The sequence below is a fragment of the Clavelina lepadiformis genome, chromosome 8, assembly GCF_947623445.1.
Source record: "Clavelina lepadiformis chromosome 8, kaClaLepa1.1, whole genome shotgun sequence".
Taxonomy (NCBI): Eukaryota; Metazoa; Chordata; class Ascidiacea; order Aplousobranchia; family Clavelinidae; genus Clavelina; species Clavelina lepadiformis.
In genome coordinates, this window is record NC_135247.1 from 9,931,943 (window position 1) to 10,220,300 (window position 288,358).

The following is a 288,358-nucleotide window of genomic DNA, read 5'->3' on the forward strand; positions in this document are numbered from 1 at the left end:
GATCTTCCCAATTGCTTTGTAGAGTGTGCCAATTAGCTTCGTGAGTTGGCAATGTAGGAACTTGTTCTCTTCGTTGAAGGTAGTGAGAACTTCTGAAATAAGGTCGTCCTGTTGTGTGTCGAAGGTTGCAAAAAGTCGCTCGAATTGAGAGTATGGCGTTCGAAAAGGGGCACGCCTTAGCCGGTTAGGACGAAAAAGAGCGAGTCTGTCGAGCTCTGTACATTGTTGGTAGCGAAAGATAAAGTTGTTGTTGTCGCAGTGAATATGTTTGCCATAGCAGTTTTTCGCACGAGAGGAGCATTTCCTCCAGTGATGTACCGAGATCCCGAGATCAGGTAAGGAAACTCTATATAAGGACGTAGAGTTGTAATGGAGGAGCATCTTGTGAGTCCCGAGAGGCTTGGTTGGTGGGCAGTTGATATGCGAAGGTACTCGCCATATAAACATACGATTGCCCGTTAAGCAGTATCCACGCCCGATTGAGCACGATGCAAGAGATCCAAGAGACGACGTCATTGTGTCCGTGACGTAATCGTAGTAAATTGTAGTGTGAAACAAGAAGTCGTTTGTTACTGTTCCAGAAGCTGAAGTCGGCCAGACAAACTTATAATGGACTGCATTGCGTGTTGAGTACGCCGCAGGATTAGACAGGATCAGCGGTCCATGTGATGAAACGTTGGTTTTATTCCACGACGAACATTCTGGGTTGTACGGTGGGTGTGCGTCAAAGGTGTTGGCCGATTTTTGATAACTCCCAAAAAAGAAGTAAGTAGTGCTCCAGGAAGTAATCTGTGAAGTGCAAACTGTTGCAGGAATCTTCTGGAGATGCAGATCTGGAGCAAACACGGTAGCAGAGCAGTTGTGTATGGAGAAGGGTGTCTGCGTTTGACAATGTATGTCGTCATCAAAGGTATATAACCCGAGAGAATGCGAACGCTGACATAACAGAAATTTCTGTGTATCCGGATGAAGATTCGTCTGAGCGGCGGATGTGAACAAAAAGAAACATGTAAGCAGCAGACAAACGAACATGTTGTGTTGTTTAGTCAGAGAACCGTTTCGGTGGAATGATTTTGCGACCAGTCCGAGAAGTCTTTACAACTTCAGGCGGTTTTATAGAAGCAGGAGCAGTGACAGTAGGTGGTGTCGTTTGCTGTTTCGCTGAAGTAGCGGAGACTGACTGAGGAGCAGGGTGTCGAGTCTGCAAAGAAAAATTTTGTTGATGCGAGGAGGATGATGGTGAGGGAGCATCAATATCAATTGTATAGCTAGGTTTGAGACGGTCGAGTGAGACGCGATCCGGTTTGCCATGACGGGATATTACAAAATATTTTTCGTATCTTTCCAATACTGGAAAAGGACCAACATAAGGGCGTTCTAACGCACGTTTGACATGATCGCATCTAACATAAACGCGGTCACAATGTTTCAAATCCGGATGCACGTAGGACTGCATGAATTTTGTATGAGCGGTCGTTGGAGTAAACTGAAGGTCGTTGATGAAGTCTCGGTAGGCACCGAGGTAGCTGGATGTAGGAACTGCAGAGGTAAGCTTGGAATCAGAAAAGAAACCACCTGGGAGCCGTAAGGTGTGTCCAAAAGCTAACTCAGCAGGTGTACATTTCAAATCCTGGAGATAGCGATTACGCAGAGCCAAGACAATAAAACCCAATTTGTGAAACCAACGTTCAGGTTCGTCTGAACACTTGATGGCGCGCTTGATCTCTGCATTTGCGCGTTCTGTAATTCCATTGGAAGTGGGGTGGTAAGCTGTAGTCAGATTGTGTTGAATACCAAGCGAGCGCATAATTTCCGCCCAAGCGGAACTTATGAAACATGGTCCACGATCACTTGTGAGGATGATTGGAACACCGACCAAGGAACACCAGTGATTTACAAAGTAAGCGGCGACGGTTTCCGTGGTGGCATCAGGGATTGGTATGGCTTGAACGAAACGCGTATAACGGTCAATACATGTAAGGATGTATTTGTAACCATGGGAGGTTGGTAGTGGTCCAATCAAGTCAATTGCAACATCAGAAAATCGTCCGTAGGGAATTTTAAATTTCCCCGGTGCGGTTTTAGTGTGGCGGAAAATTTTTCCTTCCTGGCAGTTTGGGCATTGTTGAACCCAGGTAGCGATTTGTTTACACATCCCTATCCATATAAATCTTTCCTTGATGAGCTTAATTGTGGCTTTTTTTCCAGGATGCGATAAATTATGTAAGTGCAGGAATACTTGACGTTGGAAGGAGGAAGGAACTAGAACACGCTCTGTGTCAGTGGACACGTCACAAAGGATGGTAAGGTCCTTATTGGGCAGCTTGCAGTCCTGGAGTTTGAGTGATGTTGTAGCGGTGCGTAGTCTTTGAATAGCAGGATCATTGGCTTGAGCTTGTGCTATTTTCTCATACTCTAAAGGAGGCGGAACGTCCGAAAGAGTATTAATGTTGGGTGCCGAAGGTTGAGACCTTGACAAGAGGTCCGCCACAACATTGGCAGAGCCTTTGATGTGCTCAATGGTTGTTGTATATTCTGAAACAAACAACAATTGCCGGAACTGTCTTGGAGAGTAATGTTCGGAGAGCTTACTGAGACTTGAAACCAGAGGGAGATGGTCTGTACGCAAAGTGAATTGTCGGCCTGTCAAGAAGTAGCGGAAATGACGTATTGACTTGTAAGCGGCCAACAGCTCTCGGTCAAAGCAACTGTATTTACGTTGAGTAGCGTTCAGCTGTCTTGAAAAGAAGGCCAAAGGAACAAGTTGATTTCCTTGCAATTGCTCTAATGTCGCTCCAATACCGGTCAACGAAGCGTCAACTGTTAGATAAGTTGGAGCATGGAGTTTCGGAAACGCTAAAGTGCTAGCATTTGCAATAGCTTGTTTGCTGCTGGCGAAGGCGCATTCGGCTTCGACATTCCATGTTAAAGGGGCCGCGCGTTTGCTGCGACTGTTCGGAACTAGCTTGTAAAGCGGTTGTAAGGTTGTGGAACAATGCTTCAGAAAGCGAAAATAATAGCAATAAATTCCCAAGTAACGTTTCAGCTGTTTGCAGGTTTGTGGCTGTGGGTAATCAAGAATGGCCTGCACTTTTTCTTGAGTTGGTCGTATACCCTCAGAATTTATGTGATGGCCAAGGTAGTCAAGAGACTCGCGGTTGAATTCACTTTTGTCTAAATTGAGCGTTAAGCCAAATTCCTCAAGTCGTTGAAAAAGCAACTTAAGGTGTTCAAGATGTTCTGATAGGTTACTACTTCCAATGATGATATCATCGAGGTAAGCAAAGATTCCAAGGTGCTGAAGGGGACGTACTACTTCCCCTATTAGTCTGGAAAAGGTCCGTGGGGCGCCCGATAAACCGAATGGGAGTCTTGTGTATTCAAATTGTCCTAGGGGGCAAACAAACGCCGTTTTATGGACATCTTCTGGAGCCACTTTTATTTGATGAAAGGCGTTTTGGAGATCGCATTTAGAGAAGACAGTTTTACCATACAAAACCTCGGAAAAACTATGTAAGAACGGAAGAGGGTAACAGCTGTCGATTGTTTGTTTGTTGACTAATTTATAATCAACGACAAGACGATATTTATTGCCAGAAGAGCCTTTAGGAACGAGCAAGGCCGGACTTCCATAAGGAGAATCACTGTATCGGATAATTTCTCGCTCCAGCAAGCTGTCAATTTCTTTCTTCAAGATCTGCATTGTTTCTGGGCTATATCGACGTGGACGTGCACGTACAGGAGAACCTGTGGTATGGATGTGGTGAACGATGGAATGCTTCACTGGTTTAACAGCTGACATGGGTTTTTGCAAGTCTGGAAATTGATGTAAAAGGTCTGCAACAGGATCTATCTGGCTGAGAATGGATATGCGAACAGGATCACTTTCAACAGGCTCTAACGTATATTGCTGTTGGTTCGGTACATCTATGAGATGCTTGGCTTTAAGATCCAAAACAAAGTTGTATTCAGTGAGGAAATCCAGCCCCAATATGCAAAAAGGTGTGTCCGCAAGCACAAATTCAAAGGGATAAGAAAAACGAGGATGAAGGGAAACATTAAGTTGTGTAGTGCCATACGTAGTAATTGGCGTGCTGTTAGCAGCGAAAAGCGGTGTTTGCGGTTTGCGGTTTGATACGTCAGCTAAACTAGCGGACAAAAGAGAAGTTGCTGCCGCGCTATCTACATAAAAGTGAATACTATTGGCGTGATCATATACAGTTAACAAGGGGCAGCCTCTTTTTATTGTTGATGCGATCGACGGGACTGACGGGGTTAATGTTGCGTCGATCGCCACGCGTTTTTTGTTGGGCGGGATTGGTTCTCCCACATGCTACAACTTGGGTGACAGCGGCGCGCATCCCTACCGAAGCGGGCGTGGTAATAACATAAGCCATTAGAAGCATCAGACGCGCAAGGGTAATTGCTACGTTGGTAGTCTGGTTTCTGAAATGTGGGGGATGAATGTAAAAAATTATATTTGCGTTGGTTTGCAAAAGAAGAACCATTTTGTCGGCGATTATCTCGATTAAACCCGTTGTTGCTGTATGATTTGTGAAACTGTCCATTGTTTGTGCGTGGTGATCGTTGTTGCCATGCTGAGTTAAATGAATTGCGTTGGTTTGGCGTATTTTGATTTGTGAAATTCGTATTTCTTTGCCCGGAACTCTTAGATTCGTTGTTAGCGTTAGATCGTGTATAGCGCGGTGGTTTAGACAATTGAATTTGCTGTATTTGCGGTTGCATTGGGTAGTCAATGTCATCCGTATCAGTGATGGCAAGGGAAAGGTTGTGCGAAGAAGTTTTTGGTTGTTTAAGCAGCAAGATTTCGTGGGCTCTGCTTGCAAGGTTCTGGAGATCGTGATGTTCCACGCTGGCTAACGCAATTGCGACGTCTGGTGGTAACGCTTTAAGGAATTTAGCACGAATTAGTTTGACGACTGGCGGAGTAAGATTCTCTTGACCTACTGCGCTCATTAATTCGCGCATTAAATGTTTCGGGGACTGATCGTGCAGCGTCAGGTCCGCCAACAAAAAATCTAAATGGTCCTCACGTTTATCAAAGTTTCTCAAGATTTCATTGATCAATATGTCGTAGCAGTTCTGTGCTGACGCCGAAGGTAACCGAAGGAGCGCGAGGTCTTTCGCAGGAATTGCCTCTACCGCCAACAAGTAACGATTAGTTTGAGAAGTGATTTGATAAAGAGAAAATTTATGTTCAAGGTGAGAAATCCACGCTTCGGGATTAAATTTCCAAAAGGTAGGAAGTTTAACGTGTGAAAACAAATCGTTTCGTAAAGTATTGTTCTGTGGTTGCGCGTTTGTTGGTAATTGGTTACTAGTACCCAGACCAGACGGACCAGCAATGCCATTATCGGGAGTATTTGCAGATCCCTCCCCGTTTTCGTTCGACATAGTTGTATTATTAATTGACTCGTTGGAACGGTCGGTTGATCGTGTGCTCATGTGGTATTCTGTCTTAGCTTTGCCAGGCACCGAAGTAACTTTTCGTTGTGTCGGCACAGGTTGTGACATTTATCAAAACCGATAGAAAATGTTTTAGGCGGCGCACCGCAAAAATTGTTCACAATTGAACCAAAAAATACTTTACAACAAGAAACTTTTATTTCAAACTGCAGCACAATGCAGCACAATAAGAATAGCTTAAGCTAATTTAATAAGGTACAAGCCGATGAGCATGCATTTACAAGCTATGGTTGCAAGTAGTTGTATAAAAAGTGAAAAATCCACTTACCAGTGAAGAACGGTTGTGCGAATTGCGAGAGTGTGAGAATTGAAACGCGTCGTTTTTGACACAAGATCGTCAGTGATCACTAGAACGTCGGTGGTTTATTAGAACGTCGAAGCGTCGGGTTGTCAGTAGAACGTCGGGTTGTCACCAGAAATGTCGGTGGTCACTAGAACGTCGGGGTCATCAGAAATGTCGGAACGTCGGGGTCACCAGAAATGTAGAGGTTGGGGTCGTTTTAGGATGTAGAGGTTGATGCCGACAGATGCAGATACAGATGCAGAGTTTATCGGTCTTAGCTTACGTTACGTTATTGACTTAGTTAACCTACTACATTAGTATCTGACTCTATTGTTGCGTGCGGTTAGAATTCTCTAACCTTTCTGATAGCCGAACGTTCGTATTATATTATAACAAATACCGTTTGCCAGAAAAGGCTTTTATTGTAGGTGCTGTACACTTTCTCAATATTACAAATAACCGAGAACACAAGTCATGTGACTGTTTACACGATGTCTACTGATTCAATCACCACAACTACAGTAGTACGGTATTACATATGTCTATAACTTCGCGTCTGTGACTGAGGTTCTGAGGCTCAGGGGGAGTCTCACACAAAAGTTCAAGCTTATAAAACGTGCTGCGATGTGGCGGAAATATATGACAAAAAAGGCATGAACATTTCAAAGCGTGTGAACGTGAAAATCGGTGTGTTTGCAATGCAAATTAAATTTGGTTAAGTTGGAAACAGTTACTTGGAAGCGACCTGGTAACGTACTAAATAAGGAGCTTTCACACGAAGTTATTCGTAGCAAGTTTTCAAATATACCAACGGTAGTTTGCAGTGTTCTGAAAAGGCAAGTTTTAAACTCCATTTACTAGCTGGAAAACTCTTTCATAAGAATGATGTGGCGGGACTGAAAGTTTAAAAACTCCAATTGTTCTGGAAAACACATTTCTACGAAAGACGTAAGGATTTTACAAAAGCGAGCCAAGCCGCCACAAAGGTTTGTCTGTTATCGTTAAAAGAACTTAACTAAAAAATTTGCACTATACATTAGTTATATAGGTCCTAAAAAGTGCCTTAAGAACTATATGGTGCCAAATGTGCAATTCATATTGCAAAAAGTTCTAACGGGTCTCAAAATGTTTATTAGAGTCTAATAAGTAAATAATAAAAGTATAACAGTTAACCAATAAAAGGTTTGTCTGTTATCGTTAAAAGAACTTAACTAAAAAATTTGCACTATACATTAGTTATATAGGTCCTAAAAAGTGTCTTGTGAACTATATGGTGCCAAATGTGCAATTCATATTGCAAAAAGTTCTAACGGGTCTCAAAATGTTTATTAGAGTCTAATAAGTAAATAATAAAAGTATAACAGTTAACCAATAAAAGGTTTGTCTGTTATCGTTAAAAGAACTTAACTAAAAAATTTGCACTATACATTAGTTATATAGGTCCTAAAAAGTGCCTTGTGAACTATATGGTGCCAAATGTGCAATTCACATTGCAAAAAGTTCTAACGGGTCTCAAAATGTTTATTAGAGTCTAATAAGTAAATAATAAAAGTATAACAGTTAACCAATAAAAGGTTTGTCTGTTATCGTTAAAAGAACTTAACTAAAACATTTGCACTATACATTAGTTATATAGGTCCTAAAAAGTGCCTTGTGAACTATATGGTTTCTAATGTTTAATTCACATTGCAAAAAGTTCTAACGGGTCTCAAAATGTTTATTAGAGTCTAATAAGTAAATAATAAAAGTATAACAGTTAACCAATAAAAGGTTTGTCTGTTATCGTTAAAAGAACTTAACTAAAAAATTTGCACTATACATTAGTTATATAGGTCCTAAAAAGTGCCTTGTGAACTATATGGTGCCAAATGTGCAATTCACATTGAAAAAAGTTCTAACGGGTCTCAAAATGTTTATTAGAGTCTAATAAGTAAATAATAAAAGTATAACAGTTAACCAATAAAAGGTTTGTCTGTTATCGTTAAAAGAACTTAACTAAAAAATTTGCACTATACATTAGTTATATAGGTCCTAAAAAGTGCCTTGTGAACTATATGGTGCCAAATGTTTAATTCACATTGCAAAAAGTTCTAACGGGTCTCAAAATGTTTATTAGAGTCTAATAAGTAAATAATAAAAGTATAACAGTTAACCAATAAAAGGTTTGTCTGTTATCGTTAAAAGAACTTAACTAAAAAATTTGCACTATACATTAGTTATATAGGTCCTAAAAAGTGCCTTGTGAACTATATAGTGCCAAATGTGCAAATCACATTGCAAAAAGTTATAACGGGTCTCAAAATGTTTATTAGAGTCTAATAAGTAAATAATAAAAGTATAACAGTTAACCAATAAAAGGTTTGTCTGTTATCGTTAAAAGAACTTAACTAAAACATTTGCACTATACATTAGTTATATAGGTCCTAAAAAGTGCCTTGTGAACTATATGGTGCCAAATGTGCAATTCACATTGCAAAAAGTTCTAACGGGTCTCAAAATGTTTATTAGAGTCTAATAAGTAAATAATAAAAGTATAACAGTTAACCAATAAAAGGTTTGTCTGTTATCGTTAAAAGAACTTAACTAAAAAATTTGCACTATACATTAGTTATATAGGTCCTAAAAAGTGCCTTGTGAACTATATGGTGCCAAATGTGCAATTCATATTGCAAAAAGTTCTAACGGGTCTCAAAATGTTTATTAGAGTCTAATAAGTAAATAATAAAAGTATAACAGTTAACCAATAAAAGGTTTGTCTGTTATCGTTAAAAGAACTTAACTAAAACATTTGCACTATACGTTAGTTATATAGGTCCTAAAAAGTGCCTTGTGAACTATATGGTGCCAAATGTGCAATTCACATTGCAAAAAGTTCTAATGGGTCTCAAAATGTTTATTAGAGTCTAATAAGTAAATAACAAAAGTATAACAGTTAACCAATAAAAGGTTTGTCTGTTATCGTTAAAAGAACTTAACTAAAACATTTGCACTATACATTAGTTATATAGGTCCTAAAAAGTGCCTTGTGAACTATATGGTGCCAAATGTGCAATTCACATTGCAAAAAGTTCTAACGGGTCTCAAAATGTTTATTAGAGTCTAATAAGTAAATAATAAAAGTATAACAGTTAACCAATAAAAGGTTTGTCTGTTATCGTTAAAAGAACTTAACTAAAACATTTGCACTATACATTAGTTATATAGGTCCTAAAAAGTGCCTTGTGAACTATATGGTGCCAAATGTGCAATTCACATTGCAAAAAGTTCTAACGGGTCTCAAAATGTTTATTAGAGTCTAATAAGTAAATAATAAAAGTATAACAGTTAACCAATAAAAGGTTTGTCTGTTATCGTTAAAAGAACTTAACTAAAAAATTTGCACTATACATTAGTTATATAGGTCCTAAAAAGTGCCTTGTGAACTAAATGGTGCCAAATGTGCAATTCACATTGCAAAAAGTTCTAACGGGTCTCAAAATGTTTATTAGAGTCTAATAAGTAAATAATAAAAGTATAACAGTTAACCAATAAAAGGTTTGTCTGTTATCGTTAAAAGAACTTAACTAAAAAATTTGCACTATACATTAGTTATATAGGTCCTAAAAAGTGCCTTGTGAACTATATGGTGCCAAATGTGCAATTCATATTGCAAAAAGTTCTAACGGGTCTCAAAATGTTTATTAGAGTCTAATAAGTAAATAATAAAAGTATAACAGTTAACCAATAAAAGGTTTGTCTGTTATCGTTAAAAGAACTTAACTAAAACATTTGCACTATACATTAGTTATATAGGTCCTAAAAAGTGCCTTGTGAACTATATGGTGCCAAATGTGCAATTCACATTGCAAAAAGTTCTAACAGGTTTCAAAATGTTTATTAGAGTCTAATAAGTAAATAACAAAAGTATAACAGTTAACCAATAAAAGGTTTGTCTGTTATCGTTAAAAGAACTTAACTAAAACATTTGCACTATACATTAGTTATATAGGTCCTAAAAAGTGCCTTGTGAACTATATGGTGCCAAATGTGCAATTCACATTGCAAAAAGTTCTAACGGGTCTCAAAATGTTTATTAGAGTCTAATAAGTAAATAATAAAAGTATAACAGTTAACCAATAAAAGGTTTGTCTGTTATCGTTAAAAGAACTTAACTAAAACATTTGCACTATACATTAGTTATATAGGTCCTAAAAAGTGCCTTGTGAACTATATGGTGCCAAATGTGCAATTCACATTGCAAAAAGTTCTAACGGGTCTCAAAATGTTTATTAGAGTCTAATAAGTAAATAATAAAAGTATAACAGTTAACCAATAAAAGGTTTGTCCGTTATCGTTAAAAGAACTTAACTAAAAAATTTGCACTATACATTAGTTATATAGGTCCTAAAAAGTGCCTAGTGAACTATATGATGCCAAATGTGCAATTCACATTGCAAAAAGTTCTAACAGGTCTCAAAATGTTTATTAGAGTCTAATAAGTAAATAATAAAAGTATAACAGTTAACCAATAAAAGGTTTGTCTGTTATCGTTAAAAGAACTTAACTAAAACATTTGCACTATACATTAGTTATATAGGTCCTAAAAAGTGCCTTGTGAACTATATGGTGCCAAATGTGCAATTCACATTGCAAAAAGTTCTAACGGGTCTCAAAATGTTTATTAGAGTCTAAAAGGGAAATAATAAAAGTATAACAGTTAACCAATAAAAGGTTTGTCTGTTATCGTTAAAAGAACTTAACTAAAACATTTGCACTATACATTAGTTATATAGGTCCTAAAAAGTGCCTTGTGAACTATATGGTGCCAAATGTGCAATTCACATTGCAAAAAGTTCTAACGGGTCTCAAAATGTTTATTAGAGTCTAATAAGTAAATAATAAAAGTATAACAGTTAACCAATAAAAGGTTTGTCTGTTATCGTCAAAAGAACTTAACTAAAAAATTTGCACTATACATTAGTTATATAGGTCCTAAAAAGTGCCTTGTGAACTATATGGTGCCAAATGTGCAATTCACATTGCAAAAAGTTCTAACGGGTCTCAAAATGTTTATTAGAGTCTAATAAGTAAATAATAAAAGTATAACAGTTAACCAATAAAAGGTTTGTCTGTTATCGTTAAAAGAACTTAACTAAAAAATTTGCACTATACATTAGTTATATAGGTCCTAAAAATTGCCTTGTGAACTATATGGTGCCAAATGTGCAATTCACATTGCAAAAAGTTCTAACGTGTCTCAAAATGTTTATTAGAGTCTAATAAGTAAATAATAAAAGTATAACAGTTAACCAATAAAAGGTTTGTCTGTTATCGTTAAAAGAACTTAACTAAAACATTTGCACTATACATTAGTTATATAGGTCCTAAAAAGTGCCTTGTGAACTATATGGTGCCAAATGTGCAATTCACATTGCAAAAAGTTCTAACGGGTCTCAAAATGTTTATTAGAGTCTAAAAGGGAAATAATAAAAGTATAACAGTTAACCAATAAAAGGTTTGTCTGTTATCGTTAAAAGAACTTAACTAAAACATTTGCACTATACATTAGTTATATAGGTCCTAAAAAGTGCCTTGTGAACTATATGGTGCCAAATGTGCAATTCACATTGCAAAAAGTTATAACGGGTCTCAAAATGTTTATTAGAGTCTAAAAGGGAAATAATAAAAGTATAACAGTTAACCAATAAAAGGTTTGTCTGTTATCGTTAAAAGAACTTAACTAAAACATTTGCACTATACATTAGTTATATAGGTCCTAAAAAGTGCCTTAAGAACTATATGGTGCCAAATGTGCAATTCATATTGCAAAAAGTTCTAACGGGTCTCAAAATGTTTATTAGAGTCTAATAAGTAAATAATAAAAGTATAACAGTTAACCAATAAAAGGTTTGTCTGTTATCGTTAAAAGAACTTAACTAAAAAATTTGCACTATACATTAGTTATATAGGTCCTAAAAAGTGCCTTGTGAACTATATGGTGCCAAATGTGCAATTCATATTGCAAAAAGTTCTAACGGGTCTCAAAATGTTTATTAGAGTCTAATAAGTAAATAATAAAAGTATAACAGTTAACCAATAAAAGGTTTGTCTGTTATCGTTAAAAGAACTTAACTAAAACATTTGCACTATACATTAGTTATATAGGTCCTAAAAAGTGCCTTGTGAACTATATGGTGCCAAATGTGCAATTCACATTGCAAAAAGTTCTAACGGGTCTCAAAATGTTTATTAGAGTCTAATAAGTAAATAATAAAAGTATAACAGTTAACCAATAAAAGGTTTGTCCGTTATCGTTAAAAGAACTTAACTAAAAAATTTGCACTATACATTAGTTATATAGGTCCTAAAAAGTGCCTAGTGAACTATATGATGCCAAATGTGCAATTCACATTGCAAAAAGTTCTAACAGGTCTCAAAATGTTTATTAGAGTCTAATAAGTAAATAATAAAAGTATAACAGTTAACCAATAAAAGGTTTGTCTGTTATCGTTAAAAGAACTTAACTAAAACATTTGCACTATACATTAGTTATATAGGTCCTAAAAAGTGCCTTGTGAACTATATGGTGCCAAATGTGCAATTCACATTGCAAAAAGTTCTAACGGGTCTCAAAATGTTTATTAGAGTCTAAAAGGGAAATAATAAAAGTATAACAGTTAACCAATAAAAGGTTTGTCTGTTATCGTTAAAAGAACTTAACTAAAACATTTGCACTATACATTAGTTATATAGGTCCTAAAAAGTGCCTTGTGAACTATATGGTGCCAAATGTGCAATTCACATTGCAAAAAGTTATAACGGGTCTCAAAATGTTTATTAGAGTCTAAAAGGGAAATAATAAAAGTATAACAGTTAACCAATAAAAGGTTTGTCTGTTATCGTTAAAAGAACTTAACTAAAACATTTGCACTATACATTAGTTATATAGGTCCTAAAAAGTGCCTTGTGAACTATATGGTGCCAAATGTGCAATTCACATTGCAAAAAGTTCTAACGGGTCTCAAAATGTTTATTAGAGTCTAATAAGTAAATAATAAAAGTATAACAGTTAACCAATAAAAGGTTTGTCTGTTATCGTTAAAAGAACTTAACTAAAAAATTTGCACTATACATTAGTTATATAGGTCCTAAAAAGTGCCTTGTGAACTAAATGGTGCCAAATGTGCAATTCACATTGCAAAAAGTTCTAACGGGTCTCAAAATGTTTATTAGAGTCTAATAAGTAAATAATAAAAGTATAACAGTTAACCAATAAAAGGTTTGTCTGTTATCGTTAAAAGAACTTAACTAAAAAATTTGCACTATACATTAGTTATATAGGTCCTAAAAAGTGCCTTGTGAACTATATGGTGCCAAATGTGCAATTCATATTGCAAAAAGTTCTAACGGGTCTCAAAATGTTTATTAGAGTCTAATAAGTAAATAATAAAAGTATAACAGTTAACCAATAAAAGGTTTGTCTGTTATCGTTAAAAGAACTTAACTAAAACATTTGCACTATACATTAGTTATATAGGTCCTAAAAAGTGCCTTGTGAACTATATGGTGCCAAATGTGCAATTCACATTGCAAAAAGTTCTAACAGGTTTCAAAATGTTTATTAGAGTCTAATAAGTAAATAACAAAAGTATAACAGTTAACCAATAAAAGGTTTGTCTGTTATCGTTAAAAGAACTTAACTAAAACATTTGCACTATACATTAGTTATATAGGTCCTAAAAAGTGCCTTGTGAACTATATGGTGCCAAATGTGCAATTCACATTGCAAAAAGTTCTAACGGGTCTCAAAATGTTTATTAGAGTCTAATAAGTAAATAATAAAAGTATAACAGTTAACCAATAAAAGGTTTGTCTGTTATCGTTAAAAGAACTTAACTAAAACATTTGCACTATACATTAGTTATATAGGTCCTAAAAAGTGCCTTGTGAACTATATGGTGCCAAATGTGCAATTCACATTGCAAAAAGTTCTAACGGGTCTCAAAATGTTTATTAGAGTCTAATAAGTAAATAATAAAAGTATAACAGTTAACCAATAAAAGGTTTGTCCGTTATCGTTAAAAGAACTTAACTAAAAAATTTGCACTATACATTAGTTATATAGGTCCTAAAAAGTGCCTAGTGAACTATATGATGCCAAATGTGCAATTCACATTGCAAAAAGTTCTAACAGGTCTCAAAATGTTTATTAGAGTCTAATAAGTAAATAATAAAAGTATAACAGTTAACCAATAAAAGGTTTGTCTGTTATCGTTAAAAGAACTTAACTAAAACATTTGCACTATACATTAGTTATATAGGTCCTAAAAAGTGCCTTGTGAACTATATGGTGCCAAATGTGCAATTCACATTGCAAAAAGTTGTAACGGGTCTCAAAATGTTTATTAGAGTCTAATAAGTAAATAATAAAAGTATAACAGTTAACCAATAAAAGGTTTGTCTGTTATCGTTAAAAGAACTTAACTAAAAAATTTGCACTATACATTAGTTATATAGGTCCTAAAAAGTGCCTTGTGAACTAAATGGTGCCAAATGTGCAATTCACATTGCAAAAAGTTCTAACGGGTCTCAAAATGTTTATTAGAGTCTAATAAGTAAATAATAAAAGTATAACAGTTAACCAATAAAAGGTTTGTCTGTTATCGTTAAAAGAACTTAACTAAAAAATTTGCACTATACATTAGTTATATAGGTCCTAAAAAGTGCCTTGTGAACTATATGGTGCCAAATGTGCAATTCATATTGCAAAAAGTTCTAACGGGTCTCAAAATGTTTATTAGAGTCTAATAAGTAAATAATAAAAGTATAACAGTTAACCAATAAAAGGTTTGTCTGTTATCGTTAAAAGAACTTAACTAAAACATTTGCACTATACATTAGTTATATAGGTCCTAAAAAGTGCCTTGTGAACTATATGGTGCCAAATGTGCAATTCACATTGCAAAAAGTTCTAACAGGTTTCAAAATGTTTATTAGAGTCTAATAAGTAAATAACAAAAGTATAACAGTTAACCAATAAAAGGTTTGTCTGTTATCGTTAAAAGAACTTAACTAAAACATTTGCACTATACATTAGTTATATAGGTCCTAAAAAGTGCCTTGTGAACTATATGGTGCCAAATGTGCAATTCACATTGCAAAAAGTTCTAACGGGTCTCAAAATGTTTATTAGAGTCTAATAAGTAAATAATAAAGTATAACAGTTAACCAATAAAAGGTTTGTCTGTTATCGTTAAAAGAACTTAACTAAAACATTTGCACTATACATTAGTTATATAGGTCCTAAAAAGTGCCTTGTGAACTATATGGTGCCAAATGTGCAATTCACATTGCAAAAAGTTCTAACGGGTCTCAAAATGTTTATTAGAGTCTAATAAGTAAATAATAAAAGTATAACAGTTAACCAATAAAAGGTTTGTCCGTTATCGTTAAAAGAACTTAACTAAAAAATTTGCACTATACATTAGTTATATAGGTCCTAAAAAGTGCCTAGTGAACTATATGATGCCAAATGTGCAATTCACATTGCAAAAAGTTCTAACAGGTCTCAAAATGTTTATTAGAGTCTAATAAGTAAATAATAAAAGTATAACAGTTAACCAATAAAAGGTTTGTCTGTTATCGTTAAAAGAACTTAACTAAAACATTTGCACTATACATTAGTTATATAGGTCCTAAAAAGTGCCTTGTGAACTATATGGTGCCAAATGTGCAATTCACATTGCAAAAAGTTCTAACGGGTCTCAAAATGTTTATTAGAGTCTAAAAGGGAAATAATAAAAGTATAACAGTTAACCAATAAAAGGTTTGTCTGTTATCGTTAAAAGAACTTAACTAAAAAATTTGCACTATACATTAGTTATATAGGTCCTAAAAAGTGCCTTGTGAACTATATGGTGCCAAATGTGCAATTCATATTGCAAAAAGTTCTAACGGGTCTCAAAATGTTTATTAGAGTCTAATAAGTAAATAATAAAAGTATAACAGTTAACCAATAAAAGGTTTGTCTGTTATCGTTAAAAGAACTTAACTAAAACATTTGCACTATACATTAGTTATATAGGTCCTAAAAAGTGCCTTGTGAACTATATGGTGCCAAATGTGCAATTCACATTGCAAAAAGTTCTAACAGGTTTCAAAATGTTTATTAGAGTCTAATAAGTAAATAACAAAAGTATAACAGTTAACCAATAAAAGGTTTGTCTGTTATCGTTAAAAGAACTTAACTAAAACATTTGCACTATACATTAGTTATATAGGTCCTAAAAAGTGCCTTGTGAACTATATGGTGCCAAATGTGCAATTCACATTGCAAAAAGTTCTAACGGGTCTCAAAATGTTTATTAGAGTCTAATAAGTAAATAATAAAAGTATAACAGTTAACCAATAAAAGGTTTGTCTGTTATCGTTAAAAGAACTTAACTAAAACATTTGCACTATACATTAGTTATATAGGTCCTAAAAAGTGCCTTGTGAACTATATGGTGCCAAATGTGCAATTCACATTGCAAAAAGTTCTAACGGGTCTCAAAATGTTTATTAGAGTCTAATAAGTAAATAATAAAAGTATAACAGTTAACCAATAAAAGGTTTGTCCGTTATCGTTAAAAGAACTTAACTAAAAAATTTGCACTATACATTAGTTATATAGGTCCTAAAAAGTGCCTAGTGAACTATATGATGCCAAATGTGCAATTCACATTGCAAAAAGTTCTAACAGGTCTCAAAATGTTTATTAGAGTCTAATAAGTAAATAATAAAAGTATAACAGTTAACCAATAAAAGGTTTGTCTGTTATCGTTAAAAGAACTTAACTAAAACATTTGCACTATACATTAGTTATATAGGTCCTAAAAAGTGCCTTGTGAACTATATGGTGCCAAATGTGCAATTCACATTGCAAAAAGTTCTAACGGGTCTCAAAATGTTTATTAGAGTCTAAAAGGGAAATAATAAAAGTATAACAGTTAACCAATAAAAGGTTTGTCTGTTATCGTTAAAAGAACTTAACTAAAACATTTGCACTATACATTAGTTATATAGGTCCTAAAAAGTGCCTTGTGAACTATATGGTGCCAAATGTGCAATTCACATTGCAAAAAGTTCTAACGGGTCTCAAAATGTTTATTAGAGTCTAATAAGTAAATAATAAAAGTATAACAGTTAACCAATAAAAGGTTTGTCTGTTATCGTTAAAAGAACTTAACTAAAAAATTTGCACTATACATTAGTTATATAGGTCCTAAAAAGTGCCTTGTGAACTATATGGTGCCAAATGTGCAATTCACATTGCAAAAAGTTCTAACGGGTCTCAAAATGTTTATTAGAGTCTAATAAGTAAATAATAAAAGTATAACAGTTAACCAATAAAAGGTTTGTCTGTTATCGTTAAAAGAACTTAACTAAAAAATTTGCACTATACATTAGTTATATAGGTCCTAAAAATTGCCTTGTGAACTATATGGTGCCAAATGTGCAATTCACATTGCAAAAAGTTCTAACGTGTCTCAAAATGTTTATTAGAGTCTAATAAGTAAATAATAAAAGTATAACAGTTAACCAATAAAAGGTTTGTCTGTTATCGTTAAAAGAACTTAACTAAAAAATTTGCACTATACATTAGTTATATAGGTCCTAAAAAGTGCCTTAAGAACTATATGGTGCCAAATGTGCAATTCATATTGCAAAAAGTTCTAACGGGTCTCAAAATGTTTATTAGAGTCTAATAAGTAAATAATAAAAGTATAACAGTTAACCAATAAAAGGTTTGTCTGTTATCGTTAAAAGAACTTAACTAAAAAATTTGCACTATACATTAGTTATATAGGTCCTAAAAAGTGCCTTGTGAACTATATGGTGCCAAATGTGCAATTCATATTGCAAAAAGTTCTAACGGGTCTCAAGATGTTTATTAGAGTCCAATAAGTAAATAATAAAAGTATAACAGTTAACCAATAAAAGGTTTGTCTGTTATCGTTAAAAGAACTTAACTAAAACATTTGCACTATACATTAGTTATATAGGTCCTAAAAAGTGCCTTGTGAACTATATGGTGCCAAATGTGCAATTCACATTGCAAAAAGTTCTAACGGGTCTCAAAATGTTTATTAGAGTCTAATAAGTAAATAATAAAAGTATAACAGTTAACCAATAAAAGGTTTGTCCGTTATCGTTAAAAGAATTTAACTAAAAAATTTGCACTATACATTAGTTATATAGGTCCTAAAAAGTGCCTAGTGAACTATATGATGCCAAATGTGCAATTCACATTGCAAAAAGTTCTAACAGGTCTCAAAATGTTTATTAGAGTCTAATAAGTAAATAATAAAAGTATAACAGTTAACCAATAAAAGGTTTGTCTGTTATCGTTAAAAGAACTTAACTAAAACATTTGCACTATACATTAGTTATATAGGTCCTAAAAAGTGCCTTGTGAACTATATGGTGCCAAATGTGCAATTCACATTGCAAAAAGTTCTAACGGGTCTCAAAATGTTTATTAGAGTCTAAAAGGGAAATAATAAAAGTATAACAGTTAACCAATAAAAGGTTTGTCTGTTATCGTTAAAAGAACTTAACTAAAACATTTGCACTATACATTAGTTATATAGGTCCTAAAAAGTGCCTTGTGAACTATATGGTGCCAAATGTGCAATTCACATTGCAAAAAGTTATAACGGGTCTCAAAATGTTTATTAGAGTCTAAAAGGGAAATAATAAAAGTATAACAGTTAACCAATAAAAGGTTTGTCTGTTATCGTTAAAAGAACTTAACTAAAACATTTGCACTATACATTAGTTATATAGGTCCTAAAAAGTGCCTTGTGAACTATATGGTGCCAAATGTGCAATTCACATTGCAAAAAGTTCTAACGGGTCTCAAAATGTTTATTAGAGTCTAATAAGTAAATAATAAAAGTATAACAGTTAACCAATAAAAGGTTTGTCTGTTATCGTTAAAAGAACTTAACTAAAAAATTTGCACTATACATTAGTTATATAGGTCCTAAAAAGTGCCTTGTGAACTATATGGTGCCAAATGTGCAATTCACATTGCAAAAAGTTCTAACGGGTCTCAAAATGTTTATTAGAGTCTAATAAGTAAATAATAAAAGTATAACAGTTAACCAATAAAAGGTTTGTCTGTTATCGTTAAAAGAACTTAACTAAAAAATTTGCACTATACATTAGTTATATAGGTCCTAAAAATTGCCTTGTGAACTATATGGTGCCAAATGTGCAATTCACATTGCAAAAAGTTCTAACGTGTCTCAAAATGTTTATTAGAGTCTAATAAGTAAATAATAAAAGTATAACAGTTAACCAATAAAAGGTTTGTCTGTTATCGTTAAAAGAACTTAACTAAAACATTTGCACTATACATTAGTTATATAGGTCCTAAAAAGTGCCTTGTGAACTATATGGTGCCAAATGTGCAATTCACATTGCAAAAAGTTCTAACGGGTCTCAAAATGTTTATTAGAGTCTAAAAGGGAAATAATAAAAGTATAACAGTTAACCAATAAAAGGTTTGTCTGTTATCGTTAAAAGAACTTAACTAAAACATTTGCACTATACATTAGTTATATAGGTCCTAAAAAGTGCCTTGTGAACTATATGGTGCCAAATGTGCAATTCACATTGCAAAAAGTTATAACGGGTCTCAAAATGTTTATTAGAGTCTAAAAGGGAAATAATAAAAGTATAACAGTTAACCAATAAAAGGTTTGTCTGTTATCGTTAAAAGAACTTAACTAAAAAATTTGCACTATACATTAGTTATATAGGTCCTAAAAAGTGCCTTGTGAACTATATGGTGCCAAATGTGCAATTCATATTGCAAAAAGTTCTAACGGGTCTCAAAATGTTTATTAGAGTCTAATAAGTAAATAATAAAAGTATAACAGTTAACCAATAAAAGGTTTGTCTGTTATCGTTAAAAGAACTTAACTAAAACATTTGCACTATACATTAGTTATATAGGTCCTAAAAAGTGCCTTGTGAACTATATGGTGCCAAATGTGCAATTCACATTGCAAAAAGTTCTAACAGGTTTCAAAATGTTTATTAGAGTCTAATAAGTAAATAACAAAAGTATAACAGTTAACCAATAAAAGGTTTGTCTGTTATCGTTAAAAGAACTTAACTAAAACATTTGCACTATACATTAGTTATATAGGTCCTAAAAAGTGCCTTGTGAACTATATGGTGCCAAATGTGCAATTCACATTGCAAAAAGTTCTAACGGGTCTCAAAATGTTTATTAGAGTCTAATAAGTAAATAATAAAAGTATAACAGTTAACCAATAAAAGGTTTGTCTGTTATCGTTAAAAGAACTTAACTAAAACATTTGCACTATACATTAGTTATATAGGTCCTAAAAAGTGCCTTGTGAACTATATGGTGCCAAATGTTTAATTCACATTGCAAAAAGTTCTAACTGGTCTCAAAATGTTTATTAGAATCTAATAAGTAAATAATAAAAGTATAACAGTTAACCAATAAAAGGTTTGTCTGTTATCGTTAAAAGAACTTAACTAAAAAATTTGCACTATACATTAGTTATATAGGTCCTAAAAAGTGCCTTGTGAACTATATGGTGCCAAATGTGCAATTCATATTGCAAAAAGTTCTAACGGGTCTCAAAATGTTTATTAGAGTCTAATAAGTAAATAATAAAAGTATAACAGTTAACCAATAAAAGGTTTGTCTGTTATCGTTAAAAGAACTTAACTAAAACATTTGCACTATACATTAGTTATATAGGTCCTAAAAAGTGCCTTGTGAACTATATGGTGCCAAATGTGCAATTCACATTGCAAAAAGTTCTAACGGGTCTCAAAATGTTTATTAGAGTCTAATAAGTAAATAATAAAAGTATAACAGTTAACCAATAAAAGGTTTGTCCGTTATCGTTAAAAGAACTTAACTAAAAAATTTGCACTATACATTAGTTATATAGGTCCTAAAAAGTGCCTAGTGAACTATATGATGCCAAATGTGCAATTCACATTGCAAAAAGTTCTAACAGGTCTCAAAATGTTTATTAGAGTCTAATAAGTAAATAATAAAAGTATAACAGTTAACCAATAAAAGGTTTGTCTGTTATCGTTAAAAGAACTTAACTAAAACATTTGCACTATACATTAGTTATATAGGTCCTAAAAAGTGCCTTGTGAACTATATGGTGCCAAATGTGCAATTCACATTGCAAAAAGTTCTAACGGGTCTCAAAATGTTTATTAGAGTCTAAAAGGGAAATAATAAAAGTATAACAGTTAACCAATAAAAGGTTTGTCTGTTATCGTTAAAAGAACTTAACTAAAACATTTGCACTATACATTAGTTATATAGGTCCTAAAAAGTGCCTTGTGAACTATATGGTGCCAAATGTGCAATTCACATTGCAAAAAGTTATAACGGGTCTCAAAATGTTTATTAGAGTCTAAAAGGGAAATAATAAAAGTATAACAGTTAACCAATAAAAGGTTTGTCTGTTATCGTTAAAAGAACTTAACTAAAACATTTGCACTATACATTAGTTATATAGGTCCTAAAAAGTGCCTTGTGAACTATATGGTGCCAAATGTGCAATTCACATTGCAAAAAGTTCTAACGGGTCTCAAAATGTTTATTAGAGTCTAATAAGTAAATAATAAAAGTATAACAGTTAACCAATAAAAGGTTTGTCTGTTATCGTTAAAAGAACTTAACTAAAAAATTTGCACTATACATTAGTTATATAGGTCCTAAAAAGTGCCTTGTGAACTATATGGTGCCAAATGTGCAATTCACATTGCAAAAAGTTCTAACGTGTCTCAAAATGTTTATTAGAGTCTAATAAGTAAATAATAAAAGTATAACAGTTAACCAATAAAAGGTTTGTCTGTTATCGTTAAAAGAACTTAACTAAAAAATTTGCACTATACATTAGTTATATAGGTCCTAAAAAGTGCCTTGTGAACTATATGGTGCCAAATGTGCAATTCATATTGCAAAAAGTTCTAACGGGTCTCAAAATGTTTATTAGAGTCTAATAAGTAAATAATAAAAGTATAACAGTTAACCAATAAAAGGTTTGTCTGTTATCGTTAAAAGAACTTAACTAAAACATTTGCACTATACATTAGTTATATAGGTCCTAAAAAGTGCCTTGTGAACTATATGGTGCCAAATGTGCAATTCACATTGCAAAAAGTTCTAACGGGTCTCAAAATGTTTATTAGAGTCTAATAAGTAAATAATAAAAGTATAACAGTTAACCAATAAAAGGTTTGTCTGTTATCGTTAAAAGAACTTAACTAAAAAATTTGCACTATACATTATTTATATAGGTCCTAAAAAGTGCCTTGTGAACTATATGGTGCCAAATGTGCAATTCACATTGCAAAAAGTTCTAACGGGTCTCAAAATGTTTATTAGAGTCTAATAAGTAAATAATAAAAGTATAACAGTTAACCAATAAAAGGTTTGTCTGTTATCGTTAAAAGAACTTAACTAAAACATTTGCACTATACATTAGTTATATAGGTCCAAAAAAGTGCCTTGTGAACTATATGGTGCCAAATGTGCAATTCACATTGCAAAAAGTTCTAACGGGTCTCAAAATGTTTATTAGAGTCTAATAAGTAAATAATAAAAGTATAACAGTTAACCAATAAAAGGTTTGTCTGTTATCGTTAAAAGAACTTAACTAAAACATTTGCACTATACATTAGTTATATAGGTCCTAAAAAGTGCCTTGTGAATTATATGGTGCCAAATGTGCAATTCACATTGCAAAAAGTTCTAACGGGTCTCAAAATGTTTATTAGAGTCTAATAAGTAAATAATAAAAGTATAACAGTTAACCAATAAAAGGTTTGTCTGTTATCGTTAAAAGAACTTAACTAAAACATTTGCACTATACATTAGTTATATAGGTCCTAAAAAGTGCCTTGTGAACTATATGGTGCCAAATGTGCAATTCACATTGCAAAAAGTTCTAACGGGTCTCAAAATGTTTATTAGAGTCTAATAAGTAAATAATAAAAGTATAACAGTTAACCAATAAAAGGTTTGTCTGTTATCGTTAAAAGAACTTAACTAAAACATTTGCACTATACATTAGTTATATAGGTCCTAAAAAGTGCCTTGTGAACTATATGGTTTCTAATGTTTAATTCACATTGCAAAAAGTTCTAACGGGTCTCAAAATGTTTATTAGAGTCTAATAAGTAAATAATAAAAGTATAACAGTTAACCAATAAAAGGTTTGTCTGTTATCGTTAAAAGAACTTAACTAAAAAATTTGCACTATACATTAGTTATATAGGTCCTAAAAAGTGCCTTGTGAACTATATGGTGCCAAATGTGCAATTCACATTGAAAAAAGTTCTAACGGGTCTCAAAATGTTTATTAGAGTCTAATAAGTAAATAATAAAAGTATAACAGTTAACCAATAAAAGGTTTGTCTGTTATCGTTAAAAGAACTTAACTAAAACATTTGCACTATACATTAGTTATATAGGTCCTAAAAAGTGCCTTGTGAACTATATGGTGCCAAATGTGCAATTCACATTGCAAAAAGTTATAACGGGTCTCAAAATGTTTATTAGAGTCTAAAAGGGAAATAATAAAAGTATAACAGTTAACCAATAAAAGGTTTGTCTGTTATCGTTAAAAGAACTTAACTAAAACATTTGCACTATACATTAGTTATATAGGTCCTAAAAAGTGCCTTGTGAACTATATGGTGCCAAATGTGCAATTCACATTGCAAAAAGTTCTAACGGGTCTCAAAATGTTTATTAGAGTCTAATAAGTAAATAATAAAAGTATAACAGTTAACCAATAAAAGGTTTGTCTGTTATCGTTAAAAGAACTTAACTAAAAAATTTGCACTATACATTAGTTATATAGGTCCTAAAAAGTGCCTTGTGAACTATATGGTGCCAAATGTGCAATTCACATTGCAAAAAGTTCTAACGGGTCTCAAAATGTTTATTAGAGTCTAATAAGTAAATAATAAAAGTATAACAGTTAACCAATAAAAGGTTTGTCTGTTATCGTTAAAAGAACTTAACTAAAAAATTTGCACTATACATTAGTTATATAGGTCCTAAAAATTGCCTTGTGAACTATATGGTGCCAAATGTGCAATTCACATTGCAAAAAGTTCTAACGTGTCTCAAAATGTTTATTAGAGTCTAATAAGTAAATAATAAAAGTATAACAGTTAACCAATAAAAGGTTTGTCTGTTATCGTTAAAAGAACTTAACTAAAACATTTGCACTATACATTAGTTATATAGGTCCTAAAAAGTGCCTTGTGAACTATATGGTGCCAAATGTGCAATTCACATTGCAAAAAGTTCTAACGGGTCTCAAAATGTTTATTAGAGTCTAAAAGGGAAATAATAAAAGTATAACAGTTAACCAATAAAAGGTTTGTCTGTTATCGTTAAAAGAACTTAACTAAAACATTTGCACTATACATTAGTTATATAGGTCCTAAAAAGTGCCTTGTGAACTATATGGTGCCAAATGTGCAATTCACATTGCAAAAAGTTATAACGGGTCTCAAAATGTTTATTAGAGTCTAAAAGGGAAATAATAAAAGTATAACAGTTAACCAATAAAAGGTTTGTCTGTTATCGTTAAAAGAACTTAACTAAAAAATTTGCACTATACATTAGTTATATAGGTCCTAAAAAGTGCCTTGTGAACTATATGGTGCCAAATGTGCAATTCATATTGCAAAAAGTTCTAACGGGTCTCAAAATGTTTATTAGAGTCTAATAAGTAAATAATAAAAGTATAACAGTTAACCAATAAAAGGTTTGTCTGTTATCGTTAAAAGAACTTAACTAAAACATTTGCACTATACATTAGTTATATAGGTCCTAAAAAGTGCCTTGTGAACTATATGGTGCCAAATGTGCAATTCACATTGCAAAAAGTTCTAACAGGTTTCAAAATGTTTATTAGAGTCTAATAAGTAAATAACAAAAGTATAACAGTTAACCAATAAAAGGTTTGTCTGTTATCGTTAAAAGAACTTAACTAAAACATTTGCACTATACATTAGTTATATAGGTCCTAAAAAGTGCCTTGTGAACTATATGGTGCCAAATGTGCAATTCACATTGCAAAAAGTTCTAACGGGTCTCAAAATGTTTATTAGAGTCTAATAAGTAAATAATAAAAGTATAACAGTTAACCAATAAAAGGTTTGTCTGTTATCGTTAAAAGAACTTAACTAAAACATTTGCACTATACATTAGTTATATAGGTCCTAAAAAGTGCCTTGTGAACTATATGGTGCCAAATGTTTAATTCACATTGCAAAAAGTTCTAACTGGTCTCAAAATGTTTATTAGAATCTAATAAGTAAATAATAAAAGTATAACAGTTAACCAATAAAAGGTTTGTCTGTTATCGTTAAAAGAACTTAACTAAAAAATTTGCACTATACATTAGTTATATAGGTCCTAAAAAGTGCCTTGTGAACTATATGGTGCCAAATGTGCAATTCATATTGCAAAAAGTTCTAACGGGTCTCAAAATGTTTATTAGAGTCTAATAAGTAAATAATAAAAGTATAACAGTTAACCAATAAAAGGTTTGTCTGTTATCGTTAAAAGAACTTAACTAAAACATTTGCACTATACATTAGTTATATAGGTCCTAAAAAGTGCCTTGTGAACTATATGGTGCCAAATGTGCAATTCACATTGCAAAAAGTTCTAACGGGTCTCAAAATGTTTATTAGAGTCTAATAAGTAAATAATAAAAGTATAACAGTTAACCAATAAAAGGTTTGTCCGTTATCGTTAAAAGAACTTAACTAAAAAATTTGCACTATACATTAGTTATATAGGTCCTAAAAAGTGCCTAGTGAACTATATGATGCCAAATGTGCAATTCACATTGCAAAAAGTTCTAACAGGTCTCAAAATGTTTATTAGAGTCTAATAAGTAAATAATAAAAGTATAACAGTTAACCAATAAAAGGTTTGTCTGTTATCGTTAAAAGAACTTAACTAAAACATTTGCACTATACATTAGTTATATAGGTCCTAAAAAGTGCCTTGTGAACTATATGGTGCCAAATGTGCAATTCACATTGCAAAAAGTTCTAACGGGTCTCAAAATGTTTATTAGAGTCTAAAAGGGAAATAATAAAAGTATAACAGTTAACCAATAAAAGGTTTGTCTGTTATCGTTAAAAGAACTTAACTAAAACATTTGCACTATACATTAGTTATATAGGTCCTAAAAAGTGCCTTGTGAACTATATGGTGCCAAATGTGCAATTCACATTGCAAAAAGTTATAACGGGTCTCAAAATGTTTATTAGAGTCTAAAAGGGAAATAATAAAAGTATAACAGTTAACCAATAAAAGGTTTGTCTGTTATCGTTAAAAGAACTTAACTAAAACATTTGCACTATACATTAGTTATATAGGTCCTAAAAAGTGCCTTGTGAACTATATGGTGCCAAATGTGCAATTCACATTGCAAAAAGTTCTAACGGGTCTCAAAATGTTTATTAGAGTCTAATAAGTAAATAATAAAAGTATAACAGTTAACCAATAAAAGGTTTGTCTGTTATCGTTAAAAGAACTTAACTAAAAAATTTGCACTATACATTAGTTATATAGGTCCTAAAAAGTGCCTTGTGAACTATATGGTGCCAAATGTGCAATTCACATTGCAAAAAGTTCTAACGTGTCTCAAAATGTTTATTAGAGTCTAATAAGTAAATAATAAAAGTATAACAGTTAACCAATAAAAGGTTTGTCTGTTATCGTTAAAAGAACTTAACTAAAAAATTTGCACTATACATTAGTTATATAGGTCCTAAAAAGTGCCTTGTGAACTATATGGTGCCAAATGTGCAATTCATATTGCAAAAAGTTCTAACGGGTCTCAAAATGTTTATTAGAGTCTAATAAGTAAATAATAAAAGTATAACAGTTAACCAATAAAAGGTTTGTCTGTTATCGTTAAAAGAACTTAACTAAAACATTTGCACTATACATTAGTTATATAGGTCCTAAAAAGTGCCTTGTGAACTATATGGTGCCAAATGTGCAATTCACATTGCAAAAAGTTCTAACGGGTCTCAAAATGTTTATTAGAGTCTAATAAGTAAATAATAAAAGTATAACAGTTAACCAATAAAAGGTTTGTCTGTTATCGTTAAAAGAACTTAACTAAAAAATTTGCACTATACATTATTTATATAGGTCCTAAAAAGTGCCTTGTGAACTATATGGTGCCAAATGTGCAATTCACATTGCAAAAAGTTCTAACGGGTCTCAAAATGTTTATTAGAGTCTAATAAGTAAATAATAAAAGTATAACAGTTAACCAATAAAAGGTTTGTCTGTTATCGTTAAAAGAACTTAACTAAAACATTTGCACTATACATTAGTTATATAGGTCCTAAAAAGTGCCTTGTGAACTATATGGTGCCAAATGTGCAATTCACATTGCAAAAAGTTCTAACGGGTCTCAAAATGTTTATTAGAGTCTAATAAGTAAATAATAAAAGTATAACAGTTAACCAATAAAAGGTTTGTCTGTTATCGTTAAAAGAACTTAACTAAAACATTTGCACTATACATTAGTTATATAGGTCCTAAAAAGTGCCTTGTGAATTATATGGTGCCAAATGTGCAATTCACATTGCAAAAAGTTCTAACGGGTCTCAAAATGTTTATTAGAGTCTAATAAGTAAATAATAAAAGTATAACAGTTAACCAATAAAAGGTTTGTCTGTTATCGTTAAAAGAACTTAACTAAAACATTTGCACTATACATTAGTTATATAGGTCCTAAAAAGTGCCTTGTGAACTATATGGTGCCAAATGTGCAATTCACATTGCAAAAAGTTCTAACGGGTCTCAAAATGTTTATTAGAGTCTAATAAGTAAATAATAAAAGTATAACAGTTAACCAATAAAAGGTTTGTCTGTTATCGTTAAAAGAACTTAACTAAAACATTTGCACTATACATTAGTTATATAGGTCCTAAAAAGTGCCTTGTGAACTATATGGTTTCTAATGTTTAATTCACATTGCAAAAAGTTCTAACGGGTCTCAAAATGTTTATTAGAGTCTAATAAGTAAATAATAAAAGTATAACAGTTAACCAATAAAAGGTTTGTCTGTTATCGTTAAAAGAACTTAACTAAAAAATTTGCACTATACATTAGTTATATAGGTCCTAAAAAGTGCCTTGTGAACTATATGGTGCCAAATGTGCAATTCACATTGAAAAAAGTTCTAACGGGTCTCAAAATGTTTATTAGAGTCTAATAAGTAAATAATAAAAGTATAACAGTTAACCAATAAAAGGTTTGTCTGTTATCGTTAAAAGAACTTAACTAAAAAATTTGCACTATACATTAGTTATATAGGTCCTAAAAAGTGCCTTGTGAACTATATGGTGCCAAATGTGCAATTCACATTGCAAAAAGTTCTAACGGGTCTCAAAATGTTTATTAGAGTCTAATAAGTAAATAATAAAAGTATAACAGTTAACCAATAAAAGGTTTGTCTGTTATCGTTAAAAGAACTTAACTAAAACATTTGCACTATACATTAGTTATATAGGTCCTAAAAAGTGCCTTGTGAACTATATGGTGCCAAATGTGCAATTCACATTGCAAAAAGTTCTAACGGGTCTCAAAATGTTTATTAGAGTCTAATAAGTAAATAATAAAAGTATAACAGTTAACCAATAAAAGGTTTGTCTGTTATCGTTAAAAGAACTTAACTAAAACATTTGCACTATACATTAGTTATATAGGTCCTAAAAAGTGCCTTGTGAACTATATGGTGCCAAATGTGCAATTCACATTGAAAAAAGTTCTAACGGGTCTCATAATGTTTATTAGAGTCTAATAAGTAAATAATAAAAGTATAACAGTTAACCAATAAAAGGTTTGTCTGTTATCGTTAAAAGAACTTAACTAAAAAATTTGCACTATACATTAGTTATATAGGTCCTAAAAAGTGCCTTGTGAACTATATGGTGCCAAATGTGCAATTCACATTGCAAAAAGTTCTAACGGGTCTCAAAATGTTTATTAGAGTCTAATAAGTAAATAATAAAAGTATAACAGTTAACCAATAAAAGGTTTGTCTGTTATCGTTAAAAGAACTTAACTAAAAAATTTGCACTATACATTAGTTATATAGGTCCTAAAAAGTGCCTTGTGAACTAAATGGTGCCAAATGTGCAATTCACATTGCAAAAAGTTCTAACGGGTCTCAAAATGTTTATTAGAGTCTAATAAGTAAATAATAAAAGTATAACAGTTAACCAATAAAAGGTTTGTCTGTTATCGTTAAAAGAACTTAACTAAAAAATTTGCACTATACATTAGTTATATAGGTCCTAAAAAGTGCCTTGTGAACTATATGGTGCCAAATGTGCAATTCATATTGCAAAACGTTCTAACGGGTCTCAAAATGTTTATTAGAGTCTAATAAGTAAATAATAAAAGTATAACAGTTAACCAATAAAAGGTTTGTCTGTTATCGTTAAAAGAACTTAACTAAAACATTTGCACTATACATTAGTTATACAGGTCCTAAAAAGTGCCTTGTGAACTATATGGTGCCAAATGTGCAATTCACATTGCAAAAAGTTCTAATGGGTCTCAAAATGTTTATTAGAGTCTAATAAGTAAATAATAAAAGTATAACAGTTAACCAATAAAATGTTTGTCTGTTATCGTTAAAAGAACTTAACTAAAACATTTGCACTATACATTAGTTATATAGGTCCTAAAAAGTGCCTTGTGAACTATATGGTGCCAAATGTGCAATTCACATTGCAAAAAGTTCTAACAGGTCTCAAAATGTTTATTAGAGTCTAATAAGTAAATAATAAAAGTATAACAGTTAACCAATAAAAGGTTTGTCTGTTATCGTTAAAAGAACTTAACTAAAACATTTGCACTATACATTAGTTATATAGGTCCTAAAAAGTGCCTTGTGAACTATATGGTGCCAAATGTGCAATTCACATTGAAAAAAGTTCTAACGGGTCTCAAAATGTTTATTAGAGTCTAATAAGTAAATAATAAAAGTATAACAGTTAACCAGTAAAAGGTTTGTCTGTTATCGTTAAAAGAACTTAACTAAAAAATTTGCACTATACATTATTTATATAGGTCCTAAAAAGTGCCTTGTGAACTATATGGTGCCAAATGTGCAATTCATATTGCAAAAAGTTCTAACGGGTCTCAAAATGTTTATTAGAGTCTAATAAGTAAATAATAAAAGTATAACAGTTAACCAATAAAAGGTTTGTCTGTTATCGTTAAAAGAACTTAACTAAAAATTTGCACTATACATTAGTTATATAGGTCCTAAAAAGTGCCTTGTGAACTATATGGTGCCAAATGTGCAATTCACATTGCAAAAAGTTCTAACGGGTCTCAAAATGTTTATTAGAGTCTAATAAGTAAATAATAAAAGTATAACAGTTAACCAATAAAAGGTTTGTCTGTTATCGTTAAAAGAACTTAACTAAAACATTTGCACTATACATTAGTTATATAGGTCCTAAAAAGTGCCTTGTGAACTATATGGTGCCAAATGTGCAATTCACATTGCAAAAAGTTCTAACGGGTCTCAAATGTTTATTAGAGTCTAATAAGTAAATAATAAAAGTATAACAGTTAACCAATAAAAGGTTTGTCTGTTATCGTTAAAAGAACTTAACTAAAAAATTTGCACTATACATTATTTATATAGGTCCTAAAAAGTGCCTTGTGAACTATATGGTGCCAAATGTGCAATTCATATTGCAAAAAGTTCTAACGGGTCTCAAAATGTTTATTAGAGTCTAATAAGTAAATAATAAAAGTATAACAGTTAACCAATAAAAGGTTTGTCTGTTATCGTTAAAAGAACTTAACTAAAAATTTGCACTATACATTAGTTATATAGGTCCTAAAAAGTGCCTTGTGAACTATATGGTGCCAAATGTGCAATTCACATTGCAAAAAGTTCTAACGGGTCTCAAAATGTTTATTAGAGTCTAATAAGTAAATAATAAAAGTATAACAGTTAACCAATAAAAGGTTTGTCTGTTATCGTTAAAAGAACTTAACTAAAACATTTGCACTATACATTAGTTATATAGGTCCTAAAAAGTGCCTTGTGAACTATATGGTTTCTAATGTTTAATTCACATTGCAAAAAGTTCTAACGGGTCTCAAAATGTTTATTAGAGTCTAATAAGTAAATAATAAAAGTATAACAGTTAACCAATAAAAGGTTTGTCTGTTATCGTTAAAAGAACTTAACTAAAAAATTTGCACTATACATTAGTTATATAGGTCCTAAAAAGTGCCTTGTGAACTATATGGTGCCAAATGTGCAATTCACATTGAAAAAAGTTCTAACGGGTCTCAAAATGTTTATTAGAGTCTAATAAGTAAATAATAAAAGTATAACAGTTAACCAATAAAAGGTTTGTCTGTTATCGTTAAAAGAACTTAACTAAAACATTTGCACTATACATTAGTTATATAGGTCCTAAAAAGTGCCTTGTGAACTATATGGTGCCAAATGTGCAATTCACATTGCAAAAAGTTATAACGGGTCTCAAAATGTTTATTAGAGTCTAATAAGTAAATAATAAAAGTATAACAGTTAACTAATAAAAGGTTTGTCTGTTATCGTTAAAAGAACTTAACTAAAAAATTTGCACTATACATTAGTTATATAGGTCCTAAAAAGTGCCTTGTGAACTATATAGTGCCAAATGTGCAATTCACATTGCAAAAAGTTCTAACGAGTCTCAAAATGTTTATTAGAGTCTAATAAGTAAATAATAAAAGTATAACAGTTAACCAATAAAAGGTTTGTCTGTTATCGTTAAAAGAACTTAACTAAAAAATTTGCACTATACATTAGTTATATAGGTCCTAAAAAGTGCCTTGTGAACTATATGGTGCCAAATGTGCAATTCACATTGCAAAAAGTTCTAACGGGTCTCAAAATGTTTATTAGAGTCTAATAAGTAAATCATAAAAGTATAACAGTTAACCAATAAAAGGTTTGTCTGTTATCGTTAAAAGAACTTAACTAAAAAATTTGCACTATACATTAGTTATATAGGTCCTAAAAAGTGCCTTGTGAACTATATGGTGCCAAATGTGCAATTCACATTGCAAAAAGTTCTAACGGGTCTCAAAATGTTTATTAGAGTCTAATAAGTAAATAATAAAAGTATAACAGTTAACCAATAAAAGGTTTGTCTGTTATCGTTAAAAGAACTTAACTAAAACATTTGCACTATACATTAGTTATATAGGTCCTAAAAAGTGCCTTGTGAACTATATGATGCCAAATGTGCAATTCACATTGCAAAAAGTTCTAACGGGTCTCAAAATGTTTATTAGAGTCTAATAAGTAAATAATAAAAGTATAACAGTTAACCAATAAAAGGTTTGTCTGTTATCGTTAAAAGAACTTAACTAAAACATTTGCACTATACATTAGTTATATAGGTCCTAAAAAGTGCCTTGTGAATTATATGGTGCCAAATGTGCAATTCACATTGCAAAAAGTTCTAACGGGTCTCAAAATGTTTATTAGAGTCTAATAAGTAAATAATAAAAGTATAACAGTTAACCAATAAAAGGTTTGTCTGTTATCGTTAAAAGAACTTAACTAAAACATTTGCACTATACATTAGTTATATAGGTCCTAAAAAGTGCCTTGTGAACTATATGGTGCCAAATGTGCAATTCACATTGAAAAAAGTTATAACGGGTCTCAAAATGTTTATTAGAGTCTAATAAGTAAATAATAAATGTATAACAGTTAACCAATAAAAGGTTTGTCTGTTATCGTTAAAAGAACTTAACTAAAAAATTTGCACTATACATTAGTTATATAGGTCCTAAAAAGTGCCTTGTGAACTATTTGGTGCCAAATGTGCAATTCACATTGAAAAAAGTTCTAACGGGTCTCAAAATGTTTATTAGAGTCTAATAAGTAAATAATAAAAGTATAACAGTTAACCAATAAAAGGTTTGTCTGTTATCGTTAAAAGAACTTAACTAAAAAATTTGCACTATACATTAGTTATATAGGTCCTAAAAAGTGCCTTGTGAACTATATGGTGCCAAATGTGCAATTCACATTGCAAAAAGTTCTAACGGGTCTCAAAATGTTTATTAGAGTCTAATAAGTAAATAATAAAAGTATAACAGTTAACCAATAAAAGGTTTGTCTGTTATCGTTAAAAGAACTTAACTAAAACATTTGCACTATACATTAGTTATATAGGTCCTAAAAAGTGCCTTGTGAACTATATGGTGCCAAATGTGCAATTCACATTGCAAAAAGTTCTAACGGGTCTCAAAATGTTTATTAGAGTCTAATAAGTAAATAATAAAAGTATAACAGTTAACCAATAAAAGGTTTGTCTGTTATCGTTAAAAGAACTTAACTAAAACATTTGCACTATACATTAGTTATATAGGTCCTAAAAAGTGCCTTGTGAACTATATGGTGCCAAATGTGCAATTCACATTGAAAAAAGTTCTAACGGGTCTCATAATGTTTATTAGAGTCTAATAAGTAAATAATAAAAGTATAACAGTTAACCAATAAAAGGTTTGTCTGTTATCGTTAAAAGAACTTAACTAAAAAATTTGCACTATACATTAGTTATATAGGTCCTAAAAAGTGCCTTGTGAACTATATGGTGCCAAATGTGCAATTCACATTGCAAAAAGTTCTAACGGGTCTCAAAATGTTTATTAGAGTCTAATAAGTAAATAATAAAAGTATAACAGTTAACCAATAAAAGGTTTGTCTGTTATCGTTAAAAGAACTTAACTAAAAAATTTGCACTATACATTAGTTATATAGGTCCTAAAAAGTGCCTTGTGAACTAAATGGTGCCAAATGTGCAATTCACATTGCAAAAAGTTCTAACGGGTCTCAAAATGTTTATTAGAGTCTAATAAGTAAATAATAAAAGTATAACAGTTAACCAATAAAAGGTTTGTCTGTTATCGTTAAAAGAATTTAACTAAAAAATTTGCACTATACATTAGTTATATAGGTCCTAAAAAGTGCCTTGTGAACTATATGGTGCCAAATGTGCAATTCATATTGCAAAAAGTTCTAACGGGTCTCAAAATGTTTATTAGAGTCTAATAAGTAAATAATAAAAGTATAACAGTTAACCAATAAAAGGTTTGTCTGTTATCGTTAAAAGAACTTAACTAAAACATTTGCACTATACATTAGTTATACAGGTCCCAAAAAGTGCCTTGTGAACTATATGGTGCCAAATGTGCAATTCACATTGCAAAAAGTTCTAATGGGTCTCAAAATGTTTATTAGAGTCTAATAAGTAAATAATAAAAGTATAACAGTTAACCAATAAAAGGTTTGTCTGTTATCGTTAAAAGAACTTAACTAAAACATTTGCACTATACATTAGTTACATAGGTCCTAAAAAGTGCCTTGTGAACTATATGGTGCCAAATGTGCAATTCACATTGCAAAAAGTTCTAACGGGTCTCAAAATGTTTATTAGAGTCTAATAAGTAAATAATAAAAGTATAACAGTTAACCAATAAAAGGTTTGTCTGTTATCGTTAAAAGAACTTAACTAAAAATTTGCACTATACATTAGTTATATAGGTCCTAAAAAGTGCCTTGTGAACTATATGGTGCCAAATGTGCAATTCACATTGCAAAAAGTTCTAACGGGTCTCAAAATGTTTATTAGAGTCTAATAAGTAAATAATAAAAGTATAACAGTTAACCAATAAAAGGTTTGTCTGTTATCGTTAAAAGAACTTAACTAAAACATTTGCACTATACATTAGTTATATAGGTCCTAAAAAGTGCCTTGTGAACTATATGGTTTCTAATGTTTAATTCACATTGCAAAAAGTTCTAACGGGTCTCAAAATGTTTATTAGAGTCTAATAAGTAAATAATAAAAGTATAACAGTTAACCAATAAAAGGTTTGTCTGTTATCGTTAAAAGAACTTAACTAAAAAATTTGCACTATACATTAGTTATATAGGTCCTAAAAAGTGCCTTGTGAACTATATGGTGCCAAATGTGCAATTCACATTGAAAAAAGTTCTAACGGGTCTCAAAATGTTTATTAGAGTCTAATAAGTAAATAATAAAAGTATAACAGTTAACCAATAAAAGGTTTGTCTGTTATCGTTAAAAGAACTTAACTAAAACATTTGCACTATACATTAGTTATATAGGTCCTAAAAAGTGCCTTGTGAACTATATGGTGCCAAATGTGCAATTCACATTGCAAAAAGTTATAACGGGTCTCAAAATGTTTATTAGAGTCTAATAAGTAAATAATAAAAGTATAACAGTTAACTAATAAAAGGTTTGTCTGTTATCGTTAAAAGAACTTAACTAAAACATTTGCACTATACATTAGTTACATAGGTCCTAAAAAGTGCCTTGTGAACTATATGGTGCCAAATGTGCAATTCACATTGCAAAAAGTTCTAACGGGTCTCAAAATGTTTATTAGAGTCTAATAAGTAAATAATAAAAGTATAACAGTTAACCAATAAAAGGTTTGTCTGTTATCGTTAAAAGAACTTAACTAAAAATTTGCACTATACATTAGTTATATAGGTCCTAAAAAGTGCCTTGTGAACTATATGGTGCCAAATGTGCAATTCACATTGCAAAAAGTTCTAACGGGTCTCAAAATGTTTATTAGAGTCTAATAAGTAAATAATAAAAGTATAACAGTTAACCAATAAAAGGTTTGTCTGTTATCGTTAAAAGAACTTAACTAAAACATTTGCACTATACATTAGTTATATAGGTCCTAAAAAGTGCCTTGTGAACTATATGGTTTCTAATGTTTAATTCACATTGCAAAAAGTTCTAACGGGTCTCAAAATGTTTATTAGAGTCTAATAAGTAAATAATAAAAGTATAACAGTTAACCAATAAAAGGTTTGTCTGTTATCGTTAAAGAACTTAACTAAAAAATTTGCACTATACATTAGTTATATAGGTCCTAAAAAGTGCCTTGTGAACTATATGGTGCCAAATGTGCAATTCACATTGAAAAAAGTTCTAACGGGTCTCAAAATGTTTATTAGAGTCTAATAAGTAAATAATAAAAGTATAACAGTTAACCAATAAAAGGTTTGTCTGTTATCGTTAAAAGAACTTAACTAAAACATTTGCACTATACATTAGTTATATAGGTCCTAAAAAGTGCCTTGTGAACTATATGGTGCCAAATGTGCAATTCACATTGCAAAAAGTTATAACGGGTCTCAAAATGTTTATTAGAGTCTAATAAGTAAATAATAAAAGTATAACAGTTAACTAATAAAAGGTTTGTCTGTTATCGTTAAAAGAACTTAACTAAAAAATTTGCACTATACATTAGTTATATAGGTCCTAAAAAGTGCCTTGTGAACTATATAGTGCCAAATGTGCAATTCACATTGCAAAAAGTTCTAACGAGTCTCAAAATGTTTATTAGAGTCTAATAAGTAAATAATAAAAGTATAACAGTTAACCAATAAAAGGTTTGTCTGTTATCGTTAAAAGAACTTAACTAAAAAATTTGCACTATACATTAGTTATATAGGTCCTAAAAAGTGCCTTGTGAACTATATGGTGCCAAATGTGCAATTCACATTGCAAAAAGTTCTAACGGGTCTCAAAATGTTTATTAGAGTCTAATAAGTAAATCATAAAAGTATAACAGTTAACCAATAAAAGGTTTGTCTGTTATCGTTAAAAGAACTTAACTAAAAAATTTGCACTATACATTAGTTATATAGGTCCTAAAAAGTGCCTTGTGAACTATATGGTGCCAAATGTGCAATTCACATTGCAAAAAGTTCTAACGGGTCTCAAAATGTTTATTAGAGTCTAATAAGTAAATAATAAAAGTATAACAGTTAACCAATAAAAGGTTTGTCTGTTATCGTTAAAAGAACTTAACTAAAACATTTGCACTATACATTAGTTATATAGGTCCTAAAAAGTGCCTTGTGAACTATATGATGCCAAATGTGCAATTCACATTGCAAAAAGTTCTAACGGGTCTCAAAATGTTTATTAGAGTCTAATAAGTAAATAATAAAAGTATAACAGTTAACCAATAAAAGGTTTGTCTGTTATCGTTAAAAGAACTTAACTAAAACATTTGCACTATACATTAGTTATATAGGTCCTAAAAAGTGCCTTGTGAATTATATGGTGCCAAATGTGCAATTCACATTGCAAAAAGTTCTAACGGGTCTCAAAATGTTTATTAGAGTCTAATAAGTAAATAATAAAAGTATAACAGTTAACCAATAAAAGGTTTGTCTGTTATCGTTAAAAGAACTTAACTAAAACATTTGCACTATACATTAGTTATATAGGTCCTAAAAAGTGCCTTGTGAACTATATGGTGCCAAATGTGCAATTCACATTGAAAAAAGTTATAACGGGTCTCAAAATGTTTATTAGAGTCTAATAAGTAAATAATAAATGTATAACAGTTAACCAATAAAAGGTTTGTCTGTTATCGTTAAAAGAACTTAACTAAAAAATTTGCACTATACATTAGTTATATAGGTCCTAAAAAGTGCCTTGTGAACTATTTGGTGCCAAATGTGCAATTCACATTGAAAAAAGTTCTAACGGGTCTCAAAATGTTTATTAGAGTCTAATAAGTAAATAATAAAAGTATAACAGTTAACCAATAAAAGGTTTGTCTGTTATCGTTAAAAGAACTTAACTAAAAAATTTGCACTATACATTAGTTATATAGGTCCTAAAAAGTGCCTTGTGAACTATATGGTGCCAAATGTGCAATTCACATTGCAAAAAGTTCTAACGGGTCTCAAAATGTTTATTAGAGTCTAATAAGTAAATAATAAAAGTATAACAGTTAACCAATAAAAGGTTTGTCTGTTATCGTTAAAAGAACTTAACTAAAACATTTGCACTATACATTAGTTATATAGGTCCTAAAAAGTGCCTTGTGAACTATATGGTGCCAAATGTGCAATTCACATTGCAAAAAGTTCTAACGGGTCTCAAAATGTTTATTAGAGTCTAATAAGTAAATAATAAAAGTATAACAGTTAACCAATAAAAGGTTTGTCTGTTATCGTTAAAAGAACTTAACTAAAACATTTGCACTATACATTAGTTATATAGGTCCTAAAAAGTGCCTTGTGAACTATATGGTGCCAAATGTGCAATTCACATTGAAAAAAGTTCTAACGGGTCTCATAATGTTTATTAGAGTCTAATAAGTAAATAATAAAAGTATAACAGTTAACCAATAAAAGGTTTGTCTGTTATCGTTAAAAGAACTTAACTAAAAAATTTGCACTATACATTAGTTATATAGGTCCTAAAAAGTGCCTTGTGAACTATATGGTGCCAAATGTGCAATTCACATTGCAAAAAGTTCTAACGGGTCTCAAAATGTTTATTAGAGTCTAATAAGTAAATAATAAAAGTATAACAGTTAACCAATAAAAGGTTTGTCTGTTATCGTTAAAAGAACTTAACTAAAAAATTTGCACTATACATTAGTTATATAGGTCCTAAAAAGTGCCTTGTGAACTAAATGGTGCCAAATGTGCAATTCACATTGCAAAAAGTTCTAACGGGTCTCAAAATGTTTATTAGAGTCTAATAAGTAAATAATAAAAGTATAACAGTTAACCAATAAAAGGTTTGTCTGTTATCGTTAAAAGAATTTAACTAAAAAATTTGCACTATACATTAGTTATATAGGTCCTAAAAAGTGCCTTGTGAACTATATGGTGCCAAATGTGCAATTCATATTGCAAAAAGTTCTAACGGGTCTCAAAATGTTTATTAGAGTCTAATAAGTAAATAATAAAAGTATAACAGTTAACCAATAAAAGGTTTGTCTGTTATCGTTAAAAGAACTTAACTAAAACATTTGCACTATACATTAGTTATACAGGTCCCAAAAAGTGCCTTGTGAACTATATGGTGCCAAATGTGCAATTCACATTGCAAAAAGTTCTAATGGGTCTCAAAATGTTTATTAGAGTCTAATAAGTAAATAATAAAAGTATAACAGTTAACCAATAAAAGGTTTGTCTGTTATCGTTAAAAGAACTTAACTAAAACATTTGCACTATACATTAGTTACATAGGTCCTAAAAAGTGCCTTGTGAACTATATGGTGCCAAATGTGCAATTCACATTGCAAAAAGTTCTAACGGGTCTCAAAATGTTTATTAGAGTCTAATAAGTAAATAATAAAAGTATAACAGTTAACCAATAAAAGGTTTGTCTGTTATCGTTAAAAGAACTTAACTAAAAAATTTGCACTATACATTAGTTATATAGGTCCTAAAAAGTGCCTAGTGAACTATATGATGCCAAATGTGCAATTCACATTGCAAAAAGTTGTAACGGGTCTCAAAATGTTTATTAGAGTCTAATAAGTAAATAATTAAAGTATAACAGTTAACCAATAAAAGGTTTGTCTGTTATCGTTAAAAGAACTTAACTAAAACATTTGCACTATACATTAGTTATATAGGTCCTAAAAAGTGCCTTGTGAACTATATGGTGCCAAATGTGCAATTCACATTGCAAAAAGTTCTAACGGGTCTCAAAATGTTTATTAGAGTCTAATAAGTAAATAATAAAAGTATAACAGTTAACCAATAAAAGGTTTGTCTGTTATCGTTAAAAGAACTTAACTAAAACATTTGCACTTTACATTAGTTATATAGGTCCTAAAAAGTGCCTTGTGAACTATATGGTGCCAAATGTGCAATTCACATTGCAAAAAGTTCTAACGGGTCTCAAAACGTTTATTAGAGTCTAATAAGTAAATAATAAAAGTATAACAGTTAACCAATAAAAGGTTTGTCTGTTATCGTTAAAAGAACTTAACTAAAACATTTGCACTATACATTAGTTATATAGGTCCTAAAAAGTGCCTTGTGAACTATATGGTGCCAAATGTGCAATTCACATTGCAAAAATTTCTAACGGGTCTCAAAATGTTTATTAGAGTCTAATAAGTAAATAATAAAAGTATAACAGTTAACCAATAAAAGGTTTGTCCGTTATCGTTAAAAGAACTTAACTAAAAAATTTGCACTATACATTAGTTATATAGTTCCTAAAAAGTGCCTTGTGAACTATATGGTGCCAAATGTGCAATTCACATTGAAAAAAGTTCTAACGGGTCTCAAAATGTTTATTAGAGTCTAATAAGTAAATAATAAAAGTATAACAGTTAACCAATAAAAGGTTTGTCCGTTATCGTTAAAAGAACTTAACTAAAAAATTTGCACTATACATTAGTTATATAGGTCCTAAAAAGTGCCTTGTGAACTATATGGTGCCAAATGTGCAATTCACATTGAAAAAAGTTCTAACGGGTCTCAAAATGTTTATTAGAGTCTAATAAGTAAATAATAAAAGTATAACAGTTAACCAATAAAAGGTTTGTCTGTTATCGTTAAAAGAACTTAACTAAAACATTTGCACTATACATTAGTTATATAGGTCCTAAAAAGTGCCTTGTGAACTATATGGTGCCAAATGTGCAATTCACATTGCAAAAAGTTCTAACGGGTCTCAAAATGTTTATTAGAGTCTAATAAGTAAATAATAAAAGTATAACAGTTAACCAATAAAAGGTTTGTCTGTTATCGTTAAAAGAACTTAACTAAAAAATCTGCACTATACATTAGTTATATAGGTCCTAAAAAGTGCCTTGTGAATTATATGGTTCCAAATTTGCAATTCACATTGTAAAAAGTTCTAACGGGTCTCAAAATGTTTATTAGAGTCTAATAAGTAAATAATAAAAGTATAACAGTTAACCAATAAAAGGTTTGTCTGTTATCGTTAAAAGAACTTAACTAAAAAATTTGCACTATACATTAGTTATATAGGTCCTAAAAAGTGCCTTGTGAACTATATGGTGCCAAATGTGCAATTCACATTGCAAAAAGTTCTAACGGGTCTCAAAATGTTTATTAGAGTCTAATAAGTAAATAATACAAGTATAACAGTTAACCAATAAAAGGTTTGTCTGTTATCGTTAAAAGAACTTAACTAAAAAATTTGCACTATACATTAGTTATATAGGTCCTAAAAAGTGCCTTGTGAACTATATGGTGCCAAATGTGCAATTCACATTGCAAAAAGTTCTAACGGGTCTCAAAATGTTTATTAGAGTCTAATAAGTAAATAATAAAAGTATAACAGTTAACCAATAAAAGGTTTGTCTGTTATCGTTAAAAGAACTTAACTAAAACATTTGCACTATACATTAGTTATATAGGTCCTAAAAAGTGCCTTGTGAACTATATGGTGCCAAATGTGCAATTCATATTGCAAAAAGTTCTAACGGGTCTCAAAATGTTTATTAGAGTCTAATAAGTAAATAATAAAAGTATAACAGTTAACCAATAAAAGGTTTGTCTGTTATCGTTAAAAGAACTTAACTAAAAATTTGCACTATACATTAGTTATATATGTCCTAAAAAGTGCCTTGTGAACTATATGGTGCCAAATGTGCAATTCACATTGCAAAAAGTTCTAACGGGTCTCAAAATGTTTATTAGAGTCTAATAAGTAAATAATAAAAGTATAACAGTTAACCAATAAAAGGTTTGTCTGTTATCGTTAAAAGAACTTAACTAAAACATTTGCACTATACATTAGTTATATATGTCCTAAAAAGTGCCTTGTGAACTATATGGTGCCAAATGTGCAATTCATATTGCAAAAAGTTCTAACGGGTCTCAAAATGTTTATTAGAGTCTAATAAGTAAATAATAAAAGTATAACAGTTAACCAATAAAAGGTTTGTCTGTTATCGTTAAAAGAACTTAACTAAAAATTTGCACTATACATTAGTTATATATGTCCTAAAAAGTGCCTTGTGAACTATATGGTGCCAAATGTGCAATTCACATTGCAAAAAGTTCTAACGGGTCTCAAAATGTTTATTAGAGTCTAATAAGTAAATAATAAAAGTATAACAGTTAACCAATAAAAGGTTTGTCTGTTATCGTTAAAAGAACTTAACTAAAAAATTTGCACTATACATTAGTTATATAGGTCCTAAAAAGTGCCTTGTGAACTATATGGTGCCAAATGTGCAATTCACATTGAAAAAAGTTCTAACGGGTCTCAAAATGTTTATTAGAGTCTAATAAGTAAATAATAAAAGTATAACAGTTAACCAATAAAAGGTTTGTCTGTTATCGTTAAAAGAACTTAACTAAAAAATTTGCACTATACATTAGTTATATAGGTCCTAAAAAGTGCCTTGTGAACTATATGGTGCCAAATGTGCAATTCACATTGCAAAAAGTTCTAACGGGTCTCAAAATGTTTATTAGAGTCTAATAAGTAAATAATAAAAGTATAACAGTTAACCAATAAAAGGTTTGTCTGTTATCGTTAAAAGAACTTAACTAAAAAATTTGCACTATACATTAGTTATATAGGTCCTAAAAAGTGCCTTGTGAACTATATGGTGCCAAATGTGCAATTCACATTGCAAAAAGTTCTAACGGGTCTCAAAATGTTTATTAGAGTCTAATAAGTAAATAATAAAAGTATAACAGTTAACCAATAAAAGGTTTGTCTGTTATCGTTAAAAGAACTTAACTAAAAAATTTGCACTATACATTAGTTATATAGGTCCTAAAAAGTGCCTTGTGAATTATATGGTGCCAAATGTGCAATTCATATTGCAAAAAGTTCTAACGGGTCTCAAAATGTTTATTAGAGTCTAATAAGTAAATAATAAAAGTATAACAGTTAACCAATAAAAGGTTTGTCTGTTATCGTTAAAAGAACTTAACTAAAACATTTGCACTATAAATTAGTTATATAGGTCTAAAAAAGTGCCTTGTGAACTATATGGTGCCAAATGTGCAATTCACATTGCAAAAAGTTCTAACGGGTCTCAAATTGTTTATTAGAGTCTAATAAGTAAATAATAAAAGTATAACAGTTAACCAATAAAAGGTTTGTCTGTTATCGTTAAAAGAACTTAACTAAAACATTTGCACTATACATTAGTTATATAGGTCCTAAAAAGTGCCTTGTGAACTATATGGTGCCAAACGTGCAATTCACATTGCAAAAAGTTCTAACGGGTCTCAAAATGTTTATTAGAGTCTAATAAGTAAATAATAAAAGTATAACAGTTAACCAATAAAAGGTTTGTCTGTTATCGTTAAAAGAACTTAACTAAAAAATTTGCACTATACATTAGTTATATAGGTCCTAAAAAGTGCCTTGTGAACTATATGGTGCCAAATGTGCAATTCACATTGCAAAAAGTTCTAACGGGTCTCAAAATGTTTATTAGAGTCTAATAAGTAAATAATAAAAGTATAACAGTTAACCAATAAAAGGTTTGTCTGTTATCGTTAAAAGAACTTAACTAAAAAATTTGCACTATACATTAGTTATATAGGTCCTAAAAAGTGCCTTGTGAACTATATGGTGCCAAATGTGCAATTCATATTGCAAAAAGTTCTAACGGGTCTCAAAATGTTTATTAGAGTCTAATAAGTAAATAATAAAAGTATAACAGTTAACCAATAAAAGGTTTGTCTGTTATCGTTAAAAGAACTTAACTAAAACATTTGCACTATACATTAGTTATATAGATCTAAAAAAGTGCCTTGTGAACTATATGGTGCCAAATGTGCAATTCACATTGCAAAAAGTTCTAACGGGTCTCAAAATGTTTATTAGAGTCTAATAAGTAAATAATAAAAGTATAACAGTTAACCAATAAAAGGTTTGTCTGTTATCGTTAAAAGAACTTAACTAAAACATTTGCACTATACATTAGTTATATAGGTCCTAAAAAGTGCCTTGTGAACTATATGGTGCCAAATGTGCAATTCACATTGCAAAAAGTTCTAACGGGTCTCAAAATGTTTATTAGAGTCTAATAAGTAAATAATAAAAGTATAACAGTTAACCAATAAAAGGTTTGTCTGTTATCGTTAAAAGAACTTAACTAAAAAATTTGCACTATACATTAATTATATAGGTCCTAAAAAGTGCCTTGTGAACTATATGGTGCCAAATGTGCAATTCACATTGCAAAAATTTCTAACGGGTCTCAAAATGTTTATTAGAGTCTAATAAGTAAATAATAAAAGTATAACAGTTAACCAATAAAAGGTTTGTCTGTTATCGTTAAAAGAACTTAACTAAAAAATTTGCACTATACATTAGTTATATAGGTCCTAAAAAGTGCATTGTGAACTAAATGGTGCCAAATGTGCAATTCACATTGCAAAAAGTTCTAACGGGTCTCAAAATGTTTATTAGAGTCTAATAAGTAAATAATAAAAGTATAACAGTTAACCAATAAAAGGTTTGTTTGTCTGTTATCGTTAAAAGAACTTAACTAAAAAATTTGCACTATACATTAGTTATATAGGTCCTAAAAAGTGCCTTGTGAACTATATGGTGCCAAATGTGCAATTCATATTGCAAAAAGTTCTAACGGGTCTCAAAATGTTTATTAGAGTCTAATAAGTAAATCATAAAAGTATAACAGTTAACCAATAAAAGGTTTGTCTGTTATCGTTAAAAGAACTTAAATAAAACATTTGCACTATACATTAGTTATATAGGTCCTAAAAAGTGCCTTGTGAACTATATGGTGCCAAATGTGCAATTCACATTGCAAAAAGTTCTAATGGGTCTCAAAATGTTTATTAGAGTCTAATAAGTAAATAATAAAAGTATAACAGTTAACCAATAAAAGGTTTGTCTGTTATCGTTAAAAGAACTTAACTAAAACATTTGCACTATACATTAGTTTTATAGGTCCTAAAAAGTGCCTTGTGAACTATATGGTGCCAAATGTGCAATTCACATTGCAAAAAGTTCTAACGGGTCTCAAAATGTTTATTAGAGTCTAATAAGTAAATAATAAAAGTATAACAGTTAACCAATAAAAGGTTTGTCTGTTATCGTTAAAAGAACTTAACTAAAACATTTGCACTATACATTAGTTATATAGGTCCTAAAAAGTGCCTTGTGAACTATATGGTGCCAAATGTGCAATTCACATTGCAAAAAGTTCTAACGGGTCTCAAAATGTTTATTAGAGTCTAATAAGTAAATAATAAAAGTATAACAGTTAACCAATAAAAGGTTTGTCTGTTATCGTTAAAAGAACTTAACTAAAAAATTTGCACTAAACATTAGTTATATAGGTCCTAAAAAGTGCCTAGTGAACTATATGATGCCAAATGTGCAATTCACATTGCAAAAAGTTCTAACAGGTCTCAAAATGTTTATTAGAGTCTAATAAGTAAATAATAAAAGTATAACAGTTAACCAATAAAAGGTTTGTTTGTCTGTTATCGTTAAAAGAACTTAACTAAAAAATTTGCACTATACATTAGTTATATAGGTCCTAAAAAGTGCCTTGTGAACTATATGGTGCCAAATGTGCAATTCATATTGCAAAAAGTTCTAACGGGTCTCAAAATGTTTATTAGAGTCTAATAAGTAAATCATAAAAGTATAACAGTTAACCAATAAAAGGTTTGTCTGTTATCGTTAAAAGAACTTAAATAAAACATTTGCACTATACATTAGTTATATAGGTCCTAAAAAGTGCCTTGTGAACTATATGGTGCCAAATGTGCAATTCACATTGCAAAAAGTTCTAATGGGTCTCAAAATGTTTATTAGAGTCTAATAAGTAAATAATAAAAGTATAACAGTTAACCAATAAAAGGTTTGTCTGTTATCGTTAAAAGAACTTAACTAAAACATTTGCACTATACATTAGTTTTATAGGTCCTAAAAAGTGCCTTGTGAACTATATGGTGCCAAATGTGCAATTCACATTGCAAAAAGTTCTAACGGGTCTCAAAATGTTTATTAGAGTCTAATAAGTAAATAATAAAAGTATAACAGTTAACCAATAAAAGGTTTGTCTGTTATCGTTAAAAGAACTTAACTAAAACATTTGCACTATACATTAGTTATATAGGTCCTAAAAAGTGCCTTGTGAACTATATGGTGCCAAATGTGCAATTCACATTGCAAAAAGTTCTAACGGGTCTCAAAATGTTTATTAGAGTCTAATAAGTAAATAATAAAAGTATAACAGTTAACCAATAAAAGGTTTGTCTGTTATCGTTAAAAGAACTTAACTAAAAAATTTGCACTATACATTAGTTATATAGGTCCTAAAAAGTGCCTTGTGAACTATATGGTGCCAAATGTGCAATTCACATTGCAAAAAGTTCTAACGGGTCTCAAAATGTTTATTAGAGTCTAATAAGTAAATAATAAAAGTATAACAGTTAACCAATAAAAGGTTTGTCTGTTATCGTTAAAAGAACTTAACTAAAAAATTTGCACTATACATTAGTTATATAGGTCCTAAAAAGTGCCTTGTGAACTATATGGTGCCAAATGTGCAATTCATATTGCAAAAAGTTCTAACGGGTCTCAAAATGTTTATTAGAGTCTAATAAGTAAATAATAAAAGTATAACAGTTAACCAATAAAAGGTTTGTCTGTTATCGTTAAAAGAACTTAACTAAAACATTTGCACTATACATTAGTTATATAGATCTAAAAAAGTGCCTTGTGAACTATATGGTGCCAAATGTGCAATTCACATTGCAAAAAGTTCTAACGGGTCTCAAAATGTTTATTAGAGTCTAATAAGTAAATAATAAAAGTATAACAGTTAACCAATAAAAGGTTTGTCTGTTATCGTTAAAAGAACTTAACTAAAACATTTGCACTATACATTAGTTATATAGGTCCTAAAAAGTGCCTTGTGAACTATATGGTGCCAAATGTGCAATTCACATTGCAAAAAGTTCTAACGGGTCTCAAAATGTTTATTAGAGTCTAATAAGTAAATAATAAAAGTATAACAGTTAACCAATAAAAGGTTTGTCTGTTATCGTTAAAAGAACTTAACTAAAAAATTTGCACTATACATTAATTATATAGGTCCTAAAAAGTGCCTTGTGAACTATATGGTGCCAAATGTGCAATTCACATTGCAAAAATTTCTAACGGGTCTCAAAATGTTTATTAGAGTCTAATAAGTAAATAATAAAAGTATAACAGTTAACCAATAAAAGGTTTGTCTGTTATCGTTAAAAGAACTTAACTAAAAAATTTGCACTATACATTAGTTATATAGGTCCTAAAAAGTGCATTGTGAACTAAATGGTGCCAAATGTGCAATTCACATTGCAAAAAGTTCTAACGGGTCTCAAAATGTTTATTAGAGTCTAATAAGTAAATAATAAAAGTATAACAGTTAACCAATAAAAGGTTTGTTTGTCTGTTATCGTTAAAAGAACTTAACTAAAAAATTTGCACTATACATTAGTTATATAGGTCCTAAAAAGTGCCTTGTGAACTATATGGTGCCAAATGTGCAATTCATATTGCAAAAAGTTCTAACGGGTCTCAAAATGTTTATTAGAGTCTAATAAGTAAATCATAAAAGTATAACAGTTAACCAATAAAAGGTTTGTCTGTTATCGTTAAAAGAACTTAAATAAAACATTTGCACTATACATTAGTTATATAGGTCCTAAAAAGTGCCTTGTGAACTATATGGTGCCAAATGTGCAATTCACATTGCAAAAAGTTCTAATGGGTCTCAAAATGTTTATTAGAGTCTAATAAGTAAATAATAAAAGTATAACAGTTAACCAATAAAAGGTTTGTCTGTTATCGTTAAAAGAACTTAACTAAAACATTTGCACTATACATTAGTTTTATAGGTCCTAAAAAGTGCCTTGTGAACTATATGGTGCCAAATGTGCAATTCACATTGCAAAAAGTTCTAACGGGTCTCAAAATGTTTATTAGAGTCTAATAAGTAAATAATAAAAGTATAACAGTTAACCAATAAAAGGTTTGTCTGTTATCGTTAAAAGAACTTAACTAAAACATTTGCACTATACATTAGTTATATAGGTCCTAAAAAGTGCCTTGTGAACTATATGGTGCCAAATGTGCAATTCACATTGCAAAAAGTTCTAACGGGTCTCAAAATGTTTATTAGAGTCTAATAAGTAAATAATAAAAGTATAACAGTTAACCAATAAAAGGTTTGTCTGTTATCGTTAAAAGAACTTAACTAAAAAATTTGCACTAAACATTAGTTATATAGGTCCTAAAAAGTGCCTAGTGAACTATATGATGCCAAATGTGCAATTCACATTGCAAAAAGTTCTAACAGGTCTCAAAATGTTTATTAGAGTCTAATAAGTAAATAATAAAAGTATAACAGTTAACCAATAAAAGGTTTGTCTGTTATCGTTAAAAGAACTTAACTAAAAAATTTGCACTATACATTAGTTATATAGGTCCTAAAAAGTGCCTTGTGAACTATATGGAGCCAAATGTGCAATTCACATTGCAAAAAGTTCTAACGGGTCTCAAAATGTTTATTAGAGTCTAATAAGTAAATAATAAAAGTATAACAGTTAACCAATAAAAGGTTTGTCTGTTATCGTTAAAAGAACTTAACTAAAACATTTGCACTATACATTAGTTATATAGGTCCTAAAAAGTGCCTTGTGAACTATATGGTGCCAAATGTGCAATTCACATTGCAAAAAGTTCTAACGGGTCTCAAAATGTTTATTAGAGTCTAATAAGTAAATAATAAAAGTATAACAGTTAACCAATAAAAGGTTTGTCTGTTATCGTTAAAAGAACTTAACTAAAAAATTTGCACTATACATTAGTTATATAGGTCCTAAAAAGTGCCTTGTGAACTATATGGTGCCAAATGTGCAATTCACATTGCAAAAAGTTCTAACGGGTCTCAAAATGTTTATTAGAGTCTAATAAGTAAATAATAAAAGTATAACAGTTAACCAATAAAAGGTTTGTCTGTTATCGTTAAAAGAACTTAACTAAAAAATTTGCACTATACATTAGTTATATAGGTCCTAAAAAGTGCCTTGTGAACTATATGGTGCCAAATGTGCAATTCACATTGCAAAAAGTTCTAACGGGTCTCAAAATGTTTATTAGAGTCTAATAAGTAAATAATAAAAGTATAACAGTTAACCAATAAAAGGTTTGTCTGTTATCGTTAAAAGAACTTAACTAAAAAATTTGCACTATACATTAGTTATATAGGTCCTAAAAAGTGCCTTGTGAACTATATGGTGCCAAATGTGCAATTCATATTGCAAAAAGTTCTAACGGGTCTCAAAATGTTTATTAGAGTCTAATAAGTAAATAATAAAAGTATAACAGTTAACCAATAAAAGGTTTGTCTGTTATCGTTAAAAGAACTTAACTAAAACATTTGCACTATACATTAGTTATATAGGTCTAAAAAAGTGCCTTGTGAACTATATGGTGCCAAACGTGCAATTCACATTGCAAAAAGTTCTAACGGGTCTCAAAATGTTTATTAGAGTCTAATAAGTAAATAATAAAAGTATAACAGTTAACCAATAAAAGGTTTGTCTGTTATCGTTAAAAGAACTTAACTAAAAAATTTGCACTATACATTAGTTATATAGGTCCTAAAAAGTGCCTTGTGAACTAAATGGTGCCAAATGTGCAATTCACATTGCAAAAAGTTCTAACGGGTCTCAAAATGTTTATTAGAGTCTAATAAGTAAATAATAAAAGTATAACAGTTAACCAATAAAAGGTTTGTCTGTTATCGTTAAAAGAACTTAACTAAAAAATTTGCACTATACATTAGTTATATAGGTCCTAAAAAGTGCCTTGTGAACTATATGGTGCCAAATGTGCAATTCATATTGCAAAAAGTTCTAACGGGTCTCAAAATGTTTATTAGAGTCTAATAAGTAAATAATAAAAGTATAACAGTTAACCAATAAAAGGTTTGTCTGTTATCGTTAAAAGAACTTAACTAAAACATTTGCACTATACATTAGTTATATAGGTCCTAAAGAGTGCCTTGTGAACTATATGGTGCCAAATGTGCAATTCACATTGCAAAAAGTTCTAACGGGTCTCAAAATGTTTATTAGAGTCTAATAAGTAAATAATAAAAGTATAACAGTTAACCAATAAAAGGTTTGTCTGTTATCGTTAAAAGAACTTAACTAAAAAATTTGCACTATACATTAGTTATATAGGTCCTAAAAAGTGCCTTGTGAACTATATGGTGCCAAATGTGCAATTCACATTGCAAAAAGTTCTAACGGGTCTCAAAATGTTTATTAGAGTCTAATAAGTAAATAATAAAAGTATAACAGTTAACCAATAAAAGGTTTGTCTGTTATCGTTAAAAGAACTTAACTAAAACATTTGCACTATACATTAGTTATATAGGTCCTAAAAAGTGCCTTGTGAACTATATGGTGCCAAATGTGCAATTCACATTGCAAAAAGTTCTAACGGGTCTCAAAATGTTTATTAGAGTCTAATAAGTAAATAATAAAAGTATAACAGTTAACCAATAAAAGGTTTGTCTGTTATCGTTAAAAGAACTTAACTAAAACATTTGCACTATACATTAGTTATATAGGTCCTAAAAAGTGCCTTGTGAACTATATGGTGCCAAATGTGCAATTCACATTGCAAAAATTTCTAACGGGTCTCAAAATGTTTATTAGAGTTTAATAAGTAAATAATAAAAGTATAACAGTTAACCAATAAAAGGTTTGTCTGTTATCGTTAAAAGAACTTAACTAAAACATTTGCACTATACATTAGTTATATAGGTCCTAAAAAGTGCCTTGTGAACTATATGGTGCCAAATGTGCAATTCACATTGCAAAAAGTTCTAACGGGTCTCAAAATGTTTATTAGAGTCTAATAAGTAAATAATAAAAGTATAACAGTTAACCAATAAAAGGTTTGTCTGTTATCGTTAAAAGAACTTAACTAAAAAATTTGCACTATACATTAGTTATATAGGTCCTAAAAAGTGCCTTGTGAACTATATGGTGCCAAATGTGCAATTCACATTGCAAAAAGTTCTAACGGGTCTCAAAATGTTTATTAGAGTCTAATAAGTAAATAATAAAAGTATAACAGTTAACCAATGAAAGGTTTGTCTGTTATCGTTAAAAGAACTTAACTAAAAAATTTGCACTATACATTAGTTATATAGGTCCTAAAAAGTGCCTTGTGAACTATATGGTGCCAAATGTGCAATTCACATTGCAAAAAGTTCTAACGGGTCTCAAAATGTTTATTAGAGTCTAATAAGTAAATAATAAAAGTATAACAGTTAACCAATAAAAGGTTTGTCTGTTATCGTTAAAAGAACTTAACTAAAACATTTGCACTATACATTAGTTATATAGGTCCTAAAAAGTGCCTTGTGAACTATATGGTGCCAAATGTGCAATTCACATTGCAAAAAGTTATAACGGGTCTCAAAATGTTTATTAGAGTCTAATAAGTAAATAATAAAAGTATAACAGTTAACCAATAAAAGGTTTGTCTGTTATCGTTAAAAGAACTTAACTAAAACATTTGCACTATACATTAGTTATATAGGTCCTAAAAAGTGCCTTGTGAACTATATGGTGCCAAATGTGCAATTCACATTGCAAAAAGTTCAAACGGGTCTCAAAATGTTTATTAGAGTCTAATAAGTAAATAATAAAAGTATAACAGTTAACCAATAAAAGGTTTGTCTGTTATCGTTAAAAGAACTTAACTAAAAAATTTGCACTATACATTAGTTATATAGGTCCTAAAAAGTGCCTTGTGAACTATATGGTGCCAAATGTGCAATTCATATTGCAAAAAGTTCTAACGGGTCTCAAAAGGTTTATTAGAGTCTAATAAGTAAATAATAAAAGTATAACAGTTAACCAATAAAAGGTTTGTCTGTTATCGTTAAAAGAACTTAACTAAAAAATTTGCACTATACATTAGTTATATAGGTCCTAAAAAGTGCCTTGTGAACTATATGGTGCCAAATGTGCAATTCACATTGCAAAAAGTTCTAACGGGTCTCAAAATGTTTATTAGAGTCTAATAAGTAAATAATAAAAGTATAACAGTTAACCAATAAAAGATTTGTCTGTTATCGTTAAAAGAACTTAACTAAAACATTTGCACTATACATTAGTTATATAGGTCCTAAAAAGTGCCTTGTGAACTATATGGTGCCAAATGTGCAATTCACATTGCAAAAATTTCTAACGGGTCTCAAAATGTTTATTAGAGTCTAATAAGTAAATAATAAAAGTATAACAGTTAACCAATAAAAGGTTTGTCTGTTATCGTTAAAAGAACTTGACTAAAACATTTGCACTATACATTAGTTATATAGGTCCTAAAAAGTGCCTTGTGAACTATATGGTGCCAAATGTGCAATTCACATTGCAAAAAGTTCTAACGGGTCTCAAAATGTTTATTAGAGTCTAATAAGTAAATAATAAAAGTATAACAGTTAACCAATAAAAGGTTTGTCTGTTATCGTTAAAAGAACTTAACTAAAACATTCGCACTATACATTAGTTATATAGGTCTTAAAAAGTGCCTTGTGAACTAAATGGTGCCAAATGTGCAATTCACATTGCAAAAAGTTCTAACGGGTCTCAAAATGTTTATTAGAGTCTAATAAGTAAATAATAAAAGTATAACAGATAACCAATAAAAGGTTTGTCTGTTATCGTTAAAAGAACTTAACTAAAAAATTTGCACTATACATTAGTTATATAGGTCCTAAAAAGTGCCTTGTGAACTATATGATGCCAAATGTGCAATTCACATTGCAAAAAGTTCTAACGGGTCTCAAAATGTTTATTAGAGTCTAATAAGTAAATAATAAAAGTATAACAGTTAACCAATAAAAGGTTTGTCTGTTATCGTTAAAAGAACTTAAATAAAAAATTTGCACTATACATTAGTTACATAGGTCCTAAAAAGTGCCTTGTGAACTATATGGTGCCAAATGTGCAATTCACATTGCAAAAAGTTCTAACGGGTCTCAAAATGTTTATTAGAGTCTAATAAGTAAATAATAAAAGTATAACAGTTAACCAATAAAAGGTTTGTCTGTTATCGTTAAAAGAACTTAACTAAAACATTTGCACTATACATTAGTTATATAGGTCCTAAAAAGTGCCTTGTGAACTATATGGTGCCAAATGTGCAATTCACATTGCAAAAAGTTCTAACGGGTCTCAAAATGTTTATTAGAGTCTAATAAGTAAATAATAAAAGTATAACAGTTAACCAATAAAAGGTTTGTCTGTTATCGTTAAAAGAACTTAACTAAAACATTTGCACTATACATTAGTTATATAGGTCCTAAAAAGTGCCTTGTGAACTATATGGTGCCAAATGTGCAATTCACATTTCAAAAATTTCTAACGGGTCTCAAAATGTTTATTAGAGTCTAATAAGTAAATAATAAAAGTATAACAGTTAACCAATAAAAGGTTTGTCTGTTATCGTTAAAAGAACTTAACTAAAACATTTGCACTATACATTAGTTATATAGGTCCTAAAAAGTGCCTTGTGAACTATATGGTGCCAAATGTGCAATTCACATTGCAAAAAGTTCTAACGGGTCTCAAAATGTTTATTAGAGTCTAATAAGTGAATAATAAAAGTATAACAGTTAACCAATAAAAGGTTTGTCTGTTATCGTTAAAAGAACTTAACTAAAAAATTTGCACTATACATTAGTTATATAGGTCCTAAAAAGTGCCTTGTGAACTATATGGTGCCAAATGTGCAATTCACATTGCAAAAAGTTCTAACGGGTCTCAAAATGTTTATTAGAGTCTAATAAGTAAATAATAAAAGTATAACAGTTAACCAATAAAAGGTTTGTCTGTTATCGTTAAAAGAACTTGACTAAAACATTTGCACTATACATTAGTTATATAGGTCCTAAAAAGTGCCTTGTGAACTATATGGTGCCAAATGTGCAATTCACATTGCAAAAAGTTCTAACGGGTCTCAAAATGTTTATTAGAGTCTAATAAGTAAATCATCAAAGTATAACAGTTAACCAATAAAAGGTTTGTCTGTTATCGTTAAAAGAACTTAACTAAAACATTCGCACTATACATTAGTTATATAGGTCTTAAAAAGTGCCTTGTGAACTAAATGGTGCCAAATGTGCAATTCACATTGCAAAAAGTTCTAACGGGTCTCAAAATGTTTATTAGAGTCTAATAAGTAAATAATAAAAGTATAACAGATAACCAATAAAAGGTTTGTCTGTTATCGTTAAAAGAACTTAACTAAAAAATTTGCACTATACATTAGTTATATAGGTCCTAAAAAGTGCCTTGTGAACTATATGATGCCAAATGTGCAATTCACATTGCAAAAAGTTCTAACGGGTCTCAAAATGTTTATTAGAGTCTAATAAGTAAATAATAAAAGTATAACAGTTAACCAATAAAAGGTTTGTCTGTTATCGTTAAAAGAACTTAACTAAAAAATTTGCACTATACATTAGTTACATAGGTCCTAAAAAGTGCCTTGTGAACTATATGGTGCCAAATGTGCAATTCACATTGCAAAAAGTTCTAACGGGTCTCAAAATGTTTATTAGAGTCTAATAAGTAAATAATAAAAGTATAACAGTTAACCAATAAAAGGTTTGTCTGTTATCGTTAAAAGAACTTAACTAAAACATTTGCACTATACATTAGTTATATAGGTCCTAAAAAGTGCCTTGTGAACTATATGGTGCCAAATGTGCAATTCACATTGCAAAAAGTTCTAACGGGTCTCAAAATGTTTATTAGAGTCTAATAAGTAAATAATAAAAGTATAACAGTTAACCAATAAAAGGTTTGTCTGTTATCGTTAAAAGAACTTAACTAAAACATTTGCACTATACATTAGTTATATAGGTCCTAAAAAGTGCCTTGTGAACTATATGGTGCCAAATGTGCAATTCACATTGCAAAAAGTTCTAACGGGTCTCAAAATGTTTATTAGAGTCTAATAAGTAAATAATAAAAGTATAACAGTTAACCAATAAAAGGTTTGTCTGTTATCGTTAAAAGAACTTAACTAAAAAATTTGCACTATACATTAGTTATATAGGTCCTAAAAAGTGCCTTGTGAACTATATGGTGCCAAATGTGCAATTCACATTTCAAAAATTTCTAACGGGTCTCAAAATGTTTATTAGAGTCTAATAAGTAAATAATAAAAGTATAACAGTTAACCAATAAAAGGTTTGTCTGTTATCGTTAAAAGAACTTAACTAAAACATTTGCACTATACATTAGTTATATAGGTCCTAAAAAGTGCCTTGTGAACTATATGGTGCCAAATGTGCAATTCACATTGCAAAAAGTTCTAACGGGTCTCAAAATGTTTATTAGAGTCTAATAAGTAAATAATAAAAGTATAACAGTTAACCAATAAAAGGTTTGTCTGTTATCGTTAAAAGAACTTAACTAAAAAATTTGCACTATACATTAGTTATATAGGTCCTAAAAAGTGCCTTGTGAACTATATGGTGCCAAATGTGCAATTCACATTGCAAAAAGTTCTAACGGGTCTCAAAATGTTTATTAGAGTCTAATAAGTAAATAATAAAAGTATAACAGTTAATCAATAAAAGGTTTGTCTGTTATCGTTAAAAGAACTTAACTAAAACATTTGCACTATACATTAGTTATATAGGTCCTAAAAAGTGCCTTGTGAACTATATGGTGCCAAATGTGCAATTCACATTGCAAAAAGTTCTAACGGGTCTCAAAATGTTTATTAGAGTCTAATAAGTAAATAATAAAAGTATAACAGTTAATCAATAAAAGGTTTGTCTGTTATCGTTAAAAGAACTTAACTAAAACATTTGCACTATACATTAGTTATATAGGTCCTAAAAAGTGCCTTGTGAACTATATGGTGCCAAATGTGCAATTCACATTGCAAAAAGTTCTAACGGGTCTCAAAATGTTTATTAGAGTCTAATAAGTAAATAATAAAAGTATAACAGTTAACCAATAAAAGGTTTGTCTGTTATCGTTAAAAGAACTTAACTAAAAAATTTGCACTATACATTAGTTATATAGGTCCTAAAAAGTGCCTTGTGAACTATATGGTGCCAAATGTGCAATTCACATTGCAAAAAGTTCTAACGGGTCTCAAAATGTTTATTAGAGTCTAATAAGTAAATAATAAAAGTATAACAGTTAACCAATAAAAGGTTTGTCTGTTATCGTTAAAAGAACTTAACTAAAACATTTGCACTATACATTAGTTATATAGGTCCTAAAAAGTGCCTTGTGAACTATATGGTGCCAAATGTGCAATTCACATTGCAAAAAGTTCTAACGGGTCTCAAAATGTTTATTAGAGTCTAATAAGTAAATAATAAAAGTATAACAGTTAACCAATAAAAGGTTTGTCTGTTATCGTTAAAAGAACTTAACTAAAAAATTTGCACTATACATTAGTTATATAGGTCCTAAAAAGTGCCTTGTGAACTATATGGTGCCAAATGTGCAATTCACATTTCAAAAATTTCTAACGGGTCTCAAAATGTTTATTAGAGTCTAATAAGTAAATAATAAAAGTATAACAGTTAACCAATAAAAGGTTTGTCTGTTATCGTTAAAAGAACTTAACTAAAACATTTGCACTATACATTAGTTATATAGGTCCTAAAAAGTGCCTTGTGAACTATATGGTGCCAAATGTGCAATTCACATTGCAAAAAGTTCTAACGGGTCTCAAAATGTTTATTAGAGTCTAATAAGTAAATAATAAAAGTATAACAGTTAACCAATAAAAGGTTTGTCTGTTATCGTTAAAAGAACTTAACTAAAAAATTTGCACTATACATTAGTTATATAGGTCCTAAAAAGTGCCTTGTGAACTATATGGTGCCAAATGTGCAATTCACATTGCAAAAAGTTCTAACGGGTCTCAAAATGTTTATTAGAGTCTAATAAGTAAATAATAAAAGTATAACAGTTAACCAATAAAATGTTTGTCTGTTATCGTTAAAAGAACTTAACTAAAACATTTGCACTATACATTAGTTATATAGGTCCTAAAAAGTGCCTTGTGAACTATATGGTGCCAAATGTGCAATTCACATTGCAAAAAGTTCTAACGGGTCTCAAAATGTTTATTAGAGTCTAATAAGTAAATAATAAAAGTATAACAGTTAACCAATAAAAGGTTTGTCTGTTATCGTTAAAAGAACTTAACTAAAACATTTGCATTATACATTAGTTATATAGGTCCTAAAAAGTGCCTTGTGAACTATATGGTGCCAAATGTGCAATTCACATTGCAAAAATTTCTAACGGGTCTCAAAATGTTTATTAGAGTCTAATAAGTAAATAATAAAAGTATAACAGTTAACCAATAAAAGGTTTGTCTGTTATCGTTAAAAGAACTTGACTAAAACATTTGCACTATACATTAGTTATATAGGTCCTAAAAAGTGCTTTGTGAACTATATGGTGCCAAATGTGCAATTCACATTGCAAAAAGTTCTAACGGGTCTCAAAATGTTTATTAGAGTCTAATAAGTAAATAATAAAAGTATAACAGTTAACCAATAAAAGGTTTGTCTGTTATCGTTAAAAGAACTTAACTAAAACATTTGCACTATACATTAGTTATATAGGTCTTAAAAAGTGCCTTGTGAACTAAATGGTGCCAAATGTGCAATTCACATTGCAAAAAGTTCTAATGGGTCTCAAAATGTTTATTAGAGTCTAATAAGTAAATAATAAAAGTATAACAGATAACCAATAAAATGTTTGTCTGTTATCGTTAAAAGAACTTAACTAAAAAATTTGCACTATACATTAGTTATATAGGTCCTAAAAAGTGCCTTGTGAACTATATGATGCCAAATGTGCAATTCACATTGCAAAAAGTTCTAACGGGTCTCAAAATGTTTATTAGAGTCTAATAAGTAAATAATAAAAGTATAACAGTTAACCAATAAAAGGTTTGTCTGTTATCGTTAAAAGAACTTAACTAAAAAATTTGCACTATACATTAGTTACATAGGTCCTAAAAAGTGCCTTGTGAACTATATGGTGCCAAATGTGCAATTCACATTGCAAAAAGTTCTAACGGGTCTCAAAATGTTTATTAGAGTCTAATAAGTAAATAATAAAAGTATAACAGTTAACCAATAAAAGGTTTGTCTGTTATCGTTAAAAGAACTTAACTAAAAAATTTGCACTATACATTAGTTATATAGGTCCTAAAAAGTGCCTTGTGAACTATATGGTGCCAAATGTGCAATTCACATTGCAAAAAGTTCTAACGGGTCTCAAAATGTTTATTAGAGTCTAATAAGTAAATAATAAAAGTATAACAGTTAACCAATAAAATGTTTGTCTGTTATCGTTAAAAGAACTTAACTAAAACATTTGCACTATACATTAGTTATATAGGTCCTAAAAAGTGCCTTGTGAACTATATGGTGCCAAATGTGCAATTCACATTGCAAAAAGTTCTAACGGGTCTCAAAATGTTTATTAGAGTCTAATAAGTAAATAATAAAAGTATAACAGTTAACCAATAAAAGGTTTGTCTGTTATCGTTAAAAGAACTTAACTAAAACATTTGCATTATACATTAGTTATATAGGTCCTAAAAAGTGCCTTGTGAACTATATGGTGCCAAATGTGCAATTCACATTGCAAAAATTTCTAACGGGTCTCAAAATGTTTATTAGAGTCTAATAAGTAAATAATAAAAGTATAACAGTTAACCAATAAAAGGTTTGTCTGTTATCGTTAAAAGAACTTGACTAAAACATTTGCACTATACATTAGTTATATAGGTCCTAAAAAGTGCTTTGTGAACTATATGGTGCCAAATGTGCAATTCACATTGCAAAAAGTTCTAACGGGTCTCAAAATGTTTATTAGAGTCTAATAAGTAAATAATAAAAGTATAACAGTTAACCAATAAAAGGTTTGTCTGTTATCGTTAAAAGAACTTAACTAAAACATTTGCACTATACATTAGTTATATAGGTCTTAAAAAGTGCCTTGTGAACTAAATGGTGCCAAATGTGCAATTCACATTGCAAAAAGTTCTAATGGGTCTCAAAATGTTTATTAGAGTCTAATAAGTAAATAATAAAAGTATAACAGATAACCAATAAAATGTTTGTCTGTTATCGTTAAAAGAACTTAACTAAAAAATTTGCACTATACATTAGTTATATAGGTCCTAAAAAGTGCCTTGTGAACTATATGATGCCAAATGTGCAATTCACATTGCAAAAAGTTCTAACGGGTCTCAAAATGTTTATTAGAGTCTAATAAGTAAATAATAAAAGTATAACAGTTAACCAATAAAAGGTTTGTCTGTTATCGTTAAAAGAACTTAACTAAAAAATTTGCACTATACATTAGTTACATAGGTCCTAAAAAGTGCCTTGTGAACTATATGGTGCCAAATGTGCAATTCATATTGCAAAAAGTTCTAACGGGTCTCAAAATGTTTATTAGAGTCTAATAAGTAAATAATAAAAGTATAACAGTTAACCAATAAAAGGTTTGTCTGTTATCGTTAAAAGAACTTAACTAAAACATTTGCACTATACATTAGTTATATAGGTCCTAAAAAGTGCCTTGTGAACTATATGGTGCCAAATGTGCAATTCACATTGCAAAAAGTTCTAACGGGTCTCAAAATGTTTATTAGAGTCTAATAAGTAAATAATAAAAGTATAACAGTTAACCAATAAAAGGTTTGTCTGTTATCGTTAAAAGAACTTAACTAAAAAATTTGCACTATACATTAGTTATATAGGTCCTAAAAAGTGCCTTGTGAACTATATGGTGCCAAATGTGCAATTCACATTGCAAAAAGTTCTAACGGGTCTCAAAATGTTTATTAGAGTCTAATAAGTAAATAATAAAAGTATAACAGTTAACCAATAAAAGGTTTGTCTGTTATCGTTAAAAGAACTTAACTAAAACATTTGCACTATACATTAGTTATATAGGTCCTAAAAAGTGCCTTGTGAACTATATGGTGCCAAATGTGCAATTCACATTGCAAAAATTTCTAACGGGTCTCAAAATGTTTATTAGAGTCTAATAAGTAAATAATAAAAGTATAACAGTTAACCAATAAAAGGTTTGTCTGTTATCGTTAAAAGAACTTAACTAAAACATTTGCACTATACATTAGTTATATAGGTCCTAAAAAGTGCCTTGTGAACTATATGGTGCCAAATGTGCAATTCACATTGCAAAAATTTCTAACGGGTCTCAAAATGTTTACTAGAGTTTAATAAGTAAATAATAAAAGTATAACAGTTAACCAATAAAAGGTTTGTCTGTTATCGTTAAAAGAACTTAACTAAAACATTTGCACTATACATTAGTTATATAGGTCCTAAAAAGTGCCTTGTGAACTATATGGTGCCAAATGTGCAATTCACATTGCAAAAAGTTCTAACGGGTCTCAAAATGTTTATTAGAGTCTAATAAGTAAATAATAAAAGTATGACAGTAAACCAATAAAAGGTTTGTCTGTTATCGTTAAAAGAACTTAACTAAAAAATTTGCACTATACATTAGTTATATAGGTCCTAAAAAGTGCCTTGTGAACTATATGGTGCCAAATGTGCAATTCACATTGCAAAAAGTTCTAACGGGTCTCAAAATGTTTATTAGAGTCTAATAAGTAAATCATAAAAGTATAACAGTTAACCAATAAAAGGTTTGTCTGTTATCGTTAAAAGAACTTAACTAAAACATTTGCACTATACATTAGTTATATAGGTCCTAAAAAGTGCCTTGTGAACTATATGGTGCCAAATGTGCAATTCACATTGCAAAAAGTTCTAACGGGTCTCAAAATGTTTATTAGAGTCTAATAAGTAAATAATAAAAGTATAACAGTTAACCAATAAAAGGTTTGTCTGTTATCGTTAAAAGAACTTAACTAAAACATTTGCACTATACATTAGTTATATAGGTCCTAAAAAGTGCCTTGTGAACTATATGGTGCCAAATGTGCAATTCACATTGCAAAAAGTTCTAACGGGTCTCAAAATGTTTATTAGAGTCTAATAAGTAAATAATAAAAATATAACAGTTAACCAATAAAAGGTTTGTCTGTTATCGTTAAAAGAACTTAACTAAAACATTTGCACTATACATTAGTTATATAGGTCCTAAAAAGTGCCTTGTGAACTATATGGTGCCAAATGTGCAATTCACATTGCAAAAAGTTCTAACGGGTCTCAAAATGTTTATTAGAGTCTAATAAGTAAATAATAAAAGTATAACAGTTAACCAATAAAAGGTTTGTCTGTTATCGTTAAAAGAACTTAACTAAAAAATTTGCACTATACATTAGTTATATAGGTCCTAAAAAGTGCCTTGTGAACTATATGATGCCAAATGTGCAATTCACATTGCAAAAAGTTCTAACGGGTCTCAAAATGTTTATTAGAGTCTAATAAGTAAATAACAAAAGTATAACAGTTAACCAATAAAAGGTTTGTCTGTTATCGTTAAAAGAACTTAACTAAAAAATTTGCACTATACATTAGTTATATAGGTCCTAAAAAGTGCCTTGTGAACTATATGGTGCCAAATGTGCAATTCATATTGCAAAAAGTTCTAACGGGTCTCAAAATGTTTATTAGAGTCTAATAAGTAAATAATAAAAGTATAACAGTTAACCAATAAAAGGTTTGTGTGTTATCGTTAAAAGAACTTAACTAAAACATTTGCACTATACATTAGTTATATAGGTCCTAAAAAGTGCCTTGTGAACTATATGGTGCCAAATGTGCAATTCACATTGCAAAAAGTTCTAACGGGTCTCAAAATGTTTATTAGAGTCTAATAAGTAAATAATAAAAGTATAACAGTTAACCAATAAAAGGTTTGTCTGTTATCGTTAAAAGAACTTAACTAAAAAATTTGCACTATACATTAGTTATATAGGTCCTAAAAAGTGCCTTGTGAACTATATGGTGCCAAATGTGCAATTCACATTGCAAAAAGTTCTAACGGGTCTCAAAATGTTTATTAGAATCTAATAAGTAAATAATAAAAGTATAACAGTTAACCAATAAAAGGTTTGTCTGTTATCGTTAAAAGAACTTAACTAAAACATTTGCACTATACATTAGTTATATAGGTCCTAAAAAGTGCCTTGTGAACTATATGGTGCCAAATGTGCAATTCACATTGCAAAAATTTCTAACGGGTCTCAAAATGTTTATTAGAGTCTAATAAGTAAATAATAAAAGTATAACAGTTAACCAATAAAAGGTTTGTCTGTTATCGTTAAAAGAACTTAACTAAAACATTTGCACTATACATTAGTTATATAGGTCCTAAAAAGTGCCTTGTGAACTATATGGTGCCAAATGTGCAATTCACATTGCAAAAAGTTCTAACGGGTCTCAAAATGTTTATTAGTGTCTAATAAGTAAATAATAAAAGTATAACAGTTAACCAATAAAATGTTTGTCTGTTATCGTTAAAAGAACTTAACTAAAAAATTTGCACTATACATTAGTTATATAGGTCCTAAAAAGTGCCTTGTGAACTAAATGGTGCCAAATGTGCAATTCACATTGCAAAAAGTTCTAACGGGTCTCAAAATGTTTATTAGAGTCTAATAAGTAAATAATAAAAGTATAACAGTTAACCAATAAAAGGTTTGTCTGTTATCGTTAAAAGAACTTAACTAAAAAATTTGCACTATACATTAGTTATATAGGTCCTAAAAAGTGCCTTGTGAACTATATGGTGCCAAATGTGCAATTCACATTGCAAAAAGTTCTAACGGGTCTCAAAATGTTTATTAGAATCTAATAAGTAAATAATATAAGTATAACAGTTAACCAATAAAAGGTTTGTCTGTTATCGTTAAAAGAACTTAACTAAAACATTTGCACTATACATTAGTTATATAGGTCCTAAAAAGTGCCTTGTGAACTATATAGTGCCAAATGTGCAATTCACATTGCAAAAAGTTCTAACGGGTCTCAAAATGTTTATTAGAGTCTAATAAGTAAATAATAAAAGTATAACAGTTAACCAATAAAAGGTTTGTCTGTTATCGTTAAAAGAACTTAACTAAAAATTTTGCACTATACATTAGTTATATAGGTCCTAAAAAGTGCCTTGTGAACTATATGGTGCCAAATGTGCAATTCACATTGCAAAAAGTTCTAACGGGTCTCAAAATGTTTATTAGAGTCTAATAAGTAAATAATAAAAGTATAACAGTTAACCAATAAAAGGTTTGTCTGTTATCGTTAAAAGAACTTAACTAAAAAATTTGCACTATACATTAGTTATATAGGTCCTAAAAAGTGCCTTGTGAACTATATGGTGCCAAATGTGCAATTCACATTGCAAAAAGTTCTAACGGGTCTCAAAATGTTTATTAGAGTCTAATAAGTAAATAATAAAAGTATAACAGTTAACCAATAAAAGGTTTGTCTGTTATCGTTAAAAGAACTTAACTAAAACATTCGCACTATACATTAGTTATATAGGTCCTAAAAAGTGCCTTGTGAACTATATGGTGCCAAATGTGCAATTCACATTGCAAAAAGTTCTAACGGGTCTCAAAATGTTTATTAGAGTCTAATAAGTAAATAATAAAAGTATAACAGTTAACCAATAAAAGGTTTGTCTGTTATCGTTAAAAGAACTTAACTAAAACATTTGCACTATACATTAGTTATATAGGTCCTAAAAAGTGCCTTGTGAACTATATGGTGCCAAATGTGCAATTCACATTGCAAAAAGTTCTAACGGGTCTCAAAATGTTTATTAGAGTCTAATAAGTAAATAATAAAAGTATAACAGTTAACCAATAAAAGGTTTGTCTGTTATCGTTAAAAGAACTTAACTAAAACATTTGCACTATACATTAGTTATATAGGTCCTAAAAAGTGCCTTGTGAACTATATGGTGCCAAATGTGCAATTCACATTGCAAAAAGTTCTAACGGGTCTCAAAATGTTTATTAGAGTCTAATAAGTAAATAATAAAAATATAACAGTTAACCAATAAAAGGTTTGTCTGTTATCGTTAAAAGAACTTAACTAAAACATTTGCACTATACATTAGTTATATAGGTCCTAAAAAGTGCCTTGTGAACTATATGGTGCCAAATGTGCAATTCACATTGCAAAAAGTTCTAACGGGTCTCAAAATGTTTATTAGAGTCTAATAAGTAAATAATAAAAGTATAACAGTTAACCAATAAAAGGTTTGTCTGTTATCGTTAAAAGAACTTAACTAAAAAATTTGCACTATACATTAGTTATATAGGTCCTAAAAAGTGCCTTGTGAACTATATGGTGCCAAATGTGCAATTCACATTGCAAAAAGTTCTAACGGGTCTCAAAATGTTTATTAGAGTCTAAAAAGTAAATAATAAAAGTATAACAGTTAACCAATAAAAGGTTTGTCTGTTATCGTTAAAAGAACTTAACTAAAAAATTTGCACTATACATTAGTTATATAGGTCCTAAAAAGTGCCTTGTGAACTAAATGGTGCCAAATGTGCAATTCACATTGCAAAAAGTTCTAACGGGTCTCAAAATGTTTATTAGAGTCTAATAAGTAAATAATAAAAGTATAACAGTTAACCAATAAAAGGTTTGTCTGTTATCGTTAAAAGAACTTAACTAAAACATTTGCATTATACATTAGTTATATAGGTCCTAAAAAGTGCCTTGTGAACTATATGGTGCCAAATGTGCAATTCACATTGGAAAAAGTTCTAACAGGTTTCAAAATGTTTATTAGAGTCTAATAAGTAAATAATAAAAGTATAACAGTTAACCAATAAAAGGTTTGTTCGTTATCGTTAAAAGAACTTAACTAAAAAATTTGCACTATACATTAGTTATATAGGTCCTAAAAAGTGCCTAGTGAACTATATAATGCCAAATGTGCAATTCACATTGCAAAAAGTTCTAACAGGTTTCAAAATGTTTATTAGAGTCTAATAAGTAAATAATAAAAGTATAACAGTTAACCAATAAAAGGTTTGTCTGTTATCGTTAAAAGAACTTAACTAAAACATTTGCACTATACATTAGTTATATAGGTCCTAAAAAGTGCCTTGTGAACTATATGGTGCCAAATGTGCAATTCACATTGCAAAAAGTTCTAACGGGTCTCAAAATGTTTATTAGAGTCTAATAAGTAAATAATAAAAGTATAACAGTTAACCAATAAAAGGTTTGTCTGTTATCGTTAAAAGAACTTAACTAAAAAATTTGCACTATACATTAGTTATATAGGTCCTAAAAAGTGCCTTGTGAACTATATAGTGCCAAATGTGCAATTCACATTGAAAAAAGTTCTAACGGGTTTCAAAATGTTTATTAGAGTCTAATAAGTAAATAATAAAAGTATAACAGTTAACCAATAAAAGGTTTGTCTGTTATCGTTAAAAGAATATAACTAAAACATTTGCACTATACATTAGTTATATAGGTCCTAAAAAGTGCCTTGTGAACTATATGGTGCCAAATGTGCAATTCACATTGCAAAAAGTTCTAACGGGTCTCAAAATGTTTATTAGAGTCTAATAAGTAAATAATAAAAGTATAACAGTTAACCAATAAAAGGTTTGTCTGTTATCGTTAAAAGAACTTAACTAAAAAATTTGCACTATACATTATTTATATAGGTCCTAAAAAGTGCCTTGTGAACTATATGGTGCCAAATGTGCAATTCACATTGCAAAAAGTTCTAACGGGTCTCAAAATGTTTATTAGAGTCTAATAAGTAAATAATAAAAGTATAACAGTTAACCAATAAAAGGTTTGTCTGTTATCGTTAAAAGAACTTAACTAAAACATTTGCACTATACATTAGTTATATAGGTCCTAAAAAGTGCCTTGTGAACTATATGGTGCCAAATGTGCAATTCACATTGCAAAAAGTTCTAACGGGTCTCAAAATGTTTATTAGAGTCTAATAAGTAAATAATAAAAGTATAACAGTTAACCAATAAAAGGTTTGTCTGTTATCGTTAAAAGAACTTAACTAAAACATTTGCACTATACATTAGTTATATAGGTCCTAAAAAGTGCCTTGTGAACTATATGGTGCCAAATGTGCAATTCATATTGCAAAAAGTTCTAACGGGTCTCAAAATGTTTATTAGAGTCTAATAAGTAAATAATAAAAGTATAACAGTTAACCAATAAAAGGTTTGTCTGTTATCGTTAAAAGAACTTAACTAAAAATTTGCACTATACATTAGTTATATAGGTCCTAAAAAGTGCCTTGTGAACTATATGGTGCCAAATGTGCAATTCACATTGCAAAAAGTTCTAACGGGTCTCAAAATGTTTATTAGAGTCTAATAAGTAAATAATAAAAGTATAACAGTTAACCAATAAAAGGTTTGTCTGTTATCGTTAAAAGAACTTAACTAAAAAATTTGCACTATACATTAGTTATATAGGTCCTAAAAAGTGCCTTGTGAACTATATGGTGCCAAATGTTTAATTCACATTGCAAAAAGTTCAAACGGGTCTCAAAATGTTTATTAGAGTCTAATAAGTAAATAATAAAAGTATAACAGTTAACCAATAAAAGGTTTGTCTGTTATCGTTAAAAGAACTTAACTAAAAAATTTGCACTATACATTAGTTATATAGGTCCTAAAAAGTGCCTTGTGAACTATATAGTGCCAAATGTGCAATTCACATTGCAAAAAGTTATAACGGGTCTCAAAATGTTTATTAGAGTCTAATAAGTAAATAATAAAAGTATAACAGTTAACCAATAAAAGGTTTGTCTGTTATCGTTAAAAGAACTTAACTAAAACATTTGCACTATACATTAGTTATATAGGTCCTAAAAAGTGCCTTGTGAACTATATGGTGCCAAATGTGCAATTCACATTGCAAAAAGTTCTAACGGGTCTCAAAATGTTTATTAGAGTCTAATAAGTAAATAATAAAAGTATAACAGTTAACCAATAAAAGGTTTGTCTGTTATCGTTAAAAGAACTTAACTAAAAAATTTGCACTATACATTAGTTATATAGGTCCTAAAAAGTGCCTTGTGAACTATATGGTGCCAAATGTGCAATTCATATTGCAAAAAGTTCTAACGGGTCTCAAAATGTTTATTAGAGTCTAATAAGTAAATAATAAAAGTATAACAGTTAACCAATAAAAGGTTTGTCTGTTATCGTTAAAAGAACTTAACTAAAACATTTGCACTATACATTAGTTATATAGGTCCTAAAAAGTGCCTTGTGAACTATATGGTGCCAAATGTGCAATTCACATTGCAAAAAGTTCTAATGGGTCTCAAAATGTTTATTAGAGTCTAATAAGTAAATAACAAAAGTATAACAGTTAACCAATAAAAGGTTTGTCTGTTATCGTTAAAAGAACTTAACTAAAAAATTTGCACTATACATTAGTTATATAGGTCCTAAAAAGTGCCTTGTGAACTATATGGTGCCAAATGTGCAATTCACATTGCAAAAAGTTCTAACGGGTCTCAAAATGTTTATTAAAGTCTAATAAGTAAATAATAAAAGTATAACAGTTAACCAATAAAAGGTTTGTCTGTTATCGTTAAAAGAACTTAACTAAAACATTTGCACTATACATTAGTTATATAGGTCCTAAAAAGTGCCTTGTGAACTATATGGTGCCAAATGTGCAATTCATATTGCAAAAAGTTCTAACGGGTCTCAAAATGTTTATTAGAGTCTAATAAGTAAATAATAAAAGTATAACAGTTAACCAATAAAAGGTTTGTCTGTTATCGTTAAAAGAACTTAACTAAAAATTTGCACTATACATTAGTTATATAGGTCCTAAAAAGTGCCTTGTGAACTATATGGTGCCAAATGTGCAATTCACATTGCAAAAAGTTCTAACGGGTCTCAAAATGTTTATTAGAGTCTAATAAGTAAATAATAAAAGTATAACAGTTAACCAATAAAAGGTTTGTCTGTTATCGTTAAAAGAACTTAACTAAAACATTTGCACTATACATTAGTTATATAGGTCCTAAAAAGTGCCTTGTGAACTATATGGTGCCAAATGTTTAATTCACATTGCAAAAAGTTATAACGGGTCTCAAAATGTTTATTAGAGTCTAATAAGTAAATAATAAAAGTATAACAGTTAACCAATAAAAGGTTTGTCTGTTATCGTTAAAAGAACTTAACTAAAAAATTTGCACTATACATTAGTTATATAGGTCCTAAAAAGTGCCTTGTGAACTATATGGTGCCAAATGTGCAATTCACATTGCAAAAAGTTCTAACAGGTTTCAAAATGTTTATTAGAGTCTAATAAGTAAATAATAAAAGTATAACAGTTAACCAATAAAAGGTTTGTCCGTTATCGTTAAAAGAACTTAACTAAAAAATTTGCACTATACATTAGTTATATAGGTCCTAAAAAGTGCCTAGTGAACTATATAATGCCAAATGTGCAATTCACATTGCAAAAAGTTCTAACAGGTTTCAAAATGTTTATTAGAGTCTAATAAGTAAATAATAAAAGTATAACAGTTAACCAATAAAAGGTTTGTCTGTTATCGTTAAAAGAACTTAACTAAAACATTTGCACTATACATTAGTTATATAGGTCCTAAAAAGTGCCTTGTGAACTATATGGTGCCAAATGTGCAATTCACATTGCAAAAAGTTCTAACGGGTCTCAAAATGTTTATTAGAGTCTAATAAGTAAATAATAAAATTATAACAGTTAACCAATAAAAGGTTTGTCTGTTATCGTTAAAAGAACTTAACTAAAAAATTTGCACTATACATTAGTTATATAGGTCCTAAAAAGTGCCTTGTGAACTATATGGTGCCAAATGTGCAATTCACATTGAAAAAAGTTCTAACGGGTTTCAAAATGTTTATTAGAGTCTAATAAGTAAATAATAAAAGTATAACAGTTAACCAATAAAATGTTTGTCTGTTATCGTTAAAAGAATATAACTAAAACATTTGCACTATACATTAGTTATATAGGTCCTAAAAAGTGCCTTGTGAACTATATGGTGCCAAATGTGCAATTCATATTGCAAAAAGTTCTAACGGGTCTCAAAATGTTTATTAGAGTCTAATAAGTAAATAATAAAAGTATAACAGTTAACCAATAAAAGGTTTGTCTGTTATCGTTAAAAGAACTTAACTAAAAAATTTGCACTATACATTAGTTATATAGGTCCTAAAAAGTGCCTTGTGAACTATATGGTGCAAAATGTGCAATTCACATTGCAAAAAGTTCTAACAGGTTTCAAAATGTTTATTAGAGTCTAATAAGTAAATAATAAAAGTATAACAGTTAACCAATAAAAGGTTTGTCCGTTATCGTTAAAAGAACTTAACTAAAAAATTTGCACTATACATTAGTTATATAGGTCCTAAAAAGTGCCTAGTGAACTATATAATGCCAAATGTGCAATTCACATTGCAAAAAGTTCTAACAGGTTTCAAAATGTTTATTAGAGTCTAATAAGTAAATAATAAAAGTATAACAGTTAACCAATAAAAGGTTTGTCTGTTATCGTTAAAAGAACTTAACTAAAACATTTGCACTATACATTAGTTATATAGGTCCTAAAAAGTGCCTTGTGAACTATATGGTGCCAAATGTGCAATTCACATTGCAAAAAGTTCTAACGGGTCTCAAAATGTTTATTAGAGTCTAATAAGTAAATAATAAAATTATAACAGTTAACCAATAAAAGGTTTGTCTGTTATCGTTAAAAGAACTTAACTAAAAAATTTGCACTATACATTAGTTATATAGGTCCTAAAAAGTGCCTTGTGAACTATATGGTGCCAAATGTGCAATTCACATTGAAAAAAGTTCTAACGGGTTTCAAAATGTTTATTAGAGTCTAATAAGTAAATAATAAAAGTATAACAGTTAACCAATAAAATGTTTGTCTGTTATCGTTAAAAGAATATAACTAAAACATTTGCACTATACATTAGTTATATAGGTCCTAAAAAGTGCCTTGTGAACTATATGGTGCCAAATGTGCAATTCATATTGCAAAAAGTTCTAACGGGTCTCAAAATGTTTATTAGAGTCTAATAAGTAAATAATAAAAGTATAACAGTTAACCAATAAAAGGTTTGTCTGTTATCGTTAAAAGAACTTAACTAAAAAATTTGCACTATACATTATTTATATAGGTCCTAAAAAGTGCCTTGTGAACTATATGGTGCCAAATGTGCAATTCACATTGCAAAAAGTTCTAACGGGTCTCAAAATGTTTATTAGAGTCTAATAAGTAAATAATAAAAGTATAACAGTTAACCAATAAAAGGTTTGTCTGTTATCGTTAAAAGAACTTAACTAAAAAATTTGCACTATACATTAGTTATATAGGTCCTAAAAAGTGCCTTGTGAACTATATGGTGCCAAATGTGCAATTCACATTGCAAAAAGTTCTAACGGGTCTCAAAATGTTTATTAGAGTCTAATAAGTAAATAATAAAAGTATAACAGTTAACCAATAAAAGGTTTGTCTGTTATCGTTAAAAGAACTTAACTAAAAAATTTGCACTATACATTAGTTATATAGGTCCTAAAAAGTGCCTTGTGAACTATATGGTGCCAAATGTGCAATTCATATTGCAAAAAGTTCTAACGGGTCTCAAAATGTTTATTAGAGTCTAATAAGTAAATAATAAAAGTATAACAGTTAACCAATAAAAGGTTTGTCTGTTATCGTTAAAAGAACTTAACTAAAAATTTGCACTATACATTAGTTATATAGGTCCTAAAAAGTGCCTTGTGAACTATATGGTGCCAAATGTGCAATTCACATTGCAAAAAGTTCTAACGGGTCTCAAAATGTTTATTAGAGTCTAATAAGTAAATAATAAAAGTATAACAGTTAACCAATAAAAGGTTTGTCTGTTATCGTTAAAAGAACTTAACTAAAAAATTTGCACTATACATTAGTTATATAGGTCCTAAAAAGTGCCTTGTGAACTATATGGTGCCAAATGTTTAATTCACATTGCAAAAAGTTCTAACGGGTCTCAAAATGTTTATTAGAGTCTAATAAGTAAATAATAAAAGTATAACAGTTAACCAATAAAAGGTTTGTCTGTTATCGTTAAAAGAACTTAACTAAAAAATTTGCACTATACATTAGTTATATAGGTCCTAAAAAGTGCCTTGTGAACTATATAGTGCCAAATGTGCAATTCACATTGCAAAAAGTTATAACGGGTCTCAAAATGTTTATTAGAGTCTAATAAGTAAATAATAAAAGTATAACAGTTAACCAATAAAAGGTTTGTCTGTTATCGTTAAAAGAACTTAACTAAAACATTTGCACTATACATTAGTTATATAGGTCCTAAAAAGTGCCTTGTGAACTATATGGTGCCAAATGTGCAATTCACATTGCAAAAAGTTCTAACGGGTCTCAAAATGTTTATTAGAGTCTAATAAGTAAATAATAAAAGTATAACAGTTAACCAATAAAAGGTTTGTCTGTTATCGTTAAAAGAACTTAACTAAAAAATTTGCACTATACATTAGTTATATAGGTCCTAAAAAGTGCCTTGTGAACTATATGGTGCCAAATGTGCAATTCATATTGCAAAAAGTTCTAACGGGTCTCAAAATGTTTATTAGAGTCTAATAAGTAAATAATAAAAGTATAACAGTTAACCAATAAAAGGTTTGTCTGTTATCGTTAAAAGAACTTAACTAAAACATTTGCACTATACATTAGTTATATAGGTCCTAAAAAGTGCCTTGTGAACTATATGGTGCCAAATGTGCAATTCACATTGCAAAAAGTTCTAATGGGTCTCAAAATGTTTATTAGAGTCTAATAAGTAAATAACAAAAGTATAACAGTTAACCAATAAAAGGTTTGTCTGTTATCGTTAAAAGAACTTAACTAAAACATTTGCACTATACATTAGTTATATAGGTCCTAAAAAGTGCCTTGTGAACTATATGGTGCCAAATGTGCAATTCACATTGAAAAAAGTTCTAACGGGTTTCAAAATGTTTATTAGAGTCTAATAAGTAAATAATAAAAGTATAACAGTTAACCAATTAAATGTTTGTCTGTTATCGTTAAAAGAATATAACTAAAACATTTGCACTATACATTAGTTATATAGGTCCTAAAAAGTGCCTTGTGAACTATATGGTGCCAAATGTGCAATTCACATTGCAAAAAGTTCTAACGGGTCTCAAAATGTTTATTAGAGTCTAATAAGTAAATAATAAAAGTATAACAGTTAACCAATAAAAGGTTTGTCTGTTATCGTTAAAAGAACTTAACTAAAAAATTTGCACTATACATTAGTTATATAGGTCCTAAAAAGTGCCTTGTAAACTATATGGTGCCAAATGTGCAATTCACATTGCAAAAAGTTCTAACGGGTCTCAAAATGTTTATTAGAGTCTAATAAGTAAATAATAAAAGTATAACAGTTAACCATCAAAAGGTTTGTCTGTTATCGTTAAAAGAACTTAACTAAAACATTTGCACTATACATTAGTTATATAGGTCCTAAAAAGTGCCTTGTGAACTATATGGTGCCAAATGTGCAATTCACATTGCAAAAAGTTCTAACGGGTCTCAAAATGTTTATTAGAGTCTAATAAGTAAATAATAAAAGTATAACAGTTAACCAATAAAAGGTTTGTCTGTTATCGTTAAAAGAACTTAACTAAAAAATTTGCACTATACATTAGTTATATAGGTCCTAAAAAGTGCCTTGTGAACTATATGGTGCCAAATGTGCAATTCATATTGCAAAAAGTTCTAACGGGTCTCAAAATGTTTATTAGAGTCTAATAAGTAAATAATAAAAGTATAACAGTTAACCAATAAAAGGTTTGTCTGTTATCGTTAAAAGAACTTAACTAAAAATTTGCACTATACATTAGTTATATAGGTCCTAAAAAGTGCCTTGTGAACTATATGGTGCCAAATGTGCAATTCACATTGCAAAAAGTTATAACGGGTCTCAAAATGTTTATTAGAGTCTAATAAGTAAATAATAAAAGTATAACAGTTAACCAATAAAAGGTTTGTCTGTTATCGTTAAAAGAACTTAACTAAAAAATTTGCACTATACATTAGTTATATAGGTCCTAAAAAGTGCCTTGTGAACTATATGGTGCCAAATGTTTAATTCACATTGCAAAAAGTTCTAACGGGTCTCAAAATGTTTATTAGTATCTAATAAGTAAATAATAAAAGTATAACAGTTAACCAATAAAAGGTTTGTCTGTTATCGTTAAAAGAACTTAACTAAAAAATTTGCACTATACATTAGTTATATAGGTCCTATAAAGTGCCTTGTGAACTATATGGTGCCAAATGTGCAATTCACATTGCAAAAAGTTCTAACGGGTTTCAAAATGTTTATTAGAGTCTAATAAGTAAATAATAAAAGTATAACAGTTAACCAATTAAATGTTTGTCTGTTATCGTTAAAAGAATATAACTAAAACATTTGCACTATACATTAGTTATATAGGTCCTAAAAAGTGCCTTGTGAACTATATGGTGCCAAATGTGCAATTCACATTGCAAAAAGTTCTAACGGGTCTCAAAATGTTTATTAGAGTCTAATAAGTAAATAATAAAAGTATAACAGTTAACCAATAAAAGGTTTGTCTGTTATCGTTAAAAGAACTTAACTAAAAAATTTGCACTATACATTAGTTATATAGGTCCTAAAAAGTGCCTTGTAAACTATATGGTGCCAAATGTGCAATTCACATTGCAAAAAGTTCTAACGGGTCTCAAAATGTTTATTAGAGTCTAATAAGTAAATAATAAAAGTATAACAGTTAACCATCAAAAGGTTTGTCTGTTATCGTTAAAAGAACTTAACTAAAACATTTGCACTATACATTAGTTATATAGGTCCTAAAAAGTGCCTTGTGAACTATATGGTGCCAAATGTGCAATTCACATTGCAAAAAGTTCTAACGGGTCTCAAAATGTTTATTAGAGTCTAATAAGTAAATAATAAAAGTATAACAGTTAACCAATAAAAGGTTTGTCTGTTATCGTTAAAAGAACTTAACTAAAACATTTGCACTATACATTAGTTATATAGGTCCTAAAAAGTGCCTTGTGAACTATATGGTGCCAAATGTGCAATTCATATTGCAAAAAGTTCTAACGGGTCTCAAAATGTTTATTAGAGTCTAATAAGTAAATAATAAAAGTATAACAGTTAACCAATAAAAGGTTTGTCTGTTATCGTTAAAAGAACTTAACTAAAAATTTGCACTATACATTAGTTATATAGGTCCTAAAAAGTGCCTTGTGAACTATATGGTGCCAAATGTGCAATTCACATTGCAAAAAGTTATAACGGGTCTCAAAATGTTTATTAGAGTCTAATAAGTAAATAATAAAAGTATAACAGTTAACCAATAAAAGGTTTGTCTGTTATCGTTAAAAGAACTTAACTAAAAAATTTGCACTATACATTAGTTATATAGGTCCTAAAAAGTGCCTTGTGAACTATATGGTGCCAAATGTGCAATTCACATTGCAAAAAGTTCTAACGGGTCTCAAAATGTTTATTAGAGTCTAATAAGTAAATAATAAAAGTATAACAGTTAACCAATAAAAGGTTTGTCTGTTATCGTTAAAAGAACTTAACTAAAAAATTTGCACTATACATTAGTTATATAGGTCCTAAAAAGTGCCTTGTGAACTAAATGGTGCCAAATGTGCAATTCACAATGCAAAAAGTTCTAACGGGTCTCAAAATGTTTATTAGAGTCTAATAAGTAAATAATAAAAGTATAACAGTTAACCAATAAAAGGTTTGTCTGTTATCGTTAAAAGAACTTAACTAAAACATTTGCACTATACATTAGTTATATAGGTCCTAAAAAGTGCCTTGTGAACTATATGGTGCCAAATGTGCAATTCACATTGCAAAAAGTTCTAACGGGTTTCAAAATGTTTATTAGAGTCTAATAAGTAAATAATAAAAGTATAACAGTTAACCAATTAAATGTTTGTCTGTTATCGTTAAAAGAATATAACTAAAACATTTGCACTATACATTAGTTATATAGGTCCTAAAAAGTGCCTTGTGAACTATATGGTGCCAAATGTGCAATTCACATTGCAAAAAGTTCTAACGGGTCTCAAAATGTTTATTAGAGTCTAATAAGTAAATAATAAAAGTATAACAGTTAACCAATAAAAGGTTTGTCTGTTATCGTTAAAAGAACTTAACTAAAAAATTTGCACTATACATTAGTTATATAGGTCCTAAAAAGTGCCTTGTAAACTATATGGTGCCAAATGTGCAATTCACATTGCAAAAAGTTCTAACGGGTCTCAAAATGTTTATTAGAGTCTAATAAGTAAATAATAAAAGTATAACAGTTAACCAATAAAAGGTTTGTCCGTTATCGTTAAAAGAACTTAACTAAAAAATTTGCACTATACATTAGTTATATAGGTCCTAAAAAGTGCCTTGTGAACTATATGGTGCCAAATGTGCAATTCACATTGCAAAAAGTTCTAATGGGTCTCAAAATGTTTATTAGAGTCTAATAAGTAAATAACAAAAGTATAACAGTTAACCAATAAAAGGTTTGTCTGTTATCGTTAAAAGAACTTAACTAAAACATTTGCACTATACATTAGTTATATAGGTCCTAAAAAGTGCCTTGTGAACTATATGGTGCCAAATGTGCAATTCACATTGAAAAAAGTTCTAACGGGTTTCAAAATGTTTATTAGAGTCTAATAAGTAAATAATAAAAGTATAACAGTTAACCAATTAAATGTTTGTCTGTTATCGTTAAAAGAATATAACTAAAACATTTGCACTATACATTAGTTATATAGGTCCTAAAAAGTGCCTTGTGAACTATATGGTGCCAAATGTGCAATTCACATTGCAAAAAGTTCTAACGGGTCTCAAAATGTTTATTAGAGTCTAATAAGTAAATAATAAAAGTATAACAGTTAACCAATAAAAGGTTTGTCTGTTATCGTTAAAAGAACTTAACTAAAAAATTTGCACTATACATTAGTTATATAGGTCCTAAAAAGTGCCTTGTAAACTATATGGTGCCAAATGTGCAATTCACATTGCAAAAAGTTCTAACGGGTCTCAAAATGTTTATTAGAGTCTAATAAGTAAATAATAAAAGTATAACAGTTAACCATCAAAAGGTTTGTCTGTTATCGTTAAAAGAACTTAACTAAAACATTTGCACTATACATTAGTTATATAGGTCCTAAAAAGTGCCTTGTGAACTATATGGTGCCAAATGTGCAATTCACATTGCAAAAAGTTCTAACGGGTCTCAAAATGTTTATTAGAGTCTAATAAGTAAATAATAAAAGTATAACAGTTAACCAATAAAAGGTTTGTCTGTTATCGTTAAAAGAACTTAACTAAAAAATTTGCACTATACATTAGTTATATAGGTCCTAAAAAGTGCCTTGTGAACTATATGGTGCCAAATGTGCAATTCATATTGCAAAAAGTTCTAACGGGTCTCAAAATGTTTATTAGAGTCTAATAAGTAAATAATAAAAGTATAACAGTTAACCAATAAAAGGTTTGTCTGTTATCGTTAAAAGAACTTAACTAAAAATTTGCACTATACATTAGTTATATAGGTCCTAAAAAGTGCCTTGTGAACTATATGGTGCCAAATGTGCAATTCACATTGCAAAAAGTTATAACGGGTCTCAAAATGTTTATTAGAGTCTAATAAGTAAATAATAAAAGTATAACAGTTAACCAATAAAAGGTTTGTCTGTTATCGTTAAAAGAACTTAACTAAAAAATTTGCACTATACATTAGTTATATAGGTCCTAAAAAGTGCCTTGTGAACTATATGGTGCCAAATGTTTAATTCACATTGCAAAAAGTTCTAACGGGTCTCAAAATGTTTATTAGTGTCTAATAAGTAAATAATAAAAGTATAACAGTTAACCAATAAAAGGTTTGTCTGTTATCGTTAAAAGAACTTAACTAAAAAATTTGCACTATACATTAGTTATATAGGTCCTATAAAGTGCCTTGTGAACTATATGGTGCCAAATGTGCAATTCACATTGCAAAAAGTTCTAACGGGTTTCAAAATGTTTATTAGAGTCTAATAAGTAAATAATAAAAGTATAACAGTTAACCAATTAAATGTTTGTCTGTTATCGTTAAAAGAATATAACTAAAACATTTGCACTATACATTAGTTATATAGGTCCTAAAAAGTGCCTTGTGAACTATATGGTGCCAAATGTGCAATTCACATTGCAAAAAGTTCTAACGGGTCTCAAAATGTTTATTAGAGTCTAATAAGTAAATAATAAAAGTATAACAGTTAACCAATAAAAGGTTTGTCTGTTATCGTTAAAAGAACTTAACTAAAAAATTTGCACTATACATTAGTTATATAGGTCCTAAAAAGTGCCTTGTAAACTATATGGTGCCAAATGTGCAATTCACATTGCAAAAAGTTCTAACGGGTCTCAAAATGTTTATTAGAGTCTAATAAGTAAATAATAAAAGTATAACAGTTAACCATCAAAAGGTTTGTCTGTTATCGTTAAAAGAACTTAACTAAAACATTTGCACTATACATTAGTTATATAGGTCCTAAAAAGTGCCTTGTGAACTATATGGTGCCAAATGTGCAATTCACATTGCAAAAAGTTCTAACGGGTCTCAAAATGTTTATTAGAGTCTAATAAGTAAATAATAAAAGTATAACAGTTAACCAATAAAAGGTTTGTCTGTTATCGTTAAAAGAACTTAACTAAAACATTTGCACTATACATTAGTTATATAGGTCCTAAAAAGTGCCTTGTGAACTATATGGTGCCAAATGTGCAATTCATATTGCAAAAAGTTCTAACGGGTCTCAAAATGTTTATTAGAGTCTAATAAGTAAATAATAAAAGTATAACAGTTAACCAATAAAAGGTTTGTCTGTTATCGTTAAAAGAACTTAACTAAAAATTTGCACTATACATTAGTTATATAGGTCCTAAAAAGTGCCTTGTGAACTATATGGTGCCAAATGTGCAATTCACATTGCAAAAAGTTATAACGGGTCTCAAAATGTTTATTAGAGTCTAATAAGTAAATAATAAAAGTATAACAGTTAACCAATAAAAGGTTTGTCTGTTATCGTTAAAAGAACTTAACTAAAAAATTTGCACTATACATTAGTTATATAGGTCCTAAAAAGTGCCTTGTGAACTATATGGTGCCAAATGTGCAATTCACATTGCAAAAAGTTCTAACGGGTCTCAAAATGTTTATTAGAGTCTAATAAGTAAATAATAAAAGTATAACAGTTAACCAATAAAAGGTTTGTCTGTTATCGTTAAAAGAACTTAACTAAAAAATTTGCACTATACATTAGTTATATAGGTCCTAAAAAGTGCCTTGTGAACTAAATGGTGCCAAATGTGCAATTCACAATGCAAAAAGTTCTAACGGGTCTCAAAATGTTTATTAGAGTCTAATAAGTAAATAATAAAAGTATAACAGTTAACCAATAAAAGGTTTGTCTGTTATCGTTAAAAGAACTTAACTAAAACATTTGCACTATACATTAGTTATATAGGTCCTAAAAAGTGCCTTGTGAACTATATGGTGCCAAATGTGCAATTCACATTGCAAAAAGTTCTAACGGGTTTCAAAATGTTTATTAGAGTCTAATAAGTAAATAATAAAAGTATAACAGTTAACCAATTAAATGTTTGTCTGTTATCGTTAAAAGAATATAACTAAAACATTTGCACTATACATTAGTTATATAGGTCCTAAAAAGTGCCTTGTGAACTATATGGTGCCAAATGTGCAATTCACATTGCAAAAAGTTCTAACGGGTCTCAAAATGTTTATTAGAGTCTAATAAGTAAATAATAAAAGTATAACAGTTAACCAATAAAAGGTTTGTCTGTTATCGTTAAAAGAACTTAACTAAAAAATTTGCACTATACATTAGTTATATAGGTCCTAAAAAGTGCCTTGTAAACTATATGGTGCCAAATGTGCAATTCACATTGCAAAAAGTTCTAACGGGTCTCAAAATGTTTATTAGAGTCTAATAAGTAAATAATAAAAGTATAACAGTTAACCATCAAAAGGTTTGTCTGTTATCGTTAAAAGAACTTAACTAAAACATTTGCACTATACATTAGTTATATAGGTCCTAAAAAGTGCCTTGTGAACTATATGGTGCCAAATGTGCAATTCACATTGCAAAAAGTTCTAACGGGTCTCAAAATGTTTATTAGAGTCTAATAAGTAAATAATAAAAGTATAACAGTTAACCAATAAAAGGTTTGTCTGTTATCGTTAAAAGAACTTAACTAAAACATTTGCACTATACATTAGTTATATAGGTCCTAAAAAGTGCCTTGTGAACTATATGGTGCCAAATGTGCAATTCATATTGCAAAAAGTTCTAACGGGTCTCAAAATGTTTATTAGAGTCTAATAAGTAAATAATAAAAGTATAACAGTTAACCAATAAAAGGTTTGTCTGTTATCGTTAAAAGAACTTAACTAAAAATTTGCACTATACATTAGTTATATAGGTCCTAAAAAGTGCCTTGTGAACTATATGGTGCCAAATGTGCAATTCACATTGCAAAAAGTTATAACGGGTCTCAAAATGTTTATTAGAGTCTAATAAGTAAATAATAAAAGTATAACAGTTAACCAATAAAAGGTTTGTCTGTTATCGTTAAAAGAACTTAACTAAAAAATTTGCACTATACATTAGTTATATAGGTCCTAAAAAGTGCCTTGTGAACTATATGGTGCCAAATGTTTAATTCACATTGCAAAAAGTTCTAACGGGTCTCAAAATGTTTATTAGTGTCTAATAAGTAAATAATAAAAGTATAACAGTTAACCAATAAAAGGTTTGTCTGTTATCGTTAAAAGAACTTAACTAAAAAATTTGCACTATACATTAGTTATATAGGTCCTATAAAGTGCCTTGTGAACTATATAGTGCCAAATGTGCAATTCACATTGCAAAAAGTTATAACGGGTCTCAAAATGTTTATTAGAGTCTAATAAGTAAATAATAAAAGTATAACAGTTAACCAATAAAAGGTTTGTCTGTTATCGTTAAAAGAACTTAACTAAAAAATTTGCACTATACATTAGTTATATAGGTCCTAAAAAGTGCCTTGTGAACTATATGGTGCCAAATGTGCAATTCACATTGCAAAAAGTTCTAATGGGTCTCAAAATGTTTATTAGAGTCTAATAAGTAAATAACAAAAGTATAACAGTTAACCAATAAAAGGTTTGTCTGTTATCGTTAAAAGAACTTAACTAAAACATTTGCACTATACATTAGTTATATAGGTCCTAAAAGTGCCTTGTGAACTATATGGTGCCAAATGTTTAATTCACATTGCAAAAAGTTCTAACGGGTCTCAAAATGTTTATTAGAGTCTAATAAGTAAATAATAAAAGTATAACAGTTAACCAATAAAAGGTTTGTCTGTTATCGTTAAAAGAACTTAACTAAAACATTTGCACTATACATTAGTTATATAGGTCCTAAAAAGTGCCTTGTGAACTATATGGTGCCAAATGTGCAATTCACGTTGCAAAAAGTTCTAACGGGTCTCAAAATGTTTATTAGAGTCTAATAAGTAAATAATAAAAGTATAACATTTAACCAATAAAAGGTTTGTCTGTTATCGTTAAAAGAACTTAACTAAAAAATTTGCACTATACATTAGTTATATAGGTCCTAAAAAGTGCCTTGTGAACTATATGGTGCCAAATGTGCAATTCACATTGCAAAAAGTTCTAACGGGTCTCAAAATGTTTATTAGAGTCTAATAAGTAAATAATAAAAGTATAACAGTTAACCAATAAAAGGTTTGTCTGTTATCGTTAAAAGAACTTAACTAAAAAATTTGCACTATACATTAGTTATATAGGTCCTAAAAAGTGCCTTGTAAACTATATGGTGCCAAATGTGCAATTCACATTGCAAAAAGTTCTAACGGGTCTCAAAATGTTTATTAGAGTCTAATAAGTAAATAATAAAAGTATAACAGTTAACCAATAAAAGGTTTGTCTGTTATCGTTAAAAGAACTTAACTAAAAAATTTGCACTATACATTAGTTATATAGGTCCTAAAAAGTGCCTTGTAAACTATATGGTGCCAAATGTGCAATTCACATTGCAAAAAGTTCTAACGGGTCTCAAAATGTTTATTAGAGTCTAATAAGTAAATAATAAAAGTATAACAGTTAACCAATAAAAGGTTTGTCTGTTATCGTTAAAAGAACTTAACTAAAACATTTGCACTATACATTAGTTATATAGGTCCTAAAAAGTGCCTTGTGAACTATATGGTGCCAAATGTGCAATTCATATTGCAAAATGTTCTAACGGGTCTCAAAATGTTTATTAGAGTCTAATAAGTAAATAATAAAAGTATAACAGTTAACCAATAAAAGGTTTGTCTGTTATCGTTAAAAGAACTTAACTAAAAATTTGCACTATACATTAGTTATATAGGTCCTAAAAAGTGCCTTGTGAACTATATGGTGCCAAATGTGCAATTCACATTGCAAAAAGTTATAACGGGTCTCAAAATGTTTATTAGAGTCTAATAAGTAAATAATAAAAGTATAACAGTTAACCAATAAAAGGTTTGTCTGTTATCGTTAAAAGAACTTAACTAAAAAATTTGCACTATACATTAGTTATATAGGTCCTATAAAGTGCCTTGTGAACTATATAGTGCCAAATGTGCAATTCACATTGCAAAAAGTTATAACGGGTCTCAAAATGTTTATTAGAGTCTAATAAGTAAATAATAAAAGTATAACAGTTAACCAATAAAAGGTTTGTCTGTTATCGTTAAAAGAACTTAACTAAAACATTTGCACTATACATTAGTTATATAGGTCCTAAAAAGTGCCTTGTGAACTATATGGTGCCAAATGTGCAATTCACATTGCAAAAAGTTCTAATGGGTCTCAAAATGTTTATTAGAGTCTAATAAGTAAATAACAAAAGTATAACAGTTAACCAATAAAAGGTTTGTCTGTTATCGTTAAAAGAACTTAACTAAAACATTTGCACTATACATTAGTTATATAGGTCCTAAAAGTGCCTTGTGAACTATATGGTGCCAAATGTTTAATTCACATTGCAAAAAGTTCTAACGGGTCTCAAAATGTTTATTAGAGTCTAATAAGTAAATAATAAAAGTATAACAGTTAACCAATAAAAGGTTTGTCTGTTATCGTTAAAAGAACTTAACTAAAACATTTGCACTATACATTAGTTATATAGGTCCTAAAAAGTGCCTTGTGAACTATATGGTGCCAAATGTGCAATTCACGTTGCAAAAAGTTCTAACGGGTCTCAAAATGTTTATTAGAGTCTAATAAGTAAATAATAAAAGTATAACATTTAACCAATAAAAGGTTTGTCTGTTATCGTTAAAAGAACTTAACTAAAAAATTTGCACTATACATTAGTTATATAGGTCCTAAAAAGTGCCTTGTGAACTATATGGTGCCAAATGTGCAATTCACATTGCAAAAAGTTCTAACGGGTCTCAAAATGTTTATTAGAGTCTAATAAGTAAATAATAAAAGTATAACAGTTAACCAATAAAAGGTTTGTCTGTTATCGTTAAAAGAACTTAACTAAAAAATTTGCACTATACATTAGTTATATAGGTCCTAAAAAGTGCCTTGTGAACTAAATGGTGCCAAATGTGCAATTCACAATGCAAAAAGTTCTAACGGGTCTCAAAATGTTTATTAGAGTCTAATAAGTAAATAATAAAAGTATAACAGTTAACCAATAAAAGGTTTGTCTGTTATCGTTAAAAGAACTTAACTAAAACATTTGCACTATACATTAGTTATATAGGTCCTAAAAAGTGCCTTGTGAACTATATGGTGCCAAATGTGCAATTCACATTGCAAAAAGTTCTAACGGGTTTCAAAATGTTTATTAGAGTCTAATAAGTAAATAATAAAAGTATAACAGTTAACCAATTAAATGTTTGTCTGTTATCGTTAAAAGAATATAACTAAAACATTTGCACTATACATTAGTTATATAGGTCCTAAAAAGTGCCTTGTGAACTATATGGTGCCAAATGTGCAATTCACATTGCAAAAAGTTCTAACGGGTCTCAAAATGTTTATTAGAGTCTAATAAGTAAATAATAAAAGTATAACAGTTAACCAATAAAAGGTTTGTCTGTTATCGTTAAAAGAACTTAACTAAAAAATTTGCACTATACATTAGTTATATAGGTCCTAAAAAGTGCCTTGTAAACTATATGGTGCCAAATGTGCAATTCACATTGCAAAAAGTTCTAACGGGTCTCAAAATGTTTATTAGAGTCTAATAAGTAAATAATAAAAGTATAACAGTTAACCAATAAAAGGTTTGTCTGTTATCGTTAAAAGAACTTAACTAAAACATTTGCACTATACATTAGTTATATAGGTCCTAAAAAGTGCCTTGTGAACTATATGGTGCCAAATGTGCAATTCATATTGCAAAAAGTTCTAACGGGTCTCAAAATGTTTATTAGAGTCTAATAAGTAAATAATAAAAGTATAACAGTTAACCAATAAAAGGTTTGTCTGTTATCGTTAAAAGAACTTAACTAAAAATTTGCACTATACATTAGTTATATAGGTCCTAAAAAGTGCCTTGTGAACTATATGGTGCCAAATGTGCAATTCACATTGCAAAAAGTTATAACGGGTCTCAAAATGTTTATTAGAGTCTAATAAGTAAATAATAAAAGTATAACAGTTAACCAATAAAAGGTTTGTCTGTTATCGTTAAAAAAACTTAACTAAAAAATTTGCACTATACATTAGTTATATAGGTCCTAAAAAGTGCCTTGTGAACTATATGGTGCCAAATGTTTAATTCACATTGCAAAAAGTTCTAACGGGTCTCAAAATGTTTATTAGTGTCTAATAAGTAAATAATAAAAGTATAACAGTTAACCAATAAAAGGTTTGTCTGTTATCGTTAAAAGAACTTAACTAAAAAATTTGCACTATACATTAGTTATATAGGTCCTATAAAGTGCCTTGTGAACTATATAGTGCCAAATGTGCAATTCACATTGCAAAAAGTTATAACGGGTCTCAAAATGTTTATTAGAGTCTAATAAGTAAATAATAAAAGTATAACAGTTAACCAATAAAAGGTTTGTCTGTTATCGTTAAAAGAACTTAACTAAAAAATTTGCACTATACATTAGTTATATAGGTCCTATAAAGTGCCTTGTGAACTATATAGTGCCAAATGTGCAATTCACATTGCAAAAAGTTATAACGGGTCTCAAAATGTTTATTAGAGTCTAATAAGTAAATAATAAAAGTATAACAGTTAACCAATAAAAGGTTTGTCTGTTATCGTTAAAAGAACTTAACTAAAACATTTGCACTATACATTAGTTATATAGGTCCTAAAAAGTGCCTTGTGAACTATATGGTGCCAAATGTGCAATTCACATTGCAAAAAGTTCTAATGGGTCTCAAAATGTTTATTAGAGTCTAATAAGTAAATAACAAAAGTATAACAGTTAACCAATAAAAGGTTTGTCTGTTATCGTTAAAAGAACTTAACTAAAACATTTGCACTATACATTAGTTATATAGGTCCTAAAAGTGCCTTGTGAACTATATGGTGCCAAATGTTTAATTCACATTGCAAAAAGTTCTAACGGGTCTCAAAATGTTTATTAGAGTCTAATAAGTAAATAATAAAAGTATAACAGTTAACCAATAAAAGGTTTGTCTGTTATCGTTAAAAGAACTTAACTAAAACATTTGCACTATACATTAGTTATATAGGTCCTAAAAAGTGCCTTGTGAACTATATGGTGCCAAATGTGCAATTCACGTTGCAAAAAGTTCTAACGGGTCTCAAAATGTTTATTAGAGTCTAATAAGTAAATAATAAAAGTATAACATTTAACCAATAAAAGGTTTGTCTGTTATCGTTAAAAGAACTTAACTAAAAAATTTGCACTATACATTAGTTATATAGGTCCTAAAAAGTGCCTTGTGAACTATATGGTGCCAAATGTGCAATTCACATTGCAAAAAGTTCTAACGGGTCTCAAAATGTTTATTAGAGTCTAATAAGTAAATAATAAAAGTATAACAGTTAACCAATAAAAGGTTTGTCTGTTATCGTTAAAAGAACTTAACTAAAAAATTTGCACTATACATTAGTTATATAGGTCCTAAAAAGTGCCTTGTAAACTATATGGTGCCAAATGTGCAATTCACATTGCAAAAAGTTCTAACGGGTCTCAAAATGTTTATTAGAGTCTAATAAGTAAATAATAAAAGTATAACAGTTAACCAATAAAAGGTTTGTCTGTTATCGTTAAAAGAACTTAACTAAAAAATTTGCACTATACATTAGTTATATAGGTCCTAAAAAGTGCCTTGTAAACTATATGGTGCCAAATGTGCAATTCACATTGCAAAAAGTTCTAACGGGTCTCAAAATGTTTATTAGAGTCTAATAAGTAAATAATAAAAGTATAACAGTTAACCAATAAAAGGTTTGTCTGTTATCGTTAAAAGAACTTAACTAAAACATTTGCACTATACATTAGTTATATAGGTCCTAAAAAGTGCCTTGTGAACTATATGGTGCCAAATGTGCAATTCATATTGCAAAAAGTTCTAACGGGTCTCAAAATGTTTATTAGAGTCTAATAAGTAAATAATAAAAGTATAACAGTTAACCAATAAAAGGTTTGTCTGTTATCGTTAAAAGAACTTAACTAAAAATTTGCACTATACATTAGTTATATAGGTCCTAAAAAGTGCCTTGTGAACTATATGGTGCCAAATGTGCAATTCACATTGCAAAAAGTTATAACGGGTCTCAAAATGTTTATTAGAGTCTAATAAGTAAATAATAAAAGTATAACAGTTAACCAATAAAAGGTTTGTCTGTTATCGTTAAAAGAACTTAACTAAAAAATTTGCACTATACATTAGTTATATAGGTCCTATAAAGTGCCTTGTGAACTATATAGTGCCAAATGTGCAATTCACATTGCAAAAAGTTATAACGGGTCTCAAAATGTTTATTAGAGTCTAATAAGTAAATAATAAAAGTATAACAGTTAACCAATAAAAGGTTTGTCTGTTATCGTTAAAAGAACTTAACTAAAACATTTGCACTATACATTAGTTATATAGGTCCTAAAAAGTGCCTTGTGAACTATATGGTGCCAAATGTGCAATTCACATTGCAAAAAGTTCTAACGGGTCTCAAAATGTTTATTAGAGTCTAATAAGTAAATAATAAAAGTATAACAGTTAACCAATAAAAGGTTTGTCTGTTATCGTTAAAAGAACTTAACTAAAAAATTTGCACTATACATTAGTTATATAGGTCCTAAAAAGTGCCTTGTGAACTATATGGTGCCAAATGTGCAATTCACATTGCAAAAAGTTCTAACGGGTCTCAAAATGTTTATTAGAGTCTAATAAGTAAATAATAAAAGTATAACAGTTAACCAATAAAAGGTTTGTCTGTTATCGTTAAAAGAACTTAACTAAAACATTTGCACTATACATTAGTTATATAGGTCCTAAAAAGTGCCTTGTGAACTATATGGTGCCAAATGTGCAATTCACATTGCAAAAAGTTCTAACGGGTCTCAAAATGTTTATTAGAGTCTAATAAGTAAATAATAAAAGTATAACAGTTAACCAATAAAAGGTTTGTCTGTTATCGTTAAAAGAACTTAACTAAAACAATTGCACTATACATTAGTTATATAGGTCCTAAAAAGTGCCTTGTGAACTATATGGTGCCAAATGTGCAATTCACATTGCAAAAAGTTATAACGGGTCTCAAAATGTTTATTAGAGTCTAATAAGTAAATAATAAAAGTATAACAGTTAACCAATAAAAGGTTTGTCTGTTATCGTTAAAAGAACTTAACTAAAAAATTTGCACTATACATTAGTTATATAGGTCCTAAAAAGTGCCTTGTGAACTATATGGTGCCAAATGTGCAATTCACATTGCAAAAAGTTCTAACGGGTCTCAAAATGTTTATTAGAGTCTAATAAGTAAATAACAAAAGTATAACAGTTAACCAATAAAAGGTTTGTCTGTTATCGTTAAAAGAACTTAACTAAAACATTTGCACTATACATTAGTTATATAGGTCCTAAAAAGTGCCTTGTGAACTATATGGTGCCAAATGTGCAATTCACATTGCAAAAAGTTCTAACGGGTCTCAAAATGTTTATTAGAGTCTAATAAGTAAATAACAAAAGTATAACAGTTAACCAATAAAAGGTTTGTCTGTTATCGTTAAAAGAACTTAACTAAAACATTTGCACTATACATTAGTTATATAGGTCCTAAAAAGTGCCTTGTGTACTATATGGTGCCAAATGTGCAATTCACATTGCAAAAAGTTCTAACGGGTCTCAAAATGTTTATTAGAGTCTAATAAGTAAATAATAAAAGTATAACAGTTAACCAATAAAAGGTTTGTCTGTTATCGTTAAAAGAACTTAACTAAAAAATTTGCACTATACATTATTTATATAGGTCCTAAAAAGTGCCTTGTGAACTATATGGTGCCAAATGTGCAATTCATATTGCAAAAAGTTCTAACGGGTCTCAAAATGTTTATTAGAGTCTAATAAGTAAATAATAAAAGTATAACAGTTAACCAATAAAAGGTTTGTCTGTTATTGTTAAAAGAACTTAACTAAAAAATTTGCACTATACATTAGTTATATAGGTCCTAAAAAGTGCCTTGTGAACTATATGGTGCAAAATGTGCAATTCACATTGGAAAAAGTTCTAACGGGTCTCAAAATGTTTATTAGAGTCTAATAAGTAAATAATAAAAGTATAACAGTTAACCAATAAAAGGTTTGTCTGTTATCGTTAAAAGAACTTAACTAAAACATTTGCACTATACATTAGTTATATAGGTCCTAAAAAGTGCCTTGTGAACTATATGGTGCCAAATGTGCAATTCACATTGCAAAAAGTTCTAACGGGTCTCAAAATGTTTATTAGAGTCTAATAAGTAAATAATAAAAGTATAACAGTTAACCAATAAAAGGTTTGTCTGTTATCGTTAAAAGAACTTAACTAAAAAATTTGCACTATACATTAGTTATATAGGTCCTAAAAAGTGCCTTGTGAACTATATGGTGCCAAATGTGCAATTCACATTGCAAAAAGTTCTAACGGGTCTCAAAATGTTTATTAGAGTCTAATAAGTAAATAATAAAAGTATAACAGTTAACCAATAAAAGGTTTGTCTGTTATCGTTAAAAGAACTTAACTAAAAAATTTGCACTATACATTAGTTATATAGGTCCTAAAAAGTGCCTTGTGAACTATATGATGCCAAATGTGCAATTCACATTGCAAAAAGTTCTAACGGGTCTCAAAATGTTTATTAGAGTCTAATAAGTAAATAATAAAAGTATAACAGTTAACCAATAAAAGGTTTGTCTGTTATCGTTAAAAGAACTTAACTAAAAAATTTGCACTATACATTAGTTATATAGGTCCTAAAAAGTGCCTTGTGAACTATATGGTGCCAAATGTGCAATTCATATTGCAAAAAGTTCTAACGGGTCTCAAAATGTTTATTAGAGTCTAATAAGTAAATAATAAAAGTATAACAGTTAACCAATAAAAGGTTTGTCTGTTATCGTTAAAAGAACTTAACTAAAACATTTGCACTATACATTAGTTATATAGGTCTAAAAAAGTGCCTTGTGAACTATATGGTGCCAAATGTGCAATTCACATTGCAAAAAGTTCTAACGGGTCTCAAAATGTTTATTAGAGTCTAATAAGTAAATCATCAAAGTATAACAGTTAACCAATAAAAGGTTTGTCTGTTATCGTTAAAAGAACTTAACTAAAACATTTGCACTATACATTAGTTATATAGGTCCTAAAAAGTGCCTTGTGAACTATATGGTGCCAAACGTGCAATTCACGTTGCAAAAAGTTCTAACGGGTCTCAAAATGTTTATTAGAGTCTAATAAGTAAATAATAAAAGTATAACATTTAACCAATAAAAGGTTTGTCTGTTATCGTTAAAAGAACTTAACTAAAAAATTTGCACTATACATTAGTTATATAGGTCCTAAAAAGTGCCTTGTGAACTATATGGTGCCAAATGTGCAATTCACATTGCAAAAAGTTCTAACGGGTTACAAAATGTTTATTAGAGTCTAATAAGTAAATAATAAAAGTATAACAGTTAACCAATAAAAGGTTTGTCTGTTATCGTTAAAAGAACTTAACTAAAAAATTTGCACTATACATTAGTTATATAGGTCCTAAAAAGTGCCTTGTGAACTAAATGGTGCCAAATGTGCAATTCACATTGCAAAAAGTTCTAACGGGTCTCAAAATGTTTATTAGAGTCTAATAAGTAAATAATAAAAGTATAACAGTTAACCAATAAAAGGTTTGTCTGTTATCGTTAAAAGAACTTAACTAAAAAATTTGCACTATACATTAGTTATATAGGTCCTAAAAAGTGCCTTATGAACTATATGGTGCCAAATGTGCAATTCATATTGCAAAAAGTTCTAACGGGTCTCAAAATGTTTATTAGAGTCTAATAAGTAAATAATAAAAGTATAACAGTTAACCAATAAAAGGTTTGTCTGTTATCGTTAAAAGAACTTAACTAAAACATTTGCACTATACATTAGTTATATAGGTCCTAAAAAGTGCCTTGTGAACTATATGGTGCCAAATGTGCAATTCACATTGCAAAAAGTTCTAATGGGTCTCAAAATGTTTATTAGAGTCTAATAAGTAAATAACAAAAGTATAACAGTTAACCAATAAAAGGTTTGTCTGTTATCGTTAAAAGAACTTAACTAAAACATTTGCACTATACATTAGTTATATAGGTCCTAAAAAGTGCCTTGTGAACTATATGGTGCCAAATGTGCAATTCACATTGCAAAAAGTTCTAACGGGTCTCAAAATGTTTATTAGAGTCTAATAAGTAAATAATAAAAGTATAACAGTTAACCAATAAAAGGTTTGTCTGTTATCGTTAAAAGAACTTAACTAAAACATTTGCACTATACATTAGTTATATAGGTCCTAAAAAGTGCCTTGTGAACTATATGGTGCCAAATGTGCAATTCACATTGCAAAAAGTTCTAACGGGTCTCAAAATGTTTATTAGAGTCTAATAAGTAAATAATAAAAGTATAACAGTTAACCAATAAAAGGTTTGTCCGTTATCGTTAAAAGAACTTAACTAAAAAATTTGCACTATACATTAGTTATATAGGTCCTAAAAAGTGCCTAGTGAACTATATGATGCCAAATGTGCAATTCACATTGCAAAAAGTTCTAACAGGTCTCAAAATGTTTATTAGAGTCTAATAAGTAAATAATAAAAGTATAACAGTTAACCAATAAAAGGTTTGTCTGTTATCGTTAAAAGAACTTAACTAAAACATTTGCACTATACATTAGTTATATAGGTCCTAAAAAGTGCCTTGTGAACTATATGGTGCCAAATGTGCAATTCACATTGCAAAAATTTCTAACGGGTCTCAAAATGTTTATTAGAGTCTAATAAGTAAATAATAAAAGTATAACAGTTAACCAATAAAAGGTTTGTCTGTTATCGTTAAAAGAACTTAACTAAAAAATTTGCACTATACATTAGTTATATAGGTCCTAAAAAGTGCCTTGTGAACTATATGGTGCCAAATGTGCAATTCACATTGCAAAAAGTTCTAACGGGTCTCAAAATGTTTATTAGAGTCAAATAAGTAAATAATAAAAGTATAACAGTTAACCAATAAAAGGTTTGTCTGTTATCGTTAAAAGAACTTAACTAAAAATTTTGCACTATACATTAGTTATATAGGTCCTAAAAAGTGCCTTGTGAACTATATGGTGCCAAATGTGCAATTCACATTGCAAAAAGTTCTAACGGGTCTCAAAATGTTTATTAGAGTCTAATAAGTAAATAACAAAAGTATAACAGTTAACCAATAAAAGGTTTGTCTGTTATCGTTAAAAGAACTTAACTAAAACATTTGCACTATACATTAGTTATATAGGTCCTAAAAAGTGCCTTGTGAACTATATGGTGCCAAATGTGCAATTCACATTGCAAAAAGTTCTAACGGGTCTCAAAATGTTTATTAGAGTCTAATAAGTAAATAATAAAAGTATAACAGTTAACCAATAAAAGGTTTGTCTGTTATCGTTAAAAGAACTTAACTAAAACATTTGCACTATACATTAGTTATATAGGTCCTAAAAAGTGCCTTGTGAACTATATGGTGCCAAATGTGCAATTCACATTGCAAAAAGTTCTAACGGGTCTCAAAATGTTTATTAGAGTCTAATAAGTAAATAATAAAAGTATAACAGTTAACCAATAAAAGGTTTGTCCGTTATCGTTAAAAGAACTTAACTAAAAAATTTGCACTATACATTAGTTATATAGGTCCTAAAAAGTGCCTAGTGAACTATATGATGCCAAATGTGCAATTCACATTGCAAAAAGTTCTAACAGGTCTCAAAATGTTTATTAGAGTCTAATAAGTAAATAATAAAAGTATAACAGTTAACCAATAAAAGGTTTGTCTGTTATCGTTAAAAGAACTTAACTAAAACATTTGCACTATACATTAGTTATATAGGTCCTAAAAAGTGCCTTGTGAACTATATGGTGCCAAATGTGCAATTCACATTGCAAAAATTTCTAACGGGTCTCAAAATGTTTATTAGAGTCAAATAAGTAAATAATAAAAGTATAACAGTTAACCAATAAAAGGTTTGTCTGTTATCGTTAAAAGAACTTAACTAAAAAATTTGTACTATACATTAGTTATATAGGTCCTAAAAAGTGCCTTGTGAACTATATGGTGCCAAATGTGCAATTCACATTGCAAAAAGTTCTAGCGGGTCTCAAAATGTTTATTAGAGTCTAATAAGTAAATAATAAAAGTATAACAGTTAACCAATAAAAGGTTTGTCTGTTATCGTTAAAAGAACTTAACTAAAAAATTTGCACTATACATTAGTTATATAGGTCCTAAAAAGTGCCTTGTGAACTATATGGTGCCAAATGTGCAATTCACATTGAAAAAAGTTCTAACGGGTCTCAAAATGTTTATTAGAGTCTAATAAGTAAATAATAAAAGTATAACAGTTAACCAATAAAAGGTTTGTCTGTTATCGTTAAAAGAACTTAACTAAAACATTTGCACTATACATTAGTTATATAGGTCCTAAAAAGTGCCTTGTGAACTATATGGTGCCAAATGTGCAATTCACATTGCAAAAAGTTCTAACGGGTCTCAAAATGTTTATTAGAGTCTAATAAGTAAATAATAAAAGTATAACAGTTAACCAATAAAAGGTTTGTCTGTTATCGTTAAAAGAACTTAACTAAAACATTTGCACTATACATTAGTTATATAGGTCCTAAAAAGTGCCTTGTGAACTATATGGTGCCAAATGTGCAATTCACATTGCAAAAAGTTCTAACGGGTCTCAAAATGTTTATTAGAGTCTAATAAGTAAATAATAAAAGTATAACAGTTAACCAATAAAAGGTTTGTCTGTTATCGTTAAAAGAACTTAACTAAAAAATTTGCACTATACATTAGTTATATAGGTCCTAAAAAGTGCCTTGTGAACTATATGGTGCCAAATGTGCAATTCACATTGCAAAAAGTTATAACGGGTCTCAAAATGTTTATTAGAGTCTAATAAGTAAATAATAAAAGTATAACAGTTAACCAATAAAAGGTTTGTCTGTTATCGTTAAAAGAACTTAACTAAAAAATTTGCACTATACATTAGTTATATAGGTCCTAAAAAGTGCCTTGTGAACTATATGGTGCCAAATGTGCAATTCACATTGCAAAAAGTTCTAACGTGTCTCAAAATGTTTATTAGAATCTAATAAGTAAATAACAAAAGTATAACAGTTAACCAATAAAAGGTTTGTCTGTTATCGTTAAAAGAACTTAACTAAAACATTTGCACTATACATTAGTTATATAGGTCCTAAAAAGTGCCTTGTGAACTATATGGTGCCAAATGTGCAATTCACATTGCAAAAAGTTCTAACGGGTCTCAAAATGTTTATTAGAGTCTAATAAGTAAATAATAAAAGTATAACAGTTAACCAATAAAAGGTTTGTCTGTTATCGTTAAAAGAACTTAACTAAAAAATTTGCACTATACATTAGTTATATAGGTCCTAAAAAGTGCCTTGTGAACTATATGGTGCCAAATGTGCAATTCACATTGCAAAAAGTTCTAACGGGTCTCAAAATGTTTATTAGAGTCTAATAAGTAAATAATAAAAGTATAACAGTTAACCAATAAAAGGTTTGTCTGTTATCGTTAAAAGAACTTAACTAAAAAATTTGCACTATACATTAGTTATATAGGTCCTAAAAAGTGCCTTGTGAACTATATGGTGCCAAATGTGCAATTCACATTGCAAAAAGTTCTAACGGGTCTCAAAATGTTTATTAGAGTCTAATAAGTAAATAATAAAAGTATAACAGTTAACCAATAAAAGGTTTGTCTGTTATCGTTAAAAGAATTTAACTAAAACATTTGCACTATACATTAGTTATATAGGTCCTAAAAAGTGCCTTGTGAACTATATGGTGCCAAATGTGCAATTCACATTGCAAAAAGTTCTAACGGGTCTCAAAATGTTTATTAGAGTCTAATAAGTAAATAATAAAAGTATAACAGTTAACCAATAAAAGGTTTGTCTGTTATCGTTAAAAGAACTTAACTAAAAAATTTGCACTATACATTAGTTATATAGGTCCTAAAAATTGCCTTGTGAACTATATGGTGCCAAATGTGCAATTCACATTGCAAAAAGTTCTAACGGGTCTCAAAATGTTTATTAGAGTCTAATAAGTAAATAATAAAAGTATAACAGTTAACCAATAAAAGGTTTGTCTGTTATCGTTAAAAGAACTTAACTAAAAAATTTGCATTATACATTAGTTATATAGGTCCTAAAAAGTGCCTTGTGAACTATATGGTGCCAAATGTTTAATTCACATTGCAAAAAGTTCTAACGGGTCTCAAAATGTTTATTAGAGTCTAATAAGTAAATAATAAAAGTATAACAGTTAACCAATAAAAGGTTTGTCTGTTATCGTTAAAAGAACTTAACTAAAAAATTTGCACTATACATTAGTTATATAGGTCCTAAAAAGTGCCTTGTGAACTATATGGTGCCAAATGTGCAATTCATATTGCAAAAAGTTCTAACGGGTCTCAAAATGTTTATTAGAGTCTAATAAGTAAATAATAAAAGTATAACAGTTAACCAATAAAAGGTTTGTCTGTTATCGTTAAAAGAACTTAACTAAAAAATTTGCACTATACATTAGTTATATAGGTCCTGTGCCTTGTGAACTATATGGTGCCAAATGTGCAATTCACATTGAAAAAAGTTCTAACGGGTCTCAAAATGTTTATTAGAGTCTAATAAGTAAATAATAAAAGTATAACAGTTAACCAATAAAAGGTTTGTCTGTTATCGTTAAAAGAACTTAACTAAAACATTTGCACTATACATTAGTTATATAGGTCCTAAAAAGTGCCTTGTGAACTATATGGTGCCAAATGTGCAATTCACATTGCAAAAAGTTCTAACGGGTCTCAAAATGTTTATTAGAGTCTAATAAGTAAATAATAAAAGTATAACAGTTAACCAATAAAAGGTTTGTCTGTTATCGTTAAAAGAACTTAACTAAAAAATTTGCACTATACATTAGTTATATAGGTCCTAAAAAGTGCCTTGTGAACTATATGGTGCCAAATGTGCAATTCACATTGCAAAAAGTTCTAACGGGTCTCAAAATGTTTATTAGAGTCTAATAAGTAAATAATAAAAGTATAACAGTTAACCAATAAAAGGTTTGTCTGTTATCGTTAAAAGAACTTAACTAAAAAATTTGCACTATACATTAGTTATATAGGTCCTAAAAATTGCCTTGTGAACTATATGGTGCCAAATGTGCAATTCACATTGCAAAAAGTTCTAACGGGTCTCAAAATGTTTATTAGAGTCTAATAAGTAAATAATAAAAGTATGACAGTAAACCAATAAAAGGTTTGTCTGTTATCGTTAAAAGAACTTAACTAAAACATTTGCACTATACATTAGTTATATAGGTCCCAAAAAGTGCCTTGTGAACTATATGGTGCCAAATGTGCAATTCACATTGCAAAAAGTTCTAACGGGTCTCAAAATGTTTATTAGAGTCTAATAAGTAAATAATAAAAGTATAACAGTTAACCAATAAAAGGTTTGTCTGTTATCGTTAAAAGAACTTAACTAAAACATTTGCACTATACATTAGTTATATAGGTCCTAAAAAGTGCCTTGTGAACTATATGGTGCCAAATGTGCAATTCACATTGCAAAAAGTTCTAACGGGTCTCAAAATGTTTATTAGAGTCTAATAAGTAAATAATAAAGTGTAACAGTTAACCAATAAAAGGTTTGTCTGTTATCGTTAAAAGAACTTAACTAAAAAAATTGCACTATACATTAGTTATATAGGTCCTAAAAAGTGCCTTGTGAACTAAATGGTGCCAAATGTGCAATTCACATTGCAAAAAGTTCTAACGGGTCTCAAAATGTTTATTAGAGTCTAATAAGTAAATAATAAAAGTATAACAGTTAACCAATAAAAGGTTTGTCTGTTATCGTTAAAAGAATTTAACTAAAACATTTGCACTATACATTAGTTATATAGGTCCTAAAAAGTGCCTTGTGAACTATATGGTGCCAAATGTGCAATTCACATTGCAAAAAGTTCTAACGGGTCTCAAAATGTTTATTAGAGTCTAATAAGTAAATAATAAAAGTATAACAGTTAACCAATAAAAGGTTTGTCTGTTATCGTTAAAAAAACTTAACTAAAAAATTTGCACTATACATTAGTTATATAGGTCCTAAAAATTGCCTTGTGAACTATATGGTGCCAAATGTGCAATTCACATTGCAAAAAGTTCTAACGGGTCTCAAAATGTTTATTAGAGTCTAATAAGTAAATAATAAAAGTATAACAGTTAACCAATAAAAGGTTTGTCTGTTATCGTTAAAAGAACTTAACTAAAAAATTTGCACTATACATTAGTTATATAGGTCCTAAAAAGTGCCTTGTGAACTATATGGTGCCAAATGTGCAATTCATATTGCAAAAAGTTCTAACGGGTCTCAAAATGTTTATTAGAGTCTAATAAGTAAATAATAAAAGTATAACAGTTAACCAATAAAAGGTTTGTCTGTTATCGTTAAAAGAACTTAACTAAAACATTTGCACTATACATTAGTTATATAGGTCCTAAAAAGTGCCTTGTGAACTATATGGTGCCAAATGTGCAATTCACATTGCAAAAAGTTCTAACGGGTCTCAAAATGTTTATTAGAGTCTAATAAGTAAATAATAAAAGTATAACAGTTAACCAATAAAAGGTTTGTCTGTTATCGTTAAAAGAACTTAACTAAAACATTTGCACTATACATTAGTTATATAGGTCCTAAAAAGTGCCTTGTGAACTATATGGTGCCAAATGTGCAATTCACATTGCAAAAAGTTTTAACGGGTCTCAAAATGTTTATTAGAGTCTAATAAGTAAATAATAAAAGTATAACAGTTAACCAATAAAAGGTTTGTCTGTTATTGTTAAAAGAACTTAACTAAAACATTTGCACTATACATTAGTTATATAGGTCCTAAAAAGTGCCTTGTGAACTATATGGTGCCAAATGTGCAATTCATATTGCAAAAAGTTCTAACGGGTCTCAAAATGTTTATTAGAGTCTAATAAGTAAATAATAAAAGTATAACAGTTAACCAATAAAAGGTTTGTCTGTTATCGTTAAAAGAACTTAACTAAAAAATTTGCACTATACATTAGTTATATAGGTCCTGTGCCTTGTGAACTATATGGTGCCAAATGTGCAATTCACATTGAAAAAAGTTCTAACGGGTCTCAAAATGTTTATTAGAGTCTAATAAGTAAATAATAAAAGTATAACAGTTAACCAATAAAAGGTTTGTCTGTTATCGTTAAAAGAACTTAACTAAAACATTTGCACTATACATTAGTTATATAGGTCCTAAAAAGTGCCTTGTGAACTATATGGTGCCAAATGTGCAATTCACATTGCAAAAAGTTCTAACGGGTCTCAAAATGTTTATTAGAGTCTAATAAGTAAATAATAAAAGTATAACAGTTAACCAATAAAAGGTTTGTCTGTTATCGTTAAAAGAACTTAACTAAAAAATTTGCACTATACATTAGTTATATAGGTCCTAAAAAGTGCCTTGTGAACTATATGGTGCCAAATGTGCAATTCACATTGCAAAAAGTTCTAACGGGTCTCAAAATGTTTATTAGAGTCTAATAAGTAAATAATAAAAGTATAACAGTTAACCAATAAAAGGTTTGTCTGTTATCGTTAAAAGAACTTAACTAAAAAATTTGCACTATACATTAGTTATATAGGTCCTAAAAATTGCCTTGTGAACTATATGGTGCCAAATGTGCAATTCACATTGCAAAAAGTTCTAACGGGTCTCAAAATGTTTATTAGAGTCTAATAAGTAAATAATAAAAGTATGACAGTAAACCAATAAAAGGTTTGTCTGTTATCGTTAAAAGAACTTAACTAAAACATTTGCACTATACATTAGTTATATAGGTCCCAAAAAGTGCCTTGTGAACTATATGGTGCCAAATGTGCAATTCACATTGCAAAAAGTTCTAACGGGTCTCAAAATGTTTATTAGAGTCTAATAAGTAAATAATAAAAGTATAACAGTTAACCAATAAAAGGTTTGTCTGTTATCGTTAAAAGAACTTAACTAAAACATTTGCACTATACATTAGTTATATAGGTCCTAAAAAGTGCCTTGTGAACTATATGGTGCCAAATGTGCAATTCACATTGCAAAAAGTTCTAACGGGTCTCAAAATGTTTATTAGAGTCTAATAAGTAAATAATAAAGTGTAACAGTTAACCAATAAAAGGTTTGTCTGTTATCGTTAAAAGAACTTAACTAAAAAAATTGCACTATACATTAGTTATATAGGTCCTAAAAAGTGCCTTGTGAACTAAATGGTGCCAAATGTGCAATTCACATTGCAAAAAGTTCTAACGGGTCTCAAAATGTTTATTAGAGTCTAATAAGTAAATAATAAAAGTATAACAGTTAACCAATAAAAGGTTTGTCTGTTATCGTTAAAAGAATTTAACTAAAACATTTGCACTATACATTAGTTATATAGGTCCTAAAAAGTGCCTTGTGAACTATATGGTGCCAAATGTGCAATTCACATTGCAAAAAGTTCTAACGGGTCTCAAAATGTTTATTAGAGTCTAATAAGTAAATAATAAAAGTATAACAGTTAACCAATAAAAGGTTTGTCTGTTATCGTTAAAAGAACTTAACTAAAACATTTGCACTATACATTAGTTATATAGGTCCTAAAAAGTGCCTTGTGAACTATATGGTGCCAAATGTGCAATTCACATTGCAAAAAGTTCTAACGGGTCTCAAAATGTTTATTAGAGTCTAATAAGTAAATAATAAAGTGTAACAGTTAACCAATAAAAGGTTTGTCTGTTATCGTTAAAAGAACTTAACTAAAAAAATTGCACTATACATTAGTTATATAGGTCCTAAAAAGTGCCTTGTGAACTAAATGGTGCCAAATGTGCAATTCACATTGCAAAAAGTTCTAACGGGTCTCAAAATGTTTATTAGAGTCTAATAAGTAAATAATAAAAGTATAACAGTTAACCAATAAAAGGTTTGTCTGTTATCGTTAAAAGAATTTAACTAAAACATTTGCACTATACATTAGTTATATAGGTCCTAAAAAGTGCCTTGTGAACTATATGGTGCCAAATGTGCAATTCACATTGCAAAAAGTTCTAACGGGTCTCAAAATGTTTATTAGAGTCTAATAAGTAAATAATAAAAGTATAACAGTTAACCAATAAAAGGTTTGTCTGTTATCGTTAAAAAAACTTAACTAAAAAATTTGCACTATACATTAGTTATATAGGTCCTAAAAATTGCCTTGTGAACTATATGGTGCCAAATGTGCAATTCACATTGCAAAAAGTTCTAACGGGTCTCAAAATGTTTATTAGAGTCTAATAAGTAAATAATAAAAGTATAACAGTTAACCAATAAAAGGTTTGTCTGTTATCGTTAAAAGAACTTAACTAAAAAATTTGCACTATACATTAGTTATATAGGTCCTAAAAAGTGCCTTGTGAACTATATGGTGCCAAATGTGCAATTCATATTGCAAAAAGTTCTAACGGGTCTCAAAATGTTTATTAGAGTCTAATAAGTAAATAATAAAAGTATAACAGTTAACCAATAAAAGGTTTGTCTGTTATCGTTAAAAGAACTTAACTAAAACATTTGCACTATACATTAGTTATATAGGTCCTAAAAAGTGCCTTGTGAACTATATGGTGCCAAATGTGCAATTCACATTGCAAAAAGTTCTAACGGGTCTCAAAATGTTTATTAGAGTCTAATAAGTAAATAATAAAAGTATAACAGTTAACCAATAAAAGGTTTGTCTGTTATCGTTAAAAGAACTTAACTAAAACATTTGCACTATACATTAGTTATATAGGTCCTAAAAAGTGCCTTGTGAACTATATGGTGCCAAATGTGCAATTCACATTGCAAAAAGTTTTAACGGGTCTCAAAATGTTTATTAGAGTCTAATAAGTAAATAATAAAAGTATAACAGTTAACCAATAAAAGGTTTGTCTGTTATTGTTAAAAGAACTTAACTAAAACATTTGCACTATACATTAGTTATATAGGTCCTAAAAAGTGCCTTGTGAACTATATGGTGCCAAATGTGCAATTCACATTGCAAAAAGTTCTAACGGGTCTCAAAATGTTTATTAGAGTCTAATAAATAAATAATAAAAGTATAACAGTTAACCAATAAAAGGTTTGTCTGTTATCGTTAAAAGAACTTAACTAAAAAATTTGCACTATACATTAGTTATATAGGTCCTAAAAAGTGCCTTGTGAACTATATGGTGCCAAATGTGCAATTCACATTGTAAAAAGTTCTAACGGGTCTCAAAATGTTTATTAGAGTCTAATAAGTAAATAATAAAAGTATAACAGTTAACCAATAAAAGGTTTGTCTGTTATCGTTAAAAGAACTTAACTGAAAAATTTGCACTATACATTAGTTATATAGGTCCTAAAAAGTGCTTTGTGAACTATATGGTGCCAAATGTGCAATTCACATTGCAAAAAGTTCTAACGGGTCTCAAAATGTTTATTAGAGTCTAATAAGTAAATCATAAAAGTATAACAGTTAACCAATAAAAGGTTTCTCTGTTATCGTTAAAAGAACTTAACTAAAAAATTTGCACTATACATTAGTTATATAGGTCCTAAAAAGTGCCTTGTGAACTATATGGTGCCAAATGTGCAATTCATATTGCAAACAGTTCTAACGGGTCTCAAAATGTTTATTAGAGTCTAATAAGTAAATAATAAAAGTATAACAGTTAACCAATAGAAGGTTTGTCTGTTATCGTTTAAAGAACTTAACTAAAACATTTGCACTATACATTAGTTATATAGGTCCTAAAAAGTGCCTTGTGAACTATATGGTGCCAAATGTCCAATTCACATTGCAAAAAGTTCTAACGGGTCTCAAAATGTTTATTAGAGTCTAATAAGTAAATAATAAAAGTATAACAGTTAACCAATAAAAGGTTTGTCTGTTATCGTTAAAAGAACTTAACTAAAAAATTTGCACTATACATTAGTTATATAGGTCCTAAAAAGTGCCTTGTGAACTATATGGTGCCAAATGTGCAATTCACATTGCAAAAAGTTCTAACGGGTCTCAAAATGTTTATTAGAGTCTAATAAGTAAATCATCAAAGTATAACAGTTAACCAATAAAAGGTTTGTCTGTTATCGTTAAAAGAACTTAACTAAAAAATTTGCACTATACATTAGTTATATAGGTCCTAAAAAGTGCCTTGTGAACTATATGGTGCCAAATGTGCAATTCATATTGCAAAAAGTTCTAACGGGTCTCAAAATGTTTGTTAGAGTCTAATAAGTAAATAATAAAAGTATAACAGTTAACCAATAAAAGGTTTGTCTGTTATCGTTAAAAGAATTTAACTAAAGCATTTGCACTATACATTAGTTATATAGGTCCTAAAAAGTGCCTTGTGAACTATATGGTGCCAAATGTGCAATTCACATTGCAAAAAGTTCTAACGGGTCTCAAAATGTTTATTAGAGTCTAATAAGTAAATAATAAAAGTATAACAGTTAACCAATAAAGGTTTGTTTGTTATCGTTAAAAGAACTTAACTAAAAAATTTGCACTATACATTAGTTATATAGGTCCTAAAAATTGCCTTGTGAACTATATGGTGCCAAATGTGCAATTCACATTGCAAAAAGTTCTAACGGGTCTCAAAATGTTTATTAGAGTCTAATAAGTAAATAATAAAAGTATAACAGTTAACCAATAAAAGGTTTGTCTGTTATCGTTAAAAGAACTTAACTAAAAAATTTGCACTATACATTAGTTATATAGGTCCTAAAAAGTGCCTTGTGAACTATATGGTGCCAAATGTGCAATTCATATTGCAAAAAGTTCTAACGGGTCTCAAAATGTTTATTAGAGTCTAATAAGTAAATAATAAAAGTATAACAGTTAACCAATAAAAGGTTTGTCTGTTATCGTTAAAAGAACTTAACTAAAACATTTGCACTATGCATTAGTTATATAGGTCCTAAAAAGTGCCTTGTGAACTATATGGTGCCAAATGTGCAATTCACATTGCAAAAAGTTCTAACGGGTCTCAAAATGTTTATTAGAGTCTAATAAGTAAATAATAAAAGTATAACAGTTAACCAATAAAAGGTTTGTCTGTTATCGTTAAAAGAACTTAACTAAAACATTTGCACTATACATTAGTTATATAGGTCCTAAAAAGTGCCTTGTGAACTATATGGTGCCAAATGTGCAATTCACATTGCAAAAAGTTCTAGCGGGTCTCAAAATGTTTATTAGAGTCTAATAAGTAAATAATAAAAGTATAACAGTAAACCAATAAAAGGTTTGTCTGTTATCGTTAAAAGAACTTAACTAAAACATTTGCACTATACATTAGTTATATAGGTCCTAAAAAGTGCCTTGTGAACTATATGGTGCCAAATGTGCAATTCACATTGCAAAAAGTTCTAACGGGTCTCAAAATGTTTATTAGAGTCTAATAAGTAAATCATCAAAGTATAACAGTTAACCAATAAAAGGTTTGTCTGTTATCGTTAAAAGAACTTAACTAAAAAATTTGCACTATACATTAGTTATATAGGTCCTAAAAAGTGCCTTGTGAACTATATGGTGCCAAATGTGCAATTCATATTGCAAAAAGTTCTAACGGGTCTCAAAATGTTTATTAGAGTCTAATAAGTAAATAATAAAAGTATAACAGTTAACCAATAAAAGGTTTGTCTGTTATCGTTAAAAGAACTTAACTAAAAAATTTGTACTATACATTAGTTATATAGGTCCTAAAAAGTGCCTTGTGAACTATATGGTGCCAAATGTGCAATTCACATTGCAAAAAGTTCTAACGGGTCTCAAAATGTTTATTAGAGTCTAATAAGTAAATAATAAAAGTATAACAGTTAACCAATAAAAGGTTTGTCTCTTATCGTTAAAAGAACTTAACTAAAAAATTTGCACTATACATTAGTTATATAGGTCCTGTGCCTTGTGAACTATATGGTGCCAAATGTGCAATTCACATTGAAAAAAGTTCTAACAGGTCTCAAAATGTTTATTAGACTCTAATAAGTAAATAATAAAAGTATAACAGTTAACCAATAAAAGGTTTGTCTGTTATCGTTAAAAGAACTTAACTAAAACATTTGCACTATACATTAGTTATATAGGTCCTAAAAAGTGCCTTGTGAACTATATGGTGCCAAATGTGCAATTCACATTGCAAAAAGTTCTAACGGGTCTCAAAATGTTTATTAGAGTCTAATAAGTAAATAATAAAAGTATAACAGTTAACCAATAAAAGGTTTGTCTGTTATCGTTAAAAGAACTTAACTAAAAAATTTGCACTATACATTAGTTATATAGGTCCTAAAAAGTGCCTTGTGAACTATATGGTGCCAAATGTGCAATTCACATTGCAAAAAGTTCTAACGGGTCTCAAAATGTTTATTAGAGTCTAATAAGTAAATAATAAAAGTATAACAGTTAACCAATAAAAGGTTTGTCTGTTATCGTTAAAAGAACTTAACTAAAAAATTTGCACTATACATTAGTTATATAGGTCCTAAAAAGTGCCTTGTGAACTATATGGTGCCAAATGTGCAATTCACATTGCAAAAAGTTCTAACGGGTCTCAAAATGTTTATTAGAGTCTAATAAGTAAATAATAAAAGTATAACAGTTAACCAATAAAAGGTTTGTCTGTTATCGTTAAAAGAATTTAACTAAAACATTTGCACTATACATTAGTTATATAGGTCCTAAAAAGTGCCTTGTGAACTATATGGTGCCAAATGTGCAATTCACATTGCAAAAAGTTCTAACGGGTCTCAAAATGTTTATTAGAGTCTAATAAGTAAATAATAAAAGTATAACAGTTAACCAATAAAAGGTTTGTCTGTTATCGTTAAAAAAACTTAACTAAAAAATTTGCACTATACATTAGTTATATAGGTCCTAAAAATTGCCTTGTGAACTATATGGTGCCAAATGTGCAATTCACATTGCAAAAAGTTCTAACGGGTCTCAAAATGTTTATTAGAGTCTAATAAGTAAATAATAAAAGTATAACAGTTAACCAATAAAAGGTTTGTCTGTTATCGTTAAAAGAACTTAACTAAAAAATTTGCACTATACATTAGTTATATAGGTCCTAAAAAGTGCCTTGTGAACTATATGGTGCCAAATGTGCAATTCATATTGCAAAAAGTTCTAACGGGTCTCAAAATGTTTATTAGAGTCTAATAAGTAAATAATAAAAGTATAACAGTTAACCAATAAAAGGTTTGTCTGTTATCGTTAAAAGAACTTAACTAAAACATTTGCACTATACATTAGTTATATAGGTCCTAAAAAGTGCCTTGTGAACTATATGGTGCCAAATGTGCAATTCACATTGCAAAAAGTTCTAACGGGTCTCAAAATGTTTATTAGAGTCTAATAAGTAAATAATAAAAGTATAACAGTTAACCAATAAAAGGTTTGTCTGTTATCGTTAAAAGAACTTAACTAAAACATTTGCACTATACATTAGTTATATAGGTCCTAAAAAGTGCCTTGTGAACTATATGGTGCCAAATGTGCAATTCACATTGCAAAAAGTTTTAACGGGTCTCAAAATGTTTATTAGAGTCTAATAAGTAAATAATAAAAGTATAACAGTTAACCAATAAAAGGTTTGTCTGTTATTGTTAAAAGAACTTAACTAAAACATTTGCACTATACATTAGTTATATAGGTCCTAAAAAGTGCCTTGTGAACTATATGGTGCCAAATGTGCAATTCACATTGCAAAAAGTTCTAACGGGTCTCAAAATGTTTATTAGAGTCTAATAAATAAATAATAAAAGTATAACAGTTAACCAATAAAAGGTTTGTCTGTTATCGTTAAAAGAACTTAACTAAAAAATTTGCACTATACATTAGTTATATAGGTCCTAAAAAGTGCCTTGTGAACTATATGGTGCCAAATGTGCAATTCACATTGTAAAAAGTTCTAACGGGTCTCAAAATGTTTATTAGAGTCTAATAAGTAAATAATAAAAGTATAACAGTTAACCAATAAAAGGTTTGTCTGTTATCGTTAAAAGAACTTAACTAAAAAATTTGCACTATACATTAGTTATATAGGTCCTAAAAAGTGCTTTGTGAACTATATGGTGCCAAATGTGCAATTCACATTGCAAAAAGTTCTAACGGGTCTCAAAATGTTTATTAGAGTCTAATAAGTAAATCATAAAAGTATAACAGTTAACCAATAAAAGGTTTCTCTGTTATCGTTAAAAGAACTTAACTAAAAAATTTGCACTATACATTAGTTATATAGGTCCTAAAAAGTGCCTTGTGAACTATATGGTGCCAAATGTGCAATTCATATTGCAAACAGTTCTAACGGGTCTCAAAATGTTTATTAGAGTCTAATAAGTAAATAATAAAAGTATAACAGTTAACCAATAGAAGGTTTGTCTGTTATCGTTTAAAGAACTTAACTAAAACATTTGCACTATACATTAGTTATATAGGTCCTAAAAAGTGCCTTGTGAACTATATGGTGCCAAATGTCCAATTCACATTGCAAAAAGTTCTAACGGGTCTCAAAATGTTTATTAGAGTCTAATAAGTAAATAATAAAAGTATAACAGTTAACCAATAAAAGGTTTGTCTGTTATCGTTAAAAGAACTTAACTAAAAAATTTGCACTATACATTAGTTATATAGGTCCTAAAAAGTGCCTTGTGAACTATATGGTGCCAAATGTGCAATTCACATTGCAAAAAGTTCTAACGGGTCTCAAAATGTTTATTAGAGTCTAATAAGTAAATCATCAAAGTATAACAGTTAACCAATAAAAGGTTTGTCTGTTATCGTTAAAAGAACTTAACTAAAAAATTTGCACTATACATTAGTTATATAGGTCCTAAAAAGTGCCTTGTGAACTATATGGTGCCAAATGTGCAATTCATATTGCAAAAAGTTCTAACGGGTCTCAAAATGTTTGTTAGAGTCTAATAAGTAAATAATAAAAGTATAACAGTTAACCAATAAAAGGTTTGTCTGTTATCGTTAAAAGAATTTAACTAAAGCATTTGCACTATACATTAGTTATATAGGTCCTAAAAAGTGCCTTGTGAACTATATGGTGCCAAATGTGCAATTCACATTGCAAAAAGTTCTAACGGGTCTCAAAATGTTTATTAGAGTCTAATAAGTAAATAATAAAAGTATAACAGTTAACCAATAAAGGTTTGTTTGTTATCGTTAAAAGAACTTAACTAAAAAATTTGCACTATACATTAGTTATATAGGTCCTAAAAATTGCCTTGTGAACTATATGGTGCCAAATGTGCAATTCACATTGCAAAAAGTTCTAACGGGTCTCAAAATGTTTATTAGAGTCTAATAAGTAAATAATAAAAGTATAACAGTTAACCAATAAAAGGTTTGTCTGTTATCGTTAAAAGAACTTAACTAAAAAATTTGCACTATACATTAGTTATATAGGTCCTAAAAAGTGCCTTGTGAACTATATGGTGCCAAATGTGCAATTCATATTGCAAAAAGTTCTAACGGGTCTCAAAATGTTTATTAGAGTCTAATAAGTAAATAATAAAAGTATAACAGTTAACCAATAAAAGGTTTGTCTGTTATCGTTAAAAGAACTTAACTAAAACATTTGCACTATGCATTAGTTATATAGGTCCTAAAAAGTGCCTTGTGAACTATATGGTGCCAAATGTGCAATTCACATTGCAAAAAGTTCTAACGGGTCTCAAAATGTTTATTAGAGTCTAATAAGTAAATAATAAAAGTATAACAGTTAACCAATAAAAGGTTTGTCTGTTATCGTTAAAAGAACTTAACTAAAACATTTGCACTATACATTAGTTATATAGGTCCTAAAAAGTGCCTTGTGAACTATATGGTGCCAAATGTGCAATTCACATTGCAAAAAGTTCTAGCGGGTCTCAAAATGTTTATTAGAGTCTAATAAGTAAATAATAAAAGTATAACAGTAAACCAATAAAAGGTTTGTCTGTTATCGTTAAAAGAACTTAACTAAAACATTTGCACTATACATTAGTTATATAGGTCCTAAAAAGTGCCTTGTGAACTATATGGTGCCAAATGTGCAATTCACATTGCAAAAAGTTCTAACGGGTCTCAAAATGTTTATTAGAGTCTAATAAGTAAATCATCAAAGTATAACAGTTAACCAATAAAAGGTTTGTCTGTTATCGTTAAAAGAACTTAACTAAAAAATTTGCACTATACATTAGTTATATAGGTCCTAAAAAGTGCCTTGTGAACTATATGGTGCCAAATGTGCAATTCATATTGCAAAAAGTTCTAACGGGTCTCAAAATGTTTATTAGAGTCTAATAAGTAAATAATAAAAGTATAACAGTTAACCAATAAAAGGTTTGTCTGTTATCGTTAAAAGAACTTAACTAAAAAATTTGTACTATACATTAGTTATATAGGTCCTAAAAAGTGCCTTGTGAACTATATGGTGCCAAATGTGCAATTCACATTGCAAAAAGTTCTAACGGGTCTCAAAATGTTTATTAGAGTCTAATAAGTAAATAATAAAAGTATAACAGTTAACCAATAAAAGGTTTGTCTCTTATCGTTAAAAGAACTTAACTAAAAAATTTGCACTATACATTAGTTATATAGGTCCTGTGCCTTGTGAACTATATGGTGCCAAATGTGCAATTCACATTGAAAAAAGTTCTAACAGGTCTCAAAATGTTTATTAGAGTCTAATAAGTAAATAATAAAAGTATAACAGTTAACCAATAAAAGGTTTGTCTGTTATCGTTAAAAGAACTTAACTAAAACATTTGCACTATACATTAGTTATATAGGTCCTAAAAAGTGCCTTGTGAACTATATGGTGCCAAATGTGCAATTCACATTGCAAAAAGTTCTAACGGGTCTCAAAATGTTTATTAGAGTCTAATAAGTAAATAATAAAAGTATAACAGTTAACCAATAAAAGGTTTGTCTGTTATCGTTAAAAGAACTTAACTAAAAAATTTGCACTATACATTAGTTATATAGGTCCTAAAAAGTGCCTTGTGAACTATATGGTGCCAAATGTGCAATTCACATTGCAAAAAGTTCTAACGGGTCTCAAAATGTTTATTAGAGTCTAATAAGTAAATAATAAAAGTATAACAGTTAACCAATAAAAGGTTTGTCTGTTATCGTTAAAAGAACTTAACTAAAAAATTTGCACTATACATTAGTTATATAGGTCCTAAAAATTGCCTTGTGAACTATATGGTGCCAAATGTGCAATTCACATTGCAAAAAGTTCTAACGGGTCTCAAAATGTTTATTAGAGTCTAATAAGTAAATAATAAAAGTATGACAGTAAACCAATAAAAGGTTTGTCTGTTATCGTTAAAAGAACTTAACTAAAACATTTGCACTATACATTAGTTATATAGGTCCTAAAAAGTGCCTTGTGAACTATATGGTGCCAAATGTGCAATTCACATTGCAAAAAGTTCTAACGGGTCTCAAAATGTTTATTAGAGTCTAATAAGTAAATAATAAAAGTATAACAGTTAACCAATAAAAGGTTTGTCTGTTATCGTTAAAAGAACTTAACTAAAACATTTGCACTATACATTAGTTATATAGGTCCTAAAAAGTGCCTTGTGAACTATATGGTGCCAAATGTGCAATTCACATTGCAAAAAGTTCTAACGGGTCTCAAAATGTTTATTAGAGTCTAATAAGTAAATAATAAAAGTGTAACAGTTAACCAATAAAAGGTTTGTCTGTTATCGTTAAAAGAACTTAACTAAAAAATTTGCACTATACATTAGTTATATAGGTCCTAAAAAGTGCCTTGTGAACTATATGGTGCCAAATGTGCAATTCACATTGCAAAAAGTTCTAACGGGTCTCAAAATGTTTATTAGAGTCTAATAAGTAAATAATAAAAGTATAACAGTTAACCAATAAAAGGTTTGTCTGTTATCGTTAAAAGAATTTAACTAAAACATTTGCACTATACATTAGTTATATAGGTCCTAAAAAGTGCCTTGTGAACTATATGGTGCCAAATGTGCAATTCACATTGCAAAAAGTTCTAACGGGTCTCAAAATGTTTATTAGAGTCTAATAAGTAAATAATAAAAGTATAACAGTTAACCAATAAAAGGTTTGTCTGTTATCGTTAAAAGAACTTAACTAAAAAATTTGCACTTTACATTAGTTATATAGGTCCTAAAAATTGCCTTGTGAACTATATGGTGCCAAATGTGCAATTCACATTGCAAAAAGTTCTAACGGGTCTCAAAATGTTTATTAGAGTCTAATAAGTAAATAATAAAAGTATAACAGTTAACCAATAAAAGGTTTGTCTGTTATCGTTAAAAGAACTTAACTAAAAAATTTGCACTATACATTAGTTATATAGGTCCTAAAAAGTGCCTTGTGAACTATATGGTGCCAAATGTGCAATTCACATTGCAAAAAGTTCTAACGGGTCTCAAAATGTTTATTAGAGTCTAATAAGTAAATAATAAAAGTATAACAGTTAACCAATAAAAGGTTTGTCTGTTATCGTTAAAAGAACTTAACTAAAAAATTTGCACTATACATTAGTTATATAGGTCCTAAAAAGTGCCTTGTGAACTATATGGTGCCAAATGTGCAATTCACATTGCAAAAAGTTCTAACGGGTCTCAAAATGTTTATTAGAGTCTAATAAGTAAATAATAAAAGTATGACAGTAAACCAATAAAAGGTTTGTCTGTTATCGTTAAAAGAACTTAACTAAAACATTTGCACTATACATTAGTTATATAGGTCCTAAAAAGTGCCTTGTGAACTATATGGTGCCAAATGTGCAATTCACATTGCAAAAATTTCTAACGGGTCTCAAAATGTTTATTAGAGTCTAATAAGTAAATAATAAAAGTATAACAGTTAACCAATAAAAGGTTTGTCTGTTATCGTTAAAAGAACTTAACTAAAACATTTGCACTATACATTAGTTATATAGGTCCTAAAAAGTGCCTTGTGAACTATATGGTGCCAAATGTGCAATTCACATTGCAAAAAGTTCTAACGGGTCTCAAAATGTTTATTAGAGTCTAATAAGTAAATAATAAAAGTGTAACAGTTAACCAATAAAAGGTTTGTCTGTTATCGTTAAAAGAACTTAACTAAAAAATTTGCACTATACATTAGTTATATAGGTCCTAAAAAGTGCCTTGTGAACTATATGGTGCCAAATGTGCAATTCACATTGCAAAAAGTTCTAACGGGTCTCAAAATGTTTATTAGAGTCTAATAAGTAAATAATAAAAGTATAACAGTTAACCAATAAAAGGTTTGTCTGTTATCGTTAAAAGAATTTAACTAAAACATTTGCACTATACATTAGTTATATAGGTCCTAAAAAGTGCCTTGTGAACTATATGGTGCCAAATGTGCAATTCACATTGCAAAAAGTTCTAACGGGTCTCAAAATGTTTATTAGAGTCTAATAAGTAAATAATAAAAGTATAACAGTTAACCAAAAAAAGGTTTGTCTGTTATCGTTAAAAGAACTTAACTAAAAAATTTGCACTTTACATTAGTTATATAGGTCCTAAAAATTGCCTTGTGAACTATATGGTGCCAAATGTGCAATTCACATTGCAAAAAGTTCTAACGGGTCTCAAAATGTTTATTAGAGTCTAATAAGTAAATAATAAAAGTATAACAGTTAACCAATAAAAGGTTTGTCTGTTATCGTTAAAAGAACTTAACTAAAAAATTTGCACTATACATTAGTTATATAGGTCCTAAAAAGTGCCTTGTGAACTATATGGTGCCAAATGTGCAATTCATATTGCAAAAAGTTCTAACGGGTCTCAAAATGTTTATTAGAGTCTAATAAGTAAATAATAAAAGTATAACAGTTAACCAATAAAAGGTTTGTCTGTTATCGTTAAAAGAACTTAACTAAAACATTTGCACTCTACATTAGTTATATAGGTCCTAAAAAGTGCCTTGTGAACTATATGGTGCCAAATGTGCAATTCACATTGTAAAAAGTTCTAACGGGTCTCAAAATGTTTATTAGAGTCTAATAAGTAAATAATAAAAGTATAACAGTTAACCAATAAAAGGTTTGTCTGTTATCGTTAAAAGAACTTAACTAAAAAATTTGCACTATACATTAGTTATATAGGTCCTAAAAAGTGCTTTGTGAACTATATGGTGCCAAATGTGCAATTCACATTGCAAAAAGTTCTAACGGGTCTCAAAATGTTTATTAGAGTCTAATAAGTAAATCATAAAAGTATAACAGTTAACCAATAAAAGGTTTCTCTGTTATCGTTAAAAGAACTTAACTAAAAAATTTGCACTATACATTAGTTATATAGGTCCTAAAAAGTGCCTTGTGAACTATATGGTGCCAAATGTGCAATTCATATTGCAAACAGTTCTAACGGGTCTCAAAATGTTTATTAGAGTCTAATAAGTAAATAATAAAAGTATAACAGTTAACCAATAAAAGGTTTGTCTGTTATCGTTTAAAGAACTTAACTAAAACATTTGCACTATACATTAGTTATATAGGTCCTAAAAAGTGCCTTGTGAACTATATGGTGCCAAATGTCCAATTCACATTGCAAAAAGTTCTAACGGGTCTCAAAATGTTTATTAGAGTCTAATAAGTAAATAATAAAAGTATAACAGTAAACCAATAAAAGGTTTGTCTGTTATCGTTAAAAGAACTTAACTAAAAAATTTGCACTATACATTAGTTATATAGGTCCTAAAAAGTGCCTTGTGAACTATATGGTGCCAAATGTGCAATTCACATTGCAAAAAGTTCTAACGGGTCTCAAAATGTTTATTAGAGTCTAATAAGTAAATCATCAAAGTATAACAGTTAACCAATAAAAGGTTTGTCTGTTATCGTTAAAAGAACTTAACTAAAAAATTTGCACTATACATTAGTTATATAGGTCCTAAAAAGTGCCTTGTGAACTATATGGTGCCAAATGTGCAATTCACATTGCAAAAAGTTCTAACGGGTCTCAAAATGTTTATTAGAGTCTAATAAGTAAATAATAAAAGTATAACAGTTAACCAATAAAAGGTTTGTCTGTTATCGTTAAAAGAATTTAACTAAAAAATTTGCACTATACATTAGTTATATAGGTCCTAAAAAGTGCCTTGTGAACTATATGGTGACAAATGTGCAATTCATATTGCAAAAAGTTCTAACGGGTCTCAAAATGTTTATTAGAGTCTAATAAGTAAATAATAAAAGTATAACAGTTAACCAATAAAAGGTTTGTCTGTTATCGTTAAAAGAACTTAACTAAAACATTTGCACTATGCATTAGTTATATAGGTCCTAAAAAGTGCCTTGTGAACTATATGGTGCCAAATGTGCAATTCACATTGCAAAAAGTTCTAACGGGTCTCAAAATGTTTATTAGAGTCTAATAAGTAAATAATAAAAGTATAACAGTTAACCAATAAAAGGTTTGTCTGTTATCGTTAAAAGAACTTAACTAAAACATTTGCACTATACATTAGTTATATAGGTCCTAAAAAGTGCCTTGTGAACTATATGGTGCCAAATGTGCAATTCACATTGCAAAAATTTCTAACGGGTCTCAAAATGTTTATTAGAGTCTAATAAGTAAATAATAAAAGTATAACAGTTAACCAATAAAAGGTTTGTCTGTTATCGTTAAAAGAACTTAACTAAAACATTTGCACTATACATTAGTTATATAGGTCCTAAAAAGTGCCTTGTGAACTATATGGTGCCAAATGTGCAATTCACATTGCAAAAAGTTCTAACGGGTCTCAAAATGTTTATTAGAGTCTAATAAGTAAATAATAAAAGTATAACAGTAAACCAATAAAAGGTTTGTCTGTTATCGTTAAAAGAACTTAACTAAAAAATTTGCACTATACATTAGTTATATAGGTCCTAAAAAGTGCCTTGTGAACTATATGGTGCCAAATGTGCAATTCACATTGCAAAAAGTTCTAACGGGTCTCAAAATGTTTATTAGAGTCTAATAAGTAAATCATCAAAGTATAACAGTTAACCAATAAAAGGTTTGTCTGTTATCGTTAAAAGAACTTAACTAAAAAATTTGCACTATACATTAGTTATATAGGTCCTAAAAAGTGCCTTGTGAACTATATGGTGCCAAATGTGCAATTCATATTGCAAAAAGTTCTAACGGGTCTCAAAATGTTTATTAGAGTCTAATAAGTAAATAATAAAAGTATAACAGTTAACCAATAAAAGGTTTGTCTGTTATCGTTAAAAGAATTTAACTAAAACATTTGCACTATACATTAGTTATATAGGTCCTAAAAAGTGCCTTGTGAACTGTATGGTGCCAAATGTGCAATTCACATTGCAAAAAGTTCTAACGGGTCTCAAAATGTTTATTAGAGTCTAATAAGTAAATAATAAAAGTATAACAGTTAACCAATAAAAGGTTTGTCTGTTATCGTTAAAAGAACTTAACTAAAAAATTTGCACTATACATTAGTTATATAGGTCCTAAAAATTGCCTTGTGAACTATATGGTGCCAAATGTGCAATTCACATTGCAAAAAGTTCTAACGGGTCTCAAAATGTTTATTAGAGTCTAATAAGTAAATAATAAAAGTATAACAGTTAACCAATAAAAGGTTTGTCTGTTATCGTTAAAAGAACTTAACTAAAAAATTTGCACTATACATTAGTTATATAGGTCCTAAAAAGTGCCTTGTGAACTATATGGTGCCAAATGTGCAATTCATATTGCAAAAAGTTCTAACGGGTCTCAAAATGTTTATTAGAGTCTAATAAGTAAATAATAAAAGTATAACAGTTAACCAATAAAAGGTTTGTCTGTTATCGTTAAAAGAACTTAACTAAAACATTTGCACTATGCATTAGTTATATAGGTCCTAAAAAGTGCCTTGTGAACTATATGGTGCCAAATGTGCAATTCACATTGCAAAAAGTTCTAACGGGTCTCAAAATGTTTATTAGAGTCTAATAAGTAAATAATAAAAGTATAACAGTTAACCAATAAAAGGTTTGTCTGTTATCGTTAAAAGAACTTAACTAAAACATTTGCACTATACATTAGTTATATAGGTCCTAAAAAGTGCCTTGTGATTTATATGGTGCCAAATGTGCAATTCACATTGCAAAAATTTCTAACGGGTCTCAAAATGTTTATTAGAGTCTAATAAGTAAATAATAAAAGTATAACAGTTAACCAATAAAAGGTTTGTCTGTTATCGTTAAAAGAACTTAACTAAAACATTTGCACTATACATTAGTTATATAGGTCCTAAAAAGTGCCTTGTGAACTATATGGTGCCAAATGTGCAATTCACATTGCAAAAAGTTCTAACGGGTCTCAAAATGTTTATTAGAGTCTAATAAGTAAATAATAAAAGTATAACAGTTAACCAATAAAAGGTTTGTCTGTTATCGTTAAAAGAACTTAACTAAAACATTTGCACTATACATTAGTTATATAGGTCCTAAAAAGTGCCTTGTGAACTATATGGTGCAAAATGTGCAATTCACATTGCAAAAAGTTCTAACGGGTCTCAAAATGTTTATTAGAGTCTAATAAGTAAATAATAAAAGTATAACAGTTAACCAATAAAAGGTTTGTCCGTTATCGTTAAAAGAACTTAACTAAAAAATTTGCACTATACATTAGTTATATAGGTCATAAAAAGTGCCTAGTGAACTATATGATGCCAAATGTGCAATTCACATTGCAAAAAGTTCTAACGGGTCTCAAAATGTTTATTAGAGTCTAATAAGTAAATAATAAAAGTATAACAGTAAACCAATAGAAGGTTTGTCTATTATCGTTTAAAGAACTTAACTAAAACATTTGCACTATACATTAGTTATATAGGTCCTAAAAAGTGCCTTGTGAACTATATAGTGCCAAATGTGCAATTCACATTGCAAAAAGTTCTAACGGGTCTCAAAATGTTTATTAGAGTCTAATAAGTAAATAATAAAAGTATAACAGTTAACCAATAAAAGGTTTGTCTGTTATCGTTAAAAGAACTTAACTAAAACATTTGCACTATACATTAGTTATATAGGTCCTAAAAAGTGCCTTGTGAACTATATGGTGCCAAATGTGCAATTCACATTGCAAAAAGTTCTAACGGGTCTCAAAATGTTTATTAGAGTCTAATAAGTAAATAATAAAAGTATAACAGTTAACCAATAAAAGGTTTGTCTGTTATCGTTAAAAGAACTTAACTAAAACATTTGCACTATACATTAGTTATATAGGTCCTAAAAAGTGCCTTGTGAACTATATGGTGCCAAATGTGCAATTCACATTGCAAAAAGTTCTAACGGGTCTCAAAATGTTTATTAGAGTCTAATAAGTAAATAATAAAAGTATAACAGTTAACCAATAAAAGGTTTGTCTGTTATCGTTAAAAGAACTTAACTAAAACATTTGCACTATACATTAGTTATATAGGTCCTAAAAAGTGCCTTGTGAACTATATGGTGCAAAATGTGCAATTCACATTGCAAAAAGTTCTAACGGGTCTCAAAATGTTTATTAGAGTCTAATAAGTAAATAATAAAAGTATAACAGTTAACCAATAAAAGGTTTGTCCGTTATCGTTAAAAGAACTTAACTAAAAAATTTGCACTATACATTAGTTATATAGGTCCTAAAAAGTGCCTAGTGAACTATATGATGCCAAATGTGCAATTCACATTGCAAAAAGTTCTAACGGGTCTCAAAATGTTTATTAGAGTCTAATAAGTAAATAATAAAAGTATAACAGTTAACCAATAGAAGGTTTGTCTATTATCGTTTAAAGAACTTAACTAAAACATTTGCACTATACATTAGTTATTTAGGTCCTAAAAAGTGCCTTGTGAACTATATGGTGCCAAATGTCCAATTCACATTGCAAAAAGTTCTAACGGGTCTCAAAATGTTTAATAGAGTCTAATAAGTAAATAATAAAAGTATAACAGTAAACCAATAAAAGGTTTGTCTGTTATCGTTAAAAGAACTTAACTAAAAAATTTGCACTATACATTAGTTATATAGGTCCTAAAAAGTGCCTTGTGAACTATATGGTGCCAAATGTGCAATTCACATTGCAAAAAGTTCTAACGGGTCTCAAAATGTTTATTAGAGTCTAATAAGTAAATCATCAAAGTATAACAGTTAACCAATAAAAGGTTTGTCTGTTATCGTTAAAAGAACTTAACTAAAAAATTTGCACTATACATTAGTTATATAGGTCCTAAAAAGTGCCTTGTGAACTATATGGTGCCAAATGTGCAATTCATATTGCAAAAAGTTCTAACGGGTCTCAAAATGTTTATTAGAGTCTAATAAGTAAATAATAAAAGTATAACAGTTAACCAATAAAAGGTTTGTCTGTTATCGTTAAAAGAACTTAACTAAAAAATTTGCACTATACATTAGTTATATAGGTCCTAAAAAGTGCCTTGTGAACTATATGGTGCCAAATGTGCAATTCATATTGCAAAAAGTTCTAACGGGTCTCAAAATGTTTATTAGAGTCTAATAAGTAAATAATAAAAGTATAACAGTTAACCAATAAAAGGTTTGTCTGTTATCGTTAAAAGAACTTAACTAAAACATTTGCACTATGCATTAGTTATATAGGTCCTAAAAAGTGCCTTGTGAACTATATGGTGCCAAATGTGCAATTCACATTGCAAAAAGTTCTAACGGGTCTCAAAATGTTTATTAGAGTCTAATAAGTAAATAATAAAAGTATAACAGTTAACCAATAAAAGGTTTGTCTGTTATCGTTAAAAGAACTTAACTAAAACATTTGCACTATACATTAGTTATATAGGTCCTAAAAAGTGCCTTGTGAACTATATGGTGCCAAATGTGCAATTCACATTGCAAAAATTTCTAACGGGTCTCAAAATGTTTATTAGAGTCTAATAAGTAAATAATAAAAGTATAACAGTTAACCAATAAAAGGTTTGTCTGTTATCGTTAAAAGAACTTAACTAAAACATTTGCACTATACATTAGTTATATAGGTCCTAAAAAGTGCCTTGTGAACTATATGGTGCCAAATGTGCAATTCACATTGCAAAAAGTTCTAACGGGTCTCAAAATGTTTATTAGAGTCTAATAAGTAAATAATAAAAGTATAACAGTAAACCAATAAAAGGTTTGTCTGTTATCGTTAAAAGAACTTAACTAAAAAATTTGCACTATACATTAGTTATATAGGTCCTAAAAAGTGCCTTGTGAACTATATGGTGCCAAATGTGCAATTCACATTGCAAAAAGTTCTAACGGGTCTCAAAATGTTTATTAGAGTCTAATAAGTAAATCATCAAAGTATAACAGTTAACCAATAAAAGGTTTGTCTGTTATCGTTAAAAGAACTTAGCTAAAAAATTTGCACTATACATTAGTTATATAGGTCCTAAAAAGTGCCTTGTGAACTATATGGTGCCAAATGTGCAATTCACATTGCAAAAAGTTCTAACGGGTCTCAAAATGTTTATTAGAGTCTAATAAGTAAATAATAAAAGTATAACAGTTAACCAATAAAAGGTTTGTCTGTTATCGTTAAAAGAATTTAACTAAAACATTTGCACTATACATTAGTTATATAGGTCCTAAAAAGTGCCTTGTGAACTATATGGTGCCAAATGTGCAATTCACATTGCAAAAAGTTCTAACGGGTCTCAAAATGTTTATTAGAGTCTAATAAGTAAATAATAAAAGTATAACAGTTAACCAATAAAAGGTTTGTCTGTTATCGTTAAAAGAACTTAACTAAAAAATTTGCACTATACATTAGTTATATAGGTCCTAAAAATTGCCTTGTGAACTATATGGTGCCAAATGTGCAATTCACATTGCAAAAAGTTCTAACGGGTCTCAAAATGTTTATTAGAGTCTAATAAGTAAATAATAAAAGTATAACAGTTAACCAATAAAAGGTTTGTCTGTTATCGTTAAAAGAACTTAACTAAAAAATTTGCACTATACATTAGTTATATAGGTCCTAAAAAGTGCCTTGTGAACTATATGGTGCCAAATGTGCAATTCATATTGCAAAAAGTTCTAACGGGTCTCAAAATGTTTATTAGAGTCTAATAAGTAAATAATAAAAGTATAACAGTTAACCAATAAAAGGTTTGTCTGTTATCGTTAAAAGAACTTAACTAAAACATTTGCACTATGCATTAGTTATATAGGTCCTAAAAAGTGCCTTGTGAACTATATGGTGCCAAATGTGCAATTCACATTGCAAAAAGTTCTAACGGGTCTCAAAATGTTTATTAGAGTCTAATAAGTAAATAATAATAGTATAACAGTTAACCAATAAAAGGTTTGTCTGTTATCGTTAAAAGAACTTAACTAAAACATTTGCACTATATATTAGTTATATAGGTCCTAAAAAGTGCCTTGTGAACTATATGGTGCCAAATGTGCAATTCACATTGCAAAAATTTCTAACGGGTCTCAAAATGTTTATTAGAGTCTAATAAGTAAATAATAAAAGTATAACAGTTAACCAATAAAAGGTTTGTCTGTTATCGTTAAAAGAACTTAACTAAAACATTTGCACTATACATTAGTTATATAGGTCCTAAAAAGTGCCTTGTGAACTATATGGTGCCAAATGTGCAATTCACATTGCAAAAAGTTCTAACGGGTCTCAAAATGTTTATTAGAGTCTAATAAGTAAATAATAAAAGTATAACAGTTAACCAATAAAAGGTTTGTCTGTTATCGTTAAAAGAACTTAACTAAAACATTTGCACTATACATTAGTTATATAGGTCCTAAAAAGTGCCTTGTGAACTATATGGTGCAAAATGTGCAATTCACATTGCAAAAAGTTCTAACGGGTCTCAAAATGTTTATTAGAGTCTAATAAGTAAATAATAAAAGTATAACAGTTAACCAATAAAAGGTTTGTCTGTTATCGTTAAAAGAACTTAACTAAAAATTTGCACTATACATTAGTTATATAGGTCCTAAAAAGTGCCTTGTGAACTATATGGTGCCAAATGTGCAATTCACATTGCAAAAAGTTATAACGGGTCTCAAAATGTTTATTAGAGTCTAATAAGTAAATAATAAAAGTATAACAGTTAACCAATAAAAGGTTTGTCTGTTATCGTTAAAAGAACTTAACTAAAAAATTTGCACTATACATTAGTTATATAGGTCCTAAAAAGTGCCTTGTGAACTATATGGTGCCAAATGTTTAATTCACATTGCAAAAAGTTCTAACGGGTCTCAAAATGTTTATTAGTGTCTAATAAGTAAATAATAAAAGTATAACAGTTAACCAATAAAAGGTTTGTCTGTTATCGTTAAAAGAACTTAACTAAAAAATTTGCACTATACATTAGTTATATAGGTCCTATAAAGTGCCTTGTGAACTATATAGTGCCAAATGTGCAATTCACATTGCAAAAAGTTATAACGGGTCTCAAAATGTTTATTAGAGTCTAATAAGTAAATAATAAAAGTATAACAGTTAACCAATAAAAGGTTTGTCTGTTATCGTTAAAAGAACTTAACTAAAAAATTTGCACTATACATTAGTTATATAGGTCCTAAAAAGTGCCTTGTGAACTATATGGTGCCAAATGTGCAATTCACATTGCAAAAAGTTCTAATGGGTCTCAAAATGTTTATTAGAGTCTAATAAGTAAATAACAAAAGTATAACAGTTAACCAATAAAAGGTTTGTCTGTTATCGTTAAAAGAACTTAACTAAAACATTTGCACTATACATTAGTTATATAGGTCCTAAAAGTGCCTTGTGAACTATATGGTGCCAAATGTTTAATTCACATTGCAAAAAGTTCTAACGGGTCTCAAAATGTTTATTAGAGTCTAATAAGTAAATAATAAAAGTATAACAGTTAACCAATAAAAGGTTTGTCTGTTATCGTTAAAAGAACTTAACTAAAACATTTGCACTATACATTAGTTATATAGGTCCTAAAAAGTGCCTTGTGAACTATATGGTGCCAAATGTGCAATTCACGTTGCAAAAAGTTCTAACGGGTCTCAAAATGTTTATTAGAGTCTAATAAGTAAATAATAAAAGTATAACATTTAACCAATAAAAGGTTTGTCTGTTATCGTTAAAAGAACTTAACTAAAAAATTTGCACTATACATTAGTTATATAGGTCCTAAAAAGTGCCTTGTGAACTATATGGTGCCAAATGTGCAATTCACATTGCAAAAAGTTCTAACGGGTCTCAAAATGTTTATTAGAGTCTAATAAGTAAATAATAAAAGTATAACAGTTAACCAATAAAAGGTTTGTCTGTTATCGTTAAAAGAACTTAACTAAAAAATTTGCACTATACATTAGTTATATAGGTCCTAAAAAGTGCCTTGTAAACTATATGGTGCCAAATGTGCAATTCACATTGCAAAAAGTTCTAACGGGTCTCAAAATGTTTATTAGAGTCTAATAAGTAAATAATAAAAGTATAACAGTTAACCAATAAAAGGTTTGTCTGTTATCGTTAAAAGAACTTAACTAAAAAATTTGCACTATACATTAGTTATATAGGTCCTAAAAAGTGCCTTGTAAACTATATGGTGCCAAATGTGCAATTCACATTGCAAAAAGTTCTAACGGGTCTCAAAATGTTTATTAGAGTCTAATAAGTAAATAATAAAAGTATAACAGTTAACCAATAAAAGGTTTGTCTGTTATCGTTAAAAGAACTTAACTAAAACATTTGCACTATACATTAGTTATATAGGTCCTAAAAAGTGCCTTGTGAACTATATGGTGCCAAATGTGCAATTCATATTGCAAAATGTTCTAACGGGTCTCAAAATGTTTATTAGAGTCTAATAAGTAAATAATAAAAGTATAACAGTTAACCAATAAAAGGTTTGTCTGTTATCGTTAAAAGAACTTAACTAAAAATTTGCACTATACATTAGTTATATAGGTCCTAAAAAGTGCCTTGTGAACTATATGGTGCCAAATGTGCAATTCACATTGCAAAAAGTTATAACGGGTCTCAAAATGTTTATTAGAGTCTAATAAGTAAATAATAAAAGTATAACAGTTAACCAATAAAAGGTTTGTCTGTTATCGTTAAAAGAACTTAACTAAAAAATTTGCACTATACATTAGTTATATAGGTCCTATAAAGTGCCTTGTGAACTATATAGTGCCAAATGTGCAATTCACATTGCAAAAAGTTATAACGGGTCTCAAAATGTTTATTAGAGTCTAATAAGTAAATAATAAAAGTATAACAGTTAACCAATAAAAGGTTTGTCTGTTATCGTTAAAAGAACTTAACTAAAACATTTGCACTATACATTAGTTATATAGGTCCTAAAAAGTGCCTTGTGAACTATATGGTGCCAAATGTGCAATTCACATTGCAAAAAGTTCTAATGGGTCTCAAAATGTTTATTAGAGTCTAATAAGTAAATAACAAAAGTATAACAGTTAACCAATAAAAGGTTTGTCTGTTATCGTTAAAAGAACTTAACTAAAACATTTGCACTATACATTAGTTATATAGGTCCTAAAAGTGCCTTGTGAACTATATGGTGCCAAATGTTTAATTCACATTGCAAAAAGTTCTAACGGGTCTCAAAATGTTTATTAGAGTCTAATAAGTAAATAATAAAAGTATAACAGTTAACCAATAAAAGGTTTGTCTGTTATCGTTAAAAGAACTTAACTAAAACATTTGCACTATACATTAGTTATATAGGTCCTAAAAAGTGCCTTGTGAACTATATGGTGCCAAATGTGCAATTCACGTTGCAAAAAGTTCTAACGGGTCTCAAAATGTTTATTAGAGTCTAATAAGTAAATAATAAAAGTATAACATTTAACCAATAAAAGGTTTGTCTGTTATCGTTAAAAGAACTTAACTAAAAAATTTGCACTATACATTAGTTATATAGGTCCTAAAAAGTGCCTTGTGAACTATATGGTGCCAAATGTGCAATTCACATTGCAAAAAGTTCTAACGGGTCTCAAAATGTTTATTAGAGTCTAATAAGTAAATAATAAAAGTATAACAGTTAACCAATAAAAGGTTTGTCTGTTATCGTTAAAAGAACTTAACTAAAAAATTTGCACTATACATTAGTTATATAGGTCCTAAAAAGTGCCTTGTGAACTAAATGGTGCCAAATGTGCAATTCACAATGCAAAAAGTTCTAACGGGTCTCAAAATGTTTATTAGAGTCTAATAAGTAAATAATAAAAGTATAACAGTTAACCAATAAAAGGTTTGTCTGTTATCGTTAAAAGAACTTAACTAAAACATTTGCACTATACATTAGTTATATAGGTCCTAAAAAGTGCCTTGTGAACTATATGGTGCCAAATGTGCAATTCACATTGCAAAAAGTTCTAACGGGTTTCAAAATGTTTATTAGAGTCTAATAAGTAAATAATAAAAGTATAACAGTTAACCAATTAAATGTTTGTCTGTTATCGTTAAAAGAATATAACTAAAACATTTGCACTATACATTAGTTATATAGGTCCTAAAAAGTGCCTTGTGAACTATATGGTGCCAAATGTGCAATTCACATTGCAAAAAGTTCTAACGGGTCTCAAAATGTTTATTAGAGTCTAATAAGTAAATAATAAAAGTATAACAGTTAACCAATAAAAGGTTTGTCTGTTATCGTTAAAAGAACTTAACTAAAAAATTTGCACTATACATTAGTTATATAGGTCCTAAAAAGTGCCTTGTAAACTATATGGTGCCAAATGTGCAATTCACATTGCAAAAAGTTCTAACGGGTCTCAAAATGTTTATTAGAGTCTAATAAGTAAATAATAAAAGTATAACAGTTAACCAATAAAAGGTTTGTCTGTTATCGTTAAAAGAACTTAACTAAAACATTTGCACTATACATTAGTTATATAGGTCCTAAAAAGTGCCTTGTGAACTATATGGTGCCAAATGTGCAATTCATATTGCAAAAAGTTCTAACGGGTCTCAAAATGTTTATTAGAGTCTAATAAGTAAATAATAAAAGTATAACAGTTAACCAATAAAAGGTTTGTCTGTTATCGTTAAAAGAACTTAACTAAAAATTTGCACTATACATTAGTTATATAGGTCCTAAAAAGTGCCTTGTGAACTATATGGTGCCAAATGTGCAATTCACATTGCAAAAAGTTATAACGGGTCTCAAAATGTTTATTAGAGTCTAATAAGTAAATAATAAAAGTATAACAGTTAACCAATAAAAGGTTTGTCTGTTATCGTTAAAAAAACTTAACTAAAAAATTTGCACTATACATTAGTTATATAGGTCCTAAAAAGTGCCTTGTGAACTATATGGTGCCAAATGTTTAATTCACATTGCAAAAAGTTCTAACGGGTCTCAAAATGTTTATTAGTGTCTAATAAGTAAATAATAAAAGTATAACAGTTAACCAATAAAAGGTTTGTCTGTTATCGTTAAAAGAACTTAACTAAAAAATTTGCACTATACATTAGTTATATAGGTCCTATAAAGTGCCTTGTGAACTATATAGTGCCAAATGTGCAATTCACATTGCAAAAAGTTATAACGGGTCTCAAAATGTTTATTAGAGTCTAATAAGTAAATAATAAAAGTATAACAGTTAACCAATAAAAGGTTTGTCTGTTATCGTTAAAAGAACTTAACTAAAAAATTTGCACTATACATTAGTTATATAGGTCCTATAAAGTGCCTTGTGAACTATATAGTGCCAAATGTGCAATTCACATTGCAAAAAGTTATAACGGGTCTCAAAATGTTTATTAGAGTCTAATAAGTAAATAATAAAAGTATAACAGTTAACCAATAAAAGGTTTGTCTGTTATCGTTAAAAGAACTTAACTAAAACATTTGCACTATACATTAGTTATATAGGTCCTAAAAAGTGCCTTGTGAACTATATGGTGCCAAATGTGCAATTCACATTGCAAAAAGTTCTAATGGGTCTCAAAATGTTTATTAGAGTCTAATAAGTAAATAACAAAAGTATAACAGTTAACCAATAAAAGGTTTGTCTGTTATCGTTAAAAGAACTTAACTAAAACATTTGCACTATACATTAGTTATATAGGTCCTAAAAGTGCCTTGTGAACTATATGGTGCCAAATGTTTAATTCACATTGCAAAAAGTTCTAACGGGTCTCAAAATGTTTATTAGAGTCTAATAAGTAAATAATAAAAGTATAACAGTTAACCAATAAAAGGTTTGTCTGTTATCGTTAAAAGAACTTAACTAAAACATTTGCACTATACATTAGTTATATAGGTCCTAAAAAGTGCCTTGTGAACTATATGGTGCCAAATGTGCAATTCACGTTGCAAAAAGTTCTAACGGGTCTCAAAATGTTTATTAGAGTCTAATAAGTAAATAATAAAAGTATAACATTTAACCAATAAAAGGTTTGTCTGTTATCGTTAAAAGAACTTAACTAAAAAATTTGCACTATACATTAGTTATATAGGTCCTAAAAAGTGCCTTGTGAACTATATGGTGCCAAATGTGCAATTCACATTGCAAAAAGTTCTAACGGGTCTCAAAATGTTTATTAGAGTCTAATAAGTAAATAATAAAAGTATAACAGTTAACCAATAAAAGGTTTGTCTGTTATCGTTAAAAGAACTTAACTAAAAAATTTGCACTATACATTAGTTATATAGGTCCTAAAAAGTGCCTTGTAAACTATATGGTGCCAAATGTGCAATTCACATTGCAAAAAGTTCTAACGGGTCTCAAAATGTTTATTAGAGTCTAATAAGTAAATAATAAAAGTATAACAGTTAACCAATAAAAGGTTTGTCTGTTATCGTTAAAAGAACTTAACTAAAAAATTTGCACTATACATTAGTTATATAGGTCCTAAAAAGTGCCTTGTAAACTATATGGTGCCAAATGTGCAATTCACATTGCAAAAAGTTCTAACGGGTCTCAAAATGTTTATTAGAGTCTAATAAGTAAATAATAAAAGTATAACAGTTAACCAATAAAAGGTTTGTCTGTTATCGTTAAAAGAACTTAACTAAAACATTTGCACTATACATTAGTTATATAGGTCCTAAAAAGTGCCTTGTGAACTATATGGTGCCAAATGTGCAATTCATATTGCAAAAAGTTCTAACGGGTCTCAAAATGTTTATTAGAGTCTAATAAGTAAATAATAAAAGTATAACAGTTAACCAATAAAAGGTTTGTCTGTTATCGTTAAAAGAACTTAACTAAAAATTTGCACTATACATTAGTTATATAGGTCCTAAAAAGTGCCTTGTGAACTATATGGTGCCAAATGTGCAATTCACATTGCAAAAAGTTATAACGGGTCTCAAAATGTTTATTAGAGTCTAATAAGTAAATAATAAAAGTATAACAGTTAACCAATAAAAGGTTTGTCTGTTATCGTTAAAAGAACTTAACTAAAAAATTTGCACTATACATTAGTTATATAGGTCCTATAAAGTGCCTTGTGAACTATATAGTGCCAAATGTGCAATTCACATTGCAAAAAGTTATAACGGGTCTCAAAATGTTTATTAGAGTCTAATAAGTAAATAATAAAAGTATAACAGTTAACCAATAAAAGGTTTGTCTGTTATCGTTAAAAGAACTTAACTAAAACATTTGCACTATACATTAGTTATATAGGTCCTAAAAAGTGCCTTGTGAACTATATGGTGCCAAATGTGCAATTCACATTGCAAAAAGTTCTAACGGGTCTCAAAATGTTTATTAGAGTCTAATAAGTAAATAATAAAAGTATAACAGTTAACCAATAAAAGGTTTGTCTGTTATCGTTAAAAGAACTTAACTAAAAAATTTGCACTATACATTAGTTATATAGGTCCTAAAAAGTGCCTTGTGAACTATATGGTGCCAAATGTGCAATTCACATTGCAAAAAGTTCTAACGGGTCTCAAAATGTTTATTAGAGTCTAATAAGTAAATAATAAAAGTATAACAGTTAACCAATAAAAGGTTTGTCTGTTATCGTTAAAAGAACTTAACTAAAACATTTGCACTATACATTAGTTATATAGGTCCTAAAAAGTGCCTTGTGAACTATATGGTGCCAAATGTGCAATTCACATTGCAAAAAGTTCTAACGGGTCTCAAAATGTTTATTAGAGTCTAATAAGTAAATAATAAAAGTATAACAGTTAACCAATAAAAGGTTTGTCTGTTATCGTTAAAAGAACTTAACTAAAACAATTGCACTATACATTAGTTATATAGGTCCTAAAAAGTGCCTTGTGAACTATATGGTGCCAAATGTGCAATTCACATTGCAAAAAGTTATAACGGGTCTCAAAATGTTTATTAGAGTCTAATAAGTAAATAATAAAAGTATAACAGTTAACCAATAAAAGGTTTGTCTGTTATCGTTAAAAGAACTTAACTAAAAAATTTGCACTATACATTAGTTATATAGGTCCTAAAAAGTGCCTTGTGAACTATATGGTGCCAAATGTGCAATTCACATTGCAAAAAGTTCTAACGGGTCTCAAAATGTTTATTAGAGTCTAATAAGTAAATAACAAAAGTATAACAGTTAACCAATAAAAGGTTTGTCTGTTATCGTTAAAAGAACTTAACTAAAACATTTGCACTATACATTAGTTATATAGGTCCTAAAAAGTGCCTTGTGAACTATATGGTGCCAAATGTGCAATTCACATTGCAAAAAGTTCTAACGGGTCTCAAAATGTTTATTAGAGTCTAATAAGTAAATAACAAAAGTATAACAGTTAACCAATAAAAGGTTTGTCTGTTATCGTTAAAAGAACTTAACTAAAACATTTGCACTATACATTAGTTATATAGGTCCTAAAAAGTGCCTTGTGTACTATATGGTGCCAAATGTGCAATTCACATTGCAAAAAGTTCTAACGGGTCTCAAAATGTTTATTAGAGTCTAATAAGTAAATAATAAAAGTATAACAGTTAACCAATAAAAGGTTTGTCTGTTATCGTTAAAAGAACTTAACTAAAAAATTTGCACTATACATTATTTATATAGGTCCTAAAAAGTGCCTTGTGAACTATATGGTGCCAAATGTGCAATTCATATTGCAAAAAGTTCTAACGGGTCTCAAAATGTTTATTAGAGTCTAATAAGTAAATAATAAAAGTATAACAGTTAACCAATAAAAGGTTTGTCTGTTATTGTTAAAAGAACTTAACTAAAAAATTTGCACTATACATTAGTTATATAGGTCCTAAAAAGTGCCTTGTGAACTATATGGTGCAAAATGTGCAATTCACATTGGAAAAAGTTCTAACGGGTCTCAAAATGTTTATTAGAGTCTAATAAGTAAATAATAAAAGTATAACAGTTAACCAATAAAAGGTTTGTCTGTTATCGTTAAAAGAACTTAACTAAAACATTTGCACTATACATTAGTTATATAGGTCCTAAAAAGTGCCTTGTGAACTATATGGTGCCAAATGTGCAATTCACATTGCAAAAAGTTCTAACGGGTCTCAAAATGTTTATTAGAGTCTAATAAGTAAATAATAAAAGTATAACAGTTAACCAATAAAAGGTTTGTCTGTTATCGTTAAAAGAACTTAACTAAAAAATTTGCACTATACATTAGTTATATAGGTCCTAAAAAGTGCCTTGTGAACTATATGGTGCCAAATGTGCAATTCACATTGCAAAAAGTTCTAACGGGTCTCAAAATGTTTATTAGAGTCTAATAAGTAAATAATAAAAGTATAACAGTTAACCAATAAAAGGTTTGTCTGTTATCGTTAAAAGAACTTAACTAAAAAATTTGCACTATACATTAGTTATATAGGTCCTAAAAAGTGCCTTGTGAACTATATGATGCCAAATGTGCAATTCACATTGCAAAAAGTTCTAACGGGTCTCAAAATGTTTATTAGAGTCTAATAAGTAAATAATAAAAGTATAACAGTTAACCAATAAAAGGTTTGTCTGTTATCGTTAAAAGAACTTAACTAAAAAATTTGCACTATACATTAGTTATATAGGTCCTAAAAAGTGCCTTGTGAACTATATGGTGCCAAATGTGCAATTCATATTGCAAAAAGTTCTAACGGGTCTCAAAATGTTTATTAGAGTCTAATAAGTAAATAATAAAAGTATAACAGTTAACCAATAAAAGGTTTGTCTGTTATCGTTAAAAGAACTTAACTAAAACATTTGCACTATACATTAGTTATATAGGTCTAAAAAAGTGCCTTGTGAACTATATGGTGCCAAATGTGCAATTCACATTGCAAAAAGTTCTAACGGGTCTCAAAATGTTTATTAGAGTCTAATAAGTAAATCATCAAAGTATAACAGTTAACCAATAAAAGGTTTGTCTGTTATCGTTAAAAGAACTTAACTAAAACATTTGCACTATACATTAGTTATATAGGTCCTAAAAAGTGCCTTGTGAACTATATGGTGCCAAACGTGCAATTCACGTTGCAAAAAGTTCTAACGGGTCTCAAAATGTTTATTAGAGTCTAATAAGTAAATAATAAAAGTATAACATTTAACCAATAAAAGGTTTGTCTGTTATCGTTAAAAGAACTTAACTAAAAAATTTGCACTATACATTAGTTATATAGGTCCTAAAAAGTGCCTTGTGAACTATATGGTGCCAAATGTGCAATTCACATTGCAAAAAGTTCTAACGGGTTACAAAATGTTTATTAGAGTCTAATAAGTAAATAATAAAAGTATAACAGTTAACCAATAAAAGGTTTGTCTGTTATCGTTAAAAGAACTTAACTAAAAAATTTGCACTATACATTAGTTATATAGGTCCTAAAAAGTGCCTTGTGAACTAAATGGTGCCAAATGTGCAATTCACATTGCAAAAAGTTCTAACGGGTCTCAAAATGTTTATTAGAGTCTAATAAGTAAATAATAAAAGTATAACAGTTAACCAATAAAAGGTTTGTCTGTTATCGTTAAAAGAACTTAACTAAAAAATTTGCACTATACATTAGTTATATAGGTCCTAAAAAGTGCCTTATGAACTATATGGTGCCAAATGTGCAATTCATATTGCAAAAAGTTCTAACGGGTCTCAAAATGTTTATTAGAGTCTAATAAGTAAATAATAAAAGTATAACAGTTAACCAATAAAAGGTTTGTCTGTTATCGTTAAAAGAACTTAACTAAAACATTTGCACTATACATTAGTTATATAGGTCCTAAAAAGTGCCTTGTGAACTATATGGTGCCAAATGTGCAATTCACATTGCAAAAAGTTCTAATGGGTCTCAAAATGTTTATTAGAGTCTAATAAGTAAATAACAAAAGTATAACAGTTAACCAATAAAAGGTTTGTCTGTTATCGTTAAAAGAACTTAACTAAAACATTTGCACTATACATTAGTTATATAGGTCCTAAAAAGTGCCTTGTGAACTATATGGTGCCAAATGTGCAATTCACATTGCAAAAAGTTCTAACGGGTCTCAAAATGTTTATTAGAGTCTAATAAGTAAATAATAAAAGTATAACAGTTAACCAATAAAAGGTTTGTCTGTTATCGTTAAAAGAACTTAACTAAAACATTTGCACTATACATTAGTTATATAGGTCCTAAAAAGTGCCTTGTGAACTATATGGTGCCAAATGTGCAATTCACATTGCAAAAAGTTCTAACGGGTCTCAAAATGTTTATTAGAGTCTAATAAGTAAATAATAAAAGTATAACAGTTAACCAATAAAAGGTTTGTCCGTTATCGTTAAAAGAACTTAACTAAAAAATTTGCACTATACATTAGTTATATAGGTCCTAAAAAGTGCCTAGTGAACTATATGATGCCAAATGTGCAATTCACATTGCAAAAAGTTCTAACAGGTCTCAAAATGTTTATTAGAGTCTAATAAGTAAATAATAAAAGTATAACAGTTAACCAATAAAAGGTTTGTCTGTTATCGTTAAAAGAACTTAACTAAAACATTTGCACTATACATTAGTTATATAGGTCCTAAAAAGTGCCTTGTGAACTATATGGTGCCAAATGTGCAATTCACATTGCAAAAATTTCTAACGGGTCTCAAAATGTTTATTAGAGTCTAATAAGTAAATAATAAAAGTATAACAGTTAACCAATAAAAGGTTTGTCTGTTATCGTTAAAAGAACTTAACTAAAAAATTTGCACTATACATTAGTTATATAGGTCCTAAAAAGTGCCTTGTGAACTATATGGTGCCAAATGTGCAATTCACATTGCAAAAAGTTCTAACGGGTCTCAAAATGTTTATTAGAGTCAAATAAGTAAATAATAAAAGTATAACAGTTAACCAATAAAAGGTTTGTCTGTTATCGTTAAAAGAACTTAACTAAAAATTTTGCACTATACATTAGTTATATAGGTCCTAAAAAGTGCCTTGTGAACTATATGGTGCCAAATGTGCAATTCACATTGCAAAAAGTTCTAACGGGTCTCAAAATGTTTATTAGAGTCTAATAAGTAAATAACAAAAGTATAACAGTTAACCAATAAAAGGTTTGTCTGTTATCGTTAAAAGAACTTAACTAAAACATTTGCACTATACATTAGTTATATAGGTCCTAAAAAGTGCCTTGTGAACTATATGGTGCCAAATGTGCAATTCACATTGCAAAAAGTTCTAACGGGTCTCAAAATGTTTATTAGAGTCTAATAAGTAAATAATAAAAGTATAACAGTTAACCAATAAAAGGTTTGTCTGTTATCGTTAAAAGAACTTAACTAAAACATTTGCACTATACATTAGTTATATAGGTCCTAAAAAGTGCCTTGTGAACTATATGGTGCCAAATGTGCAATTCACATTGCAAAAAGTTCTAACGGGTCTCAAAATGTTTATTAGAGTCTAATAAGTAAATAATAAAAGTATAACAGTTAACCAATAAAAGGTTTGTCCGTTATCGTTAAAAGAACTTAACTAAAAAATTTGCACTATACATTAGTTATATAGGTCCTAAAAAGTGCCTAGTGAACTATATGATGCCAAATGTGCAATTCACATTGCAAAAAGTTCTAACAGGTCTCAAAATGTTTATTAGAGTCTAATAAGTAAATAATAAAAGTATAACAGTTAACCAATAAAAGGTTTGTCTGTTATCGTTAAAAGAACTTAACTAAAACATTTGCACTATACATTAGTTATATAGGTCCTAAAAAGTGCCTTGTGAACTATATGGTGCCAAATGTGCAATTCACATTGCAAAAATTTCTAACGGGTCTCAAAATGTTTATTAGAGTCAAATAAGTAAATAATAAAAGTATAACAGTTAACCAATAAAAGGTTTGTCTGTTATCGTTAAAAGAACTTAACTAAAAAATTTGTACTATACATTAGTTATATAGGTCCTAAAAAGTGCCTTGTGAACTATATGGTGCCAAATGTGCAATTCACATTGCAAAAAGTTCTAGCGGGTCTCAAAATGTTTATTAGAGTCTAATAAGTAAATAATAAAAGTATAACAGTTAACCAATAAAAGGTTTGTCTGTTATCGTTAAAAGAACTTAACTAAAAAATTTGCACTATACATTAGTTATATAGGTCCTAAAAAGTGCCTTGTGAACTATATGGTGCCAAATGTGCAATTCACATTGAAAAAAGTTCTAACGGGTCTCAAAATGTTTATTAGAGTCTAATAAGTAAATAATAAAAGTATAACAGTTAACCAATAAAAGGTTTGTCTGTTATCGTTAAAAGAACTTAACTAAAACATTTGCACTATACATTAGTTATATAGGTCCTAAAAAGTGCCTTGTGAACTATATGGTGCCAAATGTGCAATTCACATTGCAAAAAGTTCTAACGGGTCTCAAAATGTTTATTAGAGTCTAATAAGTAAATAATAAAAGTATAACAGTTAACCAATAAAAGGTTTGTCTGTTATCGTTAAAAGAACTTAACTAAAACATTTGCACTATACATTAGTTATATAGGTCCTAAAAAGTGCCTTGTGAACTATATGGTGCCAAATGTGCAATTCACATTGCAAAAAGTTCTAACGGGTCTCAAAATGTTTATTAGAGTCTAATAAGTAAATAATAAAAGTATAACAGTTAACCAATAAAAGGTTTGTCTGTTATCGTTAAAAGAACTTAACTAAAAAATTTGCACTATACATTAGTTATATAGGTCCTAAAAAGTGCCTTGTGAACTATATGGTGCCAAATGTGCAATTCACATTGCAAAAAGTTATAACGGGTCTCAAAATGTTTATTAGAGTCTAATAAGTAAATAATAAAAGTATAACAGTTAACCAATAAAAGGTTTGTCTGTTATCGTTAAAAGAACTTAACTAAAAAATTTGCACTATACATTAGTTATATAGGTCCTAAAAAGTGCCTTGTGAACTATATGGTGCCAAATGTGCAATTCACATTGCAAAAAGTTCTAACGTGTCTCAAAATGTTTATTAGAATCTAATAAGTAAATAACAAAAGTATAACAGTTAACCAATAAAAGGTTTGTCTGTTATCGTTAAAAGAACTTAACTAAAACATTTGCACTATACATTAGTTATATAGGTCCTAAAAAGTGCCTTGTGAACTATATGGTGCCAAATGTGCAATTCACATTGCAAAAAGTTCTAACGGGTCTCAAAATGTTTATTAGAGTCTAATAAGTAAATAATAAAAGTATAACAGTTAACCAATAAAAGGTTTGTCTGTTATCGTTAAAAGAACTTAACTAAAAAATTTGCACTATACATTAGTTATATAGGTCCTAAAAAGTGCCTTGTGAACTATATGGTGCCAAATGTGCAATTCACATTGCAAAAAGTTCTAACGGGTCTCAAAATGTTTATTAGAGTCTAATAAGTAAATAATAAAAGTATAACAGTTAACCAATAAAAGGTTTGTCTGTTATCGTTAAAAGAACTTAACTAAAAAATTTGCACTATACATTAGTTATATAGGTCCTAAAAAGTGCCTTGTGAACTATATGGTGCCAAATGTGCAATTCACATTGCAAAAAGTTCTAACGGGTCTCAAAATGTTTATTAGAGTCTAATAAGTAAATAATAAAAGTATAACAGTTAACCAATAAAAGGTTTGTCTGTTATCGTTAAAAGAATTTAACTAAAACATTTGCACTATACATTAGTTATATAGGTCCTAAAAAGTGCCTTGTGAACTATATGGTGCCAAATGTGCAATTCACATTGCAAAAAGTTCTAACGGGTCTCAAAATGTTTATTAGAGTCTAATAAGTAAATAATAAAAGTATAACAGTTAACCAATAAAAGGTTTGTCTGTTATCGTTAAAAGAACTTAACTAAAAAATTTGCACTATACATTAGTTATATAGGTCCTAAAAATTGCCTTGTGAACTATATGGTGCCAAATGTGCAATTCACATTGCAAAAAGTTCTAACGGGTCTCAAAATGTTTATTAGAGTCTAATAAGTAAATAATAAAAGTATAACAGTTAACCAATAAAAGGTTTGTCTGTTATCGTTAAAAGAACTTAACTAAAAAATTTGCATTATACATTAGTTATATAGGTCCTAAAAAGTGCCTTGTGAACTATATGGTGCCAAATGTTTAATTCACATTGCAAAAAGTTCTAACGGGTCTCAAAATGTTTATTAGAGTCTAATAAGTAAATAATAAAAGTATAACAGTTAACCAATAAAAGGTTTGTCTGTTATCGTTAAAAGAACTTAACTAAAAAATTTGCACTATACATTAGTTATATAGGTCCTAAAAAGTGCCTTGTGAACTATATGGTGCCAAATGTGCAATTCATATTGCAAAAAGTTCTAACGGGTCTCAAAATGTTTATTAGAGTCTAATAAGTAAATAATAAAAGTATAACAGTTAACCAATAAAAGGTTTGTCTGTTATCGTTAAAAGAACTTAACTAAAAAATTTGCACTATACATTAGTTATATAGGTCCTGTGCCTTGTGAACTATATGGTGCCAAATGTGCAATTCACATTGAAAAAAGTTCTAACGGGTCTCAAAATGTTTATTAGAGTCTAATAAGTAAATAATAAAAGTATAACAGTTAACCAATAAAAGGTTTGTCTGTTATCGTTAAAAGAACTTAACTAAAACATTTGCACTATACATTAGTTATATAGGTCCTAAAAAGTGCCTTGTGAACTATATGGTGCCAAATGTGCAATTCACATTGCAAAAAGTTCTAACGGGTCTCAAAATGTTTATTAGAGTCTAATAAGTAAATAATAAAAGTATAACAGTTAACCAATAAAAGGTTTGTCTGTTATCGTTAAAAGAACTTAACTAAAAAATTTGCACTATACATTAGTTATATAGGTCCTAAAAAGTGCCTTGTGAACTATATGGTGCCAAATGTGCAATTCACATTGCAAAAAGTTCTAACGGGTCTCAAAATGTTTATTAGAGTCTAATAAGTAAATAATAAAAGTATAACAGTTAACCAATAAAAGGTTTGTCTGTTATCGTTAAAAGAACTTAACTAAAAAATTTGCACTATACATTAGTTATATAGGTCCTAAAAATTGCCTTGTGAACTATATGGTGCCAAATGTGCAATTCACATTGCAAAAAGTTCTAACGGGTCTCAAAATGTTTATTAGAGTCTAATAAGTAAATAATAAAAGTATGACAGTAAACCAATAAAAGGTTTGTCTGTTATCGTTAAAAGAACTTAACTAAAACATTTGCACTATACATTAGTTATATAGGTCCCAAAAAGTGCCTTGTGAACTATATGGTGCCAAATGTGCAATTCACATTGCAAAAAGTTCTAACGGGTCTCAAAATGTTTATTAGAGTCTAATAAGTAAATAATAAAAGTATAACAGTTAACCAATAAAAGGTTTGTCTGTTATCGTTAAAAGAACTTAACTAAAACATTTGCACTATACATTAGTTATATAGGTCCTAAAAAGTGCCTTGTGAACTATATGGTGCCAAATGTGCAATTCACATTGCAAAAAGTTCTAACGGGTCTCAAAATGTTTATTAGAGTCTAATAAGTAAATAATAAAGTGTAACAGTTAACCAATAAAAGGTTTGTCTGTTATCGTTAAAAGAACTTAACTAAAAAAATTGCACTATACATTAGTTATATAGGTCCTAAAAAGTGCCTTGTGAACTAAATGGTGCCAAATGTGCAATTCACATTGCAAAAAGTTCTAACGGGTCTCAAAATGTTTATTAGAGTCTAATAAGTAAATAATAAAAGTATAACAGTTAACCAATAAAAGGTTTGTCTGTTATCGTTAAAAGAATTTAACTAAAACATTTGCACTATACATTAGTTATATAGGTCCTAAAAAGTGCCTTGTGAACTATATGGTGCCAAATGTGCAATTCACATTGCAAAAAGTTCTAACGGGTCTCAAAATGTTTATTAGAGTCTAATAAGTAAATAATAAAAGTATAACAGTTAACCAATAAAAGGTTTGTCTGTTATCGTTAAAAAAACTTAACTAAAAAATTTGCACTATACATTAGTTATATAGGTCCTAAAAATTGCCTTGTGAACTATATGGTGCCAAATGTGCAATTCACATTGCAAAAAGTTCTAACGGGTCTCAAAATGTTTATTAGAGTCTAATAAGTAAATAATAAAAGTATAACAGTTAACCAATAAAAGGTTTGTCTGTTATCGTTAAAAGAACTTAACTAAAAAATTTGCACTATACATTAGTTATATAGGTCCTAAAAAGTGCCTTGTGAACTATATGGTGCCAAATGTGCAATTCATATTGCAAAAAGTTCTAACGGGTCTCAAAATGTTTATTAGAGTCTAATAAGTAAATAATAAAAGTATAACAGTTAACCAATAAAAGGTTTGTCTGTTATCGTTAAAAGAACTTAACTAAAACATTTGCACTATACATTAGTTATATAGGTCCTAAAAAGTGCCTTGTGAACTATATGGTGCCAAATGTGCAATTCACATTGCAAAAAGTTCTAACGGGTCTCAAAATGTTTATTAGAGTCTAATAAGTAAATAATAAAAGTATAACAGTTAACCAATAAAAGGTTTGTCTGTTATCGTTAAAAGAACTTAACTAAAACATTTGCACTATACATTAGTTATATAGGTCCTAAAAAGTGCCTTGTGAACTATATGGTGCCAAATGTGCAATTCACATTGCAAAAAGTTTTAACGGGTCTCAAAATGTTTATTAGAGTCTAATAAGTAAATAATAAAAGTATAACAGTTAACCAATAAAAGGTTTGTCTGTTATTGTTAAAAGAACTTAACTAAAACATTTGCACTATACATTAGTTATATAGGTCCTAAAAAGTGCCTTGTGAACTATATGGTGCCAAATGTGCAATTCATATTGCAAAAAGTTCTAACGGGTCTCAAAATGTTTATTAGAGTCTAATAAGTAAATAATAAAAGTATAACAGTTAACCAATAAAAGGTTTGTCTGTTATCGTTAAAAGAACTTAACTAAAAAATTTGCACTATACATTAGTTATATAGGTCCTGTGCCTTGTGAACTATATGGTGCCAAATGTGCAATTCACATTGAAAAAAGTTCTAACGGGTCTCAAAATGTTTATTAGAGTCTAATAAGTAAATAATAAAAGTATAACAGTTAACCAATAAAAGGTTTGTCTGTTATCGTTAAAAGAACTTAACTAAAACATTTGCACTATACATTAGTTATATAGGTCCTAAAAAGTGCCTTGTGAACTATATGGTGCCAAATGTGCAATTCACATTGCAAAAAGTTCTAACGGGTCTCAAAATGTTTATTAGAGTCTAATAAGTAAATAATAAAAGTATAACAGTTAACCAATAAAAGGTTTGTCTGTTATCGTTAAAAGAACTTAACTAAAAAATTTGCACTATACATTAGTTATATAGGTCCTAAAAAGTGCCTTGTGAACTATATGGTGCCAAATGTGCAATTCACATTGCAAAAAGTTCTAACGGGTCTCAAAATGTTTATTAGAGTCTAATAAGTAAATAATAAAAGTATAACAGTTAACCAATAAAAGGTTTGTCTGTTATCGTTAAAAGAACTTAACTAAAAAATTTGCACTATACATTAGTTATATAGGTCCTAAAAATTGCCTTGTGAACTATATGGTGCCAAATGTGCAATTCACATTGCAAAAAGTTCTAACGGGTCTCAAAATGTTTATTAGAGTCTAATAAGTAAATAATAAAAGTATGACAGTAAACCAATAAAAGGTTTGTCTGTTATCGTTAAAAGAACTTAACTAAAACATTTGCACTATACATTAGTTATATAGGTCCCAAAAAGTGCCTTGTGAACTATATGGTGCCAAATGTGCAATTCACATTGCAAAAAGTTCTAACGGGTCTCAAAATGTTTATTAGAGTCTAATAAGTAAATAATAAAAGTATAACAGTTAACCAATAAAAGGTTTGTCTGTTATCGTTAAAAGAACTTAACTAAAACATTTGCACTATACATTAGTTATATAGGTCCTAAAAAGTGCCTTGTGAACTATATGGTGCCAAATGTGCAATTCACATTGCAAAAAGTTCTAACGGGTCTCAAAATGTTTATTAGAGTCTAATAAGTAAATAATAAAGTGTAACAGTTAACCAATAAAAGGTTTGTCTGTTATCGTTAAAAGAACTTAACTAAAAAAATTGCACTATACATTAGTTATATAGGTCCTAAAAAGTGCCTTGTGAACTAAATGGTGCCAAATGTGCAATTCACATTGCAAAAAGTTCTAACGGGTCTCAAAATGTTTATTAGAGTCTAATAAGTAAATAATAAAAGTATAACAGTTAACCAATAAAAGGTTTGTCTGTTATCGTTAAAAGAATTTAACTAAAACATTTGCACTATACATTAGTTATATAGGTCCTAAAAAGTGCCTTGTGAACTATATGGTGCCAAATGTGCAATTCACATTGCAAAAAGTTCTAACGGGTCTCAAAATGTTTATTAGAGTCTAATAAGTAAATAATAAAAGTATAACAGTTAACCAATAAAAGGTTTGTCTGTTATCGTTAAAAGAACTTAACTAAAACATTTGCACTATACATTAGTTATATAGGTCCTAAAAAGTGCCTTGTGAACTATATGGTGCCAAATGTGCAATTCACATTGCAAAAAGTTCTAACGGGTCTCAAAATGTTTATTAGAGTCTAATAAGTAAATAATAAAGTGTAACAGTTAACCAATAAAAGGTTTGTCTGTTATCGTTAAAAGAACTTAACTAAAAAAATTGCACTATACATTAGTTATATAGGTCCTAAAAAGTGCCTTGTGAACTAAATGGTGCCAAATGTGCAATTCACATTGCAAAAAGTTCTAACGGGTCTCAAAATGTTTATTAGAGTCTAATAAGTAAATAATAAAAGTATAACAGTTAACCAATAAAAGGTTTGTCTGTTATCGTTAAAAGAATTTAACTAAAACATTTGCACTATACATTAGTTATATAGGTCCTAAAAAGTGCCTTGTGAACTATATGGTGCCAAATGTGCAATTCACATTGCAAAAAGTTCTAACGGGTCTCAAAATGTTTATTAGAGTCTAATAAGTAAATAATAAAAGTATAACAGTTAACCAATAAAAGGTTTGTCTGTTATCGTTAAAAAAACTTAACTAAAAAATTTGCACTATACATTAGTTATATAGGTCCTAAAAATTGCCTTGTGAACTATATGGTGCCAAATGTGCAATTCACATTGCAAAAAGTTCTAACGGGTCTCAAAATGTTTATTAGAGTCTAATAAGTAAATAATAAAAGTATAACAGTTAACCAATAAAAGGTTTGTCTGTTATCGTTAAAAGAACTTAACTAAAAAATTTGCACTATACATTAGTTATATAGGTCCTAAAAAGTGCCTTGTGAACTATATGGTGCCAAATGTGCAATTCATATTGCAAAAAGTTCTAACGGGTCTCAAAATGTTTATTAGAGTCTAATAAGTAAATAATAAAAGTATAACAGTTAACCAATAAAAGGTTTGTCTGTTATCGTTAAAAGAACTTAACTAAAACATTTGCACTATACATTAGTTATATAGGTCCTAAAAAGTGCCTTGTGAACTATATGGTGCCAAATGTGCAATTCACATTGCAAAAAGTTCTAACGGGTCTCAAAATGTTTATTAGAGTCTAATAAGTAAATAATAAAAGTATAACAGTTAACCAATAAAAGGTTTGTCTGTTATCGTTAAAAGAACTTAACTAAAACATTTGCACTATACATTAGTTATATAGGTCCTAAAAAGTGCCTTGTGAACTATATGGTGCCAAATGTGCAATTCACATTGCAAAAAGTTTTAACGGGTCTCAAAATGTTTATTAGAGTCTAATAAGTAAATAATAAAAGTATAACAGTTAACCAATAAAAGGTTTGTCTGTTATTGTTAAAAGAACTTAACTAAAACATTTGCACTATACATTAGTTATATAGGTCCTAAAAAGTGCCTTGTGAACTATATGGTGCCAAATGTGCAATTCACATTGCAAAAAGTTCTAACGGGTCTCAAAATGTTTATTAGAGTCTAATAAATAAATAATAAAAGTATAACAGTTAACCAATAAAAGGTTTGTCTGTTATCGTTAAAAGAACTTAACTAAAAAATTTGCACTATACATTAGTTATATAGGTCCTAAAAAGTGCCTTGTGAACTATATGGTGCCAAATGTGCAATTCACATTGTAAAAAGTTCTAACGGGTCTCAAAATGTTTATTAGAGTCTAATAAGTAAATAATAAAAGTATAACAGTTAACCAATAAAAGGTTTGTCTGTTATCGTTAAAAGAACTTAACTGAAAAATTTGCACTATACATTAGTTATATAGGTCCTAAAAAGTGCTTTGTGAACTATATGGTGCCAAATGTGCAATTCACATTGCAAAAAGTTCTAACGGGTCTCAAAATGTTTATTAGAGTCTAATAAGTAAATCATAAAAGTATAACAGTTAACCAATAAAAGGTTTCTCTGTTATCGTTAAAAGAACTTAACTAAAAAATTTGCACTATACATTAGTTATATAGGTCCTAAAAAGTGCCTTGTGAACTATATGGTGCCAAATGTGCAATTCATATTGCAAACAGTTCTAACGGGTCTCAAAATGTTTATTAGAGTCTAATAAGTAAATAATAAAAGTATAACAGTTAACCAATAGAAGGTTTGTCTGTTATCGTTTAAAGAACTTAACTAAAACATTTGCACTATACATTAGTTATATAGGTCCTAAAAAGTGCCTTGTGAACTATATGGTGCCAAATGTCCAATTCACATTGCAAAAAGTTCTAACGGGTCTCAAAATGTTTATTAGAGTCTAATAAGTAAATAATAAAAGTATAACAGTTAACCAATAAAAGGTTTGTCTGTTATCGTTAAAAGAACTTAACTAAAAAATTTGCACTATACATTAGTTATATAGGTCCTAAAAAGTGCCTTGTGAACTATATGGTGCCAAATGTGCAATTCACATTGCAAAAAGTTCTAACGGGTCTCAAAATGTTTATTAGAGTCTAATAAGTAAATCATCAAAGTATAACAGTTAACCAATAAAAGGTTTGTCTGTTATCGTTAAAAGAACTTAACTAAAAAATTTGCACTATACATTAGTTATATAGGTCCTAAAAAGTGCCTTGTGAACTATATGGTGCCAAATGTGCAATTCATATTGCAAAAAGTTCTAACGGGTCTCAAAATGTTTGTTAGAGTCTAATAAGTAAATAATAAAAGTATAACAGTTAACCAATAAAAGGTTTGTCTGTTATCGTTAAAAGAATTTAACTAAAGCATTTGCACTATACATTAGTTATATAGGTCCTAAAAAGTGCCTTGTGAACTATATGGTGCCAAATGTGCAATTCACATTGCAAAAAGTTCTAACGGGTCTCAAAATGTTTATTAGAGTCTAATAAGTAAATAATAAAAGTATAACAGTTAACCAATAAAGGTTTGTTTGTTATCGTTAAAAGAACTTAACTAAAAAATTTGCACTATACATTAGTTATATAGGTCCTAAAAATTGCCTTGTGAACTATATGGTGCCAAATGTGCAATTCACATTGCAAAAAGTTCTAACGGGTCTCAAAATGTTTATTAGAGTCTAATAAGTAAATAATAAAAGTATAACAGTTAACCAATAAAAGGTTTGTCTGTTATCGTTAAAAGAACTTAACTAAAAAATTTGCACTATACATTAGTTATATAGGTCCTAAAAAGTGCCTTGTGAACTATATGGTGCCAAATGTGCAATTCATATTGCAAAAAGTTCTAACGGGTCTCAAAATGTTTATTAGAGTCTAATAAGTAAATAATAAAAGTATAACAGTTAACCAATAAAAGGTTTGTCTGTTATCGTTAAAAGAACTTAACTAAAACATTTGCACTATGCATTAGTTATATAGGTCCTAAAAAGTGCCTTGTGAACTATATGGTGCCAAATGTGCAATTCACATTGCAAAAAGTTCTAACGGGTCTCAAAATGTTTATTAGAGTCTAATAAGTAAATAATAAAAGTATAACAGTTAACCAATAAAAGGTTTGTCTGTTATCGTTAAAAGAACTTAACTAAAACATTTGCACTATACATTAGTTATATAGGTCCTAAAAAGTGCCTTGTGAACTATATGGTGCCAAATGTGCAATTCACATTGCAAAAAGTTCTAGCGGGTCTCAAAATGTTTATTAGAGTCTAATAAGTAAATAATAAAAGTATAACAGTAAACCAATAAAAGGTTTGTCTGTTATCGTTAAAAGAACTTAACTAAAACATTTGCACTATACATTAGTTATATAGGTCCTAAAAAGTGCCTTGTGAACTATATGGTGCCAAATGTGCAATTCACATTGCAAAAAGTTCTAACGGGTCTCAAAATGTTTATTAGAGTCTAATAAGTAAATCATCAAAGTATAACAGTTAACCAATAAAAGGTTTGTCTGTTATCGTTAAAAGAACTTAACTAAAAAATTTGCACTATACATTAGTTATATAGGTCCTAAAAAGTGCCTTGTGAACTATATGGTGCCAAATGTGCAATTCATATTGCAAAAAGTTCTAACGGGTCTCAAAATGTTTATTAGAGTCTAATAAGTAAATAATAAAAGTATAACAGTTAACCAATAAAAGGTTTGTCTGTTATCGTTAAAAGAACTTAACTAAAAAATTTGTACTATACATTAGTTATATAGGTCCTAAAAAGTGCCTTGTGAACTATATGGTGCCAAATGTGCAATTCACATTGCAAAAAGTTCTAACGGGTCTCAAAATGTTTATTAGAGTCTAATAAGTAAATAATAAAAGTATAACAGTTAACCAATAAAAGGTTTGTCTCTTATCGTTAAAAGAACTTAACTAAAAAATTTGCACTATACATTAGTTATATAGGTCCTGTGCCTTGTGAACTATATGGTGCCAAATGTGCAATTCACATTGAAAAAAGTTCTAACAGGTCTCAAAATGTTTATTAGACTCTAATAAGTAAATAATAAAAGTATAACAGTTAACCAATAAAAGGTTTGTCTGTTATCGTTAAAAGAACTTAACTAAAACATTTGCACTATACATTAGTTATATAGGTCCTAAAAAGTGCCTTGTGAACTATATGGTGCCAAATGTGCAATTCACATTGCAAAAAGTTCTAACGGGTCTCAAAATGTTTATTAGAGTCTAATAAGTAAATAATAAAAGTATAACAGTTAACCAATAAAAGGTTTGTCTGTTATCGTTAAAAGAACTTAACTAAAAAATTTGCACTATACATTAGTTATATAGGTCCTAAAAAGTGCCTTGTGAACTATATGGTGCCAAATGTGCAATTCACATTGCAAAAAGTTCTAACGGGTCTCAAAATGTTTATTAGAGTCTAATAAGTAAATAATAAAAGTATAACAGTTAACCAATAAAAGGTTTGTCTGTTATCGTTAAAAGAACTTAACTAAAAAATTTGCACTATACATTAGTTATATAGGTCCTAAAAAGTGCCTTGTGAACTATATGGTGCCAAATGTGCAATTCACATTGCAAAAAGTTCTAACGGGTCTCAAAATGTTTATTAGAGTCTAATAAGTAAATAATAAAAGTATAACAGTTAACCAATAAAAGGTTTGTCTGTTATCGTTAAAAGAATTTAACTAAAACATTTGCACTATACATTAGTTATATAGGTCCTAAAAAGTGCCTTGTGAACTATATGGTGCCAAATGTGCAATTCACATTGCAAAAAGTTCTAACGGGTCTCAAAATGTTTATTAGAGTCTAATAAGTAAATAATAAAAGTATAACAGTTAACCAATAAAAGGTTTGTCTGTTATCGTTAAAAAAACTTAACTAAAAAATTTGCACTATACATTAGTTATATAGGTCCTAAAAATTGCCTTGTGAACTATATGGTGCCAAATGTGCAATTCACATTGCAAAAAGTTCTAACGGGTCTCAAAATGTTTATTAGAGTCTAATAAGTAAATAATAAAAGTATAACAGTTAACCAATAAAAGGTTTGTCTGTTATCGTTAAAAGAACTTAACTAAAAAATTTGCACTATACATTAGTTATATAGGTCCTAAAAAGTGCCTTGTGAACTATATGGTGCCAAATGTGCAATTCATATTGCAAAAAGTTCTAACGGGTCTCAAAATGTTTATTAGAGTCTAATAAGTAAATAATAAAAGTATAACAGTTAACCAATAAAAGGTTTGTCTGTTATCGTTAAAAGAACTTAACTAAAACATTTGCACTATACATTAGTTATATAGGTCCTAAAAAGTGCCTTGTGAACTATATGGTGCCAAATGTGCAATTCACATTGCAAAAAGTTCTAACGGGTCTCAAAATGTTTATTAGAGTCTAATAAGTAAATAATAAAAGTATAACAGTTAACCAATAAAAGGTTTGTCTGTTATCGTTAAAAGAACTTAACTAAAACATTTGCACTATACATTAGTTATATAGGTCCTAAAAAGTGCCTTGTGAACTATATGGTGCCAAATGTGCAATTCACATTGCAAAAAGTTTTAACGGGTCTCAAAATGTTTATTAGAGTCTAATAAGTAAATAATAAAAGTATAACAGTTAACCAATAAAAGGTTTGTCTGTTATTGTTAAAAGAACTTAACTAAAACATTTGCACTATACATTAGTTATATAGGTCCTAAAAAGTGCCTTGTGAACTATATGGTGCCAAATGTGCAATTCACATTGCAAAAAGTTCTAACGGGTCTCAAAATGTTTATTAGAGTCTAATAAATAAATAATAAAAGTATAACAGTTAACCAATAAAAGGTTTGTCTGTTATCGTTAAAAGAACTTAACTAAAAAATTTGCACTATACATTAGTTATATAGGTCCTAAAAAGTGCCTTGTGAACTATATGGTGCCAAATGTGCAATTCACATTGTAAAAAGTTCTAACGGGTCTCAAAATGTTTATTAGAGTCTAATAAGTAAATAATAAAAGTATAACAGTTAACCAATAAAAGGTTTGTCTGTTATCGTTAAAAGAACTTAACTAAAAAATTTGCACTATACATTAGTTATATAGGTCCTAAAAAGTGCTTTGTGAACTATATGGTGCCAAATGTGCAATTCACATTGCAAAAAGTTCTAACGGGTCTCAAAATGTTTATTAGAGTCTAATAAGTAAATCATAAAAGTATAACAGTTAACCAATAAAAGGTTTCTCTGTTATCGTTAAAAGAACTTAACTAAAAAATTTGCACTATACATTAGTTATATAGGTCCTAAAAAGTGCCTTGTGAACTATATGGTGCCAAATGTGCAATTCATATTGCAAACAGTTCTAACGGGTCTCAAAATGTTTATTAGAGTCTAATAAGTAAATAATAAAAGTATAACAGTTAACCAATAGAAGGTTTGTCTGTTATCGTTTAAAGAACTTAACTAAAACATTTGCACTATACATTAGTTATATAGGTCCTAAAAAGTGCCTTGTGAACTATATGGTGCCAAATGTCCAATTCACATTGCAAAAAGTTCTAACGGGTCTCAAAATGTTTATTAGAGTCTAATAAGTAAATAATAAAAGTATAACAGTTAACCAATAAAAGGTTTGTCTGTTATCGTTAAAAGAACTTAACTAAAAAATTTGCACTATACATTAGTTATATAGGTCCTAAAAAGTGCCTTGTGAACTATATGGTGCCAAATGTGCAATTCACATTGCAAAAAGTTCTAACGGGTCTCAAAATGTTTATTAGAGTCTAATAAGTAAATCATCAAAGTATAACAGTTAACCAATAAAAGGTTTGTCTGTTATCGTTAAAAGAACTTAACTAAAAAATTTGCACTATACATTAGTTATATAGGTCCTAAAAAGTGCCTTGTGAACTATATGGTGCCAAATGTGCAATTCATATTGCAAAAAGTTCTAACGGGTCTCAAAATGTTTGTTAGAGTCTAATAAGTAAATAATAAAAGTATAACAGTTAACCAATAAAAGGTTTGTCTGTTATCGTTAAAAGAATTTAACTAAAGCATTTGCACTATACATTAGTTATATAGGTCCTAAAAAGTGCCTTGTGAACTATATGGTGCCAAATGTGCAATTCACATTGCAAAAAGTTCTAACGGGTCTCAAAATGTTTATTAGAGTCTAATAAGTAAATAATAAAAGTATAACAGTTAACCAATAAAGGTTTGTTTGTTATCGTTAAAAGAACTTAACTAAAAAATTTGCACTATACATTAGTTATATAGGTCCTAAAAATTGCCTTGTGAACTATATGGTGCCAAATGTGCAATTCACATTGCAAAAAGTTCTAACGGGTCTCAAAATGTTTATTAGAGTCTAATAAGTAAATAATAAAAGTATAACAGTTAACCAATAAAAGGTTTGTCTGTTATCGTTAAAAGAACTTAACTAAAAAATTTGCACTATACATTAGTTATATAGGTCCTAAAAAGTGCCTTGTGAACTATATGGTGCCAAATGTGCAATTCATATTGCAAAAAGTTCTAACGGGTCTCAAAATGTTTATTAGAGTCTAATAAGTAAATAATAAAAGTATAACAGTTAACCAATAAAAGGTTTGTCTGTTATCGTTAAAAGAACTTAACTAAAACATTTGCACTATGCATTAGTTATATAGGTCCTAAAAAGTGCCTTGTGAACTATATGGTGCCAAATGTGCAATTCACATTGCAAAAAGTTCTAACGGGTCTCAAAATGTTTATTAGAGTCTAATAAGTAAATAATAAAAGTATAACAGTTAACCAATAAAAGGTTTGTCTGTTATCGTTAAAAGAACTTAACTAAAACATTTGCACTATACATTAGTTATATAGGTCCTAAAAAGTGCCTTGTGAACTATATGGTGCCAAATGTGCAATTCACATTGCAAAAAGTTCTAGCGGGTCTCAAAATGTTTATTAGAGTCTAATAAGTAAATAATAAAAGTATAACAGTAAACCAATAAAAGGTTTGTCTGTTATCGTTAAAAGAACTTAACTAAAACATTTGCACTATACATTAGTTATATAGGTCCTAAAAAGTGCCTTGTGAACTATATGGTGCCAAATGTGCAATTCACATTGCAAAAAGTTCTAACGGGTCTCAAAATGTTTATTAGAGTCTAATAAGTAAATCATCAAAGTATAACAGTTAACCAATAAAAGGTTTGTCTGTTATCGTTAAAAGAACTTAACTAAAAAATTTGCACTATACATTAGTTATATAGGTCCTAAAAAGTGCCTTGTGAACTATATGGTGCCAAATGTGCAATTCATATTGCAAAAAGTTCTAACGGGTCTCAAAATGTTTATTAGAGTCTAATAAGTAAATAATAAAAGTATAACAGTTAACCAATAAAAGGTTTGTCTGTTATCGTTAAAAGAACTTAACTAAAAAATTTGTACTATACATTAGTTATATAGGTCCTAAAAAGTGCCTTGTGAACTATATGGTGCCAAATGTGCAATTCACATTGCAAAAAGTTCTAACGGGTCTCAAAATGTTTATTAGAGTCTAATAAGTAAATAATAAAAGTATAACAGTTAACCAATAAAAGGTTTGTCTCTTATCGTTAAAAGAACTTAACTAAAAAATTTGCACTATACATTAGTTATATAGGTCCTGTGCCTTGTGAACTATATGGTGCCAAATGTGCAATTCACATTGAAAAAAGTTCTAACAGGTCTCAAAATGTTTATTAGAGTCTAATAAGTAAATAATAAAAGTATAACAGTTAACCAATAAAAGGTTTGTCTGTTATCGTTAAAAGAACTTAACTAAAACATTTGCACTATACATTAGTTATATAGGTCCTAAAAAGTGCCTTGTGAACTATATGGTGCCAAATGTGCAATTCACATTGCAAAAAGTTCTAACGGGTCTCAAAATGTTTATTAGAGTCTAATAAGTAAATAATAAAAGTATAACAGTTAACCAATAAAAGGTTTGTCTGTTATCGTTAAAAGAACTTAACTAAAAAATTTGCACTATACATTAGTTATATAGGTCCTAAAAAGTGCCTTGTGAACTATATGGTGCCAAATGTGCAATTCACATTGCAAAAAGTTCTAACGGGTCTCAAAATGTTTATTAGAGTCTAATAAGTAAATAATAAAAGTATAACAGTTAACCAATAAAAGGTTTGTCTGTTATCGTTAAAAGAACTTAACTAAAAAATTTGCACTATACATTAGTTATATAGGTCCTAAAAATTGCCTTGTGAACTATATGGTGCCAAATGTGCAATTCACATTGCAAAAAGTTCTAACGGGTCTCAAAATGTTTATTAGAGTCTAATAAGTAAATAATAAAAGTATGACAGTAAACCAATAAAAGGTTTGTCTGTTATCGTTAAAAGAACTTAACTAAAACATTTGCACTATACATTAGTTATATAGGTCCTAAAAAGTGCCTTGTGAACTATATGGTGCCAAATGTGCAATTCACATTGCAAAAAGTTCTAACGGGTCTCAAAATGTTTATTAGAGTCTAATAAGTAAATAATAAAAGTATAACAGTTAACCAATAAAAGGTTTGTCTGTTATCGTTAAAAGAACTTAACTAAAACATTTGCACTATACATTAGTTATATAGGTCCTAAAAAGTGCCTTGTGAACTATATGGTGCCAAATGTGCAATTCACATTGCAAAAAGTTCTAACGGGTCTCAAAATGTTTATTAGAGTCTAATAAGTAAATAATAAAAGTGTAACAGTTAACCAATAAAAGGTTTGTCTGTTATCGTTAAAAGAACTTAACTAAAAAATTTGCACTATACATTAGTTATATAGGTCCTAAAAAGTGCCTTGTGAACTATATGGTGCCAAATGTGCAATTCACATTGCAAAAAGTTCTAACGGGTCTCAAAATGTTTATTAGAGTCTAATAAGTAAATAATAAAAGTATAACAGTTAACCAATAAAAGGTTTGTCTGTTATCGTTAAAAGAATTTAACTAAAACATTTGCACTATACATTAGTTATATAGGTCCTAAAAAGTGCCTTGTGAACTATATGGTGCCAAATGTGCAATTCACATTGCAAAAAGTTCTAACGGGTCTCAAAATGTTTATTAGAGTCTAATAAGTAAATAATAAAAGTATAACAGTTAACCAATAAAAGGTTTGTCTGTTATCGTTAAAAGAACTTAACTAAAAAATTTGCACTTTACATTAGTTATATAGGTCCTAAAAATTGCCTTGTGAACTATATGGTGCCAAATGTGCAATTCACATTGCAAAAAGTTCTAACGGGTCTCAAAATGTTTATTAGAGTCTAATAAGTAAATAATAAAAGTATAACAGTTAACCAATAAAAGGTTTGTCTGTTATCGTTAAAAGAACTTAACTAAAAAATTTGCACTATACATTAGTTATATAGGTCCTAAAAAGTGCCTTGTGAACTATATGGTGCCAAATGTGCAATTCACATTGCAAAAAGTTCTAACGGGTCTCAAAATGTTTATTAGAGTCTAATAAGTAAATAATAAAAGTATAACAGTTAACCAATAAAAGGTTTGTCTGTTATCGTTAAAAGAACTTAACTAAAAAATTTGCACTATACATTAGTTATATAGGTCCTAAAAAGTGCCTTGTGAACTATATGGTGCCAAATGTGCAATTCACATTGCAAAAAGTTCTAACGGGTCTCAAAATGTTTATTAGAGTCTAATAAGTAAATAATAAAAGTATGACAGTAAACCAATAAAAGGTTTGTCTGTTATCGTTAAAAGAACTTAACTAAAACATTTGCACTATACATTAGTTATATAGGTCCTAAAAAGTGCCTTGTGAACTATATGGTGCCAAATGTGCAATTCACATTGCAAAAATTTCTAACGGGTCTCAAAATGTTTATTAGAGTCTAATAAGTAAATAATAAAAGTATAACAGTTAACCAATAAAAGGTTTGTCTGTTATCGTTAAAAGAACTTAACTAAAACATTTGCACTATACATTAGTTATATAGGTCCTAAAAAGTGCCTTGTGAACTATATGGTGCCAAATGTGCAATTCACATTGCAAAAAGTTCTAACGGGTCTCAAAATGTTTATTAGAGTCTAATAAGTAAATAATAAAAGTGTAACAGTTAACCAATAAAAGGTTTGTCTGTTATCGTTAAAAGAACTTAACTAAAAAATTTGCACTATACATTAGTTATATAGGTCCTAAAAAGTGCCTTGTGAACTATATGGTGCCAAATGTGCAATTCACATTGCAAAAAGTTCTAACGGGTCTCAAAATGTTTATTAGAGTCTAATAAGTAAATAATAAAAGTATAACAGTTAACCAATAAAAGGTTTGTCTGTTATCGTTAAAAGAATTTAACTAAAACATTTGCACTATACATTAGTTATATAGGTCCTAAAAAGTGCCTTGTGAACTATATGGTGCCAAATGTGCAATTCACATTGCAAAAAGTTCTAACGGGTCTCAAAATGTTTATTAGAGTCTAATAAGTAAATAATAAAAGTATAACAGTTAACCAAAAAAAGGTTTGTCTGTTATCGTTAAAAGAACTTAACTAAAAAATTTGCACTTTACATTAGTTATATAGGTCCTAAAAATTGCCTTGTGAACTATATGGTGCCAAATGTGCAATTCACATTGCAAAAAGTTCTAACGGGTCTCAAAATGTTTATTAGAGTCTAATAAGTAAATAATAAAAGTATAACAGTTAACCAATAAAAGGTTTGTCTGTTATCGTTAAAAGAACTTAACTAAAAAATTTGCACTATACATTAGTTATATAGGTCCTAAAAAGTGCCTTGTGAACTATATGGTGCCAAATGTGCAATTCATATTGCAAAAAGTTCTAACGGGTCTCAAAATGTTTATTAGAGTCTAATAAGTAAATAATAAAAGTATAACAGTTAACCAATAAAAGGTTTGTCTGTTATCGTTAAAAGAACTTAACTAAAACATTTGCACTCTACATTAGTTATATAGGTCCTAAAAAGTGCCTTGTGAACTATATGGTGCCAAATGTGCAATTCACATTGTAAAAAGTTCTAACGGGTCTCAAAATGTTTATTAGAGTCTAATAAGTAAATAATAAAAGTATAACAGTTAACCAATAAAAGGTTTGTCTGTTATCGTTAAAAGAACTTAACTAAAAAATTTGCACTATACATTAGTTATATAGGTCCTAAAAAGTGCTTTGTGAACTATATGGTGCCAAATGTGCAATTCACATTGCAAAAAGTTCTAACGGGTCTCAAAATGTTTATTAGAGTCTAATAAGTAAATCATAAAAGTATAACAGTTAACCAATAAAAGGTTTCTCTGTTATCGTTAAAAGAACTTAACTAAAAAATTTGCACTATACATTAGTTATATAGGTCCTAAAAAGTGCCTTGTGAACTATATGGTGCCAAATGTGCAATTCATATTGCAAACAGTTCTAACGGGTCTCAAAATGTTTATTAGAGTCTAATAAGTAAATAATAAAAGTATAACAGTTAACCAATAAAAGGTTTGTCTGTTATCGTTTAAAGAACTTAACTAAAACATTTGCACTATACATTAGTTATATAGGTCCTAAAAAGTGCCTTGTGAACTATATGGTGCCAAATGTCCAATTCACATTGCAAAAAGTTCTAACGGGTCTCAAAATGTTTATTAGAGTCTAATAAGTAAATAATAAAAGTATAACAGTAAACCAATAAAAGGTTTGTCTGTTATCGTTAAAAGAACTTAACTAAAAAATTTGCACTATACATTAGTTATATAGGTCCTAAAAAGTGCCTTGTGAACTATATGGTGCCAAATGTGCAATTCACATTGCAAAAAGTTCTAACGGGTCTCAAAATGTTTATTAGAGTCTAATAAGTAAATCATCAAAGTATAACAGTTAACCAATAAAAGGTTTGTCTGTTATCGTTAAAAGAACTTAACTAAAAAATTTGCACTATACATTAGTTATATAGGTCCTAAAAAGTGCCTTGTGAACTATATGGTGCCAAATGTGCAATTCACATTGCAAAAAGTTCTAACGGGTCTCAAAATGTTTATTAGAGTCTAATAAGTAAATAATAAAAGTATAACAGTTAACCAATAAAAGGTTTGTCTGTTATCGTTAAAAGAATTTAACTAAAAAATTTGCACTATACATTAGTTATATAGGTCCTAAAAAGTGCCTTGTGAACTATATGGTGACAAATGTGCAATTCATATTGCAAAAAGTTCTAACGGGTCTCAAAATGTTTATTAGAGTCTAATAAGTAAATAATAAAAGTATAACAGTTAACCAATAAAAGGTTTGTCTGTTATCGTTAAAAGAACTTAACTAAAACATTTGCACTATGCATTAGTTATATAGGTCCTAAAAAGTGCCTTGTGAACTATATGGTGCCAAATGTGCAATTCACATTGCAAAAAGTTCTAACGGGTCTCAAAATGTTTATTAGAGTCTAATAAGTAAATAATAAAAGTATAACAGTTAACCAATAAAAGGTTTGTCTGTTATCGTTAAAAGAACTTAACTAAAACATTTGCACTATACATTAGTTATATAGGTCCTAAAAAGTGCCTTGTGAACTATATGGTGCCAAATGTGCAATTCACATTGCAAAAATTTCTAACGGGTCTCAAAATGTTTATTAGAGTCTAATAAGTAAATAATAAAAGTATAACAGTTAACCAATAAAAGGTTTGTCTGTTATCGTTAAAAGAACTTAACTAAAACATTTGCACTATACATTAGTTATATAGGTCCTAAAAAGTGCCTTGTGAACTATATGGTGCCAAATGTGCAATTCACATTGCAAAAAGTTCTAACGGGTCTCAAAATGTTTATTAGAGTCTAATAAGTAAATAATAAAAGTATAACAGTAAACCAATAAAAGGTTTGTCTGTTATCGTTAAAAGAACTTAACTAAAAAATTTGCACTATACATTAGTTATATAGGTCCTAAAAAGTGCCTTGTGAACTATATGGTGCCAAATGTGCAATTCACATTGCAAAAAGTTCTAACGGGTCTCAAAATGTTTATTAGAGTCTAATAAGTAAATCATCAAAGTATAACAGTTAACCAATAAAAGGTTTGTCTGTTATCGTTAAAAGAACTTAACTAAAAAATTTGCACTATACATTAGTTATATAGGTCCTAAAAAGTGCCTTGTGAACTATATGGTGCCAAATGTGCAATTCATATTGCAAAAAGTTCTAACGGGTCTCAAAATGTTTATTAGAGTCTAATAAGTAAATAATAAAAGTATAACAGTTAACCAATAAAAGGTTTGTCTGTTATCGTTAAAAGAATTTAACTAAAACATTTGCACTATACATTAGTTATATAGGTCCTAAAAAGTGCCTTGTGAACTGTATGGTGCCAAATGTGCAATTCACATTGCAAAAAGTTCTAACGGGTCTCAAAATGTTTATTAGAGTCTAATAAGTAAATAATAAAAGTATAACAGTTAACCAATAAAAGGTTTGTCTGTTATCGTTAAAAGAACTTAACTAAAAAATTTGCACTATACATTAGTTATATAGGTCCTAAAAATTGCCTTGTGAACTATATGGTGCCAAATGTGCAATTCACATTGCAAAAAGTTCTAACGGGTCTCAAAATGTTTATTAGAGTCTAATAAGTAAATAATAAAAGTATAACAGTTAACCAATAAAAGGTTTGTCTGTTATCGTTAAAAGAACTTAACTAAAAAATTTGCACTATACATTAGTTATATAGGTCCTAAAAAGTGCCTTGTGAACTATATGGTGCCAAATGTGCAATTCATATTGCAAAAAGTTCTAACGGGTCTCAAAATGTTTATTAGAGTCTAATAAGTAAATAATAAAAGTATAACAGTTAACCAATAAAAGGTTTGTCTGTTATCGTTAAAAGAACTTAACTAAAACATTTGCACTATGCATTAGTTATATAGGTCCTAAAAAGTGCCTTGTGAACTATATGGTGCCAAATGTGCAATTCACATTGCAAAAAGTTCTAACGGGTCTCAAAATGTTTATTAGAGTCTAATAAGTAAATAATAAAAGTATAACAGTTAACCAATAAAAGGTTTGTCTGTTATCGTTAAAAGAACTTAACTAAAACATTTGCACTATACATTAGTTATATAGGTCCTAAAAAGTGCCTTGTGATTTATATGGTGCCAAATGTGCAATTCACATTGCAAAAATTTCTAACGGGTCTCAAAATGTTTATTAGAGTCTAATAAGTAAATAATAAAAGTATAACAGTTAACCAATAAAAGGTTTGTCTGTTATCGTTAAAAGAACTTAACTAAAACATTTGCACTATACATTAGTTATATAGGTCCTAAAAAGTGCCTTGTGAACTATATGGTGCCAAATGTGCAATTCACATTGCAAAAAGTTCTAACGGGTCTCAAAATGTTTATTAGAGTCTAATAAGTAAATAATAAAAGTATAACAGTTAACCAATAAAAGGTTTGTCTGTTATCGTTAAAAGAACTTAACTAAAACATTTGCACTATACATTAGTTATATAGGTCCTAAAAAGTGCCTTGTGAACTATATGGTGCAAAATGTGCAATTCACATTGCAAAAAGTTCTAACGGGTCTCAAAATGTTTATTAGAGTCTAATAAGTAAATAATAAAAGTATAACAGTTAACCAATAAAAGGTTTGTCCGTTATCGTTAAAAGAACTTAACTAAAAAATTTGCACTATACATTAGTTATATAGGTCATAAAAAGTGCCTAGTGAACTATATGATGCCAAATGTGCAATTCACATTGCAAAAAGTTCTAACGGGTCTCAAAATGTTTATTAGAGTCTAATAAGTAAATAATAAAAGTATAACAGTAAACCAATAGAAGGTTTGTCTATTATCGTTTAAAGAACTTAACTAAAACATTTGCACTATACATTAGTTATATAGGTCCTAAAAAGTGCCTTGTGAACTATATAGTGCCAAATGTGCAATTCACATTGCAAAAAGTTCTAACGGGTCTCAAAATGTTTATTAGAGTCTAATAAGTAAATAATAAAAGTATAACAGTTAACCAATAAAAGGTTTGTCTGTTATCGTTAAAAGAACTTAACTAAAACATTTGCACTATACATTAGTTATATAGGTCCTAAAAAGTGCCTTGTGAACTATATGGTGCCAAATGTGCAATTCACATTGCAAAAAGTTCTAACGGGTCTCAAAATGTTTATTAGAGTCTAATAAGTAAATAATAAAAGTATAACAGTTAACCAATAAAAGGTTTGTCTGTTATCGTTAAAAGAACTTAACTAAAACATTTGCACTATACATTAGTTATATAGGTCCTAAAAAGTGCCTTGTGAACTATATGGTGCCAAATGTGCAATTCACATTGCAAAAAGTTCTAACGGGTCTCAAAATGTTTATTAGAGTCTAATAAGTAAATAATAAAAGTATAACAGTTAACCAATAAAAGGTTTGTCTGTTATCGTTAAAAGAACTTAACTAAAACATTTGCACTATACATTAGTTATATAGGTCCTAAAAAGTGCCTTGTGAACTATATGGTGCAAAATGTGCAATTCACATTGCAAAAAGTTCTAACGGGTCTCAAAATGTTTATTAGAGTCTAATAAGTAAATAATAAAAGTATAACAGTTAACCAATAAAAGGTTTGTCCGTTATCGTTAAAAGAACTTAACTAAAAAATTTGCACTATACATTAGTTATATAGGTCCTAAAAAGTGCCTAGTGAACTATATGATGCCAAATGTGCAATTCACATTGCAAAAAGTTCTAACGGGTCTCAAAATGTTTATTAGAGTCTAATAAGTAAATAATAAAAGTATAACAGTTAACCAATAGAAGGTTTGTCTATTATCGTTTAAAGAACTTAACTAAAACATTTGCACTATACATTAGTTATTTAGGTCCTAAAAAGTGCCTTGTGAACTATATGGTGCCAAATGTCCAATTCACATTGCAAAAAGTTCTAACGGGTCTCAAAATGTTTAATAGAGTCTAATAAGTAAATAATAAAAGTATAACAGTAAACCAATAAAAGGTTTGTCTGTTATCGTTAAAAGAACTTAACTAAAAAATTTGCACTATACATTAGTTATATAGGTCCTAAAAAGTGCCTTGTGAACTATATGGTGCCAAATGTGCAATTCACATTGCAAAAAGTTCTAACGGGTCTCAAAATGTTTATTAGAGTCTAATAAGTAAATCATCAAAGTATAACAGTTAACCAATAAAAGGTTTGTCTGTTATCGTTAAAAGAACTTAACTAAAAAATTTGCACTATACATTAGTTATATAGGTCCTAAAAAGTGCCTTGTGAACTATATGGTGCCAAATGTGCAATTCATATTGCAAAAAGTTCTAACGGGTCTCAAAATGTTTATTAGAGTCTAATAAGTAAATAATAAAAGTATAACAGTTAACCAATAAAAGGTTTGTCTGTTATCGTTAAAAGAACTTAACTAAAAAATTTGCACTATACATTAGTTATATAGGTCCTAAAAAGTGCCTTGTGAACTATATGGTGCCAAATGTGCAATTCATATTGCAAAAAGTTCTAACGGGTCTCAAAATGTTTATTAGAGTCTAATAAGTAAATAATAAAAGTATAACAGTTAACCAATAAAAGGTTTGTCTGTTATCGTTAAAAGAACTTAACTAAAACATTTGCACTATGCATTAGTTATATAGGTCCTAAAAAGTGCCTTGTGAACTATATGGTGCCAAATGTGCAATTCACATTGCAAAAAGTTCTAACGGGTCTCAAAATGTTTATTAGAGTCTAATAAGTAAATAATAAAAGTATAACAGTTAACCAATAAAAGGTTTGTCTGTTATCGTTAAAAGAACTTAACTAAAACATTTGCACTATACATTAGTTATATAGGTCCTAAAAAGTGCCTTGTGAACTATATGGTGCCAAATGTGCAATTCACATTGCAAAAATTTCTAACGGGTCTCAAAATGTTTATTAGAGTCTAATAAGTAAATAATAAAAGTATAACAGTTAACCAATAAAAGGTTTGTCTGTTATCGTTAAAAGAACTTAACTAAAACATTTGCACTATACATTAGTTATATAGGTCCTAAAAAGTGCCTTGTGAACTATATGGTGCCAAATGTGCAATTCACATTGCAAAAAGTTCTAACGGGTCTCAAAATGTTTATTAGAGTCTAATAAGTAAATAATAAAAGTATAACAGTAAACCAATAAAAGGTTTGTCTGTTATCGTTAAAAGAACTTAACTAAAAAATTTGCACTATACATTAGTTATATAGGTCCTAAAAAGTGCCTTGTGAACTATATGGTGCCAAATGTGCAATTCACATTGCAAAAAGTTCTAACGGGTCTCAAAATGTTTATTAGAGTCTAATAAGTAAATCATCAAAGTATAACAGTTAACCAATAAAAGGTTTGTCTGTTATCGTTAAAAGAACTTAGCTAAAAAATTTGCACTATACATTAGTTATATAGGTCCTAAAAAGTGCCTTGTGAACTATATGGTGCCAAATGTGCAATTCACATTGCAAAAAGTTCTAACGGGTCTCAAAATGTTTATTAGAGTCTAATAAGTAAATAATAAAAGTATAACAGTTAACCAATAAAAGGTTTGTCTGTTATCGTTAAAAGAATTTAACTAAAACATTTGCACTATACATTAGTTATATAGGTCCTAAAAAGTGCCTTGTGAACTATATGGTGCCAAATGTGCAATTCACATTGCAAAAAGTTCTAACGGGTCTCAAAATGTTTATTAGAGTCTAATAAGTAAATAATAAAAGTATAACAGTTAACCAATAAAAGGTTTGTCTGTTATCGTTAAAAGAACTTAACTAAAAAATTTGCACTATACATTAGTTATATAGGTCCTAAAAATTGCCTTGTGAACTATATGGTGCCAAATGTGCAATTCACATTGCAAAAAGTTCTAACGGGTCTCAAAATGTTTATTAGAGTCTAATAAGTAAATAATAAAAGTATAACAGTTAACCAATAAAAGGTTTGTCTGTTATCGTTAAAAGAACTTAACTAAAAAATTTGCACTATACATTAGTTATATAGGTCCTAAAAAGTGCCTTGTGAACTATATGGTGCCAAATGTGCAATTCATATTGCAAAAAGTTCTAACGGGTCTCAAAATGTTTATTAGAGTCTAATAAGTAAATAATAAAAGTATAACAGTTAACCAATAAAAGGTTTGTCTGTTATCGTTAAAAGAACTTAACTAAAACATTTGCACTATGCATTAGTTATATAGGTCCTAAAAAGTGCCTTGTGAACTATATGGTGCCAAATGTGCAATTCACATTGCAAAAAGTTCTAACGGGTCTCAAAATGTTTATTAGAGTCTAATAAGTAAATAATAATAGTATAACAGTTAACCAATAAAAGGTTTGTCTGTTATCGTTAAAAGAACTTAACTAAAACATTTGCACTATATATTAGTTATATAGGTCCTAAAAAGTGCCTTGTGAACTATATGGTGCCAAATGTGCAATTCACATTGCAAAAATTTCTAACGGGTCTCAAAATGTTTATTAGAGTCTAATAAGTAAATAATAAAAGTATAACAGTTAACCAATAAAAGGTTTGTCTGTTATCGTTAAAAGAACTTAACTAAAACATTTGCACTATACATTAGTTATATAGGTCCTAAAAAGTGCCTTGTGAACTATATGGTGCCAAATGTGCAATTCACATTGCAAAAAGTTCTAACGGGTCTCAAAATGTTTATTAGAGTCTAATAAGTAAATAATAAAAGTATAACAGTTAACCAATAAAAGGTTTGTCTGTTATCGTTAAAAGAACTTAACTAAAACATTTGCACTATACATTAGTTATATAGGTCCTAAAAAGTGCCTTGTGAACTATATGGTGCAAAATGTGCAATTCACATTGCAAAAAGTTCTAACGGGTCTCAAAATGTTTATTAGAGTCTAATAAGTAAATAATAAAAGTATAACAGTTAACCAATAAAAGGTTTGTCCGTTATCGTTAAAAGAACTTAACTAAAAAATTTGCACTATACATTAGTTATATAGGTCATAAAAAGTGCCTAGTGAACTATATGATGCCAAATGTGCAATTCACATTGCAAAAAGTTCTAACGGGTCTCAAAATGTTTATTAGAGTCTAATAAGTAAATAATAAAAGTATAACAGTAAACCAATAGAAGGTTTGTCTATTATCGTTTAAAGAACTTAACTAAAACATTTGCACTATACATTAGTTATATAGGTCCTAAAAAGTGCCTTGTGAACTATATAGTGCCAAATGTGCAATTCACATTGCAAAAAGTTCTAACGGGTCTCAAAATGTTTATTAGAGTCTAATAAGTAAATAATAAAAGTATAACAGTTAACCAATAAAAGGTTTGTCTGTTATCGTTAAAAGAACTTAACTAAAACATTTGCACTATACATTAGTTATATAGGTCCTAAAAAGTGCCTTGTGAACTATATGGTGCCAAATGTGCAATTCACATTGCAAAAAGTTCTAACGGGTCTCAAAATGTTTATTAGAGTCTAATAAGTAAATAATAAAAGTATAACAGTTAACCAATAAAAGGTTTGTCTGTTATCGTTAAAAGAACTTAACTAAAACATTTGCACTATACATTAGTTATATAGGTCCTAAAAAGTGCCTTGTGAACTATATGGTGCCAAATGTGCAATTCACATTGCAAAAAGTTCTAACGGGTCTCAAAATGTTTATTAGAGTCTAATAAGTAAATAATAAAAGTATAACAGTTAACCAATAAAAGGTTTGTCTGTTATCGTTAAAAGAACTTAACTAAAACATTTGCACTATACATTAGTTATATAGGTCCTAAAAAGTGCCTTGTGAACTATATGGTGCAAAATGTGCAATTCACATTGCAAAAAGTTCTAACGGGTCTCAAAATGTTTATTAGAGTCTAATAAGTAAATAATAAAAGTATAACAGTTAACCAATAAAAGGTTTGTCCGTTATCGTTAAAAGAACTTAACTAAAAAATTTGCACTATACATTAGTTATATAGGTCCTAAAAAGTGCCTAGTGAACTATATGATGCCAAATGTGCAATTCACATTGCAAAAAGTTCTAACGGGTCTCAAAATGTTTATTAGAGTCTAATAAGTAAATAATAAAAGTATAACAGTTAACCAATAGAAGGTTTGTCTATTATCGTTTAAAGAACTTAACTAAAACATTTGCACTATACATTAGTTATTTAGGTCCTAAAAAGTGCCTTGTGAACTATATGGTGCCAAATGTCCAATTCACATTGCAAAAAGTTCTAACGGGTCTCAAAATGTTTAATAGAGTCTAATAAGTAAATAATAAAAGTATAACAGTAAACCAATAAAAGGTTTGTCTGTTATCGTTAAAAGAACTTAACTAAAAAATTTGCACTATACATTAGTTATATAGGTCCTAAAAAGTGCCTTGTGAACTATATGGTGCCAAATGTGCAATTCACATTGCAAAAAGTTCTAACGGGTCTCAAAATGTTTATTAGAGTCTAATAAGTAAATCATCAAAGTATAACAGTTAACCAATAAAAGGTTTGTCTGTTATCGTTAAAAGAACTTAACTAAAAAATTTGCACTATACATTAGTTATATAGGTCCTAAAAAGTGCCTTGTGAACTATATGGTGCCAAATGTGCAATTCATATTGCAAAAAGTTCTAACGGGTCTCAAAATGTTTATTAGAGTCTAATAAGTAAATAATAAAAGTATAACAGTTAACCAATAAAAGGTTTGTCTGTTATCGTTAAAAGAATTTAACTAAAACATTTGCACTATACATTAGTTATATAGGTCCTAAAAAGTGCCTTGTGAACTATATGGTGCCAAATGTGCAATTCACATTGCAAAAAGTTCTAACGGGTCTCAAAATGTTTATTAGAGTCTAATAAGTAAATAATAAAAGTATAACAGTTAACCAATAAAAGGTTTGTCTGTTATCGTTAAAAGAACTTAACTAAAAAATTTGCACTATACATTAGTTATATAGGTCCTAAAAAGTGCCTTGTGAACTATATGGTGCCAAATGTGCAATTCACATTGCAAAAATTTCTAACGGGTCTCAAAATGTTTATTAGAGTCTAATAAGTAAATAATAAAAGTATAACAGTTAACCAATAAAAGGTTTGTCTGTTATCGTTAAAAGAACTTAACTAAAACAATTGCACTATACATTAGTTATATAGGTCCTAAAAAGTGCCTTGTGAACTATATGGTGCCAAATGTGCAATTCACATTGCAAAAAGTTCTAACGGGTCTCAAAATGTTTATTAGAGTCTAATAAGTAAATAATAAAAGTATAACAGTTAACCAATAAAGGTTTGTCTGTTATCGTTAAAAGAACTTAACTAAAACATTTGCACTATACATTAGTTATATAGGTCCTAAAAAGTGCCTTGTGAACTATATGGTGCCAAATGTGCAATTCACATTGCAAAAAGTTCTAACGGGTCTCAAAATGTTTATTAGAGTCTAATAAGTAAATAATAAAAGTATAACAGTTAACCAATAAAGGTTTGTCTGTTATCGTTAAAAGAACTTAACTAAAAAATTTGCACTATACATTAGTTATATAGGTCCTAAAAATTGCCTTGTGAACTATATGGTGCCAAATGTGCAATTCACATTGCAAAAAGTTCTAACGGGTCTCAAAATGTTTATTAGAGTCTAATAAGTAAATAATAAAAGTATAACAGTTAACCAATAAAAGGTTTGTCTGTTATCGTTAAAAGAACTTAACTAAAAAATTTGCACTATACATTAGTTATATAGGTCCTAAAAAGTGCCTTGTGAACTATATGGTGACAAATGTGCAATTCATATTGCAAAAAGTTCTAACGGGTCTCAAAATGTTTATTAGAGTCTAATAAGTAAATAATAAAAGTATAACAGTTAACCAATAAAAGGTTTGTCTGTTATCGTTAAAAGAACTTAACTAAAACATTTGCACTATGCATTAGTTATATAGGTCCTAAAAAGTGCCTTGTGAACTATATGGTGCCAAATGTGCAATTCACATTGCAAAAAGTTCTAACGGGTCTCAAAATGTTTATTAGAGTCTAATAAGTAAATAATAAAAGTATAACAGTTAACCAATAAAAGGTTTGTCTGTTATCGTTAAAAGAACTTAACTAAAACATTTGCACTATACATTAGTTATATAGGTCCTAAAAAGTGCCTTGTGAACTATATGGTGCCAAATGTGCAATTCACATTGCAAAAATTTCTAACGGGTCTCAAAATGTTTATTAGAGTCTAATAAGTAAATAATAAAAGTATAACAGTTAACCAATAAAAGGTTTGTCTGTTATCGTTAAAAGAACTTAACTAAAACATTTGCACTATACATTAGTTATATAGGTCCTAAAAAGTGCCTTGTGAACTATATGGTGCCAAATGTGCAATTCACATTGCAAAAAGTTCTAACGGGTCTCAAAATGTTTATTAGAGTCTAATAAGTAAATAATAAAAGTATAACAGTAAACCAATAAAAGGTTTGTCTGTTATCGTTAAAAGAACTTAACTAAAAAATTTGCACTATACATTAGTTATATAGGTCCTAAAAAGTGCCTTGTGAACTATATGGTGCCAAATGTGCAATTCACATTGCAAAAAGTTCTAACGGGTCTCAAAATGTTTATAAGAGTCTAATAAGTAAATAATAAAAGTATAACAGTTAACCAATAAAAGGTTTGTCTGTTATCGTTAAAAGAACTTAACTAAAAAATTTGCACAATACATTAGTTATATAGGTCCTAAAAAGTGCCTTGTGAACTATATGGTGCCAAATGTGCAATTCACATTGCAAAAAGTTCTAACGGGTCTCAAAATGTTTATTAGAGTCTAATAAGTAAATCATCAAAGTATAACAGTTAACCAATAGAAGGTTTGTCTATTATCGTTTAAAGAACTTAACTAAAACATTTGCACTATACATTAGTTATTTAGGTCCTAAAAAGTGCCTTGTGAACTATATGGTGCCAAATGTCCAATTCACATTGCAAAAAGTTCTAACGGGTCTCAAAATGTTTAATAGAGTCTAATAAGTAAATAATAAAAGTATAACAGTAAACCAATAAAAGGTTTGTCTGTTATCGTTAAAAGAACTTAACTAAAAAATTTGCACTATACATTAGTTATATAGGTCCTAAAAAGTGCCTTGTGAACTATATGGTGCCAAATGTGCAATTCACATTGCAAAAAGTTCTAACGGGTCTCAAAATGTTTATTAGAGTCTAATAAGTAAATCATCAAAGTATAACAGTTAACCAATAAAAGGTTTGTCTGTTATCGTTAAAAGAACTTAACTAAAAAATTTGCACTATACATTAGTTATATAGGTCCTAAAAAGTGCCTTGTGAACTATATGGTGCCAAATGTGCAATTCATATTGCAAAAAGTTCTAACGGGTCTCAAAATGTTTATTAGAGTCTAATAAGTAAATAATAAAAGTATAACAGTTAACCAATAAAAGGTTTGTCTGTTATCGTTAAAAGAATTTAACTAAAACATTTGCACTATACATTAGTTATATAGGTCCTAAAAAGTGCCTTGTGAACTATATGGTGCCAAATGTGCAATTCACATTGCAAAAAGTTCTAACGGGTCTCAAAATGTTTATTAGAGTCTAATAAGTAAATAATAAAAGTATAACAGTTAACCAATAAAAGGTTTGTCTGTTATCGTTAAAAGAACTTAACTAAAAAATTTGCACTATACATTAGTTATATAGGTCCTAAAAAGTGCCTTGTGAACTATATGGTGCCAAATGTGCAATTCACATTGCAAAAATTTCTAACGGGTCTCAAAATGTTTATTAGAGTCTAATAAGTAAATAATAAAAGTATAACAGTTAACCAATAAAAGGTTTGTCTGTTATCGTTAAAAGAACTTAACTAAAACAATTGCACTATACATTAGTTATATAGGTCCTAAAAAGTGCCTTGTGAACTATATGGTGCCAAATGTGCAATTCACATTGCAAAAAGTTCTAACGGGTCTCAAAATGTTTATTAGAGTCTAATAAGTAAATAATAAAAGTATAACAGTTAACCAATAAAGGTTTGTCTGTTATCGTTAAAAGAACTTAACTAAAACATTTGCACTATACATTAGTTATATAGGTCCTAAAAAGTGCCTTGTGAACTATATGGTGCCAAATGTGCAATTCACATTGCAAAAAGTTCTAACGGGTCTCAAAATGTTTATTAGAGTCTAATAAGTAAATAATAAAAGTATAACAGTTAACCAATAAAGGTTTGTCTGTTATCGTTAAAAGAACTTAACTAAAAAATTTGCACTATACATTAGTTATATAGGTCCTAAAAATTGCCTTGTGAACTATATGGTGCCAAATGTGCAATTCACATTGCAAAAAGTTCTAACGGGTCTCAAAATGTTTATTAGAGTCTAATAAGTAAATAATAAAAGTATAACAGTTAACCAATAAAAGGTTTGTCTGTTATCGTTAAAAGAACTTAACTAAAAAATTTGCACTATACATTAGTTATATAGGTCCTAAAAAGTGCCTTGTGAACTATATGGTGACAAATGTGCAATTCATATTGCAAAAAGTTCTAACGGGTCTCAAAATGTTTATTAGAGTCTAATAAGTAAATAATAAAAGTATAACAGTTAACCAATAAAAGGTTTGTCTGTTATCGTTAAAAGAACTTAACTAAAACATTTGCACTATGCATTAGTTATATAGGTCCTAAAAAGTGCCTTGTGAACTATATGGTGCCAAATGTGCAATTCACATTGCAAAAAGTTCTAACGGGTCTCAAAATGTTTATTAGAGTCTAATAAGTAAATAATAAAAGTATAACAGTTAACCAATAAAAGGTTTGTCTGTTATCGTTAAAAGAACTTAACTAAAACATTTGCACTATACATTAGTTATATAGGTCCTAAAAAGTGCCTTGTGAACTATATGGTGCCAAATGTGCAATTCACATTGCAAAAATTTCTAACGGGTCTCAAAATGTTTATTAGAGTCTAATAAGTAAATAATAAAAGTATAACAGTTAACCAATAAAAGGTTTGTCTGTTATCGTTAAAAGAACTTAACTAAAACATTTGCACTATACATTAGTTATATAGGTCCTAAAAAGTGCCTTGTGAACTATATGGTGCCAAATGTGCAATTCACATTGCAAAAAGTTCTAACGGGTCTCAAAATGTTTATTAGAGTCTAATAAGTAAATCATCAAAGTATAACAGTTAACCAATAAAAGGTTTGTCTGTTATCGTTAAAAGAACTTAACTAAAAAATTTGCACTATACATTAGTTATATAGGTCCTAAAAAGTGCCTTGTGAACTATATGGTGCCAAATGTGCAATTCATATTGCAAAAAGTTCTAACGGGTCTCAAAATGTTTATTAGAGTCTAATAAGTAAATAATAAAAGTATAACAGTTAACCAATAAAAGGTTTGTCTGTTATCGTTAAAAGAATTTAACTAAAACATTTGCACTATACATTAGTTATATAGGTCCTAAAAAGTGCCTTGTGAACTATATGGTGCCAAATGTGCAATTCACATTGCAAAAAGTTCTAACGGGTCTCAAAATGTTTATTAGAGTCTAATAAGTAAATAATAAAAGTATAACAGTTAACCAATAAAAGGTTTGTCTGTTATCGTTAAAAGAACTTAACTAAAAAATTTGCACTATACATTAGTTATATAGGTCCTAAAAATTGCCTTGTGAACTATATGGTGCCAAATGTGCAATTCACATTGCAAAAAGTTCTAACGGGTCTCAAAATGTTTATTAGAGTCTAATAAGTAAATAATAAAAGTATAACAGTTAACCAATAAAAGGTTTGTCTGTTATCGTTAAAAGAACTTAACTAAAAAATTTGCACTATACATTAGTTATATAGGTCCTAAAAAGTGCCTTGTGAACTATATGGTGCCAAATGTGCAATTCATATTGCAAAAAGTTCTAACGGGTCTCAAAATGTTTATTAGAGTCTAATAAGTAAATAATAAAAGTATAACAGTTAACCAATAAAAGGTTTGTCTGTTATCGTTAAAAGAACTTAACTAAAACATTTGCACTATGCATTAGTTATATAGGTCCTAAAAAGTGCCTTGTGATTTATATGGTGCCAAATGTGCAATTCACATTGCAAAAATTTCTAACGGGTCTCAAAATGTTTATTAGAGTCTAATAAGTAAATAATAAAAGTATAACAGTTAACCAATAAAAGGTTTGTCTGTTATCGTTAAAAGAACTTAACTAAAACATTTGCACTATACATTAGTTATATAGGTCCTAAAAAGTGCCTTGTGAACTATATGGTGCCAAATGTGCAATTCACATTGCAAAAAGTTCTAACGGGTCTCAAAATGTTTATTAGAGTCTAATAAGTAAATAATAAAAGTATAACAGTTAACCAATAAAAGGTTTGTCTGTTATCGTTAAAAGAACTTAACTAAAACATTTGCACTATACATTAGTTATATAGGTCCTAAAAAGTGCCTTGTGAACTATATGGTGCAAAATGTGCAATTCACATTGCAAAAAGTTCTAACGGGTCTCAAAATGTTTATTAGAGTCTAATAAGTAAATAATAAAAGTATAACAGTTAACCAATAAAAGGTTTGTCCGTTATCGTTAAAAGAACTTAACTAAAAAATTTGCACTATACATTAGTTATATAGGTCATAAAAAGTGCCTAGTGAACTATATGATGCCAAATGTGCAATTCACATTGCAAAAAGTTCTAACGGGTCTCAAAATGTTTATTAGAGTCTAATAAGTAAATAATAAAAGTATAACAGTAAACCAATAGAAGGTTTGTCTATTATCGTTTAAAGAACTTAACTAAAACATTTGCACTATACATTAGTTATATAGGTCCTAAAAAGTGCCTTGTGAACTATATAGTGCCAAATGTGCAATTCACATTGCAAAAAGTTCTAACGGGTCTCAAAATGTTTATTAGAGTCTAATAAGTAAATAATAAAAGTATAACAGTTAACCAATAAAAGGTTTGTCTGTTATCGTTAAAAGAACTTAACTAAAACATTTGCACTATACATTAGTTATATAGGTCCTAAAAAGTGCCTTGTGAACTATATGGTGCCAAATGTGCAATTCACATTGCAAAAAGTTCTAACGGGTCTCAAAATGTTTATTAGAGTCTAATAAGTAAATAATAAAAGTATAACAGTTAACCAATAAAAGGTTTGTCTGTTATCGTTAAAAGAACTTAACTAAAACATTTGCACTATACATTAGTTATATAGGTCCTAAAAAGTGCCTTGTGAACTATATGGTGCCAAATGTGCAATTCACATTGCAAAAAGTTCTAACGGGTCTCAAAATGTTTATTAGAGTCTAATAAGTAAATAATAAAAGTATAACAGTTAACCAATAAAAGGTTTGTCTGTTATCGTTAAAAGAACTTAACTAAAACATTTGCACTATACATTAGTTATATAGGTCCTAAAAAGTGCCTTGTGAACTATATGGTGCAAAATGTGCAATTCACATTGCAAAAAGTTCTAACGGGTCTCAAAATGTTTATTAGAGTCTAATAAGTAAATAATAAAAGTATAACAGTTAACCAATAAAAGGTTTGTCCGTTATCGTTAAAAGAACTTAACTAAAAAATTTGCACTATACATTAGTTATATAGGTCCTAAAAAGTGCCTAGTGAACTATATGATGCCAAATGTGCAATTCACATTGCAAAAAGTTCTAACGGGTCTCAAAATGTTTATTAGAGTCTAATAAGTAAATAATAAAAGTATAACAGTTAACCAATAGAAGGTTTGTCTATTATCGTTTAAAGAACTTAACTAAAACATTTGCACTATACATTAGTTATTTAGGTCCTAAAAAGTGCCTTGTGAACTATATGGTGCCAAATGTCCAATTCACATTGCAAAAAGTTCTAACGGGTCTCAAAATGTTTAATAGAGTCTAATAAGTAAATAATAAAAGTATAACAGTAAACCAATAAAAGGTTTGTCTGTTATCGTTAAAAGAACTTAACTAAAAAATTTGCACTATACATTAGTTATATAGGTCCTAAAAAGTGCCTTGTGAACTATATGGTGCCAAATGTGCAATTCACATTGCAAAAAGTTCTAACGGGTCTCAAAATGTTTATTAGAGTCTAATAAGTAAATCATCAAAGTATAACAGTTAACCAATAAAAGGTTTGTCTGTTATCGTTAAAAGAACTTAACTAAAAAATTTGCACTATACATTAGTTATATAGGTCCTAAAAAGTGCCTTGTGAACTATATGGTGCCAAATGTGCAATTCATATTGCAAAAAGTTCTAACGGGTCTCAAAATGTTTATTAGAGTCTAATAAGTAAATAATAAAAGTATAACAGTTAACCAATAAAAGGTTTGTCTGTTATCGTTAAAAGAACTTAACTAAAAAATTTGCACTATACATTAGTTATATAGGTCCTAAAAAGTGCCTTGTGAACTATATGGTGCCAAATGTGCAATTCATATTGCAAAAAGTTCTAACGGGTCTCAAAATGTTTATTAGAGTCTAATAAGTAAATAATAAAAGTATAACAGTTAACCAATAAAAGGTTTGTCTGTTATCGTTAAAAGAACTTAACTAAAACATTTGCACTATGCATTAGTTATATAGGTCCTAAAAAGTGCCTTGTGAACTATATGGTGCCAAATGTGCAATTCACATTGCAAAAAGTTCTAACGGGTCTCAAAATGTTTATTAGAGTCTAATAAGTAAATAATAAAAGTATAACAGTTAACCAATAAAAGGTTTGTCTGTTATCGTTAAAAGAACTTAACTAAAACATTTGCACTATACATTAGTTATATAGGTCCTAAAAAGTGCCTTGTGAACTATATGGTGCCAAATGTGCAATTCACATTGCAAAAATTTCTAACGGGTCTCAAAATGTTTATTAGAGTCTAATAAGTAAATAATAAAAGTATAACAGTTAACCAATAAAAGGTTTGTCTGTTATCGTTAAAAGAACTTAACTAAAACATTTGCACTATACATTAGTTATATAGGTCCTAAAAAGTGCCTTGTGAACTATATGGTGCCAAATGTGCAATTCACATTGCAAAAAGTTCTAACGGGTCTCAAAATGTTTATTAGAGTCTAATAAGTAAATAATAAAAGTATAACAGTAAACCAATAAAAGGTTTGTCTGTTATCGTTAAAAGAACTTAACTAAAAAATTTGCACTATACATTAGTTATATAGGTCCTAAAAAGTGCCTTGTGAACTATATGGTGCCAAATGTGCAATTCACATTGCAAAAAGTTCTAACGGGTCTCAAAATGTTTATTAGAGTCTAATAAGTAAATCATCAAAGTATAACAGTTAACCAATAAAAGGTTTGTCTGTTATCGTTAAAAGAACTTAGCTAAAAAATTTGCACTATACATTAGTTATATAGGTCCTAAAAAGTGCCTTGTGAACTATATGGTGCCAAATGTGCAATTCACATTGCAAAAAGTTCTAACGGGTCTCAAAATGTTTATTAGAGTCTAATAAGTAAATAATAAAAGTATAACAGTTAACCAATAAAAGGTTTGTCTGTTATCGTTAAAAGAATTTAACTAAAACATTTGCACTATACATTAGTTATATAGGTCCTAAAAAGTGCCTTGTGAACTATATGGTGCCAAATGTGCAATTCACATTGCAAAAAGTTCTAACGGGTCTCAAAATGTTTATTAGAGTCTAATAAGTAAATAATAAAAGTATAACAGTTAACCAATAAAAGGTTTGTCTGTTATCGTTAAAAGAACTTAACTAAAAAATTTGCACTATACATTAGTTATATAGGTCCTAAAAATTGCCTTGTGAACTATATGGTGCCAAATGTGCAATTCACATTGCAAAAAGTTCTAACGGGTCTCAAAATGTTTATTAGAGTCTAATAAGTAAATAATAAAAGTATAACAGTTAACCAATAAAAGGTTTGTCTGTTATCGTTAAAAGAACTTAACTAAAAAATTTGCACTATACATTAGTTATATAGGTCCTAAAAAGTGCCTTGTGAACTATATGGTGCCAAATGTGCAATTCATATTGCAAAAAGTTCTAACGGGTCTCAAAATGTTTATTAGAGTCTAATAAGTAAATAATAAAAGTATAACAGTTAACCAATAAAAGGTTTGTCTGTTATCGTTAAAAGAACTTAACTAAAACATTTGCACTATGCATTAGTTATATAGGTCCTAAAAAGTGCCTTGTGAACTATATGGTGCCAAATGTGCAATTCACATTGCAAAAAGTTCTAACGGGTCTCAAAATGTTTATTAGAGTCTAATAAGTAAATAATAATAGTATAACAGTTAACCAATAAAAGGTTTGTCTGTTATCGTTAAAAGAACTTAACTAAAACATTTGCACTATATATTAGTTATATAGGTCCTAAAAAGTGCCTTGTGAACTATATGGTGCCAAATGTGCAATTCACATTGCAAAAATTTCTAACGGGTCTCAAAATGTTTATTAGAGTCTAATAAGTAAATAATAAAAGTATAACAGTTAACCAATAAAAGGTTTGTCTGTTATCGTTAAAAGAACTTAACTAAAACATTTGCACTATACATTAGTTATATAGGTCCTAAAAAGTGCCTTGTGAACTATATGGTGCCAAATGTGCAATTCACATTGCAAAAAGTTCTAACGGGTCTCAAAATGTTTATTAGAGTCTAATAAGTAAATAATAAAAGTATAACAGTTAACCAATAAAAGGTTTGTCTGTTATCGTTAAAAGAACTTAACTAAAACATTTGCACTATACATTAGTTATATAGGTCCTAAAAAGTGCCTTGTGAACTATATGGTGCAAAATGTGCAATTCACATTGCAAAAAGTTCTAACGGGTCTCAAAATGTTTATTAGAGTCTAATAAGTAAATAATAAAAGTATAACAGTTAACCAATAAAAGGTTTGTCCGTTATCGTTAAAAGAACTTAACTAAAAAATTTGCACTATACATTAGTTATATAGGTCATAAAAAGTGCCTAGTGAACTATATGATGCCAAATGTGCAATTCACATTGCAAAAAGTTCTAACGGGTCTCAAAATGTTTATTAGAGTCTAATAAGTAAATAATAAAAGTATAACAGTAAACCAATAGAAGGTTTGTCTATTATCGTTTAAAGAACTTAACTAAAACATTTGCACTATACATTAGTTATATAGGTCCTAAAAAGTGCCTTGTGAACTATATAGTGCCAAATGTGCAATTCACATTGCAAAAAGTTCTAACGGGTCTCAAAATGTTTATTAGAGTCTAATAAGTAAATAATAAAAGTATAACAGTTAACCAATAAAAGGTTTGTCTGTTATCGTTAAAAGAACTTAACTAAAACATTTGCACTATACATTAGTTATATAGGTCCTAAAAAGTGCCTTGTGAACTATATGGTGCCAAATGTGCAATTCACATTGCAAAAAGTTCTAACGGGTCTCAAAATGTTTATTAGAGTCTAATAAGTAAATAATAAAAGTATAACAGTTAACCAATAAAAGGTTTGTCTGTTATCGTTAAAAGAACTTAACTAAAAAATTTGCACTATACATTAGTTATATAGGTCCTAAAAAGTGCCTTGTGAACTATATGGTGCCAAATGTGCAATTCACATTGCAAAAAGTTCTAACGGGTCTCAAAATGTTTATTAGAGTCTAATAAGTAAATAATAAAAGTATAACAGTTAACCAATAAAAGGTTTGTCTGTTATCGTTAAAAGAACTTAACTAAAACATTTGCACTATACATTAGTTATATAGGTCCTAAAAAGTGCCTTGTGAACTATATGGTGCAAAATGTGCAATTCACATTGCAAAAAGTTCTAACGGGTCTCAAAATGTTTATTAGAGTCTAATAAGTAAATAATAAAAGTATAACAGTTAACCAATAAAAGGTTTGTCCGTTATCGTTAAAAGAACTTAACTAAAAAATTTGCACTATACATTAGTTATATAGGTCCTAAAAAGTGCCTAGTGAACTATATGATGCCAAATGTGCAATTCACATTGCAAAAAGTTCTAACGGGTCTCAAAATGTTTATTAGAGTCTAATAAGTAAATAATAAAAGTATAACAGTTAACCAATAGAAGGTTTGTCTATTATCGTTTAAAGAACTTAACTAAAACATTTGCACTATACATTAGTTATTTAGGTCCTAAAAAGTGCCTTGTGAACTATATGGTGCCAAATGTCCAATTCACATTGCAAAAAGTTCTAACGGGTCTCAAAATGTTTAATAGAGTCTAATAAGTAAATAATAAAAGTATAACAGTAAACCAATAAAAGGTTTGTCTGTTATCGTTAAAAGAACTTAACTAAAAAATTTGCACTATACATTAGTTATATAGGTCCTAAAAAGTGCCTTGTGAACTATATGGTGCCAAATGTGCAATTCACATTGCAAAAAGTTCTAACGGGTCTCAAAATGTTTATTAGAGTCTAATAAGTAAATCATCAAAGTATAACAGTTAACCAATAAAAGGTTTGTCTGTTATCGTTAAAAGAACTTAACTAAAAAATTTGCACTATACATTAGTTATATAGGTCCTAAAAAGTGCCTTGTGAACTATATGGTGCCAAATGTGCAATTCATATTGCAAAAAGTTCTAACGGGTCTCAAAATGTTTATTAGAGTCTAATAAGTAAATAATAAAAGTATAACAGTTAACCAATAAAAGGTTTGTCTGTTATCGTTAAAAGAATTTAACTAAAACATTTGCACTATACATTAGTTATATAGGTCCTAAAAAGTGCCTTGTGAACTATATGGTGCCAAATGTGCAATTCACATTGCAAAAAGTTCTAACGGGTCTCAAAATGTTTATTAGAGTCTAATAAGTAAATAATAAAAGTATAACAGTTAACCAATAAAAGGTTTGTCTGTTATCGTTAAAAGAACTTAACTAAAAAATTTGCACTATACATTAGTTATATAGGTCCTAAAAATTGCCTTGTGAACTATATGGTGCCAAATGTGCAATTCACATTGCAAAAAGTTCTAACGGGTCTCAAAATGTTTATTAGAGTCTAATAAGTAAATAATAAAAGTATAACAGTTAACCAATAAAAGGTTTGTCTGTTATCGTTAAAAGAACTTAACTAAAAAATTTGCACTATACATTAGTTATATAGGTCCTAAAAAGTGCCTTGTGAACTATATGGTGCCAAATGTGCAATTCATATTGCAAAAAGTTCTAACGGGTCTCAAAATGTTTATTAGAGTCTAATAAGTAAATAATAAAAGTATAACAGTTAACCAATAAAAGGTTTGTCTGTTATCGTTAAAAGAACTTAACTAAAACATTTGCACTATGCATTAGTTATATAGGTCCTAAAAAGTGCCTTGTGAACTATATGGTGCCAAATGTGCAATTCACATTGCAAAAAGTTCTAACGGGTCTCAAAATGTTTATTAGAGTCTAATAAGTAAATAATAAAAGTATAACACTTAACCAATAAAAGGTTTGTCTGTTATCGTTAAAAGAACTTAACTAAAACATTTGCACTATACATTAGTTATATAGGTCCTAAAAAGTGCCTTGTGAACTATATGGTGCCAAATGTGCAATTCACATTGCAAAAATTTCTAACGGGTCTCAAAATGTTTATTAGAGTCTAATAAGTAAATAATAAAAGTATAACAGTTAACCAATAAAAGGTTTGTCTGTTATCGTTAAAAGAACTTAACTAAAACAATTGCACTATACATTAGTTATATAGGTCCTAAAAAGTGCCTTGTGAACTATATGGTGCCAAATGTGCAATTCACATTGCAAAAAGTTCTAACGGGTCTCAAAATGTTTATTAGAGTCTAATAAGTAAATAATAAAAGTATAACAGTTAACCAATAAAGGTTTGTCTGTTATCGTTAAAAGAACTTAACTAAAACATTTGCACTATACATTAGTTATATAGGTCCTAAAAAGTGCCTTGTGAACTATATGGTGCCAAATGTGCAATTCACATTGCAAAAAGTTCTAACGGGTCTCAAAATGTTTATTAGAGTCTAATAAGTAAATAATAAAAGTATAACAGTTAACCAATAAAAGGTTTGTCTGTTATCGTTAAAAGAACTTAACTAAAACATTTGCACTATACATTAGTTATATAGGTCCTAAAAAGTGCCTTGTGAACTATATGGTGCCAAATGTGCAATTCACATTGCAAAAAGTTCTAACGGGTCTCAAAATGTTTATTAGAGTCTAATAAGTAAATAATAAAAGTATAACAGTTAACCAATAAAAGGTTTGTCTGTTATCGTTAAAAGAACTTAACTAAAAAATTTGCACTATACATTAGTTATATAGGTCCTAAAAAGTGCCTTGTGAACTATATGGTGCCAAATGTGCAATTCACATTGCAAAAAGTTCTAACGGGTCTCAAAATGTTTATTAGAGTCTAATAAGTAAATAATAAAAGTATAACAGTTAACCAATAAAAGGTTTGTCTGTTATCGTTAAAAGAACTTAACTAAAACATTTGCACTATACATTAGTTATATAGGTCCTAAAAAGTGCCTTGTGAACTATATGGTGCCAAATGTGCAATTCACATTGCAAAAAGTTCTAACGGGTCTCAAAATGTTTATTAGAGTCTAATAAGTAAATAATAAAAGTATAACAGTTAACCAATAAAAGGTTTGTCTGTTATCGTTAAAAGAACTTAACTAAAAAATTTGCACTATACATTAGTTATATAGGTCCTAAAAAGTGCCTTGTGAACTATATGGTGCCAAATGTGCAATTCACATTGCAAAAAGTTCTAACGGGTCTCAAAATGTTTATTAGAGTCTAATAAGTAAATAATAAAAGTATAACAGTTAACCAATAAAAGGTTTGTCCGTTATCGTTAAAAGAACTTAACTAAAAAATTTGCACTATACATTAGTTATATAGGTCCTAAAAAGTGCCTAGTGAACTATATGATGCCAAATGTGCAATTCACATTGCAAAAAGTTCTAACGGGTCTCAAAATGTTTATTAGAGTCTAATAAGTAAATAATAAAAGTATAACAGTTAACCAATAAAAGGTTTGTCTGTTATCGTTAAAAGAACTTAACTAAAACATTTGCACTATACATTAGTTATATAGGTCCTAAAAAGTGCCTTGTGAACTATATGGTGCCAAATGTGCAATTCACATTGCAAAAAGTTTTAACGGGTCTCAAAATGTTTATTAGAGTCTAATAAGTAAATAATAAAAGTATAACAGTTAACCAATAAAAGGTTTGTCTGTTATCGTTAAAAGAACTTAACTAAAACATTTGCACTATACATTAGTTATATAGGTCCTAAAAAGTGCCTTGTGAACTATATGGTGCCAAATGTGCAATTCACATTGCAAAAAGTTCTAACGGGTCTCAAAATGTTTATTAGAGTCTAATAAGTAAATAATAAAAGTATAACAGTTAACCAATAAAAGGTTTGTCTGTTATCGTTAAAAGAACTTAACTAAAAAATTTGCACTATACATTAGTTATATAGGTCCTAAAAAGTGCCTTGTGAACTATATGGTGCCAAATGTGCAATTCACATTGCAAAAAGTTCTAACGGGTCTCAAAATGTTTATTAGAGTCTAATAAGTAAATAATAAAAGTATAACAGTTAACCAATAAAAGGTTTGTCTGTTATCGTTAAAAGAACTTAACTAAAAAATTTGCATTATACATTAGTTATATAGGTCCTAAAAAGTGCCTTGTGAACTATATGGTGCCAAATGTTTAATTCACATTGCAAAAAGTTCTAACGGGTCTCAAAATGTTTATTAGAGTCTAATAAGTAAATAATAAAAGTATAACAGTTAACCAATAAAAGGTTTGTCTGTTATCGTTAAAAGAACTTAACTAAAACATTTGCACTATACATTAGTTATATAGGTCCTAAAAAGTGCCTTGTGAACTATATGGTGCCAAATGTGCAATTCACATTGCAAAAAGTTCTAACGGGTCTCAAAATGTTTATTAGAGTCTAATAAGTAAATAATAAAAGTATAACAGTTAACCAATAAAAGGTTTGTCTGTTATCGTTAAAAGAACTTAACTAAAAAATTTGTACTATACATTAGTTATATAGGTCCTAAAAAGTGCCTTGTGAACTATATGGTGCCAAATGTGCAATTCACATTGCAAAAAGTTCTAACGGGTCTCAAAATGTTTATTAGAGTCTAATAAGTAAATAATAAAAGTATAACAGTTAACCAATAAAAGGTTTGTCTGTTATCGTTAAAAGAACTTAACTAAAAAATTTGCACTATACATTAGTTATATAGGTCCTAAAAAGTGCCTTGTGAACTATATGGTGCCAAATGTGCAATTCACATTGAAAAAAGTTCTAACGGGTCTCAAAATGTTTATTAGAGTCTAATAAGTAAATAATAAAAGTATAACAGTTAACCAATAAAAGGTTTGTCTGTTATCGTTAAAAGAACTTAACTAAAACATTTGCACTATACATTAGTTATATAGGTCCTAAAAAGTGCCTTGTGAACTATATGGTGCCAAATGTGCAATTCACATTGCAAAAAGTTCTAACGGGTCTCAAAATGTTTATTAGAGTCTAATAAGTAAATAATAAAAGTATGACAGTAAACCAATAAAAGGTTTGTCTGTTATCGTTAAAAGAACTTAACTAAAACATTTGCACTATACATTAGTTATATAGGTCCTAAAAAGTGCCTTGTGAACTATATGGTGCCAAATGTGCAATTCACATTGCAAAAAGTTCTAACGGGTCTCAAAATGTTTATTAGAGTCTAATAAGTAAATAATAAAAGTATAAAAGTTAACCAATAAAAGATTTGTCTGTTATCGTTAAAAGAACTTAACTAAAAAATTTGCACTATACATTAGTTATATAGGTCCTAAAAAGTGCCTTGTGAACTATATGGTGCCAAATGTGCAATTCACATTGCAAAAAGTTCTAACGGGTCTCAAAATGTTTATAAGAGTCTAATAAGTAAATAATAAAAGTATAACAGTTAACCAATAAAAGGTTTGTCTGTTATCGTTAAAAGAACTTAACTAAAAAATTTGCACAATACATTAGTTATATAGGTCCTAAAAAGTGCCTTGTGAACTATATGGTGCCAAATGTGCAATTCACATTGCAAAAAGTTCTAACGGGTCTCAAAATGTTTATTAGAGTCTAATAAGTAAATCATCAAAGTATAACAGTTAACCAATAAAAGGTTTGTCTGTTATCGTTAAAAGAACTTAACTAAAACATTTGCACTATACATTAGTTATATAGGTCCTAAAAAGTGCCTTGTGAACTATATGGTGCCAAATGTGCAATTCACATTGCAAAAATTTCTAACGGGTCTCAAAATGTTTATTAGAGTCTAATAAGTAAATAATAAAAGTATAACAGTTAACCAATAAAAGGTTTGTCTGTTATCGTTAAAAGAACTTAACTAAAACATTTGCACTATACATTAGTTATATAGGTCCTAAAAAGTGCCTTGTGAACTATATGGTGCCAAATGTGCAATTCACATTGCAAAAAATTCTAACGGGTCTCAAAATGTTTATTAGAGTCTAATAAGTAAATAATAAAAGTATAACAGTTAACCAATAAAAGGTTTGTCTGTTATCGTTAAAAGAACTTAACTAAAACATTTGCACTATACATTAGTTATATAGGTCCTAAAAAGTGCCTTGTGAACTATATGGTGCCAAATGTGCAATTCACATTGCAAAAAGTTCTAACGGGTCTCAAAATGTTTATTAGAGTCTAATAAGTAAATAATAAAAGTATAACAGTTAACCAATAAAAGGTTTGTCTGTTATCGTTAAAAGAATTTAACTAAAACATTTGCTAAATACATTAGTTATATAGGTCTAAAAAAGTGCCTTGTGAACTATGTGGTGCCAAATGTTTAATTCACATTGCAAAAAGTTCTAACGGGTCTCAAAATGTTTATTAGAGTCTAATAAGTAAATAATAAAAGTATAACAGTTAACCAATAAAAGGTTTGTCTGTTATCGTTAAAAGAACTTAACTAAAAAATTTGCATTATACATTAGTTATATAGGTCCTAAAAAGTGCCTTGTGAACTATATGGTGCCAAATGTTTAATTCACATTGCAAAAAGTTCTAACGGGTCTCAAAATGTTTATTAGAGTCTAATAAGTAAATAATAAAAGTATAACAGTTAACCAATAAAAGGTTTGTCTGTTATCGTTAAAAGAACTTAACTAAAACATTTGCACTATACATTAGTTATATAGGTCCTAAAAAGTGCCTTGTGAACTATATGGTGCCAAATGTGCAATTCACATTGCAAAAAGTTCTAACGGGTCTCAAAATGTTTATTAGAGTCTAATAAGTAAATAATAAAAGTATAACAGTTAACCAATAAAAGGTTTGTCTGTTATCGTTAAAAGAACTTAACTAAAAAATTTGTACTATACATTAGTTATATAGGTCCTAAAAAGTGCCTTGTGAACTATATGGTGCCAAATGTGCAATTCACATTGCAAAAAGTTCTAACGGGTCTCAAAATGTTTATTAGAGTCTAATAAGTAAATAATAAAAGTATAACAGTTAACCAATAAAAGGTTTGTCTGTTATCGTTAAAAGAACTTAACTAAAAAATTTGCACTATACGTTAGTTATATAGGTCCTAAAAAGTGCCTTGTGAACTATATGGTGCCAAATGTGCAATTCACATTGAAAAAAGTTCTAACGGGTCTCAAAATGTTTATTAGAGTCTAATAAGTAAATAATAAAAGTATAACAGTTAACCAATAAAAGGTTTGTCTGTTATCGTTAAAAGAACTTAACCAAAACATTTGCACTATACATTAGTTATATAGGTCCTAAAAAGTGCCTTGTGAACTATATGGTGCCAAATGTGCAATTCACATTGCAAAAAATTCTAACGGGTCTCAAAATGTTTATTAGAGTCTAATAAGTAAATAATAAAAGTATGACAGTAAACCAATAAAAGGTTTGTCTGTTATCGTTAAAAGAACTTAACTAAAACATTTGCACTATACATTAGTTATATAGGTCCTAAAAAGTGCCTTGTGAACTATATGGTGCCAAATGTGCAATTCACATTGCAAAAAGTTCTAACGGGTCTCAAAATGTTTATTAGAGTCTAATAAGTAAATAATAAAAGTATAAAAGTTAACCAATAAAAGGTTTGTCTGTTATCGTTAAAAGAACTTAACTAAAAAATTTGCACTATACATTAGTTATATAGGTCCTAAAAAGTGCCTTGTGAACTATATGGTGCCAAATGTGCAATTCACATTGCAAAAAGTTCTAACGGGTCTCAAAATGTTTATAAGAGTCTAATAAGTAAATAATAAAAGTATAACAGTTAACCAATAAAAGGTTTGTCTGTTATCGTTAAAAGAACTTAACTAAAAAATTTGCACAATACATTAGTTATATAGGTCCTAAAAAGTGCCTTGTGAACTATATGGTGCCAAATGTGCAATTCACATTGCAAAAAGTTCTAACGGGTCTCAAAATGTTTATTAGAGTCTAATAAGTAAATCATCAAAGTATAACAGTTAACCAATAAAAGGTTTGTCTGTTATCGTTAAAAGAACTTAACTAAAACATTTGCACTATACATTAGTTATATAGGTCCTAAAAAGTGCCTTGTGAACTATATGGTGCCAAATGTGCAATTCACATTGCAAAAATTTCTAACGGGTCTCAAAATGTTTATTAGAGTCTAATAAGTAAATAATAAAAGTATAACAGTTAACCAATAAAAGGTTTGTCTGTTATCGTTAAAAGAACTTAACTAAAACATTTGCACTATACATTAGTTATATAGGTCCTAAAAAGTGCCTTGTGAACTATATGGTGCCAAATGTGCAATTCACATTGCAAAAAGTTCTAACGGGTCTCAAAATGTTTATTAGAGTCTAATAAGTAAATAATAAAAGTATAACAGTTAACCAATAAAAGGTTTGTCTGTTATCGTTAAAAGAACTTAACTAAAACATTTGCACTATACATTAGTTATATAGGTCCTAAAAAGTGCCTTGTGAACTATATGGTGCAAAATGTGCAATTCACATTGCAAAAAGTTCTAACGGGTCTCAAAATGTTTATTAGAGTCTAATAAGTAAATAATAAAAGTATAACAGTTAACCAATAAAAGGTTTGTCCGTTATCGTTAAAAGAACTTAACTAAAAAATTTGCACTATACATTAGTTATATAGGTCCTAAAAAGTGCCTAGTGAACTATATGATGCCAAATGTGCAATTCGCATTGCAAAAAGTTGTAACGGGTCTCAAAATGTTTATTAGAGTCTAATAAGTAAATAATAAAAGTATAACAGTTAACCAATAAAAGGTTTGTCTGTTATCGTTAAAAGAACTTAACTAAAACATTTGCACTATACATTAGTTAAATAGGTCCTAAAAAGTGCCTTGTGAACTATATGGTGCCAAATGTGCAATTCACATTGCAAAAAATTTTAACGGGTCTCAAAATGTTTATTAGAGTCTAATAAGTAAATAATAAAAGTATAACAGTTAACCAATAAAAGGTTTGTCTGTTATCGTTAAAAGAACTTAACTAAAACATTTGCACTATACATTAGTTATATAGGTCCTAAAAAGTGCCTTGTGAACTATATGGTGCCAAATGTGCAATTCACATTGCAAAAAGTTCTAACGGGTCTCAAAATGTTTATTAGAGTCTAATAAGTAAATAATAAAAGTATAACAGTTAACCAATAAAAGGTTTGTCTGTTATCGTTAAAAGAACTTAACTAAAACATTTGCTAAATACATTAGTTATATAGGTCTAAAAAAGTGCCTTGTGAACTATATGGTGCCAAATGTTTAATTCACATTGCAAAAAGTTCTAACGGGTCTCAAAATGTTTATTAGAGTCTAATAAGTAAATAATAAAAGTATAACAGTTAACCAATAAAAGGTTTGTCTGTTATCGTTAAAAGAACTTAACTAAAAAATTTGCATTATACATTAGTTATATAGGTCCTAAAAAGTGCCTTGTGAACTATATGGTGCCAAATGTTTAATTCACATTGCAAAAAGTTCTAACGGGTCTCAAAATGTTTATTAGAGTCTAATAAGTAAATAATAAAAGTATAAAAGTTAACCAATAAAAGGTTTGTCTGTTATCGTTAAAAGAACTTAACTAAAAAATTTGCACTATACATTAGTTATATAGGTCCTAAAAAGTGCCTTGTGAACTATATGGTGCCAAATGTGCAATTCACATTGCAAAAAGTTCTAACGGGTCTCAAAATGTTTATAAGAGTCTAATAAGTAAATAATAAAAGTATAACAGTTAACCAATAAAAGGTTTGTCTGTTATCGTTAAAAGAACTTAACTAAAAAATTTGCACAATACATTAGTTATATAGGTCCTAAAAAGTGCCTTGTGAACTATATGGTGCCAAATGTGCAATTCACATTGCAAAAAGTTCTAACGGGTCTCAAAATGTTTATTAGAGTCTAATAAGTAAATCATCAAAGTATAACAGTTAACCAATAAAAGGTTTGTCTGTTATCGTTAAAAGAACTTAACTAAAACATTTGCACTATACATTAGTTATATAGGTCCTAAAAAGTGCCTTGTGAACTATATGGTGCCAAATGTGCAATTCACATTGCAAAAATTTCTAACGGGTCTCAAAATGTTTATTAGAGTCTAATAAGTAAATAATAAAAGTATAACAGTTAACCAATAAAAGGTTTGTCTGTTATCGTTAAAAGAACTTAACTAAAACATTTGCACTATACATTAGTTATATAGGTCCTAAAAAGTGCCTTGTGAACTATATGGTGCCAAATGTGCAATTCACATTGCAAAAAGTTCTAACGGGTCTCAAAATGTTTATTAGAGTCTAATAAGTAAATAATAAAAGTATAACAGTTAACCAATAAAAGGTTTGTCTGTTATCGTTAAAAGAACTTAACTAAAACATTTGCACTATACATTAGTTATATAGGTCCTAAAAAGTGCCTTGTGAACTATATGGTGCAAAATGTGCAATTCACATTGCAAAAAGTTCTAACGGGTCTCAAAATGTTTATTAGAGTCTAATAAGTAAATAATAAAAGTATAACAGTTAACCAATAAAAGGTTTGTCCGTTATCGTTAAAAGAACTTAACTAAAAAATTTGCACTATACATTAGTTATATAGGTCCTAAAAAGTGCCTAGTGAACTATATGATGCCAAATGTGCAATTCGCATTGCAAAAAGTTCTAACGGGTCTCAAAATGTTTATTAGAGTCTAATAAGTAAATAATAAAAGTATAACAGTTAACCAATAAAAGGTTTGTCTGTTATCGTTAAAAGAACTTAACTAAAACATTTGCACTATACATTAGTTAAATAGGTCCTAAAAAGTGCCTTGTGAACTATATGGTGCCAAATGTGCAATTCACATTGCAAAAAATTTTAACGGGTCTCAAAATGTTTATTAGAGTCTAATAAGTAAATAATAAAAGTATAACAGTTAACCAATAAAAGGTTTGTCTGTTATCGTTAAAAGAACTTAACTAAAACATTTGCACTATACATTAGTTATATAGGTCCTAAAAAGTGCCTTGTGAACTATATGGTGCCAAATGTGCAATTCACATTGCAAAAAGTTCTAACGGGTCTCAAAATGTTTATTAGAGTCTAATAAGTAAATAATAAAAGTATAACAGTTAACCAATAAAAGGTTTGTCTGTTATCGTTAAAAGAACTTAACTAAAACATTTGCTAAATACATTAGTTATATAGGTCCTAAAAAGTGCCTTGTGAACTATATGGTGCCAAATGTTTAATTCACATTGCAAAAAGTTCTAACGGGTCTCAAAATGTTTATTAGAGTCTAATAAGTAAATAATAAAAGTATAACAGTTAACCAATAAAAGGTTTGTCTGTTATCGTTAAAAGAACTTAACTAAAACATTTGCACTATACATTAGTTATATAGGTCCTAAAAAGTGCCTTGTGAACTATATGGTGCCAAATGTGCAATTCACATTGCAAAAAGTTCTAACGGGTCTCAAAATGTTTATTAGAGTCTAATAAGTAAATAATAAAAGTATAACAGTTAACCAATAAAAGGTTTGTCTGTTATCGTTAAAAGAACTTAACTAAAAAATTTGTACTATACATTAGTTATATAGGTCCTAAAAAGTGCCTTGTGAACTATATGGTGCCAAATGTGCAATTCACATTGCAAAAAGTTCTAACGGGTCTCAAAATGTTTATTAGAGTCTAATAAGTAAATAATAAAAGTATAACAGTTAACCAATAAAAGGTTTGTCTGTTATCGTTAAAAGAACTTAACTAAAACATTTGCACTATACATTAGTTATATAGGTCCTAAAAAGTGCCTTGTGAACTATATGGTGCCAAATGTGCAATTCACATTGCAAAAAGTTCTAACGGGTCTCAAAATGTTTATTAGAGTCTAATAAGTAAATAATAAAAGTATAACAGTTAACCAATAAAAGGTTTGTCTGTTATCGTTAAAAGAACTTAACTAAAACATTTGCACTATACATTAGTTATATAGGTCCTAAAAAGTGCCTTGTGAACTATATGGTGCCAAATGTGCAATTCACATTGCAAAAAGTTCTAACGGGTCTCAAAATGTTTATTAGAGTCTAATAAGTAAATAATAAAAGTATGACAGTAAACCAATAAAAGGTTTGTCTGTTATCGTTAAAAGAACTTAACTAAAACATTTGCACTATACATTAGTTATATAGGTCCTAAAAAGTGCCTTGTGAACTATATGGTGCCAAATGTGCAATTCACATTGCAAAAAGTTCTAACGGGTCTCAAAATATTTATTAGAGTCTAATAAGTAAATAATAAAAGTATAAAAGTTAACCAATAAAAGGTTTGTCTGTTATCGTTAAAAGAACTTAACTAAAAAATTTGCACTATACATTAGTTATATAGGTCCTAAAAAGTGCCTTGTGAACTATATGGTGCCAAATGTGCAATTCACATTGCAAAAAGTTCTAACGGGTCTCAAAATGTTTATAAGAGTCTAATAAGTAAATAATAAAAGTATAACAGTTAACCAATAAAAGGTTTGTCTGTTATCGTTAAAAGAACTTAACTAAAACATTTGCACTATACATTAGTTATATAGGTCTAAAAAAGTGCCTTGTGAACTATATGGTGCCAAATGTGCAATTCACATTGCAAAAATTTCTAACGGGTCTCAAAATGTTTATTAGAGTCTAATAAGTAAATAATAAAAGTATAACAGTTAACCAATAAAAGGTTTGTCTGTTATCGTTAAAAGAACTTAACTAAAACATTTGCACTATACATTAGTTATATAGGTCCTAAAAAGTGCCTTGTGAACTATATGGTGCCAAATGTGCAATTCACATTGCAAAAAGTTCTAACGGGTCTCAAAATGTTTATTAGAGTCTAATAAGTAAATCATTAAAGTATATCAGTTAACCAATAAAAGGTTTGTCTGTTATCGTTAAAAGAACTTAACTAAAACATTTGCACTATACATTAGTTATATAGGTCCTAAAAAGTGCCTTGTGAACTATATGGTGCCAAATGTGCAATTCACATTGCAAAAATTTCTAACGGGTCTCAAAATGTTTATTAGAGTCTAATAAGTAAATAATAAAAGTATAACAGTTAACCAATAAAAGGTTTGTCTGTTATCGTTAAAAGAACTTAACTAAAACATTTGCACTATACATTAGTTATATAGGTCCTAAAAAGTGCCTTGTGAACTATATGGTGCCAAATGTGCAATTCACATTGCAAAAAGTTCTAACGGGTCTCAAAATGTTTATTAGAGTCTAATAAGTAAATAATAAAAGTATAACAGTTAACCAATAAAAGGTTTGTCTGTTATCGTTAAAAGAACTTAACTAAAACATTTGCACTATACATTAGTTATATAGGTCCTAAAAAGTGCCTTGTGAACTATATGGTGCAAAATGTGCAATTCACATTGCAAAAAGTTCTAACGGGTCTCAAAATGTTTATTAGAGTCTAATAAGTAAATAATAAAAGTATAACAGTTAACCAATAAAAGGTTTGTCCGTTATCGTTAAAAGAACTTAACTAAAAAATTTGCACTATACATTAGTTATATAGGTCCTAAAAAGTGCCTAGTGAACTATATGATGCCAAATGTGCAATTCACATTGCAAAAAGTTCTAACGGGTCTCAAAATGTTTATTAGAGTCTAATAAGTAAATAATAAAAGTATAACAGTTAACCAATAAAAGGTTTGTCTGTTATCGTTAAAAGAACTTAACTAAAACATTTGCACTATACATTAGTTATATAGGTCCTAAAAAGTGCCTTGTGAACTATATGGTGCCAAATGTGCAATTCACATTGCAAAAACTTTTAACGGGTCTCAAAATGTTTATTAGAGTCTAATAAGTAAATAATAAAAGTATAACAGTTAACCAATAAAAGGTTTGTCTGTTATCGTTAAAAGAACTTAACTAAAACATTTGCACTATACATTAGTTATATAGGTCCTAAAAAGTGCCTTGTGAACTATATGGTGCCAAATGTGCAATTCACATTGCAAAAAGTTCTAACGGGTCTCAAAATGTTTATTAGAGTCTAATAAGTAAATAATAAAAGTATAACAGTTAACCAATAAAAGGTTTGTCTGTTATCGTTAAAAGAACTTAACTAAAAAATTTGCACTATACATTAGTTATATAGGTCCTAAAAAGTGCCTTGTGAACTATATGGTGCCAAATGTGCAATTCACATTGCAAAAAGTTCTAACGGGTCTCAAAATGTTTATTAGAGTCTAATAAGTAAATAATAAAAGTATAACAGTTAACCAATAAAAGGTTTGTCTGTTATCGTTAAAAGAACTTAACTAAAAAATTTGCATTATACATTAGTTATATAGGTTCTAAAAAGTGCCTTGTGAACTATATGGTGCCAAATGTTTAATTTACATTGCAAAAAGTTCTAACGGGTCTCAAAATGTTTATTAGAGTCTAATAAGTAAATAATAAAAGTATAACAGTTAACCAATAAAAGGTTTGTCTGTTATCGTTAAAAGAACTTAACTAAAACATTTGCACTATACATTAGTTATATACGTCCTAAAAAGTGCCTTGTGAACTATATGGTGCCAAATGTGCAATTCACATTGCAAAAAGTTCTAACGGGTCTCAAAATGTTTATTAGAGTCTAATAAGTAAATAATAAAAGTATAACAGTTAACCAATAAAAGGTTTGTCTGTTATCGTTAAAAGAACTTAACTAAAAAATTTGTACTATACATTAGTTATATAGGTCCTAAAAAGTGCCTTGTGAACTATATGGTGCCAAATGTGCAATTCACATTGCAAAAAGTTCTAACGGGTCTCAAAATGTTTATTAGAGTCTAATAAGTAAATAATAAAAGTATAACAGTTAACCAATAAAAGGTTTGTCTGTTATCGTTAAAAGAACTTAACTAAAAAATTTGCACTATACATTAGTTATATAGGTCCTAAAAAGTGCCTTGTGAACTATATGGTGCCAAATGTGCAATTCACATTGAAAAAAGTTCTAACGGGTCTCAAAATGTTTATTAGAGTCTAATAAGTAAATAATAAAAGTATAACAGTTAACCAATAAAAGGTTTGTCTGTTATCGTTAAAAGAACTTAACTAAAACATTTGCACTATACATTAGTTATATAGGTCCTAAAAAGTGCCTTGTGAACTATATGGTGCCAAATGTGCAATTCACATTGCAAAAAGTTCTAACGGGTCTCAAAATGTTTATTAGAGTCTAATAAGTAAATAATAAAAGTATAACAGTTAACCAATAAAAGGTTTGTCTGTTATCGTTAAAAGAACTTAACTAAAAAATTTGCATTATACATTAGTTATATAGGTTCTAAAAAGTGCCTTGTGAACTATATGGTGCCAAATGTTTAATTTGCATTGCAAAAAGTTCTAACGGGTCTCAAAATGTTTATTAGAGTCTAATAAGTAAATAATAAAAGTATAACAGTTAACCAATAAAAGGTTTGTCTGTTATCGTTAAAAGAACTTAACTAAAACATTTGCACTATACATTAGTTATATAGGTCTAAAAAAGTGCCTTGTGAACTATATGGTGCCAAATGTGCAATTCACATTGCAAAAATTTCTAACGGGTCTCAAAATGTTTATTAGAGTCTAATAAGTAAATAATAAAAGTATAACAGTTAACCAATAAAAGGTTTGTCTGTTATCGTTAAAAGAACTTAACTAAAAAATTTGCACTATACATTAGTTATATAGGTCCTAAAAAGTGCCTTGTGAACTATATGGTGCCAAATGTGCAATTCACATTGCAAAAAGTTCTAACGGGTCTCAAAATGTTTATAAGAGTCTAATAAGTAAATAATAAAAGTATAACAGTTAACCAATAAAAGGTTTGTCTGTTATCGTTAAAAGAACTTAACTAAAACATTTGCACTATACATTAGTTATATAGGTCTAAAAAAGTGCCTTGTGAACTATATGGTGCCAAATGTGCAATTCACATTGCAAAAATTTCTAACGGGTCTCAAAATGTTTATTAGAGTCTAATAAGTAAATAATAAAAGTATAACAGTTAACCAATAAAAGGTTTGTCTGTTATCGTTAAAAGAACTTAACTAAAACATTTGCACTATACATTAGTTATATAGGTCCTAAAAAGTGCCTTGTGAACTATATGGTGCCAAATGTGCAATTCACATTGCAAAAAGTTCTAACGGGTCTCAAAATGTTTATTAGAGTCTAATAAGTAAATCATTAAAGTATATCAGTTAACCAATAAAAGGTTTGTCTGTTATCGTTAAAAGAACTTAACTAAAACATTTGCACTATACATTAGTTATATAGGTCCTAAAAAGTGCCCTGTGAACTATATGGTGCCAAATGTGCAATTCACATTGCAAAAATTTCTAACGGGTCTCAAAATGTTTATTAGAGTCTAATAAGTAAATAATAAAAGTATAACAGTTAACCAATAAAAGGTTTGTCTGTTATCGTTAAAAGAACTTAACTAAAACATTTGCACTATACATTAGTTATATAGGTCCTAAAAAGTGCCTTGTGAACTATATGGTGCCAAATGTGCAATTCACATTGCAAAAAGTTCTAACGGGTCTCAAAATGTTTATTAGAGTCTAATAAGTAAATAATAAAAGTATAACAGTTAACCAATAAAAGGTTTGTCTGTTATCGTTAAAAGAACTTAACTAAAACATTTGCACTATACATTAGTTATATAGGTCCTAAAAAGTGCCTTGTGAACTATATGGTGCAAAATGTGCAATTCACATTGCAAAAAGTTCTAACGGGTCTCAAAATGTTTATTAGAGTCTAATAAGTAAATAATAAAAGTATAACAGTTAACCAATAAAAGGTTTGTCCGTTATCGTTAAAAGAACTTAACTAAAAAATTTGCACTATACATTAGTTATATAGGTCCTAAAAAGTGCCTAGTGAACTATATGATGCCAAATGTGCAATTCACATTGCAAAAAGTTCTAACGGGTCTCAAAATGTTTATTAGAGTCTAATAAGTAAATAATAAAAGTATAACAGTTAACCAATAAAAGGTTTGTCTGTTATCGTTAAAAGAACTTAACTAAAACATTTGCACTATACATTAGTTATATAGGTCCTAAAAAGTGCCTTGTGAACTATATGGTGCCAAATGTGCAATTCACATTGCAAAAACTTTTAACGGGTCTCAAAATGTTTATTAGAGTCTAATAAGTAAATAATAAAAGTATAACAGTTAACCAATAAAAGGTTTGTCTGTTATCGTTAAAAGAACTTAACTAAAACATTTGCACTATACATTAGTTATATAGGTCCTAAAAAGTGCCTTGTGAACTATATGGTGCCAAATGTGCAATTCACATTGCAAAAAGTTCTAACGGGTCTCAAAATGTTTATTAGAGTCTAATAAGTAAATAATAAAAGTATAACAGTTAACCAATAAAAGGTTTGTCTGTTATCGTTAAAAGAACTTAACTAAAAAATTTGCACTATACATTAGTTATATAGGTCCTAAAAAGTGCCTTGTGAACTATATGGTGCCAAATGTGCAATTCACATTGCAAAAAGTTCTAACGGGTCTCAAAATGTTTATTAGAGTCTAATAAGTAAATAATAAAAGTATAACAGTTAACCAATAAAAGGTTTGTCTGTTATCGTTAAAAGAACTTAACTAAAAAATTTGCATTATACATTAGTTATATAGGTTCTAAAAAGTGCCTTGTGAACTATATGGTGCCAAATGTTTAATTTACATTGCAAAAAGTTCTAACGGGTCTCAAAATGTTTATTAGAGTCTAATAAGTAAATAATAAAAGTATAACAGTTAACCAATAAAAGGTTTGTCTGTTATCGTTAAAAGAACTTAACTAAAACATTTGCACTATACATTAGTTATATACGTCCTAAAAAGTGCCTTGTGAACTATATGGTGCCAAATGTGCAATTCACATTGCAAAAAGTTCTAACGGGTCTCAAAATGTTTATTAGAGTCTAATAAGTAAATAATAAAAGTATAACAGTTAACCAATAAAAGGTTTGTCTGTTATCGTTAAAAGAACTTAACTAAAAAATTTGTACTATACATTAGTTATATAGGTCCTAAAAAGTGCCTTGTGAACTATATGGTGCCAAATGTGCAATTCACATTGCAAAAAGTTCTAACGGGTCTCAAAATGTTTATTAGAGTCTAATAAGTAAATAATAAAAGTATAACAGTTAACCAATAAAAGGTTTGTCTGTTATCGTTAAAAGAACTTAACTAAAAAATTTGCACTATACATTAGTTATATAGGTCCTAAAAAGTGCCTTGTGAACTATATGGTGCCAAATGTGCAATTCACATTGAAAAAAGTTCTAACGGGTCTCAAAATGTTTATTAGAGTCTAATAAGTAAATAATAAAAGTATAACAGTTAACCAATAAAAGGTTTGTCTGTTATCGTTAAAAGAACTTAACTAAAACATTTGCACTATACATTAGTTATATAGGTCCTAAAAAGTGCCTTGTGAACTATATGGTGCCAAATGTGCAATTCACATTGCAAAAAGTTCTAACGGGTCTCAAAATGTTTATTAGAGTCTAATAAGTAAATAATAAAAGTATAACAGTTAACCAATAAAAGGTTTGTCTGTTATCGTTAAAAGAACTTAACTAAAAAATTTGCATTATACATTAGTTATATAGGTTCTAAAAAGTGCCTTGTGAACTATATGGTGCCAAATGTTTAATTTGCATTGCAAAAAGTTCTAACGGGTCTCAAAATGTTTATTAGAGTCTAATAAGTAAATAATAAAAGTATAACAGTTAACCAATAAAAGGTTTGTCTGTTATCGTTAAAAGAACTTAACTAAAACATTTGCACTATACATTAGTTATATACGTCCTAAAAAGTGCCTTGTGAACTATATGGTGCCAAATGTGCAATTCACATTGCAAAAAGTTCTAACGGGTCTCAAAATGTTTATTAGAGTCTAATAAGTAAATAATAAAAGTATAACAGTTAACCAATAAAAGGTTTGTCTGTTATCGTTAAAAGAACTTAACTAAAAAATTTGTACTATACATTAGTTATATAGGTCCTAAAAAGTGCCTTGTGAACTATATGGTGCCAAATGTGCAATTCACATTGCAAAAAGTTCTAACGGGTCTCAAAATGTTTATTAGAGTCTAATAAGTAAATAATAAAAGTATAACAGTTAACCAATAAAAGGTTTGTCTGTTATCGTTAAAAGAACTTAACTAAAACATTTGCACTATACATTAGTTATATAGGTCCTAAAAAGTGCCTTGTGAACTATATGGTGCCAAATGTGCAATTCACATTGCAAAAAGTTCTAACGGGTCTCAAAATGTTTATTAGAGTCTAATAAGTAAATAATAAAAGTATAACAGTTAACCAATAAAAGGTTTGTCTGTTATCGTTAAAAGAACTTAACTAAAACATTTGCTAAATACATTAGTTATATAGGTCTAAAAAAGTGCCTTGTGAACTATATGGTGCCAAATGTTTAATTCACATTGCAAAAAGTTCTAACGGGTCTCAAAATGTTTATTAGAGTCTAATAAGTAAATAATAAAAGTATAACAGTTAACCAATAAAAGGTTTGTCTGTTATCGTTAAAAGAACTTAACTAAAAAATTTGCATTATACATTAGTTATATAGGTCCTAAAAAGTGCCTTGTGAACTATATGGTGCCAAATGTTTAATTCACATTGCAAAAAGGTCTAACGGGTCTCAAAATGTTTATTAGAGTCTAATAAGTAAATAATAAAAGTATAACAGTTAACCAATAAAAGGTTTGTCTGTTATCGTTAAAAGAACTTAACTAAAACATTTGCACTATACATTAGTTATATAGGTCCTAAAAAGTGCCTTGTGAACTATATGGTGCCAAATGTGCAATTCACATTGCAAAAAGTTCTAACGGGTCTCAAAATGTTTATTAGAGTCTAATAAGTAAATAATAAAAGTATAACAGTTAACCAATAAAAGGTTTGTCTGTTATCGTTAAAAGAACTTAACTAAAAAATTTGTACTATACATTAGTTATATAGGTCCTAAAAAGTGCCTTGTGAACTATATGGTGCCAAATGTGCAATTCACATTGCAAAAAGTTCTAACGGGTCTCAAAATGTTTATTAGAGTCTAATAAGTAAATAATAAAAGTATAACAGTTAACCAATAAAAGGTTTGTCTGTTATCGTTAAAAGAACTTAACTAAAAAATTTGCACTATACATTAGTTATATAGGTCCTAAAAAGTGCCTTGTGAACTATATGGTGCCAAATGTGCAATTCACATTGCAAAAAGTTCTAACGGGTCTCAAAATGTTTATTAGAGTCTAATAAGTAAATAATAAAAGTATAACAGTTAACCAATAAAAGGTTTGTCTGTTATCGTTAAAAGAACTTAACTAAAACATTTGCACTATACATTAGTTATATAGGTCCTAAAAAGTGCCTTGTGAACTATATGGTGCCAAATGTGCAATTCACATTGCAAAAAGTTCTAACGGGTCTCAAAATGTTTATTAGAGTCTAATAAGTAAATAATAAAAGTATGACAGTAAACCAATAAAAGGTTTGTCTGTTATCGTTAAAAGAACTTAACTAAAACATTTGCACTATACATTAGTTATATAGGTCCTAAAAAGTGCCTTGTGAACTATATGGTGCCAAATGTGCAATTCACATTGCAAAAAGTTCTAACGGGTCTCAAAATGTTTATTAGAGTCTAATAAGTAAATCATAAAAGTATAAAAGTTAACCAATAAACGGTTTGTCTGTTATCGTTAAAAGAACTTAACTAAAAAATTTGCACTATACATTAGTTATATAGGTCCTAAAAAGTGCCTTGTGAACTATATGGTGCCAAATGTGCAATTCACATTGCAAAAAGTTCTAACGGGTCTCAAAATGTTTATAAGAGTCTAATAAGTAAATAATAAAAGTATAACAGTTAACCAATAAAAGGTTTGTCTGTTATCGTTAAAAGAACTTAACTAAAACATTTGCACTATACATTAGTTATATAGGTCCTAAAAAGTGCCTTGTGAACTATATGGTGCCAAATGTGCAATTCACATTGCAAAAATTTCTAACGGGTCTCAAAATGTTTATTAGAGTCTAATAAGTAAATAATAAAAGTATAACAGTTAACCAATAAAAGGTTTGTCTGTTATCGTTAAAAGAACTTAACTAAAACATTTGCACTATACATTAGTTATATAGGTCCTAAAAAGTGCCTTGTGAACTATATGGTGCCAAATGTGCAATTCACATTGCAAAAAGTTCTAACGGGTCTCAAAATGTTTATTAGAGTCTAATAAGTAAATCATTAAAGTATATCAGTTAACCAATAAAAGGTTTGTCTGTTATCGTTAAAAGAACTTAACTAAAACATTTGCACTATACATTAGTTATATAGGTCCTAAAAAGTGCCTTGTGAACTATATGGTGCCAAATGTGCAATTCACATTGCAAAAAGTTCTAACGGGTCTCAAAATGTTTATTAGAGTCTAATAAGTAAATAATAAAAGTATAACAGTTAACCAATAAAAGGTTTGTCTGTTATCGTTAAAAGAACTTAACTAAAACATTTGCACTATACATTAGTTATATAGGTCCTAAAAAGTGCCTTGTGAACTATATGGTGCCAAATGTGCAATTCACATTGCAAAAAGTTCTAACGGGTCTCAAAATGTTTATTAGAGTCTAATAAGTAAATAATAAAAGTATAACAGTTAACCAATAAAAGGTTTGTCTGTTATCGTTAAAAGAACTTAACTAAAACATTTGCACTATACATTAGTTATATAGGTCCTAAAAAGTGCCTTGTGAACTATATGGTGCAAAATGTGCAATTCACATTGCAAAAAGTTCTAACGGGTCTCAAAATGTTTATTAGAGTCTAATAAGTAAATAATAAAAGTATAACAGTTAACCAATAAAAGGTTTGTCCGTTATCGTTAAAAGAACTTAACTAAAAAATTTGCACTATACATTAGTTATATAGGTCCTAAAAAGTGCCTAGTGAACTATATGATGCCAAATGTGCAATTCACATTGCAAAAAGTTCTAACGGGTCTCAAAATGTTTATTAGAGTCTAATAAGTAAATAATAAAAGTATAACAGTTAACCAATAAAAGGTTTGTCTGTTATCGTTAAAAGAACTTAACTAAAACATTTGCACTATACATTAGTTATATAGGTCCTAAAAAGTGCCTTGTGAACTATATGGTGCCAAATGTGCAATTCACATTGCAAAAACTTTTAACGGGTCTCAAAATGTTTATTAGAGTCTAATAAGTAAATAATAAAAGTATAACAGTTAACCAATAAAAGGTTTGTCTGTTATCGTTAAAAGAACTTAACTAAAACATTTGCACTATACATTAGTTATATAGGTCCTAAAAAGTGCCTTGTGAACTATATGGTGCCAAATGTGCAATTCACATTGCAAAAAGTTCTAACGGGTCTCAAAATGTTTATTAGAGTCTAATAAGTAAATAATAAAAGTATAACAGTTAACCAATAAAAGGTTTGTCTGTTATCGTTAAAAGAACTTAACTAAAAAATTTGCACTATACATTAGTTATATAGGTCCTAAAAAGTGCCTTGTGAACTATATGGTGCCAAATGTGCAATTCACATTGCAAAAAGTTCTAACGGGTCTCAAAATGTTTATTAGAGTCTAATAAGTAAATAATAAAAGTATAACAGTTAACCAATAAAAGGTTTGTCTGTTATCGTTAAAAGAACTTAACTAAAAAATTTGCATTATACATTAGTTATATAGGTTCTAAAAAGTGCCTTGTGAACTATATGGTGCCAAATGTTTAATTTACATTGCAAAAAGTTCTAACGGGTCTCAAAATGTTTATTAGAGTCTAATAAGTAAATAATAAAAGTATAACAGTTAACCAATAAAAGGTTTGTCTGTTATCGTTAAAAGAACTTAACTAAAACATTTGCACTATACATTAGTTATATACGTCCTAAAAAGTGCCTTGTGAACTATATGGTGCCAAATGTGCAATTCACATTGCAAAAAGTTCTAACGGGTCTCAAAATGTTTATTAGAGTCTAATAAGTAAATAATAAAAGTATAACAGTTAACCAATAAAAGGTTTGTCTGTTATCGTTAAAAGAACTTAACTAAAAAATTTGTACTATACATTAGTTATATAGGTCCTAAAAAGTGCCTTGTGAACTATATGGTGCCAAATGTGCAATTCACATTGCAAAAAGTTCTAACGGGTCTCAAAATGTTTATTAGAGTCTAATAAGTAAATAATAAAAGTATAACAGTTAACCAATAAAAGGTTTGTCTGTTATCGTTAAAAGAACTTAACTAAAAAATTTGCACTATACATTAGTTATATAGGTCCTAAAAAGTGCCTTGTGAACTATATGGTGCCAAATGTGCAATTCACATTGAAAAAAGTTCTAACGGGTCTCAAAATGTTTATTAGAGTCTAATAAGTAAATAATAAAAGTATAACAGTTAACCAATAAAAGGTTTGTCTGTTATCGTTAAAAGAACTTAACTAAAACATTTGCACTATACATTAGTTATATAGGTCCTAAAAAGTGCCTTGTGAACTATATGGTGCCAAATGTGCAATTCACATTGCAAAAAGTTCTAACGGGTCTCAAAATGTTTATTAGAGTCTAATAAGTAAATAATAAAAGTATGACAGTAAACCAATAAAAGGTTTGTCTGTTATCGTTAAAAGAACTTAACTAAAACATTTGTACTATACATTAGTTATATAGGTCCTAAAAAGTGCCTTGTGAACTATATGGTGCCAAATGTGCAATTCACATTGCAAAAAGTCCTAACGGGTCTCAAAATGTTTATTAGAGTCTAATAAGTAAATAATAAAAGTATAAAAGTTAACCAATAAAAGGTTTGTCTGTTATCGTTAAAAGAACTTAACTAAAAAATTTGCACTATACATTAGTTATATAGGTCCTAAAAAGTGCCTTGTGAACTATATGGTGCCAAATGTGCAATTCACATTGCAAAAAGTTCTAACGGGTCTCAAAATGTTTATAAGAGTCTAATAAGTAAATAATAAAAGTATAACAGTTAACCAATAAAAGGTTTGTCTGTTATCGTTAAAAGAACTTAACTAAAAAATTTGCACAATACATTAGTTATATAGGTCCTAAAAAGTGCCTTGTGAACTATATGGTGCCAAATGTGCAATTCACATTGCAAAAAGTTCTAACGGGTCTCAAAATGTTTATTAGAGTCTAATAAGTAAATAATAAAAGTATAACAGTTAACCAATAAAAGGTTTGTCTGTTATCGTTAAAAGAACTTAACTAAAAAATTTGTACTATACATTAGTTATATAGGTCCTAAAAAGTGCCTTGTGAACTATATGGTGCCAAATGTGCAATTCACATTGCAAAAAGTTCTAACGGGTCTCAAAATGTTTATTAGAGTCTAATAAGTAAATAATAAAAGTATAACAGTTAACCAATAAAAGGTTTGTCTGTTATCGTTAAAAGAACTTAACTAAAACATTTGCACTATACATTAGTTATATAGGTCCTAAAAAGTGCCTTGTGAACTATATGGTGCCAAATGTGCAATTCACATTGCAAAAATTTCTAACGGGTCTCAAAATGTTTATTAGAGTCTAATAAGTAAATAATAAAAGTATAACAGTTAACCAATAAAAGGTTTGTCTGTTATCGTTAAAAGAACTTAACTAAAACATTTGCACTATACATTAGTTATATAGGTCCTAAAAAGTGCCTTGTGAACTATATGGTGCCAAATGTGCAATTCACATTGCAAAAAGTTCTAACGGGTCTCAAAATGTTTATTAGAGTCTAATAAGTAAATCATTAAAGTATATCAGTTAACCAATAAAAGGTTTGTCTGTTATCGTTAAAAGAACTTAACTAAAACATTTGCACTATACATTAGTTATATAGGTCCTAAAAAGTGCCTTGTGAACTATATGGTGCCAAATGTGCAATTCACATTGCAAAAAGTTCTAACGGGTCTCAAAATGTTTATTAGAGTCTAATAAGTAAATAATAAAAGTATAACAGTTAACCAATAAAAGGTTTGTCTGTTATCGTTAAAAGAACTTAACTAAAACATTTGCACTATACATTAGTTATATAGGTCCTAAAAAGTGCCTTGTGAACTATATGGTGCCAAATGTGCAATTCACATTGCAAAAAGTTCTAACGGGTCTCAAAATGTTTATTAGAGTCTAATAAGTAAATAATAAAAGTATGACAGTTAACCAATAAAAGGTTTGTCTGTTATCGTTAAAAGAACTTAACTAAAACATTTGCACTATACATTAGTTATATAGGTCCTAAAAAGTGCCTTGTGAACTATATGGTGCAAAATGTGCAATTCACATTGCAAAAAGTTCTAACGGGTCTCAAAATGTTTATTAGAGTCTAATAAGTAAATAATAAAAGTATAACAGTTAACCAATAAAAGGTTTGTCCGTTATCGTTAAAAGAACTTAACTAAAAAATTTGCACTATACATTAGTTATATAGGTCCTAAAAAGTGCCTAGTGAACTATATGATGCCAAATGTGCAATTCACATTGCAAAAAGTTCTAACGGGTCTCAAAATGTTTATTAGAGTCTAATAAGTAAATAATAAAAGTATAACAGTTAACCAATAAAAGGTTTGTCTGTTATCGTTAAAAGAACTTAACTAAAACATTTGCACTATACATTAGTTATATAGGTCCTAAAAAGTGCCTTGTGAACTATATGGTGCCAAATGTGCAATTCACATTGCAAAAACTTTTAACGGGTCTCAAAATGTTTATTAGAGTCTAATAAGTAAATAATAAAAGTATAACAGTTAACCAATAAAAGGTTTGTCTGTTATCGTTAAAAGAACTTAACTAAAACATTTGCACTATACATTAGTTATATAGGTCCTAAAAAGTGCCTTGTGAACTATATGGTGCCAAATGTGCAATTCACATTGCAAAAAGTTCTAACGGGTCTCAAAATGTTTATTAGAGTCTAATAAGTAAATAATAAAAGTATAACAGTTAACCAATAAAAGGTTTGTCTGTTATCGTTAAAAAAACTTAACTAAAAAATTTGCACTATACATTAGTTATATAGGTCCTAAAAAGTGCCTTGTGAACTATATGGTGCCAAATGTGCAATTCACATTGCAAAAAGTTCTAACGGGTCTCAAAATGTTTATTAGAGTCTAATAAGTAAATAATAAAAGTATAACAGTTAACCAATAAAAGGTTTGTCTGTTATCGTTAAAAGAACTTAACTAAAAAATTTGCATTATACATTAGTTATATAGGTTCTAAAAAGTGCCTTGTGAACTATATGGTGCCAAATGTTTAATTTACATTGCAAAAAGTTCTAACGGGTCTCAAAATGTTTATTAGAGTCTAATAAGTAAATAATAAAAGTATAACAGTTAACCAATAAAAGGTTTGTCTGTTATCGTTAAAAGAACTTAACTAAAACATTTGCACTATACATTAGTTATATACGTCCTAAAAAGTGCCTTGTGAACTATATGGTGCCAAATGTGCAATTCACATTGCAAAAAGTTCTAACGGGTCTCAAAATGTTTATTAGAGTCTAATAAGTAAATAATAAAAGTATAACAGTTAACCAATAAAAGGTTTGTCTGTTATCGTTAAAAGAACTTAACTAAAAAATTTGTACTATACATTAGTTATATAGGTCCTAAAAAGTGCCTTGTGAACTATATGGTGCCAAATGTGCAATTCACATTGCAAAAAGTTCTAACGGGTCTCAAAATGTTTATTAGAGTCTAATAAGTAAATAATAAAAGTATAACAGTTAACCAATAAAAGGTTTGTCTGTTATCGTTAAAAGAACTTAACTAAAAAATTTGCACTATACATTAGTTATATAGGTCCTAAAAAGTGCCTTGTGAACTATATGGTGCCAAATGTGCAATTCACATTGAAAAAAGTTCTAACGGGTCTCAAAATGTTTATTAGAGTCTAATAAGTAAATAATAAAAGTATAACAGTTAACCAATAAAAGGTTTGTCTGTTATCGTTAAAAGAACTTAACTAAAACATTTGCACTATACATTAGTTATATAGGTCCTAAAAAGTGCCTTGTGAACTATATGGTGCCAAATGTGCAATTCACATTGCAAAAAGTTCTAACGGGTCTCAAAATGTTTATTAGAGTCTAATAAGTAAATAATAAAAGTATGACAGTAAACCAATAAAAGGTTTGTCTGTTATCGTTAAAAGAACTTAACTAAAACATTTGCACTATACATTAGTTATATAGGTCCTAAAAAGTGCCTTGTGAACTATATGGTGCCAAATGTGCAATTCACATTGCAAAAAGTCCTAACGGGTCTCAAAATGTTTATTAGAGTCTAATAAGTAAATAATAAAAGTATAAAAGTTAACCAATAAAAGGTTTGTCTGTTATCGTTAAAAGAACTTAACTAAAAAATTTGCACTATACATTAGTTATATAGGTCCTAAAAAGTGCCTTGTGAACTATATGGTGCCAAATGTGCAATTCACATTGCAAAAAGTTCTAACGGGTCTCAAAATGTTTATAAGAGTCTAATAAGTAAATAATAAAAGTATAACAGTTAACCAATAAAAGGTTTGTCTGTTATCGTTAAAAGAACTTAACTAAAAAATTTGCACAATACATTAGTTATATAGGTCCTAAAAAGTGCCTTGTGAACTATATGGTGCCAAATGTGCAATTCACATTGCAAAAAGTTCTAACGGGTCTCAAAATGTTTATTAGAGTCTAATAAGTAAATAATAAAAGTATAACAGTTAACCAATAAAAGGTTTGTCTGTTATCGTTAAAAGAACTTAACTAAAAAATTTGTACTATACATTAGTTATATAGGTCCTAAAAAGTGCCTTGTGAACTATATGGTGCCAAATGTGCAATTCACATTGCAAAAAGTTCTAACGGGTCTCAAAATGTTTATTAGAGTCTAATAAGTAAATAATAAAAGTATAACAGTTAACCAATAAAAGGTTTGTCTGTTATCGTTAAAAGAACTTAACTAAAACATTTGCACTATACATTAGTTATATAGGTCCTAAAAAGTGCCTTGTGAACTATATGGTGCCAAATGTGCAATTCACATTGCAAAAAGTTCTAACGGGTCTCAAAATGTTTATTAGAGTCTAATAAGTAAATAATAAAAGTATAACAGTTAACCAATAAAAGGTTTGTCTGTTATCGTTAAAAGAACTTAACTAAAAAATTTGCACTATACATTAGTTATATAGGTCCTAAAAAGTGCCTTGTGAACTAAATGGTGCCAAATGTGCAATTCACATTGCAAAAAGTTCTAACGGGTCTCAAAATGTTTATTAGAGTCTAATAAGTAAATAATAAAAGTATAACAGTTAACCAATAAAAGGTTTGTCTGTTATCGTTAAAAGAACTTAACTAAAAAATTTGCACTATACATTAGTTATATAGGTCCTAAAAAGTGCCTTGTGAACTATATGGTGCCAAATGTGCAATTCACATTGCAAAAAGTTCTAACGGGTCTCAAAATGTTTATTAGAGTCTAATAAGTAAATAATAAAAGTATAACAGTTAACCAATAAAAGGTTTGTCTGTTATCGTTAAAAGAACTTAACTAAAACATTTGCACTATACATTAGTTATATAGGTCCTAAAAAGTGCCTTGTGAACTATATGGTGCCAAATGTGCAATTCACATTGCAAAAAGTTCTAACGGGTCTCAAAATGTTTATTAGAGTCTAATAAGTAAATAATAAAAGTATGACAGTAAACCAATAAAAGGTTTGTCTGTTATCGTTAAAAGAACTTAACTAAAACATTTGCACTATACATTAGTTATATAGGTCCTAAAAAGTGCCTTGTGAACTATATGGTGCCAAATGTGCAATTCACATTGCAAAAAATTCTAACGGGTCTCAAAATGTTTATTAGAGTCTAATAAGTAAATAATAAAAGTATAAAAGTTAACCAATAAAAGGTTTGTCTGTTATCGTTAAAAGAACTTAACTAAAAAATTTGCACTATACATTAGTTATATAGGTCCTAAAAAGTGCCTTGTGAACTATATGGTGCCAAATGTGCAATTCACATTGCAAAAAGTTCTAACGGGTCTCAAAATGTTTATAAGAGTCTAATAAGTAAATAATAAAAGTATAACAGTTAACCAATAAAAGGTTTGTCTGTTATCGTTAAAAGAACTTAACTAAAAAATTTGCACAATACATTAGTTATATAGGTCCTAAAAAGTGCCTTGTGAACTATATGGTGCCAAATGTGCAATTCACATTGCAAAAACTTTTAACGGGTCTCAAAATGTTTATTAGAGTCTAATAAGTAAATAATAAAAGTATAACAGTTAACCAATAAAAGGTTTGTCTGTTATCGTTAAAAGAACTTAACTAAAACATTTGCACTATACATTAGTTATATAGGTCCTAAAAAGTGCCTTGTGAACTATATGGTGCCAAATGTGCAATTCACATTGCAAAAAGTTCTAACGGGTCTCAAAATGTTTATTAGAGTCTAATAAGTAAATAATAAAAGTATAACAGTTAACCAATAAAAGGTTTGTCTGTTATCGTTAAAAGAACTTAACTAAAAAATTTGCACTATACATTAGTTATATAGGTCCTAAAAAGTGCCTTGTGAACTATATGGTGCCAAATGTGCAATTCACATTGCAAAAAGTTCTAACGGGTCTCAAAATGTTTATTAGAGTCTAATAAGTAAATAATAAAAGTATAACAGTTAACCAATAAAAGGTTTGTCTGTTATCGTTAAAAGAACTTAACTAAAAAATTTGCATTATACATTAGTTATATAGGTTCTAAAAAGTGCCTTGTGAACTATATGGTGCCAAATGTTTAATTTACATTGCAAAAAGTTCTAACGGGTCTCAAAATGTTTATTAGAGTCTAATAAGTAAATAATAAAAGTATAACAGTTAACCAATAAAAGGTTTGTCTGTTATCGTTAAAAGAACTTAACTAAAACATTTGCACTATACATTAGTTATATACGTCCTAAAAAGTGCCTTGTGAACTATATGGTGCCAAATGTGCAATTCACATTGCAAAAAGTTCTAACGGGTCTCAAAATGTTTATTAGAGTCTAATAAGTAAATAATAAAAGTATAACAGTTAACCAATAAAAGGTTTGTCTGTTATCGTTAAAAGAACTTAACTAAAAAATTTGTACTATACATTAGTTATATAGGTCCTAAAAAGTGCCTTGTGAACTATATGGTGCCAAATGTGCAATTCACATTGCAAAAAGTTCTAACGGGTCTCAAAATGTTTATTAGAGTCTAATAAGTAAATAATAAAAGTATAACAGTTAACCAATAAAAGGTTTGTCTGTTATCGTTAAAAGAACTTAACTAAAAAATTTGCACTATACATTAGTTATATAGGTCCTAAAAAGTGCCTTGTGAACTATATGGTGCCAAATGTGCAATTCACATTGAAAAAAGTTCTAACGGGTCTCAAAATGTTTATTAGAGTCTAATAAGTAAATAATAAAAGTACAACAGTTAACCAATAAAAGGTTTGTCTGTTATCGTTAAAAGAACTTAACTAAAACATTTGCACTATACATTAGTTATATAGGTCCTAAAAAGTGCCTTGTGAACTATATGGTGCCAAATGTGCAATTCACATTGCAAAAAGTTCTAACGGGTCTCAAAATGTTTATTAGAGTCTAATAAGTAAATAATAAAAGTATGACAGTAAACCAATAAAAGGTTTGTCTGTTATCGTTAAAAGAACTTAACTAAAACATTTGCACTATACATTAGTTATATAGGTCCTAAAAAGTGCCTTGTGAACTATATGGTGCCAAATGTGCAATTCACATTGCAAAAAGTTCTAACGGGTCTCAAAATGTTTATTAGAGTCTAATAAGTAAATAATAAAAGTATAAAAGTTAACCAATAAAAGGTTTGTCTGTTATCGTTAAAAGAACTTAACTAAAAAATTTGCACTATACATTAGTTATATAGGTCCTAAAAAGTGCCTTGTGAACTATATGGTGCCAAATGTGCAATTCACATTGCAAAAAGTTCTAACGGGTCTCAAAATGTTTATAAGAGTCTAATAAGTAAATAATAAAAGTATAACAGTTAACCAATAAAAGGTTTGTCTGTTATCGTTAAAAGAACTTAACTAAAAAATTTGCACAATACATTAGTTATATAGGTCCTAAAAAGTGCCTTGTGAACTATATGGTGCCAAATGTGCAATTCACATTGCAAAAAGTTCTAACGGGTCTCAAAATGTTTATTAGAGTCTAATAAGTAAATAATAAAAGTATAACAGTTAACCAATAAAAGGTTTGTCTGTTATCGTTAAAAGAACTTAACTAAAAAATTTGTACTATACATTAGTTATATAGGTCCTAAAAAGTGCCTTGTGAACTATATGGTGCCAAATGTGCAATTCACATTGCAAAAAGTTCTAACGGGTCTCAAAATGTTTATTAGAGTCTAATAAGTAAATAATAAAAGTATAACAGTTAACCAATAAAAGGTTTGTCTGTTATCGTTAAAAGAACTTAACTAAAAAATTTGCACTATACATTAGTTATATAGGTCCTAAAAAGTGCCTTGTGAACTATATGGTGCCAAATGTGCAATTCACATTGAAAAAAGTTCTAACGGGTCTCAAAATGTTTATTAGAGTCTAATAAGTAAATAATAAAAGTATAACAGTTAACCAATAAAAGGTTTGTCTGTTATCGTTAAAAGAACTTAACTAAAACATTTGCACTATACATTAGTTATATAGGTCCTAAAAAGTGCCTTGTGAACTATATGGTGCCAAATGTGCAATTCACATTGCAAAAAGTTCTAACGGGTCTCAAAATGTTTATTAGAGTCTAATAAGTAAATAATAAAAGTATAACAGTTAACCAATAAAAGGTTTGTCTGTTATCGTTAAAAGAACTTAACTAAAAAATTTGCACTATACATTAGTTATATAGGTCCTAAAAAGTGCCTTGTGAACTATATGGTGCCAAATGTGCAATTCACATTGCAAAAAGTTCTAACGGGTCTCAAAATGTTTATTAGAGTCTAATAAGTAAATAATAAAAGTATAACAGTTAACCAATAAAAGGTTTGTCTGTTATCGTTAAAAGAACTTAACTAAAAAATTTGCACTATACATTAGTTATATAGGTCCTAAAAAGTGCCTTGTGAACTATATGGTGCCAAATGTGCAATTCACATTGCAAAAAGTTCTAACGGGTCTCAAAATGTTTATTAGAGTCTAATAAGTAAATAATAAAAGTATAACAGTTAACCAATAAAAGGTTTGTCTGTTATCGTTAAAAGAACTTAACTAAAACATTTGCACTATACATTAGTTATATAGGTCCTAAAAAGTGCCTTGTGAACTATATGGTGCCAAATGTGCAATTCACATTGCAAAAACTTTTAACGGGTCTCAAAATGTTTATTAGAGTCTAATAAGTAAATAATAAAAGTATAACAGTTAACCAATAAAAGGTTTGTCTGTTATCGTTAAAAGAACTTAACTAAAACATTTGCACTATACATTAGTTATATAGGTCCTAAAAAGTGCCTTGTGAACTATATGGTGCCAAATGTGCAATTCACATTGCAAAAAGTTCTAACGGGTCTCAAAATGTTTATTAGAGTCTAATAAGTAAATAATAAAAGTATAACAGTTAACCAATAAAAGGTTTGTCTGTTATCGTTAAAAGAACTTAACTAAAAAATTTGCACTATACATTAGTTATATAGGTCCTAAAAAGTGCCTTGTGAACTATATGGTGCCAAATGTGCAATTCACATTGCAAAAAGTTCTAACGGGTCTCAAAATGTTTATTAGAGTCTAATAAGTAAATAATAAAAGTATAACAGTTAACCAATAAAAGGTTTGTCTGTTATCGTTAAAAGAACTTAACTAAAAAATTTGCATTATACATTAGTTATATAGGTTCTAAAAAGTGCCTTGTGAACTATATGGTGCCAAATGTTTAATTTACATTGCAAAAAGTTCTAACGGGTCTCAAAATGTTTATTAGAGTCTAATAAGTAAATAATAAAAGTATAACAGTTAACCAATAAAAGGTTTGTCTGTTATCGTTAAAAGAACTTAACTAAAACATTTGCACTATACATTAGTTATATACGTCCTAAAAAGTGCCTTGTGAACTATATGGTGCCAAATGTGCAATTCACATTGCAAAAAGTTCTAACGGGTCTCAAAATGTTTATTAGAGTCTAATAAGTAAATAATAAAAGTATAACAGTTAACCAATAAAAGGTTTGTCTGTTATCGTTAAAAGAACTTAACTAAAAAATTTGTACTATACATTAGTTATATAGGTCCTAAAAAGTGCCTTGTGAACTATATGGTGCCAAATGTGCAATTCACATTGCAAAAAGTTCTAACGGGTCTCAAAATGTTTATTAGAGTCTAATAAGTAAATAATAAAAGTATAACAGTTAACCAATAAAAGGTTTGTCTGTTATCGTTAAAAGAACTTAACTAAAAAATTTGCACTATACATTAGTTATATAGGTCCTAAAAAGTGCCTTGTGAACTATATGGTGCCAAATGTGCAATTCACATTGAAAAAAGTTCTAACGGGTCTCAAAATGTTTATTAGAGTCTAATAAGTAAATAATAAAAGTACAACAGTTAACCAATAAAAGGTTTGTCTGTTATCGTTAAAAGAACTTAACTAAAACATTTGCACTATACATTAGTTATATAGGTCCTAAAAAGTGCCTTGTGAACTATATGGTGCCAAATGTGCAATTCACATTGCAAAAAGTTCTAACGGGTCTCAAAATGTTTATTAGAGTCTAATAAGTAAATAATAAAAGTATGACAGTAAACCAATAAAAGGTTTGTCTGTTATCGTTAAAAGAACTTAACTAAAACATTTGCACTATACATTAGTTATATAGGTCCTAAAAAGTGCCTTGTGAACTATATGGTGCCAAATGTGCAATTCACATTGCAAAAAGTTCTAACGGGTCTCAAAATGTTTATTAGAGTCTAATAAGTAAATAATAAAAGTATAAAAGTTAACCAATAAAAGGTTTGTCTGTTATCGTTAAAAGAACTTAACTAAAAAATTTGCACTATACATTAGTTATATAGGTCCTAAAAAGTGCCTTGTGAACTATATGGTGCCAAATGTGCAATTCACATTGCAAAAAGTTCTAACGGGTCTCAAAATGTTTATAAGAGTCTAATAAGTAAATAATAAAAGTATAACAGTTAACCAATAAAAGGTTTGTCTGTTATCGTTAAAAGAACTTAACTAAAAAATTTGCACAATACATTAGTTATATAGGTCCTAAAAAGTGCCTTGTGAACTATATGGTGCCAAATGTGCAATTCACATTGCAAAAAGTTCTAACGGGTCTCAAAATGTTTATTAGAGTCTAATAAGTAAATAATAAAAGTATAACAGTTAACCAATAAAAGGTTTGTCTGTTATCGTTAAAAGAACTTAACTAAAAAATTTGTACTATACATTAGTTATATAGGTCCTAAAAAGTGCCTTGTGAACTATATGGTGCCAAATGTGCAATTCACATTGCAAAAAGTTCTAACGGGTCTCAAAATGTTTATTAGAGTCTAATAAGTAAATAATAAAAGTATAACAGTTAACCAATAAAAGGTTTGTCTGTTATCGTTAAAAGAACTTAACTAAAAAATTTGCACTATACATTAGTTATATAGGTCCTAAAAAGTGCCTTGTGAACTATATGGTGCCAAATGTGCAATTCACATTGCAAAAAGTTCTAACGGGTCTCAAAATGTTTATTAGAGTCTAATAAGTAAATAATAAAAGTATAACAGTTAACCAATAAAAGGTTTGTCTGTTATCGTTAAAAGAACTTAACTAAAAAATTTGCACTATACATTAGTTATATAGGTCCTAAAAAGTGCCTTGTGAACTATATGGTGCCAAATGTGCAATTCACATTGCAAAAAGTTCTAACGGGTCTCAAAATGTTTATTAGAGTCTAATAAGTAAATAATAAAAGTATAACAGTTAACCAATAAAAGGTTTGTCTGTTATCGTTAAAAGAACTTAACTAAAACATTTGCACTATACATTAGTTATATAGGTCCTAAAAAGTGCCTTGTGAACTATATGGTGCCAAATGTGCAATTCACATTGCAAAAAGTTCTAACGGGTCTCAAAATGTTTATTAGAGTCTAATAAGTAAATAATAAAAGTATGACAGTAAACCAATAAAAGGTTTGTCTGTTATCGTTAAAAGAACTTAACTAAAACATTTGCACTATACATTAGTTATATAGGTCCTAAAAAGTGCCTTGTGAACTATATGGTGCCAAATGTGCAATTCACATTGCAAAAAATTCTAACGGGTCTCAAAATGTTTATTAGAGTCTAATAAGTAAATAATAAAAGTATAAAAGTTAACCAATAAAAGGTTTGTCTGTTATCGTTAAAAGAACTTAACTAAAAAATTTGCACTATACATTAGTTATATAGGTCCTAAAAAGTGCCTTGTGAACTATATGGTGCCAAATGTGCAATTCACATTGCAAAAAGTTCTAACGGGTCTCAAAATGTTTATAAGAGTCTAATAAGTAAATAATAAAAGTATAACAGTTAACCAATAAAAGGTTTGTCTGTTATCGTTAAAAGAACTTAACTAAAACATTTGCACTATACATTAGTTATATAGGTCCTAAAAAGTGCCTTGTGAACTATATGGTGCCAAATGTGCAATTCACATTGCAAAAATTTCTAACGGGTCTCAAAATGTTTATTAGAGTCTAATAAGTAAATAATAAAAGTATAACAGTTAACCAATAAAAGGTTTGTCTGTTATCGTTAAAAGAACTTAACTAAAACATTTGCACTATACATTAGTTATATAGGTCCTAAAAAGTGCCTTGTGAACTATATGGTGCCAAATGTGCAATTCACATTGCAAAAAGTTCTAACGGGTCTCAAAATGTTTATTAGAGTCTAATAAGTAAATAATAAAAGTATAACAGTTAACCAATAAAAGGTTTGTCTGTTATCGTTAAAAGAACTTAACTAAAACATTTGCACTATACATTAGTTATATAGGTCCTAAAAAGTGCCTTGTGAACTATATGGTGCCAAATGTGCAATTCACATTGCAAAAAGTTCTAACGGGTCTCAAAATGTTTATTAGAGTCTAATAAGTAAATAATAAAAGTATAACAGTTAACCAATAAAAGGTTTGTCTGTTATCGTTAAAAGAACTTAACTAAAAAATTTGCACTATACATTAGTTATATAGGTCCTAAAAAGTGCCTTGTGAACTATATGGTGCCAAATGTGCAATTCACATTGCAAAAAGTTCTAACGGGTCTCAAAATGTTTATTAGAGTCTAATAAGTAAATAATAAAAGTATAACAGTTAACCAATAAAAGGTTTGTCTGTTATCGTTAAAAGAACTTAACTAAAAAATTTGCACTATACATTAGTTATATAGGTCCTAAAAAGTGCCTTGTGAACTATATGGTGCCAAATGTGCAATTCACATTGCAAAAAGTTCTAACGGGTCTCAAAATGTTTATTAGAGTCTAATAAGTAAATAATAAAAGTATAACAGTTAACCAATAAAAGGTTTGTCTGTTATCGTTAAAAGAACTTAACTAAAACATTTGCACTATACATTAGTTATATAGGTCCTAAAAAGTGCCTTGTGAACTATATGGTGCCAAATGTGCAATTCACATTGCAAAAAGTTCTAACGGGTCTCAAAATGTTTATTAGAGTCTAATAAGTAAATAATAAAAGTATGACAGTAAACCAATAAAAGGTTTGTCTGTTATCGTTAAAAGAACTTAACTAAAACATTTGCACTATACATTAGTTATATAGGTCCTAAAAAGTGCCTTGTGAACTATATGGTGCCAAATGTGCAATTCACATTGCAAAAAATTCTAACGGGTCTCAAAATGTTTATTAGAGTCTAATAAGTAAATAATAAAAGTATAAAAGTTAACCAATAAAAGGTTTGTCTGTTATCGTTAAAAGAACTTAACTAAAAAATTTGCACTATACATTAGTTATATAGGTCCTAAAAAGTGCCTTGTGAACTATATGGTGCCAAATGTGCAATTCACATTGCAAAAAGTTCTAACGGGTCTCAAAATGTTTATAAGAGTCTAATAAGTAAATAATAAAAGTATAACAGTTAACCAATAAAAGGTTTGTCTGTTATCGTTAAAAGAACTTAACTAAAAAATTTGCACAATACATTAGTTATATAGGTCCTAAAAAGTGCCTTGTGAACTATATGGTGCCAAATGTGCAATTCACATTGCAAAAACTTTTAACGGGTCTCAAAATGTTTATTAGAGTCTAATAAGTAAATAATAAAAGTATAACAGTTAACCAATAAAAGGTTTGTCTGTTATCGTTAAAAGAACTTAACTAAAACATTTGCACTATACATTAGTTATATAGGTCCTAAAAAGTGCCTTGTGAACTATATGGTGCCAAATGTGCAATTCACATTGCAAAAAGTTCTAACGGGTCTCAAAATGTTTATTAGAGTCTAATAAGTAAATAATAAAAGTATAACAGTTAACCAATAAAAGGTTTGTCTGTTATCGTTAAAAGAACTTAACTAAAAAATTTGCACTATACATTAGTTATATAGGTCCTAAAAAGTGCCTTGTGAACTATATGGTGCCAAATGTGCAATTCACATTGCAAAAAGTTCTAACGGGTCTCAAAATGTTTATTAGAGTCTAATAAGTAAATAATAAAAGTATAACAGTTAACCAATAAAAGGTTTGTCTGTTATCGTTAAAAGAACTTAACTAAAAAATTTGCATTATACATTAGTTATATAGGTTCTAAAAAGTGCCTTGTGAACTATATGGTGCCAAATGTTTAATTTACATTGCAAAAAGTTCTAACGGGTCTCAAAATGTTTATTAGAGTCTAATAAGTAAATAATAAAAGTATAACAGTTAACCAATAAAAGGTTTGTCTGTTATCGTTAAAAGAACTTAACTAAAACATTTGCACTATACATTAGTTATATACGTCCTAAAAAGTGCCTTGTGAACTATATGGTGCCAAATGTGCAATTCACATTGCAAAAAGTTCTAACGGGTCTCAAAATGTTTATTAGAGTCTAATAAGTAAATAATAAAAGTATAACAGTTAACCAATAAAAGGTTTGTCTGTTATCGTTAAAAGAACTTAACTAAAAAATTTGTACTATACATTAGTTATATAGGTCCTAAAAAGTGCCTTGTGAACTATATGGTGCCAAATGTGCAATTCACATTGCAAAAAGTTCTAACGGGTCTCAAAATGTTTATTAGAGTCTAATAAGTAAATAATAAAAGTATAACAGTTAACCAATAAAAGGTTTGTCTGTTATCGTTAAAAGAACTTAACTAAAAAATTTGCACTATACATTAGTTATATAGGTCCTAAAAAGTGCCTTGTGAACTATATGGTGCCAAATGTGCAATTCACATTGAAAAAAGTTCTAACGGGTCTCAAAATGTTTATTAGAGTCTAATAAGTAAATAATAAAAGTACAACAGTTAACCAATAAAAGGTTTGTCTGTTATCGTTAAAAGAACTTAACTAAAACATTTGCACTATACATTAGTTATATAGGTCCTAAAAAGTGCCTTGTGAACTATATGGTGCCAAATGTGCAATTCACATTGCAAAAAGTTCTAACGGGTCTCAAAATGTTTATTAGAGTCTAATAAGTAAATAATAAAAGTATGACAGTAAACCAATAAAAGGTTTGTCTGTTATCGTTAAAAGAACTTAACTAAAACATTTGCACTATACATTAGTTATATAGGTCCTAAAAAGTGCCTTGTGAACTATATGGTGCCAAATGTGCAATTCACATTGCAAAAAGTTCTAACGGGTCTCAAAATGTTTATTAGAGTCTAATAAGTAAATAATAAAAGTATAAAAGTTAACCAATAAAAGGTTTGTCTGTTATCGTTAAAAGAACTTAACTAAAAAATTTGCACTATACATTAGTTATATAGGTCCTAAAAAGTGCCTTGTGAACTATATGGTGCCAAATGTGCAATTCACATTGCAAAAAGTTCTAACGGGTCTCAAAATGTTTATAAGAGTCTAATAAGTAAATAATAAAAGTATAACAGTTAACCAATAAAAGGTTTGTCTGTTATCGTTAAAAGAACTTAACTAAAAAATTTGCACAATACATTAGTTATATAGGTCCTAAAAAGTGCCTTGTGAACTATATGGTGCCAAATGTGCAATTCACATTGCAAAAAGTTCTAACGGGTCTCAAAATGTTTATTAGAGTCTAATAAGTAAATAATAAAAGTATAACAGTTAACCAATAAAAGGTTTGTCTGTTATCGTTAAAAGAACTTAACTAAAAAATTTGTACTATACATTAGTTATATAGGTCCTAAAAAGTGCCTTGTGAACTATATGGTGCCAAATGTGCAATTCACATTGCAAAAAATTCTAACGGGTCTCAAAATGTTTATTAGAGTCTAATAAGTAAATAATAAAAGTATAACAGTTAACCAATAAACGGTTTGTCTGTTATCGTTAAAAGAACTTAACTAAAAAATTTGCACTATACATTAGTTATATAGGTCCTAAAAAGTGCCTTGTGAACTATATGGTGCCAAATGTGCAATTCACATTGAAAAAAGTTCTAACGGGTCTCAAAATGTTTATTAGAGTCTAATAAGTAAATAATAAAAGTATAACAGTTAACCAATAAAAGGTTTGTCTGTTATCGTTAAAAGAACTTAACTAAAACATTTGCACTATACATTAGTTATATAGGTCCTAAAAAGTGCCTTGTGAACTATATGGTGCCAAATGTGCAATTCACATTGCAAAAAGTTCTAACGGGTCTCAAAATGTTTATTAGAGTCTAATAAGTAAATAATAAAAGTATAACAGTTAACCAATAAAAGGTTTGTCTGTTATCGTTAAAAGAACTTAACTAAAAAATTTGCACTATACATTAGTTATATAGGTCCTAAAAAGTGCCTTGTGAACTATATGGTGCCAAATGTGCAATTCACATTGCAAAAAGTTCTAACGGGTCTCAAAATGTTTATTAGAGTCTAATAAGTAAATAATAAAAGTATAACAGTTAACCAATAAAAGGTTTGTCTGTTATCGTTAAAAGAACTTAACTAAAAAATTTGCACTATACATTAGTTATATAGGTCCTAAAAAGTGCCTTGTGAACTATATGGTGCCAAATGTGCAATTCACATTGCAAAAAGTTCTAACGGGTCTCAAAATGTTTATTAGAGTCTAATAAGTAAATAATAAAAGTATAACAGTTAACCAATAAAAGGTTTGTCTGTTATCGTTAAAAGAACTTAACTAAAACATTTGCACTATACATTAGTTATATAGGTCCTAAAAAGTGCCTTGTGAACTATATGGTGCCAAATGTGCAATTCACATTGCAAAAAGTTCTAACGGGTCTCAAAATGTTTATTAGAGTCTAATAAGTAAATAATAAAAGTATGACAGTAAACCAATAAAAGGTTTGTCTGTTATCGTTAAAAGAACTTAACTAAAACATTTGCACTATACATTAGTTATATAGGTCCTAAAAAGTGCCTTGTGAACTATATGGTGCCAAATGTGCAATTCACATTGCAAAAAATTCTAACGGGTCTCAAAATGTTTATTAGAGTCTAATAAGTAAATAATAAAAGTATAAAAGTTAACCAATAAAAGGTTTGTCTGTTATCGTTAAAAGAACTTAACTAAAAAATTTGCACTATACATTAGTTATATAGGTCCTAAAAAGTGCCTTGTGAACTATATGGTGCCAAATGTGCAATTCACATTGCAAAAAGTTCTAACGGGTCTCAAAATGTTTATAAGAGTCTAATAAGTAAATAATAAAAGTATAACAGTTAACCAATAAAAGGTTTGTCTGTTATCGTTAAAAGAACTTAACTAAAAAATTTGCACAATACATTAGTTATATAGGTCCTAAAAAGTGCCTTGTGAACTATATGGTGCCAAATGTGCAATTCACATTGCAAAAAGTTCTAACGGGTCTCAAAATGTTTATTAGAATCTAATAAGTAAATCATCAAAGTATATCAGTTAACCAATAAAAGGTTTGTCTGTTATCGTTAAAAGAACTTAACTAAAACATTTGCACTATACATTAGTTATATAGGTCCTAAAAAGTGCCTTGTGAACTATATGGTGCCAAATGTGCAATTCACATTGCAAAAATTTCTAACGGGTCTCAAAATGTTTATTAGAGTCTAATAAGTAAATAATAAAAGTATAACAGTTAACCAATAAAAGGTTTGTCTGTTATCGTTAAAAGAACTTAACTAAAACATTTGCACTATACATTAGTTATATAGGTCCTAAAAAGTGCCTTGTGAACTATATGGTGCCAAATGTGCAATTCACATTGCAAAAAGTTCTAACGGGTCTCAAAATGTTTATTAGAGTCTAATAAGTAAATAATAAAAGTATAACAGTTAACCAATAAAAGGTTTGTCTGTTATCGTTAAAAGAACTTAACTAAAACATTTGCACTATACATTAGTTATATAGGTCCTAAAAAGTGCCTTGTGAACTATATGGTGCCAAATGTGCAATTCACATTGCAAAAAGTTCTAACGGGTCTCAAAATGTTTATTAGAGTCTAATAAGTAAATAATAAAAGTATAACAGTTAACCAATAAAAGGTTTGTCTGTTATCGTTAAAAGAACTTAACTAAAAAATTTGCACTATACATTAGTTATATAGGTCCTAAAAAGTGCCTTGTGAACTATATGGTGCCAAATGTGCAATTCACATTGCAAAAAGTTCTAACGGGTCTCAAAATGTTTATTAGAGTCTAATAAGTAAATAATAAAAGTATAACAGTTAACCAATAAAAGGTTTGTCTGTTATCGTTAAAAGAACTTAACTAAAAAATTTGCACTATACATTAGTTATATAGGTCCTAAAAAGTGCCTTGTGAACTATATGGTGCCAAATGTGCAATTCACATTGCAAAAAGTTCTAACGGGTCTCAAAATGTTTATTAGAGTCTAATAAGTAAATAATAAAAGTATAACAGTTAACCAATAAAAGGTTTGTCTGTTATCGTTAAAAGAACTTAACTAAAACATTTGCACTATACATTAGTTATATAGGTCCTAAAAAGTGCCTTGTGAACTATATGGTGCCAAATGTGCAATTCACATTGCAAAAAGTTCTAACGGGTCTCAAAATGTTTATTAGAGTCTAATAAGTAAATAATAAAAGTATGACAGTAAACCAATAAAAGGTTTGTCTGTTATCGTTAAAAGAACTTAACTAAAACATTTGCACTATACATTAGTTATATAGGTCCTAAAAAGTGCCTTGTGAACTATATGGTGCCAAATGTGCAATTCACATTGCAAAAAATTCTAACGGGTCTCAAAATGTTTATTAGAGTCTAATAAGTAAATAATAAAAGTATAAAAGTTAACCAATAAAAGGTTTGTCTGTTATCGTTAAAAGAACTTAACTAAAAAATTTGCACTATACATTAGTTATATAGGTCCTAAAAAGTGCCTTGTGAACTATATGGTGCCAAATGTGCAATTCACATTGCAAAAAGTTCTAACGGGTCTCAAAATGTTTATAAGAGTCTAATAAGTAAATAATAAAAGTATAACAGTTAACCAATAAAAGGTTTGTCTGTTATCGTTAAAAGAACTTAACTAAAAAATTTGCACAATACATTAGTTATATAGGTCCTAAAAAGTGCCTTGTGAACTATATGGTGCCAAATGTGCAATTCACATTGCAAAAACTTTTAACGGGTCTCAAAATGTTTATTAGAGTCTAATAAGTAAATAATAAAAGTATAACAGTTAACCAATAAAAGGTTTGTCTGTTATCGTTAAAAGAACTTAACTAAAACATTTGCACTATACATTAGTTATATAGGTCCTAAAAAGTGCCTTGTGAACTATATGGTGCCAAATGTGCAATTCACATTGCAAAAAGTTCTAACGGGTCTCAAAATGTTTATTAGAGTCTAATAAGTAAATAATAAAAGTATAACAGTTAACCAATAAAAGGTTTGTCTGTTATCGTTAAAAGAACTTAACTAAAAAATTTGCACTATACATTAGTTATATAGGTCCTAAAAAGTGCCTTGTGAACTATATGGTGCCAAATGTGCAATTCACATTGCAAAAAGTTCTAACGGGTCTCAAAATGTTTATTAGAGTCTAATAAGTAAATAATAAAAGTATAACAGTTAACCAATAAAAGGTTTGTCTGTTATCGTTAAAAGAACTTAACTAAAAAATTTGCATTATACATTAGTTATATAGGTTCTAAAAAGTGCCTTGTGAACTATATGGTGCCAAATGTTTAATTTACATTGCAAAAAGTTCTAACGGGTCTCAAAATGTTTATTAGAGTCTAATAAGTAAATAATAAAAGTATAACAGTTAACCAATAAAAGGTTTGTCTGTTATCGTTAAAAGAACTTAACTAAAACATTTGCACTATACATTAGTTATATACGTCCTAAAAAGTGCCTTGTGAACTATATGGTGCCAAATGTGCAATTCACATTGCAAAAAGTTCTAACGGGTCTCAAAATGTTTATTAGAGTCTAATAAGTAAATAATAAAAGTATAACAGTTAACCAATAAAAGGTTTGTCTGTTATCGTTAAAAGAACTTAACTAAAAAATTTGTACTATACATTAGTTATATAGGTCCTAAAAAGTGCCTTGTGAACTATATGGTGCCAAATGTGCAATTCACATTGCAAAAAGTTCTAACGGGTCTCAAAATGTTTATTAGAGTCTAATAAGTAAATAATAAAAGTATAACAGTTAACCAATAAAAGGTTTGTCTGTTATCGTTAAAAGAACTTAACTAAAAAATTTGCACTATACATTAGTTATATAGGTCCTAAAAAGTGCCTTGTGAACTATATGGTGCCAAATGTGCAATTCACATTGAAAAAAGTTCTAACGGGTCTCAAAATGTTTATTAGAGTCTAATAAGTAAATAATAAAAGTACAACAGTTAACCAATAAAAGGTTTGTCTGTTATCGTTAAAAGAACTTAACTAAAACATTTGCACTATACATTAGTTATATAGGTCCTAAAAAGTGCCTTGTGAACTATATGGTGCCAAATGTGCAATTCACATTGCAAAAAGTTCTAACGGGTCTCAAAATGTTTATTAGAGTCTAATAAGTAAATAATAAAAGTATGACAGTAAACCAATAAAAGGTTTGTCTGTTATCGTTAAAAGAACTTAACTAAAACATTTGCACTATACATTAGTTATATAGGTCCTAAAAAGTGCCTTGTGAACTATATGGTGCCAAATGTGCAATTCACATTGCAAAAAGTTCTAACGGGTCTCAAAATGTTTATTAGAGTCTAATAAGTAAATAATAAAAGTATAAAAGTTAACCAATAAAAGGTTTGTCTGTTATCGTTAAAAGAACTTAACTAAAAAATTTGCACTATACATTAGTTATATAGGTCCTAAAAAGTGCCTTGTGAACTATATGGTGCCAAATGTGCAATTCACATTGCAAAAAGTTCTAACGGGTCTCAAAATGTTTATAAGAGTCTAATAAGTAAATAATAAAAGTATAACAGTTAACCAATAAAAGGTTTGTCTGTTATCGTTAAAAGAACTTAACTAAAAAATTTGCACAATACATTAGTTATATAGGTCCTAAAAAGTGCCTTGTGAACTATATGGTGCCAAATGTGCAATTCACATTGCAAAAAGTTCTAACGGGTCTCAAAATGTTTATTAGAGTCTAATAAGTAAATAATAAAAGTATAACAGTTAACCAATAAAAGGTTTGTCTGTTATCGTTAAAAGAACTTAACTAAAAAATTTGTACTATACATTAGTTATATAGGTCCTAAAAAGTGCCTTGTGAACTATATGGTGCCAAATGTGCAATTCACATTGCAAAAAGTTCTAACGGGTCTCAAAATGTTTATTAGAGTCTAATAAGTAAATAATAAAAGTATAACAGTTAACCAATAAAAGGTTTGTCTGTTATCGTTAAAAGAACTTAACTAAAAAATTTGCACTATACATTAGTTATATAGGTCCTAAAAAGTGCCTTGTGAACTATATGGTGCCAAATGTGCAATTCACATTGAAAAAAGTTCTAACGGGTCTCAAAATGTTTATTAGAGTCTAATAAGTAAATAATAAAAGTATAACAGTTAACCAATAAAAGGTTTGTCTGTTATCGTTAAAAGAACTTAACTAAAACATTTGCACTATACATTAGTTATATAGGTCCTAAAAAGTGCCTTGTGAACTATATGGTGCCAAATGTGCAATTCACATTGCAAAAAGTTCTAACGGGTCTCAAAATGTTTATTAGAGTCTAATAAGTAAATAATAAAAGTATAACAGTTAACCAATAAAAGGTTTGTCTGTTATCGTTAAAAGAACTTAACTAAAAAATTTGCACTATACATTAGTTATATAGGTCCTAAAAAGTGCCTTGTGAACTATATGGTGCCAAATGTGCAATTCACATTGCAAAAAGTTCTAACGGGTCTCAAAATGTTTATTAGAGTCTAATAAGTAAATAATAAAAGTATAACAGTTAACCAATAAAAGGTTTGTCTGTTATCGTTAAAAGAACTTAACTAAAAAATTTGCACTATACATTAGTTATATAGGTCCTAAAAAGTGCCTTGTGAACTATATGGTGCCAAATGTGCAATTCACATTGCAAAAAGTTCTAACGGGTCTCAAAATGTTTATTAGAGTCTAATAAGTAAATAATAAAAGTATAACAGTTAACCAATAAAAGGTTTGTCTGTTATCGTTAAAAGAACTTAACTAAAACATTTGCACTATACATTAGTTATATAGGTCCTAAAAAGTGCCTTGTGAACTATATGGTGCCAAATGTGCAATTCACATTGCAAAAAGTTCTAACGGGTCTCAAAATGTTTATTAGAGTCTAATAAGTAAATAATAAAAGTATGACAGTAAACCAATAAAAGGTTTGTCTGTTATCGTTAAAAGAACTTAACTAAAACATTTGCACTATACATTAGTTATATAGGTCCTAAAAAGTGCCTTGTGAACTATATGGTGCCAAATGTGCAATTCACATTGCAAAAAATTCTAACGGGTCTCAAAATGTTTATTAGAGTCTAATAAGTAAATAATAAAAGTATAAAAGTTAACCAATAAAAGGTTTGTCTGTTATCGTTAAAAGAACTTAACTAAAAAATTTGCACTATACATTAGTTATATAGGTCCTAAAAAGTGCCTTGTGAACTATATGGTGCCAAATGTGCAATTCACATTGCAAAAAGTTCTAACGGGTCTCAAAATGTTTATAAGAGTCTAATAAGTAAATAATAAAAGTATAACAGTTAACCAATAAAAGGTTTGTCTGTTATCGTTAAAAGAACTTAACTAAAAAATTTGCACAATACATTAGTTATATAGGTCCTAAAAAGTGCCTTGTGAACTATATGGTGCCAAATGTGCAATTCACATTGCAAAAAGTTCTAACGGGTCTCAAAATGTTTATTAGAATCTAATAAGTAAATCATCAAAGTATATCAGTTAACCAATAAAAGGTTTGTCTGTTATCGTTAAAAGAACTTAACTAAAACATTTGCACTATACATTAGTTATATAGGTCCTAAAAAGTGCCTTGTGAACTATATGGTGCCAAATGTGCAATTCACATTGCAAAAATTTCTAACGGGTCTCAAAATGTTTATTAGAGTCTAATAAGTAAATAATAAAAGTATAACAGTTAACCAATAAAAGGTTTGTCTGTTATCGTTAAAAGAACTTAACTAAAACATTTGCACTATACATTAGTTATATAGGTCCTAAAAAGTGCCTTGTGAACTATATGGTGCCAAATGTGCAATTCACATTGCAAAAAGTTCTAACGGGTCTCAAAATGTTTATTAGAGTCTAATAAGTAAATAATAAAAGTATAACAGTTAACCAATAAAAGGTTTGTCCGTTATCGTTAAAAGAACTTAACTAAAAAATTTGCACTATACATTAGTTATATAGGTCCTAAAAAGTGCCTAGTGAACTATATGATGCCAAATGTGCAATTCACATTGCAAAAAGTTCTAACGGGTCTCAAAATGTTTATTAGAGTCTAATAAGTAAATAATAAAAGTATAACAGTTAACCAATAAAAGGTTTGTCTGTTATCGTTAAAAGAACTTAACTAAAACATTTGCACTATACATTAGTTATATAGGTCCTAAAAAGTGCCTTGTGAACTATATGGTGCCAAATGTGCAATTCACATTGCAAAAACTTTTAACGGGTCTCAAAATGTTTATTAGAGTCTAATAAGTAAATCATAAAAGTATAACAGTTAACCAATAAAAGGTTTGTCTGTTATCGTTAAAAGAACTTAACTAAAACATTTGCACTATACATTAGTTATATAGGTCCTAAAAAGTGCCTTGTGAACTATATGGTGCCAAATGTGCAATTCACATTGCAAAAAGTTCTAACGGGTCTCAAAATGTTTATTAGAGTCTAATAAGTAAATAATAAAAGTATAACAGTTAACCAATAAAAGGTTTGTCTGTTATCGTTAAAAGAACTTAACTAAAAAATTTGCACTATACATTAGTTATATAGGTCCTAAAAAGTGCCTTGTGAACTATATGGTGCCAAATGTGCAATTCACATTGCAAAAAGTTCTAACGGGTCTCAAAATGTTTATTAGAGTCTAATAAGTAAATATTAAAAGTATAACAGTTAACCAATAAAAGGTTTGTCTGTTATCGTTAAAAGAACTTAACTAAAAAATTTGCATTATAAATTAGTTATATAGGTTCTAAAAAGTGCCTTGTGAACTATATGGTGCCAAATGTTTAATTTACATTGCAAAAAGTTCTAACGGGTCTCAAAATGTTTATTAGAGTCTAATAAGTAAATAATAAAAGTATAACAGTTAACCAATAAAAGGTTTGTCTGTTATCGTTAAAAGAACTTAACTAAAACATTTGCACTATACATTAGTTATATAGGTCCTAAAAAGTGCCTTGTGAACTATATGGTGCCAAATGTGCAATTCACATTGCAAAAAGTTCTAACGGGTCTCAAAATGTTTATTAGAGTCTAATAAGTAAATAATAAAAGTATAACAGTTAACCAATAAAAGGTTTGTCTGTTATCGTTAAAAGAACTTAACTAAAAAATTTGTACTATACATTAGTTATATAGGTCCTAAAAAGTGCCTTGTGAACTATATGGTGCCAAATGTGCAATTCACATTGCAAAAAGTTCTAACGGGTCTCAAAATGTTTATTAGAGTCTAATAAGTAAATAATAAAAGTATAACAGTTAACCAATAAAAGGTTTGTCTGTTATCGTTAAAAGAACTTAACTAAAAAATTTGCACTATACATTAGTTATATAGGTCCTAAAAAGTGCCTTGTGAACTATATGGTGCCAAATGTGCAATTCACATTGAAAAAAGTTCTAACGGGTCTCAAAATGTTTATTAGAGTCTAATAAGTAAATAATAAAAGTATAACAGTTAACCAATAAAAGGTTTGTCTGTTATCGTTAAAAGAACTTAACTAAAACATTTGCACTATACATTAGTTATATAGGTCCTAAAAAGTGCCTTGTGAACTATATGGTGCCAAATGTGCAATTCACATTGCAAAAAGTTCTAACGGGTCTCAAAATGTTTATTAGAGTCTAATAAGTAAATAATAAAAGTATGACAGTAAACCAATAAAAGGTTTGTCTGTTATCGTTAAAAGAACTTAACTAAAACATTTGCACTATACATTAGTTATATAGGTCCTAAAAAGTGCCTTGTGAACTATATGGTGCCAAATGTGCAATTCACATTGCAAAAAATTCTAACGGGTCTCAAAATGTTTATTAGAGTCTAATAAGTAAATAATAAAAGTATAAAAGTTAACCAATAAAAGGTTTGTCTGTTATCGTTAAAAGAACTTAACTAAAAAATTTGCACTATACATTAGTTATATAGGTCCTAAAAAGTGCCTTGTGAACTATATGGTGCCAAATGTGCAATTCACATTGCAAAAAGTTCTAACGGGTCTCAAAATGTTTATAAGAGTCTAATAAGTAAATAATAAAAGTATAACAGTTAACCAATATAAGGTTTGTCTGTTATCGTTAAAAGAACTTAACTAAAAAATTTGCACAATACAATATTAATATAGGTCCTAAAAAGTGCCTTGTGAACTATATGGTGCCAAATGTGCAATTCACATTGCAAAAAGTTCTAACGGGTCTCAAAATGTTTATTAGAGTCTAATAAGTAAATCATCAAAGTATAACAGTTAACCAATAAAAGGTTTGTCTGTTATCGTTAAAAGAACTTAACTAAAAAATTTGTACTATACATTAGTTATATAGGTCCTAAAAAGTGCCTTGTGAACTATATGGTGCCAAATGTGCAATTCACATTGCAAAAAGTTCTAACGGGTCTCAAAATGTTTATTAGAGTCTAATAAGTAAATAATAAAAGTATAACAGTTAACCAATAAAAGGTTTGTCTGTTATCGTTAAAAGAACTTAACTAAAAAATTTGCACTATACATTAGTTATATAGGTCCTAAAAAGTGCCTTGTGAACTATATGGTGCCAAATGTGCAATTCACATTGAAAAAAGTTCTAACGGGTCTCAAAATGTTTATTAGAGTCTAATAAGTAAATAATAAAAGTATGACAGTAAACCAATAAAAGGTTTGTCTGTTATCGTTAAAAGAACTTAACTAAAACATTTGCACTATACATTAGTTATATAGGTCCTAAAAAGTGCCTTGTGAACTATATGGTGCCAAATGTGCAATTCACATTGCAAAAAGTTCTAACGGGTTTCAAAATGTTTATTAGAGTCTAATAAGTAAATAATAAAAGTATAACAGTTAACCAATAAAAGGTTTGTCTGTTATCGTTAAAAGAACTTAACTAAAAAATTTGCACTATACATTAGTTATATAGGTCCTAAAAATTGCCTTGTGAACTATATGGTGCCAAATGTGCAATTCACATTGCAAAAAGTTCTAACGGGTCTCAAAATGTTTATTAGAGTCTAATAAGTAAATAATAAAAGTATAACAGTTAACCAATAAAAGGTTTGTCTGTTATCGTTAAAAGAACTTAACTAAAAAATTTGCACTATACATTAGTTATATAGGTCCTAAAAAGTGCCTTGTGAACTATATGGTGCCAAATGTGCAATTCACATTGCAAAAAGTTCTAACGGGTCTCAAAATGTTTATTAGAGTCTAATAAGTAAATAATAAAAGTATAACAGTTAACCAATAAAAGGTTTGTCTGTTATCGTTAAAAGAACTTAAATCAAAAATTTGCACTATACATTAGTTATATAGGTCCTAAAAAGTGCCTTGTGAACTATATGGTGCCAAATGTGCACATCATATTGCAAAAAGTTCTAACGGGTCTCAAAATGTTTATTAGAGTCTAATAAGTAAATAATAAAAGTATAACAGTTAACCAATAAAAGGTTTGTCTGTTATCGTTAAAAGAATTTAACTAAAACATTTGCACTATACATTAGTTATATAGGTCCTAAAAAGTGCCTTGTGAACTATATGGTGCCAAATGTGCAATTCACATTGCAAAAAGTTCTAACGGGTCTCAAAATGTTTATTAGAGTCTAATAAGTAAATAATAAAAGTATAACAGTTAACCAATAAAAGGTTTGTCTGTTATCGTTAAAAGAACTTAACTAAAACATTTGCACTATACATTAGTTATATAGGTCCTAAAAAGTGCCTTGTGAACTATATGGTGCCAAATGTGCAATTCACATTGCAAAAAGTTCTAACGGGTCTCAAAATGTTTATTAGAGTCTAATAAGTAAATCATCAAAGTATAACAGTTAACCAATAAAAGGTTTGTCTGTTATCGTTAAAAGAACTTAACTAAAAAATTTGTACTATACATTAGTTATATAGGTCCTAAAAAGTGCCTTGTGAACTATATGGTGCCAAATGTGCAATTCACATTGCAAAAAGTTCTAACGGGTCTCAAAATGTTTATTAGAGTCTAATAAGTAAATAATAAAAGTATAACAGTTAACCAATAAAAGGTTTGTCTGTTATCGTTAAAAGAACTTAACTAAAAAATTTGCACTATACATTAGTTATATAGGTCCTAAAAAGTGCCTTGTGAACTATATGGTGCCAAATGTGCAATTCACATTGAAAAAAGTTCTAACGGGTCTCAAAATGTTTATTAGAGTCTAATAAGTAAATAATAAAAGTATGACAGTAAACCAATAAAAGGTTTGTCTGTTATCGTTAAAAGAACTTAACTAAAACATTTGCACTATACATTAGTTATATAGGTCCTAAAAAGTGCCTTGTGAACTATATGGTGCCAAATGTGCAATTCACATTGCAAAAAGTTCTAACGGGTCTCAAAATGTTTATTAGAGTCTAATAAGTAAATAATAAAAGTATAACAGTTAACCAATAAAAGGTTTGTCTGTTATCGTTAAAAGAACTTAACTAAAAAATTTGCACTATACATTAGTTATATAGGTCCTAAAAATTGCCTTGTGAACTATATGGTGCCAAATGTGCAATTCACATTGCAAAAAGTTCTAACGGGTCTCAAAATGTTTATTAGAGTCTAATAAGTAAATAATAAAAGTATAACAGTTAACCAATAAAAGGTTTGTCTGTTATCGTTAAAAGAACTTAACTAAAAAATTTGCACTATACATTAGTTATATAGGTCCTAAAAAGTGCCTAGTGAACTATATGGTGCCAAATGTGCAATTCACATTGCAAAAAGTTCTAACGGGTCTCAAAATGTTTATTAGAGTCTAATAAGTAAATAATAAAAGTATAACAGTTAACCAATAAAAGGTTTGTCTGTTATCGTTAAAAGAACTTAAATCAAAAATTTGCACTATACATTAGTTATATAGGTCCTAAAAAGTGCCTTGTGAACTATATGGTGCCAAATGTGCACATCATATTGCAAAAAGTTCTAACGGGTCTCAAAATGTTTATTAGAGTCTAATAAGTAAATAATAAAAGTATAACAGTTAACCAATAAAAGGTTTGTCTGTTATCGTTAAAAGAATTTAACTAAAACATTTGCACTATACATTAGTTATATAGGTCCTAAAAAGTGCCTTGTGAACTATATGGTGCCAAATGTGCAATTCACATTGCAAAAAGTTCTAACGGGTCTCAAAATGTTTATTAGAGTCTAATAAGTAAATAATAAAAGTATAACAGTTAACCAATAAAAGGTTTGTCTGTTATCGTTAAAAGAACTTAACTAAAACATTTGCACTATACATTAGTTATATAGGTCCTAAAAAGTGCCTTGTGAACTATATGGTGCCAAATGTGCAATTCACATTGCAAAAAGTTCTAACGGGTCTCAAAATGTTTATTAGAGTCTAATAAGTAAATAATAAAAGTATGACAGTAAACCAATAAAAGGTTTGTCTGTTATCGTTAAAAGAACTTAACTAAAACATTTGCACTATACATTAGTTATATAGGTCCTAAAAAGTGCCTTGTGAACTATATGGTGCCAAATGTGCAATTCACATTGCAAAAAGTTCTAACGGGTCTCAAAATGTTTATTAGAGTCTAATAAGTAAATAATAAAAGTATAAAAGTTAACCAATAAAAGGTTTGTCTGTTATCGTTAAAAGAACTTAACTAAAAAATTTGCACTATACATTAGTTATATAGGTCCTAAAAAGTGCCTTGTGAACTATATGGTGCCAAATGTGCAATTCACATTGCAAAAAGTTCTAACGGGTCTCAAAATGTTTATAAGAGTCTAATAAGTAAATAATAAAAGTATAACAGTTAACCAATAAAAGGTTTGTCTGTTATCGTTAAAAGAACTTAACTAAAAAATTTGCACAATACATTAGTTATATAGGTCCTAAAAAGTGCCTTGTGAACTATATGGTGCCAAATGTGCAATTCACATTGCAAAAAGTTCTAACGGGTCTCAAAATGTTTATTAGAGTCTAATAAGTAAATAATAAAAGTATAACAGTTAACCAATAAAAGGTTTGTCTGTTATCGTTAAAAGAACTTAACTAAAAAATTTGCACTATACATTAGTTATATAGGTCCTAAAAATTGCCTTGTGAACTATATGGTGCCAAATGTGCAATTCACATTGCAAAAAGTTCTAACGGGTCTCAAAATGTTTATTAGAGTCTAATAAGTAAATAATAAAAGTATAACAGTTAACCAATAAAAGGTTTGTCTGTTATCGTTAAAAGAACTTAACTAAAACATTTGCACTATACATTAGTTATATAGGTCCTAAAAAGTGCCTTGTGAACTATATGGTGCCAAATGTGCAATTCACATTGCAAAAAGTTTTAACGGGTCTCAAAATGTTTATTAGAGTCTAATAAGTAAATAATAAAAGTATAACAGTTAACCAATAAAAGGTTTGTCTGTTATCGTTAAAAGAACTTAACTAAAACATTTGCACTATACATTAGTTATATAGGTCCTAAAAAGTGCCTTGTGAACTATATGGTGCCAAATGTGCAATTCACATTGCAAAAAGTTCTAACGGGTCTCAAAATGTTTATTAGAGTCTAATAAGTAAATAATAAAAGTATAACAGTTAACCAATAAAAGGTTTGTCTGTTATCGTTAAAAGAACTTAACTAAAAAATTTGCACTATACATTAGTTATATAGGTCCTAAAAAGTGCCTTGTGAACTATATGATGCCAAATGTGCAATTCACATTGCAAAAAGTTCTAACAGGTCTCAAAATGTTTATTAGAGTCTAATAAGTAAATAATAAAAGTATAACAGTTAACCAATAAAAGGTTTGTCTGTTATCGTTAAAAGAACTTAACTAAAACATTTGCACTATACATTAGTTTTAAAGGTCCTAAAAAGTGCCTTGTGAACTATATGGTGCCAAATGTGCAATTCACATTGCAAAAAGTTCTAACGGGTCTCAAAATGTTTATTAGAGTCTAATAAGTAAATAATAAAAGTATAACAGTTAACCAATAAAAGGTTTGTCTGTTATCGTTAAAAGAACTTAACTAAAACATTTGCACTATACATTAGTTATATAGGTCCTAAAAAGTGCCTTGTGAACTATATGGTGCCAAATGTGCAATTCACATTGCAAAAAGTTCTAACGGGTCTCAAAATGTTTATTAGAGTCAAATAAGTAAATAATAAAAGTATAACAGTTAACCAATAAAAGGTTTGTCTGTTATCGTTAAAAGAATTTAACTAAAACATTTGCACTATACATTAGTTATATAGGTCCTAAAAAGTGCCTTGTGAACTATATGGTGCCAAATGTGCAATTCACATTGCAAAAAGTTCTAACGGGTCTCAAAATGTTTATTAGAGTCTAATAAGTAAATAATAAAAGTATGACAGTAAACCAATAAAAGGTTTGTCTGTTATCGTTAAAAGAACTTAACTAAAACATTTGCACTATACATTAGTTATATAGGTCCTAAAAAGTGCCTTGTGAACTATATGGTGCCAAATGTGCAATTCACATTGCAAAAAGTTCTAACGGGTCTCAAAATGTTTATTAGAGTCTAATAAGTAAATAATAAAAGTATAAAAGTTAACCAATAAAAGGTTTGTCTGTTATCGTTAAAAGAACTTAACTAAAAAATTTGCACTATACATTAGTTATATAGGTCCTAAAAAGTGCCTTGTGAACTATATGGTGCCAAATGTGCAATTCACATTGCAAAAAGTTCTAACGGGTCTCAAAATGTTTATAAGAGTCTAATAAGTAAATAATAAAAGTATAACAGTTAACCAATAAAAGGTTTGTCTGTTATCGTTAAAAGAACTTAACTAAAAAATTTGCACAATACAATATTAATATAGGTCCTAAAAAGTGCCTTGTGAACTATATGGTGCCAAATGTGCAATTCACATTGCAAAAAGTTCTAACGGGTCTCAAAATGTTTATTAGAGTCTAATAAGTAAATCATCAAAGTATAACAGTTAACCAATAAAAGGTTTGTCTGTTATCGTTAAAAGAACTTAACTAAAAAATTTGTACTATACATTAGTTATATAGGTCCTAAAAAGTGCCTTGTGAACTATATGGTGCCAAATGTGCAATTCACATTGCAAAAAGTTCTAACGGGTCTCAAAATGTTTATTAGAGTCTAATAAGTAAATAATAAAAGTATAACAGTTAACCAATAAAAGGTTTGTCTGTTATCGTTAAAAGAACTTAACTAAAAAATTTGCACTATACATTAGTTATATAGGTCCTAAAAATTGCCTTGTGAACTATATGGTGCCAAATGTGCAATTCACATTGCAAAAAGTTCTAACGGGTCTCAAAATGTTTATTAGAGTCTAATAAGTAAATAATAAAAGTATAACAGTTAACCAATAAAAGGTTTGTCTGTTATCGTTAAAAGAACTTAACTAAAAAATTTGCACTATACATTAGTTATATAGGTCCTAAAAAGTGCCTTGTGAACTATATGGTGCCAAATGTGCAATTCACATTGCAAAAAGTTCTAACGGGTCTCAAAATGTTTATTAGAGTCTAATAAGTAAATAATAAAAGTATAACAGTTAACCAATAAAAGGTTTGTCTGTTATCGTTAAAAGAACTTAAATCAAAAATTTGCACTATACATTAGTTATATAGGTCCTAAAAAGTGCCTTGTGAACTATATGGTGCCAAATGTGCAATTCATATTGCAAAAAGTTCTAACGGGTCTCAAAATGTTTATTAGAGTCTAATAAGTAAATAATAAAAGTATAACAGTTAACCAATAAAAGGTTTGTCTGTTATCGTTAAAAAAATTTAACTAAAACATTTGCACTATACATTAGTTATATAGGTCCTAAAAAGTGCCTTGTGAACTATATGGTGCCAAATGTGCAATTCACATTGCAAAAAGTTCTAACGGGTCTCAAAATGTTTATTAGAGTCTAATAAGTAAATAATAAAAGTATAACAGTTAACCAATAAAAGGTTTGTCTGTTATCGTTAAAAGAACTTAACTAAAACATTTGCACTATACATTAGTTATATAGGTCCTAAAAAGTGCCTTGTGAACTATATGGTGCCAAATGTGCAATTCACATTGCAAAAAGTTCTAACGGGTCTCAAAATGTTTATTAGAGTCTAATAAGTAAATAATAAAAGTATAACAGTTAACCAATAAAAGGTTTGTCTGTTATCGTTAAAAGAATTTAACTAAAACATTTGCACTATACATTAGTTATATAGGTCCTAAAAAGTGCCTTGTGAACTATATGGTGCCAAATGTGCAATTCACATTGCAAAAAGTTCTAACGGGTCTCAAAATGTTTATTAGAGTCTAATAAGTAAATAATAAAAGTATAACAGTTAACCAATAAAAGGTTTGTCTGTTATCGTTAAAAGAACTTAACTAAAACATTTGCACTATACATTAGTTTTAAAGGTCCTAAAAAGTGCCTTGTGAACTATATGGTGCCAAATGTGCAATTCACATTGCAAAAAGTTCTAACGGGTCTCAAAATGTTTATTAGAGTCTAATAAGTAAATAATAAAAGTATAACAGTTAACCAATAAAAGGTTTGTCTGTTATCGTTAAAAGAACTTAACTAAAACATTTGCACTATACATTAGTTATATAGGTCCTAAAAAGTGCCTTGTGAACTATATGGTGCCAAATGTGCAATTCACATTGCAAAAAGTTCTAACGGGTCTCAAAAGGTTTATTAGAGTCAAATAAGTAAATAATAAAAGTATAACAGTTAACCAATAAAAGGTTTGTCTGTTATCGTTAAAAGAATTTAACTAAAACATTTGCACTATACATTAGTTATATAGGTCCTAAAAAGTGCCTTGTGAACTATATGGTGCCAAATGTGCAATTCACATTGCAAAAAGTTCTAACGGGTCTCAAAATGTTTATTAGAGTCTAATAAGTAAATAATAAAAGTATAACAGTTAACCAATAAAAGGTTTGTTTGTTATCGTTAAAAGAACTTAACTAAAACATTTGCACTATACATTAGTTATATAGGTCCTAAAAAGTGCCTTGTGAACTATATGGTGCCAAATGTGCAATTCACATTGCAAAAAGTTTTAACGGGTCTCAAAATGTTTATTAGAGTCTAATAAGTAAATAATAAAAGTATAACAGTTAACCAATAAAAGGTTTGTCTGTTATCGTTAAAAGAACTTAACTAAAACATTTGCACTATACATTAGTTATATAGGTCCTAAAAAGTGCCTTGTGAACTAAATGGTGCCAAATGTGCAATTCACATTGCAAAAAGTTTTAACGGGTCTCAAAATGTTTATTAGAGTCTAATAAGTAAATAATAAAAGTATAACAGTTAACCAATAAAAGGTTTGTCTGTTATCGTTAAAAGAACTTAACTAAAAAATTTGCACTATACATTAGTTATATAGGTCCTAAAAAGTGCCTTGTGAATTAAATGGTGCCAAATGTGCAATTCACATTGCAAAAAGTTCTAACGGGTCTCAAAATGTTTATTAGAGTCTAATAAGTAAATAATAAAAGTATAACAGTTAACCAATAAAAGGTTTGTCTGTTATCGTTAAAAGAACTCAACTAAAACATTTGCACTATACATTAGTTATATAGGTCCTAAAAAGTGCCTTGTGAACTATATGGTGCCAAATGTGCAATTCACATTGCAAAAAGTTCTAACGGGTCTCAAAATGTTTATTAGAGTCTAATAAGTAAATAATAAAAGTATAACAGTTAACCAATAAAAGGTTTGTCTGTTATCGTTAAAAGAACTTAACTAAAAAATTTGCACTATACATTAGTTATATAGGTCCTAAAAAGTGCCTTGTGAACTATATGATGCCAAATGTGCAATTCACATTGCAAAAAGTTCTAACAGGTCTCAAAATGTTTATAAGAGTCTAATAAGTAAATAATAAAAGTATAACAGTTAACCAATAAAAGGTTTGTCTGTTATCGTTAAAAGAACTTAACTAAAACATTTGCACTATACATTAGTTTTAAAGGTCCTAAAAAGTGCCTTGTGAACTATATGGTGCCAAATGTGCAATTCACATTGCAAAAAGTTCTAACGGGTCTCAAAATGTTTATTAGAGTCTAATAAGTAAATAATAAAAGTATAACAGTTAACCAATAAAAGGTTTGTCTGTTATCGTTAAAAGAACTTAACTAAAACATTTGCACTATACATTAGTTATATAGGTCCTAAAAAGTGCCTTGTGAACTATATGGTGCCAAATGTGCAATTCACATTGCAAAAAGTTCTAACGGGTCTCAAAATGTTTATTAGAGTCAAATAAGTAAATAATAAAAGTATAACAGTTAACCAATAAAAGGTTTGTCTGTTATCGTTAAAAGAATTTAACTAAAACATTTGCACTATACATTAGTTATATAGGTCCTAAAAAGTGCCTTGTGAACTATATGGTGCCAAATGTGCAATTCACATTGCAAAAAGTTCTAACGGGTCTCAAACTGTTTATTAGAGTCTAATAAGTAAATAATAAAAGTATAACAGTTAACCAATAAAAGGTTTGTCTGTTATCGTTAAAAGAACTTAACTAAAACATTTGCACTATACATTAGTTATATAGGTCCTAAAAAGTGCCTTGTGAACTATATGGTGCCAAATGTGCAATTCACATTGCAAAAAGTTCTAACGGGTCTCAAAATGTTTATTAGAGTCTAATAAGTAAATAATAAAAGTATAACAGTTAACCAATAAAAGGTTTGTTTGTTATCGTTAAAAGAACTTAACTAAAACATTTGCACTATACATTAGTTATATAGGTCCTAAAAAGTGCCTTGTGAACTATATGGTGCCAAATGTGCAATTCACATTGCAAAACGTTTTAACGGGTCTCAAAATGTTTATTAGAGTCTAATAAGTAAATAATAAAAGTATAACAGTTAACCAATAAAAGGTTTGTCTGTTATCGTTAAAAGAACTTAACTAAAACATTTGCACTATACATTAGTTATATAGGTCCTAAAAAGTGCCTTGTGAACTAAATGGTGCCAAATGTGCAATTCACATTGCAAAAAGTTTTAACGGGTCTCAAAATGTTTATTAGAGTCTAATAAGTAAATAATAAAAGTATAACAGTTAACCAATAAAAGGTTTGTCTGTTATCGTTAAAAGAACTTAACTAAAAAATTTGCACTATACATTAGTTATATAGGTCCTAAAAAGTGCCTTGTGAACTAAATGGTGCCAAATGTGCAATTCACATTGCAAAAAGTTCTAACGGGTCTCAAAGTGTTTATTAGAGTCTAATAAGTAAATAATAAAAGTATAACAGTTAACCAATAAAAGGTTTGTCTGTTATCGTTAAAAGAACTTAACTAAAAAATTTGCACTATACATTAGTTATATAGGTCCTAAAAAGTGCCTTGTGAACTATATGGTGCCAAATGTGCAATTCATATTGCAAAAAGTTCTAACGGGTCTCAAAATGTTTATTAGAGTCTAATAAATAAATAATAAAAGTATAACAGTTAACCAATAAAAGGTTTGTCTGTTATCGTTAAAAGAACTTAACTAAAAAAATTGCACTATACATTAGTTATATAGGTCCTAAAAAGTGCCTAGTGAACTATATGATGCCAAATGTGCAATTCACATTGCAAAAAGTTCTAACAGGTCTCAAAATGTTTATTAGAGTCTAATAAGTAAATAATAAAAGTATAAGAGTTAACCAACAAACGGTTTGTCTGTTATGGTTAAAAGAACTTAACTAAAAAATTTGCTCTATACATTAGTTATATAGGTCCTAAAAAGTGCCTTGTGAACTATATGGTGCCAAATGTGCAATTCATATTGCAAAAAGTTCTAACGGGTCTCAAAATGTTTATTAGAGTCTAATAAGTAAATAATAAAAGTATAACAGTTAACCAATAAAAGGTTTGTCTGTTATCGTTAAAAGAACTTAACTAAAACATTTGCACTATACATTAGTTATATAGGTCCTAAAAAGTGCCTTGTGAACTATATGGTGCCAAATGTGCAATTCAAATTGCAAAAAGTTCTAACGGGTCTCAAAATGTTTATTAGAGTCTAATAAGTAAATAATAAAAGTATAACAGTTAACCAATAAACGGTTTGTCTGTTATCGTTAAAAGAACTTAACTAAAAAATTTGCACTATACATTAGTTATATAGGTCCTAAAAAGTGCCTTGTGAACTATATGGTGCCAAATGTGCAATTCACATTGCAAAAAGTTCTAACGGGTCTCAAAATGTTTATTAGAGTCTAATAAGTAAATAATAAAAGTATAACAGTTAACCAATAAAAGGTTTGTCTGTTATCGTTAAAAGAACTTAACTAAAAAATTTGCACTATACATTAGTTATATAGGTCCTAAAAAGTGCCTTGTGAACTATATGGTGCCAAATGTGCAATTCACATTGTAAAAAGTTCTAACGGGTCTCAAAATGTTTATTAGAGTCTAATAAGTAAATAATAAAAGTATAACATTTAACCAATAGAAGGTTTGTCTGTTATCGTTAAAAGAACTTAACTAAAAAATTTGCACTATACATTAGTTATATAGGTCCTAAAAAGTGCCTTGTGAACTATATGGTGCCAAATGTGCAATTCACATTGCAAAAAGTTCTAACGGGTCTCAAAATGTTTATTAGAGTCTAATAAGTAAATAATAAAAGTATAACAGTTAACCAACAAACGGTTTGTCTGTTATCGTTAAAAGAACTTAACTAAAAAATTTGCTCTATACATTAGTTATATAGGTCCTAAAAAGTGCCTTGTGAACTATATGGTGCCAAATGTGCAATTCATATTGCAAAAAGTTCTAACGGGTCTCAAAATGTTTATTAGAGTCTAATAAGTAAATAATAAAAGTATAACAGTTAACCAATAGAAGGTTTGTCTGTTATCGTTAAAAGAACTTAACTAAAAATTTGCACTATACATTAGTTATATAGGTCCTAAAAAGTGCCTTGTGAACTATATGGTGCCAAATGTGCAATTCAAATTGCAAAAAGTTCTAACGGGTCTCAAAATGTTTATTAGAGTCTAATAAGTAAATAATAAAAGTATAACAGTTAACCAATAAACGGTTTGTCTGTTATCGTTAAAAGAACTTAACTAAAACATTTGCACTATACATTAGTTATATAGGTCCTAAAAAGTGCCTTGTGAACTATATGGTGCCAAATGTGCAATTCACATTGTAAAAAGTTCTAACGGGTCTCAAAATGTTTATTAGAGTCTAATAAGTAAATAATAAAAGTATAACAGTTAACCAATAGAAGGTTTGTCTGTTATCGTTAAAAGAACTTAACTAAAAAATTTGCACTATACATTAGTTATATAGGTCCTAAAAAGTGCCTTGTGAACTATATGGTGCCAAATGTGCAATTCACATTGCAAAAAGTTCTAACGGGTCTCAAAATGTTTATTAGAGTCTAATAAGTAAATCATAAAAGTATAACAGTTAACCAATAAAAGGTTTCTCTGTTATCGTTAAAAGAACTTAACTAAAAAATTTGCACTATACATTGGGTATATAGGTCCTAAAAAGTGCCTTGTGAACTATATGGTGCCAAATGTGCAATTCATATTGCAAAAAGTTCTAACGGGTCTCAAAATGTTTATTAGAGTCTAATAAGTAAATAATAAAAGTATAACAGTTAACCAATAAAAGGTTTGTCTGTTATCGTTAAAAGAACTTAACTAAAACATTTGCACTATACATTAGTTATATAGGTCCTAAAAAGTGCCTTGTGAACTATATGGTGCCAAATGTGCAATTCACAATGCAAAAAGTTCTAACGGGTCTCAAAATGTTTATTAGAGTCTAATAAGTAAATAATAAAAGTATAACAGTTAACCAATAAAAGGTTTGTCTGTTATCGTTAAAAGAACTTAACTAAAAAATTTGCACTATACATTAGTTATATAGGTCCTAAAAAGTGCCTTGTGAACTATATGGTGCCAAATGTGCAATTCATATTGCAAAAAGTTCTAACGGGTCTCAAAATGTTTATTAGAGTCTAATAAGTAAATAATAAAAGTATAACAGTTAACCAATAAAAGGTTTGTCTGTTATCGTTAAAAGAACTTAACTAAAACATTTGCACTATACATTAGTTATATAGGTCCTTACAAGTGCCTTGTGAACTATATGGTGCCAAATGTGCAATTCACATTGCAAAAAGTTCTAACGGGTCTCAAAATGTTTATTAGAGTCTAATAAGTAAATATTAAAAGTATAACAGTTAACCAATAAAAGGTTTGTCTGTTATCGTTAAAAGAACTTAACTAAAAAAATTGCACTATACATTAGTTATATAGGTCCTAAAAAGTGCCTAGTGAACTATATGATGCCAAATGTGCAATTCACATTGCAAAAAGTTCTAACAGGTCTCAAAATGTTTATTAGAGTCTAATAAGTAAATAATAAAAGTATAACAGTTAACCAACAAACGGTTTGTCTGTTATCGTTAAAAGAACTTAACTAAAAAATTTGCTCTATACATTAGTTATATAGGTCCTAAAAAGTGCCTTGTGAACTATATGGTGCCAAATGTGCAATTCATATTGCAAAAAGTTCTAACGGGTCTCAAAATGTTTATTAGAGTCTAATAAGTAAATCATAAAAGTATAACAGTTAACCAATAAAAGGTTTGTCTGTTATCGTTAAAAGAACTTAACTAAAAAATTTGCACTATACATTAGTTATATAGGTCCTAAAAAGTGCCTTGTGAACTATATGGTGCCAAATGTGCAATTCATATTGCAAAAAGTTCTAACGGGTCTCAAAATGTTTATTAGAGTCTAATAAGTAAATAATAAAAGTATAACAGTTAACCAATAGAAGGTTTGTCTGTTATCGTTAAAAGAACTTAACTAAAAATTTGCACTATACATTAGTTATATAGGTCCTAAAATGTGCCTTGTGAACTATATGGTGCCAAATGTGCAATTCACATTGCAAAAAGTTCTAACGGGTCTCAAAATGTTTATTAGAGTCTAATAAGTAAATAATAAAAGTATAACAGTTAACCAATAAACGGTTTGTCTGTTATCGTTAAAAGAACTTAACTAAAACATTTGCACTATACATTAGTTATATAGGTCCTAAAAAGTGCCTAGTGAACTATATGATGCCAAATGTGCAATTCACATTGCAAAAAGTTCTAACAGGTCTCAAAATGTTTATTAGAGTCTAATAAGTAAATAATAAAAGTATAACAGTTAACCAACAAACGGTTTGTCTGTTATCGTTAAAAGAACTTAACTAAAAAATTTGCTCTATACATTAGTTATATAGGTCCTAAAAAGTGCCTTGTGAACTATATGGTGCCAAATGTGCAATTCATATTGCAAAAAGTTCTAACGGGTCTCAAAATGTTTATTAGAGTCTAATAAGTAAATAATAAAAGTATAACAGTTAACTAATAGAAGGTTTGTCTGTTATCGTTAAAAGAACTTAACTAAAAATTTGCACTATACATTAGTTATATAGGTCCTAAAATGTGCCTTGTGAACTATATGGTGCCAAATGTGCAATTCAAATTGCAAAAAGTTCTAACGGGTCTCAAAATGTTTATTAGAGTCTAATAAGTAAATAATAAAAGTATAACAGTTAACCAATAAACGGTTTGTCTGTTATCGTTAAAAGAACTTAACTAAAAAATTTGCACTATACATTAGTTATATAGGTCCTAAAAAGTGCCTTGTGAACTATATGGTGCCAAATGTGCAATTCCCATTGCAAAAAGTTCTAACGGGTCTCAAAATGTTTATTAGAGTCTAATAAGTAAATAATAAAAGTATAACAGTTAACCAATAAAAGGTTTGTCTGTTATCGTTAAAAGAACTTAACTAAAAAATTTGCACTATACATTAGTTATATAGGTCCTAAAAAGTGCCTTGTGAACTATATGGTGCCAAATGTGCAATTCACATTGCAAAAAGTTCTAACGGGTCTCAAAATGTTTATTAGAGTCTAATAAGTAAATAATAAAAGTATAACAGTTAACCAATAAAAGGTTTGTCTGTTATCGTTAAAAGAACTTAACTAAAAAATTTGCACTATACATTAGTTATATAGGTCCTAAAAAGTGCCTTGTGAACTATATGGTGCCAAATGTGCAATTCACATTGAAAAAAGTTCTAACGGGTCTCAAAATGTTTATTAGAGTCTAATAAGTAAATAATAAAAGTATAACAGTTAACCAATAAAAGGTTTGTCTGTTATCGTTAAAAGAACTTAACTAAAAAATTTGCACTATACATTAGTTATATAGGTCCTAAAAAGTGCCTTGTGAACTATATGGTGCCAAATGTGCAATTCACATTGTAAAAAGTTCTAACGGGTCTCAAAATGTTTATTAGAGTCTAATAAGTAAATAATAAAAGTATAACAGTTAACCAATAGAAGGTTTGTCTGTTATCGTTAAAAGAACTTAACTAAAAAATTTGCTCTATACATTAGTTATATAGGTCCTGAAAAGTGCCTTGTGAACTATAAGGTGCCAAATGTGCAATTCATATTGCAAAAAGTTCTAACGGGTCTCAAAATGTTTATTAGAGTCTAATAAGTAAATAATAAAAGTATAACAGTTAACCAATAGAAGGTTTGTCTGTTATCGTTAAAAGAACTTAACTAAAAATTTGCACTATACATTAGTTATATAGATCCTAAAAAGTGCCTTGTGAACTATATGGTGCCAAATGTGCAATTCAAATTGCAAAAAGTTCTAACGGGTCTCAAAATGTTTATTAGAGTCTAATAAGTAAATAATAAAAGTATAACAGTTAACCAATAAAAGGTTTGTCTGTTATCGTTAAAAGACCTTAACTAAAAAAATTGCACTATACATTAGTTATATAGGTCCTAAAAAGTGCCTAGTGAACTATATGATGCCAAATGTGCAATTCACATTGCAAAAAGTTCTAACAGGTCTCAAAATGTTTATTAGAGTCTAATAAGTAAATAATAAAAGTATAACAGTTAACCAACAAACGGTTTGTCTGTTATCGTTAAAAGAACTTAACTAAAAAATTTGCACTATACATTAGTTATATAGGTCCTAAAAAGTGCCTTGTGAACTATATGGTGCCAAATGTGCAATTCATATTGCAAAAAGTTCTAACGGGTCTCAAAATGTTTATTAGAGTCTAATAAGTAAATAATAAAAGTATAACAGTTAACCAATAGAAGGTTTGTCTGTTATCGTTAAAAGAACTTAACTAAAAATTTGCACTATACATTAGTTATATAGGTCCTAAAATGTGCCTTGTGAACTATATGGTGCCAAATGTGCAATTCACATTGCAAAAAGTTCTAACGGGTCTCAAAATGTTTATTAGAGTCTAATAAGTAAATAATAAAAGTATAACAGTTAACCAATAAACGGTTTGTCTGTTATCGTTAAAAGAACTTAACTAAAACATTTGCACTATACATTAGTTATATAGGTCCTAAAAAGTGCCTAGTGAACTATATGATGCCAAATGTGCAATTCACATTGCAAAAAGTTCTAACAGGTCTCAAAATGTTTATTAGAGTCTAATAAGTAAATAATAAAAGTATAACAGTTAACCAACAAACGGTTTGTCTGTTATCGTTAAAAGAACTTAACTAAAAAATTTGCTCTATACATTAGTTATATAGGTCCTAAAAAGTGCCTTGTGAACTATATGGTGCCAAATGTGCAATTCATATTGCAAAAAGTTCTAACGGGTCTCAAAATGTTTATTAGAGTCTAATAAGTAAATAATAAAAGTATAACAGTTAACTAATAGAAGGTTTGTCTGTTATCGTTAAAAGAACTTAACTAAAAATTTGCACTATACATTAGTTATATAGGTCCTAAAATGTGCCTTGTGAACTATATGGTGCCAAATGTGCAATTCAAATTGCAAAAAGTTCTAACGGGTCTCAAAATGTTTATTAGAGTCTAATAAGTAAATAATAAAAGTATAACAGTTAACCAATAAAAGGTTTGTCTGTTATCGTTAAAAGAACTTAACTAAAAAATTTGCACTATACATTAGTTATATAGGTCCTAAAAAGTGCCTTGTGAACTAAATGGTGCCAAATGTGCAATTCACATTGCAAAAAGTTCTAACGGGTCTCAAAGTGTTTATTAGAGTCTAATAAGTAAATAATAAAAGTATAACAGTTAACCAATAAAAGGTTTGTCTGTTATCGTTAAAAGAACTTAACTAAAAAAATTGCACTATACATTAGTTATATAGGTCCTAAAAAGTGCCTAGTGAACTATATGATGCCAAATGTGCAATTCACATTGCAAAAAGTTCTAACAGGTCTCAAAATGTTTATTAGAGTCTAATAAGTAAATAATAAAAGTATAAGAGTTAACCAACAAACGGTTTGTCTGTTATGGTTAAAAGAACTTAACTAAAAAATTTGCTCTATACATTAGTTATATAGGTCCTAAAAAGTGCCTTGTGAACTATATGGTGCCAAATGTGCAATTCATATTGCAAAAAGTTCTAACGGGTCTCAAAATGTTTATTAGAGTCTAATAAGTAAATAATAAAAGTATAACAGTTAACCAATAGAAGGTTTGTCTGTTATCGTTAAAAGAACTTAACTAAAAATTTGCACTATACATTAGTTATATAGGTCCTAAAAAGTGCCTTGTGAACTATATGGTGCCAAATGTGCAATTCAAATTGCAAAAAGTTCTAACGGGTCTCAAAATGTTTATTAGAGTCTAATAAGTAAATAATAAAAGTATAACAGTTAACCAATAAACGGTTTGTCTGTTATCGTTAAAAGAACTTAACTAAAAAATTTGCACTATACATTAGTTATATAGGTCCTAAAAAGTGCCTTGTGAACTATATGGTGCCAAATGTGCAATTCGCATTGCAAAAAGTTCTAACGGGTCTCAAAATGTTTACTAGAGTCTAATAAGTAAATAATAAAAGTATAACAGTTAACCAATAAAAGGTTTGTCTGTTATCGTTAAAAGAACTTAACTAAAAAATTTGCACTATACATTAGTTATATAGGTCCTAAAAAGTGCCTTGTGAACTATATGGTGCCAAATGTGCAATTCACATTGCAAAAAGTTCTAACGGGTCTCAAAATGTTTATTAGAGTCTAATAAGTAAATAATAAAAGTATAACAGTTAACCAATAAAAGGTTTGTCTGTTATCGTTAAAAGAACTTAACTAAAAAATTTGCACTATACATTAGTTATATAGGTCCTAAAAAGTGCCTTGTGAACTATATGGTGCCAAATGTGCAATTCACATTGTAAAAAGTTCTAACGGGTCTCAAAATGTTTATTAGAGTCTAATAAGTAAATAATAAAAGTATAACATTTAACCAATAGAAGGTTTGTCTGTTATCGTTAAAAGAACTTAACTAAAAAATTTGCACTATACATTAGTTATATAGGTCCTAAAAAGTGCCTTGTGAACTATATGGTGCCAAATGTGCAATTCACATTGCAAAAAGTTCTAACGGGTCTCAAAATGTTTATTAGAGTCTAATAAGTAAATAATAAAAGTATAACAGTTAACCAACAAACGGTTTGTCTGTTATCGTTAAAAGAACTTAACTAAAAAATTTGCTCTATACATTAGTTATATAGGTCCTAAAAAGTGCCTTGTGAACTATATGGTGCCAAATGTGCAATTCATATTGCAAAAAGTTCTAACGGGTCTCAAAATGTTTATTAGAGTCTAATAAGTAAATAATAAAAGTATAACAGTTAACCAATAGAAGGTTTGTCTGTTATCGTTAAAAGAACTTAACTAAAAATTTGCACTATACATTAGTTATATAGGTCCTAAAAAGTGCCTTGTGAACTATATGGTGCCAAATGTGCAATTCAAATTGCAAAAAGTTCTAACGGGTCTCAAAATGTTTATTAGAGTCTAATAAGTAAATAATAAAAGTATAACAGTTAACCAATAAACGGTTTGTCTGTTATCGTTAAAAGAACTTAACTAAAACATTTGCACTATACATTAGTTATATAGGTCCTAAAAAGTGCCTTGTGAACTATATGGTGCCAAATGTGCAATTCACATTGTAAAAAGTTCTAACGGGTCTCAAAATGTTTATTAGAGTCTAATAAGTAAATAATAAAAGTATAACAGTTAACCAATAGAAGGTTTGTCTGTTATCGTTAAAAGAACTTAACTAAAAAATTTGCACTATACATTAGTTATATAGGTCCTAAAAAGTGCCTTGTGAACTATATGGTGCCAAATGTGCAATTCACATTGCAAAAAGTTCTAACGGGTCTCAAAATGTTTATTAGAGTCTAATAAGTAAATCATAAAAGTATAACAGTTAACCAATAAAAGGTTTCTCTGTTATCGTTAAAAGAACTTAACTAAAAAATTTGCACTATACATTGGGTATATAGGTCCTAAAAAGTGCCTTGTGAACTATATGGTGCCAAATGTGCAATTCATATTGCAAAAAGTTCTAACGGGTCTCAAAATGTTTATTAGAGTCTAATAAGTAAATAATAAAAGTATAACAGTTAACCAATAAAAGGTTTGTCTGTTATCGTTAAAAGAACTTAACTAAAACATTTGCACTATACATTAGTTATATAGGTCCTAAAAAGTGCCTTGTGAACTATATGGTGCCAAATGTGCAATTCACATTGCAAAAAGTTCTAACGGGTCTCAAAATGTTTATTAGAGTCTAATAAGTAAATAATAAAAGTATAACAGTTAACCAATAAAAGGTTTGTCTGTTATCGTTAAAAGAACTTAACTAAAAAATTTGCACTATACATTAGTTATATAGGTCCTAAAAAGTGCCTTGTGAACTATATGGTGCCAAATGTGCAATTCATATTGCAAAAAGTTCTAACGGGTCTCAAAATGTTTATTAGAGTCTAATAAGTAAATAATAAAAGTATAACAGTTAACCAATAAAAGGTTTGTCTGTTATCGTTAAAAGAACTTAACTAAAAATTTGCACTATACATTAGTTATATAGGTCCTAAAATGTGCCTTGTGAACTATATGGTGCGAAATGTGCAATTCAAATTGCAAAAAGTTCTAACGGGTCTCAAAATGTTTATTAGAGTCTAATAAGTAAATAATAAAAGTATAACAGTTAACCAATAAAAGGTTTGTCTGTTATCGTTAAAAGAACTTAACTAAAAAAATTGCACTATACATTAGTTATATAGGTCCTAAAAAGTGCCTAGTGAACTATATGATGCCAAATGTGCAATTCACATTGCAAAAAGTTCTAACAGGTCTCAAAATGTTTATTAGAGTCTAATAAGTAAATAATAAAAGTATAACAGTTAACCAACAAACGGTTTGTCTGTTATCGTTAAAAGAACTTAACTAAAAAATTTGCTCTATACATTAGTTATATAGGTCCTAAAAAGTGCCTTGTGAACTATATGGTGCCAAATGTGCAATTCACATTGTAAAAAGTTCTAACGGGTCTCAAAATGTTTATTAGAGTCTAATAAGTAAATAATAAAAGTATAACAGTTAACCAATAAAAGGTTTGTCTGTTATCGTTAAAAGAACTTAACTAAAACATTTGCACTATACATTAGTTATATAGGTCCTAAAAAGTGCCTTGTGAACTATATGGTGCCAAATGTGCAATTCACATTGCAAAAAGTTCTAACGGGTCTCAAAATGTTTATTAGAGTCTAATAAGTAAATAATAAAAGTATAACAGTTAACCAATAAAAGGTTTGTCTGTTATCGTTAAAAGAACTTAACTAAAAAATTTGCACTATACATTAGTTATATAGGTCCTAAAAAGTGCCTTGTGAACTATATGGTGCCAAATGTGCAATTCATATTGCAAAAAGTTCTAACGGGTCTCAAAATGTTTATTAGAGTCTAATAAGTAAATAATAAAAGTATAACAGTTAACCAATAAAAGGTTTGTCTGTTATCGTTAAAAGAACTTAACTAAAAATTTGCACTATACATTAGTTATATAGGTCCTAAAATGTGCCTTGTGAACTATATGGTGCGAAATGTGCAATTCAAATTGCAAAAAGTTCTAACGGGTCTCAAAATGTTTATTAGAGTCTAATAAGTAAATAATAAAAGTATAACAGTTAACCAATAAAAGGTTTGTCTGTTATCGTTAAAAGAACTTAACTAAAAAAATTGCACTATACATTAGTTATATAGGTCCTAAAAAGTGCCTAGTGAACTATATGATGCCAAATGTGCAATTCACATTGCAAAAAGTTCTAACAGGTCTCAAAATGTTTATTAGAGTCTAATAAGTAAATAATAAAAGTATAACAGTTAACCAACAAACGGTTTGTCTGTTATCGTTAAAAGAACTTAACTAAAAAATTTGCTCTATACATTAGTTATATAGGTCCTAAAAAGTGCCTTGTGAACTATATGGTGCCAAATGTGCAATTCATATTGCAAAAAGTTCTAACGGGTCTCAAAATGTTTATTAGAGTCTAATAAGTAAATAATAAAAGTATAACAGTTAACCAATAAAAGGTTTGTCTGTTATCGTTAAAAGAACTTAACTAAAAATTTGCACTATACATTAGTTATATAGGTCCTAAAATGTGCCTTGTGAACTATATGGTGCGAAATGTGCAATTCAAATTGCAAAAAGTTCTAACGGGTCTCAAAATGTTTATTAGAGTCTAATAAGTAAATAATAAAAGTATAACAGTTAACCAATAAACGGTTTGTGTGTTATCGTTAAAAGAACTTAACTAAAACATTTGCACTATACATTAGTTATATAGGTCCTAAAAAGTGCCTAGTGAACTATATGATGCCAAATGTGCAATTCACATTGCAAAAAGTTCTAACAGGTCTCAAAATGTTTATTAGAGTCTAATAAGTAAATAATAAAAGTATAACAGTTAACCAACAAACGGTTTGTCTGTTATCGTTAAAAGAACTTAACTAAAAAATTTGCACTATAGATTAGTTATATAGGTCCTAAAATGTGCCTTGTGAACTATATGGTGCCAAATGTGCAATTCAAATTGCAAAAAGTTCTAACGGGTCTCAAAATGTTTATTAGAGTCTAATAAGTAAATAATAAAAGTATAACAGTTAACCAATAGAAGGTTTGTCTGTTATCGTTAAAAGAACTTAACTAAAAATTTGCACTATACATTAGTTATATAGGTCCTAAAATGTGCCTTGTGAACTATATGGTGCCAAATGTGCAATTCAAATTGCAAAAAGTTCTAACGGGTCTCAAAATGTTTATTAGAGTCTAATAAGTAAATAATAAAAGTATAACAGTTAACCAATAAAAGGTTTGTCTGTTATCGTTAAAAGAACTTAACTAAAAAATTTGCACTATACATTAGTTATATAGGTCCTAAAAAGTGCCTTGTGAACTATATGGTGCCAAATGTGCAATTCATATTGCAAAAAGTTCTAACGGGTCTCAAAATGTTTATTAGAGTCTAATAAGTAAATAATAAAAGTATAACAGTTAACCAATAAAAGGTTTGTCTGTTATCGTTAAAAGAACTTAACTAAAAATTTGCACTATACATTAGTTATATAGGTCCTAAAATGTGCCTTGTGAACTATATGGTGCCAAATGTGCAATTCATATTGCAAAAAGTTCTAACGGGTCTCAAAATGTTTATTAGAGTCTAATAAGTAAATAATAAAAGTATAACAGTTAACCAATAAAAGGTTTGTCTGTTATCGTTAAAAGAACTTAACTAAAAATTTGCACTATACATTAGTTATATAGGTCCTAAAAAGTGCCTAGTGAACTATATGATGCCAAATGTGCAATTCACATTGCAAAAAGTTCTAACAGGTCTCAAAATGTTTATTAGAGTCTAATAAGTAAATAATAAAAGTATAACAGTTAACCAACAAACGGTTTGTCTGTTATCGTTAAAAGAACTTAACTAAAAAATTTGCTCTATACATTAGTTATATAGGTCCTAAAAAGTGCCTTGTGAACTATATGGTGCCAAATGTGCAATTCATATTGCAAAAAGTTCTAACGGGTCTCAAAATGTTTATTAGAGTCTAATAAGTAAATAATAAAAGTATAACAGTTAACCAATAAAAGGTTTGTCTGTTATCGTTAAAAGAACTTAACTAAAAATTTGCACTATACATTAGTTATATAGGTCCTAAAATGTGCCTTGTGAACTATATGGTGCGAAATGTGCAATTCAAATTGCAAAAAGTTCTAACGGGTCTCAAAATGTTTATTAGAGTCTAATAAGTAAATAATAAAAGTATAACAGTTAACCAATAAACGGTTTGTGTGTTATCGTTAAAAGAACTTAACTAAAACATTTGCACTATACATTAGTTATATAGGTCCTAAAAAGTGCCTAGTGAACTATATGATGCCAAATGTGCAATTCACATTGCAAAAAGTTCTAACAGGTCTCAAAATGTTTATTAGAGTCTAATAAGTAAATAATAAAAGTATAACAGTTAACCAACAAACGGTTTGTCTGTTATCGTTAAAAGAACTTAACTAAAAAATTTGCACTATAGATTAGTTATATAGGTCCTAAAATGTGCCTTGTGAACTATATGGTGCCAAATGTGCAATTCAAATTGCAAAAAGTTCTAACGGGTCTCAAAATGTTTATTAGAGTCTAATAAGTAAATAATAAAAGTATAACAGTTAACCAATAGAAGGTTTGTCTGTTATCGTTAAAAGAACTTAACTAAAAATTTGCACTATACATTAGTTATATAGGTCCTAAAATGTGCCTTGTGAACTATATGGTGCCAAATGTGCAATTCAAATTGCAAAAAGTTCTAACGGGTCTCAAAATGTTTATTAGAGTCTAATAAGTAAATAATAAAAGTATAACAGTTAACCAATAAAAGGTTTGTCTGTTATCGTTAAAAGAACTTAACTAAAAAATTTGCACTATACATTAGTTATATAGGTCCTAAAAAGTGCCTTGTGAACTATATGGTGCCAAATGTGCAATTCATATTGCAAAAAGTTCTAACGGGTCTCAAAATGTTTATTAGAGTCTAATAAGTAAATAATAAAAGTATAACAGTTAACCAATAAAAGGTTTGTCTGTTATCGTTAAAAGAACTTAACTAAAAATTTGCACTATACATTAGTTATATAGGTCCTAAAATGTGCCTTGTGAACTATATGGTGCGAAATGTGCAATTCAAATTGCAAAAAGTTCTAACGGGTCTCAAAATGTTTATTAGAGTCTAATAAGTAAATAATAAAAGTATAACAGTTAACCAATAAAAGGTTTGTCTGTTATCGTTAAAAGAACTTAACTAAAAAAATTGCACTATACATTAGTTATATAGGTCCTAAAAAGTGCCTAGTGAACTATATGATGCCAAATGTGCAATTCACATTGCAAAAAGTTCTAACAGGTCTCAAAATGTTTATTAGAGTCTAATAAGTAAATAATAAAAGTATAACAGTTAACCAACAAACGGTTTGTCTGTTATCGTTAAAAGAACTTAACTAAAAAATTTGCTCTATACATTAGTTATATAGGTCCTAAAAAGTGCCTTGTGAACTATATGGTGCCAAATGTGCAATTCATATTGCAAAAAGTTCTAACGGGTCTCAAAATGTTTATTAGAGTCTAATAAGTAAATAATAAAAGTATAACAGTTAACCAATAAAAGGTTTGTCTGTTATCGTTAAAAGAACTTAACTAAAAATTTGCACTATACATTAGTTATATAGGTCCTAAAATGTGCCTTGTGAACTATATGGTGCGAAATGTGCAATTCAAATTGCAAAAAGTTCTAACGGGTCTCAAAATGTTTATTAGAGTCTAATAAGTAAATAATAAAAGTATAACAGTTAACCAATAAACGGTTTGTGTGTTATCGTTAAAAGAACTTAACTAAAACATTTGCACTATACATTAGTTATATAGGTCCTAAAAAGTGCCTAGTGAACTATATGATGCCAAATGTGCAATTCACATTGCAAAAAGTTCTAACAGGTCTCAAAATGTTTATTAGAGTCTAATAAGTAAATAATAAAAGTATAACAGTTAACCAACAAACGGTTTGTCTGTTATCGTTAAAAGAACTTAACTAAAAAATTTGCACTATACATTAGTTATATAGGTCCTAAAATGTGCCTTGTGAACTATATGGTGCCAAATGTGCAATTCAAATTGCAAAAAGTTCTAACGGGTCTCAAAATGTTTATTAGAGTCTAATAAGTAAATAATAAAAGTATAACAGTTAACCAATAGAAGGTTTGTCTGTTATCGTTAAAAGAACTTAACTAAAAATTTGCACTATACATTAGTTATATAGGTCCTAAAATGTGCCTTGTGAACTATATGGTGCCAAATGTGCAATTCAAATTGCAAAAAGTTCTAACGGGTCTCAAAATGTTTATTAGAGTCTAATAAGTAAATAATAAAAGTATAACAGTTAACCAATAAACGGTTTGTCTGTTATCGTTAAAAGAACTTAACTAAAAAATTTGCACTATACATTAGTTATATAGGTCCTAAAAAGTGCCTTGTGAACTATATGGTGCCAAATGTGCAATTCGCATTGCAAAAAGTTCTAACGGGTCTCAAAATGTTTATTAGAGTCTAATAAGTAAATAATAAAAGTATAACAGTTAACCAATAAAAGGTTTGTCTGTTATCGTTAAAAGAACTTAACTAAAAAATTTGCTCTATACATTAGTTATATAGGTCCTAAAAAGTGCCTTGTGAACTATATGGTGCCAAATGTGCAATTCATATTGCAAAAAGTTCTAACGGGTCTCAAAATGTTTATTAGAGTCTAATAAGTAAATAATAAAAGTATAACAGTTAACCAATAAAAGGTTTGTCTGTTATCGTTAAAAGAACTTAACTAAAAATTTGCACAATACATTAGTTATATAGGTCCTAAAATGTGCCTTGTGAACTATATGGTGCGAAATGTGCAATTCAAATTGCAAAAAGTTCTAACGGGTCTCAAAATGTTTATTAGAGTCTAATAAGTAAATAATAAAAGTATAACAGTTAACCAATAAACGGTTTGTGTGTTATCGTTAAAAGAACTTAACTAAAACATTTGCACTATACATTAGTTATATAGGTCCTAAAAAGTGCCTAGTGAACTATATGATGCCAAATGTGCAATTCACATTGCAAAAAGTTCTAACAGGTCTCAAAATGTTTATTAGAGTCTAATAAGTAAATAATAAAAGTATAACAGTTAACCAACAAACGGTTTGTCTGTTATCGTTAAAAGAACTTAACTAAAAAATTTGCACTATACATTAGTTATATAGGTCCTAAAATGTGCCTTGTGAACTATATGGTGCCAAATGTGCAATTCAAATTGCAAAAAGTTCTAACGGGTCTCAAAATGTTTATTAGAGTCTAATAAGTAAATAATAAAAGTATAACAGTTAACCAATAGAAGGTTTGTCTGTTATCGTTAAAAGAACTTAACTAAAAATTTGCACTATACATTAGTTATATAGGTCCTAAAATGTGCCTTGTGAACTATATGGTGCCAAATGTGCAATTCAAATTGCAAAAAGTTCTAACGGGTCTCAAAATGTTTATTAGAGTCTAATAAGTAAATAATAAAAGTATAACAGTTAACCAATAAACGGTTTGTCTGTTATCGTTAAAAGAACTTAACTAAAAAATTTGCACTATACATTAGTTATATAGGTCCTAAAAAGTGCCTTGTGAACTATATGGTGCCAAATGTGCAATTCGCATTGCAAAAAGTTCTAACGGGTCTCAAAATGTTTATTAGAGTCTAATAAGTAAATAATAAAAGTATAACAGTTAACCAATAAAAGGTTTGTCTGTTATCGTTAAAAGAACTTAACTAAAAAATTTGCACTATACATTAGTTATATAGGTCCTAAAAAGTGCCTTGTGAACTATATGGTGCCAAATGTGCAATTCACATTGCAAAAAGTTCTAACGGGTCTCAAAATGTTTATTAGAGTCTAATAAGTAAATAATAAAAGTATAACAGTTAACCAATAAAAGGTTTGTCTGTTATCGTTAAAAGAACTTAACTAAAAAATTTGCACTATACATTAGTTATATAGGTCCTAAAAAGTGCCTTGTGAACTATATGGTGCCAAATGTGCAATTCACATTGTAAAAAGTTCTAACGGGTCTCAAAATGTTTATTAGAGTCTAATAAGTAAATAATAAAAGTATAACAGTTAACCAATAAAAGGTTTGTCTGTTATCGTTAAAAGAACTTAACTAAAACATTTGCACTATACATTAGTTATATAGGTCCTTACAAGTGCCTTGTGAACTATATGGTGCCAAATGTGCAATTCACATTGCAAAAAGTTCTAACGGGTCTCAAAATGTTTATTAGAGTCTAATAAGTAAATAATAAAAGTATAACAGTTAACCAATAAAAGGTTTGTCTGTTATCGTTAAAAGAACTTAACTAAAAAAATTGCACTATACATTAGTTATATAGGTCCTAAAAAGTGCCTAGTGAACTATATGATGCCAAATGTGCAATTCACATTGCAAAAAGTTCTAACGGGTCTCAAAATGTTTATTAGAGTCTAATAAGTAAATAATAAAAGTATAACAGTTAACCAATAAAAGGTTTGTCTGTTATCGTTAAAAGAACTTAACTAAAAAAATTGCACTATACATTAGTTATATAGGTCCTAAAAAGTGCCTAGTGAACTATATGATGCCAAATGTGCAATTCACATTGCAAAAAGTTCTAATAGGTCTCAAAATGTTTATTAGAGTCTAATAAGTAAATAATAAAAGTATAACAGTTAACCAACAAACGGTTTGTCTGTTATCGTTAAAAGAACTTAACTAAAAAATTTGCTCTATACATTAGTTATATAGTTCCTAAAAAGTGCCTTGTGAACTATATGGTGCCAAATGTGCAATTCATATTGCAAAAAGTTCTAACGGGTCTCAAAATGTTTATTAGAGTCTAATAAGTAAATAATAAAAGTATAACAGTTAACCAATAGAAGGTTTGTCTGTTATCGTTAAAAGAACTTAACTAAAAATTTGCACTATACATTAGTTATATAGGTCCTAAAATGTGCCTTGTGAACTATATGGTGCGAAATGTGCAATTCAAATTGAAAAAAGTTCTAACGGGTCTCAAAATGTTTATTAGAGTCTAATAAGTAAATAATAAAAGTATAACAGTTAACCAATAAACGGTTTGTGTGTTATCGTTAAAAGAACTTAACTAAAACATTTGCACTATACATTAGTTATATAGGTCCTAAAAAGTGCCTAGTGAACTATATGATGCCAAATGTGCAATTCACATTGCAAAAAGTTCTAACAGGTCTCAAAATGTTTATTAGAGTCTAATAAGTAAATAATAAAAGTATAACAGTTAACCAATAAACGGTTTGTGTGTTATCGTTAAAAGAACTTAACTAAAACATTTGCACTATACATTAGTTATATAGGTCCTAAAAAGTGCCTAGTGAACTATATGATGCCAAATGTGCAATTCACATTGCAAAAAGTTCTAACAGGTCTCAAAATGTTTATTAGAGTCTAATAAGTAAATAATAAAAGTATAACAGTTAACCAACAAACGGTTTGTCTGTTATCGTTAAAAGAACTTAACTAAAAAATTTGCACTATACATTAGTTATATAGGTCCTAAAATGTGCCTTGTGAACTATATGGTGCCAAATGTGCAATTCAAATTGCAAAAAGTTCTAACGGGTCTCAAAATGTTTATTAGAGTCTAATAAGTAAATAATAAAAGTATAACAGTTAACCAATAGAAGGTTTGTCTGTTATCGTTAAAAGAACTTAACTAAAAATTTGCACTATACATTAGTTATATAGGTCCTAAAATGTGCCTTGTGAACTATATGGTGCCAAATGTGCAATTCAAATTGCAAAAAGTTCTAACGGGTCTCAAAATGTTTATTAGAGTCTAATAAGTAAATAATAAAAGTATAACAGTTAACCAATAAACGGTTTGTCTGTTATCGTTAAAAGAACTTAACTAAAAAATTTGCACTATACATTAGTTATATAGGTCCTAAAAAGTGCCTTGTGAACTATATGGTGCCAAATGTGCAATTCGCATTGCAAAAAGTTCTAACGGGTCTCAAAATGTTTATTAGAGTCTAATAAGTAAATAATAAAAGTATAACAGTTAACCAATAAAAGGTTTGTCTGTTATCGTTAAAAGAACTTAACTAAAAAATTTGCTCTATACATTAGTTATATAGGTCCTAAAAAGTGCCTTGTGAACTATATGGTGCCAAATGTGCAATTCATATTGCAAAAAGTTCTAACGGGTCTCAAAATGTTTATTAGAGTCTAATAAGTAAATAATAAAAGTATAACAGTTAACCAATAAAAGGTTTGTCTGTTATCGTTAAAAGAACTTAACTAAAAATTTGCACAATACATTAGTTATATAGGTCCTAAAATGTGCCTTGTGAACTATATGGTGCGAAATGTGCAATTCAAATTGCAAAAAGTTCTAACGGGTCTCAAAATGTTTATTAGAGTCTAATAAGTAAATAATAAAAGTATAACAGTTAACCAATAAACGGTTTGTGTGTTATCGTTAAAAGAACTTAACTAAAACATTTGCACTATACATTAGTTATATAGGTCCTAAAAAGTGCCTAGTGAACTATATGATGCCAAATGTGCAATTCACATTGCAAAAAGTTCTAACAGGTCTCAAAATGTTTATTAGAGTCTAATAAGTAAATAATAAAAGTATAACAGTTAACCAACAAACGGTTTGTCTGTTATCGTTAAAAGAACTTAACTAAAAAATTTGCACTATACATTAGTTATATAGGTCCTAAAATGTGCCTTGTGAACTATATGGTGCCAAATGTGCAATTCAAATTGCAAAAAGTTCTAACGGGTCTCAAAATGTTTATTAGAGTCTAATAAGTAAATAATAAAAGTATAACAGTTAACCAATAGAAGGTTTGTCTGTTATCGTTAAAAGAACTTAACTAAAAATTTGCACTATACATTAGTTATATAGGTCCTAAAATGTGCCTTGTGAACTATATGGTGCCAAATGTGCAATTCAAATTGCAAAAAGTTCTAACGGGTCTCAAAATGTTTATTAGAGTCTAATAAGTAAATAATAAAAGTATAACAGTTAACCAATAAACGGTTTGTCTGTTATCGTTAAAAGAACTTAACTAAAAAATTTGCACTATACATTAGTTATATAGGTCCTAAAAAGTGCCTTGTGAACTATATGGTGCCAAATGTGCAATTCGCATTGCAAAAAGTTCTAACGGGTCTCAAAATGTTTATTAGAGTCTAATAAGTAAATAATAAAAGTATAACAGTTAACCAATAAAAGGTTTGTCTGTTATCGTTAAAAGAACTTAACTAAAAAATTTGCACTATACATTAGTTATATAGGTCCTAAAAAGTGCCTTGTGAACTATATGGTGCCAAATGTGCAATTCACATTGCAAAAAGTTCTAACGGGTCTCAAAATGTTTATTAGAGTCTAATAAGTAAATAATAAAAGTATAACAGTTAACCAATAAAAGGTTTGTCTGTTATCGTTAAAAGAACTTAACTAAAAAATTTGCACTATACATTAGTTATATAGGTCCTAAAAAGTGCCTTGTGAACTATATGGTGCCAAATGTGCAATTCACATTGTAAAAAGTTCTAACGGGTCTCAAAATGTTTATTAGAGTCTAATAAGTAAATAATAAAAGTATAACAGTTAACCAATAAAAGGTTTGTCTGTTATCGTTAAAAGAACTTAACTAAAACATTTGCACTATACATTAGTTATATAGGTCCTTACAAGTGCCTTGTGAACTATATGGTGCCAAATGTGCAATTCACATTGCAAAAAGTTCTAACGGGTCTCAAAATGTTTATTAGAGTCTAATAAGTAAATAATAAAAGTATAACAGTTAACCAATAAAAGGTTTGTCTGTTATCGTTAAAAGAACTTAACTAAAAAAATTGCACTATACATTAGTTATATAGGTCCTAAAAAGTGCCTAGTGAACTATATGATGCCAAATGTGCAATTCACATTGCAAAAAGTTCTAACGGGTCTCAAAATGTTTATTAGAGTCTAATAAGTAAATAATAAAAGTATAACAGTTAACCAATAAAAGGTTTGTCTGTTATCGTTAAAAGAACTTAACTAAAAAAATTGCACTATACATTAGTTATATAGGTCCTAAAAAGTGCCTAGTGAACTATATGATGCCAAATGTGCAATTCACATTGCAAAAAGTTCTAATAGGTCTCAAAATGTTTATTAGAGTCTAATAAGTAAATAATAAAAGTATAACAGTTAACCAACAAACGGTTTGTCTGTTATCGTTAAAAGAACTTAACTAAAAAATTTGCTCTATACATTAGTTATATAGTTCCTAAAAAGTGCCTTGTGAACTATATGGTGCCAAATGTGCAATTCATATTGCAAAAAGTTCTAACGGGTCTCAAAATGTTTATTAGAGTCTAATAAGTAAATAATAAAAGTATAACAGTTAACCAATAGAAGGTTTGTCTGTTATCGTTAAAAGAACTTAACTAAAAATTTGCACTATACATTAGTTATATAGGTCCTAAAATGTGCCTTGTGAACTATATGGTGCGAAATGTGCAATTCAAATTGAAAAAAGTTCTAACGGGTCTCAAAATGTTTATTAGAGTCTAATAAGTAAATAATAAAAGTATAACAGTTAACCAATAAACGGTTTGTGTGTTATCGTTAAAAGAACTTAACTAAAACATTTGCACTATACATTAGTTATATAGGTCCTAAAAAGTGCCTAGTGAACTATATGATGCCAAATGTGCAATTCACATTGCAAAAAGTTCTAACAGGTCTCAAAATGTTTATTAGAGTCTAATAAGTAAATAATAAAAGTATAACAGTTAACCAACAAACGGTTTGTCTGTTATCGTTAAAAGAACTTAACTAAAAAATTTGCACTATACATTAGTTATATAGGTCCTAAAAAGTGCCTTGTGAACTATATGGTGCCAAATGTGCAATTCATATTGCAAAAAGTTCTAACGGGTCTCAAAATGTTTATTAGAGTCTAATAAGTAAATAATAAAAGTATAACAGTTAACCAATAGAAGGTTTGTCTGTTATCGTTAAAAGAACTTAACTTAAAATTTGCACTATACATTAGTTATATAGGTCCTAAAATGTGCCTTGTTAACTATATGGTGCCAAATGTGCAATTCAAATTGCAAAAAGTTCTAACGGGTCTCAAAATGTTTATTAGAGTCTAATAAGTAAATAATAAAAGTATAACAGTTAACCAATAAACGGTTTGTCTGTTATCGTTAAAAGAACTTAACTAAAAAATTTGCACTATACATTAGTTATATAGGTCCTAAAAAGTGCCTTGTGAACTATATGGTGCCAAATGTGCAATTCACATTGCAAAAAGTTCTAACGGGTCTCAAAATGTTTATTAGAGTCTAATAAGTAAATCATAAAAGTATAACAGTTAACCAATAAAAGGTTTGTCTGTTATCGTTAAAAGAACTTAACTAAAAAATTTGCACTATACATTAGTTATATAGGTCCTAAAAAGTGCCTTGTGAACTATATGGTGCCAAATGTGCAATTCATATTGCAAAAAGTTCTAACGGGTCTCAAAATGTTTATTAGAGTCTAATAAGTAAATAATAAAAGTATAACAGTTAACCAATAAAAGTTTTGTCTGTTATCGTTAAAAGAACTTAACTAAAAAAATTGCACTATACATTAGTTATATAGGTCCTAAAAAGTGCCTAGTGAACTATATGATGCCAAATGTGCAATTCACATTGCAAAAAGTTCTAACAGGTCACAAAATGTTTATTAGAGTCTAATAAGTAAATAATAAAAGTATAACAGTTAACCAACAAACGGTTTGTCTGTTATCGTTAAAAGAACTTAACTAAAAAATTTGCTCTATACATTAGTTATATAGGTCCTAAAAAGTGCCTTGTAAACTATATGGTGCCAAATGTGCAATTCACATTGCAAAAAGTTCTAACGGGTCTCAAAATGTTTATTAGAGTCTAATAAGTAAATAATAAAAGTATAACAGTTAACCAATAAAAGGTTTGTCTGTTATCGTTAAAAGAACTTAACTAAAAAATTTGCACTATACATTAGTTATATAGGTCCTAAAAAGTGCCTTGTGAACTATATGGTGCCAAATGTGCAATTCACATTGTAAAAAGTTCTAACGGGTCTCAAAATGTTTATTAGAGTCTAATAAGTAAATAATAAAAGTATAACAGTTAACCAATAGAAGGTTTGTCCGTTATCGTTAAAAGAACTTAACTAAAAAGTTTGCACTATACATTAGTTATATAGGTCCTAAAAAGTGCCTTGTGAACTATATGGTGCCAAATGTGCAATTCACATTGCAAAAAGTTCTAACGGGTCTCAAAATGTTTATTAGAGTCTAATAAGTAAATAATAAAAGTATAACAGTTAACCAACAAACGGTTTGTCTGTTATCGTTAAAAGAACTTAACTAAAAAATTTGCTCTATACATTATTTATATAGGTCCTAAAAAGTGCCTTGTGAACTATATGGTGCCAAATGTGCAATTCATATTGCAAAGAGTTCTAACGGGTCTCAAAATGTTTATTAGAGTCTAATAAGTAAATAATAAAAGTATAACAGTTAACCAATAGAAGGTTTGTCTGTTATCGTTAAAAGAACCTAACTAAAAATTTGCACTATACATTAGTTATATAGGTCCTAAAACGTGCCTTGTGAACTATATGGTGCCAAATGTGCAATTCAAATTGCAAAAAGTTCTAACGGGTCTCAAAATGTTTATTAGAGTCTAATAAGTAAATAATAAAAGTATAACAGTTAACCAATAAACGGTTTGTCTGTTATCGTTAAAAGAACTTAACTAAAAAATTTGCACTATACATTAGTTATATAGGTCCTAAAAAGTGCCTTGTGAACTATATGGTGCCAAATGTGCAATTCGCATTGCAAAAAGTTCTAACGGGTCTCAAAATGTTTATTAGAGTCTAATAAGTAAATAATAAAAGTATAACAGTTAACCAATAAAATGTTTGTCTGTTATCGTTAAAAGAACTTAACTAAAAAATTTGCACTATACATTAGTTATATAGGTCCTAAAAAGTGCCTTGTGAACTATATGGTGCCAAATGTGCAATTCACATTGCAAAAAGTTCTAACGGGTCTCAAAATGTTTATTAGAGTCTAATAAGTAAATAATAAAAGTATAACAGTTAACCAATAAGAGGTTTGTCTGTTATCGTTAAAAGAACTTAACTAAAAAATTTGCACTATACATTAGTTATATAGGTCCTAAAAAGTGCCTTGTGAACTATATGGTGCCAAATGTGCAATTCACATTGTAAAACGTTTTAACGGGTCTCAAAATGTTTATTAGAGTCTAATAAGTAAATAATAAAAGTATAACAGTTAACCAATAGAAGGTTTGTCTGTTATCGTTAAAAGAACTTAACTAAAAAATTTGCACTATACATTAGTTATATAGGTCCTAAAAAGTGCCTTGTGAACTATATGGTTCCAAATGTGCAATTCACATTGCAAAAAGTTCTAACGGGTCTCAAAATGTTTATTAGAGTCTAATAAGTAAATCATAAAAGTATAACAGTTAACCAATAAAAGGTTTGTCTGTTATCGTTAAAAGAACTTAACTAAAAAATTTGCACTATACATTAGTTATATAGGTCCTAAAAAGTGCCTTGTGAACTATATGGTGCCAAATGTGCAATTCATATTGCAAAAAGTTCTAACGGGTCTCAAAATGTTTATTAGAGTCTAATAAGTAAATAATAAAAGTATAACAGTTAACCAATAAAAGGTTTGTCTGTTATCGTTAAAAGAACTTAACTAAAAAAATTGCACTATACATTAGTTATATAGGTCCTAAAAAGTGCCTAGTGAACTATATGATGCCAAATGTGCAATTCACATTGCAAAAAGTTCTAACAGGTCACAAAATGTTTATTAGAGTCTAATAAGTAAATAATAAAAGTATAACAGTTAACCAACAAACGGTTTGTCTGTTATCGTTAAAAGAACTTAACTAAAAAATTTGCTCTATACATTAGTTATATAGGTCCTAAAAAGTGCCTTGTGAACTATAAGGTGCCAAATGTGCAATTCATATTGCAAAAAGTTCTAACGGGTCTCAAAATGTTTATTAGAGTCTAATAAGTAAATAATAAAAGTATAACAGTTAACCAATAGAAGGTTTGTCTGTTATCGTTAAAAGAACTTAACTAAAAATTTGCACTATACATTAGTTATATAGGTCCTAAAAAGTGCCTTGTGAACTATATGGTGCCAAATGTGCAATTCAAATTGCAAAAAGTTCTAACGGGTCTCAAAATGTTTATTAGAGTCTAATAAGTAAATAATAAAAGTATAACAGTTAACCAATAAACGGTTTGTCTGTTATCGTTAAAAGAACTTAACTAAAAAATTTGCACTATACATTAGTTATATAGGTCCTAAAAAGTGCCTTGTGAACTATATGGTGCCAAATGTGCAATTCGCATTGCAAAAAGTTCTAACGGGTCTCAAAATGTTTATTAGAGTCTAATAAGTAAATAATAAAAGTATAACAGTTAACCAATAAAAGGTTTGTCTGTTATCGTTAAAAGAACTTAACTAAAAAATTTGCACTATACATTAGTTATATAGGTCCTAAAAAGTGCCTTGTGAACTATATGGTGCCAAATGTGCAATTCACATTGCAAAAAGTTCTAACGGGTCTCAAAATGTTTATTAGAGTCTAATAAGTAAATAATAAAAGTATAACAATTAACCAATAAAAGGTTTGTCTGTTATCGTTAAAAGAACTTAACTAAAAAATTTGCACTATACATTAGTTATATAGGTCCTAAAAAGTGCCTTGTGAACTATATGGTGCCAAATGTGCAATTCACATTGCAAAAAGTTCTAACGGGTCTCAAAATGTTTATTAGAGTCTAATAAGTAAATAATAAAAGTATAACAGTTAACCAATAGAAGGTTTGTCTGTTATCGTTAAAAGAACTTAACTAAAAAATTTGCACTATACATTAGTTTTATAGGTCCTAAAAAGTGCCTTGTGAACTATATGGTGCCAAATGTGCAATTCACATTGTAAAAAGTTCTAACGGGTCTCAAAATGTTTATTAGAGTCTAATAAGTAAATAATAAAAGTATAACAGTTAACCAATAGAAGGTTTGTCTGTTATCGTTAAAAGAACTTAACTAAAAAATTTGCACTATACATTAGTTATATAGGTCCTAAAAAGTGCCTTGTGAACTATATGGTGCCAAATGTGCAATTCACATTGCAAAAAGTTCTAACGGGTCTCAAAATGTTTATTAGAGTCTAATAAGTAAATCATAAAAGTATAACAGTTAACCAATAGAAGGTTTGTCTATTATCGTTAAAAGAACTTAACTAAAACATTTGCACTATACATTAGTTATATAGGTCCTAAAAAGTGCCTTTTGAACTATATGGTGCCAAATGTCCAATTCACATTGCAAAAAGTTCTAACGGGTCTCAAAATGTTTATTAGAGTCTAATAAGTAAATAATAAAAGTATAACAGTAAACCAATAAAAGGTTTGTCTGTTATCGTTAAAAGAACTTAACTAAAAAATTTGCACTATACATTAGTTATATAGGTCCTAAAAAGTGCCTTGTGAACTATATGATGCCAAATGTGCAATTCACATTGCAAAAAGTTCTAACGGGTCTCAAAATGTTTATTAGAGTCTAATAAGTAAATAATAAAAGTATAACAGTTAACCAATAAAAGGTTTGTCCGTTATCGTTAAAAGAACTTAACTAAAACATTTGCACTATACATTAGTTATATAGGTCCTAAAAAGTGCCTTGTGAACTATATGGTGCCAAATGTGCAATTCACATTGCAAAAAGTTCTAACGGGTCTCAAAATGTTTATTAGAGTCTAACAAGTAAATAATAAAAGTATAACAGTAAACCAATAAAAGGTTTGTCTGTTATCGTTAAAAGAACTTAACTAAAACATTTGTACTATACATTAGTTATATAGGTCCTAAAAAGTGCCTTGTGAACTATATGGTGCCAAATGTGCAATTCACATTGCAAAAAGTTCTAACGGGTCTCAAAATGTTTATTAGAGTCTAATAAGTAAATAATAAAAGTATAACATTAAACCAATAAAATGTTTGTCTGTTATCGTTAAAAGAACTTAACTAAAACATTTGCACTATACATTAGTTATATAGGTCCTAAAAAGTGCCTTGTGAACTATATGGTGCCAAATGTGCAATTCACATTGCAAAAGGTTCTAACGGGTCTCAAAATGTTTATTAGAGTCTAATAAGTAAATAATAAAAGTATAACAGTTAACCAATAAAAGGTTTGTCTGTTATCGTTAAAAGAACTTAACTAAAACATTTGCACTATACATTAGTTATATAGGTCCTAAAAAGTGCCTTGTGAACTATATGGTGCCAAATGTGCAATTCACATTGCAAAAGGTTCTAACGGGTCTCAAAATGTTTATTAGAGTCTAATAAGTAAATAATAAAAGTATAACAGTTAACCAATAAAAGGTTTGTCTGTTATCGTTAAAAGAACTTAACTAAAAAATTTGCACTATACATTAGTTATATAGGTCCTAAAAAGTGCCTTGTGAACTAAATGGTGCCAAATGTGCAATTCACATTGCAAAAAGTTCTAACGGGTCTCAAAATGTTTATTAGAGTCTAATAAGTAAATAATAAAAGTATAACAGTTAACCAATAAAAGGTTTGTCTGTTATCGTTAAAAGAACTTAACTAAAAAATTTGCACTATACATTAGTTATATAGGTCCTAAAAAGTGCCTTGTGAACTATATGGTGCCAAATGTGCAATTCATATTGCAAAAAGTTCTAACGGGTCTCAAAATGTTTATTAGAGTCTAATAAGTAAATAATAAAAGTATAACAGTTAACCAATAAAAGGTTTGTCTGTTATCGTTAAAAGAACTTAACTAAAACATTTGCACTATACATTAGTTATATAGGTCCTAAAAAGTGCCTTGTGAACTATATGGTGCCAAATGTGCAATTCACATTGCAAAAAGTTCTAACGGGTCTCAAAATGTTTATTAGAGTCTAATAAGTAAATAATAAAAGTATAACAGTTAACCAATAAAAGGTTTGTCTGTTATCGTTAAAAGAACTTAACTAAAAAATTTGCTCTATACATTAGTTATATAGGTCCTAAAAAGTGCCTTGTGAACTATATGGTGCCAAATGTGCAATTCATATTGCAAAAAGTTCTAACGGGTCTCAAAATGTTTATTAGAGTCTAATAAGTAAACAATAAAAGTATAACAGTTAACCAATAAAAGGTTTGTCTGTTATCGTTAAAAGAACTTAACAAAAAATTTGCACTATACATTAGTTATATAGGTCCTAAAAAGTGCCTTGTGAACTATATGGTGCCAAATGTGCAATTCACATTGCAAAAAGTTCTAACGGGTCTCAAAATGTTTATTAGAGTCTAATAAGTAAATAATAAAAGTATAACAGTTAACCAATAAACGGTTTGTTTGTTATCGTTAAAAGAACTTAACTAAAAAATTTGCACTATACATTAGTTATATAGGTCCTAAAAAGTGCCTTGTGAACTATATGGTGCCAAATGTGCAATTCACATTGCAAAAAGTTCTAACGGGTCTCAAAATGTTTATTAGTGTCTAATAAGTAAATCATAAAAGTATAACAGTTAACCAATAAAAGGTTTCTCTGTTATCGTTAAAAGAACTTAACTAAAAAATTTGCACTATACATTAGTTATATAGGTCCTAAAAAGTGCCTTGTGAACTATATGGTGCCAAATGTGCAATTCATATTGCAAACAGTTCTAACGGGTCTCAAAATGTTTATTAGAGTCTAATAAGTAAATAATAAAAGTATAACAGTTAACCAATAGAAGGTTTGTCTATTATCGTTAAAAGAACTTAACTAAAACATTTGCACTATACATTAGTTATATAGGTCCTAAAAAGTGCCTTGTGAACTATATGGTGCCAAATGTCCAATTCACATTGCAAAAAGTTCTAACGGGTCTCAAAATGTTTATTAGAGTCTAATAAATAAATAATAAAAGTATAACAGTAAACCAATAAAAGGTTTGTCTGTTATCGTTAAAAGAACTTAACTAAAAAATTTGCACTATACATTAGTTATATAGGTCCTAAAAAGTGCCTTGTGAACTATATGATGCCAAATGTTTAATTCACATTGCAAAAAGTTCTAACGGGTCTCAAAATGTTTATTAGAGTCTAATAAGTAAATAATAAAAGTATAACAGTTAACCAATAAAAGGTTTGTCCGTTATCGTTAAAAGAACTTAACTAAAACATTTGCACTATACATTAGTTATATAGGTCCTAAAAAGTGCCTTGTGAACTATATGGTGCCAAATGTGCAATTCACATTGCAAAAAGTTCTAACGGGTCTCAAAATGTTTATTAGAGTCTAATAAGTGAATAATAAAAGTATAACAGTAAACCAATAAAAGGTTTGTCTGTTATCGTTAAAAGAACTTAACTAAAACATTTGCACTATACATTAGTTTAATAGGTCCTAAAAAGTGCCTTGTGAACTATATGGTGCCAAATGTGCAATTCACATTGCAAAAAGTTCTAACGGGTCTCAAAATGTTTATTAGAGTCTAATAAGTAAATAATAAAAGTATAACAGTTAACCAATAAAAGGTTTGTCTGTTATCGTTAAAAGAACTTAACTAAAACATTTGCACTATACATTAGTTATATAGGTCCTAAAAAGTGCCTTGTGAACTATATGGTGCCAAATGTGCAATTCACATTGCAAAAAGTTCCAACGGGTCTCAAAATGTTTATTAGAGTCTAATAAGTAAATAATAAAAGTATAACAGTTAACCAATAAAAGGTTTGTCTGTTATCGTTAAAAGAACTTAACTAAAAAATTTGCACTATACATTAGTTATATAGGTCCTAAAAAGTGCCTTGTGAACTATATGGTGCCAAATGTGCAATTCACATTGTAAAAAGTTCTAACGGGTCTCAAAATGTTTATTAGAGTCTAATAAGTAAATAATAAAAGTATAACAGTTAACCAATAGAAGGTTTGTCTGTTATCGTTAAAAGAACTTAACTAAAAAATTTGCACTATACATTAGTTATATAGGTCCTAAAAAGTGCCTTGTGAACTATATGGTGCCAAATGTGCAATTCACATTGCAAAAAGTTCTAACGGGTCTCAAAATGTTTATTAGAGTCTAATAAGTAAATAATAAAAGTATAACAGTTAACCAATAAAAGGTTTCTCTGTTATCGTTAAAAGAACTTAACTAAAAAATTTGCACTATACATTAGTTATATAGGTCCTAAAAAGTGCCTTGTGAACTATATGGTGCCAAATGTGCAATTCATATTGCAAAAAGTTCTAACGGGTCTCAAAATGTTTATTAGAGTCTAATAAGTAAATAATAAAAGTATAACAGTTAACCAATAAAAGGTTTGTCTGTTATCGTTAAAAGAACTTAACTAAAAAAATTGCACTATACATTAGTTATATAGGTCCTAAAAAGTGCCTAGTGAACTATATGATGCCAAATGTGCAATTCACATTGCAAAAAGTTCTAACAGGTCACAAAATGTTTATTAGAGTCTAATAAGTAAATAATAAAAGTATAACAGTTAACCAACAAACGGTTTGTCTGTTATCGTTAAAAGAACTTAACTAAAAAATTTGCTCTATACATTAGTTATATAGGTCCTAAAAAGTGCCTTGTGAACTATAAGGTGCCAAATGTGCAATTCATATTGCAAAAATTCTAACGGGTCTCAAAATGTTTATTAGAGTCTAATAAGTAAATAATAAAAGTATAACAGTTAACCAATAGAAGGTTTGTCTGTTATCGTTAAAAGAACTTAACTAAAAATTTGCACTATACATTAGTTATATAGGTCCTAAAAAGTGCCTTGTGAACTATATGGTGCCAAATGTGCAATTCAAATTGCAAAAAGTTCTAACGGGTCTCAAAATGTTTATTAGAGTCTAATAAGTAAATAATAAAAGTATAACAGTAAACCAATAAAAGGTTTGTCTGTTATCGTTAAAAGAACTTAACTAAAAAAATTGCACTATACATTAGTTATATAGGTCCTAAAAAGTGCCTAGTGAACTATATGATGCCAAATGTGCAATTCACATTGCAAAAAGTTCTAACAGGTCTCAAAATGTTTATTAGAGTCTAATAAGTAAATAATAAAAGTATAACAGTTAACCAACAAACGGTTTGTCTGTTATCGTTAAAAGAACTTAACCAAAAAATTTGCACTATACATTAGTTATATAGGTCCTAAAAAGTGCCTTGTGAACTATATGGTGCCAAATGTGCAATTCGCATTGCAAAAAGTTCTAACGGGTCTCAAAATGTTTATTAGAGTCTAATAAGTAAATAATAAAAGTATAACAGTTAACCAATAAAATGTTTGTCTGTTATCGTTAAAAGAACTTAACTAAAAAATTTGCACTATACATTAGTTATATAGGTCCTAAAAAGTGCCTTGTGAACTATATGGTGCCAAATGTGCAATTCACATTGCAAAAAGTTCTAACGGGTCTCAAAATGTTTATTAGAGTCTAATAAGTAAATAATAAAAGTATAACAGTTAACCAATAAAAGGTTTGTCTGTTATCGTTAAAAGAACTTAACTAAAAAATTTGCACTATACATTAGTTATATAGGTCCTAAAAAGTGCCTTGTGAACTATATGGTGCCAAATGTGCAATTCACATTGTAAAAAGTTCTAACGGGTCTCAAAATGTTTATTAGAGTCTAATAAGTAAATAATAAAAGTATAACAGTTAACCAATAGAAGGTTTGTCCGTTATCGTTAAAAGAACTTAACTAAAACATTTGCACTATACATTAGTTATATAGGTCCTAAAAAGTGCCTTGTGAACTATATGGTGCCAAATGTGCAATTCACATTGCAAAAAGTTCTAACGGGTCTCAAAATGTTTATTAGAGTCTAATAAGTAAATAATAAAAGTATAACAGTTAACCAACAAACGGTTTGTCTGTTATCGTTAAAAGAACTTAACTAAAAAATTTGCTCTATACATTATTTATATAGGTCCTAAAAAGTGCCTTGTGAACTATATGGTGCCAAATGTGCAATTCATATTGCAAAAAGTTCTAACGGGTCTCAAAATGTTTATTAGAGTCTAATAAGTAAATAATAAAAGTATAACAGTTAACCAATAGAAGGTTTGTCTGTTATCGTTAAAAGAACTTAACTAAAAATTTGCACTATACATTAGTTATATAGGTCCTAAAACGTGCCTTGTGAACTATATGGTGCCAAATGTGCAATTCAAATTGCAAAAAGTTCTAACGGGTCTCAAAATGTTTATTAGAGTCTAATAAGTAAATAATAAAAGTATAACAGTTAACCAATAAACGGTTTGTCTGTTATCGTTAAAAGAACTTAACTAAAAAATTTGCACTATACATTAGTTATATAGGTCCTAAAAAGTGCCTTGTGAACTATATGGTGCCAAATGTGCAATTCGCATTGCAAAAAGTTCTAACGGGTCTCAAAATGTTTATTAGAGTCTAATAAGTAAATAATAAAAGTATAACAGTTAACCAATAAAAGGTTTGTCTGTTATCGTTAAAAGAACTTAACTAAAAAATTTGCACTATACATTAGTTATATAGGTCCTAAAAAGTGCCTTGTGAACTATATGGTGCCAAATGTGCAATTCACATTGCAAAAAGTTCTAACGGGTCTCAAAATGTTTATTAGAGTCTAATAAGTAAATAATAAAAGTATAACAGTTAACCAATAAAAGGTTTGTCTGTTATCGTTAAAAGAACTTAACTAAAAAATTTGCACTATACATTAGTTATATAGGTCCTAAAAAGTGCCTTGTGAACTATATGGTGCCAAATGTGCAATTCACATTGTAAAACGTTCTAACGGGTCTCAAAATGTTTATTAGAGTCTAATAAGTAAATAATAAAAGTATAACAGTTAACCAATAGAAGGTTTGTCTGTTATCGTTAAAAGAACTTAACTAAAAAATTTGCACTATACATTAGTTATATAGGTCCTAAAAAGTGCCTTGTGAACTATATGGTGCCAAATGTGCAATTCACATTGCAAAAAGTTCTAACGGGTCTCAAAATGTTTATTAGAGTCTAATAAGTAAATCATAAAAGTATAACAGTTAACCAATAAAAGGTTTGTCTGTTATCGTTAAAAGAACTTAACTAAAAAATTTGCACTATACATTAGTTATATAGGTCCTAAAAAGTGCCTTGTGAACTATATGGTGCCAAATGTGCAATTCATATTGCAAAAAGTTCTAACGGGTCTCAAAATGTTTATTAGAGTCTAATAAGTAAATAATAAAAGTATAACAGTTAACCAATAAAAGGTTTGTCTGTTATCGTTAAAAGAACTTAACTAAAAAAATTGCACTATACATTAGTTATATAGGTCCTAAAAAGTGCCTAGTGAACTATATGATGCCAAATGTGCAATTCACATTGCAAAAAGTTCTAACAGGTCACAAAATGTTTATTAGAGTCTAATAAGTAAATAATAAAAGTATAACAGTTAACCAACAAACGGTTTGTCTGTTATCGTTAAAAGAACTTAACTAAAAAATTTGCTCTATACATTAGTTATATAGGTCCTAAAAAGTGCCTTGTGAACTATAAGGTGCCAAATGTGCAATTCATATTGCAAAAAGTTCTAACGGGTCTCAAAATGTTTATTAGAGTCTAATAAGTAAATAATAAAAGTATAACAGTTAACCAATAGAAGGTTTGTCTGTTATCGTTAAAAGAACTTAACTAAAATTTTGCACTATACATTAGTTATATAGGTCCTAAAAAGTGCCTTGTGAACTATATGGTGCCAAATGTGCAATTCAAATTGCAAAAAGTTCTAACGGGTCTCAAAATGTTTATTAGAGTCTAATAAGTAAATAATAAAAGTATAACAGTTAACCAATAAACGGTTTGTCTGTTATCGTTAAAAGAACTTAACTAAAAAATTTGCACTATACATTAGTTATATAGGTCCTAAAAAGTGCCTTGTGAACTATATGGTGCCAAATGTGCAATTCGCATTGCAAAAAGTTCTAACGGGTCTCAAAATGTTTATTAGAGTCTAATAAGTAAATAATAAAAGTATAACAGTTAACCAATAAAAGGTTTGTCTGTTATCGTTAAAAGAACTTAACTAAAAAATTTGCACTATACATTAGTTATATAGGTCCTAAAAAGTGCCTTGTGGACTATATGGTGCCAAATGTGCAATTCACATTGCAAAAAGTTCTAACGGGTCTCAAAATGTTTATTAGAGTCTAATAAGTAAATAATAAAAGTATAACAGTTAACCAATAAAAGGTTTGTCTGTTATCGTTAAAAGAACTTAACTAAAAAATTTGCACTATACATTAGTTATATAGGTCCTAAAAAGTGCCTTGTGAACTATATGGTGCCAAATGTGCAATTCACATTGTAAAAAGTTCTAACGGGTCTCAAAATGTTTATTAGAGTCTAATAAGTAAATAATAAAAGTATAACAGTTAACCAATAGAAGGTTTGTCTGTTATCGTTAAAAGAACTTAACTAAAAAATTTGCACTATACATTAGTTATATAGGTCCTAAAAAGTGCCTTGTGAACTTTATGGTGCCAAATGTGCAATTCACATTGCAAAAAGTTCTAACGGGTCTCAAAATGTTTATTAGAGTCTAATAAGTAAATCATAAAAGTATAACAGTTAACCAATAGAAGGTTTGTCTATTATCGTTAAAAGAACTTAACTAAAACATTTGCACTATACATTAGTTATATAGGTCCTAAAAAGTGCCTTTTGAACTATATGGTGCCAAATGTCCAATTCACATTGCAAAAAGTTCTAACGGGTCTCAAAATGTTTATTAGAGTCTAATAAGTAAATAATAAAAGTATAACAGTAAACCAATAAAAGGTTTGTCTGTTATCGTTAAAAGAACTTAACTAAAAAATTTGCACTATACATTAGTTATATAGGTCCTAAAAAGTGCCTTGTGAACTATATGATGCCAAATGTGCAATTCACATTGCAAAAAGTTCTAACGGGTCTCAAAATGTTTATTAGAGTCTAATAAGTAAATAATAAAAGTATAACAGTTAACCAATAAAAGGTTTGTCCGTTATCGTTAAAAGAACTTAACTAAAACATTTGCACTATACATTAGTTATATAGGTCCTAAAAAGTGCCTTGTGAACTATATGGTGCCAAATGTGCAATTCACATTGCAAAAAGTTCTAACGGGTCTCAAAATGTTTATTAGAGTCTAACAAGTAAATAATAAAAGTATAACAGTAAACCAATAAAAGGTTTGTCTGTTATCGTTAAAAGAACTTAACTAAAACATTTGTACTATACATTAGTTATATAGGTCCTAAAAAGTGCCTTGTGAACTATATGGTGCCAAATGTGCAATTCACATTGCAAAAAGTTCTAACGGGTCTCAAAATGTTTATTAGAGTCTAATAAGTAAATAATAAAAGTATAACATTAAACCAATAAAAGGTTTGTCTGTTATCGTTAAAAGAACTTAACTAAAAAATTTGCACTATACATTAGTTATATAGGTCCTAAAAAGTGCCTTGTGAACTATATGGTGCCAAATGTGCAATTCACATTGCAAAAGGTTCTAACGGGTCTCAAAATGTTTATTAGAGTCTAATAAGTAAATAATAAAAGTATAACAGTTAACCAATAAAAGGTTTGTCTGTTATCGTTAAAAGAACTTAACTAAAAATTTGCACTATACATTAGTTATATAGGTCCTAAAAAGTGCCTTGTGAACTAAATGGTGCCAAATGTGCAATTCACATTGCAAAAAGTTCTAACGGGTCTCAAAATGTTTATTAGAGTCTAATAAGTAAATAATAAAAGTATAACAGTTAACCAATAAAAGGTTTGTCTGTTATCGTTAAAAGAACTTAACTAAAAAATTTGCACTATACATTAGTTATATAGGTCCTAAAAAGTGCCTTGTGAACTATATGGTGCCAAATGTGCAATTCATATTGCAAAAAGTTCTAACGGGTCTCAAAATGTTTATTAGAGTCTAATAAGTAAATAATAAAAGTATAACAGTTAACCAATAAAAGGTTTGTCTGTTATCGTTAAAAGAACTTAACTAAAACATTTGCACTATACATTAGTTATATAGGTCCTAAAAAGTGCCTTGTGAACTATATGGTGCCAAATGTGCAATTCACATTGCAAAAAGTTCTAACGGGTCTCAAAATGTTTATTAGAGTCTAATAAGTAAATAATAAAAGTATAACAGTTAACCAATAAAAGGTTTGTCTGTTATCGTTAAAAGAACTTAACTAAAAAATTTGCTCTATACATTAGTTATATAGGTCCTAAAAAGTGCCTTGTGAACTATATGGTGCCAAATGTGCAATTCATATTGCAAAAAGTTCTAACGGGTCTCAAAATGTTTATTAGAGTCTAATAAGTAAACAATAAAAGTATAACAGTTAACCAATAAAAGGTTTGTCTGTTATCGTTAAAAGAACTTAACTAAAAATTTGCACTATACATTAGTTATATAGGTCCTAAAAAGTGCCTTGTGAACTATATGGTGCCAAATGTGCAATTCACATTGCAAAAAGTTCTAACGGGTCTCAAAATGTTTATTAGAGTCTAATAAGTAAATAATAAAAGTATAACAGTTAATCAATAAACGGTTTGTCTGTTATCGTTAAAAGAACTTAACTAAAAAATTTGCACTATACATTAGTTATATAGGTCCTAAAAAGTGCCTTGTGAACTATATGGTGCCAAATGTGCAATTCACATTGCAAAAAGTTCTAACGGGTCTCAAAATGTTTATTAGAGTCTAATAAGTAAATCATAAAAGTATAACAGTTAACCAATAAAAGGTTTCTCTGTTATCGTTAAAAGAACTTAACTAAAAAATTTGCACTATACATTAGTTATATAGGTCCTAAAAAGTGCCTTGTGAACTATATGGTGCCAAATGTGCACATCATATTGCAAACAGTTCTAACGGGTCTCAAAATGTTTATTAGAGTCTAATAAGTAAATAATAAAAGTATAACAGTTAACCAATAGAAGGTTTGTCTATTATCGTTAAAAGAACTTAACTAAAACATTTGCACTATACATTAGTTATATAGGTCCTAAAAAGTGCCTTGTGAACTATATGGTGCCAAATGTCCAATTCACATTGCAAAAAGTTCTAACGGGTCTCAAAATGTTTATTAGAGTCTAATAAATAAATAATAAAAGTATAACAGTAAACCAATAAAAGGTTTGTCTGTTATCGTTAAAAGAACTTAACTAAAAAATTTGCACTATACATTAGTTATATAGGTCCTAAAAAGTGCCTTGTGAACTATATGATGCCAAATGTGCAATTCACATTGCAAAAAGTTCTAACGGGTCTCAAAATGTTTATTAGAGTCTAATAAGTAAATAATAAAAGTATAACAGTTAACCAATAAAAGGTTTGTCCGTTATCGTTAAAAGAACTTAACTAAAACATTTGCACTATACATTAGTTATATAGGTCCTAAAAAGTGCCTTGTGAACTATATGGTGCCAAATGTGCAATTCACATTGCAAAAAGTTCTAACGGGTCTCAAAATGTTTATTAGAGTCTAATAAGTAAATATTAAAAGTATAACAGTAAACCAATAAAAGGTTTGTCTGTTATCGTTAAAAGAACTTAACTAAAACATTTGCACTATACATTAGTTTAATAGGTCCTAAAAAGTGCCTTGTGAACTATATGGTGCCAAATGTGCAATTCACATTGCAAAAAGTTCTAACGGGTCTCAAAATGTTTATTAGAGTCTAATAAGTAAATAATAAAAGTATAACAGTTAACCAATAAAAGGTTTGTCTGTTATCGTTAAAAGAACTTAACTAAAACATTTGCACTATACATTAGTTATATAGGTCCTAAAAAGTGCCTTGTGAACTATATGGTGCCAAATGTGCAATTCACATTGCAAAAGGTTCTAACGGGTCTCAAAATGTTTATTAGAGTCTAATAAGTAAATAATAAAAGTATAACAGTTAACCAATAAAAGGTTTGTCTGTTATCGTTAAAAGAACTTAACTAAAAAATTTGCACTATACATTAGTTATATAGGTCCTAAAAAGTGCCTTGTGAACTAAATGGTGCCAAATGTGCAATTCACATTGCAAAAAGTTCTAACGGGTCTCAAAATGTTTATTAGAGTCTAATAAGTAAATAATAAAAGTATAACAGTTAACCAATAAAAGGTTTGTCTGTTATCGTTAAAAGAACTTAACTAAAAAATTTGCACTATACATTAGTTATATAGGTCCTAAAAAGTGCCTTGTGAACTATATGGTGCCAAATGTGCAATTCATATTGCAAAAAGTTCTAACGGGTCTCAAAATGTTTATTAGAGTCTAATAAGTAAATAATAAAAGTATAACAGTTAACCAATAAAAGGTTTGTCTGTTATCGTTAAAAGAACTTAACTAAAACATTTGCACTATACATTAGTTATATAGGTCCTAAAAAGTGCCTTGTGAACTATATGGTGCCAAATGTGCAATTCACATTGCAAAAAGTTCTAACGGGTCTCAAAATGTTTATTAGAGTCTAATAAGTAAATAATAAAAGTATAACAGTTAACCAATAAAAGGTTTGTCTGTTATCGTTAAAAGAACTTAACTAAAAAATTTGCTCTATACATTAGTTATATAGGTCCTAAAAAGTGCCTTGTGAACTATATGGTGCCAAATGTGCAATTCATATTGCAAAAAGTTCTAACGGGTCTCAAAATGTTTACTAGAGTCTAATAAGTAAACAATAAAAGTATAACAGTTAACCAATAAAAGGTTTGTCTGTTATCGTTAAAAGAACTTAACTAAAAATTTGCACTATACATTAGTTATATAGGTCCTAAAAAGTGCCTTGTGAACTATATGGTGCCAAATGTGCAATTCACATTGCAAAAAGTTCTAACGGGTCTCAAAATGTTTATTAGAGTCTAATAAGTAAATAATAAAAGTATAACAGTTAATCAATAAACGGTTTGTCTGTTATCGTTAAAAGAACTTAACTAAAAAATTTGCACTATACATTAGTTATATAGGTCCTAAAAAGTGCCTTGTGAACTATATGGTGCCAAATGTGCAATTCACATTGCAAAAAGTTCTAACGGGTCTCAAAATGTTTATTAGAGTCTAATAAGTAAATCATAAAAGTATAACAGTTAACCAATAAAAGGTTTCTCTGTTATCGTTAAAAGAACTTAACTAAAAAATTTGCACTATACATTAGTTATATAGGTCCTAAAAAGTGCCTTGTGAACTATATGGTGCCAAATGTGCACATCATATTGCAAACAGTTCTAACGGGTCTCAAAATGTTTATTAGAGTCTAATAAGTAAATAATAAAAGTATAACAGTTAACCAATAGAAGGTTTGTCTATTATCGTTAAAAGAACTTAACTAAAACATTTGCACTATACATTAGTTATATAGGTCCTAAAAAGTGCCTTGTGAACTATATGGTGCCAAATGTCCAATTCACATTGCAAAAAGTTCTAACGGGTCTCAAAATGTTTATTAGAGTCTAATAAATAAATAATAAAAGTATAACAGTAAACCAATAAAAGGTTTGTCTGTTATCGTTAAAAGAACTTAACTAAAAAATTTGCACTATACATTAGTTATATAGGTCCTAAAAAGTGCCTTGTGAACTATATGATGCCAAATGTGCAATTCACATTGCAAAAAGTTCTAACGGGTCTCAAAATGTTTATTAGAGTCTAATAAGTAAATAATAAAAGTATAACAGTTAACCAATAAAAGGTTTGTCCGTTATCGTTAAAAGAACTTAACTAAAACATTTGCACTATACATTAGTTATATAGGTCCTAAAAAGTGCCTTGTGAACTATATGGTGCCAAATGTGCAATTCACATTGCAAAAAGTTCTAACGGGTCTCAAAATGTTTATTAGAGTCTAATAAGTAAATATTAAAAGTATAACAGTAAACCAATAAAAGGTTTGTCTGTTATCGTTAAAAGAACTTAACTAAAACATTTGCACTATACATTAGTTTAATAGGTCCTAAAAAGTGCCTTGTGAACTATATGGTGCCAAATGTGCAATTCACATTGCAAAAAGTTCTAACGGGTCTCAAAATGTTTATTAGAGTCTAATAAGTAAATAATAAAAGTATAACAGTTAACCAATAAAAGGTTTGTCTGTTATCGTTAAAAGAACTTAACTAAAACATTTGCACTATACATTAGTTATATAGGTCCTAAAAAGTGCCTTGTGAACTATATGGTGCCAAATGTGCAATTCACATTGCAAAAAGTTCTAACGGGTCTCAAAATGTTTATTAGAGTCTAATAAGTAAATAATAAAAGTATAACAGTTAACCAATAAAAGGTTTGTCTGTTATCGTTAAAAGAACTTAACTAAAAAATTTGCACTATACATTAGTTATATAGGTCCTAAAAAGTGCCTTGTGAACTATATGGTGCCAAATGTGCAATTCACATTGTAAAAAGTTCTAACGGGTCTCAAAATGTTTATTAGAGTCTAATAAGTAAATAATAAAAGTATAACAGTTAACCAATAGAAGGTTTGTCTGTTATCGTTAAAAGAACTTAACTAAAAAATTTGCACTATACATTAGTTATATAGGTCCTAAAAAGTGCCTTGTGAACTATATGGTGCCAAATGTGCAATTCACATTGCAAAAAGTTCTAACGGGTCTCAAAATGTTTATTAGAGTCTAATAAGTAAATAATAAAAGTATAACAGTTAACCAATAAAAGGTTTGTCTGTTATCGTTAAAAGAACTTAACTAAAAAATTTGCACTATACATTAGTTATATAGGTCCTAAAAAGTGCCTTGTGAACTATATGGTGCCAAATGTGCAATTCATATTGCAAAAAGTTCTAACGGGTCTCAAAATGTTTATTAGAGTCTAATAAGTAAATAATAAAAGTATAACAGTTAACCAATAAAAGGTTTGTCTGTTATCGTTAAAAGAACTTAACTAAAAAAATTGCACTATACATTAGTTATATAGGTCCTAAAAAGTGCCTAGTGAACTATATGATGCCAAATGTGCAATTCACATTGCAAAAAGTTCTAACAGGTCACAAAATGTTTATTAGAGTCTAATAAGTAAATAATAAAAGTATAACAGTTAACCAACAAACGGTTTGTCTGTTATCGTTAAAAGAACTTAACTAAAAAATTTGCTCTATACATTAGTTATATAGGTCCTAAAAAGTGCCTTGTGAACTATAAGGTGCCAAATGTGCAATTCATATTGCAAAAAATTCTAACGGGTCTCAAAATGTTTATTAGAGTCTAATAAGTAAATAATAAAAGTATAACAGTTAACCAATAGAAGGTTTGTCTGTTATCGTTAAAAGAACTTAACTAAAAATTTGCACTATACATTAGTTATATAGGTCCTAAAAAGTGCCTTGTGAACTATATGGTGCCAAATGTGCAATTCAAATTGCAAAAAGTTCTAACGGGTCTCAAAATGTTTATTAGAGTCTAATAAGTAAATAATAAAAGTATAACAGTAAACCAATAAAAGGTTTGTCTGTTATCGTTAAAAGAACTTAACTAAAAAAATTGCACTATACATTAGTTATATAGGTCCTAAAAAGTGCCTAGTGAACTATATGATGCCAAATGTGCAATTCACATTGCAAAAAGTTCTAACAGGTCTCAAAATGTTTATTAGAGTCTAATAAGTAAATAATAAAAGTATAACAGTTAACCAACAAACGGTTTGTCTGTTATCGTTAAAAGAACTTAACTAAAAAATTTGCACTATACATTAGTTATATAGGTCCTAAAAAGTGCCTTGTGAACTATATGGTGCCAAATGTGCAATTCGCATTGCAAAAAGTTCTAACGGGTCTCAAAATGTTTATTAGAGTCTAATAAGTAAATAATAAAAGTATAACAGTTAACCAATAAAAGGTTTGTCTGTTATCGTTAAAAGAACTTAACTAAAAAATTTGCACTATACATTAGTTATATAGGTCCTAAAAAGTGCCTTGTGAACTATATGGTGCCAAATGTGCAATTCACATTGCAAAAAGTTCTAACGGGTCTCAAAATGTTTATTAGAGTCTAATAAGTAAATAATAAAAGTATAACAGTTAACCAATAAAAGGTTTGTCTGTTATCGTTAAAAGAACTTAACTAAAAAATTTGCACTATACATTAGTTATATAGGTCCTAAAAAGTGCCTTGTGAACTATATGGTGCCAAATGTGCAATTCACATTGTAAAAAGTTCTAACGGGTCTCAAAATGTTTATTAGAGTCTAATAAGTAAATAATAAAAGTATAACAGTTAACCAATAGAAGGTTTGTCCGTTATCGTTAAAAGAACTTAACTAAAAAATTTGCACTATACATTAGTTATATAGGTCCTAAAAAGTGCCTTGTGAACTATATGGTGCCAAATGTGCAATTCACATTGCAAAAAGTTCTAACGGGTCTCAAAATGTTTATTAGAGTCTAATAAGTAAATAATAAAAGTATAACAGTTAACCAACAAACGGTTTGTCTGTTATCGTTAAAAGAACTTAACTAAAAAATTTGCTCTATACATTATTTATATAGGTCCTAAAAAGTGCCTTGTGAACTATATGGTGCCAAATGTGCAATTCACATTGCAAAACGTTCTAACGGGTCTCAAAATGTTTATTAGAGTCTAATAAGTAAATCATAAAAGTATAACAGTTAACCAATAAAAGGTTTGTCTGTTATCGTTAAAAGAACTTAACTAAAAAATTTGCACTATACATTAGTTATATAGGTCCTAAAAAGTGCCTTGTGAACTATATGGTGCCAAATGTGCAATTCATATTGCAAAAAGTTCTAACGGGTCTCAAAATGTTTATTAGAGTCTAATAAGTAAATAATAAAAGTATAACAGTTAACCAATAAAAGGTTTGTCTGTTATCGTTAAAAGAACTTAACTAAAAAAATTGCACTATACATTAGTTATATAGGTCCTAAAAAGTGCCTAGTGAACTATATGATGCCAAATGTGCAATTCACATTGCAAAAAGTTCTAACAGGTCACAAAATGTTTATTAGAGTCTAATAAGTAAATAATAAAAGTATAACAGTTAACCAACAAACGGTTTTTCTGTTATCGTTAAAAGAACTTAACTAAAAAATTTGCTCTATACATTAGTTATATAGGTCCTAAAAAGTGCCTTGTGAACTATAAGGTGCCAAATGTGCAATTCATATTGCAAAAAGTTCTAACGGGTCTCAAAATGTTTATTAGAGTCTAATAAGTAAATAATAAAAGTATAACAGTTAACCAATAGAAGGTTTGTCTGTTATCGTTAAAAGAACTTAACTAAAAATTTGCACTATACATTAGTTATATAGGTCCTAAAAAGTGCCTTGTGAACTATATGGTGCCAAATGTGCAATTCAAATTGCAAACAGTTCTAACGGGTCTCAAAATGTTTATTAGAGTCTAATAAGTAAATAATAAAAGTATAACAGTTAACCAATAAACGGTTTGTCTGTTATCGTTAAAAGAACTTAACTAAAAAATTTGCACTATACATTAGTTATATAGTTCCTAAAAAGTGCCTTGTGAACTATATGGTGCCAAATGTGCAATTCGCATTGCAAAAAGTTCTAACGGGTCTCAAAATGTTTATTAGAGTCTAATAAGTAAATAATAAAAGTATAACAGTTAACCAATAAAAGGTTTGTCTGTTATCGTTAAAAGAACTTAACTAAAAAATTTGCACTATACATTAGTTATATAGGTCCTAAAAAGTGCCTTGTGAACTATATGGTGCCAAATGTGCAATTCACATTGCAAAAAGTTCTAACGGGTCTCAAAATGTTTATTAGAGTCTAATAAGTAAATAATAAAAGTATAACAGTTAACCAATAAAAGGTTTGTCTGTTATCGTTAAAAGAACTTAACTAAAAAATTTGCACTATACATTAGTTATATAGGTCCTAAAAAGTGCCTTGTGAACTATATGGTGCCAAATGTGCAATTCACATTGTAAAAAGTTCTAACGGGTCTCAAAATGTTTATTAGAGTCTAATAAGTAAATAATAAAAGTATAACAGTTAACCAATAGAAGGTTTGTCTATTATCGTTAAAAGAACTTAACTAAAACATTTGCACTATACATTAGTTATATAGGTCCTAAAAAGTGCCTTTTGAACTATATGGTGCCAAATGTCCAATTCACATTGCAAAAAGTTCTAACGGGTCTCAAAATGTTTATTAGAGTCTAATAAGTAAACAATAAAAGTATAACAGTAAACCAATAAAAGGTTTGTCTGTTATCGTTAAAAGAACTTAACTAAAAATTTGCACTATACATTAGTTATATAGGTCCTAAAAAGTGCCTTGTGAACTATATGATGCCAAATGTGCAATTCACATTGCAAAAAGTTCTAACGGGTCTCAAAATGTTTATTAGAGTCTAATAAGTAAATAATAAAATTATAACAGTTAACCAATAAAAGGATTGTCCGTTATCGTTAAAAGAACTTAACTAAAACATTTGCACTATACATTAGTTATATAGGTCCTAAAAAGTGCCTTGTGAACTATATGGTGCCAAATGTGCAATTCACATTGCAAAAAGTTCTAACGGGTCTCAAAATGTTTATTAGAGTCTAATAAGTAAATAATAAAAGTATAACAGTAAACCAATAAAAGGTTTGTCTGTTATCGTTAAAAGAACTTAACTAAAACATTTGTACTATACATTAGTTATATAGGTCCTAAAAAGTGCCTTGTGAACTATATGGTGCCAAATGTGCAATTCACATTGCAAAAAGTTCTAACGGGTCTCAAAATGTTTATTAGAGTCTAATAAGTAAATAATAAAAGTATAACAGTAAACCAATAAAAGGTTTGTCTGTTATCGTTAAAAGAACTTAACTAAAACATTTGCACTATACATTAGTTATATAGGTCCTAAAAAGTGCCTTGTGAACTATATGGTGCCAAATGTGCAATTCACATTGCAAAAGGTTCTAACGGGTCTCAAAATGTTTATTAGAGTCTAATAAGTAAATAATAAAAGTATAACAGTTAACCAATAAAAGGTTTGTCTGTTATCGTTAAAAGAACTTAACTAAAACATTTGCACTATACATTAGTTATATAGGTCCTAAAAAGTGCCTTGTGAACTATATGGTGCCAAATGTGCAATTCATATTGCAAAAAGTTCTAACGGGTCTCAAAATGTTTATTAGAGTCTAATAAGTAAACAATAAAAGTATAACAGTTAACCAATAGAAGGATTGTCTGTTATCGTTAAAAGAACTTAACTAAAAATTTGCACTATACTTTAGTTATATAGGTCCTAAAAAGTGCCTTGTGAACTATATGGTGCCAAATGTGCAATTCACATTGCAAAAAGTTCTAACGGGTCTCAAAATGTTTATTAGAGTCTAATAAGTAAATAATAAAAGTATAACAGTTAACCAATAAACGGTTTGTCTGTTATCGTTAAAAGAACTTAACTAAAAAATTTGCACTATACATTAGTTATATAGGTCCTAAAAAGTGCCTTGTGAACTATATGGTGCCAAATGTGCAATTCACATTGCAAAAAGTTCTAACGGGTCTCAAAATGTTTATTAGAGTCTAATAAGTAAATAATAAAAGTATAACAGTAAACCAATAAAAGGTTTGTCTGTTATCGTTAAAAGAACTTAACTAAAAAATTTGCACTATACATTAGTTATATAGGTCCTAAAAAGTGCCTTGTGAACTATATGGTGCCAAATGTGCAATTCAAATTGCAAAAAGTTCTAACGGGTCTCAAAATGTTTATTAGAGTCTAATAAGTAAATAATAAAAGTATAACAGTTAACCAATAAAAGGTTTGTCTGTTATCGTTAAAAGAACTTAACTAAAAAATTTGCACTATACATTAGTTATATAGGTCCTAAAAAGTGCCTTGTGAACTATATGGTGCCAAATGTGCAATTCACATTGCAAAAAGTTCTAACGGGTCTCAAAATGTTTATTAGAGTCTAATAAGTAAATAATAAAAGTATAACAGTTAACCAATAAAAGGTTTGTCTGTTATCGTTAAAAGAACTTAACTAAAACATTTGCACTATACATTAGTTATATAGGTCCTAAAAAGTGCCTTGTGAACTATATGGTGCCAAATGTGCAATTCACATTGCAAAAAGTTCTAACGGGTCTCAAAATGTTTATTAGAGTCTAATAAGTAAATCAAAAAAGTATAACAGTTAACCAATAAAAGGTTTCTCTGTTATCGTTAAAAGAACTTAACTAAAAAATTTGCACTATACATTAGTTATATAGGTCCTAAAAAGTGCCTTGTGAACTATATGGTGCCAAATGTGCAATTCATATTGCAAACAGTTCTAACGGGTCTCAAAATGTTTATTAGAGTCTAATAAGTAAATAATAAAAGTATAACAGTTAACCAATAGAAGGTTTGTCTATTATCGTTAAAAGAACTTAACTAAAACATTTGCAATATACATTAGTTATATAGGTCCTAAAAAGTGCCTTGTGAACTATATGGCGCCAAATGTCCAATTCACATTGCAAAAAGTTCTAACGGGTCTCAAAATGTTTATTAGAGTCTAATAAGTAAATAATAAAAGTATAACAGTAAACCAATAAAAGGTTTGTCTGTTATCGTTAAAAGAACTTAACTAAAAAATTTGCACTATACATTAGTTATATAGGTCCTAAAAAGTGCCTTGTGAACTATATGGTGCCAAATGTGCAATTCACATTGCAAAAAGTTCTAACGGGTCTCAAAATGTTTATTAGAGTCTAATAAGTAAATAATAAAAGTATAACAGTTAACCAATAGAAGGTTTGTCCGTTATCGTTAAAAAAACTTAACTAAAACATTTGCACTATACATTAGTTATATAGGTCCTAAAAAGTGCCTTGTGAACTATATGGTGCCAAATGTGCAATTCACATTGCAAAAAGTTCTAACGGGTCTCAAAATGTTTATTAGAGTCTAATAAGTAAATAATAAAAGTATAACAGTAAACCAATAAAAAGTTTGTCTGTTATCGTTAAAAGAACTTAACTAAAAAATTTGCACTATACATTAGTTATATAGGTCCTAAAAAGTGCCTTGTGAACTATATGGTGCCAAATGTGCAATTCACATTGCAAAAAGTTCTAACGGGTCTCAAAATGTTTATTAGAGTCTAATAAGTAAATAATAAAAGTATAACAGTTAACCAATAAAAGGTTTGTCTGTTATCGTTAAAAGAACTTAACCAAAACATTTGCACTATACATTAGTTATATAGGTCCTAAAAAGTGCCTTGTGAACTATATGGTGCCAAATGTGCAATTCACATTGCAAAAAGTTCTAACGGGTCTCAAAATGTTTATTAGAGTCTAATAAGTAAATAATAAAAGTATAACAGTTAACCAATAAAAGGTTTGTCTGTTATCGTTAAAAGAACTTAACTAAAACATTTGCACTATACATTAGTTATATAGGTCCTAAAAAGTGCCTTGTGAACTATATGGTGCCAAATGTGCAATTCACATTGCAAAAAGTTCTAACGGGTCTCAAAATGTTTATTAGAGTCTAATAAGTAAATAATAAAAGTATAACAGTTAACCAATAAAAGGTTTGTCTGTTATCGTTAAAAGAACTTAACTAAAACATTTGCACTATACATTAGTTATATAGGTCCTAAAAAGTGCCTTGTGAACTATATGGTGCCAAATGTGCAATTCACATTGCAAAAAGTTCTAACGGGTCTCAAAATGTTTATTAGAGTCTAATAAGTAAATAATAAAAGTATAACAGTTAACCAATAAAAGGTTTCTCTGTTATCGTTAAAAAAACTTAACTAAAAAATTTGCACTATACATTAGTTATATAGGTCCTAAAAAGTGCCTTGTGAACTATATGGTGCCAAATGTGCAATTCATATTGCAAAAAGTTCTAACGGGTTTCAAAATGTTTATTAGAGTCTAATAAGTAAATAATAAAAGTATAACAGTTAACCAATAAAAGGTTTGTCTGTTATCGTTAAAAGAACTTAACTAAAAAATTTGCACTATACATTAGTTATATAGGTCCTAAAAAGTGCCTTGTGAACTATATGGTGCCAAATGTGCAATTCACATTGCAAAAAGTTCTAACGGGTCTCAAAATGTTTATTAGAGTCTAATAAGTAAATAATAAAAGTATAACAGTTAACCAATAAAAGGTTTGTCTGTTATCGTTAAAAGAACTTAACAAAAAAATTTGCACTATACATTAGTTATATAGGTCCTAAAAAGTGCCTTGTGAACTATATGGTGCCAAATGTGCAATTCACATTGCAAAAAGTTCTAACGGGTCTCAAAATGTTTATTAGAGTCTAATAAGTAAATAATAAAAGTATAACAGTAAACCAATAAAAGGTTTGTCTGTTATCGTTAAAAGAACTTAACTAAAACATTTGCACTATACATTAGTTATATAGGTCCTAAAAAGTGCCTTGTGAACTATATGGTGCCAAATGTGCAATTCACATTGCAAAAAGTTCTAACGGGTCTCAAAATGTTTATTAGAGTCTAATAAGTAAATAATAAAAGTATAACAGTTAACCAATAAAAGGTTTGTCTGTTATCGTTAAAAGAACTTAACTAAAACATTTGCACTATACATTAGTTATATAGGTCCTAAAAAGTGCCTTGTGAACTATATGGTGCCAAATGTGCAATTCACATTGCAAAAAGTTCTAACGGGTCTCAAAATGTTTATTAGAGTCTAATAAGTAAATAATAAAAGTATAACAGTTAACCAATAAAAGGTTTGTCTGTTATCGTTAAAAGAACTTAACTAAAACATTTGCACTATACATTAGTTATATAGGTCCTAAAAAGTGCCTTGTGAACTATATGGTGCCAAATGTGCAATTCATATTGCAAAAAGTTCTAACGGGTCTCAAAATGTTTATTAGAGTCTAATAAGTAAATAATAAAAGTATAACAGTTAACCAATAAAAGGTTTGTCTGTTATCGTTAAAAGAACTTAACTAAAAAATTTGCACTATACATTAGTTATATAGGTCCTAAAAAGTGCCTTGTGAACTATATGGTGCCAAATGTGCAATTCACATTGCAAAAAGTTCTAACGGGTCTCAAAATGTTTATTAGAGTCTAATAAGTAAATAATAAAAGTATAACAGTTAACCAATAAAAGGTTTGTCTGTTATCGTTAAAAGAACTTAACTAAAACATTTGCACTATACATTAGTTATATAGGTCCTAAAAAGTGCCTTGTGAACTATATGGTGCCAAATGTGCAATTCACATTGCAAAAAGTTCTAACGGGTCTCAAAATGTTTATTAGAGTCTAATAAGTAAATCAAAAAAGTATAACAGTTAACCAATAAAAGGTTTGTCTGTTATCGTTAAAAGAACTTAACTAAAAAATTTGCACTATACATTAGTTATATAGGTCCTAAAAAGTGCCTTGTGAACTATATGGTGCCAAATGTGCAATTCATATTGCAAACAGTTCTAACGGGTCTCAAAATGTTTATTAGAGTCTAATAAGTAAATAATAAAAGTATAACAGTTAACCAATAGAAGGTTTGTCTATTATCGTTAAAAGAACTTAACTAAAACATTTGCACTATACATTAGTTATATAGGTCCTAAAAAGTGCCTTGTGAACTATATGGTGCCAAATGTCCAATTCACATTGCAAAAAGTTCTAACGGGTCTCAAAATGTTTATTAGAGTCTAATAAGTAAATAATAAAAGTATAACAGTAAACCAATAAAAGGTTTGTCTGTTATCGTTAAAAGAACTTAACTAAAAAATTTGCACTATACATTAGTTATATAGGTCCTAAAAAGTGCCTTGTGAACTATATGATGCCAAATGTGCAATTCACATTGCAAAAAGTTCTAACGGGTCTCAAAATGTTTATTAGAGTCTAATAAGTAAATAATAAAAGTATAACAGTTAACCAATAAAAGGTTTGTCCGTTATCGTTAAAAGAACTTAACTAAAACATTTGCACTATACATTAGTTATATAGGTCCTAAAAAGTGCCTTGTGAACTATATGGTGCCAAATGTGCAATTCACATTGCAAAAAGTTCTAACGGGTCTCAAAATGTTTATTAGAGTCTAATAAGTAAATAATAAAAGTATAACAGTAAACCAATAAAACGTTTGTCTGTTATCGTTAAAAGAACTTAACTAAAACATTTGCACTATACATTAGTTATATAGGTCCTAAAAAGTGCCTTGTGAACTATATGGTGCCAAATGTGCAATTCACATTGCAAAAAGTTCTAACGGGTCTCAAAATGTTTATTAGAGTCTAATAAGTAAATAATAAAAGTATAACAGTTAACCAATAAAAGGTTTGTCTGTTATCGTTAAAAGAACTTAACTAAAACATTTGCACTATACATTAGTTATATAGGTCCTAAAAAGTGCCTTGTGAACTATATGGTGCCAAATGTGCAATTCACATTGCAAAAAGTTCTAACGGGTCTCAAAATGTTTATTAGAGTCTAATAAGTAAATAATAAAAGTATAACAGTTAACCAATAAAAGGTTTGTCTGTTATCGTTAAAAGAACTTAACTAAAACATTTGCACTATACATTAGTTATATAGGTCCTAAAAAGTGCCTTGTGAACTATATGGTGCCAAATGTGCAATTCACATTGCAAAAAGTTCTAACGGGTCTCAAAATGTTTATTAGAGTCTAATAAGTAAATAATAAAAGTATAACAGTTAACCAATAAAAGGTTTGTCTGTTATCGTTAAAAGAACTTAACTAAAACATTTGCACTATACATTAGTTATATAGGTCCTAAAAAGTGCCTTGTGAACTATATGGTGCCAAATGTGCAATTCACATTGCAAAAAGTTCTAACGGGTCTCAAAATGTTTATTAGAGTCTAATAAGTAAATAATAAAAGTATAACAGTTAACCAATAAAAGGTTTGTCTGTTATCGTTAAAAGAACTTAACTAAAACATTTGCACTATACATTAGTTATATAGGTCCTAAAAAGTGCCTTGTGAACTATATGGTGCCAAATGTGCAATTCACATTGCAAAAAGTTCTAACGGGTCTCAAAATGTTTATTAGAGTCTAATAAGTAAATAATAAAAGTATAACAGTTAACCAATAAAAGGTTTGTCTGTTATCGTTAAAAGAACTTAACTAAAAAATTTGCACTATACATTAGTTATATAGGTCCTAAAAAGTGCCTTGTGAACTATATGGTGCCAAATGTGCAATTCACATTGCAAAAAGTTCTAACGGGTCTCAAAATGTTTATTAGAGTCTAATAAGTAAATAATAAAAGTATAACAGTAAACCAATAAAAGGTTTGTCTGTTATCGTTAAAAGAACTTAACTAAAACATTTGCACTATACATTAGTTATATAGGTCCTAAAAAGTGCCTTGTGAACTATATGGTGCCAAATGTGCAATTCACATTGCAAAAAGTTCTAACGGGTCTCAAAATGTTTATTAGAGTCTAATAAGTAAATAATAAAAGTATAACAGTTAACCAATAAAAGGTTTGTCTGTTATCGTTAAAAGAACTTAACTAAAACATTTGCACTATACATTAGTTATATAGGTCCTAAAAAGTGCCTTGTGAACTATATGGTGCCAAATGTGCAATTCACATTGCAAAAAGTTCTAACGGGTCTCAAAATGTTTATTAGAGTCTAATAAGTAAATAATAAAAGTATAACAGTTAACCAATAAAAGGTTTGTCTGTTATCGTTAAAAGAACTTAACTAAAAAATTTGCACTATACATTAGTTATATAGGTCCTAAAAAGTGCCTTGTGAACTATATGGTGCCAAATGTGCAATTCACATTGCAAAAAGTTCTAACGGGTCTCAAAATGTTTATTAGAGTCTAATAAGTAAATAATAAAAGTATAACAGTTAACCAATAAAAGGTTTGTCTGTTATCGTTAAAAGAACTTAACTAAAAAATTTGCACTATACATTAGTTATATAGGTCCTAAAAAGTGCCTTGTGAACTATATGGTGCCAAATGTGCAATTCACATTGCAAAAAGTTCTAACGGGTCTCAAAATGTTTATTAGAGTCTAATAAGTAAATAATGAAAGTATAACAGTTAACCAATAAAAGGTTTGTCTGTTATCGTTAAAAGAACTTAACTAAAACATTTGCACTATACATTAGTTATATAGGTCCTAAAAAGTGCCTTGTGAACTATATGGTGCCAAATGTCCAATTCACATTGCAAAAAGTTCTAACGGGTCTCAAAATGTTTATTAGAGTCTAATAAGTAAATAATAAAAGTATAACAGTAAACCAATAAAAGGTTTGTCTGTTATCGTTAAAAGAACTTAACTAAAAAATTTGCACTATACATTAGTTATATAGGTCCTAAAAAGTGCCTTGTGAACTATATGATGCCAAATGTGCAATTCACATTGCAAAAAGTTCTAACGGGTCTCAAAATGTTTATTAGAGTCTAATAAGTAAATAATAAAAGTATAACAGTAAACCAATAAAAGGTTTGTCCGTTATCGTTAAAAGAACTTAACTAAAACATTTGCACTATACATTAGTTATATAGGTCCTAAAAAGTGCCTTGTGAACTATATGGTGCCAAATGTGCAATTCACATTGCAAAAAGTTCTAACGGGTCTCAAAATGTTTATTAGAGTTTAATAAGTAAATAATAAAAGTATAACAGTAAACCAATAAAAGGTTTGTCTGTTATCGTTAAAAGAACTTAACTAAAACATTTGCACTATACATTAGTTATATAGGTCCTAAAAAGTGCCTTGTGAACTATATGGTGCCAAATGTGCAATTCACATTGCAAAAAGTTCTAACGGGTCTCAAAATGTTTATTAGAGTCTAATAAGTAAATAATAAAAGTATAACAGTTAACCAATAAAAGGTTTGTCTGTTATCGTTAAAAGAACTTAACCAAAACATTTGCACTATACATTAGTTATATAGGTCCTAAAAAGTGCCTTGTGAACTATATGGTGCCAAATGTGCAATTCACATTGCAAAAAGTTCTAACGGGTCTCAAAATGTTTATTAGAGTCTAATAAGTAAATAATAAAAGTATAACAGTTAACCAATAAAAGGTTTGTCTGTTATCGTTAAAAGAACTTAACTAAAACATTTGCACTATACATTAGTTATATAGGTCCTAAAAAGTGCCTTGTGAACTATATGGTGCCAAATGTGCAATTCACATTGCAAAAAGTTCTAACGGGTCTCAAAATGTTTATTAGAGTCTAATAAGTAAATAATAAAAGTATAACAGTTAACCAATAAAAGGTTTGTCTGTTATCGTTAAAAGAACTTAACTAAAAAATTTGCACTATACATTAGTTATATAGGTCCTAAAAAGTGCCTTGTGAACTATATGGTGCCAAATGTGCAATTCACATTGCAAAAAGTTCTAACGGGTCTCAAAATGTTTATTAGAGTCTAATAAGTAAATAATAAAAGTATAACAGTTAACCAATAAAAGGTTTGTCTGTTATCGTTAAAAGAACTTAACTAAAACATTTGCACTATACATTAGTTATATAGGTCCTAAAAAGTGCCTTGTGAACTATATGGTGCCAAATGTGCAATTCACATTGCAAAAAGTTCTAACGGGTCTCAAAATGTTTATTAGAGTCTAATAAGTAAATCATAAAAGTATAACAGTTAACCAATAAAAGGTTTGTCTGTTATCGTTAAAAGAACTTAACTAAAAAATTTGCACTATACATTAGTTATATAGGTCCTAAAAAGTGCCTTGTGAACTATATGGTGCCAAATGTGCAATTCATATTGCAAACAGTTCTAACGGGTCTCAAAATGTTTATTAGAGTCTAATAAGTAAATAATAAAAGTATAACAGTTAACCAATAGAAGGTTTGTCTATTATCGTTAAAAGAACTTAACTAAAACATTTGCACTATACATTAGTTATATAGGTCCTAAAAAGTGCCTTGTGAACTATATGGTGCCAAATGTCCAATTCAAATTGCAAAAAGTTCTAACGGGTCTCAAAATGTTTATTAGAGTCTAATAAGTAAATAATAAAAGTATAACAGTAAACCATTAAAAGGTTTGTCTGTTATCGTTAAAAGAACTTAACTAAAAAATTTGCACTATACATTAGTTATATAGGTCCTAAAAAGTGCCTTGTGAACTATATGGTGCCAAATGTGCAATTCGCATTGCAAAAAGTTCTAACGGGTCTCAAAATGTTTATTAGAGTCTAATAAGTAAATAATAAAAGTATAACAGTTAACCAATAAAAGGTTTGTCTGTTATCGTTAAAAGAACTTAACTAAAAAATTTGCACTATACATTAGTTATATAGGTCCTAAAAAGTGCCTTGTGAACTATATGGTGCCAAATGTGCAATTCACATTGCAAAAAGTTCTAACGGGTCTCAAAATGTTTATTAGAGTCTAATAAGTAAATAATAAAAGTATAACAGTTAACCAATAAAAGGTTTGTCTGTTATCGTTAAAAGAACTTAACTAAAAAATTTGCACTATACATTAGTTATATAGGTCCTAAAAAGTGCCTTGTGAACTATATGGTGCCAAATGTGCAATTCACATTGCAAAAAGTTCTAACGGGTCTCAAAATGTTTATTAGAGTCTAATAAGTAAATAATAAAAGTATAACAGTGAACCAATAAAAGGTTTGTCTGTTATCGTTAAAAGAACTTAACTAAAACATTTGCACTATACATTAGTTATATAGGTCCTAAAAAGTGCCTTGTGAACTATATGGTGCCAAATGTGCAATTCACATTGCAAAAAGTTCTAACGGGTCTCAAAATGTTTATTAGAGTCTAATAAGTAAATCATAAAAGTATAACAGTTAACCAATAAAAGGTTTGTCTGTTATCGTTAAAAGAACTTAACTAAAAAATTTGCACTATACATTAGTTATATAGGTCCTAAAAAGTGCCTTGTGAACTATATGGTGCCAAATGTGCAATTCATATTGCAAACAGTTCTAACGGGTCTCAAAATGTTTATTAGAGTCTAATAAGTAAATAATAAAAGTATAACAGTTAACCAATAGAAGGTTTGTCTATTATCGTTAAAAGAACTTAACTAAAACATTTGCACTATACATTAGTTATATAGGTCCTAAAAAGTGCCTTGTGAACTATATGGTGCCAAATGTGCAATTCAAATTGCAAAAAGTTCTAACGGGTCTCAAAATGTTTATTAGAGTCTAATAAGTAAATAATAAAAGTATAACAGTAAACCATTAAAAGGTTTGTCTGTTATCGTTAAAAGAACTTAACTAAAAAATTTGCACTATACATTAGTTATATAGGTCCTAAAAAGTGCCTTGTGAACTATATGGTGCCAAATGTGCAATTCGCATTGCAAAAAGTTCTAACGGGTCTCAAAATGTTTATTAGAGTCTAATAAGTAAATAATAAAAGTATAACAGTTAACCAATAAAAGGTTTGTCTGTTATCGTTAAAAGAACTTAACTAAAAAATTTGCACTATACATTAGTTATATAGGTCCTAAAAAGTGCCTTGTGAACTATATGGTGCCAAATGTGCAATTCACATTGTAAAAAGTTCTAACGGGTCTCAAAATGTTTATTAGAGTCTAATAAGTAAATAATAAAAGTATAACAGTTAACCAATAAACGGTTTGTCTGTTATCGTTAAAAGAACTTAACTAAAACATTTGCACTATACATTAGTTATATAGGTACTAAAAAGTGCCTTGTGAACTATATGGTGCCAAATGTGCAATTCACATTGCAAAACGTTCTAACGGGTCTCAAAATGTTTATTAGAGTCTAATAAGTAAATCATAAAAGTATAACAGTTAACCAATAAAAGGTTTCTCTGTTATCGTTAAAAGAACTTAACTAAAAAATTTGCACTATACATTAGTTATATAGGTCCTAAAAAGTGCCTTGTGAACTATATGGTGCCAAATGTGCAATTCATATTGCAAACAGTTCTAACGGGTCTCAAAATGTTTATTAGAGTCTAATAAGTAAATAATAAAAGTATAACAGTTAACCAATAGAAGGTTTGTCTATTATCGTTAAAAGAACTTAACTAAAACATTTGCACTATACATTAGTTATATAGGTCCTAAAAAGTGCCTTGTGAACTATATGGTGCCAAATGTCCAATTCACATTGCAAAAAGTTCTAACGGGTCTCAAAATGTTTATTAGAGTCTAATAAGTAAATAATAAAAGTATAACAGTAAACCAATAAAAGGTTTGTCTGTTATCGTTAAAAGAACTTAACTAAAAAATTTGCACTATACATTAGTTATATAGGTCCTAAAAAGTGCCTTGTGAACTATATGATGCCAAATGTGCAATTCACATTGCAAAAGTTCTAACGGGTCTCAAAATGTTTATTAGAGTCTAATAAGTAAATAATAAAAGTATAACAGTTAACCAATAAAAGGTTTGTCCGTTATCGTTAAAAGAACTTAACTAAAACATTTGCACTATACATTAGTTATATAGGTCCTAAAAAGTGCCTTGTGAACTATATGGTGCCAAATGTGCAATTCACATTGCAAAAAGTTCTAACGGGTCTCAAAATGTTTATTAGAGTCTAATAAGTAAATAATAAAAGTATAACAGTAAACCAATAAAAGGTTTGTCTGTTATCGTTAAAAGAACTTAACCAAAACATTTGCACTATACATTAGTTATATAGGTCCTAAAAAGTGCCTTGTGAACTATATGGTGCCAAATGTGCAATTCACATTGCAAAAAGTTCTAACGGGTCTCAAAATGTTTATTAGAGTCTAATAAGTAAATAATAAAAGTATAACAGTTAACCAATAAAAGGTTTGTCTGTTATCGTTAAAAGAACTTAACTAAAACATTTGCACTATACATTAGTTATATAGGTCCTAAAAAGTGCCTTGTGAACTATATGGTGCCAAATGTGCAATTCACATTGCAAAAAGTTCTAACGGGTCTCAAAATGTTTATTAGAGTCTAATAAGTAAATAATAAAAGTATAACAGTTAACCAATAAAAGGTTTGTCTGTTATCGTTAAAAGAACTTAACTAAAAAATTTGCACTATACATTAGTTATATAGGTCCTAAAAAGTGCCTTGTGAACTATATGGTGCCAAATGTGCAATTCATATTGCAAAAAGTTCTAACGGGTCTCAAAATGTTTATTAGAGTCTAATAAGTAAATAATAAAAGTATAACAGTTAACCAATAAAAGGTTTGTCTGTTATCGTTAAAAGAACTTAACTAAAAAATTTGCACTATACATTAGTTATATAGGTCCTAAAAAGTGCCTTGTGAACTATATGGTGCCAAATGTGCAATTCACATTGCAAAAAGTTCTAACGGGTCTCAAAATGTTTATTAGAGTCTAATAAGTAAATAATAAAAGTATAACAGTAAACCAATAAAAGGTTTGTCTGTTATCGTTAAAAGAACTTAACTAAAACATTTGCACTATACATTAGTTATATAGGTCCTAAAAAGTGCCTTGTGAACTATATGGTGCCAAATGTCCAATTCACATTGCAAAAAGTTCTAACGGGTCTCAAAATGTTTATTAGAGTCTAATAAGTAAATAATAAAAGTATAACAGTAAACCAATAAAAGGTTTGTCTGTTATCGTTAAAAGAACTTAACTAAAAAATTTGCACTATACATTAGTTATATAGGTCCTAAAAAGTGCCTTGTGAACTATATGATGCCAAATGTGCAATTCACATTGCAAAAAGTTCTAACGGGTCTCAAAATGTTTATTAGAGTCTAATAAGTAAATAATAAAAGTATAACAGTTAACCAATAAAAGGTTTGTCCGTTATCGTTAAAAGAACTTAACTAAAACATTTGCACTATACATTAGTTATATAGGTCCTAAAAAGTGCCTTGTGAACTATATGGTGCCAAATGTGCAATTCACATTGCAAAACGTTCTAACGGGTCTCAAAATGTTTATTAGAGTCTAATAAGTAAATAATAAAAGTATAACAGTAAACCAATAAAAGGTTTGTCTGTTATCGTTAAAAGAACTTAACTAAAACATTTGCACTATACATTAGTTATATAGGTCCTAAAAAGTGCCTTGAGAACTATATGGTGCCAAATGTGCAATTCACATTGCAAAAAGTTCTAACGGGTCTCAAAATGTTTATTAGAGTCTAATAAGTAAATAATAAAAGTATAACAGTTAACCAATAAAAGGTTTGTCTGTTATCGTTAAAAGAACTTAACCAAAACATTTGTACTATACATTAGTTATATAGGTCCTAAAAAGTGCCTTGTGAACTATATGGTGCCAAATGTGCAATTCACATTGCAAAAAGTTCTAACGGGTCTCAAAATGTTTATTAGAGTCTAATAAGTAAATAATAAAAGTATAACAGTTAACCAATAAAAGGTTTGTCTGTTATCGTTAAAAGAACTTAACTAAAACATTTGCACTATACATTAGTTATATAGGTCCTAAAAAGTGCCTTGTGAACTATATGGTGCCAAATGTGCAATTCACATTGCAAAAAGTTCTAACGGGTCTCAAAATGTTTATTAGAGTCTAATAAGTAAATAATAAAAGTATAACAGTTAACCAATAAAAGGTTTGTCTGTTATCGTTAAAAGAACTTAACCAAAACATTTGCACTATACATTAGTTATATAGGTC

General features: G+C 29.0%; 1 protein-coding gene across 2 annotated transcripts in view; it reads right to left on the minus strand.

Annotated features, from left to right (window-relative positions):
* LOC143469236 (uncharacterized) overlaps positions 1-5,930 on the minus strand; it is an 8,588-nt gene extending 2,658 nt beyond the window's left edge. For both annotated transcript variants that reach the window (XM_076966866.1, XM_076966865.1), the window contains exon 1: positions 5,756-5,930. The gene's annotated coding sequence lies outside the window, so the exon portion shown is untranslated. The remainder of the gene's footprint in view (positions 1-5,755) is intronic.
* Between the last annotated feature and the right edge of the window lie 282,428 nt (positions 5,931-288,358).